General features: G+C 40.2%; 2 protein-coding genes across 2 annotated transcripts; one reads left to right on the forward strand and one right to left on the reverse strand.

The window, feature by feature from the left end:
• The first annotated feature begins 62,644 nt into the window (after positions 1-62,644).
• EXOC2 (exocyst complex component 2) lies at positions 62,645-186,909 on the forward strand. Its single transcript, XM_059836331.1, has 28 exons — positions 62,645-62,661; positions 70,096-70,251; positions 74,993-75,169; positions 76,613-76,739; positions 85,491-85,604; positions 90,697-90,821; positions 103,899-103,979; positions 107,828-107,973; positions 108,071-108,152; positions 108,642-108,744; positions 111,721-111,839; positions 123,601-123,726; positions 127,631-127,755; positions 131,369-131,437; positions 131,690-131,847; positions 134,892-135,013; positions 138,617-138,678; positions 142,195-142,275; positions 143,251-143,310; positions 144,183-144,244; positions 145,141-145,207; positions 147,207-147,323; positions 151,433-151,574; positions 176,673-176,728; positions 179,830-179,952; positions 182,117-182,178; positions 184,009-184,068; positions 186,309-186,909. Exons 2-28 carry the CDS (start codon positions 70,134-70,136, stop codon positions 186,400-186,402), a joined length of 2,778 nt encoding a protein of 925 aa, XP_059692314.1. The 5' UTR covers positions 62,645-62,661; positions 70,096-70,133; the 3' UTR covers positions 186,403-186,909.
• Positions 186,910-216,892: 29,983 nt separating this feature from the next.
• Positions 216,893-229,045, reverse strand: IRF4 (interferon regulatory factor 4). The gene is made up of 8 exons (XM_059815707.1): positions 228,842-229,045; positions 228,171-228,357; positions 227,320-227,408; positions 226,617-226,758; positions 224,735-224,842; positions 223,046-223,399; positions 218,960-219,072; positions 216,893-217,036 (listed from the first exon to the last, which is right to left on the reverse strand). The coding sequence occupies exons 1-8, from the start codon at positions 229,043-229,045 to the stop codon at positions 216,893-216,895; spliced, it is 1,341 nt and encodes a 446-aa protein (XP_059671690.1).
• Between the last annotated feature and the right edge of the window lie 19,101 nt (positions 229,046-248,146).

The raw sequence follows: 248,146 nt of genomic DNA on the forward strand, positions 1-248,146 counted from the left end.
AAACCTGCTGGAGGGAGGGGCTGGGAAGAAGGTGGTATGTGAGGCTCACCTGAACAGCCCCTCATCAGCTGGGCAGCCTGGGACAGGAAACGGGCTAAAGCACGGCATATCTCACCAGTTGCCATGTGTATGTATGCCCCCACCAGCTTGTAACTCTGCAGGATATGCCCAAACTGCACCAAGGGGCAACCCAAAGGCAGGCAGGTTTGTGGTCCCAGAAACCCCTACCAAACGCAGTGCTGAGACTGCCCAAGGAGGCCAGTCTGGCTCATGCTCCAGCTTGTGGGGTGGTCAGAAAGCTTTTCCTAGAAAATACAGATCATCAAGGTAGAAAGAGGGAACAGCTCTGCCTGCAGCAGCTTGTTCTGACTCCACAAGTCTTCAGGTCCTCTTTCTGCCCACTCAGTGATCAGAAGTGGAGAGGTGTCTGTATCTCCCTAACGGGCTGTCTTGTGGTGAAAGTTCCCAGAAGGTTTGTTTTGCAGTATTTATGGTGCTTCCATGGACCTTACTACTTCCATGGGAGAACCTCAGGAAGTCCAACATTTGGAGTCACAGAAAATTTGAAGGTCAAACTACTCCAGACAGACAGGGATGAAGGTAGGGAGGAGGTGCTACCCAGTTCACATTCAGGAGAAATGATGTTGTACCTCTTTTCAGCTCCCTTTGGTTTAGGGGTGATAAAACTGCTGAACCATACCTCGGTCTTCTCCAATGCTCCTCGACAAAAAAACCAGACAGGCCAAAGCGTTACAAGCGACTGGAGTAAAAGATGCTTCTAAATGAAAAGACATAACAGTAGCCAAAGATGTACTTTTAACCACTTTATTTGCAGACCGTTTTCTGACCATAGTGAAATCATATCACATCCGGTTTAGGGGATATTTTTTTTTTTTCCAATATAGCAGTTCTTCTCTTTTTCATTAATAATTTTTAAGCTGAAAAGCTACATTATGAATAAAATAAAGGACTCCTAACATTATACTTTGGCAGCACTAAGTATAATTCACCTCTGACTTCTTAAAAGAAGCTTCTGCCTTTCTGTTTCCTTATAGGTGTTATTCATTGTGAGGAATTACCCTTAATTTTAGGGAATAACTGTGGATTTAACCACAACATACAGAAATTTTATGTGAAATTCTTCCTTTGTTTACAGTGGCATAACTTGTACTAACCTCAGTTAATGTGAAAAAAATAAAATCAAGACTTATTTTAGAACTCATATCTGGATTTGGGATCTAAGTTTAGCTGGGTGAAAGGAATACCTTTCAAAACTGTTAACCAATGTGATGTGCTTTAAGTCGCACAGTCAGAATCAACCCTGAGGATAGCCCTGGGTCATTTTCTTCTATTGGTCTCTCTTCCCACCTGCACTCTCAAACTTTCGTCTTAATGTTTAAACACTAACTGGTGACTAAGCAGGCATTTTCATCCCAAAGAGGTGTAACAGAAAGCAAAGAACAGCTTTTTAGGTGTTCAGCAATACTGGCTTGCCAAGTGTTCAAAAAAGAAATAAGGTTTGAATGTTACAATATAGATATATGCATATAAAAAAATAGGATCAATAGAAAGTGCACCTTCTCTCTCCCTTCCTCAAGAGCTGAAAGGCTGCTCCATACATGAATGCAAAAGCCAAGAGGCTCCTAACCATAGTGCTTGTGGAAAGCAAATTACCATCTGTTTTAATTCTATCCCTGATAACAAATACCATTTTAATGTTAACACTGCTAGAGCTTCCTTTTTTATCATGTTATTCTTTACATCATGAACCAGACCGAACCCCTTCTCCAACCTCTTTAGAAAGGATCATCACCTGCACTTACAGGTGGAGAAATTGTGGCAGAAGCTGTGTCAGGGAGCCACGGAGCAGGGCAGGGGCAAAGCCAGGAATGTGGCCTGGCTGGGTGGCCCCTTTCCTTCCCCTCATCCCGGAGCACGTGGCCTCCTTCACACACAACTGGTTGTGTCTTCCTTGCAGGTGGGCCATGACAGTAACAAAATTGCAGAGAAAGTTAAGTTTACATTCTATAAATGGTATTTTGACCTTTATCACAACTCACAGTTCTTGTGGGTGTGGTAAAGCTCCTTTAATCATTTGGGCTCTGTCTTTGTTGCTAAATAAAATTGGTCCAGGGAGTGTGTTTGAGTGCTGACTACCAAGCATCTGTGCTGCTTAATTTTGAGTATGTTTCCTGGTGGTTTTAGCCTTTGCCAAGTGGTGCTCTCTAAGGCAACGCCTAGGCCTGGCACAGGGAAAGCATAGAGCAGAAATCATTTCTAGTAGGGAATATAGATAAGACTGGACCAAGTTTAGATGCCTCTTGCCAGGACAGACCTCTGATGTCAGGCAGGCTTTGCGCCTTCCAACATCTCTGTGTCCTCATGCAACACATGTATCAGACTCATATGATGAAAATACCATTCTGGTGGACCTGCACGTTATTTCAGGCATACTGAACTGAAAAAACACGCCAAAATTGTAACTATGTCTTAGGGCCACCGTTGCACAATGTAAAGGATAAAGGTGGGGTGGTGGGAAGATCCAAGGCCAAGTACTGTACATGTAGTCAGACTGGCCTCCAGGCCAGGAATACTCCCTGGACCTGATTTATTTAACAGTCTTGACATAGCCTTAGAATCCAGCACAAAAAAGTTCTTCCCACTTTAAAGTTTTATTGTAGTAATTGCTACTTTTTTTTCTTATCTGATTTATTTAGACTTTTTAAATCCCTCCACGTCATGCCAGCAGACCTTTTGTAAAAATCTGGGGGAAAATGAACCAGAGTTAACGTAAAACAACAATTAACCTCCCTTTCTTTTCAACCATGCAGTGTAATTTTTGTCAGAGTTTAATTATTAAGTTCCTGCAATATTTTATTAATATTTTTCAAATATTTAAGTAATAACAAAGAGTCAAATTTAATGTCTCCTGAGTTGGAATGATAAAATATTCAAAGTATTTTTAAGTTTCTTTGTAACTTTTTTTTCCCCTGGCATTGCCAGAGCGTCTTTAAGATCTCAGTTCAGAAATATATTAAAACCTGAAGAAAGCCTATAGCAATTTCACTCTATTAACATGTAATTTAGATATTTCTAAATTCAGGCAAAGCATAGCTGTCATGCCATTGATTTATAGGTTGCAATGAATGCATGTCTTATAATAGAAAACCAGGAGTGTTGTGGATTTGAGGTTTCCTCCGATTATCCAGAATGCATCTTGAGAAAAGCTGTTCCTGTGCTTACAGAATAGCTGCTGTTTCCAAGATAGGATATGCTCATCTTCACTTTCTACCAAAAGGTAGAATTGCATCCAGCACGTAAATCTGCCAGCATCTTAGTTTGGTAGTATATTCATAAATACTGCCCTCAGAAGCACACGCAGAGGCTTGGTACTTATCGGAACCAGTGAGTTACTCATGTGCATCTGAAGGTAACAGATTCCTTTCTGTGGGTTTGTCCTTAGGAGCCGAAAAGGTTGCATGATCTAATGGGACTTCGTAAAATAGGCTGGTGTTATAGAGTTTCCTCATCCTTTTGCCCAAAATAGCCCCGTAGCTTCCTGAAACTTGTTTTCACCATTTGGGATTTAAACTTTGCCTTCAGCTCCACCGCTGTACCAGAAATATTGGTCTGACTGTTCAATCTTTTGGTGCCCCCAACATACGGTTAATGAAGCCTCAGAATGAGTTACAGATAAATGCTGAAGAATTCATAGACCTGGGCCCAAAGAAATGTTAAAAAGTTGTCTGATCCACCTGATTCAGGGTATAGTTTGAGGTTTGACATTCCCATAAAGAATGTTCCATGAAAACAAAGAACCTTTAATGGAAATATTTGGGAAGCTAGAAATATACTTTAAACAACTGTAGCAATTTATAAGGGAATAAAAGTAAGGGAAAGTCTGGGTCTTATCACCAAAGATTCCAATTCCCCAGAATTGAGTCTTGAAAACCCCTTGAAATCATGGGAATCCAGTTACCACTGAGACAAACCTGCCTGACCTGAATCAACATGTAAATTTCAGTTATATTTTTATTACTTCTGTTTGTTTATTTAAATTTGTTATTTCTATTAACTATTTTTAAAAAAAAAACAGACACATCAGTTCAAAAAAAGCACAACAGTAGGTTTTTTTGTACTCTAAATCAGTTCAATGCTAATGCCTTTCACATAAAGGGACATGCTTAGGTCAAGATTGCTAAATCATATTAAGGATTAAAAGCAGGCTCTAGTTTTACAATGAACAATATTAGCAATCACAGTTTAACATCTGTGGAATATATGAATCAGAAAGATTTTATTTTTCTGTCAGAGAAAATGTGCTGGAAAATTAATCTCTCTCCAAAATATCTTTGAGAAAGCAATTTTGAAATGAGAAGTAAAATGGCAAGCTATTTCTCATTTTGTTTTTTTTCCTTTGAAATATGAAAATTAAAGAGCAACAGGTAGAAACAGTTTGTATGTGCTTCAAAAAGATCTTACCGTGTTGTCTGGCATAGTAGGTGTGTTCTTTGTCGATTTACTTTTTGATCTGGTCAATACTAAATGTCATAAAGGTGATATGTTGAAAAAAGAAGAGAAAATAAAGAGCATTAAGGTCCTTTGCAATCAGTGATGCAAAAGGTTCTTTGCTTTGTAGCTTCATTTCAAGGCAAACATAAATATCTTTTTAGCAGTGCAGTTACTCACTGCAATGTCTTACACTCTCTATTCCTACCACAAGTTATGACATTTCCTACAAAAATTGTGGAGTGAAATCCTAGGGCTGGTATTTTGCAGGAAGGCACTGTGGCTGATCATCATGTTGCCTTCTGGCCACAAATTTTCAAAGCCTTGAAAAGTTTCAGCTTGACAAATCCAACCTAGAACATTTGCACTCATTTCTCTAACCTGGTCTTTTTGTAAATGGCAAATTCACTTATGTGTAGGAAAGGTGCTAGGTTAGATTAGGGGCCATTTTGTGATTGCAGTCTTTTGGTCTGCTATGATGTACTTTTACATTAAGCCCAGATGTTATGTAGTAGATGTAATATAAATAAAATAAATGTGTTTCAGCTTGCCCAGTATTGGATTCCCTAAGCTCTGTGCAGATGCCTCAGCATAAAGAGCAAAATCCTTTCTTTAAAATGTGGTCACAATGAATGGGATTTTCAGAGGGTAAAATTATGTTTAGCTTTATTTTGGTGACCCTGAAGTCCACCAAAGACTTCCATCATCTTCAGTGGAAGCAGAATTAGGTCAACAGAGAGGGTTTCTGATGGGCTGATCTTAAAGCAGTAGCTGTTTTCTGTAACAGGTCTAACCTTTCTGCCTTCAGTCAGAACTGGCTGTCACACTCTGTTGGGTTGCCTGTCAGCAGTCTAAGGGCTGCTTATTTTGTGGGATGTTCTGTGATACTTCAAAATAGAAAGTGATATACCAACTCCATTGCTTTGCTTATGTTGTTTTTTAAACAGAACCTCTGGAATAAGGACTACTGCCCATGTGAACATTGCCCAGTTTTATGGTTTGTTATAGTCTATCCCGTCATGCATTCATCCTACTGCCTGTATGGTCCTGTTGTGTATTTGGACCCCTTGCACATGTTTGAAAATAGGAAGAAAAGCAGTATTTCTTTGGGTTGTCCTCAAATATATCCCCAGTCAACGGAGGGCATAGGTGGGCACCAAGGCCAGCTGCTCAATTGATAATATGTATACTCAGTTTCCTCTGAATGAGTGTGGGTTGAAAAATAAGCCTATGTTGGAATTAAAATATCATGAGGTTATAGAGTGAGCGTCACTCCTGAAAAGCAGGACTGCTATTCCCCTGTTTAACAGAATCAGACCTCACTGTTAATTCTCCTTTCCCAAAAAAGCAAAGCAAAAGTGTATATATACTACCTTCTATCCTCATCAGTAAGGATCCCAAAATCAGGGGTCCATCATGAATAAAGGTTCAATGCATTTTTTTCATTTGTGCTGTCAGTGTCCATAAACTGTAAAGTATCACAGCTATTCCTGAGTGTTTATGTTAGGTTCCCTCCATGCAAGCAGCATGGCTCCTCTCGCTCCCTGGATCGAGGTTAGTGTTTTGAAAGCTGAAGGTTATACATAGCTGGCTTGTAAGCATGATGTCTGCTTGTACAATACACAGCTATGGAGTGAGCCAACTGCACCTTGCCCAAAATGTTTTTCAAGCACAGATTATGGAGGTCAAAACATTTTTGGGTTAAAAAAAGAAGGCTAACCTACTTTATAGAGCCTATTACACGCCATACTTTAAAATTGGTCTCAATTCAGATTCTAATAATTTGAATCCTTGATAAACATTGTGTAGAAACCATCCGAGGGGCCAAAATCTATCAAGGTCTAGAGGCACGACTTGGAAAAGCTCACTACCCCCCTTTTTTATAATTTTAAAATATTTGAATGTCTCTGAAGGGCACTATTTTAAATTCCTTCTTCTTGGACTCAAGCTTTCCTTGAAACTCATATGAATCAGAAGAGTAATTTCAGAGTCTGGAAATGTAATCATAAGATCTGGAAGAATGGCCACATAAAGCACGCTGGTAGCTTAAGTAAGATGTAAGACAGAGAATTTTCAATGTGCCCGTTTGAGAAAAATGTTGAAATAATGAATGGAACCTATACTTGTTTTTTAATGATTATGATTTATAATTATTATTAAAGTGTATGCCTGTCTAGCTGCAGTTACAAAGAAGGATGCATTCAAGATCTCCACCGTGTCCAGAGCTGTACAGATGAAATATGCATCCTATGTGGTAGTTTGTAGTCTAACCTTAGCATTAAAGACATCTCTTCATGAAACACCAATGTTTTATCCTAGAATACCTCTTAGAACCCATGGTGCTTCATAGAAACCTAGCAGTTCAGGGGCTATAACACAAAATTTCAAGGACAGCAGGTCTAAGTGTTCTCTGTTTCTACCAGCAAGAATTTCTACCTGTCCATGGTCTGTGAGCTGCTGGCTGTCTAGATATTCATGGCAAATACCTTAGTCAATACTTTAGTGCTATTTTCCTGTTTCCTCTCTTTAAGATACTAACCTTCTGAAATGATGCTCAGGGCTTATGCCCAATTTCATTTCAGCTCTCAAATAATAAAGACCCAGGCTGTTTGAATTAATACAAACTGTCTTGGGTAAAATTAAAACAAAAACCTGACTTTTTTCCTATCCTCACATAGTCTTTATTTATTTATTTTACATAGAACCCTATTATGTTTAATTTTGTATTAACTTCAACTGTTGCAAGGCAGACAACTTGCTGCCCCATTCTTGTGCTGCAGAACTCCCCACAGTGGCACTTGCAAGCTCTGGTTTCCCATTGTAACAGGGACTGGGCAGGTAACTGCATCATACAGTGTGAACCTTTGCTCTGGCTGTCTCCACCTGAATAAGGCAGAGGCTCTTTCTTTCTGCCCCTTCCCTTCTGCCCAGCAAATCTGTGCTTATCGCTGTTGATATGAACTGTTGCACACTGTGCCATAATGTCCCACCTATACGAAAGCATTGGAAATGCCAGCACAGCAGAATTCACTCCTGTTGCTGTTAACAATGCTTTTCATCTATTTAGCACTGTCGCAGATAGCTATTCAAAGTGCATATCAGAGGAGAAGGCATTTTGGTGTGATTTCAGTTTGTCTGGGTTCATACAGTTCCTTATAAATTCAGGGTGGAAAAAACAGTAAGTCCTTTTGCTAGTTCAGCGGTCTTTGCAACATCATTCAGGGACTGAGGCTGGGAAGCTAGACATGGTACCATGCCCACCTTGGAGAGATGGGCTCCACGTTCTGGGAGCTCAGCTTGAGCATCCACGACCAAAGCATTATGAGACATACTTAGCATTAGACACATCCAATTCCCAGCAAAGCACTTCAGCATGTGCTGAAGCACTTGGGTGAACAGGGAAGGTTTATAAAGATTTTTAGGTGTGGTTATGGACTTTCTTGAATCAGGTTTCTGGTTTCTATGTACTTTTTTTTTTAATAAGAGGATCATGTAGGTGCCTCCTACTTTGTTCAGTTTGAGCCTAAGAGCCTTTTAGAGGTGCTGAGCACTCCTCCTTGCAGGAAGATTCAATAGGAATAGCAAATTCAGAATGCTTTCAAAAATCAGATCTTTCTCAGAAAAAAGAAAAAAAGAGCTGGCATTTCTGAAAGCTTCTGTCTTTAAAGTATTAAATAAAACTGGAAAAAAGAAATCTAGTAAACTCCACTCCTAATGTACCAACACAGTGTCTCTGACTTCAGCCATGAGAGGATACAAGTTTCCTTGAAGTTGACTTAGGTTAGCAAGTGATGTATCACCATACTCAGGCAAAGCGGATTTGAAATGAGCTTCCATGAGCCCAGCCGTCCTTTGGACTTAACTCGGGGCCTGCTGAGCTCAGGGAAGTATTACTGACCCTCACCAGGTCAGGTTCTCCTCCTATTAATGTTAATGGGAGTTTTGCCTGGATTTAACTGGGAGCAGGTTCAGGCACAGACTTATCACGTATAGGAAAACTCCCACACACATGTATACATCATACTATAAATACAATATAAATATTAGTGAGTGGTTTAATTTCAGAATATATTTCCCAGCTCTCAAACAATGGTCTCATAAGAAATAAGAATAAAAAGCCTTAATAAGAGACACATGTTTTTGTAAATATATAAATAACATGCTTAAGTTATTCTTCAGTCATGTTTTAAGACTTGCCCTTTCTAGCACCCCAGTTTTCCAAGAATGTTTCTCAGTTAATTGAAAAGAAGGGTGGGGTGCAGCCCCGAAAGCCTTTTGTCCGCCATATCCCAGTACTTTCCTTCATTTCAGTGATAATCATTGGTCCCAGATGCTGAGTTCTACTGGATATGTTTCCCCAACAACAACATCTGGCTGCCTGGCAGAACCCCCTAGCCTGTTGCACTGACAGCTGTTAAGTCCCTTGGAGTTGCTTCATGCTCCAGTAGCAGCACAGCTTTGCTATTCTTGGTCTGCCTGAGCAACCACGCTCACATGGATGCTGTTTGCCTTTGATCCTCATAGCTTAGCTCTCGGTCATTTTCTAGTTCTCTGTAGAACTACAGATCTCTTGTTGGGATTCTTGGGCAGCAGTTGTAATGCAAAAGAACACACCAGCAGTCACAACATACATGTTGTAGTGTCCTCTTTGGTAGGGACTCGTGCCTCAGCCCCACTAGTGCCACCTTCCTTTCCTAAAGTCCAGGTTGCCTGGATAAAGGCAGAGCTCCTTACCTAGCCCTGGGCAGCCACAGAGGGAGCGTCTCTTCGTTGGGATGCTGGAAAGCAGAGGTCAGTCTGAAACAGAGCTTGTCTGAGCAATGCAGCTAGGAGCACTGACAACAGCAAAGGAAGGAAGGGAAGTAAGCCAGCAGCTTTTGTCAAAATACACTCACACATACGTATTTATATTTGTATTTGTGCGTGCATGCATTGCTATCGGCTAACTGCGCACTTCTCTGGCCTCCTGAAGACTTCGGGTCACCTGTGCTGTTGCCTTGAGCAAAAAAGAGAGTAGAATTGACTGAAGACTTCCACTTCAGACCTTGACTGGATTTTTCTCTTTGAAAGCTTCAGAGGTGCATTTCCAGCTTCTCTTTCCTCACCACTCCCTTTTGCCATGAGCTGTAACAGGAGGGGAATACTACAAGGAACAGGAGCAGTGCTGAGTGTGGAAGAAAGAGTTAAGGGAGATGAGGTCTGAGAGAGAAGGTGGAAGGGAGTTGGACGCAGAGTAGTGTGGAGAAGAGCCAACTGAATTCTCCAGAAGAAGAAAAATCTCATAATTTTTGCCAGTAATGACTGACGTGTCTTGTAGCGTGTTTGGAGATAGAGGCACATGGCAGGCAGCAGATAGGATGTGCTCTACTCTCGCAGCGCTGCTGTGACCAAGCAGTTAAAATAAGAAAAACAAACTTTCTTCAACTGTTCAGCCGCCTCTGAATGCTGTTACAAATCTGTGCACAGCAGCCTTGTTGAAATCTTGCTCTCACACAAGTTTCTGTTCTGGCTCTAGTCTTCCAAAATACAAAATCTGCTTAATTTTATTTGTAAAGTTCCTCAATTTTGAGCAACTTCTTATGCAAACAATGATTCCCAATGAGGTTTTGAAACTTTCCATGAAACACATCCTTCTACAAGTATTCTGGTCATGTCCCTTGCCTTTGATGGAAAAAGGCTACAGCTGTATAAAAAAAATACCAGTCTGATAGGGAACGCATTTGAGCCAACCCACGTAGCCTCTTCTAGGAAAATATAACCTAGAACTTGGTTCCTCACCATTGCTCCTAGATTTATAGCAGTGCTCCAAGGATATTAGAGAAATGGAGCAGTGTTTCAAAGTCTTGCCTACTAGCGTGCGAGATGCCCACTTTTTCTGCAGAGGTCAAGAAACCTAAAGGTCATGTTCTTCTTCCGGGAATTTGGAAGAAGGTATTCAATGCCTTTACTTCTATAGCTGTGTAGTACATAATCGTCCACACACGTACATATACAGGCATGTCAAACGGGGAATGGCTGTTGAGGAAGCTTGAATTTGCAAATATTACAGTGAGCTGGATGTAGCTTTTACAAGTGATGTTGCCCCACTCTTTAATGTACTTAGTGTTGTTAGCGTTGAATTGATGCCCAACTTTGGCAGGTCAGTGCCTGATCCAATTAACCCTGTCTTTACGTTGGCAATTGCTACACTGATAGAATTATATCTGTGAATTTTCTCTAGTCTTCTGCATGTTAAAAAATTCTGGATATAGCATGGGCTGACTCAAGCTTAGATCACAACCGTCACTCCTGGGAAGAGGCAGAAATGTTTCTCAATTACAGCCATTTTATGAGCACTCGCAAACAAAGACAGAACTTCATAATCTGGAGGTCATCTTTTGTTATCTCCAATATTGAAGTAAATAGTTCTACAACAATTATATGACTGGTTTTCTAGTTGAGACAGAATGAAGCTATAACTGTGTTTTAGATAGATATGATATTGCTTCATCCTGTACAAACAAGCTGTATAGTGAGCAATGTTATATTTGGAGTAAGTAGTTGTTATAACTGATAGCAGGAAAAAAGGTTGAACGTGGAAAAGTTCATTATATTGCAAATATCTTATTATATTTAAAGTGCTGTTGTACTTAATAAAAAGAACAGTTTGTATCACAGCAGGAGGGAGTATATAAACCTTCTAAATTATGGTAAAATGTGCAAGTAAATTGTTTTTTCTAAGTGCAAGCAATTCTAGAGCTGGTCAGAAAATTAGAAAAATCTTTTTTTGGTTGCATTTGATTTGTTTTTTCAATTTGCTAGACTATCACAAATATTAACTGTATTATTGTACTTGTTCTTCTGATAAAAAAAAAAATTGTTAGCAAAGAAATTCCTCCTTAAAAAATTATTTATGTAAGGCATAAAAAAATATATTTGGGCGTATGTTTGTAAGCATATATTTTCTTTACATGAAAAAGAAAAGCAGCTGACTATTAATTAAAGTATCCTGATTATTAAAATGCTCTAATTATTACCACAAACACTGGCCCTGTTTCAGAAAGTGTTTAAATGCATGTGGGTTTATTTTTTTTTGGTCTCAGGGACTTTCCTGGGTTCTAGTGTGTGTGCCTAAGCGTTCTTCCCAATTTCAGACAGTCTCCTTGAATTAGCATTGGGAAAAATCTTGTCTCCACATGCAAAGAGACCCAAGGTTCATAACATAGGCTTAGTTACAATACACAATTTTTGTAGTCTGATTCTGCAACTTCTCAGGGAGTATAAGACCAAGATATTTTCATGTTATGCAAAGTTGCACGTTTAACTCACTATTGTTTTAACCCCCCTGGAAGCTTGAGGCTGAAGTCTGTTTCCTTGCCGCTGCAGAAGCTTTTCTTTTCTATTGTGTGAGTGTCCTGGGTTGTTATTGTAGGGTTGTGATCTCGGGCTGTTTGGCTGTGTTTCTTTTTTAGTTTTAGTTCAGTGAAGCATTTGATGTGAAACAAAATGAGCTAGATGCGAACTGAATTAAAAGAAGCTCAAATTTGTTGCCTGGTACCACTATAGCGGTAATTTCTGGATAAATTTTTGGACCCTCTATATCTGTAATTTCTGGATAAAGTTTTGGATGTAGAGACAGATTCCCCACACAATAAATTTGCTGGCTGGCGGGGTTGCTTCAGTCCGCAGTCAGCCCGAAGAAATAGCCTGAAATGCATCTCTCATGGCAGTTTGAAGACAAAAAGTGAAACTTGCGGTGCTTCCTGGGTCAGGCTGCAGTCACGTTGAGCACAAACTGAAACCCTCGTGGGTGGACAGGCTCAGGTCATTAATTGCTGCATCAATGCAGAAGGGAATAAAAAGGATGCGTGTGTGCTCCGTTACGGTGCCTCCCTGCGCGCAACAGCCTGAGAAATACCTGTGAGAAACGTTTACCAAAGTTCCAGGGTTGAGGGTGGCTCACCGCTACCGCCTCGGGCCGAAGAAGCGCGCCCGGCGCCCCTCACCCTGCGCCGGGGCGCGGGGCCGTCCCGCGGTCGGCCTCTTGGGGAGGTCTCGCCTGACCCCTGGCGGCTGCGGGGCCGCGGCCCGCCCGCGCCCCCTCTCCCGCACTGCCGACATCTGCTTTGTACACCGCCGTTCGCTCGCTCTCTCCATCACCTTAAGCAGTTCTAGATCCCGGGCTCCCGCTTCACGAAAGACTTTTTTGTTGTCCTGATGGAAGGAATTTTTTTTTTGCTTAAAATTTTTTTCTAAAATAGTTTCAATATACGCAAAGAAAAAATATTTAAAAGAAGTTAGCGTCTCTGAACTGTGTTGCAGAGAAGGTAGCAATGTAATTACATGTCTGCTTTTAAGAACTCCTATTACACAAACTCTATCATCGCCTTCTTCCAGGTTTTCTTTGAAAACGGAGCAAAAATGAGTATTCGTTGCTCTTCAGTACACCTAAGTTTTTCGACTCTCCAAAACAAAAGCTTTTCAGGTTTTCAATAGGTATTGGTTTGGGGTTTTATACAAACACAAAGGAAACTCTGTCAGTGGAAATTTTTCAAAAGAAAGAAACCGGTTTTTGAAAAGTCCGAATTACTGCAAGTTCCTTGAATCAGACAGACACTTGGTACCCAGAAAAGGAGCAGGCAGAGCAACAGTTAAAGGAGGGAAGATGAAATAAAAAGAGAAGAAAAATAGAAAGTAGTGAGATAATAAATACACCTTGATACTAAGGTTTGTTCTATAGTTGTATTCTGAGCGATCCTAAAGAAAGAATCTGTCTTTTTTTTTTTCTGAGTAAATCAGGAATTAATTAAATTACCCTGTGCATTATATAGTACTGATATTATACAAGTGCTTGCAGATCCAGTCCTGCTTTGGTACCCAGGACCTGAACACATCTTACCTGTGTAACACTTGGTTTTAGTCTCACATACACTGGCTTTGGTGGATTTGCCATATAACTTACATGATGTGTGTATAAATAGAAGGAGAACTAGGTCTTCTTTTTAGTTTTAATAGAGAAAATCTGTAGAACTAAACTGAAGCCAGTGGAATAATGGTGGATTTGCACTGGTGAGCACAGCAGCAGCATGTTACGTGTCCTGCGAAAAGTGTCTCCCTGTTCTTTTCTTGATTTCCATTCAGGATTGCCAAAATACATACAGCACATGTAAGGAAGCCTTCCTCATCTGAATTAGCAGTGCCCATTTGTTATATCGCAGCCTCCCTCTACTTTTGAAGGGACTTGCTAAAAAGGAAATCCCACAATCTTGTCACAAATATAAAGATAAGTAACATTCCTACTGGATTCATGATCAAAGAGCTCAGTTGTATTCCCACATTCCTATTTCTCCTTTCAATGTATTCCAAGCTCTTTTTCTTTTTTTTAGTCTGAAAGTGTTGTATACTTTTAATGAGACCTTTCTGACCATTTCCCACTAAATCAGGAGGGTGAAGTGAACGTATCTGGCTACGTTACAACCTTCTCCTAGCGAACCATTTGCAAATCTCTGCATTTTTCATATGAAACTTCTAATTGTATTAGATCTGCAGCACTGAAGCTACCTGATTTCTGTGCTGAGTTTTCATGCTGCCACAGTCGCCTGCCTGACAGAGAAGTGATTGTAGCAAAGCAGCAATGGGCTCAAGCTGCAGACTCTGATCCAGAACCACGCTTTCTCAGCTCGTGTAAGCCCAAGTCAGGTTTCCATCCCCTTGCTGATGCCACTGGAAAGCTTAAAGTGTTTGGCACATGTTCCTGTATGGAGTGCTACCCACTTCTTCTGTGCTCTCCCACTCCCTGGCCAAGGTGCTCTAGGATGCTTTATATACACCCTGCAAACACCACTGCCAGTTACAGAGGTGTAGTTGGTTCCAAAGTGAGGCTACCAGCCTTGAAGAGGGGGAGAAGCAGGATTGTGTGTATGTACCCACAGAGAGGTAGAACTATCCAAGAAAAGAAACCAAAACACCAAGCAGAGGTTTGGGGTTTTTTTAATGCAGTTCTTCTGTCCTTTCAGTCGTTCTTCATGCCTTCTCACCAGTTCTCTCCACACCAAGTGTCTCTGCAGTAATGAACTTAATCAGTAGTGTTACCTAGATATAATCTAGATGTATTCCAGAATTTGACCCAAAACTACTTAAACAGCTAAATTAGGAAAATTTGTTTACTGGTAACTGTACCTTATCTTTTTTATTGTTTGTTTGTTTAAGGAATGGAGGCAGATTTTCAGTTCTTCTCAGTTATGGAGCTTCACTGTCTTCTCGTGGTATAATTTGTACCAAATAAGGATGAAACTGAGACCCTTTGGGTTCACCTCTGCCAGGTCTCCCAGCTGGTGGGTTCCAGCTCAGTCCCTGTAAATTGGGTAACCTCTTTCCTCAGACATCACTTATGGGACATCATTGCACAGATATAAAGGATATCTTTGGGCACTAAAAATTCTGGTTTTATGACATCTGCCTGTCCTTTGACTTCGAAGAATTATATTTTTTGATTTGTGCTACTATGAATTGTATTGCTATGATTTGGTTTTCCTTTATAAGGTAAACTAAAATCCATGAGTTGTCCATTTCGTTAAGCTATAAGCTGTAAACACCATGCCATTTCATACCTGATGCAGACAGGCCTCCTTACCTGCATGTCTAAAGCTGCATTAGCAGTACAGTTGAGTAGTAGAGGATGTGGCTGCACATAACAAGGACCTGAAGGTCATCTTACTTAGGTTTTACCAAAAATCATGTCTGATGAAGCTGTGTTCTGACGGAAGTGGAGTGCAGAACAGAACCCAAGATGACACGGTTCTCTCTGCTCCTCATTTTATCCAAGTCTTCAAATAGCTCAACTGTTTTTCCTTGTTTGCTCTTGTAAGCAGCGAAAGTGGTTTGGGTCTTTAAAAAAAATCCAATTCAGACGTTATTAGGTCAGGATCTATGTGGTACAGCATGAAGAAGGTCAGCCTTGGCTGACTGAGGTGATTTCTTCCTGGCCTTAAAAAGTGTGAGAAGTTGTGAGCTCCTACTGATCCCTGATGGTATTGATGAATAAAGTTAATAGAATTTTTAATAAAAGATACAACCACTGGAACCAAATCCACCACTACTTTAAAACATGAAATAGATACTTACCTTATAAAGCTAGAAAGTGTTTGGTTGGTAGCCATGGCAATTTACAGGTGTTAAATTAGCCACAATGGAGCTGCCTAGTTCCCTGATGCAACAGAAATATTTTGAGAGTTACAATGAAAAAAATTAATAAAGCCCTGCAATATAAAGAGTATAAAGTTCAAACAAGAATGGAGAGTGCAAAGTTAGATCTGTATTTCTAAGAAATTTCATAAAATGGGATTTTACATTGCGTAATACAACCTGCTGCTTCAACTGAAATAAGGGACTTGGTTTGATATTTTCATTAAATGCAAAGTATTTGTGGATACTGGTGGCAATTAGGTGTTGCAAACGCAGTCATCAGTTTGAAACTGAGCATATAAAAAGGTATTTTAATAAAAAATACAGTCACCTTGGTACCTGAATCTGCCCTTATTGTATTGTATGGCAGACACTCTATCCATTAGACTGCAGTCACAGGTTAACAAGAAGGGAAATTTCAAGGCATAGAATTAGCTACAGGAAAGCTCTCCTATTATTGAATGAATGCAATAAAGACACAGCAAAATTTACAAGGAAAAATTTAATAAAATATTGACTATAAAGGCTACAACATTCTATGTCTGCTTCATAGCTTATATCCAAATCTGTGCATGTTCAAAAGTCCATGCAAATTGGACTTAATTTACTTTGCTTTTTCCTTCAGGAATATAAAGTGAGCTCAGTAATTTTCCTTTATTTTATCTATAAATGGTTTCTTAAATAGGAGCTTATTAAAAAGGAGGCCGTGTTAGGCTGTCCAGGATGTTAGAGTGATTATGTCTTGGCAGCGCCAGAAGAGGCTGGGTCCAAGGGCCTGACTGTTTGTTAGCATCTAGTCAACACTCTGGATTCCTAATCAGCTTAAGAAACTTAAGGACAGTGACAAGCGGACTCTTTCCTAGCTTTATTTTTGTCACTGCTGACAACTGACAGTTTTTGGTACGTTGTTTACCTTCGGCTGTGGAAAGGGTTATTGGAATTGCCATACCCAACTTTGCCAAGGATCCCCAAGTTTCTCTGTTATGTTTCCATATAAAAAAGTTACTTTCACTGCAAATGTTCCTACTGTGAAGTAAGAGATGAAAAAAGAGAGAGTTTCTAAGGGAGGCTGTGCCTTCTGTCCTTTTTCCCAGGAAGAGCTCAGAAGAGGTAGGGGACAAAAACGGCTGCTCTCTAGACAACTTTTAAGAACTTAAAGGTCCAATCCACAGACACAAAAACTAAACCAGTTTCATATTATGTCTCTTAGACCCACAATAAATTTAGCTAATTTTAGTTTACCAGTTGGTATGGCGTTGCTTTTCTTATTGCATTGTGTGACTCTTCATTAGTGTGACTTGGTTCTCCGCAGCCAGCTCTAGTCCAAGTTTGCCAGCTCCTACCTGTGCACAGAACCACTCTCCAGCGTGCAGCTGTGGTGGAGTCTCCTCCTCTGGCCCTCTTAGAAGGGGATACACCAGCACACGATAACCTGTTGATTATACTATTGCAATCACTTAAACCCCAACTCTGTGTAAATAGCAAATATGCATACACCTCTTGAGTGTCTGAGAGAATACCTGTAAAGAGCAACAGATCCATCCAAATTTCCCCAGAGAGGTCTGGACAATATTCTTATTAAAGATTCACCCTTGGGTTAGAAGTTTTCCTGTGATCACATAGTTTTCTGGAGGACTTACATTTTGAGGGACCTGCACCTAGTTCATACCATCACGGGAAGAAACTTGCCAACTCAAGAGGGATAATGTGTTAGGGGTAGTGATGGCACTTTGTCATCCGTGGGCCCAGGTTTCAATGTCTTCTTCCAGAAAAAAACCCTTGGAAGCCAAAGGAGATTTTTGGCCCAAGGGAGGCACTCAGTATGAAGTGTTTTGCCGGGTTTGTTTCTGCAATAGCTTATAGATGAATGGGGGAATAACGACAGGGGAAGTTATATTACTTAAGTGTAGACTGATGCGAATGCTTCTGAGCCTTATCTGCTGTTTCCCTGCATCCTTGTTATCCTACAACCCGTGGTGGTCCACAGTGAGTTTGCCTGTATCCTCAGCCACTAGACAAAGTGACTTTTATTTACTTCAAAACCTGTGGTGTTCGTGTGCCAGCATTGTCAGTGACTCAGGCAGTGATTAAACACAGAAGTATTTTTCCCTACATTTATGAAACATAAAGATATTTGTTTTGATTCCATCACTGTCACCTCATTAGGCACCGGGAAAGTTAGGTTATACATTGAATCAGTTTTGCACTTGGTTTTGTTTACTTTTCATAAATTAACATGGTAATTCACTGTAATAAAATTCTTCGTTTACACAAAGATATCAAAAGGCATCGTCCATTATTCTCCTTAATGTTACAGCTTTAGAATGTGCAGTGAAAAGCTCTGTTTATATTGCAGCTGGATGGAGCACTTACCACAGAGCGTCACATCCCAGATATGCTCTGCTTTAAGGAGCAGCAGAGAAATGCCAAATAATGGGGGGGGGGAACAAAACCAAAAAAACCCCACCAAAGCGCCCCCCCCAAAAAAAAACCCCAAACCCTCCTCCTCCTTTAAAATATCTCCTATCTTACTGAATTACTTATCGTAAACTCTGTCAACTCCTTCAATTTACGTTCCTTTTTCTTGGTCTAGCAAGTAGCAATGAGGTACACTCCCACAGGCAAGAGAAGGCTGAGTCCACAGTCATTAGAGCAAGAAGCATCTGCAGTGAAGGCAGCATACAATTTGGATAGACTGTGCACTTTTATCATTGGCAAACAACTGATCCTTTACCGTCGCAAGGCATGAAATGTCCTTCAGCCCCACTGTCCCTTAGCGGGTTTTGGACTCTGGGCGCTGTTCACTACGGATCCAAATTGCTTGAGCTCTCTGAAGAGAAAATGGTTTGTGCTGCCTCTAATTTCTGATGCTGTTTGCCAATATGTTATTTCATTCTGCTATATAACCGGTACTGGAGTTCTAGGATATAGAAGAGATTATCCAGCTTACTCACTTCCCACATGTGGAAGTGAGGTATTGAGAGCAAAACAAAGCTTAGCTTAAGCTTCTGTTTCTTCTTTTCTCTCTCTTTCCTCTTTTAGGACTGTTTATGTTTGCATGAGCTGCAGGGGAACTGGAAGTGCACTAGCTGATCTAGCAAGGCACAAAACCTCCACAAATATCTGTGTGCTTTATTTGTGTCTTCTCTGAACTCTTTTTCTTTTTTTTTGGGGGGGTGGGGGGATGGAGGGAAGCAGTCAGAGAAAGGGAAGGATCTGATGGGTTAAAAATTCACTATTGTGTTTTATATCAGAAAACATTCTGGCCTGTACCTGCACCAGTCTCAGCTAATTTCACTGAATGGAGAACACAGCAGATAAGATCTGGCCATGCTTTGCCATAGCGTACAACAAAATAACCCTCAAGAAGAGGGTTCGATTTTCTGTGCGGTGAGCCCATGAGGATTTTTAAATAAGTATTCCTTACTGGGTATTAAAAAGGGCATTCAACATTGATCCTTTAAAAACCAGGAGGGATATTTTGAAAGCCCATTTTTTTTGGACAGTTCAGAAAAAAATTGTAGAAGTTTATGAGCATGTATGGAACATATACTGTTAGGAATATGTTAAAAAATCTTGCAGGTTTAATTTTGGGGATTAAAGAATAAACATTAAAGCATTTAGAAACAGGCTAATAATTAAACCTTTCATCTAAAAGATACAAAAATCTTGTATCTTCTGTATATTGATGGATGACATAATGACAAACAGTATTTTTATTATCACCCATTCAAGATAAGGGGCAATAAATTAACTGTGTTCTGGAAATCAACAAGTTATAGACAGATGTATCACACTGTTTCCAACATCTGGGTTGCGGAGCACTGGTTGTACATCAATTACTTGCTGGCGGTCTTCACCCAACACACAGGATTACTGTGGCTGTAATGTTAATTCCAGTCACAAAATGCAGGGTGGTCCAACTCCTAGAGTGGATAGAGGGGATGTACGGGACTGAGCTAATTGCTGCAGTGGAGGCTATCACTACCACCGCTGCAGCCCTGCCTGCACTGCAGGCAAGCAGTTGAACTGTGATGAGGAGGGCAGTCGCTTCAAACAGATCTGAGATCTTCAGCCAAGTTAGGAAAAACACAGAGCATGAAGTATTGGGATATTAGGGAGGAACCATACCTAGGGAAAGCTCTCAGCACAGGAAAGGGCTGAGTGTTTTGGCAACCTCTCTTTGTGGAAGGAGCCTCCCCATCCCAAGGGTCGTGTCCCCGGGCTGGCCAGAGGCATGTTAGCAGGTGGCTGGGGCCATCCTCCTCCACCCAGATGGTCTCCCTCTGCTCTCCCACTTCCAGAGAGACTCCTCTTGCCATAAGGACTTCTCATTGGATTTGATCCCAAATCCACACAGTTTATGGAAAGATTCCTGTTAAGGTCAACTGTTTTGATTTGAGTCACTGCATGGAGGCACTCTTGAATTTCGGGAGTTCAGAGTGGGGTCCTGAGCCTCCATCAGGTGTCAAGAGAGGTGAGGGGGACAGTGACAGGCATGGCAATGCCTGTGAAGGGCCAGAGTTGCTTGAACTCGTTCTCCACCTTCCCCCTCCTGCATTTTAGGGATTTTTATGGAAAACACATTTGTAATGTATTCGATTGCATCTATGCAGGGGAGAATTAGATTGGCATAAAGGTAAACAACTGGCAAATTATTCATAACTCAAAATCTGCCTGATGTCTTTTTGTTCCAAAACTTTAGAAATTAGAGACTGCTCACCAGATGTTATAAAAGAAATTACTAATTTAACTGCTAAACTGCTAAAAGGCTCACTCTGGTAATATTTTCCTGCAGAAAATGTCTGTGTCTTGTTAAATGTTTATTGAATACTGTAATTATATTACATTTGCTGTTAAACGATATTGACATTTTTGAATAAAAAGGGGTTTTTTTGTTGTTTTTTTAATCCAGGCAGGATCTATAATGTGAACATCTGGTTGCAACCTAATGTGTGGCATTGAAGCAAAAAAAACCCAAAACTCTCCCCACCCCCAAAGAAAAAAGCTTTCTGCCAATGTTTTTCTCTGTGTATTATTTTTTCAAAGTAACTCCAGCTTTTGTAGCACCAGCTATGATTAAGTACCAGGACTTTCTCACTATCAGCAAATGTTTAAAGGCAAGTAACCAGCAAAGCTTCAGCAAGCTGATGGCTGGTGAAATAAGGATATATTTAGCAATGAAACAGCTGTTTCTTGAGCAATAACCCAGCTGTTTGGCTTGGAGAATACCTGTTAGAGTTTTTAATCATATTAAAAAGCAGAAAAAACTCCCTGACTCTGGAAGGCACGAAACAGACATTTTAAGGGCTTTTTTTATAAAAAGGTGGCTTTGTCACCATAAGGAGTGTAAGAAAAAAAAAAAAAAAGGGGGGGGGGGAGGGTTGGGAATCTTTTAGAAGTATATAGGTATTTAAATAGATGTATTTAATGTTGCTGCCAGCTATCAATCAAATTTCTTTTCCTCATTTAGTAGACAATGCTCTTGTAAAACACTTGCAAAATACTTTGTATCATAGTGTTTTCCGTATCTACTCTGTCCCCTAAATCTTTCTGTTGAATTACCGGGAAGGGTTCAGATGTGATGTTGGCTAACTGCACCACTCAGTGTACATTTATTTTTTCCCATTTCCCATTGGGTAATGGAAGACAGAAGTTTGGCTCCCTTCGGCCTTGGGACCTATCCATAACTCAAAGAATGAGATTTCTACTGCAGGCTAGAGTAAGGAATACGTATAAAATTCTACCGTCTAGCTGGAATGTTAAAGACAGACTTTCTGTTACAGGGTTTCCCTGTCATGCAGTAGATTTAATCAAGAGAACCAGTCAATGACAGCATGCTTGTGCCGAACAGAGGTGTGACATAACTCAAGTATTTAAATTGCAACTTGTGCTCTTCATAAAGGTGTTGCTGGCTGAGAACATCTTCAAAAGCGACAGTTTCCTTGTATGTAGATAGGACCTAATCCTGGCTGCTGTATATGCATAAAAAGTAATTCTAGTGGCTCCATTGTTATTCCAGGTGGTTCTATGCTGCACAGCTGGAACCACAACAAGAAAGACCTATGTACATACAAAGCACATGCTCTTTGGACAATCCATTAATTCACTAAAAAGTGGACAGATACATTTCTTTTGGCTCCATTTTGGGGATTTTCTGACTTAGGGTATTTGAGTTTTCTTTTGCTTTATGTCTCTTTAAAGGATAAGTAAATGGAATAAAACTCAGATATTTTAAACATCTCGGACCTGAGCTACTTTTTTCAGCTGGAACTGAACATTGCAGTGTTTTTTAATGAGAATGTAATATTTTGACCTGTCAAAATGAAATGGTTCATTTAAGGGAATCTGAATCAGAGAATAAAGACAATCTAGTTAAGTTATACTTTTTTATTTATATCGTCAATTTTTATAAAACCATCCATATGAACAGAAATGTATCTGTCAACAACAAAAATAGCTCCGGCATCCATCAAGGAATTAGTTCATGCATTGAAGGCTACATGGACTATCTTAGCTAAAATCTGCTCCCATTTATCGTGGTTTAGATTTTTTGTATTAGAGTAATCTGCCTGTTGTATTGCAGAATGACTAGAGGGTCTGGTACCGTTCCCTCCCAGCCTCACGTGATACAGGATGAATGTGCACCCTTTTGCCCTGGGGCTGGACATACGCCCCATGCCTCCCTGTATATAAGCTTTCTCCTGTGACTACTCCACACTGGAGAAGGTTTTGGGAAGGAGGCAATTAGGAGAGCACATTGTGAGTCCTATTTTGGTCACCACTAGCATTAACCTGTCAATGACTCCATGGCATCTAGCAGACACACAGCTTCAGCAGTTAAGCGTATGAAAAAAATGTGCCTGGGCTCAGTAAATATTACTCCAAGGTATCGTGTCCATTTACACAGAAACAGCTCACAGTAAATCAAATCAGCACTAATACTAAGATAATTTTATGGATCAGTGGGATCACTCTTAGCCTGCAAAAGGTATTTGTGTTTTCAGATTCTCCTTTGCCCTCAGAACAACACCATGACCTATCTTGCAGTTGTACTTTCACTGCAAAGGTTTCTTGCAACTCAAAGACAAGAAAAAACTTGCATTCCAGGCAATGCAGAGGCCCACATTAATTTCAAGCATGCAGGTGGGTAGAGTTTAAATCTGGTCCTTACATTCGGGATGCCAAAGAGTTGCAGTTTATCCTGTAGTGATTTATACACACTGGCATTATAGTACCTCATGTAAAGCTAACATAAATGACCCAGGGAAAAGGGTGCCATAGAAAAGATAGCAGTCGGTGAGGACCCAATCTCGTCTCCATCACACACTGCGTTGCTCCACATCCCTTTTCAGGGTTGTATGGTTTCATCCGAGGCTGTGGGCCCCTGCTGCAGAGAAGTGAAGGGGGCAGAAGACATGCTTTCACAGTGGATGCCAGGGGCCCTGGCAGGTTCAGTGTGAGTTTCCTGCTGGCTTCTGGAAAGGGAGTCAGCTACAGGAATAGCAAAATTGGTCTCAAGGTACCACCAGTAGCAACAGATCTGATGTGTTGGCTCCTTGTCCGTTTTTTTTCTCTCTTAGAAGAAAATAAAATGCTGGATATAATTTAACATTCTACACTGTTTCTGCTGCTCTGAACTGGGTACAGGAATGCAAATGAATTGGAAAAATGTCATCCCTTCCGCTGCAGGTAGGTGTCTATCAGCACTGATATTGCACAACGTTTTTTCCTGGATTGATAGTGGAATTTAAAATGTGGTTTGTAAACTGAAATTTGTTATGCTGAAGGCTTACCAGGGAGGTTTTGACAGCCAGGATTGAACGGTCTTAATGATAAAAGTAACTTCTGAGATACTGCAAAGCTTCATAGATTATTCAGCAGGGAATTGAACTACCAAGTTCCTAGAGACTCTCATCTGATGCCTCCAGCAGGGCAAGAGAGAGTTGTGAAGTGGCAGGTCTGAGGTACAACCATGCTAACTAGATGCCAACTCATAAGCTGTGAAGCAGACCACGTTGCATTGCTGCCTCAGGTTTCTATTCTCTGTGTTTCATAAAACTAATAGGAACACCATTGTCTGTGAAATGCTGAATTGGATTGAAACTGGCTTGGGGAGTTATTGGGATAGAGGGAAGAAGGCAGTCTGACCAGACAGATAGCTCATCCCAGAAGATTCATTTCTTTAGGATGCCTCACTAAAAATACTGCTCTAGTTTCAATGACGTATGATAAACACATATGTAGATAAAACGTATACAATTCCATAATTGCTTGATAGATTTTTAGATGTATAGGGAAAGTTCCCATGCAAAGTATCTTACTATAAATTGTATTATAATAGTATTCTATTATAATAGTATTATTATTAAATTCTTAAACATTATAATAATTATTATAATTGTATTTATATTTTATGAGTTAGAATTATATTCATATATATAGTATTCTACCATAATAGTATTATTATTAAATTCTCAAACATTATAGTAATTATTGTATTATAATTGTATTTATATTTGTATAAGTTCAAATTATATTCATATATATGGATACACACATACACGCATACTACAGATATGTGCGTGTATATTTTCCAGAAAGATAAACAGAAAAATCTTGCTAATATTATGTACCTAAAAATGTTTAAAAACAAAGAAAGAATGAACGTCATTCCCTAAGTGTCATCCTTGAGAAAATTCGTTGTTTGTTGTTTCTGAGCCTTCTTCACCACTCTGGAGCAAATGTAGATGTCCATTTCTTTGTGGAGATGATATGGTGTGTAAAAAGTTCTCAAGAAATTTTTAACCAGCCTTATCGCTGATGAGCAGCTATCCAATGAGCTGAAGAATTAAGACATTTGGCAGTACGTGAAACAAATCTGACAAATATCCTGCCAGAGTTCCCAAAAAAACCCTTTTCCCAAGGGCTGTTCAGTCTTTCTCATCCATCGTATGGATAAGCACAAGCATGTATTGTTATATTGATGTAGATGTTTGCTTTTCATGGGAACAGGTCCCAGAACCAGAGGGGAGTGTCTCCCATCCTGAAGCTGGACATTCTGCAATAGTCTGCCTATGTGCTAGTCTAACAAGAGAGAAATAGTAAAAAATGTTAAGGTATTGCCACAACGTAATATTTTCATCATCTGCAAGATGCCATCTTTTGTGAAGTTAGGCATTCCAGCAAATTAGTACTACATTAATCCATGAGAAAAATTTGAAACAATTAATATATCTGTAGTTCTAGACCCTTTTTGTCCACATATTTCCAGGCTGATCACAGTTGGAATGTCATTTTGCTGAACTTTATATTTGTGCATTGATTTCTAATGCACAGCTTTTGCTATTCACATTCTTTTTCACTCATTGTTGCTGGCCAGTTGAGAGCACTGTTTCTGTTGCCTGGCTAGATTCATGCACAAGAATTCCTTGTGAAACAGTTGTGGACATATCTCTGTTAATTACATTAGAATGGGAATAGAATAGTCTCCAAACAGTGTACATTTCTTTTTAAAAGACTGTATATTAGTAGCATTTATTAAATCTCTGCCCCCTCATCTAAAGTCTAACAATGTTTCATTAGTGTTCCTATTTATTTATTTACTTTCACAGAGCAAGGATACAAAGCTAGGCTTCAGGACCCAAAGCTTTGTTTTATGTACAGTTCCTAAGTGCAGCTGAATCCCAGGAAAAATATACTAGACAGTAGAAGGCGCCAACTGTTAGGGGCTTTTTTTGCTTGGATATTTTTTATCCAGATATATTTTTATTTTCATGAAGAATTCAAATGTGCTTGCTTGAGCAATGCCATCTGCAAGCTTTCTAAAGACAGTGATTTTGTTCTTTCACGTCTCAATTCTTCAAAGACTTAAATCCATCCTAAATGGTACTCTTTGAGTTTGGTCCCATTGACTTGACTCCTTACCAGTCAAAGAAGTAAGCAGTGGGCTTGCAGTGAAAAGTCCCTGTTTGCTATCCTTTGCCAACAGATGTATTAGAAAAATACAATGTGCCATACAAAAAAAAGTGTATTGACCAGCAAGATGTCTGTCTGCCTCCTAACTTCGCACTGCTGGAGCAAAAATCCTGTCAAAACCAGCCTGTTGCACATGACTCTGAGAAAAGAGAAAAAAAAAAATCCTGTCCCCTTCAGTCTTTGGAGTTAGCAATCCCCAAAGTTCTTCTGAATCAGGAGTCGTAAATGGGGACTCCTCTTGAACGGTGCAGACAGGTTTCGTGCCTCTTTCTCCCAGTCAGCCTGTACAAGGGGGTCAGTGACTGTAACCTTGTCTTTCCACAGTGTAGCTTGATGCAATTAAGGACATTTTATTCTTTTTACCTGAAGAGTGATTGCATGCTCTAAATCTTCTCTATTTTTTTCAACTATTTTAGTTAGTCTAATAAAAGATAATACCTTTCTCTACACACCTTGCCTTGGTTATACCCTTAGACCACCATAGCTGCAACATTACTTACACAACATAATGCGTCTAAAAAATAGTCCATTTTTTCCTTTTAATTTTCTTAAAAAGTTGAAGTGAAATGTCCACATTTTTATAATCCATGAGTACTGTGAGCAAAAGCAGGATGTAGAAATGTTGGTGGTCTGATATCTAATTGGTTTAAAAGGCAATAAAGATGGATTCTTTCTTTTAAGATGCTGCAGTCACTTTCTTTTCCTAACTCATAGTACTAATCTCTCATAGCAGTGATAGTTCTGCATGGTTCTGACTCCTTGAAAAGGTCCTTATAAGGCTTTGTAGCTCCCAAACAGCTTTCTCTTAGTACCTACTTGTTCTTGGAAGAATCTTTTTTGTCATGTCATGCAAAGTGAAAAATTAAAGTTGATTCCTCTTCTTAGCACTCTCAACCATTACGTCTGTGAGCTAGGAGGACCAAGACATGCATGAATATATTATTAACTGCATTAACATTGTACCGTTAGGAGGAGCAAATGATACACAATCCTTGAAGTCAACGGAAGGACCACTGGAAGTCCAGAGAAGGCCGAGCTCTTTATCCATTTTCAGTTGTTTTGCAGGCACTGGGAACAGAGGCAAGTTTGCATCTGAAATGAAATGCAGTACACAGAATTAATATATGCCTGCTACCAAAGCCAGTTCTCAGAGAATGTCCTGCTAAAAGTCCACACGTAAGATCTTTAGAATAAGGGTTACTTTCTCCAGCACCATAGCTTTTGCTGGGAAGGCAAAAGCAATTCGGTGCTTTCGGTCCATGATGGAAGCGATAAGAAGTTGGTGGAGGTTTAGGATTTTTCTTTGCGTAAGAGGTCTCCGTGAGAGACAGAAGAAAAGAGATTTTTTTTTTTAAGGCACTTAAATCAGGTCAGAAGAGAAACCGATATCTGAAACCACCTCTGGTTTGGATGCAACAGGTGTAAACCAAGCTTACAAGAATAAATGAGATGTCTAGGTCAGGCTAGGTTTACACAGTAGCTGAAGCACTGACAACTAACCTAAGGGTAGAATTAGAAAAACTCTGTCTGTCTTCATTTGTGAACTTCAGTCATGAACACTAAATCTGACCTAACAATAGTCCTGCCTCCAAAGGTCCCATCCCAGCTAAATCTTTCTGTGACTCTAAGTATGATATTCTTATGTTGTAGTGTCTTTTGCAAGACTGGCGAGTTATAAAAATTTCCACGTTACAAGCATTCTACGTCATGAGGGATTGTGTTTGTTCAGCAGCCTCTAGCACGGTGGCCTGGGCAATAGCTTCATCAAATCCTGTTTTGTTATTTTTATTGTGCATGCTCCCTATTGCAGAGTGTTTTTTAAATCTTGCTACCAAAACAATTTGTTTCTGCAGCTTCTCATCTCCTCTTGTCTCTTGTTCCTTTTACTACATATTGTATACGCATACACAAAATGAGCACCACTTGCAATTCTTTATTACTAACATTATCTACACATAGACAGCTATCTGCCAGTTATTCCCTTTCTTTATAGAAACACAACTGAAGTCTTTAGAAAGCTAGTGTTAAGCCTCATTTCTTTCTTTCAAGACTTGGAAGGATGTATAAATCGTCATAATGGGAGCTAGTAAAGACCATATGGAGCCAGCATCAACCTGATGTAAATACTCTGACAGAGCCATCAACCCTCAAACCATTATGCTCACTGCTTATCCTCTAGTATTGCAAAGCTATTTTGGCTAAAATATATGGAAAGCTATAGAAGTGCCTTTCACCTGACATTGTGATGTCTTTAGGCTCTTATGTAGGAGGGTGGTCTCATGGTTACAGCATGGGACAAGAAGACAGAGGAGCTTGCTTCATTCCCAACCCTCACCCAGATTTTTCTGCAGGACTTCAAACAAGTCATCAGAGTTGGTAGAACTGGATGGATAGAGAGTTGGCCAGAGTTCAGCATGCACAAAATCTGCAAGGGTAAGAAATGAGGGAGGCAAAATTTTCCCTGCCTTCGGCACCTACTCTCTTTGCCTTAAACTAATGGGATGTATTCTACTGTTTCTAAAGATGATATTTAACTATCTTATAGTTCTATCGCTATAGTAAAGGAATGTTTTCTAGATTGCATTGTATTGGTGGCTTTCTATGAACTTCTGTAGATAACTGCATGTGCCTTTTCCTTGTCTTTTTATTTCCCCTTCTTTTCAAGTTATCCAGGAAGCTGTCAAGAATCTTCAGACCTATCACTCTAAAATGCATTGTATTGTCTGACATCAGAAAGATAAAATGGCTGAATCCATCAAATTAGCATTTCACTATTGACAAAATGAGCTGTACTGTTATTAGAGATTTACATGCTTATTCACTGCTATTTCTCGCATAAATATATACATGCTTTTTTCCCTCAGTGCTTTTATAAACCTCCAAATGAGGTTGATTCCTTCTGCTGAGAGATTTAATTGTTGGTATACGTTTTCCATGGGAATGATGAAAGCCAGCTAGAATTACTGCTGAGTGAACTAGAGCAATCCAGGATTATGATGAATGGGAGTAGTGAATGATCAGTGACTGATGTAAGCAAAACATTATTGAGTTTGAAGCGTCTATAATTAGAGGGACATGATACTTCAACTGAACATTTCCATGTCAAACATGGGACAAATACGATATTCATCTTTAAGTGCTGAAAGCTTTTGAGCGAGAAATTAGTTAATCACAAAATGGCGTGTGGTTCCTGCAGAGCAAGCCAACTCACCCCTTCAGCACAAAAGGGCTCCTTTACATCAGGGCTGAATTTGGCAAGCGAGAACTAAAACATTGGGAAATGTTTCTTCAGAGCTTGAGTTGACGTTGGTCACACGAAGTCCTCCCATTCCATTACAAAATTTTGGTCTCATCACTAATCAAGAAGTGATCCTTTTCTCCTACAGTTTCTCATACCTGCTAGGCTACACTCTGATCTACCTCAGGAAACATTACTCTGTGCTCAGGTTGCTGCCTGGAAATAACTTATCTGGCCCCTTGAATTTGAATCAATAGCTCGTTTTTTTATTTCTTTGGCCAGCAGAAGATATGGCTCACAGACTACGAGGTGGTTACATCAGGATATGTCAGGTGGCAGCTGGAAAGCTTACCTCTAAGGGTAGTCTTTACAGAACTGATGATCATACTTAAAAGGATGTGACCCATATACAGGAAATCATGGAGATAAAGAAACCCTGTTTTTCTAGTAAAACTCATTTCTAGTGAAATCTAAGAGTTTCTGAGGCATAGCTCAAACGTGATTGTGAGCAAAAGTAGGTAATAATAGAACATTGCTTCTGGAGGAGAAACCAAGCAAGTCAAAGTAATTGGCTTTAATTAGAGGAGACAGAAAGTGGAAAGAATATTGGTTTTTGAAGGCAGGACATCGGGAGTGCAGATCTTTACCTCCTGTACAAAGCAGTATGTATAATCAGAGTACTGGTGGCATAGAGTGGACCTTAGGTTCACCTCAGTCCTCATTTCCTGAGGTTCTTTTGGCACCACTGAAGTATATTAAAGACAATCTTCTCTGGCAGCATTTCAAGAGAGAAGGGATATTATGAAATGCAGCAAGAGCAGAGAAAAATAAATGATCATCAGTAATGTCCTTTTAACATCGTGTGTGTAGAGGGGGAGTGTGAGCATGTGCACACATGTAAGTAATCTGGATTTAAACTGATTTTAGATTAAATGCTGTCAGATGCACAAATGAACAGAAAAAAATGTTTTTTGTTCTGCATTGCCCACATTTGGGTAAGCTTGGCTGGATACAACTATAAGTAAAGAAAAATAGTAGAAGAACGATTCTTATTGGTGCTGTTCCCTTAGGCAAAATGACTGGTAACTGGTTGTGGTGTTTCATACAGGCTTTGTTAAATCTCTTTTCCTTTGCGTCTCTAAAGGAAAATAGATCAGGGCCAGCACACTGTATATATTAGCAGGTTAACATACTGGGCCATACTTGCACTTTATTGTAAATGTTTTTGGTACTTCTTCTAAGTCTGTGTTTACCTTGGGTATTTTCTTAGTTCACACATGTGAAATAACAGCTGGGACTTGCCAAAATATAGCAGTCAAGTGCTGTACATGTAGTAGCTTTAAAACTAACACAGGTGTCCTAGATCCCTTACGCAGAATAAACAGAAGCACACGATCAAGAGTGTGTCTAACTCCTCTCTTCTGGAAATGATGTGTCTTGAAATGCTTGATCTGACAATTGCTCTCGATTCTTGGGAAAGATGCATCACATGGATGAAATCCTGTTGATTTCTACAAACAAGTACACCATCTATTTCTTTTAAATAGAAATGTAGTATTATAACCTGACTTTATGATTTCCACCTGTTTTCTTTTTTTCAGAGGAAAGGCAAGTACATTTAATGAGCTCAGTTCACTCCCGGGTCACACCAGGAGCGGAAGGACAAGACCTCCATCACTGGGAAGACCACCCAGAGAGAAGGAAGCTGTACTTGCCCAGGAGGGAGGTAAGGCAAGAAGGTCCCAACAGTTTTCCTCCAGAGCCCAAGCTATGAGTACCAGCAGCCTCACCAGCAGAAGCCCAGGGGCTCTGGCCGTGCAGAAGGGGCCTGTTTCTTTTCAGTGTGAGTACACCTCATTTCCTTTGTGCTGGCAAGGCTGTGAACAAGAAAATATAATTGCAATGAGGCGCTCAGCCTTTTTATGGTGGCTTTTTCTTTTGTTGAGAGTTTTTGTTACTATGATTTTACATTGTGCTGCTGTTTCTATATCTGAAGGAGACATAAAATAGGATATAGTACAGCAATGGCAGCTACTGTCCATGGAGGAGGAACTTGCCATGGGTTTGCACAGCTGTACCCAACTGGGATTGAGTAAACACTCAAGAATCCCACTGATAATGCACAGAAGGAATGGGAATTGAGCACAAAATTCACAGAATTCTGTTCTCAAAGCAGTTGTGGCTCCACAAAGATGACACACATAAAAGTGACATGCCTGTGGGGACACCTGTGCCATCTTGTTGCCTGCGTAACTGACTGGAAGTAGATAAACAAGCCTAGGCACATACAAGGAAGAAGAGCAGCTGGTTGCTTCTACCAAAGCAGTATTGCTTTGCAAGGACACTGTTCAGAGTAGCATCCGAAGTATTGTAAGTGAAGACACTCACTTGGCAAGTTCACTCAATAGGAAGTTGCATTTTGCATAGTAATTTCATTGACCTACACTTTCTCACGAACGTGTATGACTCATATTGTCTGTAAGGATAGAAATTAAGCTGTCGGAAAAGAACCGTCAATTCTCTGGAATCAATGTACTCAGTTTAAGAATTTGTGAGACTGGACAGAGGTTTCCAATACTAAAAATGTAGCTAATTTTGACAAACGCATTTGCATTATTAGCTCTAGCATATGAGATCCAATGAAAGTATCTGGGGTTTTGCTGCCATAAAAATAAAACCTGGGAATTTATTTCTAATTACACTATCAAAATGTTTTCCATAAAGAATATTAAAAAATTACCTTAGAAAGGGTTAATTATGTAAATGTCCAGTGCCAAAAGACTTGTCTTCACTGCAGGGCTAATCTAAACTAAACTTCAGATGTTGCCCATAACTGTGCCTGAAAGGTTGTCTGCTTTTTCCAGCTGTATCAGTTGATCTGATGAAAGATACTGCTTCTCCTTAGAGCTTACCTTGCTGTTTTTGTAGATATCACAGCTCAGTAAATCTTACTGATTGTTTCGTCCTGACCTTTCTGTAGAGGTAAAAGTGTCTTGGATTCAAACCCAGATTCCTGAGTACTTTTCTTGTAGATAATGTAATTTAGCTTTCCACATTGTGCCTGGCCAGGACAGGATTAGCATGGCATTAATTGATTGCAGGAGGATCAAGAAAGTAGGTTAGAGCTGCTTCACAACTGAGAAAGTTGATGATCCTGAAGGTAAACTCCCCTACTTGGTGACATGAGATGAAGAACGCAAGATTTAATGAACTGCTTCTAGAAAAGCATAAAGCCAGTCTATGTCCTGATTTCCCAGTATATTCCAGTTATCCCTTGGGGTAACTATATTTGAATACAATGCCAGCTTTCTTTTTAATACAATCCTTGAAATTTCTTTTAGGCCACCTAAAATGTCATGGCTTTTTCCTTCATCAATCAAAACATATTTTTTTTAACTGCAGGATGTTTGTTCAGTAGAGCTCGCTGTTTTTCTTTCATTGATTTTCTTTTTAACACACAGTTGTTGAAAACTTAATTTTGAGTTTAGTCAGCTTTGTTCAAGATGCATTGCTGTTCCAAGTAGAATTTGTGGTATGTTTTCTGCAGTCCGGTGTAAGGGACGTACAGCATGATGGATGATGTTTGGAATGAAAAGCTGAATGAATACAAGCATTACCAAAGCTGCTTTCTTGATCTGAAAAGAGAAATCATTTTCTTTGTTGCTTCTTGATAAGAAATTTACAGCGACACATTGTTGGAAAAAATTCCCTCTGAAAAATAAACGCTACTTTAGATTTAGCAGTAAGATGCAACTTGTGCCTTTGTCTTTTGTATAAAACCCTTGTGAACATAAAAACATTTTAAAAGTGATGTGTGTGTTCCTATTTTGACTTTATGGTCACTTATTAGTCTTCAACAAGTATTCAGCAATCAAGAATGTATTATTATCATCAGGTAAACTCCTGAAATTCAGCAATGTGGGGATTTTCTCTTATTCTCAGATGGGAAGAAAGTGACCAGCTTGTCCTACATCAGGGACCCGGGAAAAGCGGTCCATGGGCAGCAGGGGGCTGTGTTGTGGCAAAACCGGTTTTTAGGTGATATGGCATACAAGGGTTTGGTGGGAATACTGTATCACTAATTTATCTTCCCTGTCTCATTTGGCTGCTGTGCTCTTTTTCCTCCGGGGATAATGCAGAGCAGAGACCATAGCTGATTGACAGGGTGTTCCCTTTAGCAGTGGCAGAGGAGCACATACTCTCAATGCCTACTCAGTGTTGTACATTTGAGAGCTGTTGTCTATATTTGTACCGTTGGAAAACAAGCCCTAACTTCCTAAGCACCACGCCAGTTTGGGTGGGCTTTAAGAACTGAGGCACTGTGGGCCACAGTCTGCTTCTCATACCCGCTGTGGAGAGCACAGCAAGACAAATTTTAAAATAGATTTGCATTGGCTCCATACTGTTAGCAACTGCCATGCTTTGGAGAGGATATAGATGGTGTTATTTAACCAATGATTTTTGATCTGTATTCCGAGATCCCTAAGAAAGCGAGCATGGTGTCAGTAGGGCACAGGATCAGGTCTGTGCATCCAAAAACATGACAGACTGGCCAGGACTGAAACCCACTGATCAGAAGGGATGGAGCTCTGTAACTACAGGATGGTGACACATGGGAACATCTACACAGAATTTATTTTCTCCATGTTCCCTCTCAGTTCTGTGAGCATATTTGGCCATGAAAAGCATTGTAATATTTGAGAATGGAAGATACTAAAGAAGCAGTATCTTTCAACACCACATCGATTTGCATGCTTAATTTAAATACTGCAATTGCCTGCCCGGTGGCTTAATTAGTGTGGTGTGAAATTAGCATGAAAGACTGCAAGCCCTGGCTGTAAGACAATCAAACAAATGATCTTTTCCACAAGCACATTCTTATTCTAACTTTGAGAGGCTAAATTCTCAGCTAGTGTGAACCTGCATGGTCCCCCATTCCAGATGTGGTTTTACACCAGCTGAGAATCTGGTTTAATAGCTTTATGCTTTCCTGCCCTAATACTGCTGCTTGGTGAAGAAGTGATAGCAGCCTTACATGTAGGCAAAACATTAGGTCAAAAGGTCTCAGAGGTCCTGGAGAAGAAAACACAGCCTTCCAAGCGGTTCGAAGGCTGGAGAAGTCAAAGCACGCTGATCCAACAGCATAATCTCAAAAATACAGTGACAAATAGGGGAGTTAACTAATAGCTTCATTCTGAATTGCTGAGCACAGGCAGATTTGGCCTCCATACCTGCAGAGTAAGTTGTTAGCCAACGTGATTATCTTTCTGATAACACAGAAATCTCCCAGGGAACAAGTGGTGCCTGAACTACCACTCCAACCCTGGCAGGTTTCCCCCTCCGCACCTCTCCCCTCACATCCCCACTCTCCTCCCCCTCTATCTTTCTTGGTGCTGGTTGCCTGTGAGGGGCAGGAATAGGTGAACTCTCTGTCTCACTCAAGGGAATGTCACGAAAAGCTGGGAGCTTTCCAAGAGACCAGCACCAGTAGCTTGCTGGAGCAGCTCCTGTCACTGATTTCAGGAGGGTCCACTGCTGCTCTCCAAGAAACACATTTCTAGCCCTCATGATTGCAGAGGAAAACCTTAAAAGCTGAATTCCCAACAGCTCAAAAACCAGAGGATAAATTAAAGGAATGCCATTTTTTAAGTCAAAGCTGCTTTGGTTTTACTTTCTTGCTTTCCCTCCAGCTGTGGCTGAACTCCCGGGCTGCTGCTCTCTGAAGAGGCAGGTGCTGGGACTGGTCAGTGGAGCTGAGGTGAGCTGGACCTCTCCCTCTCCTCTTCCCTCTGTCTGCCCCACAGCTGTGGGCAGGGGCTGAGGCAAGAAGCTCTCTGGCACCACCCCACAGCTGTAGCTTGTCGAAGCAGAGGAAAGGAGGAGGTTAGTGCGTGCGGAGCTGTGCGCACCGGCTTCATGGGGACTGTACAAATGCGGCTACGTGTGCTTGGCTCGATGTCATCAGACACGAGAACGTGCTGCTTCCCAGAGGTGCTTTTGTCCATGGATAAGTGAGGCCAATGCCTGCTTTCTGAAAAGGCTTTCAGATGTACCCCCAAAGAGGAAAAAGGAAGTTTTGAAAGGTGGGATCTGAGGAGAGGAAGTGACTCATGGGCTCAAAGAGAGATGGGCAGGGAGCGACAGCCGGCCGAGGCAGCAGAAGCGATCCCCAACTGTGCCGAGTCGTGGGAATGGGGGTGAGGAAGAAGCCTGAGGCTGGGGGAGCCGAGCTTCAGGAACAGCCGCAGTCCTACGCTTGCCTCCGGAGCGCAGGATTTTTAATGCATCCCACCGCAGTCAGCTCCCAGGCTTACTGGCGTGCTACGCGTGAGGGTTTGGAGGTGACTCCAGCTGCCCTCCCAGCTGGCAGAGCCCCGGCAGGCCCCGCGGGGTGCTGGCCACTGTGCCAAGAGCGCAGCCCCCCTGGCACGCAGCCCTGCCTTCCCCAGCTGTGTGGGCACACCATCGCCCGCCACAGCACTCCAGCTGTGGCCGCAGCCCTTCCTGGGATGGGCGGGTCCCAGGGCGAGGAAGGGCAGCTGCAATTTGGGTGAAGAACGAGAGATTTTGTTCCCTCATTTTGCAAATAGCCGTCTTCTGTCACTTTAAAGCAGTAAGAGCAGATGTGGTTTGGGTTTTATGGGGTTTCATGAGAGATGTGACATGAGAGTCATGTTTAGGACTTTTGCACTGGCCCCCTGCAGAGCTCCTTTGTCAGGGTGGACTTTTCTCCACTGATGGGATGCCCTTTTTTACCCGACTGAGGCATGAGCTCTTTTCCTGCAGCCTCTTCTGCACCTTGTAATTTGTGTAGCCTCTCGTAAAATGAGTTTTTTCTCTTAATGAGGAAGCTCCAGCCATCAGGACTTTGTGAAAACTAAACGAGGAATTTCCTGGCTTTCAAACAATTTCCCCCCTTAATTATGATGTTCTAATAATATCATTTTTTTTAATTAACTGATCTCTACTTGATCCCTCATGTGCAGAGTACTCGAATAATAAACTGGCTGCAATTCTGTAGTGTGTCTCCTAGAAAGGAAGTGAGGCCAGAGATAACATGATGTTACCTTTTGTTCCTTTTATTTATTTATTATTTATTTATCTTTAATGAGTTGTCCTATGGACCAAGTAAAGTATATCAGATGAGAGGGCTCATTTTGGATGTTGAATTAGATTGTTGAGATCAGTAGTGCTACAGGACTCACCACTGTAGTCAAGATGTGCACTGCAGGAATATTACCAATCCAAGTTTTACTGGCTTTTGCTTTGTGGCACTGACTAGTCTATTTGTAATGTGTGTGTAAACAGAACTGCATATTAGTTAAGCACTTCAGGCATTGTTTAAAGCATCTTCTTCCCCAGAGGACTGCAGAGCTAGAACTGGGAAAGAACTATTTCCTCCATCACTGAGGTCACAGGAGTGGAATTAAAACAAATGGTAAGAGTTTGCTGTAAAACCTGAAAATAACGCTCTACAATTACATCTGCAAAAGCTGTACGTAATTACGTTCTGTGTGCACTTCCAGAACCGAAGTGTCACAAAGACACATGGCTTCTTGCAGACAGCTTTAGCCAGTTATTAGTTGAAGCTTAGTTTGAAAAATGTTGCAATTAAAACCTGTGACTATTCATCCAGAGAAAGATGTATGCAAGACGTCTTTTCTTCTATGCCCAGAAAAAAAGTAGTGTGTTGTAGAGCCTTTCCTGAGAGTTAATAAGGGTTAAGATTTAGTTCTTGGCTACAGCAAATGGAGCTCATCTAATCTTCATTAATTTTACTTGGTTGTTTGAAGAAACAGTGTTTTCACGTGTCAGGTCCTGCTATCAGATCCTACCTTTTGTCTGTCTTCCTCTTAGGCTTTTCTGTACTTTAAGCTTTTCATTTTTTCCCATATCTATAAAACAAGGACATTCATCCTGAAGATACTGATCTGGCAAGGGCAAACAAATTATACGCCACGTGCTGTATCATTATGCCAAACTTCTTGGGCTTTTCCTAGGATCTACTTTTGTTCTGGTCAGACCCTACTGAACTTCTGGAATAACCTTTTTATCAGGTAATTACAGTAAGGAATCATGACTTATACTTGATATTTTTAGCCGCCTCTGGTAAAAGTGCTTAATCATTGGGTCTGGTAAGTCCATTTGGACCATCTGCACAGTTCCGTACTTATTTTGTTTTCTAGTCAAGGTAACGCTTACTTAGATCAATCAGTGACCAGGTGATTGATAGCCAAATCAGTAGCAAGTCATACAGTATGTCAGTCCAGATTTTGAAGTACTTCTCTGTGATAGTCACTGCAATCACATTTAAGGTGTAGACACTTGCAGGATCACCTCAGTGCTTCGTGACACCGGCTCCTCACTCTTTCATCCAGAGAATCAGCTTTTCCCCAGCGATTACCTTAGCCATCAGCACTTACAAGGGAATAGACTCTGGCAAAGTGTGAAGCAGCCCCTGAGGCCAGGTTGTAAATAACATCACTCATGTTTTCATGCCCCTGATGGTGTTACACAGATGCAGCAGCAGAGCTCAAGAGTATGTTCCTAAATGATTATGTATTGTACGTATGTTATTTGGCTGCCTACATCATTTCATCCTCACCTCTACCATGTATCTTTTGGCATACTAGAGCTATTATGAGTTGTATTCATAATTGTCAGGACCAAATTTAAAAAGCTCTTCTAGTATAGTTCTACGTGTATCAAGTGTCACTGTCCAGAACCTTTGCATCTATGCGGATCCCAGTGAATCAGCAATTAGCGTATTTCTTTGAAACCCAGAGACAGTTTAATTCTTACTCCATTTTTTCATTGCCAACCCCAGAATGCCTTTACTTGTATTTATGAGAAGTTACGGGCTCCCTCTGGTGGTTTTTGAAAACCAGAAAACTAGTAGATGAACATAAATCAAAAAAACAGTAGTTTTGTGCATAAGAAGTTGTTGATCATTTGCAGGAGGCTGCGTGCCTAATTCCTCCTCTGTCTGTCACCACACTTGTTTTTAAGTAGAGCTAATTTTTTATCGAGGCATTTTACTGTGGTGATGTATACTGAGAGAGGAGAAATGTATATTCATACATCAGAGAGCAATGAGGTAGATAATTCTGCTAAGGGGCTGTGCTTTTATTAAGGGTTTCGCCAGCAAAACCTGTATGTGTCTGCTAGCTCTTCACCTCCTTCTTCTACTAGTTCTTTATCTTCTGCATTGGATTTAAAATGACTCCGTAGCTACTTACTGTAGAAAAATATTGTTAAATTATTTTTTTCTTGATAGCTAATATGAAAATTAATGGAAACATAAACAGAGAGTCAGACTCCACTCTTAAATAGCCATCTTCTCAATGTAGCATTTATACCTGGAGACTAAAGGGGAAACAAAAAAAGAAAACATTGACATCAACGAGTTGCTCATTCTTCCCAGGCTCAAATACATGGATATGCCTTTTGCTGGTGAAAAGAGAACTCGTATAGGAATGTTCCGCATTAATTCACAGCTAATTACAAACATACAGAACGTGCAAGGTGAAAATTGCTTCTAATCATGTTCTGCTTCTGTGGAAGTCGGCGCTGGCTTGCAGGCGGTCTGGCGGCGGGCTAGAATTTCAGTGCAGGCGTGCGCGTGGGGGCCGAAGCCCAAACTCTGCAGCCGGGATGCTCAGAGGCCAGTTGTGCATCTGCTTCGTGACTGCTGCAGGAGTGTTTGGGCAGCCAGGGGACTACCGGAGCCCAGGAATGTCTCTGGGGCAGTCCTCTCACCCTTTACTATGATCACTCCCCAGGTTTTTTTCCCAGAGCAATTGCATGATGGTCTGGAGAGGAAAACAGGGATCTACCTTTGATCTGCAGGAGTCCCGAGGCATCGTGGTTAAACTTCGTATAGATATTTCTGCCTTCCAAAGTAGAAAAACTTCTTTTCCATTGTGCTTGACATAAACAATAGTTGTAGGGAAGGAAAGAAGGGGAGAAGACTTAGCATTGAGAAAGAGTTTTACCTGTGCAAAGGTGTGTAGTTGTGCTCAAAATACCTCTGAATTACGGTAATTTTTTGGCTGACTAATTTAATCCTCCTGTCCCGTTTGATTAAAATTCAGGAAACAAATCAGTTGCATTAAAATAACATGACGTCCACCTTTTTTATTTTGATTGTATTAAGCAGATATTATTGGATAATTTGGTCACTGGCCATAGGAAATTGCCATTTAATTTAATATTAGAGTCAAATTCAGAGTTAGAATAAGGCTCCAAATCAGCCTATGTCATGTAATAAGGGATAAGCAAAATCCTGGCCCCGTGACAAAAATGGCAATGCTCCCATTTTGTTCCATGGAACCAGGATTTTTACCCAAATGGCCTAACTAAAAGTCTTGTTGTTCAACTCTACATGTATAATTATATTTCTAAAATCTGTAGGTAGTTCCTGTCAGGTGGCCCCCTGCTTCTGAGGGTAAGTGTTACAGGTGTTATTTGCATATTACAATTAGGAAACGTGCTGGGATTTTTTTAATAATAACGTTTACTCCACCTAAGGAATTTGTTCAGTATTCAAAGTTTCTGTCCTGGGTGCCAGCAAAGGGCTTAGCCTCACTCTGGCTCCCATACAGCAAGGCACTTAGGCATGTCCTTAATCTTAAACACGGGTCTAATCCCCAGGACTTCACCAAATAGAAGCTAAAGAGCTCAGTACCCTGCAGATGCAACCCCCAAACCTCCTCTCCATTGGTCTTCTGCAGAGCTTTCATAGTTTTGTTATAGTAATATGGTAAGAATTAAGCCAATGGCATTTAAGGTATTGTTTTAAAAATACTGCACAAAGATAATACATGCTATATCGTACAGTAGATCAGTTTTCAAACCACGAAAATGAAGTTTTCTGCAAGCTTCAGCTCCTTTGTTTTTTCATACAATAGGGAACACTCTCGTAGCATCTTACATGGTTTTGATTATAGTATTTGTGATTCTTTAAATATTTATTCTTCAAGTTAAAAAACTTGGTGAAGGGGAAATTTATAACATTTATCATGGATTAAGTGCTCACGTGGAAAGGAAATGAGGCTCTCTCTTCCTATAGGGAAGAAGTACCTTTTCATAAAAGCTGTGGCCTCAATTCGGCAGAGCATCTTGATCAGGTCAATGACTGAGCATCTACTCAGCCTTACGCACGTGTCCAAGTTCTGTATGAGTTGTCCAGACTCCCCAAAACACTTAAATGCTGCCCCAAATTGGTGCCTGTTCCACTTAGCTGCCCACAGATCATTTCAGCAATATTAGATATGCTACTTGGTGTTCACAGCATGTAGCTCTCCAGAAGACAGATGAGTAAACTCTCCCTTCACCACCTGAAAGATTTGTTTGCTTTGTGGTGATTGGCAGTGGTGTCATATGAAATACCACAGGGCAAATTCCATTTGATTAAATAATTATCACGTATGACCAAAACATGTACCATTATGTGTGAAACCAAGTTAAAACTCCCCAAATTCCCTCCACTTCCTTCCTTGCTCTGTTAATTGCTCTTTCATAGGCAAGTGACACAATTACTGACTTTAAACTAAAAAGGTTCCAGGGTAGGTACGGTACTGGAAACTTAAAATATTCTGTGCTGATTAAAATTTTTACACAGCTTATTTAAAACAGCTTCCCCAAGAAGAGGTGGAAAGTGCATCCCTTGATGGACCCCAAGTAGTTTTCAGCATATTCAATCCCACAGAACTTTTCCTAGGGAGGGGCTGGAACCGCAAGGAGATTTTTTTCTGCCCCCCAATGCAAATAATTAGGGTCTCTTTTGTGGACCAGTTTTTCCAGGCTCTATCTGGACAGAATTCCCAGTGACTTTAGTGCAATTAGGACTGTTAAAAAGATCGCAGGATGGCTTCCAGTTCTACGAACAGTGAAAGACGATGAAAATGGTGTGTACCTCGTAAATAAATATGATCAACCAGGTACAGGCACGACTGTGATTTAAATGGGTGCCTGGGGTCAGGGCAGCACAGCTAGGCACCACTGGCTGCTTGCTGTGACATGGGATCATGCCTGCACTACTAGTGTGGTAAAAGCATTATTAACACCGCCTGCTGATATTAAGATGGGTACAGAGAGAAATCTTGGCCACGCAGAGGCTGGTGGAAGACCCATCATCTCTTCCACGCTTCCACTCGTGGCTGCACTTGTTTTGTGTGCTCCTCTGCCAGCCACCCTCTGTAAAGACAGCGGAGATAGTATGTGGGTCCGGCTGGTGGGATGAGGGTCTCCTGTGATGCTGCAGTGCCACCCGCAGCTGACAGTCGCAACATCAGTTGAATAGAGTAAAACAGGAGAACGTTTGTAGGGAAAGGTTGGCTGGATTCTTTAGCTGGATGGGTCCTTCTCTTTAAGTTCCCTTCCTTTTTCATTTTGTTCATGTTTTAGGCACTTGCTTTCAGGGTGAAGGTCTGGCACAGCACCTTCTGTCATCAACGGGAGCCCTTCCTCTGATTTGCAGAAAGAGATGTAGTGTCGTCTTTTGTGCTTTTTAGTTTTTTTATTTTGTGAAGTGCTTTGGGCAACTCACTCTTCAGATACCTTCCAAATACCGCTTTGTCTATAAAGGCTGTGCTAAAAGAAAAGTGTTTCGTTCCTGATGCTGTGCGTGTCTGCTTGATTGGGCAATATTTCTGGATTCCAGACAGATTTACTCTGAAAATGGCATCACTCCACCTTGGTCAGATATCTGTTGATGGTATTACTCCAGACAAGCCTGACCTATTGAAATGTAATGTTTCTCATACTAGTTTCTCAAACTAGCGAGGCTGTTGCTATTTCAGGTGGCTTAAAAATATGTGCACAGTTTGTACTTTGAATGTTTAATAAGCTTAAAACACGAAATATATAATGCAGCTTGAACTTTCTAGTGTTATTTCATCACCGAAAAAGCAAAGTCTTGAGGCTCAGCAATTGCCTTTGTCAGAATGTAAATTCCAGCATGTAATACTGAGGCTGTATGTTTCAGGAAATCAGTATTAACCTATTAGCATGCAGTTTTCCTTGGAGAAGAGCCATCTTCACACTGAGCCTGTATTCCTGCTTCAAACCTTCCTGTCACTGTTCCGTATCCACGACCCAGCCTAAGGCTGCCTTTGACGGTTCTCCAGCCATTTCCTGCATACTGCACTAGCACTAATTGAAAATTTGGGTGGCCTTGCTTATTTATTTTCCTGGAATGTAGTGGGTTATATTTTCATGGCACTTTCTCAGCAGTGCAACGTTTCAATTTCAAAACCGCTGCAATATGAGGAAAAGTACCCCCCAAAATTAAAAAAATAACAATAAAAACCAGCATACCTTTGATTAATTTTTACAGTAGTTCTTTTGTAAAAATATATAATGGAGAAAGAATTCAGTGTTGCTTTTGTCTCTCAAGATCAGAGACAAGAGCAGCAATTTAAATACATGTACAAGATGATCACATGCAGACACAATGAGGCATGAAACTTTAAATGTACGGATGCCATGGAAATGAAAAGATAATATATCTTGTATTCTTTGCAAGTCTTGCAGAGTTCAATAGCTGCATAATCCGTGTGGAGGGAAGAGAGAAGGAGCCCCCCTGCACTCTCTAGGAAAATTCCAACTATATCTGGATGTGCCATTGGCACTAGCGCCATACTTTGCCTCCCTGGATTTCTGCAGGAATGTAACTCCACAGCAGCCAAAGTTTGTGTGTCGCTGTTACCTCTGTGCTTGGAGGTGTATGTGCTTGGAGGTGTACGTGCTTGGGTATGAGTGTCTGCATTAGATTTCAAGTTTTGATCAAATATTTTCCCCAATCCCTCCCCAAAATTTCAGACCTACGTATTTTTTTCCTCTTCTTGCTTAATTATTTTGTTTCATTGGAATTTTTGTGTGTGTGCAAAAATTAAAGATTGGTGCAACCAAGTCAACATCAACAAATAGTATCCTGTTTGGTTTTTTTCCTCACACACTAAGTGCAACTATTGAAGTCTTTTGGGAACCATGTTTTGTTCCCCAGAATGCAGGCATAAGGAAATGTTTAACAATAAATATGCCATTACGATGCTGATTTGTATCTCAGAAATTATTTGGAGGAAGAGTGAACTGGAGTCTGTTTTTACCTACAGGCACACACTTTAAGGATTACCCAACTATTTGAATTTATAGATGTTTCAGAATGGAGACAAAACTGGAGGCTGAAAGGAAAAGAAATTTTAAAAAAGAAAATGTCTGCTCCTATTTCTGAGTTTTCAGGATGCCATTTTGGGGGTTTTACCTCCAACTGAAATCTGGAGACTTTTTAGTCAAGCACCAAACATTTTCTTGTAAATGAGTAAAAAACCAAAATAGGCGGGGGGGGGGGGGGGGGAGGGTTGTCTGGTTTGTTCTGGGGTTTTGTTGTTTGTTTTTTTTTAACAGAGACAGTCTCACATCAAAACGTCAGTCCTATCATTCCTTCATTTCCATTTCCTTCTTTGAAAATTCTAGATCTCCCCAATGGGGAAGTTCAGATTTGGAGTGGACCTCTCCAGCCTGTTCCAAATCCTATTTCCACTCCCTCACTGTACATTTCCCAGAGAGAAGGTTGATTTTGGCAGTTAAAAAGTGCCCCAAGCTACGGGTAGTGTAGCAATCGATCAAAGTGTATCTCGCATGTGCACACTGTGCCTCTTACAATTAACAGTGAATTCTGGTTCAGCTGAATGTTACAAATTCCCTGAAGTGCAACACAAGCGATTAAATGAACACTTCCCTTTATATTTATGGCTGGTAAATGTGAGCAGTAATCAATTAGGAAAAATGGGTTAAAATGGAAGAAGATGGTGCTCCCCTGGCCCTGTCTCTCCCCACCGAGGGTTTCTGCCCCTTGTCGAGGATGCAGCCACACCGTCAGCCTGGCATTTGGCACAACTGAGGCACAGCGTGGAATGGGAGGGACTGTGTGGTGGGCACAAGGGGCACTTTTAAAAGAGGGTTTGCTGCCCATAGAGGTAATTCTTGTTGTATAATCACCAAAGCATAATCTGCTTTAGAAGATCCTTCCTCCAGGCTTTTTCCTTTACCACTGGTGAAGACACCACTGAGGGGTGTTGGGTTTTGGTGGTTATTTTCTGGAGGGGAGAGCAGATACTTTAGCTGCACATTGGATCTCTTGCAATCCTGAACAATAACTAGCGACTATCACATTTGCAAATGACCATCAATGTACTAACTCCTCCAATTTTGGTTTTGTATTTTTTCTGCAAATACTCCTTTGAAGAAAACACCAGGATTTCTGGTGTGATCATGACTGATGTTGTCTTTAACTGCAGCTGATAGATTTGGGAAATGGAAAAGGGAAATGGAAATTATTCTAGCCACTTTTCACATGCCATCTTTTTTCTGTTGCTAGAAATATTTGCACAAGGCAAAAAATTGTCTAATCCTGCCACTTGCTCATAACTGAATCATGACACAGGTCCTAAGTGGGCAAAGGCAAGGGTATCAGCATAGAAGGCTAGCCAGTACATAGCAAGAGCCAAACACAAGCCTGATACTGATACTAATAGTAGGGCTATAAGACACCTCATGAACTTGCCTAGTTCATCCTGTCTCTTAAGGAAGGACTGACTATAGCACGAGGAATAGCATTGTTCCTGTAGGTGCTTTATCTAGGCTGTTCTTAAAGGTTTCCAGTGAAGGAGGTTCGGTCCATTTCCTAAACAACCTATACCAGTATTTCATTGTTGCTACTGTTACAGTTCTTCCTAATGCCTCACCTGAATGCTCTTTGCTCTACAGTGTCTCCTATTTATTGTCCTCTCCCTCCCAGGTATGGGAACCTGACTCTTAACCACTGCTGTGGGACTTCCATCAGGCCTTCAGAAGTGGGCGAATATTGCCCACAAATTGGATTTGGATGTGCAAAATACGAATAATAATAATAACAACAACAACAACAACAACAAAACCAAAGTAGAAACAGGACAGAATATTTGTTATAACAGAATTCAGATATTGACCATTATGTATATTTTAAAATGTGTGTCTCAAAGTAGGTTCTGAAAGTGTGTCTGATGGGCGCTTGGCCCTTTTGAAAAAAACAGCCCTGAAATCTGTAATGTGCTTGAGTAATGTTACTGCTATGATCAGTCCCACTACTGCAATAGGGCAAGTCATGCAAATAAAGTGAGTCAGGGTCTTAGCTGTGGGCAGAACGGGGCTGGGGGTTGTATAAGGCTGAGTCCAACAGGCTACTTAATGTGCATGCTTAATTTTAAGTATTTGAGTTCAGTTATTTTGGTAAAGTGAATAATAGACCTGAATGTGTTTTAAAGTTAATGGGAATGCTTAAGTGCTTTCTTGGATCACAGCCAGAGTGCTCAGCACATTGCAAAGCTAAATACAGATTTAACAGTCTAATTTTAGGCCCCTATGTTTTAAAACACTGACCAACATTCTTTTTAGAAATTTCTGTGGAAATTGCTGTAGATCTGAAGTCAAGGCCAAACACCTCTCTCATGTGTACTTCTGTGTCTAAGAATAAATGTCAATAAGAAACATTAAAGACTATAACTGTAGTTCATTAAAATCAAATATTGTCATGTATTTAATGGGTTTCAGATTAAGCTGTCTGATCTGGTACCTTTGATCATACATTTAGGGCATAGATCAAAATCCACATTTTAATGTTAATTGCTTGTCTGATATATTAAAATAATTTTTGTCTCTAAAAGGAACTTCATAATTATATCTAATAGATGTAAAATGCAACCTCTTGCTAACAGCATACAGTTGTGATACTAATTTGAACGTAAATTATCTAAAAAGTTAATTTTTGAAAGAACAATTATACTTGGAACAGATTGCATAGTTTAACTAAACACTTTTTGCCATTCTTGTTTCCTTTTTGCCAGCCCTATTTCGTAATTTTCCCTTCCTTTTTCACCATAGGAGAATTAGAGATCAGGAGGATGGGAGGAAGAAGAGAGGAAAGAAGAAGAGAGAGACAGACAGGGAAACTTAGGAAAAAAAAAAAAAGAAGGGGTTTAGAAATAGATGGAATCTTTATTTGTAATATTAAACACAAAAACCCCTGTATCATTTCCTTTAAAATAAATGTGGTTTTGCAAGTATGTGTGTATGTGATAAACTTACTGTGTTATCAGACCTGATTATTTATTGTTATGTATCAATTGTCAAAAACCAGTCCCATTGTACTACATATTGAACAGTTGTAATGGCAAAATGGATCTGTCCCCAAAATGCATGTAAAATAAAGCCATGTTCCTGCAAGAAATTGCACATACACATGAAATTACAAGCTGATAGGCACTCTGGCAAGCAAACACTGGTAGTGGCAAAACCCAGCCGACCTTGGGCTGCTTGTCACGTCTTCTCTGTACAGACATGTGTCAGCAGAGCCACTGAATGGGGCAAGTGAGGGAAACAACTTGGTTCCATCAAAATGAGCCCGAATTATAATCAAATAATAGTTCTTTGTTACTCCAGCTGATTTTCACTAGGATGCACTGGGAGGTGCTGGCTGCTACCAGAGCAGAAGTGTGCTTGCTTCCAGTGGAGGGGAGCTGGGTTGCGCAGGCAGCGATGAACTGTCTCACGGGAACAGTTCAATTCAGAACAGGAGATCTGATCTCTGCCCTCACTCAGCACGATTTCAGAAGTCTGTGAAAAAATATCTAATGAACAGCTTTTTCCTGCTTATTCCCAAAAGCAGGGAAATGAAAGCAGTTGTGCCAGAGTTTGGTCTTGTGGAAAAATGGGACGGAATTTCACCTGGAATTTGAGGGACAAAAACTGTCAAATTGTCTTTGAAGTGTTTTTTTCCTTTGAGAAAGAACTGTGGCAAAATTTTAAGTTGGCTTAGGTTTCAACTTCCCCCCCTCCTTATTTTAAAATACATGCAGTAGACGAAGGTTGGTTCCAAGAAGTATTTAAACTGATGCAACTTAGTAGTGACACCCTTGACAGAGCTGTGGTATACAGCATTCGGTATTTTTAGCTGGACAAAGTAATTTACTAATTTGTTTCATTGGTGCTGTTTAGAGAAACAATGCCTCTGGGTCAGTAGTGCACAGATTCCTTGGATAGGCCTTGAAAGGGAAGAATTAGGGTGGTGTTAGCCAAGAGAGTAAAACAGTGAGAGAATTTTGTGTACTGTTGGAAATGGTTTAAAGTGCAAAAGACTATATTTTTTGTTTGATGTGGAAAAAGTGACTGTACATGTTCTGGAAGAAAACTCAAAATATTGTGTGCATTAATTTATATGTTGTTTCTCTTGAAGCATACCAGAAATCATCTGGGGGAAAACACTGATCAGTAAGTTGTTTCTTTCTCTCTCGCCTTTCAGCTAAGATAAATATATTCCATTTCATAATGAAGGTTTCTGGCTTAAACTCCCGGATAATGGTCAAAATGCTGCCAAGGTCAAAGAACTTATTTCTGTACCTATTTATTTAAAAAAGAAATAGAAGCATAAGATTTAAGTAGATCACTTCCTGGATGTTGGTTTGACAACACAGATCCAGGTGATTTTCAGTTTAGGGGGAAGCAGAAAGCAGCTGGTCTTGGGAGCATAATACAACACAGGAAATCTGCTTGGAAATTGAAATATCTGTATGAATTTTTCATAAAATCTACGGCATCTGCTAGAAGCCAACGTCTGCAGGAATGCTCCATCAATGGTTCAAGAAAATAAAGGGAAGTGGAACCAATGAGGTGAAGAAAGGTTGTGCAGGATTATAGATTTGTTAGAGCAAGCAACGACAGGTTGGTCTTTTTGGCTCTGCTCCTGGTTCTACTGCCACAGCTTTGGCAGGTTACTGATACCAGTTCAGAAGACACGTCTCATTGTCATGGAAGCAGCCTTCAACTTCAATCTGGCTTAAAGTTAAGTACACATAGAAAAAAAGGAGGAGCTGGTGATTTATCCATCAGGTAGCTTCAGTTTGTGGAAATCATCAAGCAAACCATCTGTAAGCATTATAAGACAGACAGACAAGTAACAACAAACATGGATTTGTCAAGAACAAATCCTGTTAAACCAATCTGATTTCCTTTTACAATAAGGTAATAGGTGTTATACAGAGGAGAAAAGTATTAAAAGCCATGTATCTTCATTTCAGTAAAGCTTATGGTAACATTTCTCAAGAATAAGCAAAGACAATTATGGTTCAAGTTGAAAATCCCATGGGGGTCAGAAAAAGCAGGGCTGAGGAAGAGTTAGCAAAATGGGGCCACTATCAAAATGGAGAGATGCATTGGAAAAGGTTTCTCAAGGGTCTATCCTGTATCTGATACTACTTATAAAATATCTGAAGAACAGAATAGAGACTAAAGCTTGTTACCTTTGGAGAGGACATGAAGAAGTGAGCAGCTAAAAGTGTGTTAGAGAACAGCATTAGAATCCAGAGGGATTTTGTCAAACTGGAGATTTTAAGAAAAACACAAAAGATAGATAGTATTCAATAGGTGCAAGTGTAGTCTATTAGACATAGCATCATCAGTTCCCCACATAAAGGAAGCGGAAAAGTAAACAGGATTACAGTTGCATAGAAAAAAATGTAGAGTGAATCACAGGCTAAACACAAGTCACCGCTGTTATGCTGTTGTAAAAAGTCAAATGCCACGCAAGGGGGGTAGGAACAGGAAGACAGCCTGCAAAATAGGCAAAGCAGTTATTTTGCTCTGCTAACCCATGGTATGACTTCAAATTTAGGTTCTCCTCTTTTTTCAAATGTTTTTCACCTGGAGCATGCTTGGCCTGGGGCACTGCACTTCCAGAATGACATTGAGTGACTGGAGAAGAGTGCAGCAGAGATCACACTTGATTACCACTCCAGAAAACATTAAATATCAGGACACTAACAGGACTGTTTGGATTAATGAGGAAAAGAACATACAGGGGACAGAGCCTTTAAACATATAGAAGACTGCTACAGGGTGGAAGCAAACAGTCCGTTCTCTGGGCCCAGCGAAGACAGACCTTTCACAAATGGATTGAAATTGCAGTAGGGGATATATTCAGAGCATACATCTGAAAAAAGACCTTTAGTGATAAGGGTAGGGGAACACTGGGAAAGATTGCCTGAGGAGATGGCAAAAGCACCATACTGGGAAGTCTTTAAGAACAAGATTGAAAAAAACAGTTATGTTACAACAAAGGAGTAGTTGATCCTGTCTTGGGGCAAGGGAAAGGACTAGAAAGGGTGATTTCTTAAGGTCATTTTCAACCTTATACTGCTTAGTTTTTTTCTGTTCCTTAGATTTCCCTGCTTATAATATTCACCTCAGAAATTCAAAAAGAAGTAGGGAGAGTTCTGGTCTGGACGTCCACGTGTCAAAAAAGTAAGGTGATAGCTATAAGCTTGAAGGCATTCAGAAAAGAGAACAGCTCTAGAAAGGCAGTTACACAGTGCAGAATCAAAGTTAATCCATACAGTTTATCAAGAGAAGGTGAAGGAGTAAATCTGCTGTATTTTACAAACATCTTCAAAAGGAAGATATTTCTGTTAACAAGAAGCAGGCTTGCAATGGAGAGATGTTGCAGCTAGATGAATTTACCTTTTCAAACAACATTTATATTTCTATCAGTTATTTTTTACATGTTAGGGTAACCGCTGAGAAATCTTCAAAAGTGCAGTGATGGATTTGCCATTTCTCCAACTCTTCAAAATAAAATGAAGATGTCATTCCAAGAAACAACTATAGAAAGATCTTGGTGTGGGAATGGCTGGAGGAAATTCTACAGCTTTCAATATTCAGGTTAGACAAGATGATCATAATAATCTCTCTTGGCTTTCAAATCTGTTTACCCAACTTTGTAGAGAGATGTAAAGTTTACAGATCACTGTCAAATCTGCATAAATGGATTAGAAAAAGGCATGAATGAGCAATTACTCTTGTGACCTCTATGAGGTTTAATACTTACTATTTACCAGGTCATTATATTACAACTTGTCATTTCTTTCCTCAGTTTTAACAGCACAGATTAATCTCTTTAACGGCATCTGGAGTTCCATGGAGTAATATATTTATATTAGCAGCATTATATATGACAGCAAATATATACTATATCTTATGGTATATACATTATAAGCTATATATATGAGATAGTGATATACGTATATTAACAGCGCTAGTTTTCCTTCTTTTGTTCTAAAGAGATGTGTGGGGTGGTGTTTCTTTTCTCCAGTGGGTCAAATCTACAGTCAGTCACCGTCAGCTTTGTTCTGGAGTCACTGAAGGGGTAGGTGATGGTTACCACATGGTCACCCCACATCATCTGGGAAAACCACCCACATTAGACTCAACAAAGTGCAGCACACAGGAAGTTCTTCATCGACAATATTATCCAGGGCCCATGCAGATCACAAGAGTCCTGGATGATGCTCTCGGCAATAGGAGGATTTGCCTGTGTGGATGCCTGTGATGAACCTACATACACCATTTATAAGGCTTCTGTCGGTGTAGAGTTTAGCTTGGTTGTGCTGTTTGGGACAAGTTCTCCAGGACCAAGATCTGGATAAAAGCACTGCTGAGCAGCTGTTTAGAAACAGCAGGTTAAAACCTCTGGAAGGGGAGGCTAGGTGACATTTTCAGAAGCAAAAGGCCTTGCAGCTTTTTCTCACTTCAGCTAACATTGGGGGGGGGGTTGTCTCTTCTTAAGTTCAGGCTCCCTCTTCTTAATGATTCACCCCTTTAGGGTATTGGTATTTGCATTTACAACAGAGGTGAAGATGCAGCCAACTCCGCAACAAAACTTCAGTCTGGCACTGAAGTTTGTCACTTGAACTAAACCTAAATTCACGGTTGTTTATTACAAAATCTTCTGGGTAGACAGCTGCCTTTATGGACCCCCCAATAAAGTCAACGGGCTTTTTGGGCACAGGTATCCACTCCCAGAGGGCATTGGGCAGGGCTGGGACACAGGTATGTAGTGTGCTAGGTGGGGCCATCTGTATCAACGAAACCTTTCAAAGTAGTTGGTTTATTTGGCACATCTGATGACGGCTTTTAATGAGAAAATGCAAACAAGCTGTCATGGAGGAAAATTATAATTTTGAAATGGGTGGCAAATAATTACATTTTTTTTTCTTAATGTGATGCCAACTTTACTTTTCTGGGAGGACTGGAGAGCTCTCTTTCTGCACTGGATATTAGCAGAAAACTGCAGAGTCACTAGTAACAACTTTGGAGATAATCAGAGAAAAGATAGGTACTGGACCCTCTCATTTTTCCCCAGAGAGATGCTGTGTAACGTTTTGCAGAGCCTAGAGGAAGGAGTCAGAGAAGTGCTGTTTATTGATGCGATGAGATATTACAGCCTACTAGTTTAACTTGCGCAGCTTTAACCTCTGGAAAAAAGTGAGGAAAATTATGTTTCTTGGCCATGCTGCTTTTTACAGTGCTTAAGTTCTTTGAGGTTTTATGAAAGGTAATTTGTTTTCCCACTAATGTCCTGGTTTAGGTCTGGTTTGGCAAAACTGAGCAACGGATTCTTCCCTCTGTGTTTTTTTCTCTCGTTGCTTTTCCTCTCCTTCCCATTAAGATATTATCTGAACTTGGCTTTTGCAACTTAATTTTGAACAATCCCAGCAAAAGGGAAAAACGAGATCTCCCGACCCTTTCCAAAAGGAGAAGGAGTCTGTGTTCAGAGCCCCCCCCCCCCAGGCAGACAGCAGGTTTGGTTAAGAAACATTTTTACTTTTTCGCTGGAAAAGGAGGACCGATTTGCATTTACTCAGCGCTGACAGCACTGCCCGCCTGCTCACGCCTGGGCCTTTCTCCGCCGCCCGCCCTTTTTCCACCCACGGCAGCGAGCACCCCCAGGCCCTCCCCTCACTCCGCAGCCCCCCAGGCCCTCCCCTCACACCGCAGCCCCCCCAGGCCCTCCCCTCACTCCGCAGCCCCCCAGGCCCTCCCCTCACACCGCAGCCCCCCCAGGCCCTCCCCTCACTCCGCAGCCCCCCAGGCCCTCCCCTCACACCGCAGCCCCCCCAGGCCCTCCCCTCACTCCGCAGCCCCCCAGGCCCTCCCCTCACACCGCAGCCCCCCCAGGCCCTCCCCTCACACTGCAGCCCGCGGATCCCCTCACGGCCACTGCCGCTGGGTGAGCTTCTGCCTGCAGGGACCTTGATACAGCGTTCGGGGATGGTTTTATTGCCATTTATTGTTATTGTGGTCGTTGCCCTTGTTGTTGCCACCGTTGTTATTACGATTTTATTCCCCCCTCGCTCCTCTTCCACGAGAGGACCAGCTCCCACAGCTCTCGACACCTTTATCAACACCCGCTCAAGGGCGACAGGGAGGGAGGGAGAAAGGAGCGAGCGCGCGCGCGCAGGGCGGTGCCTTTAAGGGGGCGGGGCTCGGGGCACGGAGGCGGCCGGGAGCGGCTTTTTCCACCCCCCCTCGATGGCTCCGCGCTCCATCGATTTTCTCGGGCAGCGGCTGGAGGTGCCTGTGCCTGCCGGACGCGGAGGCGCTGCTGGGAGCGGAGCTGCCCCAGGTGCCGGATACGAACGCGGCGGCGGCGGCCGGTGAGTGACAGTCTCTGGCCTCCCGCCCCGCTCTTCCTCCGCCGGGCTCTGCGGAGCCGGCTCTCAGCGGGGCAGCCCCGGCTCCTTCCCCCCTTAGCCGGAGCGGAGGCCGTCCCCCTCCCTTCGGCCTCCCCCCTTCTTCCTCCCCCGCTCCCCGGGGGGTGTTGAGGCTCTCGCCCGCCGGGCGGGGTCGGGTGTCGCGGCCCACGCCCCGCCCCTGCCCCGTGGGGGTGGGGACGGAGCTGTCGTTAACGGCCGTTGGGGCGCGGGGGGGTGTCGCTGGCCTCGTGCCGTCTGGCGCTTCGCGGCCCCTCCTCAGCCCCCCTGCTGGCCCCGCCCCGCCGCGGGGGTGCGCCGGTACCGGCCTGCCACCGCCGGCACGGGGCGCCGCTCGTCTCCCCGAGGCTGGGGGAGGACGGCGGGTGGGCGCCGGGCCTCGCCGAGCCGCTCGGCGGGGGAAGGAGGTGTTGGCTTCCCGGCTGCAGCAGCTCGCTTTGCCTTCTGCCCCTGACAGGAGGCGGGGCACCGCCGGCAGGGCAGGGGGGTGCCCCGTCGCCTGTGACCCCCCCGGGGGGCCACACGGTGTCCTGCCGGTGGGTGGGTGTTTGCTGGGTGAGGGTGGCTGTGAGAGGCTGCGCGCGGGCCGGGGAGCACGGTGTCCCGGCCGTGGGTGCGCTTGTGAGGGAGCCCTTGCCAGCGCTGGTGGGGCTGGCCCCGCAAGCCAGCGGGCAGGGCAGCAGTTCAGTGGCTTTTGCCTTTGTTTCTCATTGCTGACAGGGGTCTGTCGAGAGCTCCTGGGCCCGCTTGGTTATACGATGAAACGAGGCTGATCTAGAGCTGTCGTAACTCGTTCAGCTCAATGAAGTGTTGGCGGGTGTGTGTGCTGGGCGGGCAGTAGAGGAAATAAGCAGGGGAGGGGAGAGGAGAGGTCTGACCTCTGAAGAGCTGGTTACTTGCAGGTCGGATTTTTTTTTTTTTTGACTTTTCATTCAGTGCTATGGTAAAGTTTCAGAAATAACTCCCCAAAATGAGTGTGTACTTAAGCAAATACAATAAGAAAGTACCATGGTAAGGAGTGTGGAACAAATCAAAATAACATACTGGTTGAGAGAGCATTGTTTTCGTTGATATCTAACTGGAAGTGTTACACTTCCTCTGTAATTTATTATATTTTTTTTTACTTTCTACCTAGTTCTAAATTTCTCCCGCACTTGGACTGTGTTGCAGTCCAGAAGGGTCTGTGAGCTGGGTGACCAATCGTCTTTCCTCCTTGCCTCTTCAGTATCTTATTTAGGAACCTCAAAAGGATCTCTTATCGAGGGCAGTAGATGTCTGAAAGTATGGATGATCCTATTTCCAAAAGGGAGTTTCCCATTCTGTCCAGTTTTACTGGTTTTCAAAATAGTGTTCCTTCTAGACTGTCAGCTTTTCTTCCTCTTTTTTCTCTGCTTTTTCTATTTCCTGTAGTTTGCTTGCTCGTTGTGGATTAACAGCTTCTAGCCGTGCGCTTGAAAGCTTTGAATTGAAAGCCAGTGAAGTATTAAGCCATTTTAGCTCTGACAGAACATCAGATTAAATCTAAGTTACAAATATTCATTCTTTAAAGTTTAGTTTAAAATTGTAATCTCACTTCAACTTTCCAGGCTTTCTGATCATTCTTACAATAAGTAAACAGTTTCTTTTCTCCTTAAGTGATTTGTGTGCATTTCATTACAGTAAATTTTGTTTTGTTTTTGATAAAGTTGTCAAAACAGTTAAAGGACTTCTATTTGTTTGGGTTTTTTTAATGCAAACTGCAAATAAACAAACTTGTGGCTTAGGAAAACAGGTCTGTTTTCTTGCTTTACCTTTCACTCACCTGAAGAAGAAAAGCTCTCTAATTCTTGGTTCCCTGCTTCTATAGTATCACAGCTTGCACTGACCCAGCAAGAAACGGCAGAAGGCATGTCCTGCTGCTGATTTCTTTCCCATGTATAGCTTAGTTTACAGTTTTTGTGATTTATGCCCACTCTCAGACAGCAATGTTTTTACTTAGATGGGATTTCTGTTGTCTTGAAAATCATTGCATCCTGTTTTAAATGATGCTTATTGTAGTGGTATGACTTATCTCAGTGAAAATACCATTAATTTATATTGTAATGGTGAGGGGGTTTTGTGTATTGAAAATGTAACTTTTTTTTAGTGTGTCAGAGTTGAAACTATTTAATTAAAAGCATGTTACCAATCCAACTTGTGCTTTTTTTTTTTTAAACAACGTAAAGTTGTCTTGTGTTTTCATGGCCTTCGTTCAATAAATTACAGTATTTTTACAGACTTGATAGGGTTTTTTTAATGCTGTAATTGCTTTATCAGATACTAGTGCTGAATAGCAGTCTCAGTTAATGGACATTTTTAGAATTCATTTGAAAACCCCTTAAAGTTCTAAGTAATGAACTTCAAAAAAAAAAAAGGGTTTTTAAATAAAATGTTTAACACCTTGCCCTTTGATCAGTGGATGTTGTTGTGTGGAGAAACTGTTTTATCTTCAGTACAAAAGGTACTGTTCACTAAGTATTTTTGAGTCTGTAGTATTCAGATCTTATTTTTTTTTGAGTTGTAGGATTTCTTCTGAATATGAGCAGAGGTTTTCTTGCTGGCTGTTGAGAGCATTTGAAGCAAAAATGGACAATAAAGATGTTAAAATATGTAATCCACCAATTATCTTCCTGAGGTCCTATTAAAAAGAAACTGTATCCACTGATACAGTCCATTCTTTATTATGCTATTCCTCACAGTGAAGCTGGGCTAAAGCAAAGAGGGCTGACTAGAAAGACAGAGGCTGCTGACCTCTTTTAGTGACGAAAACTTTTAGATATATTATCTTAAACCATACTTAATCAATTTCTTTCAATGTACTGATACGTTTAGCTGTAAATCCAGTAAGTCTTAAAGCACTGTACTTGAAACTAAACAGCAGTTTTGAGTTATTTTAATTCTGTTTATTCTGTGCTTTTCTGCTTTCCTACCTCATTTAAAGAAAGAGAGAAGAGAAAAAAGTAATCTGTCAATAGAATGGTGACCGAAGGCTGAATATAAAAGGTGTTCTTAAAAGCATGGGTTGTGACAGCTACTGAAAGTATCCATGAAATAGTCTACAGTTACAGTTTTGTACTCCAGGACAAAACAGCCTGTGAAGCACAGACAGATGCTACCTGCATGTATTTTGAGTGGCTGTACATCACTACTTAGTTATGCAAACAGGCACAGAAAATCTTTTCCACGGGAGAAATCAGTACTTCATTTTAGAATGTACTGGAAAATTAATATTCGGAAGACTGTGCATGTTACAGTGAATTTATTTTCTGTGTGAGCTTTTCAGTAAGAGTGGAATCTGCTGCCGTACTTAAAAGCACGTTGAAGGTTCAAAATCCAAAACCAGCTGAATTAATACCTTTTAGCAGAAGTCAGATGTTAGCTCTTCAGCTTAACTTTGACCTTCTGTCTTGGACCACCTACATTCTGTAAATCTGTGCTGTGCAACATTGTCTTTCGAATTACTTTTCCCAGGGGAGAAATACGGTGCTTGGTAATGGGGGGAATCTTGTTTGTAAAGGTGCTCGTAGGATGAGGGATGATTAGACAGCACATGCATAGCGCAGTCATGTCAGATTGATGTTTCATCTTTTGCACTGAACAGGAAAGGAAAGGTTTGTGTTTACAGCTTGCAAAGCATCAATTTAAAAATAAAGCTGATTAAAATTTTTGTACCTTAACCTGAAAATTATTTTCTAGAATTCCCTTTCAGTATTTCAGTTCAAAAGCAGTTGGATTGTTCTCCCAATGTCAAAAGTTGGAGGAGGAGGGAAGGGCAGGAAGGAGAACTCATTTTTGTGATCTCCTGAAAAAAAAAAAGGAACCTGAAGCAGTTTTCCTAGAAACTGAGTAATGAGAGAAATGCCTGAAAATAAGGCTTAATTGTGTGATTGGTATGTTACACGCTTTGCACAGGGAAAGGTAAGATAAGTATTTAATATTTTAAACGACGCTAAGTCAAACACCTCCCCTCCCTGCTCTAGAGAAATTGTTTGTAATTGTACTTTTTATATTATTTTTGAAGTATTTAGTGCTTTTTCTTCAAAAGGAAATTGTTCTGTGTAGCCTTTTTTTGACAACCGAAGCTGTTAATCAATCACTGCAGACAGTATGTTCAGCATTTTCAACAGAAAATACTGTGATTGCACTCAGTGATCAGTATGAAAGCCTGTGTTTCCTTTCTAATTTTGCTTGTTTTGTTTTTAAAGAAAGCAAAATTTGAGGCATAGACCCATTAAGGGATCTGGTTTTCTCTTGACTTGCAGGCAACTACAGATTTCCAGGTTTTCAGTTTAATTCTCAAAGGCAGACCTTAGGCTATATTGTGCAGAAGCCAGTGAGGACTCTACAGTGTACAAGTGTCTATGGATCAGATTACAATATAAACCAGTGATTTTTAGGTATATTTGGACTTGTGTTTTTTTCTTTCACTTTGTGGATAACCCGAAAACAATGTACTCTGTATTTGGAAGTTCATCAAACAGCCTTTACTAGTTAAAGATTTAGGGCTATGCTGAGCGAAAGTTCCTTTTTAAATGTCCACTTTTGTATTGAGGACGAATTAAACTGATTTTTTTGAGATAATACCAAAGTGTCCCAATTAAAAAAGCAATGGCTTTAAATTTTCAATGTAAGACTTCTGTGATTCTTGTGACACTTTGAATCTCACTGTGTTTTTAACGTGTACCTTGCTTCAAAACTGAACATTAGGTTTTTGGCAAAATGTTAAAGAGCTATGTGTATAGCTGATGGGTTTTTCTCACGTTTCCTTTTCATCAGCATAGAAGGCAGGGGAACTTCTGTTTCCCACAAGACAACCTCACTACTCTGAAAGCATGATAGTTCCATACAGGAGGTGGGATTTTAGGTGGATCAGTGGAAATGAAGATTGAGAGTATGTGAGGCAGGCTGAAATATGTCAGAAAAATACCTGTGCACAGAGGCTTGTGGACAGTGAAATGCTTGAGCGTGTGTTTGACCATGTGAATAGAGAATGGTGCTATAGTACTTCTCTGACCAGGGGCCAGAAAGAGGTGTTTGGGAGAGAACATGAAAAGTACAGGCATGTCAGTAACACAAGTGCATGTCTCATCTTTTAAATATTTTTGAAACAAAAGGAACTGCCAAAAAGTCACACGGCAAATGATAAATTTAGTGTTGCAGTCCTACCTACAAGCACCCAAGTTAAAACTTCAACCATGTGAACTGTGTAATTACAGTGGTTATATGGTGGTTTTATAAAGAATACTGTGTATAGTTACAAGGCTTAGAAAAAATCTGTGGTGTCTTGTTTCTTTTCTCTAGAAAAAAAAATAAATCCCATCCCATTGGGATTTATTTAGTTTATTTTTCTGAACTTCTGGATCTTTCTGAATGCATTTGCATAAACCTATTTGAAAGTTTTTGCTTGAAGTATTGTTTTCAAATTTCTGCTTGTGAATAACATAAGGTAGAGGAACAATGAGGGTATTAAGATTCTTTACCATTTTCCTAATAACTAAAATAATGCACAGAAAATTATGAATAACTTTAGAACAAAAGAGGGATGAATGGTTTAACTGGAGGACAGTAGGGAATGACTTCTAGATGAAGCAAACTTACTGCATGTTGGAGGTAGAAGCAGATGTAGGAAAGCATGTGCTTTTTGAGAGTTTAGAAATTAATGGGAGATTTATGGCCATCTGTGATATGGTTTTGTGTAAAGCTGAGTTGACTTTTTTCCATATATATGTTTATATATAGATGTTTAAGGCTTTTCTTCACAACGCTGTTAGATTATAGTGATGTGTCACGTAATAAATACAGAAGCTTTTAAGCAAGTAGATGACTTAATTTCTGGGGAGTTGTAACGCAATTTATAATGAAAATAGTGGAAATTTTGGGGAGGAACATCTGTGTTCAGACTTTCTTGAATTTCATTTTCTTCTACACTGTCACTCTTTTCTAGCCAATTCAGTATGATCAGAACAGACGTTCAGAAAACTTAAATTGGTTTGACTTGAGTCTTGGTGATGAATAGGTACTGTAACATTGAATATATTAGCAAAAGTGTTCATTCAAGAACTCGTATAAACCAGCTCTTAGACCTAATTAATAAATTGGGGGAATAACTTATTTTCAGTGTGAAGTTATGGAACTTTAAAGCTAAGTGTTTTGAAAATGTATTTGGTAAGGTCGAATATTCTTAGGAATTTTTTCTTGAGGTTTTCCCCAACAAAAATATCCTAATCCAAGCTTATAGAGCTAATATTGACATTTGGATTATTGTAGTATCAATGGTATTGTGTAATAGTGGCACTTGGAAATTGTCATTGTCACTTAGGTAAATAGATTTTGAGCTGAGGTGAAAATGTGACTATGTGGTTCTGGGCTGCTTAGGCTGTGTATGCGGATTGAATTAAATTTGTGTGCTGATGAGTTTGGTGGAGGAGATATCTGTGTTGGTGGTAGCAGAGTGGAGGGAAGGGAAACTTTATTTTAAAAAAATATTTTTCAATTCTTCAAATGTTTTATTCAGCGTTTGCTGTTTGAACAGGTGATGTAACTGGCAGATGAAATGATTTTCTGAACTAAGAGACAAAGAATTCCCCCCCAACACTCTTCCCTTTTTAAAAGTCTCTGTTCATCTGTATTAGAGATTAATGTTCTTTTTAGTCTATTTTTAGAGGTTTGCTATTTTTACTTCTTGCTGATGGGTCACAAACTCAGTGTTATATGTAGGCTCATTAATTTCCTTCAGGTTGTTTATGGTGTAAGATAATAATGAAAAAAGCTTCTTTTTACAATGGAATGTTTGTGGAAAAATTCAGTGTTTTGATGTCATAATGGCATTTGTGCTGTTAATTGTTCTTTGTGGGGAATCTCTCCCCAAAAAAATAATGTATCAAGATTACTGATGTAAAAATGCATCAATATAGAGATGCGCTGCACATTATAACTGATAAGATGCTGTCATTTAATATGTACAAGGAAATGGATTTATACTAGTTTAGATTTTTTTTTTGATGTGATAGATAGAAGGTTAATTGATGTTAAATGCATGCTTTGTTAGCTCTTCATCAGCTACTAAACTAGTACAGGAGGAGTGCAAATCATTACTACAAAAGGCCAAGACCAGTATGTTTTCTTAGTGAGGTTTATAGGTCTTTTTTTATCCCTCCCTTCTTTCCCTCCTTCCCAACCACACAAAACATAACCAGCTGTAATGATAGGAGGAGAGAGTAAGCAGCTTTTCTAAACACACACTCGCACTCCTGCCCCCCTCTTCCTCCTCATACCTCAGCAGAGTGACAGCTTCTAGATGTTGCGTGCGAGTGAGTTCAGCTGGTGCTGTGTGGTCCGGGTGTGTGGTCTCCAGCTCAACCGAGAGGCTGCTAACAGGGTGGATGAGAGAGAGCAACACTGTTTACTTTAATTTATTTCGGATGCCGGAACTGTGCCCGGAGTTTCTCCTGAGCTGGGTTCCACAGTTAGCGGTGTCAATCCCTTGCAGCTGCAGCCCAGGCTGCAATGGGGGCTGAACGCCTCTGCCGAGGGCTCTCACAGCATCTGCCTCTGGTCCAGCCTTTTAATCCCTTGTGACTCAAAAATGTTAATGGCATCGCTGAGTGCTGTGATTATTTTGTTTTCACTCTGTCAAGATATATAGCCATGAAGATGTACCTTGCTGGGTTAAGGAAAGCAGGACCTCTGAGTTAGTCATGAAATATGCAAGTATGGCTGTTGAGAGCAAAACTGCTGTGCTTATTCCTTGGCTACCCTGAAACTAAGGTCTCTAGTACACCCTTCATAACTGGAATATTCAGGAGCCCTTTTAAGCAGAGAAGGGTATCGTATTTTTTCATATAATATTCCAAATCTTTTCTTTTTCATCATTTGCCCTCTCCATCGCAAGACTTGCACATCTTCCCAAATTGAAACTGATTTTGGCAGGTAACATTGTCCTGTAGGTTAATATGTTTGTTAGTGTTAATATTGGCTTGAATCAACATGCCGGATATGACAGGGCAAGACAAATGAGGCTTTGTTTTTTCTGTGTGATGGTGAAATTGCCCCCTTTTTATGTTTGTTCATCTTTTCATTATAAGTAGCTTAGTGGTGTTTTGAAGAGCTTTTCCCCCCTAAATGTAAGATGCGTGAGCACTTCTTGTTTAAATTGACAAGTCTTCTTTTATTATTTAAATAAACATGCATAGATTCTTAATATCACTTGGAATTTCAGCATTGTTTAGCTTATTCACTTCCCAGTCTTTTCTGGCAGGCTTGCAGGAACAGGCTTTGTATTATTAATGCAGTGTTGAAGGCTGTGGAAATTCTAGGGCACTGAAGATCTCCAGAGGGGTTAATAAATGTCAGTTACTTTCACAGTGCTGCTTTTTGGATGCTTTTAAATCTTGGTTTATGTAGATAGTCTGTCTGAATTTATATTGTTGGGAAGATAAAGCACAGAAAAGGTTGCAATAGTGTTTTTAATCATTTTGTAATGGTTTTGAGTACAAACATGTAGGAAGCTTTTTGCTTTGTCGTCCTTCTTGGGGTCATTTGCTGGTCCCTTCACTGACTCTGTCATAGTGTGTTGTACTCAGGGGACTTTTTGGGTTTTCTAGTGAAAACAAATTATTAGATTTATTTAGTAGAAGCATAAGTTTGTGTAGTTTAAGGTGAAAAGGCCATCACCTAGGTTCTGGAATCTCAGTATTTATTGCTTGTTTAAAAAAGGGCGTTTCATAAAACTGTTAATTTGGAAAGCATTTAATGCTGTGATGTTAGTGTGATAAGACTACCTCACCTACTGGTTTCAGGTTTGTTTGTTCTTTAAAAAGTAACCAACAACATCTGTGTTGAGTGGTGAGCATGCCTGTGGGAGGTGTGCTCAGGTAGAGGAGCTTCTCTGCTTAGCGATGGAGCTCAGGGAAGAGGTAAGCAGGTTGAGGGCCATCAGGGAATGCGAGAGGGAGATAGACGCTTGGAGTTCTACCCTGCCTTCCATGGTAGAAACCCAGCAGGCAGACAGAGCCCATGCTACAGAGAAACCCCTGTCCTCTCTGCACTCAGCTGAATGTGGTGACTTGGAGGACAGGGGGCAATGGCAAGATGTTGTTGCCCAATGCAACAGGCACCGCAGGCACATCTGTGCAGTAACTACCTCACCTTCCCAGGCGCCGTTGCAAAACAGGTACGGTGCTCTGCAAGGGGAGCTGGACAATGGTGAGGATGATAGTTCTCTCAGCTTGGAGGTGTTGTCGAGGTTTAATTGGACCACCCCCTGCATCAAAACCACTTCAGTAAAAAAAAAGATGGGTCATTGTCATAGGCGACTCACTTCTGAAGGGAGCGCAAGGCCCGATATGTAGACTGGACCTGCTGCATAGGGAAGTCTGCTGCCTTCCTGGGGCCCAGGTTAATGATGTAAAGAAGCAGCTTTCTTCCCTAGTACGGCCCTCAGATTATTATCCCCTTTTGATCTTTCAGGTAGGCAGTGAGAAGAAGTCCAAGGGCAATGAAGAGAGATTTCAGGGCCTTGGGATGACTGGTCAAGGGATCAGGAGCACAAGTCGTGTTCTCCTCTATCCCTCCAGTTGCGGGGAATGATGAGGGAGTAAATAGGAAGAGCCAGCAGATCAATGCCTGTCTCTGAGCCTGGTGCTACCGGCAAGACTTTGGGTTTTTTGACTGTGGCTTGATTTACCAGACATCAGGCCTGCTGGTGACAGACGGGAAAAGCCTCTCTCAGAGGAGGATGAGGGTTCTAGGACAAGAGTTAGCAGGGCTTACTGAGAGAGCTTTAAACTAGACTTGAAGGGGGACGAGGAGGTAACTGGGCTTGCTAGAGAGGTGCCTGGGTGTAGTAGCTCAGCACTTGTGGGGCAGCATGCTTGTATTTTTGAGAACCAGAAGGCCTACCACCCCTCAAGGGTGAAAATTACACACACAACTCCCTCCCTGAAATGCTTATACACCAGTGCATGCAGCATGGGGAATAAACAGGAAGAATTAGAGATCTGTGTGCAGTCGCAGGGCCATGATGGAGCTCAAGTGGAAGAGCTCAAGTGGAAGAAGGAAGTTTACAATATGTGGAAGAAGGGACTGACCACTTGAGAAGATTACAAGAATGCTGTCAGAGTATGCAGGGTTGGAACGAGGAAAGCCAAGGCCTCCTTGGAATTAAACCTGGTAAGGGATGTCAAGGTCAACAGGAAGGGTTTCTTCAAGTACATCGGAGGCAAAAGGAAAACTAGAGAAAATGTGGGCCCACTGTTGAATGAGACAGATGCCATGGTGACAGATGATGCAGAGAAGGTAGAGTTACTGAATGCCTTCTTTGCTTGAGTCTTTACCGCTCCGGCCAGCCCTCAGGAGTCCCAGACTTTGGAGGTAACAGAGAAAGTCTGGAAGAAAGAAGACTTTCCCTTGGTTGAGGAGGATCAAGTTAGAGACCAATTAACTAAACTGTACATCCACAAGTCCATGAGTCCTGATGGGATGCACCCGCGAGTGCTGAGGCAGCTGGCAGAAGTCATTGCTCGGCCATGCTTCATCACCTTCGAAAGGTCCTGGAGAACAGGCGAAGTGCCTGAGGACTGGAGGAAAGCCAATATCACTCCTGTCTTCAAAAAGGGCAAGAAGGAAGACCCAGGAAACTACAGGCCAGTCAGCCTTACCTCCATCCCTGGAAAGATGATGGAACAGCTCATTCTGGGTGTCATCTTCAAGCATCTGGAGGAAAAGAAGGTTATCAGAAGTAGTCAACATGGATTCACCAAGGGGAAGTCATGTCTGATCAATCTGATAGCCTTCTATGATGGCATGACTGGATGGATGAGGGGAGGTCAGTGGATGTTGTCTACCTTGACTTCAGCAAGGCTTTCGACACCATCTCCCACATCATCCTCATAGGCAAGCTTAGGATGTGTAGGTTAGATGAACGGACAGTGGGGTGGATTGAAAACTGGCTGATAGATAGAGCTCAGAGGGTTGTGATTAGTGGCAGAGTCTAGCTGGAGCTCTGTAACAAGTGGTGTTCCCCAGGGGTCAGTACTGGATCCAGTCCTGGTCAATATATTCATCAGTGACCTGGATGAAGGGATAGAGTGTGCCCTCAGCAAGGTTGCTGATGACATGAAACTGGAAGGAGTGGCGGACACACCGGAATGCTGTGCTGCCATTCAGAGTGACCTGGACAGGCTGGAGAGTTGGGCAGAGAGGGACCTTACGAAATTCAACAAAGACAAGTGTAGGGTACTGCATCTGGGGCAGAATAACCCCATGCATCAGTATGGGTTAGGGGCTGACCTGCTGGAGAGCAGCTCTGTGGAAAGGGACCTGGGAGTCCTGGGGGTCAACAGGATGCCCATGAGCCACCAATGTGCCCTTGTGGCAAAGAAGGCCAATGGCACCCTGGGGTGCATCAAGAAGAGTGTGGCAAGCAGGTCGGGAGGTTATCCTCCCCCTCTACTCTGCCCTGGTGAGGCCACATTTGGAGTACTGTGTCCAGTTCAAAAAGGACAGGAAACTGCTGGAGAGGGTACAGCAAAGGGCTGCAAAGATGATTAGGGGACTGGAACATCTTTATTATGAGGAAAGGCTGAGGGACTTGGGTCTTTTTAGTCTGGAGAAGAGAAGACTAAGGGGGGATCTTATTAATGCTTCTAAATACTTAAGGGGTGGGTTCCAGGAGGATGGGGCCAGTCTTTTTTCAGTGGTGCCCAGTGACAGGATGAGAGGTAACGGGCACAAACTTTGATCATAGGAAGTTCCATCTAAACATGAGGAGGAACTTCTTTACTTTGAGGGTGGTAGAGCACTGGAACAAGCTGCCCAGAGAGGTTGTGGAGTCTCCTTCTCTGGAGATATTCAAAACTCACCTGGACGCGTTCCTTTGCAATCTGCTCTAGGTGAACCTGCTCTGGTGGTGGGGTTGGACTAGATGATCTCCAGAGGTCCCTTCCAACCCTTATCATTCTGTGATCTGAGGCATACTGTGATTTGAACATAGGTGATGCTTTGGTCATTCCTGCTGTTCCTGCCTCAATTTTAAAATTGTATTCTGTCACAAATATGAGTGAGAACAAATAAATATTTGATACCTGAAGACTTGTATGCTTGCTTGTAGCTTAGACTTTCTTAGCAATGACATATAGGCTTTTTTCTTTCCTCCCTTCTTGACATCTTACATTCCCTTTGCTAGATGACCATGGTACTTGAATTGACTTTGAGTCTGTCTTCCTCCGAGAGAGTATTTTAAGTTCAGTGACTGTGACAAAGTACTGCTGAAAGCTTCAACTGAATTTTCAGTCCCTGGAACTAACTTGCTATCTTGTTTTAGAAGTCAGAAACTCCTTTTAAAAACATTTTGACTGCTAATTTTTCCATTGGTGAAATGTGTAATGTGGCACCTGATTGTTACTTGCCTTTGGAAGTTCCATGCCTTCGTGATGTTTGTAGTTTACCTTTGGGGTTTGAGTTTACCAGCCAATTTAATATCCTTAAATCCTGAACTTCTGTTGTTTGCTTATTTCATATTCTGGTACTTCTTCCAGAGTGGTAAGCAGTACTCTGCTTTACAGAACAGATGTAGTAGCTGTTGACATTTTTACTTCGTGTTTTTTTTCTCTGCTCACCATTGAAAGTTGAATGGGGAAACCTATTTAAGAATTCTCGTTTTAAACCACCTAAAGGTTTACAAAAGCCAAAAAAGCAACTAGATTTGTATTTTCCCTTATGTTGGGCCATATTTAATTTCTTCATTATTTTATTTGTTTTTAAAGTGGCTTTTCTTAGGATAAAGAGTGAAGATGTTCCCTCTTTAGCAAGCTTGTAATGCTCAGAATTGTCTGGATTTTTTTTTTTCTGAACCAAGCCTTCGTGAGAGGACAGTTTATTTGAGAAGCTCGTGTATGGACAAAGGTGATGTTTATGAAAGGCATTTTTCAAGATGGCTTTGTAGTAGGTGGTCTTTGCAGAGGCTTTCTAACTCCTTGCACTTTCATAACAAGAATTATGACAGAATAATAGAGAATAATATGGGTAAGATCATGAGAGCAGTCAAACAGATGTCATCCATGTTAAACTGTTGGGGAGATATTGTGAGGAAATTAAGTTTAAAAAAAAAAGCGGGGGGTGAATAAAGAGGGGAAGAGACCTCAGTTAGTGTAGAAGAAGATTGTCCATCGGGGGAAAAAAAATAGTCTTGTTAACACTTCTTCAGGAGCCTGGTTCCTCAGGGGAAATGTCTTGTATAGAAAACTGTCTTTATGCAATCTCCCCTAGTCTGTATAAGAACTAATCTTTCAGTAAGAAGGCTGCCTTTTTTATTGTTTTATACATAATACATATTTGTAAAGAATAGAACTTCTCTTTAGGGCAATATATAGAATTGCAACAAAAGCTCTTAATTATATTATTGTATCCTTTAATGAAAAAAGTAATTATTTTTTCAGCTTTGCTGTAAAGATTTTAAAAAAAAAAAAATAATTGGAAACTTGCTTTTGGGCCACAGTAGTATACTGGCTAGGCTTCCCAATAAGCAGTTCAGTCATTTTTAACTATTGACATGTTTGTCATGAGAAGGAGGAAAGGAAATATTATAGATGAATTGAAGGTTCCCAAGCATTTGTTTGATATTTGTAGTAAGGACAGATTCCATAGAGTTCCTTCACTTGCTCTTTGAAATAAATGAAACCAATTGCTGTTCAAAAACAATAATAATAGAGTGTTTCAGTGCTGTAGTGCTTTTGTAATGTGTTGAGATTTACTGTGGTCTTCTCATTCCAGTGAGGTATTTTAAAGCAATTCTGCAGTAAGTATGGAAATACTTTAGAAGAAACATTAGACCTCAGGAGGCTCAGTGTTTTTATTACATTTATTCAGCTCATCATGAAGGGAGATCTAGTGCCAATTTCTGAAATCCAGAAAAATATCTTGTAATATTACTTTTGAGTTTTGGTATTGATTCAAATCAATTACCTGTGTGCCTAGGTATTTTGAATGAAACAATGGTTGCAATGCAAGGGAACCATAACATGGTGGGGGGATCAACCAAATAATACCAAAGTAGCTTCTATTTTACTTGTTTTCCTCAAGATTTTTTCCTCTCCATATTACCACTGAGTTCCTGAAGATGGCTTTTTCACATTTGTGTTACTGATTAACGTTCTATATAAATCTTTACTAAAAAATTGCTCAAAAGGAAGAGAGGTGTTTTATGTTGTGTTACTGGTATCTAGACACATGCTGCTTCCTGCAGAAGGTGACCAGGTGTGTATGTGGGGACATAACCCCACTGTTTCTTTACAGTTGTTGTATGTCTTCGAGCTCTGCTGAGGAGCCGTGAGAAAAAACTGCAAAGACTATATAGACAAGATCATGAGGAATAGATACAGTTTGTCCTCCTTGCTCTGGGTAAACTTAGCCACCTGATTCTTCTCTAACATCTTCTTTGCACAGGACTCCAGAGGAAACTTCACATTCTGAAAGGTCTGAACCTCTGTGGTCTGAAGGTCTGAACAATCTTTTAATTGTATAGGAATAAACAAGACTTTCCCTGCAATTTTGGATTGTGATTGCTCCAGGTAATATTAGGTTTAGCAGTGGGAACTGGGAAGCTTATTTCTATTGTACTGCCCATTGTTTTGTCAGGCAATGCTGTGGTAATGTAGCTTTGAATGCAGCACAGATGTGAGGAGGGCTGGACAAGCCTTGCAACTCCAGGACTAGGGACCTTGACAGAAGACTGGGTCTATCCTTTTCACCGTGGCAAGGAAGTGGATCAATAGTAGTGCAGGTGGGCTATCTGGACAAGAAGGCTCAGGTCAGGGTAAGGAATGGGAGGTAAGGAAGAAGAATTACCAGACTGTCAGGATTTGAAAAGAGAATTAGGATGTTACACCTCTCTCCCTCCTTCCTTGAACTTATGGGGAAGAAGTCAGAGGGAAAATCATCAGGACAGGGGCAGGAAATAGTTCAGCTGCAAGACTAGGACCTGGCCTCAGTTTTGAAGTGAGGCAGAGACTGTCTGTCCCTGTGTGAGGGGGAAAAACAGTGCTGGGAAAGAAATAGGAGTAGGGCAGGAGGGGGGGGACTCTGCCTGCCAGAAAACAACCTTCTTTTCGTAGCTGGAGGTGACTGTCAGCTGATTTCTTTGTAATCTGCTGATTCAGTATTCCTCTCCTTCAGTGGTGTTCTACCCACAAGGTTATAGACTGCATGTGTTGAGTACTTACTTCTCTAGCCTCATGTTGAGTTCATGTAAAAGGTTCCAGTGTCTTACATACAGACTTACAAGAGAATCCATATGATACTATCTAATTTAATTCCTTTTCATCAGTTCGTTGTTTGCAAAAAAACTTGGAAATTAATGTTTTATTAAAAACATACTGTAATTTTTAATGTTGTGAAGTCAACCTGTCAAGAAATATTACGAGGTTTGCCAGTTAAAAAACCAAAACAAACCACCTTAGTTCCAGATGTATGTTGTGTTGTCTTATCATGGGCTCTTACCAGACTTCCTTCAGGTGCTGGACATTGCTCACATACTGCAACTTATGTTCTTGTTTGTTCGACAGGAATCTGCATCTCTTATTAATTGCATGCTCTTCAAAGGTAGCCTCAAAAGTTCTCTAAAGATATTAATAGTTCTGTGGTGTTCAGAGTATCTAAATGCCTCTTCCATATTAATGAATTTGTCTTCAAAATAGCTTTTGAGATGTGTGATAGAATTCCTATTTTAAATATGTGAAACTGAGAGACATCTTAAATTAAATGTATTTATAGATTTGAGGCGGTTATTTAGGACCTGAATATTTTGGAGCATTGTGCAGCATTCCCTACGTTGAGGGTACATTTCACACTGACTTCAGGTGTGGCTGTGGGCTCTGAAGTTGGACACCCAGAAACTGAGAAGAAAAAAGAAGTTGTTGTAAAGTTTTATTATATGTGACCTGCTAAGCATCTGTGGTATAGACAGAGACAGGCTCCTGTTCCGGGTGCAGTATTTGATTACTTTCACCGTGAGATCTTCCTTATTCCTGCCTTTCCGAAATCCATCTTCATTTTCAGTGTGTGTTCCAACTTCAGAACATGAAGAAAGAAACCAGTCAGTAGGAGCTTCTTTGATCCTCGTGGCAGATCTATCTAGTAACACTGAAAAATTTGGGGAGGTTGTGTAGAAGCATGGTGTATGATGGTACAAAATATGTATTTTGTATATGCAGAAGCAGTTGAAACAAAGATAGCTTACTTAATTCTGGTATTTTCTAACTGCACATGCTTGGCAACTGCAACTTCTCTGCAGTTTGTTAGGGATGATTTACAGAGGTTCTGAGTTTCATGGACTTGACTATTTGTAAGTAAAAATAGAAAATATACCTTGATCCAAAATAAAAATAGGTAAGAGAAGCCAAGCTTTCTAAGTCTTATATTCCACATATTTTTTACCAACCTGAACTTTTTAAAATTGTGTATGCTAAAGTGTTCTATATGTGTACCTATGGTTTTTGAATACTGACCTGTTTGATCATTCCTGGATTTTCTTAGAAATAAAACCATTTCTTCCTATAGGTTATTTTTGGTTCTTACCTTTCCAGTGCAGGTGAATTCCTATTAGAACTTTATGAAGTTCCAGAATACCAAATGAAATTTTTTTGCTAGGAATTTTAAGGATGCTGTTGTGTCTCAGTGGAAGAATTCAGGAGTCATGAAATGGAATAGGTGATGCAAAATTACCATGGAAGTCCTTAAAAGAAACTTTTTTTTGCCTTAGACTTCTGTAGGACCTGTGTACCTATAGGCAGGCTCTATATTTAGTAAGTGTTGTAAATGTGGAGAAGTTGTAGAAGCTGATGTGCTTCAGGTTATACTCCTCTGCTTCTTGTAGCTGCAGAGCTGCACAAAGGGAAGTGCTAATAAGCCATAGGAATTTGTGATCGGTTGCATAGTAAACTAACTGTAGGCTGCATAACGTGTACCAGATTGGTATTTGTTTTACAGAGTTAAACTGGTTTGAGTTGACTCCTAACTTCAGGTGCAAAGGAATACTCTTCTAGAAATGCTTCTTCAATAATTTCATGTACATTTTTGTTGATCTGTTGGGATATTATTTGTTTTGTTGGTGTTCTCTGCTAGTGCAGTGTCTGTAAATAATGTTTTAATTTTCTCAGTTGATGTAAATGTTGATGCTTTATACAAATAAGTGCTGGGGGCTTCTCCCCCACGGGACTGTTTGTGCCAGTAAGTCTACTTTTGATGGGGAAGTAATCCGAATATGTAATCATAGTCTATTACTTAGCTTAGCAATTCTAAACTTTCTAAGGAATACAGTAATAACTTTCTAATAGAGAATTGAACAGGCTCATTTGAGGTTTTAATATTTTTCTGCATATACTTTTTCTTTACAGTTCAGAACTAGAGCCATACTTTAAAAAAAATGGAAGTACAAAGAAGGTGTAGGTATTCTTTAATGTTTTGTGACTATGTGGAAAAAAAAGGCTTTGAGAGCGGTGTTCCATATTTACATTCATGTTTATCGTTTTAGAAGAATGGCTTAAAAGGTTTTAAGTATTTTTACATAATGTAATTATTGTTTTTAAATGATTTTTTCTTGCTGAACAGATAAAAGCAACTCAGCTTTCAGTAACTGAATAGACATCATGTCTCGAGCACGGCAGCCCCCACTTGTAACTGGCATCTCTCCCAATGAAGGCATCTCATGGACAAAAGTGACAATTAGAGGAGAAAATTTGGGGACTGGGCCTACAGACCTCATAGGTAAGTTGGGGGAAAAAAAACCCAAACAACTTATTTTGAGACTGTAGAATGTCACATTTAGGATATAATTATAAGGTAATTTTTTTTTGCACGGTAAATTCTATATTGTATGGTGTGAGGAAATGCCCTTTTCACAAATAGGCCCTTGAATCCATAAATTCAGGGGTGCTGACTAATGTGTAACAAATCAAATGACCATGCTTTGTTAGATGAACCCTTAGCCTGACTCAGCGTCCTGTGCTGAACACTGGCTAAGAATGAATGCTTATGGCATTGTACTAGAAGAGGGTAGATGTAACGAGATGCTCCTTTGTAAAATCCCAGGCATTGAGAATTTCAGCATGGAGACTTTCCTATCAGAAGTGTTTTTAAGGTGTTGAGAAAGTCACTGACCACTGCTTTTCCTTGAATTAGTGTAAAAGTCAATTTGTGTATCTGCCACAGTTATGACAAAGCGAGTTTAATGGTTTAGCTACACATGTGAAAAACCATTTCCTTCGCTGTTTTGATTTTAACATGGTAACTTTATTTGAATCATCATAGCTCTTGCATTGAAAGAGGGAACAAGCGGTTTTCTCTGATTCTCCTGACCATACAGATCTTGATCATCACTGCTCTGTTGCCTCTTTTCTAGGCTGAAAAGTCCTAGAGTATTTCAGTTTTCTGCATATATCTTTGACCCTTGCTGTTTCTCTTCACTGAATCTCTTGGTTTCACTACCAATGATGGGTGAACAAATCTTGGTTACATGCAGTGTTCAGGATGTGAACGCACTGTGGCATAATACTATACTTTCACTTTTGTTTTATATTTCTTCCATAGGATTCTGTTTTCTGATTAACTCCTGCTAAGCATCGAGCTAATGTTTCTTGTTGTTCTGCTTATTCTATTCCCATGATTTAATGCTTGAGGGTTAGTAGTCAGCTTGAGCCTGTCATCTGTGAATTTAAGGTTTTGCCTGTGTGCATTATGTCTTTGTTCATTGAATTTCAGCTGCTGTTCTATAGCATCTATGTTAGAGTGCATCCACTCAGACTCATAAGGTCTGTTTCGCATTTTTTCTAGTTTTTACAGTCTTTACATTCTGAATAAATTAGTATCATCAGCAAACTTTGTAACCTCTTTGTCCTGTCATTTATGAATATATTGAACATAAGCAATCCCAGCACATGCCCTGTGGAAACTTTCCTTGGTGAAAACACACCATTTACTGTAACCCTGTTTCTATCTTTTAACAAGCTATTTATCCACTTGCGGATTGTATCCTATAGCTGCTTAATTTTCTGAAGCCTTTCAAAAAGGACATTGTAAAATCTTCTGGAAATGCAAGTTAACTGTAACTACTGGAATTTGCCTTATTTCTTTTGTAAATTAAGCATGTATGTGCTTTAGTATTCATGTTAGAGACTATTTATCTAATTTGTTGTGGAATCATGACTCCTCTGAAGTCCATTGGAATTTTGTTTGGCTTTGCTAGAAACAATATTTCACTTCATGGCTGTAAACCAAGATTTCCAAATTCCATTCTTGGCCACCACAATGAACTTTATGGCCAAGCATAAGCTACTACAATTTTCCCCTTCACTTCATTTTGCTGTCTCTCGAAAGGGGAAGTAGTATTTTCCTGAGCTGCTAGACAAGGTTCCAGTACACTAATGAACCTTTAGTGAGAAATAATCAAATAACTGATGTTATAGGTGAGTATATTTCTGTGTATTTGTGTGGTTGATGTAATTTGATAACCTTATTAGTTCATTGGTATGATTCTTTTAGAAGTGATCAGTGTTAGGTTCTTGGAAGGAAGACATCTCCTGAACTGTGTCTCAGTATGATAGCCGATTAACTGCTAAGATTTCTTCTCTTGGATTTTTTTTGAGTAACTCTTGTAATACATAGCTGCTAATAATCTCATGCTTTGAGGTAAAAATTTTAAAAAATAAATAATGGTTTACCTTATTTTTTTTTTCCTTATCTCAATTCTCAGCTTTTTCCAGTAAGTGACTAAGGCCCCAGACATGTAAAAATTTCTTCTAATGGTTAAATTAGGCATGTAAATAGTCCCTGTGACTTGAATGGAAATACTTGCAAAAGTGAGCTTTTGTAGGCATGAGATTTAAGCAAGTTTGAGTGAGGGTTTTATAAAGTTTATAATCTGCTATTTGAGATGCATTAGATTAAAATGAAAAGCAAGAAACTTTTTTTATGTATAAACAGAATATCACATAACAGAAGAATATGCCTTCTCGTTTCATTTGAGAGCGCCTTCTTGTAATCTATTTGTATCTTTGAAACCAAATGAACTTTTTATTTGTAACTCTATGGCTCACGGTACAAAAAGCCAAATCCAGAAGATACCTGCAACATTTATGCTCTCAAGGTTTAGTTTGGCTTTTAAGACATTTGCAGCTGTATTTTGTAGGCATTGTAAAATTGTCAATATATAAGCTTGGCCAAAATTGTAAGGTCTCAATGAGAGAATTATTTGTGCCTATTTATTGAAAGGCACATAAAAGCTAGAACCCGAGTACGATGTTCTCAAAGATCTTTCTACCATGCAACAGATTGAAATGAAGTTTTATTTAAAAGGAAGCTGCTTCTTTTTGGAGAAAAAAATTTTTGTATCTGTACCATCAAAAAGTCTCCCCCAACATGCCTTTATTTCTTTTAGAAATTGTCTTGTGCCATTACTATATTTAGTGTGGTATAGAAAACGTTGATAGAGACTTACTTTCTTTTGCCTTTTTAAGATACAGACAAAGGTTGTGTCCCTCCATTTCAGACATGTCGGATCTTGTGATCTTGTTCTCTTGAGAGCTTTAGGAACCTCTGAGTCGAAAATAATTGATACAAGGATCTTTAAAACAGTTGTTCAAAAAATGTTTACCCTCTAAATGGCTATAGCTCAAGTACTGATTTTAAAGTATTTTAACTAAGCATTAATTCAGACCTTTGAAATTCTAGGGTGAAAGCCTCTTTATGAATGGTTCAGACAAATTCTTTCAGTTAGTCTTAGTTCATACTGTCCTCTTTTTTCTTTCAGAGAAGTTGCTAGTATAAAACCAAAAGAGTTGTAATAATATAACCTAAGATTGAAACCTTTGCATCATAAATGTGTGGTTTTTCTTCCCCTCTGAAAAACAAAAACTGGCCTGGTTAAAGTGTTGCTAATAAATAACAACCAAAATATTTTTTTATTTTAAGGCTCTTTTGTGTATGTACCCTATTTTACTCCCTCCCCCTCTTTTATTCAGGCATCTTTTAAGAAACGAATCTACTGTTCTAATTCAAGTAAAATTGCCTTCAGTTGTAATAAGACTCAGTGCCTTTCTGTTTTTTATTTTTTGGTTTTCATTTTCAAAATAGTTTTTGGCAGGGAGTAAGGCATTTTTACATCTGAGAACCATGAAAACTGCCAAATTTGTCTGCTGTGTAATGTCAGAGACTTAAATTTGTGAGAAAAAGTAAGTGTGAAGCTTTGGTACTGAGCCACATAGGCTGACCCTCTTCTGTCTGTAAGTGTTTTTTTTAAATTGGTCAGAGCTTTCTAGAAATTAAAAACAAAACCCAAGCCAACAGGGGAGGAACTGCTGTCCCTGAGTAATTCATACTCCAGTACAGCCAACACACTAGTACAGCCTTTTCCTTTTGGAAATGTTTCTAGGTAAGGGTGTTAATTTAAGAAGAACCTAATGAAATTGTTCTCCAAATCCATACTATAGAAATTAGGATCTCGCCAATTCTTCAGGACAACAAAACTCTGATTAGGAATCTAGGAATTATTGTTCTAGATCTGAGAAAACAATCCATCTCTTCTAGCATCCAGAGTCCTGATTTGACCAGACTTGATCAGATTGATTGGTCAGATTTATCAGTTGGTCAGACTGATATGACATGAATCTCCAGGAAGCCTTGGACCTTACATTAGGGTGTACCTTGACTCTTAGGTGTTGAGAGGTGTTCTTAAACACTAAAGCTTGACCTATTTTAATACACCACAGTCTTTTCCTAACAGAGAGCTTCATGGCTAAAATATACATTGTATTTTTTATTTCATAGTTGGCCATTTGTACTTATGAGAAAATTTAGGAAAGGAAATAGATGAATACTACATGACTATTTTCATACAACAAAGGCAGTTTATTCAGCAGAATCAGTCATGCATCGTGGATTTTGTAGAGAAGAAATTGGGACAGAATATTTGTCAATTAATACTTTTTTGACCAAAAAACCCTTCTGTGTCTGCAGAAGTACTGCTAAATAAATAAGGTTGGAAAACATTGTTCATTGTGGCTATTTTGCAGACTTTCTTTATGGTTTTGGTATGTGAAGTCACACAGAGTGAACTTATGAAAGATTTTATGCATGCAGTTTTGATGGAAGTTTCATGTAAGTACAATACTGAACGGTAGTTCTCCAGTGTCTTGCAGACAGAAGATATCTTTTACAACATGAAGTAAAACTTGCAGTCGCCCATAACTGGTGGAGTAGATTAAAATAAGCTTCAAACAGCACTGTGTGTGTCTCATGAAGTGGCGCCAGGACAAAAGACCTGAAGTTACCTAGGGAACATCTAGAAAAATGTATTCGTGACTCTTTCACTGTAGTTGGCTGTAAGGGACTAGAGAAGGGTCATTTATTTATGTAAAATATATGAAGGATCATAAATGTATTTTCATTACAGAATTTCAAAAGATACTTCTATTCACAGTAGAGTTTTGTTGGTTTTTTTTCTTTTTCCCAGGTTTAACAATCTGTGGGCACAACTGTCTGCTAACTGCTGAATGGATGTCTGCCAGTAAAATTGTGTGTCGAGTCGGACAGGCTAAAAATGACAAGGGAGACATTATTGTGACTACAAAGTCTGGTGGCAAAGGAACTTCAACTGTTTGCTTCAAACTGCTTAAACCTGAAAAAATAGGTATTTTTCTTGTTCAAATTCACATCTGTTTTCTTTGCTAAACAAATATATGACTGAGTGCCTCTTTAAATAAAATGTGTGTTTAAAATGGATCCACCTCAGGACAATCTTCAGTTGTGTAGAAAAAGCAGAGTATGTCAATAAAATGTGTAAATATATACATAGATAAACTCATAGTATATGTTAAATTAATCCTCCTGTCTCAATATCCTGATAAACCCCTCAATGACTACTGAAAAGTAGCCCTTTATTTTTCTGTAAGGAGTAGCACTAAACTTCTAAAATTTTAAAAAAAATTCATAACAGATCCAGTAATTACTCTTACGTGTACTAGATAAATACAAAATATAAACCAGCTCATGAGCTTTACACCTAAATCCTGAGCTGACAGTTAATACTTTAAAGAAAGTTGAGTCCTCAGTGGTGTTTCTTTATTTGTAATTCAAACCATCCTGCAAGATGGAAGGTCTTAAGCATTTCTCATGAGATGCTTAACCATTAAAAAGATGTTGCCAAGCACTCTAGGACCTCTGCTTAATCTAGAATCCAGTCTAAATACCCTCTGGATTGAAAATGTTTCTTTCAGACCACCTCCATTGATGAAGTTGGATGGTTATCTTTCCTAACGTAGGTTTTTCCACAAGAACTATTTTAGGCTTTTGTTCTCTGCAGTTCAGTGACAGTTAAATAATGCATAATTTCTCTCAAGCTGTAGTAAGATCTTAATAATAGAAAAGTGAATCAAGTGCAAATGTTACACAGTGAAGCTTTTGGTGATGGGAGGGGAGAATTGATATTTGAAAAGATGGGTAAGTGTGAGTATGGGGTAATTTCTGGTGTTGAGTATCTGATGGGTATGTTAAAGAAAGGCACAGCCAAGAATATGGCTGGCTGCATTTTTGGCTAAGGGCCAAGACCTATTGTGCCTCATCTTTATGCATTGTCTGTGCTAAGGCTTTGAAAACAAAGTCAGTCCGGTGTCCGTTGAGTCATCCATCTTGGCATGTGGCCAAAGTTCACTTAATTTTTGGTTAGTGAGTGGCACAGAAAAGGGATCTTCCCTAAAATATGCAAATAAGAAGACCTCCAGGTAATTTCTTGTTTTGAAAGTGTTAGATGGCAAGGTTTGGACAGGTACCAAAATACTTGGAGGAATGAAAAATACTAATTTCTGTGATCAGGAAAATGCTCTTAATGAGTGTGAAACTGTGCACTCTGTAAGAGGTAATGTTTGATGCCTAGCCATGAATACCTTTCCAGCAGCTACAATAAAATAATTCAGCATAATTGCATCCAGGTTGTTTTGCCATGTATCCTCCAATATATTACCTAGGCATGCATTTTATATTTATCAGGATTTTTTCAAATTAATTCAGTATGTTAGAAGTTGATGGTGCTGGACCGCCCTTGTTGTTTTAAGGATCTGTGCTTTGTTTTCTCTAGGTATCTTGGATCAGTCTGCTGTCTGGGTGGATGAAATGAACTATTATGACATGCGCACTGATAGGAACAAAGGGATTCCCCCCTTGTCCCTGCGTCCAGCTAATCCGCTTGGTATTGAGATAGACAAGTGAGTACCAAATGCCTTTAATCCACTTTTTTAGTGGTTTTCTCTATATGTGCCTTTGTGAATTCCAGAGAAGTTTAACAGTTTACTGGGCAGGGAAAGATTTAAAAATACATACATGTATTAGCTGTTGGTATGCTATTTGGTACTCAGAGGAGTTGTTGGTGCACATTATATCTTGCTTCATAATCCTTGGTTTTGGACCGTCAGTTAGAGCTGTAGATAATCTAAAAGCCTGATATATTGAACCCCAGTGACGTTTAGATTTTGAGGATTGCCAAATAACCTAAGGGTTTGGATTTATACATTGTAGTTATGGAATACTTAATGTTGCATCTGAGTTTCATGGTGCTTTTAAGGATGGTTAGATTGCTATCTATTGCTAAAATTGCACTGTAAAATGTGATTTATCATCAACTAGTTTATTCTATTGAAATATTAATACTGTTTTCCAACCCACAGGCTTCTTTGCTTTCTGTCACAAGTATGGTGGAATTGATGACTTTTTTCTGAAATAGAAACTTTATAGTGAGTGATAAATGGAATTAGAGGGCTTTAAATGGGACTTTCATAGGGCTCCAAACCTGACCAACTCCTAGAAATAGCATCAGGAGTAATATTTCTCTTGATCAAGGTACAAGTTCTACCAAAAACAAAGGCTATTTAAAATTAAACTCTTACTAGGGATCTCATCTGCTGAATACTCTGTGAGAGGGAGTGCATTGGAGAAAATCTGCAGTGTCCGTTGTTACCTTGTTCTGATGGGGAAACTGCACTTTCCCAAATCTGTGTGGGATTTCTAGTGGATCATCAGCTTCCAGCCTCTGGCTGTGCATTTCTTTCCTAGTTTGAATACGTATTTTTCTTTCTTTTCAAAGTACTAACCCATTTTTTGTAATAAGCTGAAGATTTTGTTTCTCTTTAAGTATTTTTCTCCAGCCTCTGACATAACTTCTGACAGATACTTCTTTCATCTTCTCCAGTTTTCCAACCCTGTTAAAATGTGGACTTTAGGATAGTGGACAGTATTCCACTGTCTTAGCAGAAGACTTCCTGTCTCTCCTCCACTCTCCCTCCCTTGTTTGTAAATTTTAAAAAAAACTAATAATCCTTTTTACCACAGTGCTGCACTGGCAGCTAGCAGTGAGTGGCTTTTTAGTTGATTCTCTTGAGTTGCTACTCCTGCTGCTGGCATGGTAGCTCATTATGCTGTAGGCATGGCCTGCATTCCTTTATCCTAGCTATCTCTTTTTGCACTTGACCGTGTTCCTCTGTTGCTGAGGAGACAAGTTTGTCTTCTCAGTCCAGATTACAGTCTTTCTTCTTAACATTTTTACCAACTATTTATAAAAAATTATTGGTGGTAAAGCCATTATTGGTGATGATGCAAGTACTGATGAAAGAGTAATGTGGGCTTTATTAAAACTTTACCTACAGATGTTCTCAGGTGTGCTTCTCCACAGATTGGGTTTTTTTAGTTAGTTCTTTAATTCATGTGATGTATTCTATTGGCATTGCATAAAAATAAATTTTTAATGAATCTTAGGGTAGCTAGTCTCCTTTAAAATGACTATATATTAATTTTGTCTGGTTACACTTTTCAATGAAGCGCTTAATCTCAAAGCCCATCTAATATGTCCTCAAACATTGTATGAAACCGTTGTGACTGGCTGACATTAAAACTAATTTTCTCTGCTTCCATTCTGTATTTGTTGAAACCTGCAACAGTTTTTCCATTATTTTATCTGGGATTTAAGTCAAGATAACTTGTTCTATTGCATAGTCCTCTGTCCATAGGTTTCTCACAGTACTTCTTTCTGTAAATACAATGGTTATGACACAGTTACTTTTAATTCTTACTTTAACATAACTTTTAATGTAGTATTGATTTCATAACCAAAATTGATAGTTCTTACCGTTAAGACAGTGTCAATGTGATAGGTTAAGAATTATCTTCCAGAAATCTAAACAGCATTAGTTTTAGGATTTATTGACTTTAGTCATCTGTTTGGATGTTTGTTAAATAGGAAACCAGCGATATTATATTTTAAATGTTTCATCTGAAAGCATTAGAAAATACCATGTTAATGAAACCTCAGCTTTTGTGTGAAAAAGAAATCAGGTCAGAAATATGTAAATACAGATAGAAAATAACCTTTTTTGGGGGGGGGAATGGGGAAATATTTGGGCAAGTATAATATCAAGCCTAGTTCACTGTTAATTGATCTCCAAGTTCACCTCCGAGTTAGTCGGAAGCAAAGCATGAAGATTATGGCAAGCACTGGTGTTGAGAATGACCAGTTTGAGAGAAGGAACACTAGTCAATATAACAAGTAATTGTGTAGAGGAATTGAGAGGTAAACTGTGGTGAAGGGGGAGAGATAGGGAAAGATAGAAAAAGCCTGGTCTGCCTTTGTGCTATGGGTGACAGCACAGTGGTAATAGTTGTGACTATAGATGGAATATTCTGTTTTAATTAAAAAGTGCCTCCCCAATGGAAAAGCTTTCATAATTTGCTTGAAAATTTGAGCAATGCAATGTTTACTTTTAGAAATAATCTCTAATACCATATAGTTTAACTAAACTCACGTATTTGCAAATACTTGATGTATGGGATGGGGGAGTAATGAGAAGTTGTACAAAGTAGTGAAAAAAGGCAACTATAAATTAAGAAAAGGAGTGGATAAGCAAGATATTATCATTAACCATTACTAGACATGGTAATAATTTGTCACTAGAAGTGATGAAAAAAGTTAGAATTTTGGGATGCTTTAAAATGAAAGAAATCCTAATATGATGAACAACAGTTGTATATACAAGAAGATGGGACTCTGCAGCATAATGGGTCTCTCCTTTATTAAAACCTTTGGCTTCTTTAAACTATTTTGAAATGTGCGCAAATTGTATTTTAGTTTTGAAGCTAAAGCGTTTGGCATTGGTCTGACTTGGTGAGATTTATAACCCTTGCAGCCTGATGGCTGATAAGGAATGGAGAGTGCCTTGTATGGGTTATGCAAATAGTGGTAAACAAAAGAAACATTTAAAGAGAGGACCAGGGAGAAAACCAGTGAAAAATAGATGTGAGAAAATAGGATCGGGATAAGCTAGATGGGAGCACACCAAAGGGAAGGCAGAAAGTGGATAGACTACAGACTGAAAGAGAGAAGGAAGTCCTCCCCCTGGAAAGTAGTTGTCAGTCGTCAGCAAATGATACAGAAAAGACATCTGCAGCATGGGAAGGAGTTAGATCACCTATCTGTGATTTTTTTAAATTTTTTTAAATATGGGTTATGCTTAGTTCTAAAAGTCATTTTGTGGTTTTTTAAACATCGTTCATGGTACTTTGTCCAACTAAACTGTGTTTAAAAACTAATCACAGCTTTTGAATCATTCAGGTGGATACATTCAGGTGGATACTTTCAATGTGTTGTGAATGGGACATTGAAATGCTAGAAAAAAGATCCCAGAAGTAATGAACAGGAGTGCTTTAATACAGCATTTCATTAAACTAAACTATTAGGCAAGCACAGGGACAAAAAACCCCATTTATTCTGACTCATAGACATAAAATAGGAGTTTAATTGAGAGTGACTGGGATTTAAGTGAACAAAAGGTTTCAACTGTGAATTAAGGGAAATAGATAATAGTGGATCTAACACATTCTATTAATAATTAGAATACTGCCTGTACATATATTGTAGGAGTAATATATACTCAAAATATGCACAGAGAAACTGGATTTCTCTTCTCATATTCAAATGTTGCAAGGATGCAAAAGTAAGAACTATAGCTATAAACTCATCCTCCTAGTTTTTACATAGTCAAGATATTTTAAATGTTATATATACACACAGTGTGCAAGCCATCATCTCTCAGCCTGCAAGTTTAACAAGAGTAAGTATATATAATTTCTGGCTGAAATTGTGCCATACAACTAAGAATCTCAGTTGCTAAATAATAAAATCATTTATATTGTAATGAAACTTGAACTTGCTGGTTATTATGTTTCAGTGGTGATTCTTAAAGTCGCAAATGTATTCATAGAAGTGTTTGCATACATTGTTCTCCTGCCTTGCTAGCGGTTGTTTGTTCATCTCAAAACACAGAAAACTGATCCAATTAGATGAGGTCTTTTTTACATAGCTATCACTTAGTGTGTGTATCGTGTGTATACTATGAAGTATTTCCTTCACACCAGAAAATAGGTATTTAAAATATTTAATCTTTGACTTTGAGTTTTTTAGTTTTCAGGATGGAGTGGAGACTGTTACAAAGCTTTAGTTTTCTGTCTCTGTCTTACGCTGGCTTTATGTGCAAAGCAGGTCTGTGCCACCTTCCTCCCAAAGGAATATTCCTGGCTGTGGTGTTATGTAGATGTAGACAGAAATCCTTACAGAAGGCTTAAATAGCTTGCAGGAAGAAAGAGTATAGAGAGTAGTCATCTCAGCCTGAAAAATGTGGAAAGTTGGTATGAAAATGCTAACATTAACAGCGATGTTGCAGTACTTGGGTTGGTTTTCAGTTTACAGCTGTTACAAGAGCAGGTTGGTAGGTTATGTCCTACCAACACAGGATTGTTCAAAATTTTGAACAGTTCTGGGAGAGACTATGTCATGCCTGTTTCATAAAGGCACTGGTTGAAATCTGTTGGTAGAAAATTTAGATCTACATAAGATTTGTGAATGAATTGCTTGTTCAGATGTACCACATACTTTTCCCCTCCTGCATGACAAGTCCTTGTTTAATCAAAGGTTCCCTGCCTCCTCTACCTTCTCTGTCAAAGAAAATCCATTCTCTGCAAAGCAGTAACAACAGTCAGACCTAGTGGTGGTTAGAAAATTTTTGAGTAGTGTTTGTTTTGCATGTAGCAGAGGTCGTTATGGTGGATCCATCTCGTACATGAAAGCAAATGCTGACATGCTAAGTACATTCCACATACTTTCGTATCCACCCACTCAGTACAGATGCTTCCCTCTTCCCACGCCAGCTTCCAAAACATTTCATCTGGGAGGAGGGAACAGATGATCTTACGCTGCCACCTATTGGTAAATGCCAGCTTGCTACCATGAGATAGGAAAAGACTTTCTGGAGACTTTGATATTTATTTATTTTTAAATGGCTTGTATGGAAAGGCAGTCCATTCCATCCTTGAATGTGATGGACTTGTTGAAACTTTCATCATAGCGGTGCATGTGGAAAAATCCTGAAACTTGCAGGAGAGAGATGCAGTGTGTAGTAGTACTTAGTCCTAGTTTTATGACATGAAAATATACAGTAACACTTGCTGCTTGTAAGGCTGATGCATCAGTTGCAGCTACCAGCCTAAAATATCTTACAGATTTCTCTTATCGCATTCAGCCATTTCTCAAATGTGGTTGTCATTTTGTTGTCATATTTCTGATAAACGCAATGCTACTAGGGAGTAATTGCCAGAGTGCATCCTTGTCTTTTTGCTGTTGGACAGACCTTTGTTAACACCTTCTGATTTGTTGTGTTTAGTCTACTCTTGTGTCCCTTATGCTGGTCTTCTTGCATGCATGATTAACACAGTACAACTGGTACAAAGCCTCCTTCGAAGAGTCTGACTGCTACCAGACACAGGGGGGGAGTGTACAGCAGCTCTAGCTGGAGCTTGTTTATGCTGGTTGCTATTCAGAATCTGTGTTTGTTTAAAGTTGCTCCTTTTGACCTACAAACTCCTGTGGAATTGAAGTTCAAGTTACCTTTTGGTGGCTGCATCCTGTTTTGGGACCTGCCTTTAATCTGCAAATATTGTCATATATGCTGAAAAGTATGCTATGAGGTTCTGAAACTCTGGGAGCAAAATAATCTTTACAGAAAAATTACAGCTTGCTAAGCTACGCTCGTAGTCAGGCTCTGTTCATTAGTATCAATTGCATTCTGTTGCTGTTACTGAATTGGGACTGCTTGGAGGCTGTGATTTACCCGTAGAAATTACAGCTGATCTTAAACCTCTGGAGAATATAAATGCTCTGTATATGCACAAGTTCTGTAGTAGAATTTGTAAGAGCCAATATATGCTGTGATGTTAAATCAGATTTCTTGAGTATCAGGCTATACAGAACCTAAGGTTTGGGGTATTGGAGGAGGGGGCTTGTATTGATGGGCACATGTGGCACAAGTGAATTGATTGTACCCTAAGTGGTTTGAGTCCAAAGTAGATGTGCATGCCCTTTATGTGGAAGCAAGGACCACTATGTCTAATACTGCATGACTGTATTAGATATACTCAAAATGTGTTTGAGGGAAGTAAAAGTGTATAATGGCTTGAAACCAAATTTATTTTTATTATAGTTCTCATGAATATAAACAGTATGTGAAATCTTAATTACTTCTATATTTAAAATTGTTGCTGATGGATGAATAAGACTACTTCAAAATGTTAACTTTAATGTTAAATGTTAACAGAACCAGATCTGGTTCTCTTGTAAACAAAATAGTCTGCCTAGCAGAAAGGACTACTATATAAATCCAATATGTGTACCTTTGCTGAAATCGTAAAGGTAGCAAAATATGTAGAGTTGTCAAGGATGGTAAACTTCTCTCTTCTTTTTCTGAGGTTTTCTGGATTCAGTTGGTGGTTCCCAGTTTCTTTTACAGTGATTGCTTTTGAATCGATGATTAAGTATTCAGAGTTGCTTCCTGAAGTGATTCTTGTATAACAGGCAAATCAACAGAAAAATGATCAACACTTTCATTGTGTGTTAGCATGGTCTCAGCCTTTGCTACTAGTTCATATTCGCCTCATAATGTTGAAATGAGTAAAACAGAAATAGTTTCTCAAGTCACGTATGCGCTTGTTTCTAAGTAAATGGCAAGCAAGTTTTCATGAGAACAACTTCCAAGGGCTTATTTAATTTACTAATGGAAGTTAATGAAACCAACTTGCGTCTATGTGGAATCAGTCTCTTTTTTAGATGCATCTGGCCAGATATTTTAGAAATACAGTTGCTTTCAGTTTGAACTTTTTAGTGAGCAGCTTGTTGTGAAGACAGCTGTAGCAAGTCATTCCAATCTCCCCATATCTGTTAGTGGAAAAACTACTGGTAAAATTTATGATAAAAATAAGGATACTGCACCAGAGAGTATAACATATTGTTAACATACCACACGCATTCACATTCATGTTTCTACTCTGTTGTGACTGTGTCTAAAATACATCTGCACAGATAAAAGCACCCATAAACACATTGCTAATTTGTGGTTCTACACAAATGCATCTGCTGGAGAAAAACTTCTAATAACTTTTCAATGCAGTCAGATATCAAACTGAAAAAACCTCTTTGTTTCTGTCCCACTGTCTGTGAGCAAAACTCATTTGCAGGAATTTATTACATCCCTAGCTAAATTATTGATCTTTATCTCTCTATATATATAAAAAAATAGGTGGGTTTTTTCCTCTAGGAATTGCTTATCTCATGCATAACCTTAAACTGTCATATATAGGTCTTACAATCTTGCAATAATAAGTAGCATTTGATAATGGTATATTTGTTGAGTGTGTGTGCTTTTTGTGTTATATCTGTTTCTTTTGGCTTCTGAGAAAATATTGAAGTCCTGAAAAATAGGAACAAAATTCCGCTTCTTATTGTGTGCGTGCACTTACATAGTGCTTGCACTGAAGGTCTGAGTCTCTTTTGAGGTAGCTGAAAGGTTCTTATTGGTTTTGGTTTTTAGCATTAAAAAATGTAGTTGACCACAAAAGATGCCACCACGCGTGGATTTAATATAAAAGCTTTTTTGGACAGCCATGCCATGTATCACATGTGATGCACTGTCCTGCAAATTCGTGTGCCTACAGGACACTTTTGACTACTTTGAGCAAAAATTAAGATATTATCTCAATGTCTTTAAAGGAAGGATAAATTGAAACTTTCTTCTTGTATCTATCAGCATTTTCTGCTCACTAACTGGCATTCGTGAAATTCGAGGTCATTGGTAACTCTGAATCTCATTACTTATGTTTATAAATTTTTATATTAACATTATCACATTTTCATTGAGCACAGAGAAATGTTGGCACCTTCATTTTTACATGCTACGTTTGGTTCTCACACTATTTTCCCTGTCTCTCTACTTTTAATGTCATCACTTTTTCTTGCATCTCTTTAGATTTTTTCCTTGCTTGTTTTTAAGAAGTATTGTTTCATGCCCTTGCTGTAATCAGGTGCTACTGATGAAAGACTTCTGTGCCATGTCATTATATATGTAGGTCCAATAGACAATGATGGTGCGAGATCACTTACAAGCTGTCAACCTGGTGACGTCCTGTCATTTTAAGGTTAGATACTGGTTCAGGGCTTGTAGAGAATATTCTTTCTTATTTACTTGGCTTGGTGTATTGATTTTTCTATTTAAAAGGTAGAGTTGACTTTTCAGTACAGTCAGCATTAGTGGTCCTGCATTTGAATGTTAGTAGTATCATGATAAGTTTGTCTAGTCCAATTTTCTGAAGGCAGCATTTCTTTAGAAGCATTTTGTACAGGCAACATTTGTCATGTGTAATGGTGAAAACAAAATGGTAAAATTAGTTTTACTTAGATTAGACTTCAGTCTTTTCTTTCACAATCACACTACATGTGTTTGTAATACCAGATTTAATTTCATGGCGAGATACAAGTTTAACAAATCATGTTCCAACAAGATGTGTTTGGGTTTTTTTATGTGACACACTTAATTGTAATCTGTTCACCAGAATACATCTCACTGAAGACATGAATATTCATTTTTCAGAGGCCGATTCCCTCAAAAAGATTTGGAGGCACTGTTTCCTGGGATGAGTGCTGATTTCACTAGTGAAAACTTTTCTGCTGCCTGGTACCTGATTGAGAATCATTCAACAACAAGGTTTGTTGCTATCATATAAACAGTTGTTTTAAATGCAAGTCACTTGATATTATTTCATTATACAATAAATGTGTTATTGGTTGTTGACATTTACAGTAATAGACCTGTAGTCTCTACTGCGTGTGATATTTCTGCTTGGCTAGAAACTTGAATCAATCTGTTAGCTCAGTGTAGTTATGAGGAAAACTTCAGTTTTAACCAGACCTGATTTATGGCCTTATTTCCCACCCCCCACCCCCACCCCCCCCCCGTGTCAGATGGAAGTTGTCTGGCTTCAGGCTAAACCCCTTTATGAACCAAGAAGTTAGGCAGCATGGCCTTGAGTGGAAACTCCAGGTGTTAACTTAAGTCATAACTAGAGGCTCAGAACAAGAGCACTGAACCGATGACTAAAACTGTTAGTAGTATCAGTTATCTTTTAGTCAACTCTTGTGGAAAATCTTATAGTAGAAAGAAGTTGGACAAGTGAGTAAGATCTTTGAGGTAAATCTCTTAAAATCTTGACCATTAACTACTCCTTCATTTTTAAATCTAGTTTGTAATGTGTACTTATATTTACATAACACATTCATGTATTTTTTGCATGTATAACTACGTTCTGAAACTTCTATCTGCTGGTGTTTGGATAATACTGGAAGCCATTTTTAGTAGACATGATGAGTCTTTTTCATGTTGTTTTCAGCTGGGTATTCTGATTGGCATTTTGAAGGGAAATACCACTATTAATAATTAATATCATTATTAATTTAAAATTTTTTTTGTTATCTAATGGTAGAAACAGGTGTGGGTTGGTATTTTTTGTTTGTTTTGCAGGGGGAGGGCAGGGGTGGTTTTGGTTTTAGGAGCTCCAGAAATAACCATTAATTTGCTTGGGAAATACTTTAATTTCATCTCAAAGTGATGGTAGATTGAAGAGTCAAAACAACAAGAGAACATTATTACCTTAATACACACATAGTGACAGCATCTTTTGAAATCAAATAACTGGAAGAGGAGTGATTCAAAATGAATTGTATCTACCACAATCTGATAATTTTGGGGATCATAAGGTTTTTAAAAAAGCTGAGGGGATAACAAAGTGAAAAAGAACAAACAGCTTTTGTTGTAACCATTTTAAAGAAATTTCCTTTACGTTTGGTTCTTGGACTGTTGCCATTTTGTTGCTTATTCATGCGGGCACCAGTGACACTGAGGGAGATGTAGAACAGATCAAGAGTGATTGCAAAGCCCTGGGGACAAAAATTAAGAACATGGCAGCCCAGGTATTATCTTTGATTTACAGATGAAGGGGGAAGGTTGGACTTGATGATCTTGAAGGTCTTTTCCAACCTAAACGATTCTAGGTAGTAGTAGATGCATCCTCTGTAGGTTCAGAGACGGCTAAACCACACCACACACCATTTTTACTTGTATAGCCATGGATCTATTACTAAAGAACAAGGACTGTGGGATGGGATTCATTTGAAAAAGTGGGGCAGGAGCATCTTTGCCAGCAGGTTTGCAATTTGATGACAAGAACTTCAAATTAGGAATATCAGGGGATGGTGATAGCAGCCTGCAGTTAAATAAAGAGACAGAGATCAGTGCTATGTGTATGGTTCAGTGATGGGATTGAGAAGGCTGTTTGGAATTACAAAACTGGCTGGAAGGGGCCAACCTCAAGGGCCTTTACACATTCACATATGTGGCCTGGGAAAAAAATAAGGAGCCAGAGCTCCACAAGTGGGATTAGACAAGCATATCACTGGAATAAAGTGGGGTAGCCCATATGCATGGAGTTCTGTGATGGATTGAAAGAGGCTTTCTGAGAAAGATACTCAGGAAAGAAGAGAGGGATCTGACCTTTGTGTGAAGGAACAGCTTGAATATATGGTCCCTTTTCTGGAGCAGGTAGGAGGATGGTTGAGAGCTTGTTCAAGAGGCTGGAAAGGGTGACATTGCAGTGGGATGAGGAGGTGAACAAAGTCTTCCTTAAGCAACTTGAAGTCTCCAGAGAGCAAACCCTGGTTCCTGTACAAGACTTCAACCTCCCTGATATTTACAGGAAGGAGATCAATCCAGGAGGCTTGTGGAGAGTTCTGGGAGTGACTTCTAACATAGCTGCTAGGCAGGCAACCAGGGGTGCTGCTTTCCTAAATCCGATTGTTGCAGGTGAGGCAGGGGATGTGACAACCAGTGGCAGCCTTGGCTGTGGCAATTGTGAAACAGTGGAGTGCAAGGCTCTAAGGGGTGTGGGGAAGGCAAGCAGCAGAGTACACACCTGGGGTTGAGCAATGGTAGTACAGAAGACAATCTGGTGTTTATAACATGCCATGAATACCAGTTGACTGTCTAGTACAAATCATCTTCTGGGTGTATCAGCAAGACTGTGTTATGTAAGATATGGGGATAATTATTCTGCTCGGTGTTATTAGAGCTGCAGTTGAAGTGTTCTGCCCGATTTTGACCACTGCTTTAAGAAAGATGAGAGCTGAGCCACAAAAATAGGAGTATATAAATACCTGTGGCTATATAGTTTGAATGAATTAGATGCTTTTAGAAAAGAAACAGAATTAATACAGAATGCATGTTCTGAAATACATAATGGGCAGTTCAAGGATAGCCGTCAATTGTTCTTCGTTTACCAAGAATAGAACAAGCTGTTTCAGTTTGCAACAAGGGAGATTTAGGTTAGATGCAGATTGAAAACAATATTAGATTGCTTAAGCCCTGGAACAGTGTAACTTGGAAAGCTGCAGAATCACCATCCCTGAAAAGTACTGAGATTTGATTTGACAGCTGTCTGTCATAGTTGGCTTAGGTACATTTAAGGATGCTGTGGATCCAGAAAATTAATTAAATTACTTCTTAGAACTGATTAAATTACTCTTTTTATCAGAATTACCATGGAATATGAACAACAGCATAATGTAATGGTTATATCTCTAACATGACAAGGTGTCAGTAAAACCACTGATTTTTCTGGTCATCAGTACTAGGAATTGACAACTTAAATAATTACGTTAGCTTGTATGGCCCCTTTTTAACTTGTACTATGCCAATGGGTCAGTACCTGAAAGTCCATTCTCATGTAAATTTGAAGCTTCCTATTAAGAAAAACCATTTTTAACACTTTGTCTAGTATCAGCTTAAGTTCTTCATCTGTCTTGGGGGAAAAAAACCCAACTTCCATCAATTTGTGTCTTTGCATGCCAACAGTTTCAAGTCATGGTCCCCTCAGTCCAGTGTAATAAAAAGATACTAGGTTTTGGTTTTAAATGAAAGCTGGTTTTTTGCATGTTAATTCAGTTTATATTGGTTTATAAAATCTAAATCTTAGCGTTGAAGGTGCAAAAGCTGTGTAAAACTCAACAGGAAGAATGACTCAAAGGGTGGGATGAATCCAATCATGTTTTGAATCTAATTATAAATAGCTTTTTAAATAAAGAAGCAGCAAAACTGTTTTTTCTCCTTCCCACTTCAAAATGTGTAGTCTTAGAAATATTCTGGAATTGTGTAATTATCTGCTGTTTTTCTGGAAACACACAGCAATGGTTTAGTTCTTGTGCTCTACATAACCTCAGGTATTGGGAGTGCTAAATATGTGGTGGCCTGACATTTTGGTTAGCTTATGTCTGGTTTTCCTTGAAGGAAATTCTTTTTAAGCAACCAAAATAACATCTTTTTTTTTTATTTTTTTTACCCTGGCAATATATATCCTGACAACTATAAATAAACTATTTAGACATGCTATTAGATCGTCAGATAACATGAAACAGTGCTTAAAAAGAGAACTGTACAGATTTTTGTTTGTTTGAAAATGCTCTTTGTAAGTACTACTTGTATGCCCAAATGGACCAATCCAGCTATTGAGTAATGTGATTTCTGTCCAGCAGATGGAAACAGGAAATAAAGCAAAATGTTGTGACATCATTAGTATAACAAGGAAAATGCCTGTAGGTGCACCAGTGTGGTTTTTTCCCAGCAGGTGGTGATAACCTTCTCACTGCCTGGGCTAAAGTTTGGTTTGTTCTCTTAATATGTCTTTTTCTACCACTGTTTAAAATGGACAAAGAGTATTGGTGGAACTACCTTATGTCTTAATTTCCTTACTTCATTGTTTCCCTCCCCTCTCTCAGGTATGGTGCAGTTTTTTGTTTAATTTTTTTTGTAGTAGGGAGATGCGTTTGGCCTGCAGGTAGGAGAAAAGACTTTAAGGATGAAAATCATGTGTTATATTTGTATTTCTGAGCTTGTTTGTGATAGAGCTTTTTATAATTAATCCAGTAGCATAACTACTGAGATCATATTTATCATCAACAAAAAAGATATGCAAGTAATGAAGAATTAGACAAGACATAAGACTTCCAAAATAATTGCAGCTGCTTGAAAAAAAAGAATGTGAAACCAAATGTAAACTGCCAATAATCTAGAAATATTAGGAAACTAAGATAAAAATAAACCTACCATACAAACAACAATGATGAGTTGGCAATTAATATTCTCCATGAAGTCTCTTTCAAAAACAATTCAGTAGACTACATTAAAAAACATACTTTCGTAAAGCAGGAATCTGTTCAGCTTTTCTTTATTTCTGCACTAATATTGTGTTCAATTCTGGACTGTATGTCCAAACCAACATAAAAATATTGAAGGAATTCAGAAACAGAAAATGAAAAAGGGTTGTGAACTAAGCTTCAGAGTTAAACAAAGGTTGTTGTTAAAGAGACTTCTAACATCCCAGTAGTTAATCTAGTGTACTAAGTGTAATGAATTGTATTATCACCTATTTAATGTAGTACAGACAGTTAACTAAGAGCAATATTGCATGTTTAGAAAAAATTTCTTGACTAATTTGTATTATAAAGAAGTCTATTCCATCACAAGTGGTAGGAGCCCTCCATTAGGATTAAAACTAAAAAAAACCCAAAAACTCTTTGATCTAAGAGTAAATTGTCGTTATAGAGAGGCACATGCATTAGCAATTATTCAGTCCTTAACAGTTTTTGCAAAAGCAGCTGCCTTTATTTTCCAAGTAGTTTGTTCTGTTTATTCATTAGCTGACCTTATCTGTTGTTTGAATGTCACAGGGGTTTTCTTGTTTGTTTTTCAGTTTTGATCAGCTCAAAATGGCTGTTGTGAATTTGAAGAAACAAGCCAATAAGAAAAATGAGGGGAGTCTAGCTTATGTGAAAGGAGGTCTCAGCACGTTTTTTGAAGCACAAGATGCTCTGTCAGGTAAAGATGCTTTGCACTTGTTAAATACAGTATAAAAAAAGACAGTATTTGCATGTATGGTTGAATTTAATATTAAAAATGTTGTTTTTCTTTGCCCTCTCTTCTAGAAGTGTACAATGAGCCCAGAATCTGTATTGTGTTGGTCACAAGCCTAGACTGGCTAGCTGATAGTTGTGGTATATTTGCAAAAGATGGCACCAAACCTATATTACAGGAATTGGAGGCATTTGATGAAACTGCTTAAGACCACAAATTCAGAAAATAGAGGAAATGTTAAACTGGAGAGAATATTAAGATGACTTACAAACTGTAGCAACATAAAACATGATTTTATGATGCCTTATCCCATAGTCAGACTGTAGTATTTATATGAATATTCAGTACACTGACTTGGGAAATCAGACAGCCTTTATATTCTGCTTGCCATAGGGAAAATGCAACACGCTAGTGAGATTAGCTTAGTTGTCTGTGCCATTTTTATATATATCTTTATTTTATATATATATGGGTGGGGGGGTGGGGGTGGCCTCCTAACGTGTAAAATGTCTCTCAGGTAAAAGCTCATCGTGGGTTGCCGTAGCCCTGTCTAGTTAGGGACTGTGCTGGATAAGAAAGTAACAGTGCTGGGCCATCCCCTATAGGTTTGATATTTACCACTCTGTTCTACATAGCTACTGTATACTGCAGGATTATCACTCCTGATGATTGATCCTGTGTTATGGGTACCATGGAGTAAGAAAACTTGTATCTACTCAGCCAAGCTAGCACTTCGTTGGCCTTAGGAACACTCCTTTTGGAGAAGTACCAATTTTCTCTTAACCCACTTGCAGGCCATTCACTGTCTGGTAGCTGCTTCCATGTGTCAGGGAAAAGGGAAAGTAGTGCTGTCTCACCTGGTGGTCCACCTGTATTCCTGCCCCAAGCAGATTAACCTGTGACCTGCCCTTCAGATGACAGCATTTTCAAAAGTGGTTGATAGCTTTTGGCTACTTGCCTAATTTGGTAACTTTTAAGAGAACTTTTTCCACAAGTGCAAACACATGTGCTTTGGTAGGGAAGACCTCTTCATGAGACATCTGAACATTCTTCCTGTGAAGAATCTTAACTACTAAACATCTGTATTACCCCACTCAGAGTTGACCTGTTACTGATCAGTTTTGGAAAACCTTGGCCTAAGTCTAGGTAGGTTCAATAACAGAAGAGAAGTATTAAAGGATTTAGTAGAAATACTAAAGAATGTGGTGGTAGTCATAGGAAAAAAACACTAAAAATCATCAGTATTTGGCATTCTTTAACTTTTAAGCTGAGTTTTTATTAAATACTAGGAAAAATGATAATAGGCTTTTTCTTTCTAAGTCTTAAATATCTTGAAAATGTTGAAATCCTGATTTTTCTTAAATAGTTCAAAATCCTAAATAATCCTGAACAAATACTGAAATGTGACTTATTTTTCACAACCAAATCTGCTTTGCGTATAGAATATGAAATATTCTAGAAGATTCAGAGTTCTGTTTCCAAACGGTTACTGCTATGGATAAAAAGTAGTGCTGGTGGACATGTGTTATCTTGTAAGATTATTTTTTGGACCAGCAAAGACATAGTAGGATTTACAGAAAGCTAATGCAAATCATAAATGTTGTGAGGTTTTAGAAAGACTGAGCACAACTGAGTGATTTTTCTCTTGTTCCGTGTATTAAAGTGTAGGCTTCTTGCCTTTGGAGACTGATTTCCTGGTAAATGAAGAGGTTGTAGAGCTAGTAGGAATGTAAAAAATATTAATAAAATAATAATAGGGAAAGTAAACTGATTTATTTCACCAAATACTATGTTCTCAATTAAAAAAAAAATAATAGCTGTAATGTTGTTTTGCATCTCTTATCATTTTCAGTGTTATTTTTACCTAAAATTAGAGTTTGAGTGCAGTCCTTTAGGTAAATTATGAACTCAAAACTTGGGATGACTCATGTGGTTCTTGGTGCCACTTTTTGTCTGTAAACAAAATGGCTTGGTTTTGTCTTCCTCGCAGTGATCCCCCTTAAGTGCTCAAAAGGAAACAGACTTGTAGCTTGTGTTGTTGTAAACAGTGAATTAAAATAGTACTAAGAAAGAATGGCTTGATGCTATTGTAGAGGAAAATTAGAGACTTGAAGTCTTAATCTCTTATAAATTCAAAGCTATAACACTAGAGTTCAAGGGACTTATCAATACAATACTTAGTTTTTAGATTCTGAAACCAAATTCTTAATGAGGATGTGGTGCAGGTCACAGCTGCCTTCCGTAGCATTTTCATATGCATTTCTCTGTTGAAACTTCTGGAGTGTGTTTAGTTTTTCCAGTCAAACCCCCCCCCCACCTTATTGCATATGAATTTCACTTTTTAATTCAGCTTATTTGCCCTTTCTTCCCCCTTATGCAGAATATTTTTGAGGGAGTGTAGCTGGAAAAATTGCATAACTTTTGAAAAACTTGAACCTGTGATAGGTATGGTCAACAGCTAAATTGGATGTAGAGAGGCTTCCAGTAGCAGCAAGAAAAAAGGTTATCTTTGATGCCATCATCCAGCCCTCCTGCCAGATGTCAAAGCTTTTCTCCAGAACATTTTGTCACTACAGTTTTCTCAAAGGAAAAATGACAAGAATTAAGCGTAAGCATTACTAGCATTGTTCTAAAGAGACAGCTCAGATGCAAAATTTAAAAAAAAAAAAAACCAAACAAACAAAAACCCCATTAATTTGTAGGCATGCAGTTATGAATTTCAAGCTCTTCTGTTGGAGAACAGAAACCCCATTATACTCCAGCTATACAGTGTTTGTGCAAGGTAATAAAATGACACTTTTCTATTCTTACACATGTAAGGGTGAATTTGTGTATCTTATTTTCTACTTTAAAAAGGTGCAACTAGAATTTGTATGCATTTAAAGAAACCTACATGAAAAATAGTTTATATTTGAAAGCTGAAAGATTGTTTCAGCACAAACTCTTAGGGTACAGCCGTAGTTCTGCAAACTTTCATTATTTGCTGTTGAGCATACAACTGTCACAGGTGAAAAGTGACTTAAGGGAAAATCATTGTTGAATACATCTAGTCTGTCTTCCAATATGATTTAAATTTCCTGAGCTGCTACATTTTGTTTTGGGGTTGGTGGTGTGTGGGGTTTTTTACTCCTGTTGGGAAGACTTCTAAAATCTAATGCATTTTCTGAAGATACATTTTTGTTGATGGGTGAAAATTTATGCTCTCGCTTTCCCCTTCAGATATCTTAGAACACATCTTCTAACACCAATGGTTATGTTTTATAAACTGTAGATCCCTTCCGTTGTTGTAGAGTGGAGCCATCTGCATATGGGTATTTCTCCTAGGTCTCCCTAAATTGGTACAGGATCTTACTTTTTTGTAGGAGGCCCGCTTTAAGAGGTATAACAGTTGCTTTACCAGGTACTTCATCTATTTGCACATCTGTTTATACCTGCTTTTTCTAACTCATACACTTCTAACAATGTTTGTTTCAAATACATGAACTTGATCTGGGAAACCCTGAATTACTGATTATGGTGCAGCTTTTTTCATTAGCTGGGATCAGTAAGATCAGTCTGATCTTAAGTGTGCTATCAGACTGTATGACACATTCAAATGAGCATTAATATATTAACAACTAAAGAATGAAAACCATAAAATGCTATCCTGAGATGTTTATTGTATTTTGTGATGTAGAAACTGTTTACTAAGAAAATAGGAGGTCAGATAGGCCGGAACTCTTGCTTGTTTGGTTTAATTTCTTGGAAAACAGAATCACCGTACCAGATCCTCGTGTCTCTCTGCCCGTTAGCTTGGCTGACAGTTTGACAGTGACTTTGTTGTAGAGGGGATGTTCAACAGGAAGTTTTTGTCAGCTGAAGGGAGCTGTAAGCTGAGCTGAGGGGAACTGGGCTCACCTCAACTTGACTCACTTGTCAATGTTGGGGAGTTCAGCTGATTTATTTCCCATAATTCTAATTGCAACCTAGAAAATAGCATTCCTGAAAGGAGTGCTGTTTATATACTTGTCTACAAGTTGTGTTTTATTCTCATGAGCAAGTCATGTCCCACACAGAATTCTTTGGAAAGCTAGAAAATTAATTTACTTTGTAAAGAGCACTTCTGAAAAAGCATATTCAAAGAGCCTTAGGCTGCAGAGTTTCTTTTTAAGTGAAGGGGAAAAAAAATAGGGAAATTGCCACTTCAGTAGCTCAGTTATGCAAAACCATGCAAGTATAACATCCATATTGGCAAGTAAAGAAGATGCTGTGGTGCCTTTGAAAAACAGATATGTTAAACTCAAGATTTAGATTTGATTCTCTAGTTTGTCATGGCAACAGTTCTTCTTGTGCAGTTACAACTACAAACACATTTTCCTTGATTTTCAGAAAAAAAATTGATACAAAGGAAACACTTTTACCGATTACAGCACTATTCCTTTTTTCCCTTTCCACTCCTGTTCAGTTATGTGGCCTATGGGAATGCCAGTATGATGGGGAACTTAGACCCTAGTTGGGTTTTTGTCTAATACCTTAATTAATACATATGCTAGGATAATGTTTACTTGGCTGAAATGATCTTGTATCTGGTCAATACCTGTTTTTTGGTTTTGGATTGTGGTGGTTTTTTCCTTCCTATAGAGTACTTTTACACTTCATCCCCTAAGACCCATTCTAGGATGAGCATGTCAGTGATCCAGGATCTGATTCAGTATGAATAAGCATATTCTGTTGCCATTCTGTCTGTTCAATTAATTTTCTCAAACTAAAACAAAAGATACCACTGGGTCTATATTCAATTCTGAGTCAGACTGGGCATTTGAGAAACTAAAAACTGATGCTTTATAAGTGTCCCTTTGCTTCTGGCTTTTGAGGAGTTATGTTGCGTTTGAATTTAAAGTGAGTACATATAGCCAATTTTTCATTAGTGATTCTGTATGCAAACTAGGCTGATGACTGACTACCTTTGAAGTGGTTTTACAGTGCTAGCTCTTACCTCAGTTCACTCTCATTTTGTCTTTTTGTCCAATAAAATGCTAGTCCATGACTGTTTTTGCTAGGTAGTATGGCATCGGACTATTATACTAGGTTTTGCTGTTGTCACATTCCTGTTTTATAACATATCTAACTCACAGTTTTGCTTTACTTTGATTTCATATACATTTTCCCAAATAGTATGAATTTATATTAAACATACAGATTTGAGTAAATCAAATTCAACATATGATTACTACCTAAATGTTATGCAGGTGACTTGAAATGGTGACTTGAAATGGCTAGAGCAGCTGTGTTGAGTGCTTTGTGTGGTGTGTGTCTGTTAATGTTATCTTCCTCATCCCACTTCAAGTGATAGAATATAGTCTTTGCAGGGTAAGAACAGCCTGCTATTATAGCTAATAATTTTCAATATGGTAATTCATAGAGATTAAGAAAGAACAGGGCCATGGAAACAAGCTGGCAAGGATAAACTAAGATGCTGCATGTATCAGGCGTGTATCTAACAGCGTATCAGTTACTTCAGAATAACAGATTACATGCATGTATGTGCCCCACAGTAGATGCAAGTTAGATTATTTCAGTTTAAGAATTAAGATCATGCCTCCAAGTAGTCATGAAGCAATAGCTGATGTGCTTTATCCTCACTGCCTAGCTTTCCAAGTGGATGCACAAGTTTGAAGGCTTGAGGTATTCTTGTGCTACATCTACACACAAAAGCTGAATAAGAAGCAATTGCACTATCATTGCTACGTATTTTGTCCTTATGTTTATGGGCCTTCTCATGTATGCACAATGAAAAAAAGGCATGCTGATTTAAGTTTGATTGTTGAGAACTTGTGTTCTGATCTTGTAGTGCTAGATAACAAAGGGGACGTTGCAATGATCAATGTATGCTGAGAGAGAGATGACCTGACAGAGAAGTGCCAGTAAAGTATGTAAGTGGTGGTAGCTAGTCTAGTCTCAGGTGGATGCTTCCTGTTTATGCAATGGCTGTGATCAATTTCTGTAGCAGACCAATTATTATCTTAATGCAACTCTAAAAAAGCAAAAGTTATGTGATCATGATTGATAAAAAGCTCAAACTTCCCTTTCATTCAGGTTCTAGCATAGCATTGTCTAGGGGGTGGGTTTTTTCAGTGTCTTGAGCAAGAAACGGTCTGATTTGAAAAAGTGTGAAAAAGCAGGAGTTGTCTCAGTCCATAGTGAAACTTACGTGCCCAAGCCTGTACCTGGTTTTATGCTGACTGCTCATATAGCTTCTTTTTAAATCAGTAATTGTTTTAGAGATGTAAGCTAGTTACTAACAGAATTTATCCAAACGGATGTAGTCACAGCAGCTTTTAGCTACTGTGTGGCTGTCATGTTTTATGAATTTGTGTTTTTCAGGTAAGTTAATTTCTTTTTGTTTGCATTTGAAAAATAGTAAAGCATCAAAAAGATGATTAGGTTTGCAATTGCAGTTTGCAAATAGCAAATATTGCAGTTGATTGCAAGTGTACAAAAAATTACCTACAGTTAAATTTGAGCCAGGCTTGACCTACAAGCCATAAAACTGGCTTAATTTCATGTTACGTCATTCAATTTGATTTCCATACCACTTTTAAAGTACATGCAACATTTAAAAGCTGCTTTTATTTCTACCATTAGCTTTTGTAGATCCAGAAGGTTAGCACTGTGTCAGTAGAAAGAGAATAGAATTTCCCATACTCTAAAATTCTGAAGTATCCTGGCAAAGGCCTGAGTCTGGTCCTGGAATTTTTAGTGGATCCATAAGCAGAATAATAAAATATGTTTTCCTGTCTATTTTGGAGATATTTGCCTAGAAATGTCACACTTTCTTAAGTATAAACTAGTGTGAGAACAAAGTTATCAGGCATCACAATGTTGTTGGACTACAATTTTTGGTCTTTTATTTCCATATAACCTCTCCTCCTAGCACTGTGCTTTAATTTTTTTGTATCATTTTAAGTCTGTCCATTTTCTTTGATTGTTTTTTTCCCCTGTTGGGTAAGCAAGCTTGAAAAAGTAAATGCTAGAGAAACAAAAGACAAAGAGGCAATTAAAGACAATACTACACTTACTTCAATATTTTGTAATTTTTGCTTGGATTGGCAATGTTTACCAAAATAAAGCCAAGTTTGCAAATTGCATTGCAAAAATATCTAGAAATCTCAGGGGGGAAAAAACCCAAACCAGACAAAAAAACCCTTAGCAGTATTGACTATTATCCATAGTAACAAACTTTAGGTTTGTTAAGTTTTCATAGTGCAATGTATGACCAGCTCTGTTCATGACATGCTGTCTTTATGTATTGATTTGCTCGTTATATACAGCTATGCACTCCTGTTGAATCCATTCAGAAGAGTTTTTACCCTACATAGGAGTGCTGTCCTGATCAATAACCTTCTCAGGTTTTGTGCAAATTACAGAAAATGGTTAATCTTTTGATAAAGGGAACCAAAGGCATTTTTATTCATGCGTTGGTGTGAATCCTGGCTGCATGTTAACATGTGTTCTTCATCCCTCCATTACTGTGCTTTTGGTGTCAAGTTCTTTATAGTTACCACATCAGATCTTCAGAAATACTTTGCTGAGTCAGTCTTTCCTTTTTTGTACTTTTTCCCCTTCTTATTTTCTGTATCTAAGTGTTTGATTCATTTCAGATACTTTTTTTTCTTGTGGAAATGGGTAAGATTTTCAGATATACCAAATGCATTTCTAGCCCTCTTTTAATCAGAAAATGGTAGAAAACTTGCATCTATATTGCTTTGAGGTAAGTTAGGCTAAGGAAGCTTTGAAAATACCACTCTTGCTGCCTATCTCAAAATATGTTTATAAAATGTCTAACAAGTAAATCAAGAATGAAATTTGCAAGTCAAAAACTACATGATCCTGGCAAGTGTGGTTTAATTTGTTAAATTTACAGTTGCCATGTAGAAAACCATATCCTTACTTAGATTAAATAAAATTGTTTTCAACACAAGCAGCAATGAATCAATTGCAGTTTATTTTACTACAAGGCCTGTATTATGGCTTATTTGCCAGACTGAACATTTTGCATGTGTTTTAACCAACAATAACCAATTCTGAAATATTTAGTCACAGTTTAGAGACTGTGAGCTCTAACCTTAGTCTGTTGACTATTATTAATTAGTATCTCATTTCAGCTCTCAAGTTTGCAAACCTTTAGATATTCTGACTTAGCTGGGAAACTTATACACTTACTGGCAAAGTGATACAAAATACAGTTAATTTTCTGACCTTAGTTGAAGCATCTAGACCTAGCTTTTCCTTGTCTTTATTGTATGCTTCTTACAGTAAAGATTCTCAGTAATGGTAAACAGGCTGTCCTAGGTTTCCAGCTGCTGTTCCAACTTGTATAGTTTGTATCAGGTAAGTCCAGGGTGACTGGCAATTCAAGAAAAAATCCTGTCCTTCCTTTATTACTTCAGGCCTTCAAAGACTTAAAATTTTCTCCTTGCTCTTTACTGCAGCCAGTGATGAGTTAAGGGTATGAAGTTGCATTTGAAGTTAATCTTAACTGCTGGCTACTATAAGAGGTGGAGGCTGGCTTTCCACATGCCGTTGGCCATATGCTCCTTTCTCTTCTCGTCTCAGCTGCAGTACTGCAATACAAGGTTTAGACAAGCTCACTGATCAATAAAGAAAAGTCTTTTACTTACTGAGTTAGTTTTCCACCCAATCATCTCACTATGGCTGCCCTGCAGCTGTGTGATTGCTAGATCCAGTGAAACGAAGCATGTGGATGAAAGAGAATGGGGATTGTCCCAAATAGCACCATCCCACTATTATAAGGGTTTAGTACTCTAAGATGAAAAAATAACTTGAGTGTCTCTAGTTTTCTTCCAATCAGATTAGGTCTACAGATATTTTTCTTGACTGTGTGTAGTTTTGCTTGTCTAAACTTCTAACTTGGAGACTTTTTGTCTGGTCGCCATGGAAGGAACGTGTACTTAACTTTACAAAAATCACTTGATGAAAACAAAGTAAGCTTAGACTTCCTGGTAAAGAATTTTTCATAACATTTTTCACTATGAAAACTTAAAACCTTTTTTTAAACCCAACTTTGGTATACATGTGAATGCACTTATTGCTGAATCTGAATATAATCTCACACACACACACACAGAATCACTAAGGTTGGAAAGGCCTGTAAGATCATCAAGTCCAACCATCAACCAACCCCACCATGCCCATTCAACCATGTCCCACAATGCCTCGTCCACATGTTCCTTGAACACCTCCAGTGATGGTGATTCTACCACCTCCCTGGGCAGCTTATTCCAGTGTTTCACCACTCTCTCAGTGAAGAAATTTTTCCTAATATCTAGCCTGAACCTCCCCTGGCGCAACTTGAGGCCATTTCCTCTTGTCCTGTCGCTAGTCACTTGGGAGAAGAGACCAACACCCACCTCACCACAACCCCCTTTCAGGTAGTTGTAGAGAGCCATAAGGTGTATAAAATAGCTTCAGTACACAAGGTAGCATATTAAACATGTAGATGCACATACAGCAAATCCTCTTTCATGTATACAGAGTAACTTAGGTAGGTCTATACTTCTTTAGTATGTCCTAATTCCCTCCTGTTTTACACTACCTGTTACCTATGTTTAATATGCCTTTATTGGTGCTCCATAGTGCTTTCCACCTTTCTGGAACTTAATACCTTGTTTTGTTTTTATTTCTTCCCTGTTGGCATCTTTTTCTCTGTCTAAACATGCTAACACGCTAACTTTAAATGCTACCAGTGTGAAAAATGTAATCTTCGATCCTCTAAAAGGAAGAGGAGGGAAAAGTATTGCTATCATATATTCTTATCTAAAGGAGATGACAAAGAGAACTGCTTTGGAGAAGATGTGTTTTAAAACTTTCGGGAACTGGTTAATGATCATGATACAACTTCTACATAAGCTGCCTTCAGAATAAAAAACTACAGTTCATGACTTGATGTTTTTGAAAGTGCTACCATGGTAAATTGTGCTCTTTCCAAACTTCTTGTTCTGTACATTAAAGGAAGTCTTCATCGTTTTACATATATTGGCAACAAAAGGTGCTTTGATAGACATTTACATATTACAGTTCAGTTTTGGAAATTCTTAGGTGGGTCGGACCCCTTCAGGAGTAAATAATAGTTAATTGGTCAGCAATTAATGCTATGTACTTAATGGTTCCAAAATACTAAATTTTAAAAATCTTTGAGGTAATATATAACTTACTTTCCAAATGGATGTGGATAAAAATTATCTTTCAAAAATATGCTTCATAGAATGATTTCAAAATATTTAAATTCAAATCATTAGACTTTGTGGTTCTAATAGTACTTTCAACATTTGGTTTTAAAATACCTGTTTATGTTGTGGTTGCTGTTCTGATGAACTAGCCTTTCATTATATAACAAACATTAATTGCAGTACAGGAGTTGGCTGCCCATGGTCAGAACTGATGCATATAAATGGAATCATATCATTAGAACCTTTAATGTTTTTGTTGTAGAAGTCGTAGAGGTATTCTTGTAGGTAAGTGGTGTCCATGTCATATATAAAATATGTGCTGCAGTTAACAATACACAATCTTCTAAGATAAACTGCTGTTCCTTGAAATATACAAGAATCTGCTAGGTTTAGTTCATTTCATTTAAGTGTTGATTGTCTTAAATATGGTATCCTAAATCAGATTTATTTTTTCCTCTCTAATGACTTTAATAGCAAAAATAAAGAGGTGCTCTTGCATTTTCAAGAATTCAAAGCTTCCTGACATTCTTTGTGTAGGATCAATGGATTGGAGGGTCAAATTTAGGTGTTTGAGAATAATGGAATTTTCTCTCTTTTTTTTTTTAATTTTATCACACATACACCCTCCTTGCCCCCAGATGAAAATCCTTCCTTTGAAGGAGGCTGGAGACTATCAAGGGCCGTCCTGTTTCAGAATAGCTGCCCTCTCTCACTGCTTGCAGTAGGACTGAGGTCACAGGGCTGCCTTACTAAAGGTAGTTTCTGTCCATGTTTGTGTGTTCACAGAGTCACTAAGGTTGGAAAAGACCTGTAAGATCATCAAGTCCAACCATCAACCCAACACCACCATGCCCACTAAACCACGTCCCAAAGTGCCATGTCCACGTCTCACTTGAAACACCTCCAGTGATGGTGACTCCACCACCTCCCTGGGCAGCCTGTTCCAATGCTTCACCACTCTCTCAGTAAAGAAGTTTTTCCTAATATCCAGCCTAAACCTCCCCTGGTACAACTTGAGGCCATTTCTTCTTGTCCTGTCGCTACTTACTTGGGAGAAGAGACCAACACCCACCTCTCTGCACAACCTCCTTTCAGATAATTGTAGAGAGCGATGAGGTCTCCCCTCAGCCTCCTCTTCTCCAGACTGAACAACCCCAGTTCCCTCAGCCGCTCCTCATAAGACTTGTGCTCCAGACCCCTCACCAGCTTCATCGGCCTTCTCTGGACACGCTCCAGCACCTCAATGTCCTTCTTGTAGTGAGGGGCCCAAAACCGAACACAGTATTCGAGGTGCGGCCTCACCAGTGCTGAGTACAGGGACACAATCACTTCCTTACTATGTAGCATGGGCAAGTAGGGATGGCACTGTAGAGGAAACCAGTTGGCGATGACATATCTATATGCAGTTTGGGGTGGTATTTTAGACTAGCTTAAGTATCACCCGGTGGATTGAATTCCAGGTATCTCCTGGAGCACATTAGGTATAGTCATGGAGTGCATCTTTCAGTTTTGTTTCGTCTTAAAAGAATCTGGTTGAGGGACTCTGGTTGCTCTGCCATGCAAACCAAAGCAAGATAAGCTGGGACAACTGGGAGACTGGTTTCAGAACTGTATTTGTGTTTTGAACTAAAATGCATCATTACTTGCTTTCTTCAAAGCACTGAGCATCACTGTTTTCAAGGGTAGCTTAGCTTTACTTCATTCTACTGAGAACCAGCAGGAAGTAGTAGGAAGTTTTTTAGAAGCCTTAATTTTATCTAAAGCATCAGGAACTGATGGCTATTTGGTAAAGCAGGTTTTACATATGTTAACAGATTAAAAATTTGAAAAGAAAATAATATTTTAAAACAATTGGTTTGTAGATACCATATGCACATATATATAGGAATACTACCTTAAAAAAAAGCAAAGGAAAAAGAAACAGTGATCTGTGCCAGTTTTACTGAACAGAGAAAAGGGAGGGAAGGCTGTGTAAGAGAGGGGAAGTAGGAGAAAAGAGGTATCTATACTCCATTCAATGTTCATATTTCCAGAGTGGTATAATGTAGTCAGGCTATGCTGGTAAATCTCTCTCTTTGTGAAAAAGAAACTACAATAAAACAAAAAATTAATGCTGATACTATGCATTTCTACATACATTAGTAATACCACGTGGAAACAAGAATTAGGGCTTTTAGTATTTTAAGGCAAAAAAACTTGCTTTTTTTTTGAAGATGCTAACTTCCCTCCATCTTCATGTTGTTTTGAGCAAAAGCAAAAAGCATCACAATGCTTCTGTGTAATGGTTAATGCAATGTGTTGCTACAAGATACTTTTAAATTGTGTGTTTTGAGAGTGCATTTTTATAGATGAAAACAAGTGGTGGGGGAGTGTTCTAGCACTTGATTTTGGGGTCGTCCAAATTCCCCATGACTCTCTTTCTACCCTTTAATTATTGGTAATTCCTTTTTAGTGAGATCAGTGTAAAAATTTTGCCTTACAAAACAAAAGTATTTTGTGCTTAAATGATACTTACTTTTCAAAATACTAAATTGAATTAACACTTGTACTACAAGATAACTAATTGGGATTATTCTTGCCACATTTTTTTTTCTTTGAGCATTAGTGTCTTGTTCAAGAAGATATAGGAAGTCTGTGTCAAAGTAATGGTTAAAATTCTGCAATGTCTGGCTCAAAGCCCTGTCCTACACTAGACTCTGCTGCCGTGAAGCATGTTTGTATTTTTTACGTCTAACAAGAAAAATAACACTTTAGTGTAATGTATTCCCACCTATTAAAATGTTCTGCATTTTAACTAGACACTTTATTCCAGCAATCCATCAAAAACTGGAAGCGGATGGAACGGAAAAAGTAGAAGGATCCATGACGCAAAAACTGGAGAATGTACTGAACAGTAAGTTTTGTCCTTCCAGCAGGAACTATTTATGGGCTTCAGACTTTCTGACAAGCTTTAATATATTCCTAGGAATATGGTAGAAAGTAGAAAACGGTACAGTCTCTCTTGCCTTTTCCTGTTTGGTAGTGATTTTAGGGTGTGATAGTACACCTTTTGAAATAAGTGGAAACTTTTGCCATGACTTTCAGCGGTGCTCATTATAATAAAGACAATAAATGTCAAAATAAAGGAGTTCTAAAGCACTTTAAATGAAATCTGGTAGTATCTCAGTATTAAACGTACAAGGAAAACAGGAGCTCTATGGATAGACAGAATTGTAGAAGGATGAGCAAAGCTAAATACCAGGATTGTAAGAATTTTGAGCAAAAGAGGAAAAAACAAATACAAACTGTTTGTAATAAATAACAAGGTCTATAACAGAATTTTTTTAACTTAATGTGCTGCCATTTAGACTACTTGGAATTAGCATTCTTTTTAGAAACTTTGAAAATATATCAGCACTTTTCTGTTTCTCTGCATTAGCTGTAGCATTTGCATTGAGAGATGGCTTGAATTCACTGCAGTTCGGTACATGTTTCATCAGATCAAAAAAGTTACTTTTCTAATTCTGGGACTTCTGCCAAGATAATTTTACTTTGTTTCATTGTGATTTTTTTCACAGAGGAAGGGATGTTTCCCTTAGTGCTGTATCAATAAGCAGGAATGACATGCAGATAGCTGACTCAGTGTTGGAAAGTCTGAGTGTGTTTTATGAAATCAAGAAAGTGACATGGAAGTTCACTGTTTTTCTTCTCTTGTATGAAGAAAGCAGTGACTGTATGTGTGTTCGTGTGGGAGCACAAAGAAAGCAGGGGGTTTTGTGAACAGCTCTTTTCACCAGAGATTCATTAATGCTCACAATAAAGGTGTAGTTTCAACATTGTTATTCCCCCATCTTGTTGCTTGGAATGCAAAAAAAAACCCAAAAAAACCAAAAATCACCAAAAAAACCCAACCAAACAACCCCACAAAAAAAATCCTCACACATACTATATAAAGACTATAATGTGTGTCTGTGTGCAGAATATTTGATACATGTAGGATAGGAGAAAAAAGCATTTTCTGAAATCTGCCAATGCAATCCTCAGTGCTCTGTGCCCTGTATTTATGCCATGCCATGCACCAAGCACAGGTTCCTTGGAGAGCACTTTGCTTTTGACAAAATTGTGTAACAGATTTTAAACAAAAAAGCAGAAATTTAGGTCTGTGACTTTTTTCCTACACACACTAATATGAGACAAATCTCCATATAATAAATAATTGCTGTTTCATATGATAAATGGTGGCTGAAATCTGTATGCAGATAATGCAGACTGTCTTTTTCAAGCTGGATCTGTAGAGGAACTTGTGCCAGGCACTTCAGAGTGGTATTAAGTTTGGCTCTGCTGTGAAAAGAATTGGCTGCTTTTTCTCCTGATACTTTGCAAGTCATGATGGGTGGGAGGCAGGGGAGTAGGATTTAAAAAGAGTAAATAATATTATGCAAAGTAGTTTAGGATCAAAGCTTTGTTTCTTGTCTGACCATTGAAAAGCTTCCATAATCCATGAGTAACAGGGCCTGCTTTCAAAAATTACTTCAAATCTTTAGTTGCATTTTACATTTTATAGACTGTAGGTGTATGTTTTGAGAGACAATTGGTGTTGTGAGCTTGATTAAAAACTCCTAAGAATAAGGATGTTTTCCACAGCATCTGAATGTACGTTAAGAGTGTGCCAAATTATTGGCTTGAAAGGGCATGGGATATTAGAAGCACAATCTGGTGTTACAGGTGGAATTATAAATGTTTGGAGTTTTTCCTAAATTGCTAAATTCAATTGCTAAGCAAGCTGTTAAATATATATTTATAAAACATACAGTGTGCTATAATGAATTTCATGAAGAACTGTATCTTAAAGGAGGTCAATCAAATTCCATTATGTGGTGTTTTTGTCAGGCTCTGTGAAAGACAAGTGTTGGATAACTAGAGCTTTATTTTGAAGTACAAAAATTTGCACACAGTAAATGAATCACCTCTTTTGAAAACATAGTTAGTCAATACAGGACCTGAATCTTTATCCATGGATTATTTAGGTTTAGATTATTCATTGGTAATCACGAGATAAAGATTGTTAATGTAGAAAGAATTTGGAGGGGTGAGGAGGGAAGAAATTTTACAGTATTTTTTAAGTCTAAAAAGACAGGCCTGTCTTTCATGAAGTAATTGAATTTCATTAAAGAGTAATTTGATATTTCAGTTTCACACAAAAAGTGCCCATAAAAAAAGTAAAATTTACTTGAATTGAGAATTTCTACAGCAAGTTAATTCATAGAAATGAAGGCATGTAGCTTTAAACTGAAGATGGAAATCACTGTGCTCTTCCTGCAGTTGTCAATTACCTTTTAAAAACATTTGCACTGAATTAAAAAAATGCTTTGTGAATATAACTTTAATTCCCAGATATACTACATTGCTTCTTGGCTGTTAAAAGAATGGGCAAGAAACATATGAATTCAAAACAAATGTTACTTGCTAAAGGATTTACAAAACAAGCATTTATTATAACCTCAAGAGAAAAATCATACTTTATCAGTGATCTGTATTTAAATGTCCAGCTAGCTGTTTTCATTGTGCATTTCTCCTTAATGGATTAAAGTATTCTATGCTAAATAGTATGCAGCAGAAATAGCTATCCTGACAAAACTTTTTTTACATTCAAGGCTTCAAAATTTCAACGAAGTTTAAACAGTATTTAGATATAACAATTATTTTACAAAGACTACTTTTAACGTGAGCAGGCCACCCACAGTGTTGACTAGAGAAAATGGCATGCAAGCCACCCAGCGAGACTGATGTAATTTTTTCATCTTTGCTTAAAGTATAGTCACTAGACCAGATAATGTAGAAACTTTTACACGCAACGATCAAAAAAGCTAAAACAGTTCCACTTTGTTGTTGTTAATTAAAAATAAGTCACAAGTTGAAAAATGCAAATATTCGCATGCGATGTAGATCTTCCCTACTATAAATGAAATTCTATTATTCTGTGTTAGGAAATAGTCCCTATTAGAAAATGGAATGCTTTTTAGTCTGGATAGAAAAAGTTTTAAGGCTATATTTAATGTATTTATTGAAGAATATTCACAAATAGTATAGACACTTAATTGCATTAATTTGTTGACCAAGGCTTGATCCTGTATGCGATGAAGCCTGTCAGACTTTTAATGAATACAAATTGTCTTCACATTGCATTCTGTTACAGTGACCAGCTAGTTAGAAGTACCAATGATTAAGTTAAAGACAATGGCATGGCTGAAAGAAGTCTAAGTGAATCACTTAAATATCAAATATTGTTAATAACTTTTTAAGACTTAATTTGAAAACACAAAAAAATTGTTTGTAAAACCCAGTGATAACTCTTAAAGCTATGACATTAATTAACATAATGAAATTATACTTTTCTAAAAAGAAAACTTTCTATGACTTCTTCCATATCCTGAAATGCATAATTTAGTTGTAAAATGTAGATCTGGAGCCAAAGCAAACTATAAAATATCTGCAGCAAAGTTAAGCATTTGAAATAGGAAAGATTGTTTTTAATTGCACAGGGGTCTTACCACATTAAAATGCTAAGTGGGTCACTTTGAAGTAGTATTTCGTCAGTTGTAAAATGTTAACATAGTTGAACAAAAAAGTATAAAAATTTAGCAATTATTGCTAATTTGCTCTAAAAAAAAAAACTTGAATGGCTCATTAAAATGAGGAAAATCTGTATGTCATTTGAACTGATTACTTACTCTACTTTTATTTTCATCCCTTGAAAAATAGGAGCCAGCAACACAGCAGATACCTTATTCCAAGAAGTGCTGGGTCGCAAGGACAAAGCTGATTCAACGAGAAACGCGCTTAATGTTCTTCAGCGTTTTAAATTTCTTTTCAACCTTCCCTTGAATATTGAAAGAAATATCCAGAAGGTATGATCCTTTAAAAATACTTTTCTGTTTGCTGAAATTAGTCTGTTACTTTTTCCTTGACAAATATAAATGTTTGTTGTTTGTTTGTTTTTTTAAGGGCGATTATGATGTGGTTATTAATGACTATGAAAAAGCCAAGTCACTCTTTGGAAAGACAGAGGTTCAAGTGTTCAAAAAATGTAAGATATGCGTTCTGTTATTTGCTGCTTTTTTTTAACTTAAAGGCTAAAAAGCACATAGTAGTCTAAAGATCTTTATGTGGGTTTTATATGGATTTTAGTCCATAAAAAATATGGATTTATAGGAAATAATTACTCTAAGCAATATTTCTGGCAAGTTTTCTGAGTGAGGTATATAGCACAAAATGTGAAATTGCAGCCAGTTTTATTTATTTATTAAGGCTTTGTATTACTGGACATAAAAAAAGGTTACAGTAATTAAAATGTGACTCCGGGTATCTCTCACTGGCATACTGGAAAGACTTCAAAGTCCAATTTTCTGTTTTTGTAGAACTGTCATATACAAAACTTTCAGATGTGGCTTGTTATAAAATGAGTTATACTGATTTCCACATTAACTCCGGAAGTGTCCTAGAAAAATAACATAATTTTCAGTTTATACCACTGCTGAAGGCACACACTGGATTTATTTCCTCTCCCTACTCCTAGATTATGCTGAAGTTGAAACCAGAATTGAAGCTTTAAGAGAACTTCTGTTGGATAAGCTGCTTGAAACTCCATCAACATTGCATGATCAGAAACGTTATATAAGGTAATCATTTGACTAGCGTCTTCATCAGACTTGTGGTGTTAGATGTGTATTTAAATCTGTTTCCTAAACAGGGTAGTGACTATTTTCAATATGGTTTAAATACTAATTTTAAAGCTTTAAGTAGAGTATTTTGATTTTATGATTGTATAAAAAATGGCAATGGATTGGTGCTTGATTGTTTATTGAATGTTTGAAAAACAGTTCTTGAATGAGAACAATTTAATGAAAGATAATTGAGATTGAATTTAATTTTTAAAAATCTTTAAGGCATAGTTAGATTCTGTTGCTTCCTCTAAACCATCATATTGCAAGCTATGTCTGAAATGGTTGCTCACAGGTTGCAGATCTCAAAATAGGTTCCTTATTAACCTGTCTTACACTTCAGCTTGACTTAGTGTTGAAATGGAATCAACCTGAGTCAGATAATAGGGAGGCTTTAATCCAGGCAGTTGTTTAAATTTGGTTTTGGCTCTTCTACTACGCAGTCTAAATAATGTAGTTCCTTTGTATTTCATGAACATGAACCAGTTCCCCAGTTTTCATTGAAATTCCTAGATTTTCTGTCATTCACAAAGCTGATGTCGAAGTCTGTTGTAGGCGTACTGACATGAGTTGATTGGACCTTCTTCTACTGGTAGACCTTAACCTGCTTTACAGTCCTTGGAGCCAAACTTTAGAGTGCTGTGGAACATTTGATGGCTTTACTTGAAAAGCTTTTGAGTTTTGCACGTTACTAGGGCTCCTCATGTGGCTTGCCATTCTCAGTGCTTTTTTCAGTTATTTTAAAAGATGTAGACCAAATGCACTGCATGAGAAGCATTCTTAAAATTCTGGCACCTACGTGAAGTCTCCGATGTTTTGTATGCTCACCAGGCCCAGTCGCACAGGACAGAGTGTGGTGTTGGTATCTTAGCTGCCTTTATGTTACGTTAGTTTATGAGGACGATGACCAGTGTACATTTATGTAGAGTGCTTGTCATTCTTCGCTTGTCATTCTTCTGGGTGCTATATAAATATTGCCTATTTCTTGGAATATTGTTTTAAGGTGAACAGTTAAGTGTTTTGTGTCTCTGAAGAAGGCACTACCATTGCCTTTCTATGTCAGTCCTGAAAACCTTAAAGAGCAGCTTCTTCATCTAAGCAAGGTCTTATGACCTCTTCTAAGTATTCTTTGGAAGAATCAGAGTTGTATATGTGTTTGATTCTGAGTTTTGTTTTTTTGTTTTTCTCTAGCCCTTACCTTGAAGTATTGAATCTTTAAAAACATCCCAGCCTATGTTAAAGCAGACTGTGTTAATGTAACTACCAAATGTATTCTACGTGTGGAACAGTATAATGAAGGAGAGCAGGGAATGGACAAATGTGGAATAATTTAGTTCTAATGAATTAACAGAATCCCAACATACAAAGTGATTAAATTAGTTTCACTACTCTAGATAGGCTAATGTGATTATACTAGTTTAAACTTTCTGGAAGCAAGGTGTGAAGAAAGCTTTCTTCAGAGTACTTCAGCTAAGAGGAATTTAACAAAATCCTAATTGTAAAATTATTTGCATAAAACCTGCTATTTTAATGAGGTTTTTTCTTCCTTGACATGTTTGTTTTGTGTATCTCCAATGTCTAAGGCTGAGCAAGACCTGAAGTACTGTGGGTTTCCCCCTCAGACATTCAATGTCTATCTTTATAATTAGGCTTCAGTTCGTATTTTCCTCTCATTTTATGATGGTATTTACACTGATAATTATTTTATATTGTTCAGAAGCAGTTCACCGTATCACTCAACAGCCAAGTAGATGTATTTTTTCCAAGACTGGTGGTAATTTTTTTATTTTGTGTCTAAGCAAAGACTAAAGTCCTCCTTAACACTGAGGAAGAACTTGAGTTCATAATTTATAAATGTCACCCTGTCAAAATGGTTGGTTTTGTAATGTTCTCATCCATCCAACCAATCCTACTTTGACAGTTTATTTTTTGTTCAAGTACTGCAGACAGTTCTCGAAGAAGACAGAATTTTGCAATGCAGTCCTAATTAACATTAGATGGTATTGTAGTAATACAGCTTTTGTGAAGGAGTTAAACATTCTCTGCACTGCTTAAGATAATAAATCTGTGTACTTCACCTTGAGCATCTTGAATTTTTTAATCTGCCCTGAGTCTCATTAATGCAGAATGTAATGGAGTGCATTAAATAGCAGAGCAGCTACTGCTTTTTGAGAATACTTTTGAAAGTACTGTTGTCTTGAATGCCATATGTTATACTATATTATTTCTGTGTTCTCTTTGAAATCTAACAGCTGGCTTCTAATACTCCTCTCTCCCTAAAGACAGAGGGTTTTTTTGCTTCTGTGTATCAGAAGCCCCAATCCTTTTCATTATCTCCTCCCCCCCTTTTTTCAAACTGTGTGTGCACATCATAATGCAAAAAAAAAAACCCTAAACCCAACACAAACAACAAACCCAAACAAACCAGGAGCTTAGTTTACACTTGATTGTGCATGCATGTGCTAAAATTAATGAGCTGTCAAAAATTAATTCCCTCTGTACGTACTTGTTAAGGTTACATGATGATACATCAGGACATGTAAAGTGGGAAGAAAAATACCATATTTTATGTGCTTGAGATGTCGTCACTGATTCCAAGTGAAACATGAAGCACTGAACTGCAGCCTTGGTAGATAAAAAGCTTGGTTTCCCAAGTACGTTACTAGAGGCACAACTGAAAATACATATTAATGTGATATTAAATATATGGTTTTGTTTATTTCTACAAGTTTTTTGGATGGAATTTTGCTTCACTAAATAAAGAAGGGAGAATGCAAAGCTTGTGTTTGCATTGTGTATGAGTGTATCGTAACTATTCTTGAATTTTTAAAATTATGTAAAAAAAAAAGTGTTCCTTAGTACATCTTTGGTCTGTTTTAATGAGGCCTTCAGTGTGTCAAGTCAGAGCTGTGATTTTTGGACTGGGTTTTACAGATATCTTTCTGATCTTCATGCGCCTGGGGACCCTGCTTGGCAGTGCATTGGTGCTCAACATCAGTGGATTCTGCAGCTCATGCACAACTGTAAGGAGAGCTATGTTAAAGAACAAAAAGGCAAGGATATATTTTTGTTTTTATATGTATATATATGACATTTAGGAATTTGGCATTGCCTTTTATTTGACAAGTTTTAGTGTACAAATGATATTTGGGTTTTTTTCCCATCAATTTTTATAGCTTTTTATAAAGTTGAATACTGATTTGTATTTTTTTCTTTTATAAAAACAACACAGGAGTTGGAGTTTTCTTTTTGTTTAACTTAAAACTTTTAAGCTCTTTACATGGGAAAAGCATTAAATTTCAATCATTTATCTGAAGTTTACTGTCCTCTCAAAATACTTCTTTGAGGTCACATGAAGTTTGGATTGGTGTCTGAATCTGCCAGTTAGATTTCTTTGTGTCGCAAGATACGCCGTTAGTATATGGATATGCAGGGCATTGGGGCATAGTGGAATAATGTATAAGTTCTTGATATGCAGTGAATGATAATACAGTGTTCTCTTGTTATTTGTTCATGTGCAGTTTCAAAATTCAGATTACACTGTTTGGGCACAGTCCTGTAAGTTGGACAAATGGGATATTTAGACAATCTTATATTAAGACCAATATGAATACTTAGTTCTATTCTGTCTTTGTCTTTGCCAGTGTTGCTTCTCAAAGAAATGTATAGGTATTGCTTTCAGATGTGGCAGCAGCTTAGCTACCAGTTAACATGATCCATCACATTAGCGTATTTTCAAAAGGGAATAGGAGGGAGGCTATTGGCCTGGAATTTCTAGTAGCAAAATCTGAAAAATGGATTTTCAAATTAGAAAATGACAAATAGTGCCTTGTTTCTCAAGAAGTCTTACCGAGTTTGCTGCTATTTCTGAAATGAGTAGGCATATTGGAATCTGGCCTCTCTTGGCTTATAGGTAACTCCCATGTTTAGTGTTAGTGCATGTGTATCCCAAACCAAATAAGGTGTTCTATTCTGAGAAACCACAGAAATTTTACTGACTTGGGGCTGCTTCAGAAACATGCTGTAAAATTGCTGCAGGAGGCTTAAACTCTCTTTAGCAGAGGTTATGATGTCAGGTACAGAGTTCACAGGGTGCATCGCATGTGACAGTGGTGTCAGTAAGTTTTAGCTTAAAGCATGCCAAGCCCAGCTTTGTTCCACAACACGGTGTGAAGTGCTGTGGGACCAGCTGGAACACCACGTTGATTTCTTGGCCTCTTGGTCAAAATTCAGAATGTTTCCAAAACCTCCCCATCTTCCCTCCTCATCAAAACCCTGAGACACCACCACCAACAATCCTGCAACGTACAGCTACGAGGAGAAACTCTCACTTCTAAAAATGGCCATGTTTAACAATTCTAAGCTTTCTTTTTCTTCTCTCACTTGCAAAATGTTATATAGCCATCTCTCAGCTTCTTAGCATGAAAAATAGGGGCATGAAAATACTGAGTGCTCGAGACTTTTTTGGTTTAGAAGACTATATAACTTTGATATGCAGCTCCAGTAAATGAATGGAAAATATGTCTAAATTCCTAGAATGTCTTGAAAAAATCTCAACCTGTTTGGTGTTTTTCTTACAACGAATCTGCTTACCTCAGCCTTAATATCAAAGGGGCTATTATGTTAGCAGCTTTGTTTGGCTCAAAAAGAGGAAATTTAAATAACTTGAATGCCCAGTAAATGCATGTATTAATAGTTAATATTTAGTGCATGTATGAAACAAATGCTAATATATTATCACTTTTATTACAGAGCCTATCAAATTTCAATAGTTTTGTTCCAGCCTTTTATGTGGTTCTTACTGATGTAGTTTTTGTACAGACTGTAAAATACTCAAGAATTGATCCTAGTTGATGGAATTTCTCACTTAGTATCTAGTAGGGCAAAGGAAGGTTGCTAAACATGATTTTTCCTCTCCATAGATCTTTAACTTTGGCATACAGCAGACAGGAGAAGGAAAAAAGAAAACTCGGAAGAATTGGTTTTAACAAGTAGAACAATGCTGATTGATCAGAGACATGGAATGTATTTTAATCTAGTTTAATAGATGTATGCTTTTCAAACAGGAGAAGTGTGGGGTTTTACTCATAGATATCAAATTGGTTATGCAAGACTTTGAGGAATCTAATCAACTTAAGTTAGAAATGTGGTTTATACGTTAAAAAATTCACAGGCTGTTTTTAAGAGAAAATAGTAATAAATTTTCAAACATTGAAGTCCTCCACTTAAAACATGCTTCCAAAAAAGATTCTTTTGTATATCAAGCATTTGGAGGAAGAGGTGGGTCATAAGGCTGATACCCTAATGAAAAGGGCATTAAAACTTTTTCTAGATTTCCCTTTTCAACAGGGATAATAGACATTGTTTCTAGCAGATGGTGGTGTTCATATTGTGTACGCTGGAATAAGCAGACAGTGATTACAGTTCCACCATGAACATACCAACAATTTCTGGCTATTCTTAGCTTAGTTCTTCTGCTGACTGTGAATCTGTGGGTTCAAACTGACCGAGTCAAAACTTTTCAGCATAGTAAACTTAAACCTCAGTAGCAGATTGTATCTGGTTTTACACTTGTGCACAATTTTTCAACTTTCAATTGAGCTTGTGCCAAGGAGTTTTGCTGCTGTTTTATTAGTTTTCAAAGCAGAGCTGTGCCTTTAGTCGTTACGTGTGAATTTTACTACCTGAAATGGATTTGGAATTAGACTAAAGCCTTTGCTTTTCTTACCTGGAAAAGTCTTTTTTGAAAACTCTTATTAGAATTTCTGGACAGGATTTTTGTAGCTGGTTGTCAAACTGTAAATATTTTCAAAGAATTTATTTGCTGACCATGGTGTGTTCAGGAAGCAAAGGTTAACATTGTAATTATTTTCTAAACAAGCTAAAAACAAGACCTAAGTGAATTCTAAGGAGAAATTACTCCAAATTCAGTCACTGATATGACAAGCCAACAGTGTACTCGGTGGGACAAAATCGTTCCAGTTGTCTCTGCACTACTAGGAGGCTGACCCTTTAGTCATTACAACTTAAATAATTTCAGTTTCTTATATAGAAATAGCATCTTCTCTTATCTGCTTTGAGACTTAATGACGTATCATCTGATCCAGGCCACTAGTAATGGCAGTCACACAAATCCCCAATATTGACCAAAAGTAAATCTATTTTTCTACATCCTCTGTAGGTTCTTTATCTTTGTCTGATGACTGCCCTCTTGTTTGTACTTTCAAGGCTTTCCTAAGCATAGTTGAAGAGTGCAGTGAGATAATACACATGCTGAGGTGGTTGAAGGTGCTATCAGAAAATCGTGTATTAGAGATGTATTTAAATACGTTTATTATGGTTTTATATCTTAAGTATATATTTTTGATCTAAATGTGAATTCTTCACTCTTAGTACCATCCCATGAAAAGTTTTAAAAAAAAGAAAAAAGCCTCTGTGCTTGGATGTTACTAGAGATTAACTCAATTTTGTAGAAATACTCTGCAGTTGTAAGCATGTCCTAGAACTGTAAAGTATCATAGCGTAGTACAATCTCTGATGCAGCCTGAAAGAAGAAACTGTGGCAAGTTTACAGAGCTGTGATGGTCTTGGAGTTCTCTCCAGGAATTTGTTTCAGGGGTTAGCAGAAGCCCTATGTGTTTCAAATAGCGTCTGTTTTCAATTAATCTAGCTTGTGTTAATATTCTTTCCAAAACCTGAAAGGTATATCAAGCTGTGCTAAGCTTTGGCAGATAATTTGGCAGTGTGGCTTAAAGGCTGACAACTACCAACAGTAGATTATTCAATTGGATGTTTCCTTTGATTTTAATAGACAGTTATTAATCGTAAAAGATGCAGTAACCTGATCAGTAGCTAATTGCTTGCATTTATTTCAACAGGTACAGGTAGTATGAGGAATTTTCTCAAGTTCTTTGAAGTACTTTACAGCAGCATTTGGGAGTATATTTCCCTCGAGGAGTATCTCTGTGTATTAATGTACTGTTTCCCCTCAGCCAAAACAATGCTGTTTTGCTGATTAGTCTTGAATTATGTAGATTAATGTTTCATTACACACTCAGATACGGCTGTTGTTACCAATCATTGCCTTTAACCTATCTATCTCTTGCTCCGTTTAGCCATAGCAGACCTTCCTCATTTGTGAGGTAAAAAAAAAGCAGGCAGTTGATGTTTTAAGGAGTGAGTGAATATGCATATACAACAGCAGATCAAAATTTCTCCTGCTCTGAAGTACTCTGAAGTATGAGCAGCCAGGATGAAGAGACCAAACAGTATAGCCAAAGTCATAGCGGAAGCATGAGGCAGTACAAGGGATGCCCAAATCATAAAGCTCCCATGCTTGTGTCCTTGCATTAAGCCATTCTCCTGCTTTTCTGATGGTCAGATTCTTCCATTAAAGGTGCAGCTACAGATACGGGACCCACATGCAACTGCCTGGAGCTCTAGCTCTGCTGACAAAATGATGCTTGTAAATATATGGATTTATTAACTTTTTATGTTTTCTACTTAATGTTTATCTGCCTTACTATTGGAATAGACAGTTGTGCTCTTTTATTGTTTTTGAAACCTTTTTTTTATGGCTATAAAGTTATTTCCTGAAGCATTGATGGATTCCTTTTATAAATCTGATAGCATCCCACTATTGCTGCCCACTGGAAGGACCTGAAGTAGGTAAAGCCAGTTTGCTGCTGTTACTTAGATATGTTATGTAGGTACGTTAGAGGGAGATGAGTGAGACTGAATAGACAGGAAAAAGAGCATTTTTGAAGGCTATGAATATAAAGCTTACCATGGAAGAACACTATGCTCACTCAGAACAGTATTTCTTAAATCTCTAGCAGGAGATAGTTGAATGATAAACTGAATGGTGCTGGTGTTATATGCCTTGTATTGGCTGAAGTCTGAACTGCTGCTTCTGAACTTTGAACTTAGGATTTATAGAAGTCTAGGGACTTTCAGACCTGGTACCTGGACAGTAAATGGTTTCCTTCAATTAAGATTTTACATATTGGAGATTTTTAACTTTACTTGGCAATTCCCCTATTATTAGGGCATAATTGTAGGTTTTAGCTATGGTTTATGCTTCCCAGACTTGTTGGAGTACAGGAAACATGGGGGATATAATGATGTAAAATGACATGAAAATAAATGTAAATAAATGAGGTATGTTTAAAATTTGCCTGGGGCACTGGGCAGATAGCCAAAATGAGTTAAGCAATGGGATTCTTAACATGAGTATCAGGGAAAGAAGCTATGGAGGTTAAGACTGTGTTCTATGTGGCCAATGGTTATTTGCTTAGACTTTAATAGTGGCTTAGTAAGTTTCACGGTCTTTGAGGTAAAATGGATAGGGACTCTAATCCAGTTATCATCGAACTGACCAAAAAAAGTCTTCATTTCTCAACAGGTCTTTCTGAGATATTATGTAACTTTATTGCAAATAAGCTATCTGTTAATACCCCTTCAGAAACTAAAACTGGGAACAGGAACATAGTTGTAAGGTGGTCTTTCTGCTGCCCTTTAGGTTGCAAAATACGTAACATACAACCTACTAAAGTTCCCAACATGGAGACAGTTTTCGAGACCAGAGTATACTAGTTCGGTCATGGTGATTTTTGTTGTAGTTCTTATTGCTGGAAAAAAATACAATTTTTACAGCACTCAGAGTATGATGTGCAGCTCTACAGATATTGTAAAAAAACTATGCAGGTTTTTCTGTGCCAGAGTAACAGCAGCTGTACATAGTGTGAAGGAGAGAGATGGATGATTGGACCATGTTGCTCTTTTTTCTGTGCCACACTGAGATTCTATTCACCTTGCAATGAATGATCCATCTTTGTTAGATCAGACAGGCCGGCAAGGTTTGTGTCAAAAGGGTCTTTTCAATTTGTTATCCTAGCAGCTGGTTCTCTTCCATTGCCTTTGCTTACTGTACATCTGGAAGAAGACTTCTTGCAGCTGGGAGCCATTTCATGTCTAAACCACATCCCCTGTCCATAGCAGAAATACCCTTTTGACAGCAGATGTCAAGCAAACCCTTAATGGGTTATTAATTAAAAAAAAAAAAAAAATTAATCATTGCAAAATTTGACACAGGATTTGTTTTCCTCTTTTACCACCTGTATCTGTAACTTTTCTGTTATTTAGAATTTTTGGTAGAATCTGACATGTTCAGAAGTGCAGGGGGCATTCTTATTTCATATAATACTTCAAATAATATTTAAAGTATTATAAAGACAGTAAATATTGTGATTAAAAAGCAGCACAGGTAGTTTAAAATCAAAATTGACAGATTAGTACTACTGAACATAAAATTCTGGCCACAGAAGAGTTTCACTTTATCTTGGTGTCTGCTCTAGTCTTTTAAGTCCTTATTTGGGCAATTAAGTAAAAGCGAGTTGTTTTCAAAGTTGCTGAAGATCTTAATGTCCACTGGAGCTAGTGCTAGTAAAATGACGTCATTTTTATTTATGTGCTGAACTTGAAGTGTTTGGCTCTTGCTTCAGTATTTTTTTGGCCTGCAGGACTGACAATAAGGCTTACCCTTGGGCGGTGAAATACTTAGAACACCGCTAGAAATAATAGGCCCAATTAACCTTTTGTGGTAAACTGAAAAATAGTTTCCTTATAAATATATTGAGTACAATAAAGACTACCCTTCAGATTTAAAAAAGCATTCATTTTTAAATGTATTCCAAAACCTTTTTTCCATAAAGTACAGCAATTTTAATCTTCTGCACTCATCTCTTTCTAGAAATACAACCCATTTTCTTCTTATTTAAAAATGTCAGATTCCTAATAAATGTAAGATTAGAAAGAAAGGGTACTCAAGAAAAAGAATAAAATGCAGTCATTCATCTGTTGAGCAGGTTAATTTTTCGGCAATTTCTCCTGCTTGCCTAACTTCTTGCCTAGACAAATTGAAATTCTCAATGCAGTGTCCTTGAAAGCAATCTTATCCTGGTTGTGTCAGTGCGGGCTCCAGGCACTGTGTGTTTGGTCAACAAGCAACAGTGGGTGGTCAGGCTGTAGCACAGGACAAGGGCCTGCTGTGCACAGGAAAAAATGTTCAAAGGTGTTTAAGGGTGGTAAGGAAGTCTGCCGCCCTTCAGAGAGTCTGGAGGCTATAGATCAGCCTTCCCTCGCTATTGTAGCCTGTGAGAAAATTCACTGTAAGATACATAATGGATGAAAGAATACAGTGACTGTATTCACCTGGTTGCACATCTGTAGGGTCTTGTCTTTTTTTATTTCATCTTACTCATGTACATGCTGTAAATATACATACAGTATGTATAATGACTGGTGTTTGACTTAGCATGGAAAATCACACTGAAAACCTCAGCCTGAGGTTGGTCACTTGTTAACAATTTTCTTTGTCCCTGCAAGAAGTACTGGCACTATATTATCCCCTGATCCACCAGTAGCTTTTGTAAAATGTTTTAGCTGAATGTCACATAAGTGATGCACCGGGCTGACAGAATTGCGGAGTCGCTGAGGCTGGGTTACAGAAGGGAGGCAAGAGATGCATGACTCCCACAAGAAACCTTTGACTCCCACAAGAAACCTTTGCCTGTCAGACTGCGAGGGGAAAAAACCCAAGCAGAGTTGTGGAGTGATTGATATTGCAGGACAGTTTTTACCCTCAGTTTGGTAATAGTTTTGATGTAAGAAAGTAAAGCTGCTTTTAAAGATTTAAATTGTTGACTGGTTTGCAGATCATGGAGAAATCTATTTTAGGCAAACTTCATGTTAGTTGTCTTTTTCACTGAGGCTGCAACATGCTGTGTGCAGGTAACATCTCAAAAAATGGGCTCAAGGTATGTACATGATCCATAGGTACTGTAGGCTGTACATAAGTACCCTGTAGCAATTCCAGTACTGATAAACTTAAAAAACCTGCAGTTAGGGGTCAGCACAGGTGACTTTCAATTTATAGAAAGTGAAAGCACAAATTAAATGACCTCAAAAAGCATTGCACTTTTTTTTTTCAGATCCTTATTTTGGTGCAGTCTTACTGCAGTAGAACAGAAGAGGCCTGAACAAAACCGTTGAACTATTTATATTTTACACAGTAGCTGAATGTTTTTATTTCATTTTACATACCTTTAAAATATGTGTGCAGAGAAATTTGAAACCCAGTAAAATCCTTTTTAAAAAAAAATTGAAGAAATGTTAAGATCCTTAAAACTTCTTATTTGATATTCTCATGATTTCACAGTTGTAAATGTAATAAGGCTTTAATTATACTTCTGGTTTGTCATGCTGTTTGGTAGAAGAGGAGAATGTAGTACATCTATTTTTTTCCGGCGTTTCCTTGGTTAAATACATATTTGCACTGGAGTCGCTGACAGATATGCTCCATGTAGATGCTGTATTTTGAAAAAAAAAAAAATGCTTCTGTAACTTCAAAGATGCAGTATATTTTTCTGAAAAATGAAGATCTGCCAGGAATGTATTGTTCATGCTGTTTATACAACATCTTAAAACCTGCTAGCACAGTAAAAAGTTAATTTCTTGAAACTTTAGATTGTTGCTGTCTTATATTCAGGATCTAGGAATGTAGAAATGGTACACAAATAGAAAAATGAATAGGCAGCAAATTGTAATCCTAAATAAACTACCCAAATAATAAATATTATTGTCTACAGCCCATACTGATATTAATTCATTGTATTACATTATGCTGCTAAGTTTAAGTTGCTGGCTCCAGAGAGGGAACAAGTTGGAATGGGAGAAAAATTATTGTAAGTTAACTCTCGCTTTTTTGACAAGATTTATGCATTAGTGTGTAGTCTTCAAGCGCTATCTTCTGGTCGGGTGAAAGCAAAATCAGCTCTGCTAATGTAGTCCAGATGTTTATTAGTCCTGAGGGTATATGTGCTGTTGTAGTTCCCTGCTGCTGTGTTATACTTGCTTGTAATGCTAGACAACCAATTAAGAAATTAGTTCATGTTAAACTTTCTTTTCCTGGTACGGCTGCAAACTGATGATGTGGTTTTTCTCGTGGAACAAGAGAGTATTCTTTACATGTTTTCTGTTACTGGTGAATATATAAACCATTTGCACGGTGTGGGGTTAGTGTATCAGCAGCAATACAGAATTTTCAGGTTTTCAGCTACTCCAGGCAAATGGTTTTAATTGAAGTAATTCACATTAAGATGTTTTGGTAAGTGTGTCTGTTTTTCTTAATTCTGAGGTTTAATTGGCACTGTCATTTTTAGAAACCATCTGTTTACAAGAAATTCCTCATATTAACAGGGTGTTTGAAGGGCAAGAGCCTAAATTCTATGCAAAGACATCAAAGAGGGAAGTTTTGGTGTATTGTGGTTTTCTCTAATGGTAGTTTTTGTGAGGATAGCATTACTGGACTTCTAGTTTCTTGCTTTGTTTTTTAGTATATGTTTTAACTAGCACTGCCTCTGACAATTCTGAGTTGTCCTTGGCGTACATTTTTTTTTTTTCACCCAAATAAAATGCAGATATGTAGAATCTGAGTCAAATTCTTATGGAAGCCCAAGAACTACGTGAGACATTTAAAATTTCTCAGGGTTTTCTATACAATTTTCTTTTTATTCTGGGTAGAATCTCTGTAAGATATTGAATGCATGCTTTTTAATCTGAAGAGGAAGAAATTTTTTTGGTTTTACTTCATTCTGCAGACATGCTGGAATGTTTTTGCAGAAGTTAATGTTGTAAATTTGTAACAATTAAGATATGTTTTAGAAGTCATAGATGTTTAAAACATAGATGCAGAAGATGTGTGACCTTACACAGATCTCTGTAACATGGGCAGTTGCATAATAGGTGTCCATAATTAACTATTTGCACTTGCAGCATACATACCTATGTTAAAAGCTTCTGATAGCTTTAGTTTTTTCCTCATTATTCTGTATTTTTAGTTCATTCAGAAGGAAAAGTCTTTCACCAAATTCTTGTTAATTCTTGTTCAAACTCATGGTAGAACTTCTCCATGGTGAAGGTGGATAATGTACCTAAATCACGGTAGCAGAGTCTATATTGCTGAAAATGCGTCAATTTTAAGGTGTTATAAAGATTAGTGGTTTTTAATAAGTGGTGTAGGATTTAAATAGTCAACAGAATCATAGTGCAGGCTAAAGATAGCACAGATGGGTTCACCAAGTCAGTTAATGCAGTGTGTCTATCACGATTGTGAACTACAAGGGAAATGGATCTACTTACTTAGGTGTTTTATAATGTGAACAGTAATAAGACGAATGGAGGAACAGACAGTTAGCTCAATAATGACAGTGCTTCAGTGAGGCCACAGTTAAAGGCCACAGGAAATGTCTTTAAAAGCCCTTGAAGAATTATGGGAGGAAGAACTTATTTTAAAAGGAACTAAAACCCAATGCTGTCACCTATTGGAAGCCTGCAATAAGTTTCACAATACTTAATATTGCTCTTTAAGCCCCAGCTGTTGAAGTAAAGTGACTAGGTATGTCTTTATGCTGCTGTCACACCAGCATGGCAGTAAATTCAGAATAAATATTCTTCAAATACTTTTTACTTTGTGTTACTCTTGAATCTGAGTATTGCAATGTTACAGCTGGTGCTCTTACTGCGTGGCCTTACTGTTATTTTAAGTGAATGTAGGTATTGATGGAAAAGATCTACGGATATAAACTGAAACACTGAGATTCTCACTACAAAATTCAGCATGAATTATCAGAAGAGGTTTCATCTCGATGTAAGAAAGAATTTTTTTACTGTGAGAACAATCAATCACTGGAGCAACCTCCCCAAGGATGTGGTAGAATCCCCATCGCTGGAGGTTTTCAAGACTCAACTGGACAGCGTACTAGATAATATCACCTAGGTTCCCTTTCCCACGAAAGGTTGGACCAGCTGACCTTTCAAGGTCCCTTCCAACCTGGGCTGTTTTATAAATCTGTGAATTGTGATTAAGTTTAGCTGTTACAGCTCAGTTGCCCAATGCTGAAATAATTTTTAATGGTTACTTTCAGAAATGTATCTGTATGGTAAAATGCATAAAGCAGCTATTTAGACTTTAAGAGAAATATTGGCAGTGTTACAGTACATTAAAAAATCATCATGGTCTGCTCATTATGATATGGTGTTTTCACAAACATACATTAGACTCCAAGTACGCACTTCCATCAGATTAGATAATTGCTTAGGACTTGCTAATAGTGACCTACATATGGACAGGCACACAAAGAAAAAAATAATTATTTGGTAACAGTAACTTGTTCACTGGGAAATACTTTGTGTGTTTTGTGGATATGTATAAATGTGGTGTGTTTTACAGACATGCACAAGCATACAGTGCCATCAGTACATCTGCTTCATGATGGATGGATTATTTCTACCTGAATTCTGCACAGTTCAAACAACTAAGAAGTAGTTGAACACTCTGCCCTTCACTGCTTCAGCTGGAGGCACACGAAACTGTTGCTGTTGAAAAGTATACTTAGACATACACCAGAAAAAAGTGTGTGCCATGTCACTAATGGCATAAATACATATTTATCCAGGGCTTTCAAGCAGCTAATTGTAGGGCATTAAAGTGAAAACAGAGAAACATGCAGACCAAAGACTGATATTTCCCACATGGTACTTGTGGTTTTGGCTTTGCTACAGGAGTCAATAGTGGTGTTACTGAATAGCATTGATGTAGATGAACAGGCAGTCTAAATAAGCAAGATTAAGAATGTTTTGCTAGATAACTTTTGTCTTGTATCACTTCAGATTTAAATTAGAATTCCACATGCAGTGTGCAGTTTCATGTCATCTAATGTGAAAAATCATAACTTTTTTTTCCCCTCTTCCTAGGCAACTCATTGCTCCACAGCCCCATGTTAGACCTGGACAGTGATGTGCGTCCATCACCAATTGGCCATCTCAGTCAAACTGCTTCGCTGAAAAGGGGCAGCAGCTTTCAGTCTGGCCGTGATGATGGTAGGTATCTATTTTATGTGGGAAAACAAAGCTGCGGTTTCCCATGTCCAGTGTGTGGTGTAGTCAAAAAAAACCCAAACAGAAACCCACATTCCGTGTGCTTATTTTGGGTTTTACCAAATAAAATTCTTTCTTCTCATGTGTTACCATTGCTTGCTAAAGGGGTCCTCTGTGTTTTTTGCAAGAAAAGAGCAGTTCATAACTGAAATCTGCTTCTTAAAATGTAGTCAAGGTAATAAGAGCCTTTTTTTCTACAAAACCAGAATATTTTTTTTGGCAAACATAACCACTTACTGCCTACCACCTTTTGCTGCTGTTACACCTTTTGTGTGTGTTTGTTAAGATGGCTCTCCTTGCATTTGCTCCTTCTGTGACTTCATATATCTGGTCCTTGTTCTCTAATTCTGTAAACCCAGAAGGGGAAACAAAAGTGTGTGACTAAGCTGAGCCCTTGAGTGTCATAAGTGTCTTCAATACCCTCATCTAAACAACTTCATTTTCATCCCAGTCTTTCAATGGTGACATCACAGGAGACGGAAATGTTTTTCACAGGGTAGGTCATTCCTTACCAAAGTACTTTTTTGCAGAAAAAGGTTTTTTATGAAGAACTTTCTGGCTTTGGTCTGCTTTGATGTTGCTCTTCTCCCAATTCTGTAGACTTCCTTGAAAAAAAAATCTATAAATACCTGATTTTTTGAGCAAAAAAGAGGAATGAAGGGAATCTTTCCAGAAAATAGAATGAAGAATAATGAGAATTGTACATTCTTCTGCTGCCACAGTGTATCTTCACATGCAAGACAATTAAATTGCATCGCAGTTTGAGGTTGAATGTTTGTTTTTTAAAAATATAAATTACACAGACTCTTCAAAATACACGTGTATACCAAGTAATTACATTACTGTATTACTGTTACCCTTGTCCTTTGTCAGCCCAAAACCTTGCATGAAGTTGATTAGCAAGCGTTAGAGAGCAAAACAGTAAATTGCTGGTTGTTGTTGGATACCGTCCACTAATACACATGCCACACTTAATGTAGCAAGCAACATCCAAAGTCCAGTTTATTTTTTCCTTGTTTGAATTCTTTGGCATGTGTCTCTGCTTAAATAGTTGCATCTACGGAAGGCAATTTCAATTCAATTAGTTATCTTTGCTTTTAGAGTCTTAGTTATGGATCCATAACCTTTTACAAACTGGAAAAGATAAGTCTTCAGTAAGCACTGCAGGTTCTGTAGCCAGCAGTTTAAATCAAGATTCAAAGGAAAACTGGAGGATCAGAGCATCGTAATACCTGAAGAGCCCAACCCACCACAAGGACCCTAGAGTTAGAATGAGCTGCCTCTGAGTTGAGTTCATTGGTTCTTAGCTGCACGTGCCCACTGCATGCTTAGGAACAGTTCAAAGCTGTTCTCTAAGTGGAGAGCTAAAGCAAACCAACCACTTATGATACCTGTGCAGGAGCTGCCATTCCAAATATGCCATGATGTCCTCTGTTTTCAGGTTGCTTGTGCATCCTTTTTGTTTTTAGAAAATTGAAGAAATGGCTTCTCCTGGGTTTTTTTGGTGTTTTTTTTCCCCAATGTGATTGGCAATGATTGCCCATGAGGTTGTTTGAACAAATTACTTTGAATTCGAAACTGCAGCATTCAAATAACATTCAGACCTTGCTTGAGCATGTATTTACGAGGATACGTAAACAATAGCTCTAGTTTCATTTCTAGGATGTTATAGCACAGATTATAGTAGAATAAATACAATAAAAGAAATTTTCTGCTTTAATATAGATTGGAGCTTTCTCTAGCAAAAACATAAAAATATCCTGAATTTATGGCCAGAAGGTCCTTTGTACATGATGTGCAGTAGCTGCTTCTAATAAATACCTATTGTCTACAGACCCTGGACTAAGGCAATCTCTGAAATAGGCCTGCAGTATGCTTCCTGGCGGGGAAAAGAATTTCATACATGAAGTAAATCTTGGCAGTGTGTTTACAGTTAGGAACAGACATCCCTGGTTCTAACCTTGGGTTGGTGCTGGAGCTTTTCACAAAGATGAGGTGGTTTCTCAAAGGAGCTAAAATTTTTGGGTTAGAACTTGGGGTTTGTTGGTGTTACAGAGCCTCTGTTGCTATAGCAGTGTTGGCACAGCTTCCTGGTATAGTCACAGCCTATGTTGTAAGAGGAGTTTTTCTGCTACTGGGTCTAGACTAGTTCTCTGACAGTCATAAACTAAGCTGGCAAATGTAGTGCTCTGACATCCTATCTGTGTCCATACTATCAGCTTTGCTGGTTGAACTGTCATGAAGTTTTCACGCCTCTGAAACAGATGCATCACTACCAGCAGAGTTACACTTCAGTTACGTCAGAGTCTCTCTCCAAATTTTTGTGATTTTTTTGGATTTTCAAATAGTAATCCAGAGTCCCTAAATTTTTTGGCATGAGGAAAAAGAACATTTTGGGTAATGCAGATGTTTATTCATCCACTAAGGAAATGGACCAATAATTGACCTGCACCTCAACAAATGGCTGCTGCTGAAAGTGTGCTGTACTTCAAGGAGATTTAAGACTGGTTACCAACACAACAAAATAGTGAGGGTCCGGTGAAGCGTACTAGTTACCTAATGTGCTATTAGGCAGCTATTTTTGCCTAACTGGTGAATTTTTGCTCTGTGTAGGCAATATTCCCTAACAGATTAAAGACAAAAAGTGCAATTTCACCTAACATTTTTCTGCATTTCCAGAGTTATGCATGATAATATCATGTTTTTAATTTCATCATTTGTAAAAGACCAGAGTTTATACCAAAAAAACCCCAACAAACATGGACCTCTTTAAATGTTGTTTGGTTTGTTTTCTTTTGGTTGATTTTTCTCAAAAATCTGTGAGTTCTTTTTCCCAAGATTCTAAAGTGGACTCTAATTCTTGAGTTGAAATAGAAGTCTCTTATTACTGTTACATTATCTGTATATACTGTTTTGTTAAAACATCACGATCAAGAAAGTTTCAATGGAGAAGGCAGATGGTTATAGAAAAGTATTTCACAAAGTTTCCTTTGTTTTCTGTATTAATTGGCACCTTTCTTCTGCCCCTTTTCAGCTTTCTCTTTACCTCCCCCCACCGCAACCTCCCTTTGCCCCCTTTGATAAGAAACTGAGAAAAGTTATCTGCTGCCAAAATGTAAGCTATTTTCCTGATGTGTTTTAATAGCCGGTGTATCAGGAGTGTAAGTACGTTCATGAAGTGAGAAATGCCGCAGTATTATATGTCATGATTGTGTTCTTCATCCAAGAATCTCGATGTATACTTAGTGATACGTTTATTGAGTTTTAAGAAAAATGTTGGAATCTCCCCTGTTTTTCAGATAAAAGGTTTTACCAAACAAATGGAAATGAAGATGAGAGGTTGGCAACTTGCCCTAGGCCACAATGGAAATTTTTTTGAGCTTTAAATAAAGCAGATCTTCTAGTTCCCATTGTTTGCCTTAATCACTAGCATATCCTAGCAGGTGTTTCTTCAGCATCACCACCTCATCATTTGAAACTTCTAATGTCTTGATTGCTTTCATGTTACCTTACCTTTTAGAGTGGTTTGAAGGCAGAAGACTGGCTGAATGGATTGTTAGGTGAATTACATTAGGTACCCCTACAAAGGGGCCTATTCTTTATATACTGTCATAGTGCTGGCACCTTGTAAGCAGATGAGAAAAGAAAGTCCTTGCATGTGTACCAGTTATGTACAGATATAAGGGCCGAGCTTTAAATTTTTCCACTCCTACCTGAAAGACTTTGTGTACACTATATAGTCAGTCACTTGTGTAATACAGAGCAGTAGCAAGCTAGTAGTACATTTTTTTATTATTAATTCAAAGTTTTTTAATTTTGCTTTTTCCGTCCCCTCTCCCCCTTTTAGCTTGGCGATACAAAGCTCCTCAGCAAGTTGTATTTGTTGAAAAGTTGACAAAACTTGTTGTAAGTCAACTGCCCAACTTCTGGAAACTCTGGATTTCTTATGTGAATGGAAGTTTATTCAGTGAGGTATGGATTCTTCTATATAAATGACTTCAAGGTAACAAAGCTCCATAATAACTGTGTTTGAAGTATTCTATTTCGCTCAAAGAAGTGACTGGGCTTAGTTTAATCGGAGAGGTTTATAAAACAATATGTAGACTTTTACACATTTGAGATGCTACCTTGATTAGTAACCTGTCTTGCAGTACTAACCAATAGAAGTGAGATTCCTCATTTTATTTTTAAAAGAATAAAAGCATACAGTGGAATTACTTAGAATTCTGCCAGTAGTGTGTCTGTGTGTGTTCCAGATCCTGGAGTCAATATCTATGTAGTTTCACCTCTTACTCATAGCTCACCAGCTGCCCTTCATGGTGATCTGAAGAAACAGCAAATTGCATGAAGGATAGAGATATGTAAAAGACAAAGTCATACAGAAAAAAAAATTCTTTCCTTTCTTTGGAACAAGACTACTCATTTCTTGAGCTTTAAGTATTTGGAAGTGAGGATAGGTTCAAGACCAGAGTTGCAAAATGACCAAGGCCCAGAGTGGTGTACACAGATATACTATAGGGAGTCTAGTCTGGAAGTGCTGTCAGCTGCAATCACCTGTGCTTCTAGTCCTTGCTCAGATGATCTGTTTTTTACAAATTGTGTAAATAAAATACAATGTTGGTAACCCAAGAAGCAGGGGAAAAAAGTAATGATTCATGACATGTGCCGTTTTAATGTGCACACTATTAACAGTTTTTGAAAGGATACATTTCATAATTAATTTTATATGGGTCCTATACAGCTTACCATCATAATCGTTACCAGATAAATACAATTGCTCTTGGGTTTGTGTAATTGCTAAAAATTGGTCACAGAATTACATTATGTCCTTTTGGACATGCATATTATTCAGATCAGCTTCTATATTGAACCTAAAAGTTTATGCATCTAAACCTTCTCTGTTTAACTGTTGCTATATAATTTTATTTGTTGAGATTGTTTTTATCCTGCCATGCTTACAGTGTCCTGCTGTGCTTAAATCCTTAAGTCATCACAGCTACAGTATTCCACTATGAAATTATCCCTAAAGCAGAACTACAGCCATAGCTATCCACTATTCTTTGCAGCTTTAGTAGAAAATAAAACAAATTAACCTTGGGAAAGGAAATTTGGAAGCTTATTTTGTCATTTCCCTTTTCTCTGGCTAATTAAAGAATTAATTTCTCACATGGTCATTCTGTTTATAGCCACTGTCTGTAAATCAGTATAACTTTTTCATATGATGATACTAATAGGTACTACAGCCCTTTATATATTGAACACAATATACAGACCATTATAGCTCCAGTGAAGTAGATTCTATTCGTGATACTCATTTTACATGATAAAATCAAAAGAAAGATGACATTTACTCATAACATTCAGTGAAGGGAGTAGAATCAAGAATAAACCTTAGTACTGTTGACTTTCACAAATATAATAAATTTCATAAGGGAGTTGACAACCTTTATATTTGACAGCAATACCATTGGAAATTAGACTTTACAAATTCACCTGTTAAGTTATTGTGATTTTTTTTTCCTGAGTACAATGAAAAAGATAGCAATTTCTAGAGAAACAGAGACCTGAACTGTAAACAAGGTTGAGAAATTCTGCTCATGAAAATGACTGCAAGTGGAAAATGCAGTGATCTTATGTCATGTCTGAACAAAACATTGTTTGCATTTAAAAAAAAAAAAAGAGGAGGAGGTAGTTTTCCTGTTAGTCTTTAAGGTACATCTATTCTTCTTCTGTTGGGCCAGATTATGAGCTTGTAATTAATCCACATACATTTGATTTCTTCTGCTCCTTTGGTCCTTATGGAAGCCCCCCCAAGTTCTTGGGGAATAAGAATATCTGTCACCACATCACATTCAAGACTCAAGGTTTATATGTTTTTCTATCAGAAACCATACAGATTTTAATTGTCCGTGAAGAAATTTTTTTACCATGTTGCTTGCTATTTATTGTCATTCAGAAAAAAAAAGAGAGGTTTTTTTAAGAAAAATCCTGTGAAAATGATATAGAGGGTCATTTCAGTTAGCTTATTCAACTCTTCAAGACACTTTAAAAATGTGGAAAGAAAATCCCCACATGTGAATAACAAGCTATATTTATTTTCTCTTCTTCAGTTTGTAGGGTTTTTTGGGGGGTTCTTTTTAGTTCTGAAAGGTTACCTATATGCCTTAAAATATTGTCAGTTAAAGATTTATGTGGTATTTTCAACAGTTTAAAAAGTTGAGTTCTTTGAATCACTCTAGGTGAAGTAGCATATGTGAGTAGTAACCGTTGGTCTCACCACAAGATAGTTTTGGTCTGTCTGTGCAGGAAAGGTTTAAGATTGGTCTTCAGCAAAACCACTAAGAAAAAAAAAAAATCCAAGATCTGTGAATCTTTTTTGTTGTTCTTTAATCCATCTGTAAAACAGTGTGAATTTTAAGTTGATACCTGAGGTTTAAAGGAATACAGCTTATTTTCTTTTTAAGGCATTAGAAGAGAGAAATGGTTATTATATACAGCAGTAACTCGAGTGTTGTTCTCCTTGTCTGAAACTGTATAATGCAGAGTTTTAAAGTGCAAGAGTTTCATAGCTATGTATTTTCCAAAACTGTTAAGCATTTTTATTTTTCTCTAATTTTTGCTCATTTCAAATTACTTGTTTTACCTTAAAAATCTGAAATGCTTTAAATAAAGAGGGATTTTGAAAAATACAGCATTTCAAATTAATGACTTGAAAGTAAACTGAATCTCTGAGAACACTCTTGTCATGTTATTGCACTTCTTGTCCAGTAGATGTTGCTGTACATACATAAAATAGGACATTTCCCAACTATAAAATTCTACATCTGCACTTAACCCAGTATTTGAAATAACTTCTTTGGTGTAATTCACTCTACTGTGTTCTCAGTAGACTCCACAGAAAGCCAGAACTACAAACAGGAAGACTATTAGTCAAACCATGTTTTTCTTCAACTGTAACTGTCTCATGCAAAGTGTGCACACGTTCCTGAGTTTTCAAAGAAGTGAACTGTCCATGAAGATGCTGATTATTTTGCAGAGTCTCTTTTACAGTTAGTTGAATTATTTAAAGAGCATTGTCAACAAAACACTGTTCCTAAAAACAAACAAAAACCCCTCAACCCTCCCCCTCACATGTTATGGTTCCAAATTGCCCTCATTCCAAGAAGTGTCTCCCACTTCACATTGATGTCCTTCTCTGGGCAGCTTCCACACTGAGAAAATAGTTTCTTCATATGAACTTGATGCACAATTGGACTATATATGTCTTAGCTCTCACTGATATTGCATTGACAGTACTTTGACCTTATGAAGTTCATATTGCTTGAGCTATTCTTTTATGCTTGTCTCTGACTTTGTCTTAAATACGCATTGTTCCTTAGAATTAAACATTCGCACACTGACTACAGGAAGTAGAGTTTATTGATATATGTAGTCTTTGCTTATTGAGATGCTGTGAGTTAGTTTTTATAATTGCATCATAAACTCATTGGTTTTCACTTCTCCACTTTGAAACCCCCTTTTTTCAGAATTATTTTAACAGTGGCTGTGAGATACTTACACTTTTCAATTTTCTCATTTTCATAAGACTGCTGAAAAATCTGGCCAAATGGAAAGATCAAAGAAAAACGCTAGGCAAAGACAAAATGATTTCAAGGTAAGTTATGGGGGGAAAACCTTGCTTTCCTTCAGTTGTCCTTCATAGCAAGATGCTTTAGTGTCACCACCTTGAAAATCGGATTTCTTAAGTCATCTGTGTGGCCTTATACCTCCTTCTATTCTGCTGTCTACCAGGTGGAGCCACCTGTAAATCATACATTCCAAGCTGTTGCATATAGGAAGTTCATGGCTGCTTAAGCACATTGATAGAGCTTTTTGCTTGATTTTTCTTTCCCTTCTTCTGATGCAGAAAATGATTCAGGAAGTGATGCACTCTCTGGTAAAACTTATCCGTGGAGCTTTGCTTCCATTCAGCCTCAGAGAAGGAGAATCAAGACAGTATGGTGGCTGGGAGATGAAATCTGAACTTTCTGGCCAGTGGCTAACACATGTTATCCAGACTGTAAGGTAAATGGATCTGTGGACCTACAAAATGATGCTATTCCTGGGATACGTGTGCTTTAAGATAAATTGCTTTATTTATTGCATTAAATACCCTGAGTACTGAGAATGTTAACATTTTCAAAAATAGGATTACAAAAAAATTACTTAAGGCAGATTTAGGATTCTATGTGCAAATGTAGTCAATAATGTCTCATGGTATAGCCTTATTACGTAATGATATATTCTTTTTTTTTACCCCACAGCATCTTAGGAAAAGGTTTGAGTAAAATATTTGCCAGGCACAGCATAGACACTGTGAATGAAACAGAATTTGTTTCTTTAGGGTAGAAAGCAATTGTCTGCATCATTTGCTACACGTCTTCCTATCTCTGCCAAAATGAGTGAAAATAGCATGCTTCTCACTTTAGTATCATTCTTAAATAATAACTTTTACTGTTGTTTTATGGAAGGTGATACTCCTGCTTATAATGTCATTCTGCTTATAATTATGTTTATAAACTTAGTAATGCGAACATAATTTATTACAAAATGTCTCATACACAGAATTTGTTTTCATTTGTCTATGGAGGTTATAAGAACTGTCATTATCTTTTGGAAAATTGAGTAATACCTGGATATGATACTGTACTTTTTATCTGCAGTTTTCAAAGTAGGTAACAAGCAAAGCACAGAGGAAGAAAAGAAGGGGGGTATAATCACATATAGATATTCTTATTGTGGTTCAGCTAGCAATGATACATACCTGTTGTCAACTCTGTTTAACATTTTCCCAAAGTCTATTGTCAGTTACAGTATCTGTACTTTAACCATTCAGAAAAATATTTCCATGTGAAGTTTCTTACTCTGGCTGAATTTTATGGAAAGCTTCCAATTTGAGAAGGAACTGACTTGGCATTTGATGAAAAGATGTAAAGGGGCAAGGGAACAGGCTTTGGCACCAGTGTTGCCTTTTTATGAGAAGCAATCCAATTTCACTCAAATTATAAAATTCTAGAATTTAACACTTGCACATCTGTAATATTGGCTTGGAATTTTAACCAACAGATTCTCTAAAGGTTGGTTGTGCTTCACAGTCCTGCTGAGGTGTGATCCAGGTTGAGTATAGAGGATATGTGAAGGCTCTTTTTCAGAGAATCTCCTTGCTTTCTGGCGACTGCCCTACTAATGAACAACTGAACTAAGCGCCGGGGAAATTCTCTCTCCCTCCTACTCTTTTTTCCCCCACCTCATGTTTTTTACTGATGCCTGTGCTGGCACTTTACTAAAGTGAGCTAGACTTCAATCCAAAGCCATTAAAAGTAGAGAAGAAAAGGGGCAATCTAGAGAAGATGAAATGAAGATACCATGATGGAGTACTGAGCAGTGATGACCAGGTCAGAAGTTCTTTTTGAGCCCCCACATTGTTTGACAATCAATAAATTCTTGTGACTCACACCAACGATGAAGGTGGACTCTTCTCGTGAAGAGTCTACACGTTGCATAAAGACCTTTTGTTGCAAAGTTAACCTTATTTGTTGCAAAGCTTAAGTCTTATTTTTATAGTTCCTAACACTATGAAGCACATGACTGAAAAGAATAAAATTCTATTATCTCACAAATGATTTACTGTTTTCTGCTTGTCTTAAACACTAAAACTTACAAAATTAGACAGCAAGGAGTTAGCATTGCATCTGTGTGTTCTTAATTTTTCTGCTTGGTTATATGTATCACACAGCTTAAAGTGGGGTGGTTGTACAGTCTTTCTCTTGTACCCCATTCTGTCATTGCCTGGTTTGAATAGGTTCCAGAGGGTAAATTAGAGCTACGCAATAAGGTGAAGCTGTTGTTGGCAAGACTTTTTGCCTTGTTGTAAGGATAGAAAGGTATGTATTTGTTAGGGTGAGTTATATGAGGAAAAGATGGTCTTAGGGATGTGACAGCTGCGTGCTCCCTAAAAAATGGAATCAGCTCTAAGTACAGGACTTCTGTGCAGTCTAAAGTCACTTAAACTTCTCACAGATGGGTATTTACATCCTGTGTTTCCTGGATGGCTGAGATAGTGCAGATTTATGTAATCTACTAATTCAGTAGTTGTGCTGAGCAGATAACAGTCTGGTTAATAGTGGAGTTTTGATGGTTTAGGCCCAACACTGAGGGTAAAAGGAACTGGAGCCAACAGGTGGATGGTTGGAATTGTTCCACTTACTACTCCAACTTCTTTGCTTGTGCTTTCCTACTCCTGTTCTTTGGCGTTTTCTAGTACCTGTGCTTTGCTCAGTATTAGCAGTAGGGCAAACAGCAATAACTGCATTTGAATTATCCTTGCTTAAATATCCAAGAGTAGGATAAAAGCAGTAAACCTCACTTTGTGCCCCTAACTAAAGTCTGAGCACAACTGCAGCCTTTTAGTTAAAAGCTGAAATGCTATTCCTTGTAAGCAGCTGCTGTGTTAGTATTTCTGAAGGAAAAGATGGAAATTAATGTTTCCATACTCAGCTGGTGATTTGTGCCTGGTCGGAGTTGGGAGCAAAACAGTGAATGAATTCACTCTTCACTTCGCAGGTGATGCAGTAGCTGTATTTTTGGCTCCTTAAATGTGTGTACTTTTAGCAATCTGATGCACAGCCACATCACCATTTGAACAGCTTGATGGCTGTTACTGTTGTAAATGCGGGTAAACAATATCTCAGACACCCTGTTGTAGGCCTAGGCATTCACCTAAAACCAGAAAAAAGCTACTTTTGCTCCAAAAGGTTTATTCTTGGATTGTAAGATAAAAGATGGATGCAGAAAGGCGGGTGGGAAAGTGCAAGAGGACAGTGGGAAAAGTTGGCATGTTGCTATGAAATTATTGTAATGTTACAAAAAAATAAATCTGTGTTTGCAAGCTTCCAAATTAAGCAAAAAATTATCTTCTCTGAATGGGATAATCAGTTTTCAAAGGCTCACTGCGGATGGAGCTACTGTTTTCACATACACAGAAAATGTCTAAAAAAAATTCAATGAAGTTGCATCAGCTTAAAAACCCTGCATATTTACACTTCAGTCTAATTTTATTTGCTTTCCAGGCTTAGTTCTGAGTCTCTTACTGCACTCGAGATACCCAATGATATGCTTCAGATAATCCAGGATCTTATTTTGGACCTTCGTTTACGTTGCATTATAGTGACCTTACAACACACAGCTGAAGGTAATAAAAGGCTGCAGGTCTTTCTGCACTGTCGTATATTTTTGCTTCTGATTAGATCAAACCATGTTCTGGAAGATCACCATGTTTGTTACCAATATTGTAGTGGCAGTGGACTTCTGAGTTCTGTAATATCTCACAAGAGTTAGCTCAAGTATTTTACTTTTCTGACAGAAATGTGCATTATGAGTCTTTTCTTTCCTTAGGCTAATGAATACAGTACTTCAGATCTATTTCATTTGGGTTGGGACAGTTTTACAATGTAAGTGATTTATCTCATGATGCAGCTTTTTCATATTGGAAATATCATTTATTTTCTTTTTTGAGTTCTTCTATAAAGTGAAGAATTAAATAAGCAATGCCCCACCCCCAAGAAAAAAAAATCCACAGCCTTTTATGGAGTATTTTAGTTGTGTGTTTTCTAGGCTTCCTACTGTGTACATAGCTTTTGCCATAAATGTCTGGATTGTCAAGGCCAGTAACACATTCTCTAAATCTAATGTGACTCTATGTGCATCAGAGGCCATTCATCTTGTATTCAACTCTGAAACCTGAATGTGAATGAAGTAAATCTTCCAGAAATAAATGTCTCTCAAAATCTCAGGGCAGATTGATCTACTAATTCACTTAGCAGGGTTTTTTTCCAAAAGACTAATTACCCTCAATGTTAAAAAAAATTAGGGCTTTTTAAAAACTGATTAAATTGTAAGATTAAATCTTTAACATATGATTCATCATTATTTTGCAGGCTGACATGAAGCTAGGTGTTTTACCCAAGCCTTAAGTGTGCTAGGTGCAGGTGGCTATATTAAGCAAATTTTTAAACTTTTGGTGACAACAAATCATAAAGCCTCTATGGTTTATTTGATACAATGTTGATATGAAATGTATTCTTGGCTCATAGTTCTTCTATTAAATCCCATTTCAGTGTTAACATTATTTTTCTGCATTAGTATCAGGCTAGTTGGCCATACAAGTACATGCGTTGTCTTGTCTCTTTAAAACTCCTTAGGGAGAGTATTATCACTATTTCAGATTTCAGTGTGAAATATATATATTTCAGTATGAGGAAGTCTCTTTTGCTTTTCTTCACTTAGCACAATTGAGATCAATTTTTTTTTAAATGGCAGGTGAGGAAGATTCTTTTTTTTCTTTTCAATTGTGACATGAGGCTGTCCTGTTGGACTGACTGCCCTCTGTCTAGGAATTGTAAATGATCCCTCAGATTTCCTGACTGTTTCAAATGAAGGAAGTGCCTAACTCCAAACTGTTTTACTGGCAATCCTTAGCTTATCAAATCTCTGTGAGCTATCCACCTAGCTTCTCCAGTGCAGTCCAGAGAGCTCTGATAAGTGATTAATGATGACACTTTCAGCCAAAAAGTCTGCTATCTTACTGGTTTTGCCTACTTGTTGCATCATAACAATAGCCCAGTTCTTTGTTCAGATCCAGAGTTTCTGCTTCTTACGTCCTGATTGCTGGCCACACACGTTCTGTAGAGGAAAAACTCTTGTGGTAGTCTGTACCTTAGATTTTTATAAAAGCAGACTTAGCAGTCTATGTGTGAACGATTCTCTATTTCGTCGAGCATCTTTATTCATACTTATCTTTCTTGAGTCAAAAGAGAACAGATTCCCTTAAGATGCTGGGATGTTATACGGCTGGATGATGTATCTCTTTCATCTAGCCAATAACGGCAGCCTTCCTCGACTGCTGCTTCCATCCTCTATCAGTGAAGCAGTTCTGTGTATTGGCTGTAGCATCAAACAGGAGAAGAGAAAAGATGCCTGCCTGTATAATGATTCTCATTCCATACTGTTGCACTGTGTGCCTTATCTATGGGACCCTTTTTTGTTCTTTACCAGCTAAAGGAAAATTGCATATGTTGAATATGTTTAGATAGTTTTTCTGGACAGGACCAGGTTAATTGGGCCCTTGGGGAAACTGTTATTTTTAGGGAACCAGTGAAAGAACAGTTAACGGGTATTCCCATGGAGCTATATAAATGGATTTTGAATGTAGTTATATCTGTAATATGTACGTCAAAAGGCTCCTCCTAGACTTGAGTCTCACTTCTATAATCTGAAATATGAGCTGCGTAAACTGCTGATACAAAGTTCAGTTTCATCTCTTGCTGTGTGTTATAAGTTGGTAAAGGCATTCAGATCAGTTAAAATTTTTAACGGAGCACTCTAGCTATTTAAATAGGACAAATCTGCCCACTCACAGGGTTTTCTTGTTGTCTTATGATAAACACCATATACTCATGCTGGCCCTGAGAAGCAGTCTGTGTTCTTTCCCTCTCATATGTGATCACTGGTCATAAAGGTCATGAAAGCCAAATTATGTGAATGCCAGACTAGACAGGGGGTTTACACAAATGTATTTGACTGGAATTTGGTGAGCAGTGAAATACAAGAAATAAATTTGTTTCTTTTGTATTTGTGTTAGCTCAGAACAGAATGCAAAAGTGAGCACCCACAAAAACTTGTAAAGGCTGACCAGTGCAATCTAAAGCCTTGCAAGAATATTGATTGAATGAGAGGTTTACCAAATGGGGAAATGAACAGAGTAATTCTGCATAATCCCTTAATACTTTTTATCCTCACTAAGCCTATACTTCCATGAGATGTAGAATTGCAGGGTATGATGCCATAATCAAGCTTCTTAATTTAGCTAATTAAAGCACCGAGATAGTGAAGATAGCTTTCAGTATGCTTTAGTTATCCTCTTTTCTTGGATTTTGGGGAGAGACGATAATTCACCAAAATTTTTGCTTATTTAGAAGGGAGTTTCATGATGTACAGACAGTTCTGATGAGCAATTTGTTTGTGAAAAACTATATGTCAAAGCCCCCACAAACTGCACACTGTTCGTCTTTGTTCTGTTTACAAGTCGATTAAGCCCAAAAAAAAGCGATGATGCAGAATGCATGCGTCCACAGAGGAATTTTGTTTACAGTGCGTGAGTTTTGGATTCAGAACCTGACTTTGCTCCTGTGAGCTTCAGTAAGCCTACAGAACTTGGCACCTTCTGGGTAGCGGAAGAGAGTGCTTTTTGCATATGCCTTCATGTATTTTTGAAGAAAGTCTAGCACAATGGATTCCTGACCCTGAGTGGGGAATCTGAGCCTCTTTTATAGTTATTAAATATAAATTATATGCAGTCCTTTCTGTCTTTGCTAAAATTCTAGGCAGTCGTTCTTTCATTTTTAATTAAGAGCTGGAGTATAATAGACTAGATACTTGGGTACTTAAATGCAGTATTTTATGTTGTGATTAAAAATTTACAAATTAAAAACAAACCCAAAGTCTTCACAATATTCCTTTAATTTTAAGCTTTCCAGTAAAAGGTGCTTCATGCAACTCTTGCCATGTATCATAGATATGCTTCTCTGTGGTGTCACCAGCATACCATGTATGAGTTCCATTCTTAGTCATTTGAGAATGCTGAAAGCTTTGAAGCTTTTAGTGCTATTTGCTTGTGTGCCTAGTCATTGCAGTCCCAATGTCTGTGGTTTATCTTTTCAAGTTCAAGGAGTTTTTAACAATGAAAATTAATACCTTCTCCCTCCCTCCTCCTTCCCCCTCTTGCTCTGTATTACAGATATAAAGAGGTTAGCTGAAAAGGAAGACTGGGTTGTTGACAATGAAGGTTTGACATCCTTGGTGGGTATACTTGTGTGTCTTGTAGGTACTTCCTTTGCTGGATTTTTTTTTTTGCAAGTGTAATGAAACTGGTTTCTATATTCACCAAAAATGGAATTATTTTGGATTTTGTCTGTATGTGCACATACTGGTATCTATAATTTTATTAGGATACAAAAATATAGGAAGATAAAAAATACAAAATTTTTTGTTTGGATGGTTGCTTATTTACAGCACTTCTAACAGATCCCATCATCAAACACAAAGTTATTTTTTTCTTTTCTTCCTTTTCCAAAATTTTTATTTGTACTTCTTAAACTATTATGTCTGAAGTAACTTTAAGTGTTAATGGTACTACTAGGCAGCAATGTTTTTTGAAAGTGCAGAACAAAAAAAAAGCACAAATAAAAGCTTTGCAGATTTGTGCCATGTATTGAGAGACAAAAATAAATAAGAATTGGGCATCAAGATATGTAGCACAACTTTCTGCCTTAAGTAGGGTTATTTAAATGTATCAGTAAAATTACTGCTGACCTGTAGCATGATTTTGCTGAGATAAACAATAATAACTTTCATTGTTAAGCATCTTATTTTAGGGATGGTTTACTGTTGTAAAAATATTTTTGAGGTCACAAGTTCATTTCACATCACAATGCTTCATAACTTAATAGGCACACTACCATGGAATTGGTCTGTAGCTAAATAAATAGGTCACTTATATGTTATAATGAGAAATTGAACTGAAAAGCAACTAATTTAGGAGATTGCCTACACACAAACAACAAATGACTTGAAACCAAATTCAGATAAATTAGTGAGATGCTTTCTGGAAATACACAATAATGAGTAATGCCTAAAACGCAGCATGCGTGTTGTAGGTGTGACTTAAAAACAATCTGCGAAAGCAGAAAGGGCCTGTGGGAGGGAGAGTTGCTTTGTGTATATTATCTAAGAGAATGCTTCACAGACTTTTTTAGTTTTTCTTATTTGCTTCTATAAATATGTGTTTGAAGTTGAGTAGGAGGGCATTAAGCAATCACAATATACACATTGTAGGAAGGAGTGTTGTTGGGCAATTGTAGTATTGTAACCAGTTTTACAGCTTCTGGTCTTGGTTTCAGTTGCTGCTGACTTGGGCAAGTCCCTTAACTTTTCTGTTTTTCACTCTATTCATGTGTAAAATAGATGGAGGAGGAAGTATCTTCCACGAGAGCTTTGTTTCTTTATGCTTTTGCTGTATCCTAACCCATCTTTGTTTTAAAAACTGCTTAAGTCTTTTCTGTATTTAGAAATCACCCATGAATTCCTTGTATACAGCACTTCCCTAGATACCTTTTGAGGCTCTGGTTGAGACATGCCAAATTTTTATGGTGGCGGTTGACTATGTTTTGTCATGGCAGGGTTATTTATCTACTAAAGTAGAGTTCGTTGGGGTAATATAGCAAAAATTGTAGCAAAATTTAACCAGTATAAGTATAGGCAGTCTCTATGGGGACATTTTAGGCTTAAGATAGAAACTGTATTTTAAGTTTGTAGGAAATACTGGTTGATAACCCCTTTAGCATTTATATTACAGGTAAAAGATACAGTAAGACACAGAACCAACTTCCCTCAGTTTCATAATGTCCAAAGAATAACATATCTGAACAGCTTTATTTTCCTGAGGTGTGATGTTTTATTATGTGGAAACAAAAAAACAAGAGCAGCACTTTACTGCTGTTCTTTTTCTTTTAATCGGATCCAAAAATAATAAATACAGATTGTCTTAGTGGCTTTTTTCATGATTTTCAGGTTGCCGTGCAGGCATTGCATTCATGCAGGCTCTGCAGAGGGATCTGGACAGGCTGGACCAATGGGCCGAGGCCAATTGTATGAGTTTTAATAAGGCCAAGTGCCGGGTCCTGCACTTGGGTCACAACAACCCCATGCAATGCTACAGGCTTGGGGACGAGTGGCTGGAAAGCTGTCCTGCAGAAAAATACCTGGGGGTGTTGGTTGACAGCCGGCTGATTATGAGCCAGCAGTGTGCCCAGGTGGCCAAGAAGGCCAACAGCATCCTGGCTTGTATCAGAAATAGTGTGGCCAGCAGGAGTAGGGAAGTGATCGTGCCCCTGTACTCGGCGCTGGTGAGGCCGCACCTCGAATCCTGTGTTCAGTTTTGGGCTCCTCACTACAAGAAGGACATTGAGGTGCTGGAGCATGTCCAGAGAAGGGCGACGAAGCTGGTGAGGGGTCTGGAGCACAAGTCTGATGAGGAGCGGCTGAGGGAGCTGGGGTTGTTCAGCCTGGAGAAGAGGAGGCTGAGGGGAGACCTTCTTGCTCTCTACAACTACCTGAAAGGGGGTTGCAGAGAGGTGGGTGTTGGTCTCTTCTCCCAAGTGAGTAGCGACAGGACAAGAGGAAATGGCCTCAAGTTGTGCCAGGGGAGGTTTAGGCTGGATATTAGGAAAAATTTCTTTACTGAGAGAATGGTGAAGCATTGGAAGAGGCTGCCCAGGGAGGTGATGGAGTCACCATCATTGGAGGCGTTCAAAAAACGTGTAGACGTGGCACTTCAGGACATGATTTAGTGAGCATGGTGGTGTTGGATTAATGGTTGGACTTGATGATCTTGCAGGTCTTTTCCGACCTTAATGATTCTGTGATGATCCACCTCCACCCCAGCATTTACAGAAATAAGTTACTCCTAAGCCTAAAGTTGGTGACGTGCCATAAATTATCTACTGGATGAAAAGCAGGTTTACATGGCTTAAAAACCTTTTTTGTCCACCTCTTTGACCCAAGTCCAATAGGATGATGTCCCTCTTTTCTAGAGCAATGACACCTCTCTGCTTCACATCGCCCTTTACAACAGCTTCCTGCCTAATACCAGCAGGCAGCCTCATTAAGAAAAAAAAAAAAGGTGTGACTTAACAGGGAAGAGAGAAAGACAAGGAAAAAATGAGTGATGACTCTGATGCTGTGAACTCGTTTGCACTTTCAGAGTGAAATTGATACATGTATCAAGACATTCATACTTCAGGTTTGGAAACCTGAAGGTAATAAAAGCCCCCCAAACCAGTGGGTTTACTTCCTCCACATGAAAGCGATTTCAGTCTGTTTTTCTTGGAAACTTTTTGCTGAAATAGAATGCAGAAACATTGGGTATCCCAGATGGAATTCTATCTCAACTTAGATCAAGGAGGGGAGGAGGGTGAGTGTCACAGGTGTCTGTAATGTAAGTGGAAATATATGGTATCACAAACAAGCTATAAAAATCTTTCACGACCCTTTCAGAGGAGCCTGTTTGGGGTAGAAGTCTCTCATTCAGATAAGAAAAAGTACTTTGGCCTAAGGTGGTAATTCTGTAGATAAGTACAAAAGTATATCACTACAAAGGGGTCCTCTGGTAATAAATGAATTGTGATTTTTTTTTTTTTCCATATTTGGGATAATTTGGAAATAAAGAGCTTACCATATGGCATGGAAGTCTTTATATATTTGTGTAGTATACATTTGACATGTTTATCTAAAACTAACAAGTCATTTGCCTTTCAGCCATCCCAGTTTGAACAGTGCATTATACATTCCTTGCAATCTCTTAAAACTGTGCTGGACTGCAAACCTGGAGAGGCCAGCGTAAGTTTTGATTTATGCTTTTATTTTCGTTCTTTTTATGTACATTGCTGTTGGGTTTCAGAACAAGAACTTTCAGAGAATGATACAGGGGTATAACTTTCCTCTTTATTTTTTTCTGTGTACACCCTTTTCACTGCTGCTAGCTTTCAGAATTCTGTTTGTGTTTCCTTTGTTGGAGTAATTGTGTGTATATGGGGCAGATTGGACCTATATTTAAATCTTTAAAGCTCTTCTTTTGAAAAAATGCTACTAATGTAATTTTCAGATAGCAGTAGATGAGACTTTATTTACATGGAGAAAAAAAAAGGGGGGGGGCATTCCTAGGAGTTACTCTTCAGTCAGTGTTGCATCCAAACTACTTGCACAACTTGGATTCAGCTTTTTACTTCTGTAAGCTTTCCTGATTCTAAATCAGGAGTCCTGCTCGTCTCCATCCATTTAGTATCTTGAGGCCCTGATTGATTATAATACTGATGTTTTCTTTCAGGTTTCAGTGATATAAGGAAGTTTAACACTTTTCCAAAGTCCCTTGGGCCCCTCTGTATGGGTATTGTTTCTTTCTCCTCCCTTATTTTAATTTTTACAGCTAGCTTGTCTAGTTTCTTAATGAACATTATTCAAAAGAATCTGCAGTGCATGGTGAATCCTTCTTGTTAAGGTGCAAAGTTCTTTGAACATCCTGGGAGCTCTTGCTACAATTCCATTAGCCAACAATGATACATATCACATGTACTAGGTACTACGACTTCTTTCCTTTTAGTGTGTTATCTCCTCATGCTTGTCAAACTATTTGTTGGGACTTGTTTTCTTTCTCCCCATTTTTAGGGTGGGGAAAAATTGAAATTGATCCATGAGAAAACACTGTGTCCCAGCAGCCATTCCTATAATTGTGTCATCTCTTTAGGGATAGGTTACTTCCTTGAGAACAAGGCCATGTGAAGCTGTTCTGCTAAAATAATATGCTTGCATCTTCAGGTTTTCCAGCAGCAGAAAACACAGGAGGATGTGTGCCAGTTAAGCATTGGGATCATGCAGGTAACTCGAGCACTTTTAAGTATGAAATTGTGAACACAAGTGATCAACAAAAATGTGTGCTTTGTACCCTGCCCACCTCCCAAAAGGTAGCTTAAGTTGATGACTGTTATTCCTCTGATACACTCTAGGATACTGAGAAATGTTTGACTTTAAAAGTATGTAGAGCTTACTAGCTGAATCTGATGATATCAAATCCTCAGAGGGTGAGTAAGTGACGTATTCAAGTATCTTACTGATTGTGACTGTTCAAGATTTTACTGATGATTGAGAGACAGTTGCTGAGCTGATGTCATCTAACATCGATATACTGCAGTAAAAGGAGCGATGCTGATTTTCATCAGCTGAAGATCTAGCTTTTAATTTTTGTATCAGAAACCAATATTCTTTGTAACAAAATCTGGGGGTTTTAAATATATTTGAAATTAGATAATAGCATGCTTTAGGCTTTTGAACCGTTTTTATAGTCATCTCAAATAAGAAACCATGAGCCAGAGCAAAAGATGGATTTTAGTTGATGCTTCTGTGATGTTTACTTGGGATCAACTGTTCAGATTGAGCACTTGAAAACTATTAACAGTGCTGTCTTTGCAAATCAGCAGATTATCACTGCATAATTTTAGCCATGCATGATGAGAATCGCTTAGCAGGATTAAAAACTTCTGTGTTTTGCTACAAGTAAACCGTGATGCATATAAAATTGAAAATATGCATTCAAAAGGTGTCACTAAAATGTAACAGTATGTATGTAAGGTTTAAGACAAAGAAAGGTGATGATGATTGTTCTGCTTCTCTTGACTGTAGTAAAAGTGAATTTAAGAATATTTTTTTTTAGTTCTGGCAGAAAATGTAGATCTTGCTTTATTGTTTCCTAGGTCTTTATAGACTGTTTGGAACAACTGAGCACCAAACCTGATGGTGACATAGATACATCACAGTAAGTAAAATAAATAGGACCTAGGTATAGTACTCTGAAATTGGGGGTGCAAGTCTCAAATTTCAGTGGTGGTGTGGTTTTATCCTCTCAGGTATTTCCTTTTTCTTGTGAATACTTTTGGCTCTGATTAGTGATGCTTTGAAATAAGAGCAGATACTTTTTATGCCAAACAATTGAGTGACATCATGTAATAAATACTGTGCAAGATAATGAATATGGTATTACTTATACCATTTTATTCAATGACAATTGTTGTGTGCTGTAGCAGCAGGTATGTTGTTTTTGACATGACCTTATATGGAATGAGTTGTCCTTGTCACTAAGTAATGTCTAGTCATGGAGAAACAGCCCCTGCCTTTTCTTTTCTTCCCTTCTATTTTGGCCGGTTCTATTGGTATTTCTGCTAAATTCTTGAACGTTTGTTCAATAGTTGCTCGTGAGCCACTTATTTTAGAGACCAAAACAAGTCAGAATAGCCTGAGTTTCCAAGAGTACCAATCATTTCTTTGTGAAAAGCCAGAGACTTGGCAAATATTGGTACCTGCAATATGCATTAGAAAAAGACAAATTAACTACGCTTCTAAATGCCACTTCTTTGCTATATGGATGACTTTTGTTAGCTGGATAGGTGTAAAAACAAAACAGAATCTGTAACAAACCAGAGAAATTGTAGAAGATAAAAATGCTTTAAGAAGGAAAGAATAGTACTGTCTGTCCCCAAAGCTCCTGCAGGCTTTGTGGACATCTTAGAAAAACTGAGCAACGTGGGCTACTTTATTATCTGGTGCAAGGGGGCTTAAAACAAGGTTCTAGTCTTCTGTTCCAACTGTTTGAGTCCACTATGTATCAGATAATCAAAAGCGCTATACTACTCACTTTTTAAACAATATTCCTAGTCTTTCAGTTGATGTTTCATCTCCAGATTTGTTTGGAAGCATTCATGAAGACTCGAGCCTTTCTTCAGTAAGTTTGGCTTCTATTTCTAAAAGCTGATGTGAAACCTAATATTTCTCAAAGTTACAGGAATGGGGTCCTTTTTTTGTTGTGTTTCAGTTTTTTGTTTTCCTTTTTAAGAGAGCAATTGTGTGTTCTAAAGGCATTTCCTAGATACATATGTATAAAGCATTAAAAATACAAGTATATAAGGCTTGACTAGAAGGGTCTCTAAAAGCACTGTTTATGTATCTTAGTATACCATTTTAAGGTAACTAATGAAGACATTTTTTGAAACCAGAAACTAAAATGGCATCATTGAAACCAGAGAAAATAGCACTGGTATTGACAGCTGAGGATTTGACTTTTGATTTATCACCTTGTTATAATTTATAAGAACTGGTCTGGTTGTTAGTTACTTTTTAAAACCCATGAAGATACAGATATTCAGTAATGTAGTTTCCCCCCCCCCCCCAAAAAAAAAATACTGAGATTAAGTATTGATTATTTGTTTGGCTTGTTTGGTTTTGGTTTTTAGGAAATTGGAAAAAACATTTGTCATATTCATGGGACTTTCACTTTGGTTAATGTGCTTACTTCTAGCCCAGTGGCTGATGAAAAAATGTAGCTGTTCCCTGCAAGAAACTTAGTGAGAACCTCTTGTGAAGTTAATATTCCTTAGTACAGGTTATAAGTGTTGTCAGCAGCCCAGCTTTGCCTCATTTAAAAGAGCAATAAGCATTCCTGCTACAATAAAGAATCACAGATTGCCAAATCAGACCAAGTTTCTGAATTGCAGACTATAATAATTAGTTCTTTATATAATTTTATTCCTGCAACACATAGATTTTTATATTAGTTGTTGACAAAGTAACTTTTTGTAGCTGTGACTTCCTCCCATATGTCATAGGGATGAAAGTTTAAATAAAAAAGAAATCAACAATTTTAGACAATGTTTGGTTTCCATGTTATCATATTAATTTTTTCTGTAAATCCCAGAACACTTTATCTTCTCTTTCTTGGTTGAGTAATGAGAACAGAGAAAGTAAGTGACCAAAGTAAGATTTGTCACTGTATTATTAAAATTCTCATTTTTTGAATAGTCTGTATACCAACTGATTACAATTTAAAGTAGTAGCTAACTGCACATCACAATACTAGTCATCGTATTACTGGAATACAAAACTGTCAGAAATTCTGAGTCTGAAAACCAACACCATTTTTAATCAGATCTGCACTATTATGATGACTTCATTTCCAAATAATTTTGTTTTCAAAATACTTGCTGGTGTTGATTTTGAACTTCCATCTGAGGTAGAAGGAGAGTGGAAGAGGGAAAACCAAATCTATTTAAATAGTAGTTCTGTCTTGTTTGGTTTTCTGTCTCTTTGGAAACTACACCTTGTTACACCAAGGTCATAGAAAGGGAATTCTGGTATCTCAACTCCAAAATGTATTTGACCTTCTTGTAATTAAAAAAAACCATTGAAGAACAGAGAAGTTATAAAGACCTAGATTTTTTTCAAATTAACTGCTGAAATTATGTTATGTACTACTGAACCTTCTAGTATTTTAGAACGGGTGAGTGCATTCGTTCAGTACCTGTTTTGGTTCCCTTGTTTTAGCCAGCTTCATGTGAAAATGAAGATGATCTTCAGTTCATTTTATGATGGTCATAATTCTTAGCATATTTCTTGAAACAAAGTAAAAGTCAGAAACAGCTTCCTGGAAAGCTGTCCAAACCTAATTTTTGTAAAGAAGTCTTAACCACGATACTGTATTAGTCACAGCTACTCTAGTGAATGCTCCAGATCCTATAAGAAAAAGCATACATGTTCAATCATCATACCTGATATTCACTCAGTTCTTGGTGTTTTATTGACAAAAATATTTGTAAATTCCACTTTATTTATCAGCATGTTTATCACACACAGTGTCAATAAAATACTATACATTTACAGTATTGGTCATGCTGATATTTCTTTTTTCTAACTTTTATACTCTTTCTTCTCTTAAAACAAATTTCTAGGAACACAGGCTTTTAATTGCACTCAGTAACTGCCGCTATCTGGAACGTCATACCTTCCTAAATATAGCTGAACATTTTGAGAAACACGGCTTTCAAGGTGTTGAAAAAATAACTCAAGTAAGTGAGAGCACTGGAATGAAGTATCATTGCTTGAAGGAGACAGTTTTTATTTGTCTTACTTTCTGTGGAAATTAAGTGCAAGTTTTCAAATGGCCAAAACGACTCTTGGGTGAGCCATCTACAAATGAGTGGGACTCCAAGCATCAGTTGGACACAACAACAGCAATGATATTGTTGTATGTGTCCCTATAAGACTTAAATAGCTGCTATAGAAAATGTGACTTCTTATTCAGGACTTGTGTGTTCAATGGCAAAGCTTATCAGATTTCTTAGTAAAGCTGTTTAATGTCACTGTGTTTTCTTAATGCAGAGAATAAAAGATTGTTATCTCAGAAATATACTTGATAAATTATTTCATCTGGCAATCTGTGTTACTGATAACTGTTGTTCATAAACTAGTTCAGGTTTTTTGTTGTGTTTTGGTGTGTGGTTTTTTTTTTTTTTCAAAGAACGAAAATGTCAAAGTGGGCGGCAGTAGCTGTCTCATTTTCCTGCCTTTTTGTAAAGATTAATCATTTTTTATGAGAAATGTTGTGACTTAATCCTTAGGACCATAAAGCTAGTTTATTTCCAGAAACATTTGTTGGTTGGAAGTAAAATGTTATCTTTTCCAGTACAGAGTACAGTATTTCACTCAAACTGATGTTTCTACTATGTAGTACGTCCTTAGTCCCATTCTGCCTCAATGTTATTTGAATTTCTGTGGCTGAAGTAATTTTGAATAGCATTTAAGTGGGGTTGATATGATTTGTATGGTTAGTACAGTGTACAAAATTACTCTGGATATTGCCGTTCGCTGCTACTGAGACAGCTGAGGGTTGAGCTAGGTACAGTTAGTGTTGTCTGTATAAGCAAATAAGACATCTGTTATGTATGTATTCAACACACTGTCTTGTACAGCCACATCAAAGTATTGCCATTAGAAGTCTAGAAGGTTTATTAATGAAAAAATTCAAATGTTGAAGTCGCAGACTAATTTCAAATCTGTGTTAACGCTTTGAAAGCACTGACTGTTGCAGTACTGCATATATAGGATGCATCAATAGTAATGCTACCTGGGAGGATTTGGATAATTAGATAGTCATCTTTAAGAGGGAAATTTTTGAACCCTTCATTAACTTTGAGAGGGTAGAAGCTCACAGAAGTTTAGAGGCATTGATTAATTGTTTCAGGTTTTTGTTCTGTCACCTAAACTTCTGTAAGTTTATTAATTTAACTATTAGATCAATTTGCAATAAAGAATTGACAAATTCTTATAAAAATAGAATTTATTTTTATCTGAGAAGACTGAAACAAAACTGTACTTTTAAATTGTGTTAGCTTTATAAATTGATTTTTTTAAGTTTTTAGCAACACATGCTACAAAACTCACTATCTGCTGTTTGGTTAGGGGTCTTTTAAAGTTGCCTTTGTAGGAAGGGAAATCATTATTATCTAATATTCTGAAATACAGAAATCATAAAATTATAACCAAGAAAATTTCCTGACATTCTACATGGTTGTTATTTCCATTTTTTTCTTAGTGTGCCAAATACAAAGTTACATAAAATGGCCAAACTTTACACTCTGCTTTAGCACGTGCCATCTTGGCACATACTTACGGTACTCACCAGTGATTATATTTAATTTCTACGTAACTCAAGTGCTTTTCTGTGGAGATTGTTTAATTCAACTTTTTGTCATCAGTTTAGTGAATTAGCAAGTAGGGAATAAGAAATTATGTAACCCATAACATTCATCTCATATATTGATCACGCTTCTGAATAAAATTGTTTCCACAGTTCTTATGTATAGGTAAGGCAGAGGCGTTACAAGGACAGAGGCTCAAAATGGCTTTAATACAAAAATTGAAAACTGTAGTTAGAGGGAAGTTCACAGCAGAAAGATAATGAAAGGATTGTATTTTTTTATGAGTATTTACTCCACTTGGGATTCAGGAAAATGGGTGTACACAATGGAAGTTTTTGAAGACTTCTACTCTGCTCCCCCCCATCTTGGGCTCAAAATACCATCCAGATGAATTGTTCATTCTTTCTTGTAATTTTTCCACCAGCTGAAAAACAAAGTTATCCACCACTATCTTAATTGTGCATTGAACTTGAAACAGGTTGAAGAGGACTCAAATGAAACAAAAAGCCTGTACTGAATGTGCAGATGATCTTTTGTATTGAATGACTGCAGAAGTGGAAGGTGGAATTACTTAATTCTAAAATACTTTAAGGACAACTGAAGCAGTTGGTTCACAGGTTCTTTGAATGGGTGCGTGTTTGCAGGCCCTTCCCACTGGAACTTGTAGAATCATAGAATAGAATAGAATCGTTTAGGTTGGAAAAGACCTTTAAGATCATCAGGTCCAACCATAAACTTAACCCTGCTAAGTCCACCACTAAACCATGTCCCTAAGCACCTCATCCACACATCTTTTAAATACCTCCAGGGATGGTGGCTCAACCACCTCCCTGGGCAGCCCATTCCAATGTCTGACAATACCTGTACTTTATTTTTCCAACTAGCTCAAACCTAAATAGGAATGATCTAAAGATAATTATTCTCCCTCTCCCTAATCATGAGAAATTGAAGTGAAGAATGTCTTGAAATGCATTCTGGATTTACAGTAGCCTTGATCTTCTCCTGGGACCAAATTCTCAGTGCCTCATGAAAATCCTGTCTTTGGGATATAGAACCTCTTGTGACAAATTAAAGGAGGTTCATCAGATAGAAAAACAGGAAAGCAGTGGTGTCTCTTGTTTCTGAGCGCCAACTTCACCATCCCAACTTTCCCGAATCTGGCAGCACCTTTGAACTCAATAATACCTGTTTTCCCCTGCACTTAAGATCTCATTCCTGAACGCTTGTCTGTCTGTCTGTTCCTGACTCAAATATTGCAGTTCCCTTCACTTAGCATATAGACATGCCAGAGAAGAACACAACTTAGAAACATCCCTGCAGTGAATAAGCTTCATCCCTTATTCTGCAGCTTGCAGCATTAAATCTTTAGAAAGGAATGATAAGGACTTGGTATTCTTCTTTCTTCTGAATTCCCAGTTTGATCTAGAGCCTTGTCTTCTTCCTCTCTTTTAAACCCTTTTGCTTCTGGAAATTGTCATATATATACATGTGTATATATATAAAAAACCCATGCTTTTTTCCCTAATGGTCGAGGAAAATGAGTAATAGTTTAAAAGCTTTGCTATTGCTTAAGCTCTTACTTATAAACATAAATACACTTAAGTAGAAGTCATATGATATTTTCAGCATCTTTTATTTGCATTTAGCATGCATTACCATCCTAAGATACTGACTTTCTACTTTAACATTTTTATGATAAACATTGTGTTCTAGAATTGTTTTAGAAGCTGTAATTACAGGGGGTACCTATGTTTAATGAAAAGTCTTCTATAAAAGTTATTCAGATACTATGAACAAACTGTGCATATCCCTTTAGCTTTCAGTGTGGGTAAGTTGTGTGAATTACTAAAAATTGCATAGACAGCTGTTAAAGAGAAAAATTCTGCAGATGTTTGTGAGCTGCAGCTTATGCATCTGCTATACAGATACGCCTTGAAGTAGAGTAGGGAAGTTGACATGTACAGTTTCAGAAGGCAGAGACTCCTGAATAAATCTGTGTATTTTTCAAATATAGAGCAGATAGTGAGAAATTCTAATATTACGATTGGTAGATCTTAAGTGTTATATGAAAATCTTCATGTTTCAGGATGGAAATTATTATGGGCATATTTTAAAGCATTGAAAAAATTCAGTTGTTTACTTGGTGCAAGATCAAGACCTCCTGATAGGCAGAAAAAAAATTGTGCCATTAGACAATTAGAGTGATCTGCCTGCTTTGGCATTCCTTGGACTTTTCCCAAAAATGTCTGTTGCTGAGCACAAACGGAAAAAAAAAAGATCCTGGCTAGGATGGACAGATAATATAGAAGTTCCTAGGTTTTTATGTATGCAATTATGAACTGAAATGTGTAAGTAATTGCTACTCTTTAGCAAAATTTAAAGAAGATATGAGGTAATTTTTGGGGGTATGTGATTTAATTCTTGTAATTAATGACTATTTATTATGTTCTTTCTTTTTTTTGTTTTGTTTTTTTTAGGTTAGCATGGAATCCTTGAAAGAGCTGGATCAAAGACTGTTTGAAATGTACATTGAATTGAAGGCAGATCCGATAGTTGGGTCATTAGAACCTGGCATTTATGCAGGATATTTTGATTGGAAAGACTGTCTTGTTCCAGCAGGTAAATATCTGCTTATTAAACTCTGAAATTACTTTAACAGTGATTGATAGGAGCTAAAATATACTGTGCAATTAAAAACTTTTTTCTAGTCTGTGTTTTTAACTTTTGACAAGTTCTTATTGTAAGCTCTGTCTCACAGACTTTACTTAATTCCTAAATCATTTTTCAAATACCCCCAAATGATAAAGCAGCTTTTATTGTTGATAATCTCTTTAATACTTGTTTTTTGTGATTATTTTGCTTCATTGCTTGTATATAATAGAAAGAATTATGAAAGACATCGTTGCTATTTTCTTATGAAATTCACTGAGCTTGTTTGGGATTTTTTCCAAAGAATCTGGCTACTTTTGTAATAGATGTAATTACAGTTCTGAAAAGGTAAAATTAAGAGAAAACGCATACTGTAACAGTTGTTCAGCAAAGAATGTTAAACCATTGAAGAAGGGCAGGTATAAGGTATTTAGAATGACTGAGATGTTAGTCGTTATTTAAGTGCTTTAAGAGCCTCTGTTTTAAGGAAGCATAATATAAATGAGTCTGTCTTTTTTAAGTAGTGAATACTGTGCACATCTTAAAATTTAGGTCCTTTGAACAACCAATTTGTCATATCTAAAACTAATACACCTAAATCACTTACCACATGAATGCCTGGTTATTAGGAAGTAGAAATTAGTTGCCGTAATATAGTACATGGCATTTTGAAGGTGGTCTTGTATTAATTTTCAGTAAATCAATGATTGACATGACAATTGTACTTTCTTGTTTTGATTGTTTCAGAGAGTTGTATATGGCAAGCTTAGAAGTTTTGTGGTAAAATTTGATAGGAAGGTAATTACAAGAAGCAGGCTTGTAATCTGTGAATCAAGAGCTGCAGTGCTTGCTCGCTGGGCCTTAAAAACACGAAGACTTTAGGGTTTATTACTTTTCTCTAAAGTGTCTCTTCTGTCTTTTGTTACTACTTCTGTGCTCAGAAAATACGCTCTTAATACAGTTTATAGTGGAAAAAACTTTGATTTTAATCTTGCACATTCAAATTTATATCTGAATAATACAGAACATCTCATCAAGTTTGAAGTATGTTTTTGCTTGGCATGTTTGCATTCCCACCAGCTAACAAAGACAGAGAAAGAAGTTGTTGTGTCAGCTTTTCATGTGCTCAATTCTTGATCTAGTGCATTCAGATCTACTTACTAAACTCGCGTTGCCTTTGGGATTATTCTGTAGTATTTTTTAGTTTTAAAGGGAATACTGAAATTCTATTAGAGGTGTGCCTTAGTCTCCTTGTTGTCCAATTTATTGTTGGTTTTACGTACCTTCTCTGCAACTTTTTGGCAAAAATCAAAGTGAAGGTGGTGAATACTTGACACTCCTCTTCAGGGTTACATATCAGTGTTGGCCAAAAGGTGCCAATCTGAAGTAGTAAAAAAGTTGTTTGGGTTTTTTGTTAAACCCCAAGCTAGACATGTTAAGAAGGAAGATATAGTTGTTTCTTCCATTCTTCTCCACCATGATGAACTATCTTTCTGATTGATTAATTCTGTCAAATGTACCCTGTTGCTTATTGGTATAAAAGAGTAACTTTGAGTACCTTCAGTTTGTCTCCTTATAGCAATGGTTAGTTGACCCTGAAAATACTTGGTGCTTTGAAGATAAAATTAGTAAGTGACTGGGAAAGCCTCCCTCTTGGAGGAGGTAGATGAACTTCATTATTGAAAAGGACTGGAAAAAAAAACCACACCTCTTCATGGAGCATATAAGAATTGGACTTTTTCCAGTATTTAATTAAAAAAAAAAAATCACCCAGTAAGCATATAATTGATTTTTTCCAATAAACTAGTATTTACAAACAACATTAAATTGTACAAGATTATAGTTGAGAAAATATACCCTTATGTAATCTGAAAGATGCAGTTAATACTGCAGTAGACATACAATCTTTTCATTTTCCTGTTAGAAAAACCCAAAGCAAACAAAACTGTACTTTACGGTTCATCTCCAAGTACAGCATGAAAAGTATCTACTTTATTAAACTAAATTAGTGGGAGTGGGTCACATTGAGTCAAATACGCAGTTCACTCAAGGATTTGTTAAAGATTGAAACACTGATTTGTGGAGAAAAAAAATTATTTGTATAATAGAAATTATTATTTATTCTTCAGTAATCTTTATGACTGCAAAATTTAGATATTTGATTTGAGTCATTTGCCTGGTTTAGATCTTGACTTTTGTAGCCTTAATTTTTAAAAAAAGAAAAAAGTTGATGGTGTTGGCAAGGCAAAAACATTTAGGCCTCAGTTGTGTTCCTGAGTGCTACTATCAGTGACGTGTAGTGTTGCATAATTGAAGTTACTTTATGTTCCTTAGTGGATACAGCTATGCCTGATCACAAAGACGTAATAGTTTGACATGAAGTTTTTTTATATGATGTTTCTGCATTAGCTTTCAAATAGTACTAGTGATAGTAAAAAGGCAAATTTTGACAAGAACAGTTCGGGTTTTTTTTTTTTGAAAGGAAAGAAGAGGGCAAAGACATCAGTTTGCCCATATTTAAAAGATAAGGTAAAAGGCAAATAATATCCCTGATGCAGTCTGAAACTTTCAAGCATTCCATCTGGCGATGGAAAATTTGACCAGAGTGGGGGCACGTTGATGCCACAGATATGTCTTTTGCAAAGGACACTTTGGAAAAATGTGAGTATGAAATACTTGGGAATTGGTTAGGAATAACATTAAGAATTTCTGATTATGGATGTCCTGTGTTGCTACTCCAGCCCAGAGCTCCAAGACCACAACTGTGTTTTGAACAATTGTACTGGTCAAGCACTAGCAAGTATTCCTTTCTTGATGCTCCCCCTGCTGTTACTGAGCAGAATGAAGGAACTGGAAGCCTGAATGAGATGCAGAGAACACCTGGTCTGGACTATCTGGAAGATAATGCTTTTGGGTAGATGGAATTGTTCATGGGGAGGATACCAATGCTGGCAGAAAAGAAGGTAACTGCAAGGGAGGGAGCAGACTGGAACGAAAAGCTTGTGATGAAGACTGGTATCAAGCAAGGAACGAAGGTGAAACAAAGGGGGAAACTAGGACTGGATGAGCAAGGTAGAAACGTAAATTAGGGTAGGGTTTAGAAATAGAATTGACACAGAAATGGATTGAAAGGGATTATACAAACAAGAGAAAGACTTGAAGTGCAAATAAAAGGGCAGAGAAGTCTGATACTCACTAGATCAGCGAGCTTACCAGAAGCTGCAGTGTAACTGAAGAAATCCCCTCAATCTTGCACTTTTGTACTCTAGGGATGACAGCCTATTAATGTTACTGATCACTTTCTTTGCACAGATGGCAGAAGTTAGGTGTATATTACTATATACTTACAGTAACACTACAGGCAATGCTACATGCTATGTATAGGCAATACCACTGAGAAACAAAACAATGGCCTAAATGTTTTGCCTTGCCAGTGCCATCAACGTTGTTTCTTTTTTAGAATCAAAGCTACAAAAGTCAAGGTCTACAACATCGGCCAAATGACTCAAACCTGTATAAATCTACTGTACGGAAGTTACATGTATGTATTGCCAATTCTGTTGTTGAGCCATATAGACCAATGCAGTAGGAGAATTTTCTGTTTTCCATTCTGGTTTTTTGTTTGCTTTCTTTTCAATGTCAGTAAAATTATGTACAGAAAAAACTACACAAAGACAATCAAGTATAATCCAATCTTTAAATAATAACATTTTTTCCCACATGGGTACACTTGACTTGCTTCGTGAAATGGAGGCTGTTTTGGAGACAAAACTGGGTTTTGTATTAAGTGGAGCTGTTACAGGCAAAAATCTATCCTCAGCTCTTACAGGTTTTGAGAAGTGAGTGAAGCATAATCTGGGAGGGAAATAAAAGTAGAGGCAGGATTCTGTCCCTGTCTCTGCAGGGTTTTCTATGTCATGTTAATAATGCACTTAAGCATTTTTGTTTTTATCTCTAAAATGCCTTCTTTGACTCCTGTAATTTGAACATTCATGTATATTTTTGACTACCGAAAGTCTTAATGTATAGAATATTCAGAAAAATCTTATCCAAAAAGCTTGACAATCTATTTATCATTGGCAACTTTGCAGTCATCTGTCTGTAAGTACTGGGGACAGTACTTCCTTGCATCATGTAATTCATGGGGAAATAGAAGGGAAAATAGAAGAATGAGAAGAACTGTAATAAATGAACAGTTCTAAAGAAGACATTAGAATGAAACTGAGAAGCCTGCCTTTTGAGCAAGCTTTGAAAAATACGTAATATTAAAGTTTTGTACCATGTTTCTGTTGCTGTGGAAAAAGCATATGCCTTGCTCACTTAGGCAATTGTCCTGCAATTATCAGATATTACTTATACATATGGGTTTTGTTACACTTTTAAATATAAGGAAGGGCAATTGTGTGGGGCAAATTTTAATTTAGCCTATGTGTTAAAACTTTTATTATTTAGTTTTTCAACATACGTGCTCTTTTCAATATGAAGGTTCTGAATGTCAGAACTTGTGCACAATGTAATTATACATTTGCCCCTTTATTTTGATCTAAGGTGTGACTGCTGGTGTTAGAAGGCAGTATTAACTTAATTGGATTTATTGTTAATAAATAACTTTCATTTAAATTTTCATTTTAATTTCAATGTTGACTTCTGAGTCTTTACAACAAAGACTTCAATTTTAACATGCAGCAGCAATGAAATTTAGTTTGGTTCTTTTTTCTGGTTTGAAACATTGTTGCAATTTAATCTATGATATTAACAGAATTAAAAGAGATGAAAGGAATAATGGGAAACATAATGTTAATCAGCTGCCAAGTATGTTTCTAGATTTTTTTGTGTGTGTATATGTATACTGGTCAATCTTCTAGTTCAGTGTACCAGGTTTTTTGTGTTCATTCTTCTCTCTTTCGGTAGTAGGTTGTGTTCTGCTGGGGTTTTTAATTCTATTTTAAATGCATATATTTTGTCTTAATCACCTGACAAAATGAGGCTCTGATCTTTTCTGGATTCCAAGCCTATAGTCTTTTGGAGGGTGAACAAGGTGGTTGTGTTACTCTGAATTTGGATAGAAAAGATTTCTGTGTCTTGAAGTTTGTGCAGTACAAGCAAAAGTAGTTTTAGTATGTAAGCATTAAATCTTTTAGATTATTAATGTGAGCTTTTGCATGCAAATGTCAAATTATTTTTAATAATGTGGCAAGTTTCATTGTATTTTATTTGTTTACATATACAACAGCTACATAAATTTGAGACTATAGTAAGTGTGGGTTTGTTTACCACATAAAAAGTGGGTGTTCATTTATTTTTCTGAGGAATTCAGATATGGTGATTTCCCTCCATAAATTGTTATTGAAATGCTGGCTGCTGTACAGTCTAGCCAACATTCACTCAAAGTTCACAGCATATAGGGATACAGAGTTGCAGAGAGTAGTCTAACAATCTTTTAACAATATGTATCTTCTGTGTTTCACTGGTGGTGTCAGATACTGGGTAGGGGTGTTTTTTTGTACTATTTAAAATTTCACATTGCATTGAAAGCTTCAGGTGATTTCGCACTTTCAACTGAAAGTTGATTGTTTGTGTTTTTTAGATATTCATTCTGTACTTGGCATAAATTCAATATAGCAGAGTTAAATCTGAATTTCTTCTTATTTGGCATGTTAAGGGAGCATTGTTTGAAACATTTCAAATATATCAAATGCCACTCATAGTAAAAGATTAAGTGCATCAGATCTACTAAATCAGATTTTATATACTTGTCACATTTCTTATCTGTTATTTGTCTAATTTAAAAATCTCATAAAAAAACTTCTAATGGCAATAGCCTGATGAAAAGGTACTCAACAGTTAAAAATGAAATATCAAAAGGCATATTTAATTTGTAGTTACACAGTGATACACTTGTCAACCCTAACTTTTCTTCTTTTGTTTAATTTGGGGCACCAGCACCCTGCTTACATGAAAGATGACAAGTGCATTTGCATCTTAAAAACATTTGGATATAGTAGAAATCTTTATTTTTTTGAGAAATAGGCAATTACTTTTTGACTGAAATGTGCAAAATAGTTCAGTTTGAAATCTCTGTAACCCTTTAGATTTCTTCTAACACTTCAAATAGATGGCTTCAGAATTATCTTTCTTACTTAGATGTAGAAGATTTTTAACTCCAACAGATCTCGAACTGTTGATGTCCTGTGTTTAGGAATTTTGTCTTTTTATGCTTTAGTAAGGCCAAATTCTGCTATTTTGATGCAGGGATATAATGTGCCAGTTAGTCTTTGTATGTGAACAGGAAGAAAAGAATGATGCTTTTGCGGTTCTATTGCATTTAAGAAGTAAATGCCATAATATTAAAAATAAGTGTTCTGCATTGGCAGATAAAGTTTCTAAAGGACTTCTCAGTTGTGCTTTTTTTGTTACAAAATGAAAGTTATTTAACTGTTTGTGACACAGTCACAGATATATTCAACTAGCTAGTTATTTTCTTCTAGCTACTGGAGTAGAATGAGAGAGTACAGGCTGAAGCCTTATGTGTCTTACAGCCTGCGCATTCTTGCATTGTATGCCATTGTGTTTCATTTTTTGCAGTGTTTCTTAGGTTGCAGTTTAGAGTGCACAGAGGGTTCAGCGTTGGTGAGAGTGACAACATTAGCTACTGAAAAGGCAGCTTATCTTTAACTGCTAGCAGTTGGCAGCGGTAAAATGATTTTTTTTTTTTCTTCTTTCCGGCAGGTAAGTGTAAAGTATAGCTGGGTCTCTCTTCTACATCCTAGAAGAACTGAGCTGCAGCAAGCTCATCTGGGACATGTGAAGGCCAAAAAAAAAAATAAAAAAAGAGGAGACCACATAAACATAGGGCTGCACAAAAGGGAATCAGCACTTGAAGAAACAGCTGTGTATCTGTGCTGGTGTGTTGTGCCTTTGCTGGAGAAACTTTTTGAAACACTGGAGTGTTCTTATACATAGTACTCTTTAAGTACTTCAGTTAAAATATGCTATTTTTCATTCAAACTAACTACATTTGCCACATACATTAGCAAACTGATATTTTGTCATTATAGTAAGGAAGTATTAACTATGTTCTGTATCAACAATCAAATTTTTGTTAGGATGAGTTGAATTCAACATCCTTAAATGACCTGTTCAACCAGTAAGTGTAACAATCCATGTGTTGCATAACTGCAGTTCTTGCATTTGGTTTACTACACATAATTCTTCGCAGAGCAGAATCATGTACGAGTATTTCGTAGTCAGGGGTTATCATATTGTAGCCTTTCAATTCATTTTGTAAAAAAGAAAAATTTGCTGCTTGAAATATAAAATACAAATTTCGCTGCACATTTCGAAATACCTTCATTTGTGTAACTTGATTTTAACCTCGGATTTTTCTTCAATTTCACTTCCAGACATTCAGGTTTCATTACATTTCTCACTTCTGACAACAGTGAGATTTCTTTAACATATTGCATTGGTGTCTGAATTACAAACTTTAAGGATCATTCTAGCTGGTGAAATGGAATGGACATTGTACCCTCTCTGTCCTTGGAAACAGTTGCAAAAGACGAGAACAGGAGGAGGAACTGTTTCTCCAGCTTCCTGTAGCTTCAGCTGACAGGTTATCTTTAATTTCTGACAGTAGAAACTGTACTGGAGAGATGTTGCATTTTTCCGGTCCCTACCTGCCACATACTGAGTTGCACTTGCATGTAGACTTTATTAGACGTTTTCTTGTGCTTCTGCGTGCTTCTTGCATGCAAGATTTTCTGATGCTAATTTTGAATTGAGTTTCTTGTTGGCTGGTCTCAGCAGACTCTAGACTTCACATATGCAAGTATGCAGAAATAGTTGACCTGAAACTTAACTATTTTATTTCTTACATTTCTTCCTCCTTTGCACATGTCTGCCTTCACTCACAGTTCTGCTTTATAGCGTTTTCTGCTATTAAGCCTACCAGTAGTTGTTTCCTAAACTGTCATCCATATCTCTCCCAGCTTCTCTTTTGGCTTTACCTGTCAAACCCCTTCCTGCGATACCTTGTGGCATTTCTGTCCATGCTTTGCTAAAGACTATTAAGCTGCAGGAGTTAAGCTCCAAAAACATTTTATCTTCAGTATTTTTCATTAGAAGTTGGAAAACCTGCATTCTTTTCAAACTGCAAATTTAAGTGGTCAGCAGATTTGTAAATTGCCTATTTAAAGCAGGTTGTATTTTAAAAAGGGAAATAATATGATAGGGGAAAAAAGTCTTCCTCATCTGAAAAGTCTAAAGACCTAAGACAGGCTTCATTTATATTGCTTGAGGGGTGGGAAGAACATGAGTGCAAAAGCCTTGTATCTCTAAAAAGAAGTCTTGCTGTGATTCCTTGGTCAGACTGTATGCTAGTCTTGTTGTAGCTTAAGAATTGTGTGTGTTCATGTACCCTTTCTAACTGGTGGTATTAGAATTCACTCTAATACCTAAATGAGATTATAGTTATCACAACTCCAGAGGATTTACTTATAAGCCATGCCTGACAACTCAGAAGTCTCTTTTGTTGTCTAGCCAGTTGTAGGAAGTTGTACCACACTTGTCTCCAGTTTGGCATTTCAAAGGCCAGTTTGATCTTTACCTGGTAAACTTGTCATCAGTTCAGCGTAATATCCAGTTGGGTAATGTTTTCTGCTAAAAGATCTTGGGACTGCTCTCTTCCTGTACCCAGAACTGTTTTAAAGTCCCTTTGGCAGTCTCTAGCCAGATTCCAAAGGCATTCCTGCTTGCACTGCTGTGGTATGGCTGTCAATTAGTGTATGGGTCTTAGCCTTCTGTACCGACAGAACTAATTTTTTCGTATAGAGCATCTATATGCTGAGAGATTAAATGTATTCTCAGGGTTATCTCTTTTTATTTTATATTTAAATGGATTTGCTCTCTTGGAGCGGTTGCATTTTTCATATTTTATTGGCTAATGCATTTAATTACATTTCCTGTTTTGAGGTTGTTAGTGCTGCAGACAGGATCCCCATGGAAATCACGGCATCCATTTTAAAAGTTGGGTACAAGGCAAACCGATATGTCGTAGAAACTGTGGAACTTTGAACTGAGGAAGAGTTTATTAGATCATACTGAGTTCATAATCGCAGTTTCAGAAGACAGAGTGTGCATGGGAGTACTGTGAGGTCAAGAAGCATTTACAGATTATGATTAATATTTGGGAAAATTTAGTGTGTTGTTGTTACCTACTCATAGGTGACTGTGGCTCTCATTTAAGGCTAATGGTTGATCTGTAGTAGAGGTTTGTCTGCTGCTGTTTGTAGCTATGTCATAGTCCTCCAGCTCAAGTTATAAAGCATCAGAGTTTTGTGTGTGTTATTTAAATGGGAAGTCCCAAGTTAAATTTTGCTGTTGGTCTAAGTAAACTCAGCTGTATCAAAAATGCCAGACTTGTCTCTGCAGGGAGCTGCCTATATGGTTCCTATAATTCATACTGTTGTGCTTAGAGAATGGTTTTGTCTTGTTACCTTTAGCATGTAGGTACTAGTTAGAAACAATCCATAACAGTGTGTTCTCCCCTGATAAAGGTGCTTAGTGTCTTGTGGTGGGGACACTTCAAGGGCCATACAAAATACAGCATTACAGTACCTTCTGTACCACCTGTGCAGATGCAGAGAATCATCTGAAAATACCTGGGTTTGCCCCAGGTGACTCAGCAGGGGAGGTCCAAAAGCTTTGATGCCCTTAGTAAACCCACTCGTCAGTTCACATTCTTGGTTATGGCTTGAAATGTTGCATAAGGGATTTATGGTCAATCATAAAACAATACTGAATCCAAGATGAAAGAGGAGTGATAAAAACAATTATTTTCTAATCCCTGAATGTGTGCAGTAGTTAAAGATGCTGTAGTGAACTAACACTTTAAAAACACTGATGAAAACACAATCTCCAAGATGTACCTTGCCACTGAACACCTAAACTAGCAGAGTGGGCGAATAGCTGTCTGCCTGGTGCTTCAGTAACACTTTCTGCCCAGGGGTGTGTGCGTGTTTTTAAGTTGAAAATTTTAGTGTAACAAAAAGTCTCAGCTTTCTATACAAAATTTCTATACAAAACTCAGCCTGGAGCATGTTCTCTCTGTAGCCAAGTTATCAAGCCCTTGAACTCTTACTTTTTAAGTGGGAAAATATGATAGACTTCTAACAGTACAGCAGATCCATTGTAATAAAAAGCATTTAATTAGCTTAAAATTTCTTTACATGACGAACAGCAATTTAAATTTAATGAAACACTTAAACTTTATTTGTGTGTGGATGAAATTATAGTGTTGGACTTGTTCAGCAGTTGAAGTAATTCAAAATTATTGAAAGCCTTTCCTTTGAACTGTGAAAAAGCTTAAGCTTTCCAGTTATTGTGGGTCACTCCTGAGTCCAGATAGCTTCCAAATGTTAATTTTGGAGTTGAACAATTTTTAAGGATCTATTGTTCAGGTCATGCAAAGACATTCTTCATTTCAAATCTGTGCCCTTTTCAAAATGCTGTAGGGATTGAGTGAAACTTGGAAGTGAAAAATTATGAAATAGTAACACTGGAAGCCAGTGCAAGTTCTCACCTTCACTCTAATAAATAGGATAAATGTGCAGTCTCACTGAATACTGTATGTGCCTTGCAACAGTTTTTCTCATTTTGTCTTTTGCCTAGCGGGGTAGAGGGCAGTAAGGGGTTTTGTTTTGGTTCGGTTGTTGGGTTTTCGGGGTTTTTGGTTGGTTGTTGGGGTTTTTTTGGTTTTTTGTTTTGTTTTTTTTTACTGCAGTAACATCTCTAAAAGCTGCTGTGTTCTGGTTCCAACTCACTGCTTACTTAAACAGACAGATAAATAAAATTCTACATGAAATTCAGTTTATTACTCTTTTGCCATAAATTTAAGGTATGCTTTTGTGAGTAGTTATTACTGATTTGCTGATCTACATGCATTTGACTGCAGTACATGGTGCAGTTTTAAATACGTACATTGGTAGAAGCAAGGACTGGCTTGAAAGTCAAAATGATGACTACCTCTTCAAGGTCATCACAAGTTACCAAGTCTGTGGGGAAAAAAACCTGGATTTTACCATAGAACTCAAATTTGAGAATTTGATGAAATGAAGCAGAGCGTGACCATCTTCTATGTCTTCCAAAGAATCTACCAGATCTGTAACCAAGATCCCTTTCCTCGGTCAGATCTTTCCCATGACTCTATACTGCCACCATGCCTACAAAATACTGCTACTTATTAGTGTTTGCTTGTAAGCTAATACCCTGGCTTTGATTTGGTTGCCAATTTGCTGAATTTAGTTACTAAGGACAAATAAAAATTCCGTGTATCCACAAATGGTACACAAAGCAATTTGGAAGAAAGTATGTAAAAAAAAAAAACAAACAACCCCAACAGCCAGTCCTGTGGTTTCTTTCAGTGTGGTGACTGCTTGCATTTTTTGACTTAAGAGCATTCACAGACATTTGCAGAATCAGGTTCCAAAAGTACTGGGTTTTTTATGTTATATCTGTGCCTCCTCCTTGTTACCATTGTGTTTCTGATATAATTCAATAGAAATAGCAACTTTAAAAAAAAAAAATTAATTGTACTAACAAAACTATACCATAAAAAACAAGAAAATTGTTTATCTTATTGCTGCTAGTAATCTTTTTTCTTTTAAGTAAGAAACTTTAAAAGCGGTGCTTTGAGCAAAAAGAATCTTAAGAAGTCCATGCACTACTTCCTTTTGCCATGTTTACCTCTTCTTTTACTTAATACGTCTGTCTTAAGTAACTGTAATAAACGCAGGCCGTGTTTCAGTGGTAACTTAAGCGGGTTTTTTCTGTAGCTTGAAGGTTAGACAGATGCAGGACATCACTGGACACTAAAATTACTAGTTTCTGTATTGTTACAAATACTTTCTTTGTGAAATTGGTCTTTTTCGGATCGCTTGGCTTCAGTTTTCTTGTTTCTTGTAATAATAATAATATTTGAGTGACAACCAAAGTAAATTCATAAACATAGTATATCTCTAAGCCCATTCTTCATTATGAATTTGCTGTCATTTTGCATATGACAGGCTATTATTACAGTGCCAGTGACTTCAGGAATTATGAGAAGAACACACAGTTTCCTGAGTGACTCTCTGTTTTGAAAGGTTTTAATAATTTCAGGTTTTATAAAATCATGAAAGGACACCTTCAGGGTGCCTTAAAAATGATGTGTTGGAAAGAAATAAATGAATATTCTTGCAGACTATGCTTGGTTTGTGTTAATGAAAGGAAATAACTCCTTGAGATTTTTGGATTCAACTGTTCTCAGTTTTGATAGAGATGTTGATTTTTAGTATACCTTACAATTAACGAAGTGACTTGCTTTTCTCATTGAATTGGTCATTCTGTATCTTTATGGTGCATATAGCTACCCTCTTTTATCTATGAAACAAATATTTTTGAATTTATGCTTCTTGCCATTACATAAATCCTCCTGTATTGGGATATCTGGGGACAGTGTGGAGGGCTTAGTCTGTGTTGCTGACTTTGACCCCCGCTGACACCGCTGGACATGTGACTGGGCATTATTAACCTGCACATCTGTAAAGTGAGAGATATGTCTGGGTTTGGCAAGGACCACCAAATATGATGACTTATCACACTCAGGCTTTTGGAAGTCTATGTCAAAATTGTGAAGGGGTACAATTGGTTTCTTTTTTCCTTAAGTGGCTCACTTGTGAAGAATTTGGAAAATGCTTTAGGGTAAATGACAAACAGGGTATAGTACTGGAAACGATATGAGTACCAGGCTTCAAAAGAACGTAGGTACTGGTTTTACAAGATGATGGTACTTTAGTATGTCCACCACTCACCAGCTGCTCTGTTCCAGAGTTTCTCTATTTTTCTTAAATCTGAAAAAAGCCCTGAAGAGAGCTTTTAAGCAGCAGAGCAGTTTCCTGGTCAGCATGCTCTAACTTTATTTCATGAGAAAACTGTTGATGCAGATGGCTTTTTTGAAAATATGTCCAATATATATCTACTAAGCAGTCTGTCCTCTCATATGCAATATTGTGTCTTGCCTCAGTGTTTCTCTTGCTCACGGACGTTGGAAACTTAAGAATGTTCCGTGGCCAGAAAACAGCCATTAAGTTCCCACTCTGCCAAATATCCTGGATTCCCACAGAAGGATCTCAGTCCTGCCTTACAAACTGCGAAAATCAGTGGGAACCTAGTCATACCAGGGACGTGTGCCCTGTTGATTTTTTTCAACACCTTACATGTTAGTTATTAACACTCTGCTTTATCAAATGAAAATCCTTCAGCATTAAAATTGTTCTTAGTGGAAATTTAGTAATAATAGAACTTATATATATAAATGCTACAACTATTATATGCTGAAAATTATGGGGGGCAGAAGGAGGGAATTTGTTAAATTTTTAAGAAAATTTCCTTGGGCAGAATGAAGCAGTATTTGCTTAGGAAGCCATTCTACAGCTAATGGATTGCTGGTAGAAAAAGTTCAGGTAGTACTGAGGCATGCTTAGATATATTAATTTTCAAGTCAAGAAAGGAGGGTTTGTTATATCTAAGAATCTTGCATATAAATTTCATTCTGCAGAATCTATTTTTCCCACTCAGGGAGAACAATGGCTTTGTTTTGGATAATATATATTATGTTGTAGTTGGGTGAAATGTCTTTTCTTGTAGTGCAATTTTTTTGATCTACCTCAAACCAGCTCCTTTAAGTATCGGATAGTTGTGATTATTTGATACTGTTGGGTTTCCCCTTAAGTCAAACACATATATAACCACTTAAAGTCAATCAAAAAAAGACTCAACAGCCCCAGCACTGTTAATACTGAAGTAGAAATGGTAAGATTTTTTAAGTGCTGCTAAATCTGTAGGGCAGCACACTGTTGGCTGTGAAGTGTTTTTATTCTTATTCTGTCTCAAGTTTGCATTAGTGGGTTAGAGCCACACGTTGATGGAGCAACTGTGCATGTAAAGCACTGTTTAATGGTTGTAACTGTGCCAATGTCATTAGTACTTAAATGACAACAACAACTTGTTTACAAGTGGTGATTTGGGTGAGCTGATGCCTGTGTATGCTTAGATGAAGAGGTATGGATGTCCATAAGCTCTGAAGTAGGTGGTGTTTTTTTTTTAAACTAGTGCGTAGGCTTTTTGGTTTGGTTTAGAGGGTTTTGATATTTTTTCCTTTTGCCATTTACACTTCTTGTTACCAGATTAATTTGGCTTATTCTGCAATAATTCAAGTAATTTTGAGTCTTTATGGTTCAATTCTTAGTATGGTATGGAGCATCCTTTGCTCATGACCTTCAGGTCTGGCTTGGTAAAAGGCCCTTTACACTTTCTGTTACGGTGTTTGATGGAAGAAATGAAAGTAAATCCATCTCTTAAGAAACTCTCCTCATAAAATGCACCTATATCAAACTGGCCTTCAGCTACCTGCACATCTTTTAAGTATTAGATGCTAGCAAACATCTGTTCTTCCCAAGTGAAACACCTCTGGGCTTTGCATTTCCTGTTGTAGTCTTAGGCCTTTACAGGTTTTGCTCCTTATCATCTTAATGATAAAGCAAATTATATTCTGTTCCAAGAAGCAGTGGATTTTAATGTGTGTGGTAAGGATCAGAAAACAGCAAGTATTTGGATTGCATACTTCTTCAGCTGTCCCTCAGATCCTTCTGGCAGTTTGGATAGAGTAGCAGAAAGTTCAGAACAGCCTCAGCAGCTTCTTTAAAGACATCTTAGTTTGGGCTATGCACAGGGGCACAGAACAAGTATTATTCTCTTTTGGTGTTCTCCTCTTGTAGACTGAAGTTCATGCATAGACAAAGGTATTAATTACAGTATTAGCAGTCTTTAGAGTTCTTGCTACTCCAAGCCAGATGAAACACAGAAACTTCCAGCTTCTTTGAACACCATGACATAATTTCTATTGCTTGAATTAAAATAGTTCAAAAACTACAAGTAACGTGAGTCTTGAAAACCTTTGTTTAATGTTTTTGGAAAGTAGTTTTGTGGCTACTTGTGTCAAGTCCTTCAAGTGACATTCACAGTGTTACATCAACATAGTGTCATGGCTGAAAATAAGAGCAAAGCAATTAATTCAAAGACATAGCGCGCTGGCCTTCAGATCTCAAAATATTTAGCTAGGTTCTGAGCAGGCTCTGTCCTTCCTTGCGTCAGAACTGCGCTTTGTAAAAGCACTTTCCCACATAGATTACCAGTAATTTCTTCATTAAATTTCAATTATTGATAGCTATTTTTTAGATCACTATTAGTTCTTACGAGTCTGTCTCTGATTCCTAAGGTGCTGTATATTTATAATTACCATGAGCTATGCAGAGAAGAATTTCAAGGAAACATTAATCTGATTCACAGTTTAATTAGTATGGAGCTAGTAAGAAAAATAAAGTTATCAAAACATTTTCAGTTTTACCAAGAAAGACCTGCTAATGAGCTATTTATAGCACAATTGTATCTATTTTTGTCAGTAGTCTAAGGACTGACTTAGGACAAACGGGTTAAAAAACAGGAAATGTGGTTAAATAAGTGGGTAATCTCTCCAGAGAGTTTCCAGTTTGCCTACACGTTCACATTTTCTTCTGAATGTACTCTCAAAACAACACTAAGTACAGTACCTTGAAATCCATCTCTGTTTAAAGGAGGGAATGTTTCCAGCAATAGCAGGAAGTGGCCTAGTGAAAAATTTTACACCCTTAGTTAAATTCAAATGAGGTTCTGGAGTCATTGTCTGCAAGTGGTTTTTTCTGCTTTAGTAACATTGGAGCAGCTGTATGACATTTCAGTTGGTTCAGGTGTATCATACAAATCCATAAAAGCCTGTGAATGTTGTAATTGTGTCTTCGGTTCTAGACTGGTTTTAAATAATTACTTTCTTCCAACTTCACCCTTTTTTTACATGGGGCTGTATTTATTTGTTAATGTACTATGCACATATTTTTTAAAATATATATAATCATGTTTGGATTTTTTTTTACATGGGGCTGTATTTATTTGTTAATGTACTATGCACATATTTTTTAAAATATATATAATCATGTTTGGAGGTAGTAAAAATAGTGTTACTAGTCAGACTGCATAAATCTTATTGTGAAGTAAGGAATTTACTGAACGTGATGATGTCCATTTAATTCTCTAAGAGGTGGTGTCCATATTTCTTTCTTTGGGCAAAGGAGAAGCAATAACTAACTGAAAGCCATTCTTTGCACTGCTCGTTGTTTGGTTTTTGACAGCTACTAATTATTAGCTTTTTAAAAATCATTTTGAAAATTATTTGAGAGTCAAAATGAGGAGGGAATATAATAAATAAAGTGGTGGTAAATGTTATGACCTGGTGGAGTTCTTTTATTATTTAGAGGTACTGCCAGATATAAGTGTTGTGCTCTTAGCATCGTAGAAACAGTTTTCTAAAAATGTTTTTATCCAGACAAATAATAAAGCCTGATAGTAAATACATTTTTAGTAATTAGGAAGAAACAAACAGGCTTGTCTAGCTACCTTAATTTAGAAAACAGGCCATTGGTAGTACCGGTATTTGAAGCTGATTTCCTATCAACTGTCTTTGAAGGGAGAAACCTGTGTATTGTAAAGAGTAGAGGTGAGCTGCTTTGTTATGTCCATGGGGAAATTCCAAGTCACATCTCTACTCTTTTTTTTTACTTTTTTTTTTATACATCTGCGGGGTGTCAGGTTAGATGATATCACTGTGTGGGTGGGGGCGCTTCAGTAAAATAGCATGACATACTCATGTACCAGTGCTGTAGTTCATGAAAGGCTCATGTCTGCAAACAAGTTAGGTTTCTGTCTATTCCACAGTTAGGAGACTATCTTGAAAGGTACAGGCTTCTTGGAAATGAAAACGCTACTTTTCTAAAGGAGGTATTGCACTCACTATAGTAATTGCAAATACTGGCTAGCTTTTTTTTTTTACCAGAAACATTAAATAATTTAGGGCATTTTCTAATGAAGCAAATACAGTTTGTTCTAGAAACATACAAAGTTTTCATTCATAATGGAATTTTAATTATTTCAGTTGATTCTTACGTTTGAATTAAACAGAGTGTCAGTCACATAAAATTTTCCCTAACTATAAATGTCAGATTTCTAAATAGTTTTGGGGGACACCACCTTGATTCAAATGCATTTCATGTAGCCTAAGGCATGTTCTTGGACCTCACGGGTAGCAGATGCCAGCCTCTTCTTTCATGTCATCCTGGGCACTTAATTCTAAATCCAAATTGCTTGTATATCTTTTTTTTTCCAAATCCAAGTTAAGTGCTCTGAAAGAGTCAATAAATAAATTTATTTCAAATAGCTTCACGATACCAACATAATATAAAACAATTTTTGCTATACATATTTCATAGTTCTGTAGCCTGAGTCTCAGAAGTATTTTACATGTAAAGTATATTATAAATCATGTTTATTTGGAATGCTGCATATGAAAAATAAAAATATTGTTCATTTTAATTTTCACTTTTAGTCTGTGCTGCCTCTTGTTCATTTCTTGGGATAAGCTAGTTGGTAGATAGAGCTTCATCATGCTCTAGAAGTCATCCATAAGTATGGGAAGCTTAGAGCTATTCTGTAGATCTCTTAAATTAAAATTTGTGTACCAAGGCATGTCCGCACAGATTTTTTTTAAAATTCTTCTAGCAACTTCCGCTTGCGGACAGCGCTGACTACTCTGCTGACCTGCTGCAACCTCAGACAATGTTTCACTTTTTAGTGCCTCTTCCCCCTCCCACCCATTCTGTCTTACCTGTTTGTATTTTTAGTTTTCAAAAAGAGATTACTTGATTTTAGTCGGAAGTTATGGGTTAGGTTAGACTGAAAAGTGAAATTCTGTGGTATGTGTCGGGCAGTCGGGCAACTTGGCTTGTCGGGAGGCATCCATCTAACCTTGAAATCCCCCAGAAGGCTACACAGGGCAGGACGGTGCTCACTTGGACTGTGCTGTGCAGTACACCGCCTTTCCAAGAGCTGTAGAAGTACAAATAATAGGCTGCTATCCCACAGGGTGTCCTGCTACCCCTTAGTACTGCTTTTGTAACATGAGTTTCATGGTGGAAAAAATGTCCTGACCATACTGGAAATCATGCTAAAATAATTGTAGTTAAAGCAGTTGCTAAATACTGCTATTGCTTCAGCTGCGATGCTGCCAGAACCTAGAGGAAATTTAACAGTTAAAATCAGACTGTTTAAAGAAGTTACATGGCTTTGTGGATACCATTCATTAGTTTCTTTTTTAATGTGCACTACACAGCACTGATTAACGACTTGCAGTAGATATGTGCAGGTTTTTTTTCCCAGTAGTTTCATATAGCAGATTAAAAACTTAAAGAAGAGCTGCAGGAGCTTAACTGACATACAGTTCAAAACACTTTGTGTGTGACTTGCTGTAAAGTTTGGTACTATATATCTGAAGCTTGGAGATGAACATTGCTGAATGTAGATTCAGTTAAATCTGTCAATGAGTGTAATGTAATTGTAAAGCATATATATCAAATAATTTAAAAAGCAGGTGCCTTCCTTAGAACAGAGCAGTTGAAATCATGATTTTTTTCCACTTATCCTCCTTTACGGGTTGTTATTCCTAAATTGTCTATCAGCATAAGCAAATGAAATGTCTAGGAGTCAGTGCTGTGCAGCTACGTATGAAAAATACTAATCTCTTCGGATTGCCAAATTCTGTCTTTTGTTATTTTTGAGGTAAGTTTTTATTAAAAAGTAATCAGGCAAAAGTTTTTTAGACTGATTGACTGGTACTGGCATAATTCACCAAACAGAACAATAAATTGTAAAAATATTGCATACAGTTGGATGGGTTTAAAATTCGAAATTTCAGACTCCCGGGCGTCAATTTTGCTAGCTCTACCAAGTCATGTTCGAGCCTCAAGGCCAACAAATTTAGTGCTCTCTTTTCAGAGGCTTTAAGAAACATTGCTACCACCAGCAGCAGTTGCTTGCCCATGCAAGTACTGGCCTCCTACAGAGGCCAGAATGGTCTCTGTTACTGTTTCCTAAATTGATGGCTCTGTGCCTACCCAAGACTCATTTCTGTTTCAGTCCCTCAGAGCTTAGGTTTCTAATAAGCTAGTCAACTCAGTCTTGAAACAGGACCGGTAGCTTGGTCAGCGTACAAAGAACCATTCATTCCTCTTTGGTGAATCCCTCTCTTTTTTTTCTTTTTTCTTTTTTTTTGAAAAGCAAAGGGGGAAAAAAAACCCCAAAACAAAAACACCCAGTATTGAGTGGCAGCTGTCAAACTGTAGAACTTCCTGTGGATGGCTTTTCTAACTCCTCCACAGAAGAACAGAAGCTTTTAATATTCCTGCCTGATTTTTATTTGACTGTACATTTGCCTCAGAACGTTTTTTTCTTTTGACCCTTCATAGCCTGTCATCCTCCTGTCTGGTGTGGTTTACTGCTGATGAGCAGAGAGAGGTACCTGCTGACACCACCTACTTTTTCTAAACAGTTATGTGCTTTTACCCTTCCCTCCTCCTTTTTGCACAACAGGCAAGCTGAAAGGCTTGTTCAGCAAGAGGCAGCGGCAAGGTTAGCTTCCCAGTTGTCAGTCTCAAATGAGGTTCCAATCTCACAAGAGTTAAAAGTATGTCAAACCCGAGCTGCCTGGGTTAAAATTTCCTGTGTGTTTCAGTTGTCCTAGCTGAACTTCAGTTCATTCTTTGAACTCTTGAGTCTGCAGAAGATGTAAAAATGTTTGACGCTCATATCCTCTCTCTCTATCAAGTTACTCTAGAAGGACTGGGAACATTTGAAGACCTGAGCTAGCTTCTGGCACAGAAAGCATCCTGCTAAGTTCAGTTTTACTGTGTGTACAACTCTTGCTGTATTTGTACATGCAAGTTTTTGTAGCCTCTTTGCATCTTAAAATTACGCATATGGTATTGCAGTTCCAGCTTTTGCATGCTTATTCAGTCACTTTGGAGGTTTCATAGTAGAATGCTGTCATCTAAGTACTTGGGGGAAACATAGCTCTGAGAACTACATGTGGGACAACTGGTAGCACTACACCATCTGAAGATCTCCTGAATGACTCCTGCATTGGCAAGCTAGAAGTTTAGTTTCTGTTACTCCTCAGAACCACAAATCTTTTTCCCTTCTGCTTTTCCCATAGTTCACACAGACATCCTTGCTACAGTTTTACAATATTCTTAAAATTGCCTGTAAATGTAGAGTTTCTTACAGATTTAATTTGGAAAAAAAAAAAAAAAATTAATAGGTGGTGTAAACTGGAGATTAAATTTAATGGATAATCTTGTTAGATGTTTCACCAGTAAAAAGTACAGTGGGGGGCCCAAAATTGGAAGGTGCTATTTTAAAGTTTGTCAGCTATTGTGATAGTTGATGGCTGAAACTGCCCTTCATTTTTGTCTTAAGTCTTCCCATCCATTTTTCTTTAGAGCAGTTCTGGGGCTTTGTTAGTGGCAGCTAGAATTCCAGCAAGTCAGAGTCTTCGGTGTTAAGAATAGCGTGGGAGTGGAATGCATTTATGCTGTAACAGAATAATAACATTTTCCTGAGAGAAGTTGCAAGGGCTTGTTGAGACTTTCTGTCAGAAGCTATGGAAAGGCATTGTATTTGTGCTTCAGTATGCTAAATAAGAGGTATTTTAGACTTAAGAATGTTATGTTTCACTTGATTAGCCCAATAGTTGCAACCTACAGTTATATGGTGCATTAGCTTTCAGTGCTGTATAATAGGACTGGCAGCATGGTGTCCCAAAAACTATAATTGCGTGGGCTGCTGAACAGTCATCGAGAAAGCTGCACAAAAATTCTATTCTAGACAGAATTTTTTCATTTTGAAATGAATTTCACAACAAATTCACAGTTAGATGCCACTGCTTGTATTTCCAGTGAGTCATACTCCAGAAAAGTAATACTTTGCTTCAACAAAGCCTGCCACAAACAGTGCAGTGATATAAATCAGAAATTGGATATTTTTTAATTGTAATTTTTCAAAATATAGTACAGTTATTAACTATGCCTTCAGGTCCTGACATTCAGATATGTTTGGCTGTGTCTCCACTTGCAAAAATGAAAATCCTTCACAAATAAGAAAAAAAGAAGGGCTTGGGGGGAAATACCCTTTTTACTTATGCTCTATTTATGATAGGAAACTGGCTCCCCGACAGCAGTGGTTGTCACAACACCACATATTTAATAGCATAGTCAAAGCAAATCTGTTACATGGTTACCTTTAATTTCCAGCCTAAGTTTACTGATGGTCAATTCACTTATACCTTTCTTTCTTGTGCCAGTATTTTTATTGAGCTTAACTAGTTCTCCCTTCTCTCCCTGTCTGGTTCCACTTACTGGCATTTTTGGAGCACAACTGCGTTTTTCTTTCCATTTTTGGTTTGTTTAGCTTACCAAGACAAGGTCTTTTAGACTATTAGATGCTGCGGTTAAGGCAACTACAGTTTCATATACACGGACTGTCTCTAAACTGCATAGCTTTGCACAGTTTGTGCTGAATTATCTGCTCTTAAATTGCAAAACCTGTCTTAAGAAACTGAGGAAATACTCAAGCTTGTGCTGAGCCCTCGGATCCTGCAGTCATAGCAGGACTGTACCTGCTATGAGAGGTCAGGAAAACCTAATTAGTGCTACTGGGATTGCAAGAAATAATCTCCTTTAAGTTTTCAGTTCACCCATTTGTCCTGGTATGTGTTACCAGGATGCAAGATAAAATATGTCTGCTTATGCCCTTTCACTGAGGTTTAAATTAACAATTTTATCGTACAGCTGGGATGGGCTAGCAATATGCAATACTAAACTATTGTCACTTCATTTTTACCACAGGTTCCATCTCAGTTCCATTTAGTCAATTCATTCTGAATTCTTCAGTTATAAAATGGTCATTTATGTCTTCTGTCTTAGCTGTGCACCACCAGACAATAATATTTAACACCTGCTGCTAATGTTGCTGACATCAGTATTTCATGCTTGGAGAAAAATTAACAGTACCTGGTTACAGTAACTCAGTGACTGACTCTTTTAAGAAATATGTTATGGAAGGTTTCTGCAGACATAGCTGATAGGCAACTTTTACTAGCACAGTCAAAAGCTGTTTAATTTGTGTGCTCTCACCAGCAGCAGACAGAATTAGCAGCTCCTATCCTGACCCACGTTGCATGAACGCATGAAAAGAGGCATGCTACCTTAGGAGCGTAGGTGGGATGGGTGGGAAATGAGGATCCTTCCTTGGAGAACCACATTGCCCTCTTACACAACCCACCTGCTTTGGTCTCTGTACTTTCCAGCTTTTCACTTGCCTTCTTGATAACACCTCGACCCAGCTCAGCCAGCTGGCCTTCCCTCTGCAGGACATGTACCTGCCCTCTCTGTTGGACATAGCAGCCCCCTCTCTGTACTTTCATTATGGCTCCCCAGCTGCACCAGGCTTTGAGTGAGATGCTTCATTAGAGAACAATCAGTTGGGGCAAAGAAATGCTGCTTAGGTCCTGAGTGAAATTTTGATTGACTAATGAACATGCTCTGGTGCTGCTCAGGTCCACAGAGAAGGGAGACCATCAAAGTCTTATACTTGGGTGGCGTTTGTGCAAAAGTAAAAAAACACAGTTTCCACATGAAAGATCCTACTGTCACAAGGTGAGGCCAGTAGGCAGTCAAAAGCTGAATACCGCATAGGTTTGCAGACCAAAATCAACACTTTGCACACTGAGGTTAACTGCAAACCAGCTCCCAAATTTGCCCGGTATCTCTTGATGTGATTTGCCTACCACCATTCGGTGCCTGGTCAAGCTGTATTTAGTTGTGGGACATGATACAAATTTTGTCCTCTGTGATCTGAAGCCTGAAGAGGATTTAAACTGGGGCAGAGTGAAGTAGAAGGAAGACAGTAGAAGAGGAAAAAGGAAGGGGGTGTTGCATTTCCACATACACCTGTGATCTTTTGGTGTGGTTCAAGTGGCGGCATGTAGCATTCTTACTTTGTTTTGCAGGTTACAGGGGAGGAGAAAAAAGTCAGTTTCATAAAATTTCTGGTATTGCTCTATTCCTCCCTCCCTTCCTTCCTTGTTGCAAAAAATCACTAAGATAACAAGAATCTATAAGCTTGCAACCTAGTATAGTATGCTGTTTGACTTGTCGTTGGTTTAGTTTAAATGGAAAGAGTGACTGAGATTTTTCAAGGAAAAGAATGAAGATAGTGAGACAAGGCGTTAAGAGATGTTTTGGAATGTGTGGGGAAAGGCTTGTATTTTTCTTTACCTTTTTCAGTTATGTGCATCTCTTCCAGAGAGAAAATAGAACGTTCCTTCTAAAAAGGTCTTGATTCTTTTATGTTCAGAAACTAAACTGCTTTTAGTGAGAGCAGTAATATCTTCTTTGACACTTGCCTCTTCACTATGAACTTTTGAAACAGAGACTGTCTTGATACGCAGGCCTGGGTGCAGAGCTGAGCTACATCCTGACTGCACGTTGGAATAACAGTTCAACACCTCTCCCTCTGCTTTCCCCCAAGCACCCTTGCTTCCAACAGGAGACCCATGATGCCCTCCGGGAAGCACCCTCCAATCTAAACTCCAGGCTGCATCGCATCGCACAGTGTAGACGCAGGCGATATGTGTTCGTACCTCACGCAAGGGGGTCCTGTCATCCTTTCGTTCTACTCATAAAATGTTTGTCCATAATTGTCTAAGTAAGAAACAACAAGTGTCTCCTTTATAGATCTTGAGGCAAGTTGTGGGACCAGTGATTAAAAAAATGAGCACAACTGATAATGGCAGTTGTGAGACACAACTCGATTCTCCAATAGAATAACTCATTTTGTTGATCTCGGGTAACTCCTTTTAAAGCTATTTTTCATAGCAGGATTAAGTTGCTGTATCGCTGTTATCTGAGGAAAGGTGGAGCAAGTAAGATGAACTGATTAAAGGTTCACTTTGTAATTTTTATAACAGCAGCCATAATCACATTGTGGTCTCTGAGCTGTGTGGTCTCACCAGTCTTTGTCCACAATTTTGATTTTTTTAGCGTCAATTGAATATACCGAAGGGAGTAATGGGGTCATTGGACTTTCTCTGATTCATGCTAGAGTAATTGAAATCAGAAGTTGAGGTCCTGTGGATTGGTAACCCTCTCTCATTACTTTGTGTTGCACTTCCAACATTTATGCATACTTTAATGAGTTAAATGCTTTCTAATTTGCCTTTGCCTACAAAGTAAAGTGCCCAGAAAAGCAAATGGAGAGATTTTTAGATTTTTGCCTGGTTTAGATCTTCAACAGCTAGAGTCCAAGTCTGGGAAGTTACTGCAGGATTCCAGCAGCGTAGGTGACTAAGAGCCTGTCCTAACTGAAGCATACCCTGCTGGATGTCCTTCTGGTTAGGATTTCCTTTTTAGTAAAAATTGACAAACATTTCATATGCTTGGTAAATAAAATGCTTATTTGACTTCTTCACCCTCCCCAAGAGGAAATTTCTACTAAGGCATGACATCTCCTATAAACTGCCATGAGTAATATCTTCTGAACCGCTTTCAGAGAAACAAGAGTCCCTGCTATTTCTGTCTATAATAATAATTTACAGTCAGAGAAGCTGGTAAAGTAATAAGATCTTGCAGACTCTTGTACAAACAAAATCCCTTGTCTTCTCTGCTTCTTTAGAACTTATCGAGCTGTAGTGCTTGTTCTGTGCCATAGTATGTGTATTCTAGCAAGACATCCAGAATTTATTTTTTAATAATGCTAGGTTTTTATTAACTTGCAAAGTTGGTGAAATTGGGTTGCCAGAGAAGAAGAATACTGAAACAGGAACCTGCTGGCTTTTTTAACCTTTTGCTGTAAGGAAATGTGCCTTTCTCCATTTGATTTGAAAAAGGAAATAGACCAGTGGTGTGGCTATGGAACTTTCTCTTTCTGCCTCTGGTTGCAAAAGTGCTAGTACAAGAATGAAAAGAAAAAGTACAGTATTGAACAGTAGAATATTATGGCTTTGTTGAGACAATGGAATGAAAGTAATTAATTATCTTGTTTGTTTTGTTTCAGGTGTCAGAAACTATTTGAAAGAAGCATTAGTGAATATCATTGCTGTGCATGCAGAGGTGAGAAAAAACTTCAGATTGTTTCATGCTTACATTCATATGAATAATTTCAGTGTACTTTGCGTGGTAAATCCTGAAAATTGTAGCTCTGTTGAAGTGTCTTCATTATAGATGTAAGTGTTTTGGGTTAGGTTTAGCCAACCAAGTATGTAACTGCTAGCTTTTTTAAGGGCAGGAGGAGATGAACAGTTCCTGTTTATCCTCAGTAACACTCCATTACACCTTTTTGTTTCCACTATCTGATGAAGAGGAAAGCCAAAGTTTAAAGCTGAATTCTTCCCTTTTCATGCAGATTAAAGAGAGAGAGAGAGAGAGAGAGAGATGATGCTCACTTTCTCTGATTTAACTTTATTTTCCACAACATATGAAAATGAGCTTGTGCTTCGCTTTGGAAGAAATGTTCAATGTATGCCACTCGGAGTGAGAAGGCAATATGTGTCATAATTTACCTGAGGAAAAAAGTGGAAACCTAAAACCAGAAAGTTTTATAGTCTCTGTACAGTACAAATTGTGTTTAAAATACTTAGGTAGGTAATGGCTTATGATAGGGAGTGCATATTAAAATATTATTATTAAAATAATATCCTTGCAGAGCTGCAGTTATTTGGCCTTTTGTGATAATATGCAGGAATTCTCTATAGTCTCTGTTCTACATACTCCTTCCTGCTCATCATCAAGAGTGTTACCAGATTACTGTTGCTCCTGGTATAAGCATTGGTAGTAATATCACTCTTACCTTTCAAAATACCACAAGTATAGCTGCTCTTACCTTTTCCATCTAATTAAAATCTGATGAGATCCACTTGAGGCTTTTGTTTATTTTATTCCTCCTTAAATTACAAGGATTCATATAAATTAAAATATTTTCAGGAACTTTAAATATCTTGCAATATTTTTGATTCAGTTTCAGTATTTACCTATAGCAGTTTTCACAGAAGCATTGCTGATATTACCAAATGCTTCCAAATGAGGGAATAAGCAACACCAAAATGATATACCAAATGACATTCATTTTTAATGTTGTTTTTCAGTGTAGTGAAAATTAATGAAAATGAGAGGTTTTGCTTTAAAAAATTCAAAGGCATTTGTGACTTATTGAGCTAATCCTGTAAACATGCATACTCGTTAAAATACTGCAGCAGAAAGGTGCACTGCCTTGCTGACTTCAACGAGACCGATACTGATTTTGGCCCCAATAGTGTTGCCTCATAAATTTCTAGATGTGAAATGTTACAGAAATATGAGAACGTGTGTCAAGATGAAACTCCCATTTCCACTGTTTTCTGATGAAATTCTGTAAGCTGGGTCAGATTTAAGTTTAATTAGCAAGGCTGCAAGTTTCTGTAGTTTGAAACAGCAAAAATTAACCATCAGCTGAACAGCGAGCATGGACTGAAGTGGAAAGAAAATTGTTTCTCTACCTTTGAATTCAAATTTAACTGAAATCAAAATAAGGGCTTCTTATTGCAAATTTGTGATGATTCACCATTGCTGAGAATTTTTTTTTCCTGGATTCTGTATAGTAACTTCAAGAGTGCTCGTTGTGGGCACAAGTATTCTCTTCTCAGTAGAAGATTTTTGGGCATGTTCCTGGTATGTTTGTGATGAATTGCTCAGCAATATTTGCTGCTGAGTAAGATGACCCCTTCCCAAATCTTTTTTTTTTTAGTTCTTATCGTACAGCTAAGTATGTCACTCACTTAGCTTTTGTGGGTCAAAACAGTTAAAACGGGCTGCGTGTTTGAATTAGCAATGATAACATCTGATAGCTGACACATATGCGGTCAGGGTACCTAGGCTATGGTGCAGACTTGCCTTTTGGAATGGTCAGCTTTATGGGAATTCATTACTTAAATCACTGAAAACTGTGTAGGAATCTTGCATTATTCTTTTTTTTTCTCCCCCTTAATTTACATTTACACACGTGTGTGAATATCTTCTGTCAATTACTACATTTCCTTGTCAGATATGAGATCTAAACTTCATATAAAGCAAAGGTATTCTAGCAAAAAATCATTCCACTACTTAATTTTTTAGATCATTTTAAAGCAGAAGTCGGGGGGAGGAAGTGTTTAAAAACTGTGCAGTTAATTTTCCTTCTTGCACCACTCCGGTCACATCATCTTCAGTTCCTTGTGTCATCTTCTCCCCCAACCCTGGGCAGTTTTAGCACAGCTTTATTATCACTTATAAATCTTGACACAAGCTTGGTCTGTCTAACGTATAATCTCACTTCCTCCTATATTCCAACCTCTTGGCCTGCATTTTTCCCAGTTCTGTGTAGAAAAATCATACTTTTTCTTATTTTTAATTCACCAACAATTTCTCGCTTCCTTAAAGCTCCCTTTAAGGAAGATTGGTTTCTTCATGCTTTCCTTCAGGCATAGATCTAATGTTTAATTTTGTGTTGCTGTTGTGTTGCAGTTGCTCAAATGGAAGATCCAAGTACCACTTTAAAAAGTTGTACAAATAGGCAGTTGAAAACATGGTCTTGAAGCATGGAAAAAACAGTAAGGTGTAACGTTTTTCCCAGGGAACTAATAAATGGCAGCAGCGGAAGAATTTAAATGAAAGTCCATTACACTGCCATACTCTTAAACCCTTTCAAAGGCTTATCTCTGCCACAGAGCGTAAAGACACTAGCCATTTGACAGTGGTCAAATATAAAGGATTCTAGAAGAAATAGCAAAATACGTGGGTAAAAAGTGGCTCAATGCGTAATTGGGTCAGTCAGTCACGCAACCCTGAATTAAAGGTGCTATCTACAAAGCAGCAGTCTGTGTACAACCACCTGACTACCTGCATCCACCAGCCGAGAGCACACATTTTGAAGTCTAGCTGCTTTTAGGCATTGCAAGGAAGTTGTCGTTATCATATGTCATATAGCTAACATTGCTATTAACAGAGGTAATTTGTCAAAGTGCAGGGCAAGCGTCAGAAGAAATCCTTCATATTCCAGTTGCTTTAAAATTTTTTTGTCCACTGATAAAAATGAAGTGGTCCCTTCAAAGTGTTTAATGCTTTTTACTGAAATGTTACTGTAGAAAATACTTTTGTTAATATAGGTGTTGTGCTCATGATTCTTCTTTCATAAAAATCAGGTGTTTACCATTTCCAAAGACTTAGTTCCTCGAGTAATGTCAAGGGTTGTAGAAGCAGTTTCTGAAGAACTGAGTCGACTGATGCAGTGTGTTTCATCCTTCAGCAAAAATGGAGCTTTACAGGTACCTGAATGCTTTGTACAGTCAAATATCTGAATCTAGAACACTGCAGAGAGAGGTATAATCTGTGTATTTGTTGGATTTATTGTAGCAGTGAAAGCAAGGAGATAAAAAGAATTGGTAGTATTGTAATGGTGTCTGTTTGAAATGTCGTTAAATACTGTCTTCGGCCTATCATCAAAAAAATATTTTAAAAGAAAAAACAACTTTGTGATATTTTGAGATTTAAAACTCTTGAAAATGTGATGTGGTAGGATCTTGCAAGTCTTTGCAAAACTAGTCACTTGTCTATTTCTGTGTTAGCACTTCGTTGCAGCATGGTGGAACAAATACTCTTACTGCTTTCTTCATTTACAGCTGGATTGGTAGTTGTACTTACTACTGGATAAGTTTTAAAGGACTCTAAGAAAAAATCTCTTTAAAAGATCCCATTTAGACAATGATTGCTATGGCTGTAACAGGCAAGAAGAGCAAACTCCCAGTTGTCGTTGTACATGACAGTATTCTTGCATTATGATGGGAAAATAATTATCCAATTGCAAGCCTTATTTTCCATTTGCTGGTAGTAATTCCATTGGACAGAGAATTAACGTAGGAAGATCGCAGCCAAGTAAGATTGACTGCCTATTTAAAACCAAATCAATGAATAACAACAAAGCTACCTGTATATCATTTTTGTTCGACTAGACAACCCACAGTATGAACTTGCTGCCTAAACCCATAATTGAAAGGATTTTCTCTCCCTTCTGTAAATTTGTCACTTATGGTCATTTTCTGTTCCTCTGAACATAGAAAATCCTGTCTGGCAGACAGCAGCAGTGTGAGAGTGATCTGAGCCTGGTCATACTGATCAAAAAATACCCATTCCCGAAGAGAAGCTTGAATCTCTATTCCCACATCCCATGACCCACAGTTTTGCAGGGTTTGCCCTTCCACCATGTTTATTTACGCTGTTGTACTTGAGAATGTGACACTTCCCCATGGTACTGCTACCTCCTGAAATGTAGGAAAGACTCCAGAATCTTACGTGTAGGACTTCATAAAATCCAAGGCTGTTCAGCTTGGAGCACCATACAAAAAGAGGTGAAACATTCTGTGGTGAGAAAAGTATTTCTTATGAGTATAAAATTGGTGGGTGGGTGTGTCATATTTTGTGCCAGAAAGTTCTGGCACTAAAAAAGCATAAATCTCTGCTGGCTTCCTACTTACGGGAGAGATGAGGGGAAGACCTAAAAGCCAAAGCCTTTCATTAGAACTGGAATTAGATGTCTGTGTTACATTATAAAAAGTTTTGGTTTGAAAGGTTGATGTCATATTAGTTGGGTCTAAATGTAGTTTCTGTAATGGCTAACTGGATTAAATCTTATCTTTATGATGAATAAGAACAGAATATGAATTTAGATGAAGTTCACTTTATATTTTTAAATTAAATTACTTAAAGTATTGATTATATGCAGAATATTTGTTTCATATAAAACCTGTGATGATAATGATTGCTTTTCAAAGACTAAAGGACAATCTATGAAATTTATTTAATCTTTGAGTTCATTCTCCACCATAGTTTGCCTAGGTGAAAATCAATACCTAGACACACAGTACAGTGCAGGAGTAAAATCCCCAAGCTCATGTGCCCACCAGGTGACAGACAAGAAGCCGAGCACAGCCATTCTACTTCCTCATCTGATGAAAAAAAAAATAAATTCAACAGGAAAACCAAGAATAAAATGTGTATTGACAGATTTTTGTACTCTTTTCTTTCCTTCCTGCCTGGCCAAGCCATGCTGTGAGAAGTTAAGCTCACTATATTTAAAAAAAAAAAGACAAATTAAGGTAGCATCTTTCTATCACAGTACAGAAGAGATGGAACAGAATTGAAGATTTGTTTCTCCATAACAGTAATAAACCAACATTTTGAGACTGCTACATAGTGACCATACAAACAGTTTGACTCGTATCAAAAGTATGAAATTGTTCCTTTTAGCAGTCTCCTGACATAGCAGCGTGGCAACCAAAAATACAGGAAACAAACCGTTAAAAGCCAAGGCTGCTTACAACTGCGGTGTGCAATAATATTTGCCTCTAAAAAAAATGAAGCTTTGGGATGCTGGTATTCACTTGATGAAAGGACATTGTATCATTGTTTCAATATTTGTATTTCTGCCTTTAGGCAAGACTTGAAATCTGTGCATTGAGAGATACCGTGGCCATATACCTAACACCTGAAAGCAAGTAAGATGTGCTGTTTTTCAATGTAATGATATCTTTGGTAAATATGCAAAAGCATATAACGTAAATTAAGGATTAAGAAATCTTGCTTCAAATACAATATGTGAGACAGTAGGTAAATATACAAAAAACAGATTACTAGCAAAGTTTTATAAGTTGCAAGAAAGGAATTACTTTTTGGTTTTTACTTGAATTTTTAGACCCAAACTAGTATTTGCCACTCAAAAAAAAAAAAATTCTTAACAGGAGTACAGCTGCTGAGGAAAATTATGCTAAAACAAGACAAAAGCAGATGTTGCTGAGTTTTATCCAGTTTTTCCACAGCAATCTTAAAGCACACAGCAAAGAACCTGCCAGACACATCAGAGAGGCTGTGGAACCAGACACTGGCAGGATCCCCTTATAGGAATATGGAGAATTAGGGCTCTCTACAAGCTTGTACAATACCCTACTCCTTCTCCACACACTTAGTCAGGAAAAATGAATTCAGCTTCACGCTGTTTCTTAGAATGAAAGCCTTCAAAAAGCTTTCAGCAATTTATCATTTCTCAGTGAGGTGCAAGACCAAAGATAAATAGTGTGGGGGACACTCACACATTAATAGAAAGAAAGAAAAGCATTAGCAGCATCAGTGGTTGATGCAGTCAGGGCATGTAAAAACAGACTATGATAGCTGTCAGCAGTTCTGGGTAAGTTGATTGAAATTTCTAGGTGGTTATGTTGGGGATTGGATATGGGCAGGTTCATTTATTATTTCAATTACTTACACTTCTGTTGGGATTGGCGTTACATGTTTCCACAGATGGCAATTTGGTCATCTTACCTAATCAACATTTTGTAGGAGACATTGCAGGGCTTGAAGCCCTAATGTGTCTTCATAGTGTCACAGATAGTGTCCTCTGGGGTCACTGCATTCCGTTTCAAAAGACTTGCTTCCCTATTCTGAGAGTCTGATAGTGATCAAAACCTCTAAGTGAAAACTACTTGGTAGTGGCTCAAATTGGATAAAATGCAAGTGGTATTGTCTCTAATCAGCATAGGGGCAAAGCACAGTGAACCCTGGAAGTTGGAGCTTCATAGGTGCCTTTTTATTCCTGGACTTGTCAGTGGTAGTAGCTGCCACAAGTCACCGTATTAATCTTTTGCTGACAAGATTGTACCTATCTGTGCAGGTCCTGCATTGTTCCCTGCACTTCTGTTCCATACCTGCTGCCCAGAGAGGGATGGAAACCCCATCTTTAGAGTTACTTAAAACTTGACTGGATAATGCCTCAAGAAACCTCCTTTAACCTCAAAGTTGACCCTACTTTGAGAGGGGGGTTGGACCTGAAGACCTCTAGAGGTCCTTTCCAACCTAAGTTATTCTATGAATCTACGTTACCTGAATGCAAACCTACTGTAATTCCCTCTATAGGCCCCCTTCTGTAGGGGAGAATGCAGTGACCTGTCTACTGAGCACAGAAGGCCAAAATCAATGTTTTATCTGTGCTTCATACTCTGATCACTTAGATTGAGGCAGAAGGCAGGCTGGCAAATATCTGTAATCCTTGAAAGGTCCAGGATGTCAAGCACAGTCTTAAACCAGCTGCTGGTTTAACATTTCCTGTTCATGTGTGGTATACATCACATTAGGAGTGTCCAGAGACCTGCCTGAACCCATGACCACTTTACGTTCAATTTGCACATGAATGTCAGGTCTGAAGTTAATATTTTGTTAAATTACTGAATTAAGAACAGATAAAATATAGCATATCTCCATGGAATTTATAGAGAGAAACTGTGAATGCTGGGACTTGTACCAGCACAATATGAGTATTTTTGTTTTCCTCGCAGCTCAAGCTTTAAGCAAGCTTTGGAAGCCTTGCCTCAGCTCTCAAGTGGAACTGACAAAAAGTGAGTATAATGCACCTTCTTGTCTTCTTTGTGGTCTCTGGAGCCATTGCTTTTTACTCTTGTATCAGAACTTTGTTATAAGAGAGTTAATGTTCGCTGTATTTGACCCTTCTGAATTACAGAGCAGAAGCCTCTTTGGACAGAGTTAAGACTAAGCTAAGTCCTTGTTCATCATGGCCTGTTAAATTACATAGAAGAGCCGATGACTTTATGGCATATCCCTCTTGCCCATCCTAGTTTTATCAGTTCAGTGTAGCTTTGTATTTATTTTGTAATTTCAGTCTATTTTAGCCTTCCTTGTTAATCTTAAAGTTTCTGTGAGGTCCACTGTCTTGTCTTACTGAATTTAGTAGCAATTAAAAAAAATTTGGCCAAGGAACAAAGTCCAAGCTTTTGCCAGCTGATATATGGGGAACTCTCAAAACTGGCCTGTTTCATTTTAAAAACAAATAAGGGTCTGTTGTTCTTTCTTAACTTGAGGAGGAGGAGTTTTGGTTCCTTCTTCCCCACCGTAGCAACCTTTGACAACCGAGCTGCTTTGCTGCATCCAACCTCGTATTTGGTAATCTGTTTTACAAGCATAGCTTAATAAAGAGTAGTGTGGTAAAACTAGGATGGATTTGTAATGAGTATATAAGTATACATGTTTTGAACTTGAGATTGGTATTATGGTACTTTCAGGAACAGAACTGCATCAAATCAGTTTGTGCTTAACAGTCAGAATTTAGAATATTTTGTAGACACATGAAGAAACTGTGCTGCCCGTGGTCTGCAGACTGTGCCTTCTTCCAGATGTCCTCTGTCTATTTATTCAAACCTACTCCTCACTAGCCACAATAAGTCTCAAGATACCTCCTTGCCTTACTTAGCTCTGTATTAAAGATAGTAATCAGTTTTGAGTAAGGAGAGTTCTTTCAGCTCAGACTTTCCGAAACACCTGTAGAATTATTTTTTTCACTTAGTCACAAGCATTTGAGCTTCATGGGACAGATGAGAATCAAGAACTGCATCATTTTTACATCTGCCTCGGAGTTCTGAGCCCTAGACAGTGCAAAACTTGTTCCGTTTCCCAGGTCATTACACCACAACTGTAATTGTTCCTGGCAGCTCATTGTAATCTACATGTATTTGTGTAAAATACACGTATTTGTGTAAAATACACACATTTGTGCACTGATTTAGAGCTGTTCATTTAGTCATTACTATGATATTAAATGATGAATGTGGCCATAGTCATCTTCCAGAGGACTTGCTGAGGAAGTAGATACTGATTTTTGTGGTTCAAGTTGTTCTTGGGTTTGTGTTTTGCGGGTTTTTTTTTAACATGCACTATAATTTGTTCTGTTACTGGCTGTTCAATAATCACAGCTTGCCAAAATGTTGAGGTGATACATGTCTGCCCTATCTAGCTTGTTTTCAAAATAGAGCAAAAAGTTTGGAGAACACGTTCTTCCCTAGAATACGGGGAAAATAAAACACACAGGCAAGACCATAAAACTTCATAACGTACCTCCACTGTTACAATAAGTATCTCCTACAACAGAGCCATCAACACCCTTGGTCCTACACCTGTAGCTTGCAAATTATAGTAAATACTATCCGCTGCACCAAGTACCTTCTTGGTAGCTATGCAGATGTAAATGAACCATTGTTATGCTCCAAAATGAATTCATACATAGTTTGTTATCCGTAAAGGACAAAAACACATAGTTGCCAGTGAACTAATGTTTCTCCTGGAACAGTCATACCATCTTTGATCTTTCAACCATGATACTTAAGAGAAATCTATGAAATAGCTTCCAAAGAGAAGTTTGAGAACTGAAATTAGCAATTCATCTGCACATGAAAAGCCATAGCTTTGATAATGGATACTGGTTTTATGGCACATAGTCTGGCAGTTTTTGGATTTTCCTTACAGGAGTATCTTATGACCCTCTCTACCAGTCCTTTTGCCTTTGTGTTTTGCAAATACATTTGTCTCAGGAAGATGGTCTTTATCTGGAAGGAAAGCCATATAAAGGGCTATTTTATCACCCCTCCTCTGGCCACAGACCATCCTGACACACTTGGTATACTTCTTAATATCTATAATAGTCAGACATTTGAATAGATCCAATAGAGATCCCTTTTGTCTATTTAAGCAGACAATGTACTTGAAATCACAGACGGAACGGCCAAAACTTTTGGTAATTGTTCCCTTTTCAGAATCTGCCAATGTTGAAACTATTTTCCTTTTACAGGTTACTAGAAGAGTTACTAAACAAATTTAAAAGCAGCATGCACTTGCAGCTGACCTGTTTTCAAGCTTCTTCGTCAGCAATGATGAAAACATAGACAATGACGCAGTGTAGGCAAGTCAAAAGATGAATGTGGTTAAACGTTACCCATTTTTTCTGTACTTCTTCAATTCCTTTGAAGACTCTGAAGAAAACAAAAGGAATTTCTCTGAAAAAGAAATTGAGATACAACTCTTTGAGTAATGGTATGGGGTATCCTGCTGAGTGAAACTTCTGGGCATAAATATTTTGATAAAATGGTTTTCTGTCTACTCTATTTCATTCTGTGGAGGCAATTAAGTCAATTTTGTTTACATATACTCTTCTTGGCTATATGTTCATGAAGAAATATTCATTGGTGTGCTGCAATCTCAGTTTCATTTGTTAAAAATACGTTGAAATGTATTTTTAGCAAATGTCACCTTAAATTTGAGTATTACTCATGTTTAGTGTATCAATCTGTTACTTTCTAGATGTAGAAGGATACTGATGTAAGTGACTGGAAGACTCAATTTATGTAAACTATTGAGAATTACTACATACAGCTGACCGATAAGTGTTCAGATACAATGTGGAGAAGAACACTGCTTCTTTTGCATTTAAAATTTATCACTTTTGCTGTTATTTACGATTTTAGTGGTTGTAAGTCTGATTTTTTTTTTTTGGGGGGGGGGGGGGAGGCTTTTATTTTCTTCTTTTTCTAATTAAACATGGTCCTGTCTCTCTTTCTCCCTTCTGTTGGAATATTGATTATAACCTTCACATTTGAAATAAGCTCTCCTTTCATTGGCAATTAACAGAGAAGTGCTCAGAGTTTATAAAAGTAATAGAAGTTTTTAAAAAAAAAAACGTTCAAGTAAAAAATTCTTTGGTGTTAAGGAGTAGAATAGTTAATCGCCTCTCACATTGTCAGAACTAAGGAGGAGCACAGTATGTCATTGGTTTTGCTGCTTCCTTCTTATTCCTCTTGTCTTTTCTTGTTCTTGCAGGCTTACTACCACTGTCTTCCCCTTCCCTCTTGTTAGTCAGTCTTCTTTTCACCACTAATTACTGAATTTGTGTGGAGGGGAATAGGAATTCAGAAGGAAAGAACAATTTTGCTGCCATTAAGATGTAGTTACACAAAGGTCAAGAGCTGTCTTCCCAACAGGGAAGATTTGACACTGACTTTCATTTTGGCACTTGATAGAAGATGCAGGAAGCTATAACAGAGAGCTACTAATAGAAAGTGGTCTTGTTTTGGGGGGTGAGGGGTGGGTTTAATTTTATAACTGAAATCATGACTTACAAGTAAATCATGCAGTAATAATGTATTCTTTCTGTATTTACAGTCATTTTGAGTGGGACTTTTCAGAAACAGTGCGCTGAGTTTTCAAACAATTTTTTAATGTCAAGTCTTTTCTTTTGCCAGTTCAATTACGTGCTTTAAAAATACAGCATACAGTTCCTGTAACATGAAATACTGAAGAAACAGCTTGATGCACATGTATTTACTCGTAAAAAAAAAAAAAATTGTGTCTAAGTAGTAATAGCATGTTGAATGGAAGTTTGAAACTTCGAATATATGTCATTATTGGCTTTCAAGGAGAACCGTTAAACACGTGGAGCAATGTTGTTTTGTTAAATGTTGTCCATTCTAAACTGGTCATAGTCTCAGCTGCTGGTATTAACTGAAATAGTCATCCAGTTAGCTCAATCTGTAAAGGATTTCGCTTCAGAATAATAAAATATTAAGATAGATGGTCATAAGCTCTTCTTGAATTCCTCACTTTCCAAGAAATGCGATTTCTTCATGAATTTTGCCAGAGTCTACGCTTTCTACCTTTGTATCAGACATGTTGCTAAGTATTGAAAACATATTTTATCATCTATACTGAATTAATATATATTCAGGCATCTCTTTATTGTAGCATCATTCTCTTACTCATCTCCTGTTATAGCAGCTTGCTGCTTGTCTTTAAAACACGAAGTCAGGTGTTTGTGTTTAGTTGCCTTTCTGAAGTAATACTTCAGAACATATCATGGACAGAAAACAAGAGAATAATGTGTAAGGGATCAAAATGTTACTTGAATTCAACCTGATATGAAATAAATGCTCACAGTCAAGTCAGAGCACTGAATTTCAATAAATCCACTTGGTGGAATTAAGGAAGTTGGTGAGCATCATGTTGCAACAGGTTGTATTGGAATCCCTTTGCATGGAAGGGGAGTTGGGACTGCCGAGACTTCATAGCCAACATACAGCAGGCTGCAGTTCATCTGAAAAGAAGATTACAAAAAACAAGAAGTGGTCAGTGTGGTTTTGTAAAAAAAAAAAAAAAAACTGTTCAAAGATACATGAGGTTTAAAAAATATTATTGGAAATGGAAAAAGATGGCGACACTACACCGAAATACACAATCGGTTAGGGCTTGCAGAGAAAAGAGAGACAGCAAGGAAATCAAAGTAACAGAAGTGAAAGGCTCTGACATTTAAAGCAAAGGTAAATGCTGAAAACAATACAAGAGAAAAAGTGCATTATTACATTAACTTTGAGCCTCTAGAAAAATCTAAAATCAATACAGACTGAAAAAAAAAAACTGGAGAGGTTTATTTCTCATTTAGAGAAAAAGTAACAAGGTTGTTAAGTACATCTTGCTAAAAGTAGGTAAAGACTTATAGGAAGATTCAACAGTAATATGATGTATTGAGCCTCTGGAGATGTTGAGGCACTCTCCTATTACTGTATTTTTGAACATTTATTTTGAATAGTCAGGAGTAGTTCAGGTGGTAAGCAAAGAAGTTATAAAAAGCAAATGTGGTATCAATAATGAAATGGGGATGGGGAATAGACAGAAAAAATATTTAAATCCCCCAGTAATATGGTGGGGAAAAAAAAAGAAAAATTCATTACATGAATGGATGTTAACTTAATGAAATAGTTCAAATAAGAAGCATGAAACAATGAAGAAATCCCCCCCCTTCTCACCCACAAAACATTTTTTTCTTAAATTGATATTCTTGGGGTATATGTTTATGAAATGTGCCGATAGTGCATCATTGTCCAAGTTAACTTTTTAAAAGCCACTCAGAGTTTAAAAATATGAAAAGAACCATAGTCCTTCTAAGTTTCATGCATGCGCTGAATTTCAAGCGTATGAATAAACATGAGACTACTTGCTCAGAACATCTCTTTCAAATGTTTAGCACATGTGCCTGTCTTTTGAGTATCAGGGAAGTTGTATTCTGTGGGCTAAACCCCTTGCATCTTCCTCTAGTTGCATAAAAAGACCCAGGATTCCCAACCAGTTTAATTTCACTGTATGGCAACAGAGAAGGAAATGAGAAAACGTGCTGTCAGTGCTGCAGTTAGCTTTGTAGGGGCACTTCTGGCTGCAGTGATAATGTGTGACTGTTGGCTTCACAAAGTACGTCCAATCTCCTAACCTTTGACAAAGCTATTGCATCTCCCTAAAGAGAGGGTACTTTGTTAAAGGTGAGATATTTTGTTGTTGTTGTTGTTCTCTATGTAGACAGCCTTTTGCCATCCAGAAATATGGAAACATTTCTGAAGTAATAGTATGTTTCTCTGATTGTATTGGTCAGTAGAGAGATGCGGATAGAATAGAGCCATAAAGACTAGCATAATATTGTACAGAGCATGGAGCTGAAAAAAAGATAAACTTAGTCGTTGCTTATTCTGATTCTCTTTAGTTAAAAATACTCTTACACATGTTCAGAAAAAACAGTAAGAAGAATGAATTGTTGATATAAAGGAAGGTGTAATGGCAATTAATGTTTAAAAAAAAATTGATAGAAGAATTTCATGGAGCTCTTTGACTGCTGAGCCTGCTAAATGACATGCAGAAAGTCCCTCACCTGCAAATGTATAACACTTATCCAGGTAAAGCCCTAGGCAATATATCATAAAAAATACTCACAAATTTAAGTCCTTTTTAACTTCAAATGGGTAGTGATAGACATTTTCTGTTTCTAATCCAAGAGAAGGTAGAAAATTGCAATTTCCCAGGTATGATTTTGGCCGTATGAAGAAGAAAACATCAAGACAAGAATCTTTTGCCATGGTTACACACAATCATCAGAGACAATGCTACACAAGGGATTTACACTTCCAAACCTGCTGCCAGACCATGTTTAAGTCAACTCCAGCCAACTTCTTTGGACTTGTACTGCTAAAATACTCTTAAAGCACTGTGATTTTCCTAACAATATTAATTGATACAATATTGATTGTATCAATGGATGCAAATACTGATTTTTGTGTCCAAGTAGGTGTCTGGACTCACTAGCAGTGAGGGGGTTTACATGTTTTAGACACTATAAACACACTGCTATTTGCTCTTTTCAGTCTGTAATATCTCTAAAAATTAGAAGGAAAAGATCCTTAACCTCATCAGAATACATTGAAACTGAAAAATTAATGCACTGCTCCTGCTGAAGCTGAGATTCAAAATTCAGATCTGGATCTTTAACATTGTAAAGCTTTGGCTCTCCAGATCAGATTGATCGGGTGCATCTTATCCTGGGACAGAAAGAGGGACCCCTGAGATACATAACACCTGCGATCTGTTTTTGACTATTAGGAACTGTAGTTCCTGCATGGCACTTAAAATTTTAGCATCATTTGGGAGTTAGTAATAGGCTCTGACTACTGTCAAAACAGGCAACAGGACATGCATTATTTAACTAGTAAGACACAAATAGGTTTTGAATTAGTCAGGCTTCCAGGTAGGTTGAAATATTTGGGGATTTGTTAAACGTGATGGTAGACTTCAAATAGGACTTTGGTCCTTCAGTCTTTTGGCATTTCTGGCCTAGCCGTGGACCTGGAGGAGTTCTGGGTGACAACCCTTATCCAAAAAGAGAAAATAAAAATCATTGTAACCTGTAAATTTGTTTAAAAGATTTTTTTTTTAGGAGAGAATCTAGTGGGTTTACAATTCAAGGAAAAAAACCAAAAACCAAAAAATCCTGCTTGAACATTTACCCCTAGTTACATTCCAGCCTGTCTGTATACTGATAAATGGTTCAATTTACCTGCTGTGTCCTCATTAGCAGTTTTCCTATTCTGTATTAGATGTTAGTATTAAGTGTGCACACATTAGGATGTTTGTAGAATTAAGGCTGCTTCTGCAGTGTTAACGCATGACATTGTTTCTTTTAACATTGTTAAAGGAAGCCATAAATAAATGCTAAATGGTTAATTATAGCAAAAATAATTTTGTACAAGCTGTGTTACATGTTAAGAGTATTTTGGCTTCATGTGGTTGACAGCTTGTTTTCTGACTTTGCGGTACCTACTAGAGGTTTTTTGGCAAGAAATAAAAGGGAAAACTGGGAATAACAGGGAACACAGTTTCATTAGGGAAAATGATAACCATTTCTGTCTTCACCTTTTTTAAGTTCAGTTTTTCTATAGGTTAAAGAGGAGATTTGTGTAATTCAGCTCCCTTTCTCTTTGTGCTGTTTGAGCTACAGAGCTCTAAAAGCTTGTCTTTAGTGAAGATATTAAGAGAGCATGTCCAAAATAGTATATTTATTTCAGACCAAGGTGTTTATCACGTAAATTATATACTACTTTCAGTATTACTTGACAGCCCAAGGGGGCTTTCATTTGGAGAGTCATCAATGTACCCTTGAAGTCCTTTAAAATAATGTGTGTCGGTGAGTAACTTAAACGACACAGTTTGAGACGTTTATAGTTGCATGGAACAGTGAGGGAACCTTGCTGCTTTTGGGGTAGCAGCACTAACAGATCTGCTATGGTTTATTTTATATGGCTCCTTTATTGCACCTGATTTTTTTCTAGTCTGAACATCCAAAAAGACATCTGTGCTCTTTTTCTCTCATGCCCTCACTATTTAAAGGCTTTGTAATAGATTTTGTACAACTCTTCTGCAAGCAGCCCTTCTTGAGGTCAAGACCAAGTAAGGGAAATCTTCAGCCAAATTCCTTTTGAATTTGAAAATTTAAACAACTTGAGGAAAAAGAAGTAAGACAATGGAAAGTGGAATCCAGCCTTATTTGTAACAGATGCTATTAACACATGCTTAGTTTTATAGCCTATTTTGGCACTCTCTCGCCTCTTTCTTCTGAAATAACTTTAGTATTAAAAGTTCATTGCCAGTCCCAGGCAAAACCGCCTAAATAAAATGGGCTGATAGTCTCAATATAGCTCATTGAAAATGCATTACATACAAGTTAAGGATTAAAAATTATCTTTTCCTTCATTCCTGAAACAGGCTTAGGGGTGCAGGTAGGGGGAAGGACAACTTTGCTTAGCACTTCTGTGCATTATGACACCTGTGCAGTGAAATTAATGCAGTTGTGATGTGACTGCAGATAACCAGGAGGCTCTGTGTAGTCTCAAACCTGCAGCCCAGCATACCTAGCTATTTCTAGATACACGGTGATCTAGAAACAACCATGAGAGTCTTTGTTTCAGTGGCAGGGGGTTTCATGCTGCAGTACTAATGCAGCAAAATTTTTGTGGCCACAGATTCTGCTTCAACCAAGTGGAGTACAGCCCTCGCTTTTCTTGGTTCATAAGCAGATTTTTAGCACAGAATGTCAAATCAGATAATTTATAAAGTAAAATTAGCAAAATGAGACAGTCTTCCTCACTGCTCATTACTCATTTTTTCTGATAAATTTCACTCAGTTAACTAGATTGTACTTCTTCTCGCAGAGGGGCTTCCCCTTCCAGCGTATCTTTTTAGATATTCAGTAGATAATTAAAATTCAAAATGTTAACGGTGCTACTTATTTTTAGAACCTGAGATAAATATGGGCAGACAGATTTGAAAATAAATGAATAGAGACCAGAGAGCTCTGAACCATTGGGGTAAAAATGTTGGTAGACACCTGTTGTAACCCTCTTTGGTGCAGCCTGTGCAGGGAAGGGAATCTCCATCCACGTCTCTTCAGACATCTCCGCCCACTGATGCTGGAGAGGAAGAGGAGGTGATATCTCACTGCAGAAGGCAAGATGTTTCTCTGTAATAACTAAAACGCTACAGAATTGAATAAAACAAACCCCAGCAAAATTTTCTGTCTCACAAGGATAAAATCTATTCCATGTTTTGAATCTTCCAAAGTCAGCAACACAACTGGCCTAATCTTGGTACCATCTCTGAGGAAGATACCTCTGGGAGGCACGTTTTGCCCTTGTGCAGCAGCATTGCCCTTTTGGGGCAATTATTTAAGTGTTGTGTCAAACAGGAAAGCTGATTTTTTAGCTCATGTAATCAGTGACTGCTTTACAAACCCAGGTGGTTCATGGATCAGTTCATGAGCAAAACATACACTTTTTCTGAGCCGGGAGCTCCACATCGATGCCGCAGGCTGGGTCTTCAAGACCAGACCCTGGGTAGAGTATCCTCTCAGGAAGAGGGCCTCTGGTTTTCTGCCCTCCCTTGCCTTTCATAGCTGTGTCACAGCTCCTCAGTTGTAGGCTGTGCTGGGGTAAGGAGTCGTCCCTGTGGTATGAGCTGTGCAGGAAGGAATTCAAGATTTCTTTGGTCAGAAAGAAGGAGCAAAGTGATGTTTGGTTGCCTAAAGTGAGAACTAAGGGCAGGGAAAGACCTACACATTCGTTTTGAAGACTGCTGAAATGTTGTGGCTAGGGAATGTTTAAAGATGAACTTCTGACTTCTCCTAACAACTCATGTAGGTCCCTCTTCATACAGTTTATGTGCTCAAGACACCTTTTTAAGGTGCTTTCCTTAAGGTGTTAGGAATGGATTCCACTGCGGGACTGAAGCATTGCAAAATTGGACACAACACTTCCAACACATGGCTCTGAGGAGTGCGAGACTGCTGCATTGCCACCTTGGCGCAGCCCTCTACCTCAAATTCATCATCAATTGCATCAGATTGCTGAGCAGATGGTTTGCCAAAACACAAGGGCTGGTGCAAGGAAGGGGGCAGGGACGAGGATGAGTCCAGTCCAGAGCTGGACAGGTTGAGAACAGCCCTACCTGAGGTGGGACAAGTGCCCAAGGCTTCCCTCCTGACATGAGATCAGCCTCAGTGCCTCCCCTGTGATCACATGCATTGATGCCAGAGCAGAGACATGAACCTGGAAGCAAACTCATGGTACTTCTGGTTGGCTAATACATGGCAAGCTTTTGATGCTTCAGTGAAGGCAGCATTGCACTAACTCAACCGATACCCTCATGTGCAATCCATGAGCATATTGAAAACTCAATTTGCAAATCCAGCGTAGCTTCTAGTAGCACCCTGGGCCTTTGATCTCTGACTCCTGATGCGTTTTGCAAGGATGAACACCAGAACCTGTGAAAGCCAATGGACACCACCCATCGGCTTCGGTAGTCCCAAAATCATGTGTCCGGCACTAACTAAATTAAACAGGGGAGCTGTCCCACCAGCTACGCGGTCTTCCCAGGAGGTGCGGAGTGGGGAGGTGATTCACCCCCAGCCAGCCAGTGTGTCAGTGCCAGCAGCAGGGATGGAAGTGAGAAATGCAAACCCCGGGCCTCTGCTCTACCCAGCAGACCGCACCCTCCAAGGTTTCCTGCCCGTGGTGAATTGTGTCAAGTTTTATCTGCGAGACGGGTTTAAAAGAAAAAAAATGAAAGGGAAAAAAAAAAAGCCAACAAAAAAAGCCAGTTCTCATGAATGAAAAATTATCCAGGCTTCAAAAGCTTTCTCAACTTTTCTGGGAGCAGCATCTCGCTCAAATAACTGAAGAAATACTGTGAGTTTTCTCTATCTCTTATGACATGAAGTCTGACTCGCTAGCTTTTACCAAAGATACTAAGTGATAAAAGTTCACTGTTAAAAATGGTTCAGCCTTTCTGGGGAGCCTTTTTTATCAGGTTGACCACTTTGGGTTGAACAGCTCACAGATTTTGGTCTAAGCATGACAGCTCTGGTGTGCTACAGAAATGAAAGACAAGTCAAAAGCCGCCCCCCCCGCCCCCCGCACCTATATTTAAATAAAAGTAAAACCAATACAACACTAGGGCTGTAATAATCAGACTTGTACACAATATGGTCAGCCCTGACTGACTACGTGGTGGTAAACACTCATCTGGAAATAGGTGATTGAGGCTTGCTGGGAGGTGTTATCAGTATTCATAATGTTACATTCTCTATAACAGAGTTGTTTTTCCCATCAGCCGTGTCCAAGATGAAGTGTGTTTGCAAGATCAGTCTGGTTGCTTTACCAATGTTGTTCATTTTTTTTTTTTCAGCTTATACTAGTATGAGTGAATCTCACGAAATGACTCCCCTTTGAAAGTGGCTGATGGCCAATCTGCCATCGAACATCCTTCCTGTGCTTTTATTGCGTTGCAGAGAGCGGGGAGGGGAACAAAGCCTCACAGGGCCGGTGGAGCATCATCTGAAGTGACTTGTCACACCACAAAACATTAGGCTTTTTGGAATGATGCCCCAGGCATTTATTTCCTTCTGTTCTTCATCTTGGGTTTCTTTGTTTTTACCCACTTCCCATATCTGCGTTTTGTTTGGGTTTTCATCTACTCAATTCACCATGTTCCACTGAAATCCAATTGCTGTCCTTTTGTCAGAGTTTTGGGGCTGGTCGGTCCATTTGGGTTTTGTGTTTCTTTTGTTTTCAGCTTGGTTTGGTTTGCTTGGACTTTTATTGGGAAGGGGTTATTTATGTATTTGTCTTATTGGAGAGGGGTGTTACTGGAGGGGGATTTTGCAGTGGCAGTGTCTTGTCTTTTTTTTTTTAATTTGCACTTCTCACCAACATATTATTTCAATCTTAACTTCAGCATAACAAAGATTTTCTCTCTGACAAAAGGGAATCTGTTTTACGAGATCTATTATGTGACATAAGAAATTGTGCCATTTAGACCCCAGGAAAGAAGAGGATGTACAGTGGCAGCAATGCCAGCAGGAGATAGGCATGAACACAGGCTTGGTCTCCTCCGACCTGTCCCCTGGTAGATCTACCCCTGCTCACAGACACGAACGCACTCTTTTGCATTTATGTTTGCCCCACAGGATGAAAACTCAGGGCAGGACTGCTCTAAAAAGCATGATGCCTTCCTGAGGGTGAGGAGGAGTAAGTGCTCCAGCTTTACAGGCCAGAGCTTGTCCTTCCTGCCTACCGGGTAGATGATTTCACTGCAGCATCCTTGCAGTTCTCAACGTCTGCACAAGATTGCTTCAAGATGGTTTATCGTCTGCTGGACTGCTGTGCTTTTCCCATCAGCACTATGGACAATGGGAAAGGTGTTAACTTACCAGGCTTTTAATTTTTCTGCTGAACTATCACCTCAGCAATACTGTATGGCAGTGAGTCCACAGGTTAACGTCAGAGAGTGAACAGCTACAAGTTTTTCCTCCTGTGCTCGAGTGCCATTTAGGCTATTATCCTAACCTACGCAAAGAAGTGCATGTAACAGTTTGTTATATGCAGTCGTATTGCTTCTTCCTTGTGGGGCTGAGTTTTGGTGCTCACTGTATGACCGAGTACAGCTAAGCATACTGGGGTGCTGCCGTTCCCGTGCCGGAGCCTCCCCTCACGTGTATCGGCTGTTCCTAGATAAGGTCACAGCGGCCTTGGCCTGCAGTCTCCAACACGTGCCCCATGCGTCCTCTCTGTAACTTGCCTGTGGGTGCTGTGCAGACCAGGCTGCGTTTCTGGAGGTGCTTGTGCTTTCTCATTACACAGGGACGGGATTTGTTGCACATCCTTACTGCTTCCTACCCTTCCCATCCGTGTTCTGGGCAGTAGCAATGAAGGGGAAAAGAGGGACTAGGACACGAAGGGAGGTTATTGAAGAGAAAGAGAGAGAAGACCTGGAGGAAGGCGATGGAGATGAGTCAGAAAGCGTGAGGGAGAGCGAGTCAGCCCGCAGCCCCCAGGGAAAGTGCAGGTCATTCCTGGTGAGCAACCCAGGGACCTTTCCCGCTCCCCTCTGGCTTGGGGAGACTGACCCCTTCGGTGCCCAAGTGGGGCGGTGATGCTGCCCAGGCAGCCAAGCCTTTCCCCAGGACATCAGCAGGAGGGTGTGCTGGCCGGGATTGCAGCCCCATGGCGTGGCGGGGAGGCAGCCCTCCCGCAGCCTCTGCCTCCCAGGGTGCCCCGCTGGCCCCGACCAGCAGAAGCGGAGACATGTGGGGTTGGACTCCGAATGTGGGGGCAGGCAACGAGCGTGGCAAGCCTTTTCCTGAGGCTACCCAGAACCTCCTCAGGTGCCCAGCCCTGCTGCTCACTCGGCCAAGCTGACCCGGACGGGACAGTTGCTTGTCACCCCGCCGCAAGTTCAGAGATAAGGACGAGAGGCTCTCAAATACATTTCATGGAAGCCAGCTCAGAATAAAAGGCAGCCCTTCATTTCAGGAAACCTCATTTTTCATTTGTAAAACACTTTCATTCAGAAAAAAGGAGGCGGGGAGGGAGAAGAAAAGCGGAGTGCCACTTCTTCCCAACCATAGCAAATACACCTGCACAGCAGCTTTCATTCTTTGAAAAATGTAAAAAGCATGTTTTCGTGGGGCACCAGCAAATCCAGCAGTTGCCTGTTGCTTCCTAAATGCAGTTGCTTGTAATTTTGTCAAATGACAGCTGTTTGGGCTAAAATACCCCAGTTTGGAGTCTGCCCCAGTATATTTTCTCTGCCTGGAAATTTTAAGTGGTTGCTGATCATTTAGCTGGAAAAAAATACACTCTTTTCCCCCCACACACGCTTCAAGATATTTGGTGACCTTTTCTTCATGCCCTCAGGCTTTGGAAAAAGGACTTGAAATGTGGCAGGATTTTGGCTTGTGTGTCAGGAACGTGCCACTTGCCTGCGAAAAACCTCCATCCAAATTTTGCCAAGTTACAAGCCTCCGAAGAGATAAATCATCTGGTTCACAAGCGCTCGCTAAAGCTGGACAGCTAAAAAAAAATCCTCCCTAGCTTTGTCCCAGTCTCACAGCTCCCCGTCAGCCCCCGAGCTCTGCACCTGAGCACCGCTGCGTGAAATTTAGTATTGCAGCCCAGGGGCTGGGGCTGGTTGGAGTCTCACCCGGGAGGAAGGTCCCACTCGCCACTGGCCCCACGGTGCCAGGCAGCAACAGCCTGAGACCCAGCACTGCCTGCGGCAAAGCAGAAGGAGCTGGAGGGGGAGAGGAGGGCAGAAGTGGCTTGGGGTGGGACTAGGGATGAAAGACAGAGGGAGAAATTGTACCTTAGAGCTGGTGGTGATGGGACAGGGAAGCAAAAGTGGAAACCAGTGAGGGAAATGGCTCCCCCACCACCACCAGCTTGCTGGGACTCTGGGTGGGGAGTGTGAGATTGGGCTCGAAGGAGCCTGGGACCAACAGCAGAGAGAAACAAGGGCAGGAGATAAAGGAGGGGGAACGAGATCCAGGAGGAGCCAAAGAGCAGTGGAGGAGCAAGCGCCTGGAGCATACGGGGGACGTGCTGGATGAGGACTAATCATGAGAACAGCAACTCAGAGTACCTCTGCAAGCTGAAGCAGCAGGCTACAGCCAAAGTGGCCAATATAATGTAATCACATCTTGTTGCTTCACTTTGCTCTCCCTTCCAATTCTGTCTCTTTAAGTTAAGGGAACCACATACTCAGGCACACAAACACCACACAGACAAGTCCAGTGCCAATATTTCTTAACATTTCCCTAAGTAGCCTTCATAATTTTCTCCTGTCTTCACAATGTTGTACCTGAAGTGCAAAATAAAAGAAAAAGAAAAACCAACCCAAAGCAAATAAGCAATCTGAAACTTTTGTGATTAAAGAGACTTCCTACGAGAGTTCAAGGCGAGGCACTTTCATCAACAGGCTTTGTAAACAAGTGGGCTTGTAAATGGTGAGTGGGTTTGTAAATAAAGGGTTGACTTTCTGACACGCTGAACACCCACCACTTCAGACAGAGCCACAGCGGTGACCAGCACCTCTGAATCACAGGCCATGAGGCCTTTCCCTGCTCTGAGACCTGTGCCAAAACCATCCCTTAGCTCTGCTCTTTTTGCCTCGTTTTGCACTCAGTGAGGTACCTGCCACCGGGACGAGATGGTGGATGATTCCTCCAGTCAACCCCAACCCTTGTCCAGAATTCCGGAATTTCCTTCTTATTTAGGATAATGGATGCAGTTGCTCATAAAAATGGGTTGTTGGGGGTTTGGGTTACTTGGTTTTACTTTAGATATAGATCTGTTTTCATCACCACCGCCATCCTGGTCCTTCCCTGTGGGCCCATCTCTCCAAGGCATGGTGGAGAAACCTTCCTCTTATGGCACTGAAAGGATGCAGGGGAGCTTACTTTAATTCACAGCTTAGCTGCTAGTTTTCACCTGTGATCGTTAGCAAGTTGCTCAGTCCACTCAAAAGCAACTTCTAAGGCAGCCCTGAGCCTACACCTACCTCTCACTGCCACCACACAACAGCTAGGTACCATCCCACCATCGCTCCAGCCGGCACCTCGCAGCTGGTGTGAAGGACCCAGGTTGTAAAGTGGCCCTGCAAGCTCCCCACCAGCTCTGTACGCTGTGTTGAGACCTCGACTGTCAACGCAGCAGACTGTCTGCAGCTGCGTGTGTGCCTGATCCTTCTTTTCTCAGCTGCCCATGAGCGTGGACAAGCAGGGAGCCACAGCAGGACCAGCTCCTGGAAATGCTCCCTTCACTGCTGACTAGGACAGCACTGCCCGGGCAAGGGCGATGTCTGAGGCTGTGAGCTCGCGAGGAGGAGTTACAGGGCCTTCCCGCTGGGGCTGCCTGGGGCTGGGCATCTGGAGGGCTGCTTGCAGCACTCCTGACTACCCAGGGAAGATGCTGGTCTGGTGCCTAAGACTGCAAAGGGCTCCCTGGTGCCATTTCCAGCACTTCTAGGCATATGACCCCATTCGAAAACATGCTGTCCATGTGTTGAGTAATTTTTTTTCTTTTTTTTCTTAATTATCAAAACCTTGATCTTTTTCTTATCAACCCTCTGTATTATTTTTTCAACGGTGGTGGTGGAGGAGGGATCTAGTTAGTAATGCTTCCATTCTCCTGCCACTTGCCCCATTGATTTAGACAGGAAACTTCTGAGGACAAGAAATATGTCCCTTACTAGATGCTACTGCACTGGGTAACCTCATTTCAGTTTGCTGTCTGGACAGTAAAACGGAGGCAAGCATTAATAAAAACTGAGCATCCAAATACCTGAAAGTTCTTGTTTGACCGTCTCAAGCTCACCTTCACTGAAGGTAAAGTTAAACCTCTGAGTTTTTTGAGGATTTCTGTTGGTTTTGAGTTTTTTGAGTCTGTTTTGATTTTGACTCCAACATGAAGATGACCTAATTCGTGTGTGTTCGCACATGCATATGCACTGATTGTGCACTGCTTTTATTAATCAAAGTAGGAAACTTCAGACAGAGACGTGCTGCTTTTTCAGAAGTAACACTGTACTGCTGGAAAAAGAAAAATCAGGTCGATCCTTTAAAGTGACCAATATGGAAAGATGTCCCTCACTTTCACATTCCCTAACTCTGAGTAGAGCAGCCTCAGTGTCTAAAAAGAGTGGTTTCTGTTTATCTCTGCTTATAACAATGTGGACCAAATACTCATGCCTATGTGAATCTTTTCTAGCAAAATACTTCAGGCTGCTCCAGTGATTTCTCTTCTGGCTGTTATGAGTCTCTGTTTATGTTGCCATAGTTTTGTAAAAATGCCAAGCGAGAAAGAAACTGGCCTCCTATTTATGTTCATTTTTGAATTGCTGTCATAAGCAGAGGCCTTGATTCATCAGTTTGGAAATCCATGAAGTAAATGCAGCTCCAACTTACATCATCACGAGGCATGCTGGGGAAAGGGTAACGGGAACGCTGTGGTTCCTCGAGACATTTGGTCGATGGGTCTGGGGATCTTCTGAGTCGCAGACGAACTGAAAGCAGCCTATTGCCGCCTCCAAAGTCAAGGTGCCTGAAGGTAAGGTCAAACCACCGTTGCTCTCTTTCCTTCCCTTTCAGTGTAGGTTTTGAGCAATGTGGTTCTTGGAGGTAGCATCAGGCACCTCCCTTGAAAAGGCTGGAGGCTAATCCAAGCACATATCGCAAAAGCTCTGCATCATTCTGCATTGCAGGGAAACAACGCTCCTAACTTTGCAGCTTGGCTATGTTGCTTACAAAAACTATTTAAAAAAAAAAAAGAAACACAACAACAAAGAAGAAAAACAGCAAAGAAACAGGAAGGAAAACATCAATGAAAATACTAATAGTCTATCCCCGGGGAAAAAGAAGAGACACAGGTTTCATTTAAGGTAACATTAGTTCCACACACACACCAACAACTGTCTGGTGGATGAAGGCTGCTCTCTGACACAGCCCCCGCAGAGGGAGCGCCCCACATCCAGCAGCAAACCAGCAGCTCCGGCTTGGCCAGCAGCGCTCAGTTATCCCCGCTCCCCTGCCCCTCCCCACCACTGCTGAGCTGCGATTCATATAGTAACTGATGAAGTAAAATCAGGAGAAATGGGGACTATATATAAAAGAGCTGGAGTAAAGCCGAGTGGCACCTCGATTCTGCTTCTGAGTAAGTCTTCTGTTTTTAGAAAAGGCCGGGTGGTGCAGGCAAGCCCTGAGCTGGCTCAGCCCCCCCTGCGCTGCCATGCACGCCTGCTGCAAGGCTGCCAGGAGCCGCCGGCTTGCAAGGCACGGGTTTCCCTGCAGCCCCGAGCGCCCAAAACCACGCTCCTGCTGAGTCACGCAGGACCAACCCCGGCTCCCGGGGAGGCATCCCACCCGCTGGACCTCCCTCCGGGCACCCGCGGGTCACAGCCCTGGAGAGCCGGCGACAGGGATGCCGCCAGCGAGGCTGAGCCTCGAAATCGCCACTCTTGGCGGGAGTGAAGGGGTGTCCTCCCTACCACTGAGCTTCTCCTCCATTGAGTTCAAACCTCCCCGGCTCGGCCTTGGCCGCAGGCAGCCTTCCTCCCGGGACGGAGGTCTCCGAGCATCCCAATGCCTCTGCTGAGCCACCTGCACCGATGCGCAGCGTGGGTGTCCACAGCAGAGCAGGTGAGTGACTAGGGAGACTGCGCTGAGCCAGCACCCACCTCCTGATTTCCAGCTTCCCTACTGGTGTGGAGTACTGTCCAAGCTTTTGAGTGGCTGCTCTTTGATTTTTTTTTTCTATTTACTTATTTTATTTTTACTTGTTCGTTGGACGTTTTTCCCCCCAGGAAAAATCTTAGCGAAATTTTGCTTTCCCCCCACCCTTCACTGAACTTAAAAAAAAAAAAAAAAGCAAACCAAAAAAACCCAAAAGCCCAAACCCCAAATGTCACAAAACTCACTGCTCTTTCTGCAAAACAGAATTCTTATTGTCCAGCAGCCTGGACTTATTGACAGGCAGAAGCAAAGCAGACAGACCTGTGACGGCAGTGGGGAAAAAAAAAAAAACAACACAAAAAACCAAAAACATAACAAGAAAGAAAAAACACACAAACACCCTCCCACGTGGGATGCAGCTCAGTTCCCAAGAATGAGTCTGCAGCCTCCAGCATGGCTCGGGCTGTGGGGCCGCAAGGTGCTGGGGAGTGTGGGACCGCCTGGCTGGATGCTTTTGTCTCCTGGGATGAGGGTTTTCCATGTCCCGCAGGGTTGGAGAGGGGTATAACGTGACACAGGACCATGCAAACGCCAGGTAATCTCTTTTCCCTACTTGTGTGTGTGAGATGCTACCCAAAGCCAAACCAGCACAGGCTGTGACAATGGAACTGCTGCAAAGAAACGAACGCCAGCAAACCACCTTGCCTGCCTCCCTGCCCGAGCCCCCATCCCTCCTCAGCCAGGAGTGCTGAATTACAAAGAGGCAGAAGCAGTAAGTGAGAATAAAAGAAAGGTGGGGGTGGAGGGAGGGGAGGGCAGGACGTAGCTCCATTCAAACTGGGTAAGAAAGAGAAAACAACAACTTTTTTAAAAAAGATCACTGGTGTGAAGTTCTGATGCCAACTACAGAACGAAAGGAACCGCTTCGTTACTTAAGTAAATGCGGTCAAGTAGCTGCTGTCTCTGTACGGCTGGTTCACAACAGCTACAAGGGTTTTACCTGGAGATGAAGCATCCTGGACCCCCCCAGCAGTGCCCAGCTCACGCAAGCCCCGTTACTGAGCAGCAGGAGCTGCCCTTCCCAGGGGTGGGATGGTGGGTTGACCTTGGCTGGACACCAGGTGCCACCGAGCCGCTCCATCACTCCCCTCCTCAGCAGGATGGGGGGCAGAGAAAATAAGCCGAAAAAACCTCATGGGTGGAGATAAAGGCAGTTTAATACAGCAAAAGCAAAGGCTGTGCATAGCAGCAAAGGGAAACAAAAGATTTATTCTCTACTTCCCACCAGCAGGCGATGTCCAGCCACTTCCCAGGAAGCAGGGCTTCAGTACGCATAGTGGTTGCTCCAGAAGACAAATGTCGTAAATAACAAATGCCCCCCCCCGCCCTCCTTCTCTTAGCTTTTATTGCTGAGCAGACGTTGTATGGTATGGAATATCCCTTTGGTCAGTTTGGGTCAGCTGTCCTGGCTATGTCCCCTCCCAAGATCTTGCCCACCCCCAGCCTACTGGTGAGGGGGGAATGTTGGAGAGACAGCCTTGATGCTGTGCGAGCACTGTTCAGCAGTAGCCAAAACGCTGGTGTGTTATCAACGCCTTTCTAGCTACCAATACAAAGCGCAGCACTATGAGGGCTGCTATGGGGAAAATAAACTCCATCTCAGCGAGACCCAATACAGGTGGGAATGAAGACCATTTCAGACAACCAAAATATCTGATACTGTCAGCCGTGGTCATGGTTTGAGAGCACGGGATTGAGAGCACGGGACTGAAAAGCCCTGGAGCAGCTGGAGCTGTGCTGTATGGCCATGTACATCGCATGGCCATGTTCTTGCTAACTTTGGACATACTCTTGGGTTATGACATTTTTTTAATACAAAACCACCGCAAGGGATTTGGGCACTCATTTCAGTGGTATTAGGGCATCTCCGATTGCACGGGAGACTCTGCTTCTCCTCTCACCCCATTTTCCTGGGGACGACCCAAGGCTGGTGGCAGCAGGGGCCATTGCAGGACATACTTGCAGGCTCTGTCTTCTGAAACACCCAGCAAGCCTGTGCTCTGCGTTATGCCAGCAGGTGTAAGACTGGTAATTTCCAGCAGATCATGCTATACGAATGCTAGTTCTTGATGCATTTGTTGTATATACCCCGCCACCTTCTCCTAGCATGGATCGTCCTTCTAGCGTGGCACCATACATAGCTCCCAGCTGGGCCTGTCGTTTCACGGTGCTTAGTGATAGAGAAATGCACACACACTGTGCTAAAGAGTTTGCAGCCTATAAATGCAAACAAAAAATCACCAAAAAAAGCATGAGAAGAGCAGGATGGGCAGGGGGGAGGCCAGAGGTAATGCCAGTCCAAGCCTGAGCTTTTCCAGATTTACACCACTGTATTCATCTTTGAAATGACAGAGTTAAGTCCGGAGCATCTCCCCCCTGTTTGAATTGTCAAAATATATTAGCTGGGGCAGGAGGGGAAGAATCTACGTATTTATTTTATTTTTGCTGTTATGCATTTGAGGAGAAACAAGACCTATTAGAAGGCTGAGCCTGACCTACAGCGAGGAGTTGGTACCAGTCAGGAGTGGTAGTTTTCGGACTAGGGTAAGAGCTGTAAGTAGGAGCGCAGTGCTGCAGAGGAATCCTGCTCCATGGCTGCAGGTAAGCGGTGAAGAAGGCTCAGCCTTCAGGCCGCTGCCTCTGATGCATGTCACGCTGCCCTCCATCGCCATGCGCTCTCACATAACCCCACGCACCCTCGAACCACGCTCCTGCCAAACCGAAGGTAACCGCCGGGAACGGCCCCTCTCTGGGCTGCACCTCAGTTCTGTCTCTCTTGAGATGCTGACTGAAAGGTTAAGCCACTGAAAGGCTGGGATTAATTATTTATGGACAATTTTCTTTTAAATTGTGTTTTGCTAAAGAGATAATTTCTCCTTACACAAAGTCATCTGAGGTGGTCAGAAGGGAATTAACATCCTCCAGGCTGTCCAGCGGAGTGCCCAACACCCTTACAGGTGGCCCCTTTAGCTTAATAACGAGGGAAAGATGAACACAGAGGGGCAGAGATGGAGGAAGATGCTGTTACACACCGTTGGGTTATCACGTCTGATACGGCCATCAGGCAGAGAGTCTGATTCACTTCTGGAAACGCTCCAGTTCGATGCCACAGCCAGACTGCTGAGCCCGTGGCTGCAGTGTGGGCCTACAACTGCCGCAAGTCTGAAGTGAATCAGCCCTGCCACGGGCAGCCTTCTTCTAGGGACAAGACGCCAGCTGGCAGCAGGCGGTAGGAGCCCTGCCGCGGCACAGAGAAAGAGTGTGAGAGCAGCTCAGCACTCCCAGCAGACAAACTACCATCTCCGGCATACTCTGTGCACAGCGATATTTTTTTCTGTTTCACCCACAGAGACTTTGTCTCAGTACCTGCCACACACACGCACACGTTTGCAGGCCAGCCCAGGGCGCTGCCTGTACGCCGCAGCAGTTCAGCATCGTTCCCATGCAGGCCCCTCGTCTTTTCTTGTAAAAGAACCGATTCAAGTAAATTCTGACTCTGTATTCCCACCTTTGCTTGACAAACAGAACAGGGAAATGCCATTAACACGCAAGCGTTCCTCAAACCACTTTGTTTTTGCTAGTCGCTCACTGCCAGTCACAGTGGAAACAACACCACTTCCTCCCACATGCTGTCAGTGCCTAGACTGTAGCTATTCGCTTTTAATTGAATTAGCCAGCCCATTGCTTTTTTGTTATCCTATACAAAGCAGCTACATTCTGCAAACACCTTGCCGGAGTGACTAAATCAGACGGTGAGATAATTATTTCCACCACATCACTCACTTCGGTTCCAAGTTGGCCATCAAAACACAGGCAGCTATGAGGTTCATGGGATGTCCTCGGCAGTTAAGTAACATCACAGACCTGCTCCCAAATAACTGAAGTCATCTCTGTTTTTTGAAAACTCAGACTTTACTATCTAGGGTGAAATCTCAGCCCACGAAGTCAGTGGAATCAGGATTTCGATCCTCCCCCCCAGCCCTGCCCCACTCCAGCTTCTCAGACTATAAGCATTTCACCAACGCCTCAGTTTCCACTAAAATAATACTTATTGCTGTTGTTGTTATTGCTGTCATTAACACAATTGAACACAGCTCACAATATTCCTTAGAGAGAAAAGAAAACCTTTGCTTTAATCATCAGCATAAGAAGTGATAAATGGCACGTTTGCTTTGTGCATCTATCTTAAAACTCACCTGCTTCCAATGTGTTTAAAAGCAGATCTAAGTAAGTTCTCACAAATAAACAAAGGACTATTTCAGGGGCGGGAGGATGGCTTTGGATAGCTTTTAATCATGGGGTTACTCTGGACCTACCAGAGACACTTATCTGCCCCTTGGCAAACCTCACCAAGCGTTTCCTTGCACACACTGAGGGCAGGATAACCTTCCCTCTTGCCAGGTAGAGGACCTTGCCCCATGCTTGTACAAGACCCAAAATACACAGGCTGTGAGCTTGGAGAGGTTTTACAGGCACTACCATCAGCGTGAACCCTTCTCAAGCATCGTTTAGATGCCCCTTGCCCGGTGCATTTGGCCTCTCCCCTCTGCCCGTGCAGCGGAGGAGGGGAGCAGCAGGTTCCCCCAGCCCACGGAGTGGCTGCGAGGGGCTCGGGGGAGAGGGAGACACTCAATGTGTGAGGTTGGCTGCCTGCTCGTGGAAAGGAAAGGACCATCTCTGCTGGTCCAGGAGGTTAAAAGCAATCTCAGGCATGCTGGGCGCACGCATTTCCTTGCACCCGCGCAGCTCACAGCGAAGCCTTCTGCTGGGACATGGCATTGCCAGGCCAATGAGCTAGAACTTCCCAGAAAAGAAGAAATGTTGACTGGTCATGGGAGCTGGTACCTTTGCGTCATTGGCAGTAAAATTAATGATTAATTGAACTATTCACTACTTAAAAATCAGCCTTCCTCACCCATTAAACCCTTTGCAGTCTTGATGAGATTCCCTGGTGGACTGAGCAGGAATTGCTGTCTTTGTTCCAGAAATAATAGCCTTTGCCTTCTCCCTCTGAAGATGGAGCTGGAGGGAGCTGGGCAGGAACAGGAGCATGTGGGTGGCCGTGGGGAGATGCCTACATGAAGCCAAGGAAGCTTCGCTTGACTTTGTTGAGGAACCAAGGAATTATTCAACATTCCACTTTCACTAAGGCTTCACCACATCAGGATCACTTGTTAACTTTCACTCCTCTTAAAAACGTTCTTCAGTCTACACGCTGCTCCTTATCTGATCTCTGGGCTCTCAGTTCCTTCTCTATGGTCACCTTCTCCTCTCCCTCAGCATCATCTTCTTGTCTCTCTGCCTGGCCTTGCCATGACCCCGGCTGTATCACTGGCTGTGGCTCCTCTGATGTTTTCAGCCTCCCCTTGCCCCTCTGCACAGCTAAGTTCCTTCAGGACCTCTCCAACAGCTTTGAGCCTCCTGCTTTTCTCTACCTTTAGCACCGGGTCCATTCTGGTAAGCTCTATCCCAGTTGAAAATCCGCTTTTTCCCACTCTCCCAGTGTGCCTGAAAGCCTCTTGGCAAGGCCCTCCAGTAACCCTCTCCTGCAGCTCCTCTAGACTTAGCCACATGGCACTGACTCCTCTAAGCACAACCAGCTCCTTGTTTCTGACCATCACCATCCTCCATCCTCTTCCTCTTCCCTGGCCTCCCTTCCTCCTGCTTGCCAGAGCACCAGTGGCTGCAACATCCCTCTTGCTGTGCCTTCTTCTGCCCCTTCCCTCCCTCGAATCTCTTCCTCAAGCTTTCTCCCCTAATCCAAGCATGACCCACTGCACCAATATTCCCCAAACTCTCCCTCGCCCTCCGCTTACACCTCCACTTAGCAGCCTCACTGCCACCTTCCTCCATGGCCAAGGCCACAGCTGCCCCTTGGGGATCCCTTTTGCTGCCTGCCCTGTCCCCTCCTCCATCCTCCCCTGCGGTGGTCTCCAGGCATGCTCCTGGCCTGCTCCCTTAGTGTCCCTCCCTCACCCCTCGCAGACCTCTTCCTGACCCCATCACAGCTCCCGTTCCCCCCCCATAACCAACTTTCCCTGTGCAGCAAGCTCATACCTGCCCTCCTCTTTTTCCAGCCAATTTTAGCTTCTCTCTTCCTTTTTTGATGGGGGGGGGAAGGCTGGAAGGGAGAGCTGTCTTTATGCATTGATTATTTGGTTTTTTTCATGTCTTTTCTGCTCCCCACATCTGCATGTGCTGCCTTATTTCTGAGAAATAGCTGACTTCTCCTCCTGGCCAAAACCCACTTCTCCACTTCTCCAGACCTGCTCGCCCCTTCCCTTGTGAAAGGCAGAGCTAATTCACCTTAGCAGCACGTACCAAATGGCCCTAATTATCCCCAGCTAAACCTGGCAACTGAACTGTCCTCAACCAGCTGTCCTCCTCCACGCTCGCTCCTTGCATCCACCGGGTCCATGCCTGCAGCTGCCCTGCTCTGCCTCATCCATCCGAAGATGGAGAGTTTTTACTGGGAAAGACGCAGTTTGGCTGGTATGGTAAAGAGCAGTGCTGATAATCCTTGGATCCTGCCAGACTAATTTCAGTACCAGCCCATTTGCAAGGGTGTGCCAGAGAGGCTGGAAGGAGAGGCTGCACAAGAGCACTCACCTTCCCCTGCCAGAAGTCAAGCCCACCTCCCCAAGCTGGTGGCCAGGGGAAGGGGTTGTTGGTACCAGAGTTACAGTCTTCGTCCTGGGAACACCGAGCATGTGGCCGGAGGAGAAATGGGTTTATCGGCGCTCTTGGAGTATGCGGTTTGTTTTCCATAAGACCTTGCAGGAAAGATGGAGTTTCGGAGCAGCACAATCAGCTGCCTGTGTCCTACAGTGCAGTCTCCCAGGTCTAATAAGGCACAGGGCATCAATGGATGCTCCTCCCGAGGTGGAGTCTAAAAAATTAAGTGCCTAATATATGTTGAGACCCTGCAGCAGATGGCCATTCGCATGTGCTCACTTGATCTTTCTTTCTCTCCTCTCCCCAGCCCAGTATTTTCATAAAACCTCTATAGCATCATTAGCACCTTTTCCCTCACTCACATGGGAATGAACTTGGCCAAATGTGTAAAATGTCATTTTAAAGGGGTGAAGGGGGCTTGCTAGCTGCACACACACACACATGGTGTGTGCAAAACCTCCATGTTTTACTTAATGATTCTGGCTTTAATATAAACTTTGTAAAGAAAAAAAAAATAATCAGCCTTCATAATAATAAATGAAGATGAGCCAAATAACCTTGCCAAATATCTGCACCTAGCAGGCTGCAGGATGGTAAGCAGCAGAGAAACCGTGCTTCAGATTAAAAAAAGAAAAAAGAAAAAAAGAAAGAAAACCTTTCCCCCCCACTTCCTGCAATAATCCTCTTCACTCCCCCCCACACCCTGAAGCACCCCCCACCACCACCTCCCAGAAATGAGCTCATTGGTTTCCAGAAAACCCGCGCCATCCCCTCCCCGCGGCAGGGATCCCTGCTGCCCGGGGCGCCTTCAGCTTTTACGTGGGTGCAGGTGCCCCCACGGCACAGGTCTAGACCGCTAGACGTGGGCCAGATCCCCGGCAAGCGGTGGCATGTGGGTATGCGTGCCGAGGAGCCGTCGGGGAGCCGGGACAGGCGGGTCAGGTTCAGCGGCTGTGTCACCGCCATAGCGGATGGTGAAGGTTCGGCAGGGTCCCTCGGCAGGAGCCGACCTATCACAGCTCCGGGCTGATTTCAAACTTCCTTTTTGCGGTTTATGTCGCCTCGATTTATTCATTTCCTTGTAATTTACAGATAGACATCAATGCTTGCTATATTTAAACAGTGCCTGTATCTGTGTGGGGATTGTAGGTAAGCCATTTTATTCGTAGAGTGATGGTTTTAAAGGAAAGTGAGACTTCAGAGTCACACTTCAGGCCGGCACCGTCTCATGCGTGGGTACGGGTGACCTGCATCCGCACCCAGGGACGCCAGGCAAACCCCCGTCCTGGCCCATGGGACACAGCTCCCAGCTCCTCCACCTTCCCGCCACCCCACCACAGAGAAGGCTTGTCCACTTCTCTCCCATCCACTCCGCAAAGCGCAGCGACCATCCAGGGTAACTAGTCCGAATAATAAAATTGTTAAGGTGGTGCAATGAAAACTTCCAGGATTTGGTTATACTGGGTGTGGGAGAAGCTCTGGAAGAAAAGACTGTGTTTTGTTTAAAAGGAAAAAAAGATTCTGCACTATTCCCATGCAAATGTCTGTCATTTGTTTCACCGTTTTCCTTTGGAAAGTCCAAGCCTGGCAAAAGCTACCATGACCGGTGCTTCAGGATGGTAACTTATGTTAAAAAATCACACAGCAGCAACTCCCCTGGATGGAGGGTTTCCAAATATTTGGGGAAAAGATGACATAAAGGATGAGGATAGCATGAATTCTTCAAACCCAATCTGGGTTTTTCAGCTGGGTTGTGAAAAACCCCTTGCTTAAACAGCTCTGACCTTTCCTATTTCTTGGAGACTTGACGTTTCTACAGTAGACACATGATGAGGTCACTCACCCTGTTTTTGAAGTCTTTCTCTCTTACTACTCCTCGCATGGGTTTTTTCTGTGGGAGGGGACAGTCATGAAGAGGGCTAAACCTCTTGATCATGTGTGAAAAAAGGAAATGAAAATGAGTTATTGGAGATGTAACTAGACCTGACCCATAACTTTGGTTTCTGAGGATATAAAAATCATGAACCCCAAGAGAAGTTTGAAAGGAAAAAGGTAGGGCATCTAGCTCTAAAAGTGATTTTATCTGAAGCTAGATGCGCTGTGCTAGACACTGGAAATGCTCAGCCTTTGCTTTTACGAGAGAATTATGAATGGCTGTAACAGGAGCGTGAGAAACAGTTGATTCAGTCACCTCCTTGAGAACAAGTAATTTGAATGTGGTGGCTTGGGCTGAAATACGCTGCACACCAGCTTCCTACGGGAAAGCCTAGCATAAACTATTGCCACAATTATATTCTGCTGAGCATTTTATGGTTTCTAGAGTGAGAATCACAACTGGTAAGACCCAAGAACATCCTACTCACAATTATAGAAATTGTGGTGTTGTCTAGAAGCTCACCTTCAAAGGTGGTGCCCCATCAGGCTTGGCACTGCGCAAGTAGTAAGAAGCACTGCCCGCCTTTAGATCTTGCTGTCAATGTAGAGGAAGATTGAGAGAGAGCCAAAAGAGTTAGCTAGACCCACAACAAGGTATTTAGCAATGCACATTACTAGATGGCTGCAACCACCACTAAAGAAGAAAATTTCTTCATGACCAAGGGTGGTACCTGTATTAGACCAGGAGGAGAGGGCATAAAACTACATGAGATAAACACTTCCCTGATATATGAGTAGGACTTACCCATGGACAGAGACTGGCTAATGCATTTTGGAGACAAACAGCAGAAGTGCTTGAACCTGAAAGCGTCTGACCTCTGCCTGTGCTGCGCTGGCCGTCCCCAGCTCGGAGAGAGATTCTGCATCTTGCAGACCTGAAGAAATCAGGGCATTCCTCCAGCTGCCTGATCCAAATTTAAACATCTGCTCTTCACGAAGGAAGTGAGAAGGAGCAAGGTGGACAACATGGCAAGGATACGATGAAATGCGTTTCATGCACATGGTGATGCACACATTGCACTAGTACTGACATAGCTGAGAGAGCTTGGCAAGCGTATTTCAGCTGCTAAGATGCAAGTATCTGCTCTAACCTCACCAGGTTCACATGGACATTCACAGAACTTCCTCTGGTAGGTGGTTTCATTGACACTACATGGACATCATTTCCGCCTGGCCAGGAAAGGGATTAAAAGCTGGGGTGAGCAGCCAGGCCAACTGGCATCCACTAGTTTTGGTTTTCAGACATTTCTAGAGCAAGAATGCAGAAGACGGTCTTGAAACCAAAACAAAGCAAGCCCAAGGGTCAAAGGTGAAACCACTTCCCAGGAATATGGAAGACACATATTACCTGCGGTCTGTGAAAAGAAGTCACCTAAATCCGCCTGTTCTTTTAGCTTGAGAGGCGGAATTTGTGCATAATTCATGACCTGTCTTTTGAAGGGAGCAGGAAATGATAGCCGAAGCCTGGGAGACTGATTTCAGAAAAGCGCCCAGCGCACAGTGCCACGTCTGTGCTGTCGGCAGCACTGTAATGGAGTAGCAGGAGACTGCCAGCTGGCCTGCAGAGACGTGCGAGGCAGCCGTGCTGCGCCAACACTGCAGAAACAATAAAAATGCATTTGCAAAATGAAGTCCTGTGTTTCATCTCCATTGTTTCCCAGGGCATGAAGCTACTCCTATCTAAGAGCTGAAAATACGGACTGGGCTCTACCCTTTCCTGACTATTGCCTTTTTGCAAAACACCACCCTGTGCAGAGCAACTCAGACATCAGCTTTCAGGTCAGACTCTGCCAGTGCGAAGTGGAAAACCAAATCCAAGCCCAGAACCAAGGCATCCACTTGAGCACAGGTGATTGATTGCCCTACCCTCTTGCCAGTTGCCAAAAGGGCAATGGCAACCCATCCAATCAGTGTGTTCACCAGTTATTCAACGTCTATGGTTCCAAGAGTGTTATTTTGGGATACCTACGTTAGCTCCTTCTTGACTGTCATTTCAGCACACTCAAGGCACTGAGCATTTTGCAGGCATTCGGGCAGTTGGTACCTCTAGCTCAGCAGTGGAGTTGGTTGTGGGACGCGGTGGATGTAACCACCCTGCTGGGATGCAAAGAGGATGCGCTTACCTGGCTATATGCTTGAAAGCTAAATGCTTGAGTGAGCTGCACACCAGCTACCTCCTGACTGCTCCAAGTCACAGGGACCTGCTGACTTCTCTTTGGAGCTGACCAAACTCACAAGCACTGGATTGCAAATAAATGATTCTTGGCCTCCTACTAGACAGATCAGATAACAAACACCCTGGCAATCTTTAAAATCTTGCCATCCAGGTTCAGCTAAACTTGACATATAGTTCTGCTTGGGAAAGGACGTATGATTGTTTCAAACTACTCCCCCTTTTTTTTTTTATTAAGTATTCTTTCTCTCTCCCCCCCTCTGCCTCTCTACAAGTGTATCCAGACAATGATCTGCAAGCGTACAAGAGAAAATGCTTTACTTTTTCCTGAAAGCTCTCTGCCGAAGGTGGTGTTTCCCCACCTCCACGCTGCTGACAAATGCTGATGTAAACAGCATGCATATGCCCGTCTAAAAGGCCACAGGGGTTTTCACGTGAATCCTGTGTTTTTTCCACAAACCCTTTTACACTGTATCAAATATATCTCCTCGTTTCTGGTTAACCTACAATCCCTTTAAGGCTAATAGAGTTTACAGCAGTAGGCAAAACCACTTAGCTGAACCAAATTGTGAGTATAGGTACTTCAGCTGCAGAGCTCTGGCTCGAAACCCTTTCAAGAAACAATTGTAAGTGGCGCCGTATTAAAATCAGAGAAACCAATACTGACACAAATCGCATGCTGAAATCATTTGAAAAAACACCAGCTATGCCTTTGGTGTTGACAGGAGTAAAACGTGTCATTTATAACGCCACCGAAATCATAACAGGAAGGAAGTAGACCTCAGAAACTATAAACAGAAGTTAACAGAAGTAGGAAGTACTTCAAATGCGTTCACGTAGTGACTGTAAAAAAGATACTAAAAGGAGAAAATGTTTTCAGGGTTTTTTCTCTCACTTTTTTTTTTTTTCCACTTTACGTATCCATTAGTTATTTTGCACAGTAAGAGACGGTCAAGAAAGTCAAATGTAGCTTTAAAGTCCTCACATGCAAAATAATTTATGGTACAAATCAACAGCTTGATTTTCCTTCCACTCTTCCCCCTGCCCCATCCCTCCAAGAGAAATATCTCAACCTCTTTGCTTGGTTAAAGTAAGTCTTCCACCTGTATCTCTCTGCATTCAAACTAAGCAAGTTGTGTTTGGCCAGAACGTAGCTGGTGCTCTTCTCCCTCCCTCTTCACAGCCACTGACTTTAAAGCATGCTCCTTCAAGGAAAATAATTAAAAGCTCATTCCGAAGCCAAAAATTACGATGTACCCTGAGAGTCAACAGGAGCCTCCACATAAAAAGAAAATGCCTCCCCCATCTTCAGGCACTTCACAAATCTCGTAACTAGTTTTCACGCCTTGCTCTCTCTGTAAGCTACAGCACCCAAGGACCCTTCTCGGGACCTTGATTTCCAGTAAACAGGAGCTGCTGGTGAAATTCCCTCCTATTCTTAACTTCACTATTTTAGGTCACTTGTCATCCTCCTTTTCACGCTTTCCCAGCTTTTCTCACTTGAAACCACTCTGGAAACTACAGCAACCAGTAACCACCACCTCCAGCTCCAGCCGCCAGCCGGGCAAGCGGCGGGTCAGAGAGTGCCCAAGCACTGGCCTTTGGGGGGGGACCATCCAGGTCCCCAGCCCCAGAGGCCACGGAGGGGCAGGGGCAGAGCCCTCAGGTGCACGGCAGCACCAGATCCCCAGCCGCAGGGCTCTGCTGCATCGTCCGTGGTCCGGGAAACCAACAGCCCTCCCTATTTTCCCTTTTTCTACTAACTGTAGCTAATATCGCAGACATTTTCGTAAGAAAAAATCCTTACCTTTTGACCTTTCCCTGCACTTTTGGCTTAAAACACAGTTCCCCATAGACTTAGCCAGCAGCGCTGCCCAGGTTCGCACTACAGAACCGAGCCCGTTAGATTTGCCCCACTACTGAAAACAACACATACGAATCGAGTCGGTAGGGAATAAGCACTTTATTCTAAGATGTGAGCTGAAGCAATGAGCATATGAAGCAACGACCACTAGAAAAAAGTGAAAAACACATCAAGTATTTGTATTGTACCAGTTCAGTTTGAACACAAAAGTCCCTTTCAGTAAAATGTATGCACAGGCCAAAAGCATATGCAGAAGCTCTGAAAGTCACCTAGAGCAGTGCTTTTAATGTCTAAGAAAGAGGTCTCCCCTGTGAAAATCTTTAAGCCAGGAAAAACACTTCAAGTTACAAAGAACACAAAAGTAAAAATGTTCTGTCAATTCCGTGGCACTGTGGAGAAGGAGGGGGATAATATATCCCAAAAGAGTATGCATCTTTAAGATGTATAAATTCAAAGTCCCTAGAACACAAGTCTGCTGCCAGACCAAGTAACGGTTTTTCTTCCTCATTTAGAAATTCAAGTGAAGTACGTCTGTTAAGCACAGGGAGATCGTGTTCTGGAGTTAAAGCTAGTAAAATCACATGGTCTGCTCACCAGCGAGGAGATTTCACTGACATGCATACCCAACAGACCTCTTCTCTTCGTCTTTATAACAGCACCCTACGATTAAAAGCTGCAAATTGCATCAAATTATACTTCTGTAAAATTTTTGAAAATAAATGTTAAAACAAATATTTATTTCCTTGACTGTCCTAATATGGGAGGCTAAATACTGCTCTCCTTGAACTCTCCCTTCACGTTCATTTCAGTACCACGGGAAGGAAGCTGCGAGTGCATAGGAAGAGCAGAGCTGGATCTGTACAAGTCGGAGGTGGTAGTTATTTTAACCTAGCTCATGCATGTGACATCAAAAAAGGACTAGCAGAACCATTTCTGTGCTATTTTCAAGGTCTGCCAACCTAATTCTAATGCATACATACATATATATATATATATATAAAATGCATAGTAGCTTCCAATTGTAAGAAAAACATAATTTATTTTTAAACCTGCTCTTCGGGACTCTAGAATTTTAGTGGTTAATCCACTAAATCCACAGGTAATATGAGCTGAACAGTCACTTTTCTTAACACAGTACCATAAATGCATCACCTTAGAAACTGCTATTATGGGGGCTAATCCAATAACAACAGTGGCAGCAACAAAATTCATTGTCAGGATAAATGTCAGTCAGGCATTAAAAAAATATGTCTCTAGAATTGCATTGTTTTTAAAAAATACACTGAAATATTCTATACAAGAATATAGGCATCACACTTATGAATCTAAATTTATAGCCACTTAAATGTATTAGCTATTCTCAATAAACCATCTACGTTTGCTACCCACCTATAGTAGCTACAGTTTCAAATTGGGAACACCGCAAATTTATGTACCTTCCCTGAGATCGGTAATCCAAAATAAATAGCCCTGCAAATGTAACAGTGTAAACTCTGGATTTAAGTCTTCAGTAAGAATCAGTCCTCAAAACCCAAGGAGAACACTAAGCAAACGTAAACATAGCAATCATTTCGTCAGTTTTGAGTCATTCTCAGCGACAGTGGAACCTATGTGAGATGTAGCATCCAAACGTTGAAGACCCGTCATTCATATCATACAATATGTTTGTCCTAGTTCACTTTCCTATCATTGAACCCCTGAACACATCCAGCTGTGATGTGGATCTCCAAATTGTGACCCAGATCTGCTCCTCCACTCTGCGTAATTTTTACAGTGCCTTTAAAAACACTCTTTTTGAGGATCTTACTCTTGAATAGAGGAATGGCGAATAGATCTGTGATAATCCTCTGGACTAGTCACAAGTTCTGGTAAATCATAGCCTCTCAGAAGATGTCCACTGTTTTGTTGAGCAAAGTAATACAGCTGCCTGGCAAACATTGGTTCAACCTTAAGAACAGACAAAATGTTAATCAGACATGTGACAAAATTTCATGCTCCTCATCTTAGTTATTTATGGTGGTTTTAAGTTAAAAACAAGGCACGACAAAACAGTTCTGCTTACCAGAATGGGAAAACAATTTCAGTGCTCTCACTAATCTCTGTTTTAAGCTAGGGTTTGCCTGTTTTGCTGCCAAGTGCCTTGCTAACTGCACACATCTCTTTATCCCCTTTGTTTAGAAGGGCACGTACCAGTGACACAAATGATGTATTAGCAATTGCAGCCCCTTAACCAGCCCCTGGGTGTGAGTGATGCCTACAGGCCAGACATGTCGTGGCCACTCCAGGTGTTCAAATGCATATGCAAAGTGCTGAAAGTAAAGTACTTTGAGGACTTGACTTGAAATGCTGGAGCCCTCAGGTAGACTGAGATAGTCGCCAAACTGTGTTTGAAATTAGACTTCAATCTAACACTGAGGTTACTCTTGTTTCTGTTCATTCATTCTTCATTCTGATGAAGAATCTGTTCAACCACCAAGAGGGATTTGTATGATTTAACGCTGCCTTCACTTCTGTCCCTTCAGAAACCACCATTCCCCCTCAGGGCTTTGGGCTCTGACTGCAAATATTTAAGTTGCACCCTGAGAGCAAACACCTGAAGCTCTCCTTACTCTCAGGGGACAGGGAGGTTGGACAACTCTTCCCCACAACCCTCTCCGGCTGGTCAGTGAGCCCCTCCACGTTAAGACATGGGCAGCATTTTAGAGGAAAAACACGCTGTCTGTGGCTCCTGCCTCTGGGAAGGGAGAGAGCCAGAAGGGATCGCTGCCTTGGAGCAGTCCCACCAATAAACACCCCTTCCCTTCCTCTCATCAGCATTCGGAGGCAGCTGAGCATCTCCCATCCCGCCATGGGGGAGACAGGAAGGCAGTGGGCAGGTGAGCCAGACAGGTGAGCCTGAAGAGGCATAGCTGTTCAGTGGGATGGTGGAGCCCCACCAGCCCACAGCCTGAGAAGTTGAGGAGCAACTGGCAAGGGGGAAGCAAAGCTCTTGAAAGAGCAGGAGGTACAGGCTCACAGAAAAGCTGCCAGGACAGGAGATGGAGAAGGGAGCTGGAGAAGGGATGCTAGGAAGAAGGGATGGATAGCTTGGGATGGATGTGTGAGCTTCCCACCTTCCACCCCAGACTCACTAAGCAGCAGCGTGGCAGTACAAAAGCTCTGCAGCTATGGGGAGGCCACAGCTTATGACAAAAGTCGGATTTGGGACCCATGCTACTACTACTGAAGGGGCTTTCGAAAAATTAAGAGACACCAGTTTTCTTACCAAGGATGCAATAAGCTAAGCCTTGCCACTAGCGTGTGCATTATCACCTCTCTTGTGGTTTTATGAGCCAATACAGCCAATTTAGAAAGTACCTGGTCTCAGTCTCTGTCATCACCCTCTCTCAGATAGCATCCCGAAACACTAGCTTTGAGTGTGTGCGAACTGTGGTCAGTAAGCCCATGAGCTTGCCAGCTACCTTAACCCCAAAGCTGCACAGGCAGCCCCTACGTCCCATTAAGGGCTGAGGTCCCTGACAAGCAGGCTGGGATTCTGGGGCACCTTCAGGTGCAGCAGTTGTGAAAGCACCGCATCCTGCACCAACACAGCCCAGCTCTTCCAGCGTACCTTTCAGCTTTAGGTTTGGAAGGGATTTGCAAAAGAGATCACTGATGCCCTACAGAGAGGGAAATCGGGTCCTCTGCCCTACTGACAGCTACCAGTCAGTCCCTGGCAGATCTGGCGATTCAACCCCGGTCTGGATGGCGCTGCATTTTCAATAATGTATTACCTCCCTCACAACCTACACAAGGTAGAAAAGCCTGACTGGCAGATTCACATCTTCCAAGGAATATGTTTCTTTTAGGTAAGGCAGAAGTCCTACTTACATGGGCTGTAATTAGTTTCCTCTGCCTCTGCGGATCTGGAAATTCCTCCCCAAAGCACAGAGCAACCTGGTATCTTGGCAGCGGACGTCCATGGTGAGCAAAGGCTTGCAGCTCTGGGAATAGAGAAAGGGCCATGTTGTGGGTTAACCCCGGCGGGCAGGTAAGCACCACGCAGCCGCTCGCTCACTCCTGCCACCGGGATGGAGGAGAAAATCGGAAGGGCAAAAGTGAGAAAACTTGTGGGTTGAGATAAAGACAGTTTAATAGGTAAAAAGAAAAAAAAAAAAAAAAAGACAAAACAAAACAAAGAAAAACAAGGGATGCAAAAAGCAATCGCTCACCACCAGCTGACCGATGCCCAGCCAGTCCCCAAGCAACAGCAACCTCTGGCATACCCCCCCCCACCCCGTTTTATGGCAGGGAATATCCCTTTGGTCAGCTTGGGTCAGCTGTCCCGGCTGTGTCCCTTCCCAACCTCTTGTCCTCCCCAGCCTACTCGCTGTGGGGGCAGAGTAAGAAATGGAGAAAGCCTTGATGCTGTGCAAGCACTGTTCAGCATTAGCTAAAACATCCCCGTGTTATCATCAGCACTGTTTTGATCACAAATCCAAACCATAGCACCACATGGGCTGCTATGAAGAAAATTAACTCTATCCCAGTCAAAACCAGCACAGGCCGGTGAGAAAGACTTTGTGGATGGCTGAGCTCCAAACGGAGGACCCTGGAGCACACTGGGAGAAGACAAAGTAACTCCAGGGGAGGATGAGAGAGGTCAGGAAAAAGACAAGAGGTAAGGAGAAGACACCGAGTTTGGAGACTTCCCCTCAGATCAGGGGGAGCTAGTTATAACACTGCAATTTTTCTTTTTGCCTGGCCTCGCAAGTCATTTCATAGGCACAAACCAGGATGTCTTCCAATTAGTGTTTCCATTGGGCCCTGACAGCCAAACCTCCTGGAGCAGACGCCGGCGGTAGCCGGGACCCACTCAAGCAGACGCCCAACAGCAGCACTGAAACCAATGGCTTACTGGAGCCAGAGACTCAGAGTAGTGCCAGACACGAAATTCAGCCTCACCTAGACACTGTCATGGAGCCACTGTCATCACGGTGCCTCGTGGGGGATGGAGAGGCACAGGAAGGTGACAAACCTTATTTAAGCCATGCACCGAGCCAGCAAAAGAGCCTGTGTCTTCTGTGCTTCTGCACTCTCTTCACTAACCCACACCCTTGCACAAAGGGAAAAGGTCAAACTATATAATTATTCCAATAGTCAAAGTGTCCCCTACGAAAGATAGCGGGGGAGGCCTTTATAAGAGACTTCCACTCGGACCAAAATCACTATGTTGTGTTTTAGACACTGCATTTCCTTCCAGAAAAGAGAAAATTCCACCTAACACAATATCCTCGTCCAAGTCTGCATTATGTGCGGTATTTCTACATAGTTGATTGGTGAAGATTTAATCTTAATTTATAACCCTGTTCACGCTTTCTGGAAAAAGCTGAAATGAATATTGCAATCAATGTCTTATAATGAAGCACCCCCTGCTATACAGGGAAAGGAGAGTCTTCAGACATGGCATAACAAATGCACCTTTTCCCAAAATACACCCCTGCCATTTCTGCTCTAACTGTAAGCTTTTCTGACCAAGGTGTGAATTCAGCAGCTACCATAATAGTGTCCCAACCCAGCCTTGGGACTACTGGTCATACCGGGAGGGTCAGTTAGAAGACTAAACCAAGGGACAGCTCACTTAAAACACAGCTCTCCCCAGAGTCTGCCCCCCAAAACACCTAAAAATGCTGTGAACTTTTTGGAGGTATGCCAGGAGAGAAGAGAGATTTTCCACAGGACCCTGCTTCCCGCTGTGCTGCCACAGGACAGGGAAGGACGATCCACCCAAGGCCAGTCCAACGCCATGCTGCTAATGGGGAACTTCTGCCACCTTCCTCTTTCCCCCAGCTTTACTTGGCCTCCGCAATTCTCCAAATTCTGAATGCTTGTGGGAGCACTACACAGCAGCCCGTGGCACGGACCTGGGGAAGAAAGCCCTTTCTTTCCCACCAGCAGGATAATCGGGGCTTGAGGTCAGCTTCGCGCTTCTCCAAAACCCTCCACTTGCTCCGTCTCCCTTTCCAGGTCCACGCACCTCCCCACGCGCCCCCCCAAACCTTCCCCATCTCCTGCTACTCCAGCTCCAGCCACCCCTCCTTCTGCCAAGCCAACCCTCCTCTGGCTGCCGCCCTCACGCTCCCAAATTCTCTTCCTCTATCCTCCTACTCCCCACCCAGCCCGATTTACTGCATTTATTACGCAGTACTCCCCAGAGACCAGCCATCTGTTTTCTGGTTTACTGTCATTTTAGCCTTCTCAACAGTACAGGCTGCTCAACACCAGCCTCAATGCTCCAGCACATTGCAGGGTCCAACTCCTCAACGGGGTCCTAATAGCTGTGGTCCACAATAGTTCTGCTTCTGCCTCTTTCTCTGCTGTTCGGTATCTCCTCTCCTGGTAGAGGTCTCCTGCGTCTCTTCCCAAGGAAGCCCTGGTTTCCTAAGGGGGGGAATCCCTGGTTTCCTAAGGGGGGAATCCCCAAGCTTGCCTGCAGTTTGGGACCTCAGTACATTCAATCAACATGCAGATGTGATATGCCCATGGCAAGTCACTTACAAAGCTAGCTGAGCATCAACACATGCAAAAACTCACTTTGCACACACCGCAGACTATGACTTCAACCACATGCCTGGGTTTGCACAGGCATTGGTGCATAAGTAATTTAGGAGGGGGGAAAAAATAACTATTGCTTGAGCTTATCTTTGGGGTTAGGTGTCTAAAAAGAGATGTCCTGTCAACCGTTTGGAAGAACCCAGAGTACATCTAAAAAAACCACCTGAGAAAAGGGAAAGGGATTTCCAAAACCATCATCAGAGGCAGAATTATAGGTCTTTAAATTAGCATGTGATTGAAGCCCAAGCCAATACCCTGACCTCAAATTCCCCTTTCTAACTGTCAATTTTCACATCCATATGAGATTTCTCTCTTTAAATGCATTTCTTGCTTGACCATTTTGCTAGGGTGGTGCATCAGCCTTAGAGTATAAAGTAGGTTAAAGCTGTTGGTTTGGGTTTGGTGTTGGGTTTTTTTCATTTTGCAAGGCATTATACGCCTAAGAGACTCAAGCCAGTGCTGATGCCCTGTTCAAATGGGAAAACACACCAAACCACAGGCAATCAGTTCACCTCTAGTGATGCCACACACCTCAAAAAAGGGGCAACGTATTCCTGCTGCCCAAGCTGTCCTCTGCGACAATGACCAGCTCCCACTAGTTTCTCTGGGTGGACAGCCTTCCTCCCTCCAACTGCTCAGAAGCGCTGGGAAGCAGGGTTGAGGCTCTGCCCCTTCCCTCCATGGGTTGGACGGAGAAAGCACCGTCCTGAAGCGTGCCCTTGCCCTCTCTGTACCGATGCTCCCAACTGTCCTGTGCAAGGCAAGACCTTCACACATTGCTCTGGAGAGGTAATGCACCTCCCTGCTCAGAGCAATCCAGAAACTCCAGAGCTTCTGAAATCCTTTTTAGTCCCCAGATACCTTTTAAACACTGGCACAGACTGAACAGAAGGCTTTCTACTGAAATTCATGCTGGTATTTGTATACTCTGAGCAAGATCTCAGGCTCGCTCTGGATCAGGTTGAGAGCAGCACGAGCATAGACCACAGACCTACCCAGGACTTGAAGTAGCAGATCCAAGATCAGGATCCACTTTCACGTGTCACCCAATACAAGGAAAGACTATTTTGTTAGGTTCCTTCTTACGCTTCTGAAAGAGATGTGAGGTTTGGGGTGTCACCAGCCGAGCACCAGTTCACTCCTGCTGGTTTGTGCAGGGGCACTGAACATGCACGGAGAGCAGAATTTGACAGGATTATTCAGGAGTCAACTACCCCTTGACTGTGCTTGCCAAGAAGAAGTGAGGGGTAATTCTTACTATAACTCGTAAGGTAACACAAGAAGAGCACTCCCATAAAGCTGATGTGGAGAGCAACCAGGTGACATCTCCGGAAACAATACCAAAACCGTAGTGGGAATTACCTGCTAAAAACTGCTGAGTATCAAAGAGCTTGCATGTTTGGTCCCGCTCCAGCTTGTTGGGTCGGTCACTGCAGAGTGCCAGAGGCCCGTCCCAGTAGATCCTGCTTTGGCAAAGTCTCTTAGCATAGAGGCCATCAGGTGCCATCCACAGTATTACTCCTCGTTCCAGGTGGTTCAGTAGTTTTTCTATGTTCTTCCTCTGGCCATTATCCTCTGGATACGGGAAGATAACTTGCTCCAGGCTGCTGACCTCGTAACTTTGGCCATGGGATATCCTACAACCTTCAGGGCTAGAAGTTGTCACCTCCTTTACCAGTATTTCACGGTAATATAAGCAGATGTGGAGCCGACAATCTACAAGAAGGAAAAATAAAAAGAATCACTGTGATACATTAGTATGAATGTTTTATGTTTCAGATTTGTACTAAAGCCAAGAGACAAGTTTGCATGAGATTTCTGAGCCTGGTGGTCACCACCACCCGGAAGACAGGCTCACATTAGCAAAAATCATCTAAAGAATATAAATACTAAAACTTTTGGGGCACAGTAGCATTAATGCTCTCTCATTTTATTATAAGGGCTACCAATGTGGGAATTTGGTAAGAACTAACGTCCCACAAACTTCGCATTTCCGTTTAAAAGGAAAAGTCTGCACACAAAAAGTTGTTGTTCGTCACATTTTCCAAGTTCACGTCACAATTAAACCACCCGGCTCAGTACACTTCCTCAGTTTTAATCAGGAAGTAGCTGTGTTTCTCCCCAGATTTTGCATAAAAGAGGTTTCTGCACAGTGGACCTGCAAACTTGCACTCAGCTGTCTGAAGAGAAGCAACTGCTGGGTCCAGGTCCAAGAGGGCTGTACCTGAGATCCCCAGCCTTACTTTCAGACAGCCATTTCGTCAACTTGTCTGACCCCTAAGAACTCACACAGCACTGACTATATATAGATATATATAGATATAGATATAAAAATACGTGTGTTTTATATATATATAAAAAAGTGTGTGTACAATATATGTTTTTATATATACATATACACAAACACACACACATATATACATACATACAGACTCTGATTCATGAGAACAATCCTGCTCAAGAAACCTGCCGAGCACCGTGTTAGAGGTTTATCCATTATTTCTGTGAAAAGTACATTCCCACACCTTTTCCCAGAGCTATTCAGAAAGTCCCCCAGCATCCGGACGTCTGCAAACCTGGCTGAAATAACTTCCCTTTTCTTTCCCAAATGCCTTTTTTTCACCAGGAATAATGAAGCAGAGCAAAGCCAGATGGCACAGGCAGGAGCACAGCAAGGTACCCAGATAACACCAGCTTTTGTGGGGGCTCCTCTCAAATGGAAAACTGAGCTAAAAGTCACTGACCCCCCAAAATTTCCAAAGCCCCCTGGGAAGGCCTGATTTGGTGGCTCACCGAATCAACCCAGCACTAACACTGTGAGCCAGTGAAGCACTTCCATTAACTTTAACTGCCTCCATCCCTTGGAGCTGGGGCTACAAGTGCTTAAGTATCCTGGAAAAGAGAGGCTTCAGCCCATACACCAAATTCGTTCATTAAAGAGGTTTCTTTTTTTTTTCTTTTCATCAGAAAGGAGGGATGGTGCCAGGGAAAATCAGAAGTGGGAGTCTCTTGTCAAGCTCCCCAGAAAGCCCGCGGATTTACCGACCTTACCTGACAGGGCGAGGGCTTCACCAGACCTTATGCTTGGCTCAATCGGGATGCCAGGAGTCTGGGACTCAGGAGGGGCACAAGCATAAAAGGTTCCTGTCACCTGACAACCTGTTTTCACAAACAAAAGTCAGTGACAGCTGCCTAAATCCTAAAATAAAAGCTTGGGCAGAGATCACAGTGATGCAAAAGTGAGTTTTTCTGGACCCCACAAGGAACTCTCTCTCTTCCCACCTTTTTCTTAAAAAGATCCTATTTCCCAATTTTTCCAGGTATGCCAACTCCACCAATCTCTTCAGATGTTGTTTGGACTGTATTTTTACTCGGGTCTGCATGAAATACTCCCTTAGCATTTCCGTATTCTCCCTAGTCCTTTTTCCTTACCTAATGTGTTATTCTATTGCAGAAATAATTTACATTTTTAACTATAGTGCTCTTAAAAGTTGCCTGCATAAAATAATCCATTTCGTATACAGAATTTTACTAGAGACAGGTATAAAAATAAAGCTAGAATTAACACTGTTTAAACAGTAGGTAAAGAAAATTGTGCAGCAGGAGATTATTAGGGTTTTATTACCAGGACTACTATTAGACTGTTCCAAGAGATGTCTTTCAGTAAGTGGACTATAACACGGGCAATTGGTGTTTTCCTCTGTTTCTCAACGTCAATAAAAGTCTTTGGAGGATGATGCAAGTGACTTGCAGACAAGCGCACGCTACCTTTCCCAGTGGCAGAACCCACCACAATCAGAGCTGGAGCGATGCAGGTACAGAACACCCACATCTCTTGACACGTTTTAGAGCCCACTGAGAAACCCAATACCAGCCACTAACAACTGCCTCCAAATTCAGCAAAGTGTCCAAACGTGTCTTCAACTGCTGCAGAGGATGTACTTCAGGGCAGAGTTCATTCACCTTGCTACCTCGAGTTTTCATTAGCAAATAGCTCAACTAAAAGCAAAGGATTCTGCCTAGTAATTCCAATATATTGCCAGCAAAAGTTGCAGTGCACTGAGCATTTACTTTTTAGCAGACCCAAAGATTTCTCTGCATCAAAACCTCTAGAGAGCTGTCCTCTGAAAATGTAGCATCTGCTCTAAGAAGTCCTTCCTCGCTTCCCATCCTTTCATGCCCTTCTGAACCAGCTGCTTCTCCTCATAAAGCAAAAGCCTGTGTCCTCAGGTGAGTTAACCTGCAAGAGTCTATGGCACATGGTTCCCTTTCTCTTATGTTTTACCCCCTGCAGGCTTCAGCGTTGCCAGTTTGCACAATTCAGGCTTTTTCCTAAGGATGCAGGGCTTGGAAAGCCATGATTATATTAGGCTCTGGTACTGTGAGATCTTCGGGGAAGGGAACATCCCTTTATTCTGTTTCTGCTGTACCAGCCCCAAGAGAGACTCAATCCATGACAAGTTGTCCCATTGCCACAGCACTAAAATAAAGTAATAATTTCAGCTTTCCTTTCAGGAGAATAATGCCATTCTAATCCACAAGGCTGGAGGGAAAACCTCACTGACATGTGCCTCAAAAGGTCCAAAATCAGAAAGCAAAGCTAAAGAACACATGTTCCCATTTGGGGTTTCGGGGGGGGTTGGCTCCCTTCTTATTCCTCAGGGCTTTTGAGACAGCTGAGGACTGTTGGACACTGACTTGTATCAGCTCAGAGGACTGCATAGCCCACACACTGCACGTCTGGTGGCAGTGGAAGCAAGAGCCATGACAAAGGCTCTTGCCATGGGCCCTGTGGCGCCGTTCGAAGGGAGCCCAGCACTCCTCTCTGGCCACTTCTGCTAATTCCAATTAAAGCCACAAATAAGACACCTGAAACCTGCGGTCCTTGGAGGTGACCAACCTCAGCAAGCAACCCTAAACAGGAGTGTCTTACCGTTTTCACAGCCAGGCCCTTGCCAGTGATGACTGCGAGCTGCGAAGGGGACACTGGCGCACTGGTAGGGGATGTCAGGATGCGGCTGCTCTGGGGCAAACTCCCTCCAGTTCCGTTCGTGGGGCACCATGTAGTTTGGTACCTATTCAATTTAACAAGATATTCTTTTACTTGGCAGCTGTCAAAACTAATGCTACGCATCGCATCAGCTTTCACATCTCAGCTCCTTGATTTTCTCTGCCAAAGCCCGTGGAGGTCTAAGCATTGACCAGGCTACACGAATGGCACTTCGCCACCACCACCAATGAAGCTTTCAAATTAACTTCTCACCACTGGTGTAAATAATAAGCAGGGTGAAATAACAAAAGGCAGTCAGAGCATTGCTGGTAAATGTCTGCTTGGAAGAGCAAGGCTTCATTGGGTGCTTACATTCTGGCATCAACAGAATGGCAGTGCACTAGTATCTATCGCCCAACAGAAAAGAGCTATTACTCAAGGATAAAAAACACCAAGGGAAATCAACTGCCCTGTGGCCTCATGTGACATTAGAAAAGTTGCTTCTTGATTTCTCAGTTTTCATAATAAAGTTTCTTCCCAGCAAGAACTAGAGAGCCATGCCAGCAAAGGCAGACATAGCGCATTGCACAGAAATGATGCTGCTCAACGTACAAGCGCCAAGCAAAATGCCTAACTAATGTCATACCTGAGATGGTAGTGAAGTGTAAGGAGACGTTATTGGAAAGGGATGGTTCATCATTAACGGTTGCTCCTCCATGCTGATCTGTTTTGCACCTATGTTCACCAGAGGGATGAAAAGAAATAATGTTAACCACATCTTAAGGAAATCTGAAATTGGCACACTGAAGACAACCCGTCTTTGTGTGGACAAATCCACACAACCCGCCTTTGAACAAGCAGAGGACTGCCCTCCAGTGCCCTTTTGGGAAAGGATTCCCAGCCCTCCCTTGCAGGCAGCTCCTGGAGGCAGTCTGTCCCGCTGGGCTCCCCAGGCCCTGCCAAGCCTTTGCCTCCCGCATCCCTGCCTGGCACCAGGGGCTTCTTGGAGAGCAGGCACTGCCCCCAGCCTCTGCCCGGGAGGCTGCGGGCCGGGCATCCCTTGCTTCCAGCTCTTCCCCTCGCAGCAGTTACCCACTGTCTGGCTCAAAACACTCCTGCTCTTCCCTGTATTCAAAACCTAGATCCAGCAAGCAATTTTTTTTTGCCTGTCCCTTGAGCTGCTTGCTTGGCTCTCACTACAGAGAACTGGCAGAGAGGCTCCAGCTGAAAGAGCAATTCCTCCAGTGATGCGCAGGGCGCCTGTCTGCATCTTCTGCAAGGGCTCCCTTTCAACGCCCCGACTGAAACGCCAACAGCCCTCATGCAGACACGACCTCTTAAGTCACCAGAACAAGCCGCACTTGAGCCCTGCATTTTGGCTCCTTAGAAGACTTTAAAAGACTGCGTGGCCATTCCAGAAAAGCACACTTCAGTCCTCGTGTGCTTACAATGAGACATATTCACACTCTGTTACACAGGGAATTTGAGATGCTTTACCTTTTTTAGCTCCTTCTGGCACTATTCTGTATACTTTATAGGGATCTGAGATGTCCAGCTGGCTTCTCTCCACCAGCTCTTCAAAGTCATTGCTCTTGTTCAAAGCACACCTTAATCTTGTCTTCCAGGTAGGGGGATCTGGTTTATCAATGCCCTCTCTGAACTTTCCTTTAAAAAGTGCCCAGGCCTGGAAACATTTCAGATAATCAAAAGAACAAGGGAAAAAAAAAAAGGGAAGAAAAAAAGAAAAAGAATCAACTAAAAGGTACAAGTCCACAATGCTTGAAACAGCATAAATGTGCGTGCTTATATGTGCGTGAATTCACTCCCTACAGATTTAGGCTGAGAAAAAAGCAGCATGGTAAGGCAGGAGAACAGTTTAGCAGGCACAAGGAAAGTGATCCAAGACGAATGTGGAAATAGATGTGCTGCAGTCCCACAAGCATTTAGCTCCACGCGAAGAAGTGCGAAAGGGCGAGCTGTCTCATCCCGCAAATACAGGGGACACCAGGGCACAGCCAGGGCCACCAGCCAGGCAGCCGGCAGCAGCGGGCACCCAGCAGAGCCAGCCGGCAGAGGCGGGCGGTGAGGCGAGGGGCCACCGCAGAGCCTCCGGGCATCCCTCCTGCCCCGGCTGTGTCCCACAACCCCGACCCTGGGCTGAGACCTACCTTGAAGAGGGCAGCATCCTCCTCGCGGTTGTAGTCCTGCTTGCCAGCATGCTTCCAGGGGATGCGGAAGATGCTCTTCTCGTCGTTCTCCCACACCAGCCCTGGGTACTTGCCGCTGTCTATCTGGTCGATCAGCCACTGGCGGAGTTTCCCGTTGCCGCAGCTCACCGAGTTCATCCCGCACTCGCCCGGCTCCAAGTTCATGCCACTCGAGTCGGGGGTCGGGTGGGGGGTTTTGGGGTGCCTCACCAAGCTCTCTGGGGGGCTGCGGAGGAGGGGGAGGGGCGCAGGATGGGGGGAGAGGAAAACCCACAGGTCAGGTTCTGGATGAAGTCCCTGTGTAGAGCCCTGCCAGCGGTCCCCAGTCGCTGGTGCAACACGTATCACACCAAACGGCAGCTACGCCGTGCAGGGAGCCCCTGAGGGACCCGGGAAACACAGTAGAGAGCCTCAGGAAATGGGGCACAGCCCCCCGCAGCCCTCCCCAGGCACCTCTCGTGCTGCAGACTTTGACAGACTTCCCCTCTGTCCCGACACTGTTTTGCATGAACATACATGGGTTGTTGAAATTTTCATTGCAAGTGACTTAAGGCACAAACCCCTTGTCCTGCTCAGATTTCAAATGGGGTTTTACTTTTTAACCAAAGAAGAAAAAATTGCATAAAAATGTATTTGCATATGACAGTGCACATACGTAATGTTAGACACACGCACACAATTTGGAGGGCTTCACATGCAGTTATGATTTATACAGCATCTAACTATAACATCAAAGTAGTTCTCACAAGCTCACTTAAGCAAGACACATTGGAACACATGATGTCCTATACATATCTACCCCTCCAACTGCTCCCAACACGCATATATAGTAACATTCAAATCTCTACATTGCAAATACCTAAAAGTGGAAAGACAGCAACCCACGGAGGCTGGCATAAGGGCACTGTCCCCAGGGACGCGGGAGCTTGCAGCCAGCCACACAGAGCCCTACCTACATGCAGAGGTGCACGCACACACTGGGAGCCGTGCAGCTCTGCAGTGATGGGCACCTGCTGGAAAGGTCCTAATGTGAGGACACCGACACCAGTGATGGGGACCTGGCATCAGGTTTGTCTCCCCTGTCTGAAAAAGTCCTTGAAAGCCCAAAAGCTTGGCTTGGTGCTTCCCCCCCCCGCCCCATTCCATCCAATAAAAAAGTGATTCCTCACCCACAGTCTTTGCCTCTATACACAGGGAGACTTTCAGAGACCCTTGTCAGACAGGTGCACGCTACTGTGAGCAGACGGGCAGCTCCGCACCCCTTACACCCCTCCTGAAGCGGCAGCATCCCCCCAGACACCAAACCCTGTCCCCCAGCTCCTCCCCTGGGCACGGTGTGCCTGGGGGGACGGGGCCGCGGTTCCCCCCGCCGGAGCCCGTGCGAAGACCCCCAAAAAGTCCTTTCCCCCCTTAGACAGAGCATGAAGCGGATTCCCCAGGGCACAGGGGCCGGAGCGCGCCTTCACCTCGAGAGCAGATAACGGGGCGAGAATTATTTTTTTGCCTTAAATTAGGGAAAAAAAAAAAAATAAAAAAAAAGGCCAAGCGGCTCGCTCGGGTGCCGACAGCACCAGGAGAAGCCCAGACAGGGGAAAGCCGAGGTGCCCGCGCCGCCCACCCCCGTCTCTCTCCCCGACCCGTCGGGTCCCGCCGCGGGGCCGCTCTGCCCGGCGAGGCGGGCGGAGCGCTGCGGCGGCCCGGCGGGGCGGGGGGGGGGCCGGGGGGTCTCCGCCGCCGCCGCTTACCTCTGTCGCGGCGCTGGGAGCGGGCAGGGGCCGCCGGCTGCCGGGGCGGCTGCTGAGACGGGGCGCACCGCGACTGGGCCGGCGGCACCGGGAAGTTTCTTTATATGATGGAGGGCGTCGTGCCCGAGCCGGGGGAGGCGGGCCCCGGCCCGGAGGTGGGGCCGGCGGAGGGGAGCGGGGACTTTGCGAGCTGGAAAACATCTGAGGCAGTGACACATGCCCACTGCTGGTAAACACACGCCGCGGGGCGGGGGGGCGCGCAGCCCGGCGCCCTCTCTGCGTCCCCGTTGGGTTTTTTTTTTTTAAATCTATACAGACAGACACATATACATAAATAGCATGGGGAAACTCCTACCTATGATAGCCAGGCGGCTTTTACTGTAAAAGACCCAGCTAGCTACACCCACCAGAAACGTGCTAGACGGCGCCGGCCGGGCCCCCGGGCGGCTCGGGGAGACGGCGGGGGCATCCGCCCGCCCGCCCACCCACCCACGGCCCCACGCCGCGCCCGGAGCCGGTACCCCCTGCCCGCACCCCCTGCCCCCCAGCCCGGCTTTGCCCGGGCCGCCGAGCCGGGGTCGGGGAGGTGGATGACAAAAACCCCCCCGAGGCGAGGGCGAACAGGCAGGTTGGGGCTCGGAGTCTCCCCCGGCGAGCCTGCCCCGTGCTTTGAAGCCCGTAAGGTGTGAAACGGGGGGCAAGGTGGGGGGCAGCAGCGGCGCCGGGCCCCGCAGGCAGCGAGCCCCGACGGGGCGGCAGCAGCCAGAGGCGGGGGCAGCCGCCAGCCCCGGCCGGGAGCGGCTCCCGCCCCGCTGAGCTGAGGGGATGCTGCCCCGGGAAAGCCCGTCCTAAGTACCGCACCAGAGCCGGGGCTGGGGGGTGGGGAACCCACTTGCTCGCCCGCCTGCAAAGTCCCCTGCGCTAACGTGGTGGGAGCCGGGGGGGATGATGGAGCGAGGTCCGGGCTTCCATGAAAGTCTGTCTTACCGCCTTTCGGGTTTGAAACACGTGTTTCATGCCACGACACTTTCTTGTTGTTGTTCTGTTTCAACGTCTCCAACACACATCCACATCCTTTCTGCTGTAACGTATCAGATGAAAAAACCAGTCATCGCGCGCTGTGCTTGCAGGCCGCCGGTGTGGAGGGTACACGCAGAGTTTAGGATATTAATTGCAAATCTTCAACGCCATCTTCTGAAATTTAAATGTAATTATCGCCACGTTTTGAGGGAGAAGTGAGAAGTGCAGGCATTTTTAGATAGCGGATTTATAACACACCATCCATCCTCTAATAAAAGAATTGTCAGTGCCCACCGAAATCTTTTCAGTCACAAGTTAAGGCACCTTCAAAACATTAAAATACGTCTTTCAGATTGAAGGTGACTGCCACCATAAATCAAGACGAGCAACCACAGCTTTACCAAAAGGCATCTGAAAGGCTTCCTAAAAACCCAATTTCGATTTCTAGGGGCAAGACTGTATGGTGCTCAGGGCGCCAACTGTAATTTCATTAAGTAGAAAACCATCTTGAAATAGATCAGTATAAAATGAACACTTCTAGTGCCTTCCCTCTTTTGCAGCTTTTAAGACAGCAAATTCTGGGCCAATGTGAAACATGCAGATTAGGTCAAACCCTTCAGGGGGGAAAAAAAACCCACATCTTTCTCAAATGCTGGAGAATATTTTGAAAAAAATAGTTGTTCTTGTCCAAAGAAATCCATGTATAGAGAAGTAGAGGAGTTACACATTCAGAAATCTTTAAGAGAAGACAAAGTCAATCATAAAAAAACAGACAGTACGTATGTGGGAAATTACCCGGCTGGGTGGTTGGTTGCTGTCTTTGTGCAGCAAGAGCTCTATTAGAAAACTATTTCCAGTTGCCTAAATTTTAGAGGGGATGCTTAAAGTCAGACCCCTACATGCACACTCAGCCTTTGCAAATAAGTCTTCTCATGAGTAAGATATGCTAATCTCATTAGCTTTGCTGACTTCGTTACTCGGGGTTTCTAGACATCAGCCATTTCCATTTAAGATGGCAAAAAAAATTTAGGACCACCGTTTTGGTCTGTAAAATAGAAAACTCTGATCAGTAACACAACTGTGGTGTCTGCATTAAATTCTGCAGCAGCGTGCTGGTAAACTTTCGATGGGTGCTTTTTGCATATGTGAAGAGACAATTCCTCCCTAACCGGCCTTGCTGGTGATCTGAACGCTTACAGCACCTCAAGCCTGTTCATCTTTTTCTAGTACTTTCCACACCCTCGCAAGTGCCTGACCCTTCAAACCTTACGCAGAAGCCCGGCCGCCTTCATGGAAGTTTTCTGTGTCGGTGACCAAATTGAACGCCTCTTGTGAAAATGCTCTTGCTGCTGTTTAACCACGGCAGTCACTGCCGGGCCCCTGTTTTTCACACTCTTAAGGTCACACTGACTAAAGGCATGCCAGGAAAAGTGACTGTTTCTTCTTGACAGTCGCTCGCAAGCCCTCGGCGTGTAGAAAGCTGGCTTCTGCTTTCACCAAACCCCTCTGAAGTCCCAGCTGACTTGCCTGGGAATTGCACCCAAGGCAGAAAAGTGAAGAGAAATGCCAGTTCAGACCCACTGCCGGGGTCTCTCTGAAATGGGTTCCTGCGGAAAGGTGTGGTGCTGAGCCAAAGGGCACACGTATGAAAAGCTCTTGCACTCAGGAGTTTGCTCCTCCTTTCCTGCAGAAGGCTTGCCCTTGTTCTCCTGGGTGCAAAGGCTCTCCTGCCTCCCTAAAAATCCACCGAGTGAACCCCGTCTCTAAGCCAGAGGGACCGGTTGGAAACGTGCCAGAGGCAGCATGTCTGGCAGCAGAGGCTCTCCGAGGATTGCCCCACAGGGGCTCCCCCGTGCTGGAGACCACAAAATCCCCTTGGGCACCGGCTCAGGGGGAGTTCCTCAGTGCAGAAGAGGAACCTGCCGAGGAGGGGCGGGGGGCGGCCCCTCCCTCACCTTGCTCCCACCTGGGCTGAGACGGCTGCCTTGGTGGCACTGGGCATCCATCTGCCCGCGGCTCTGGTGGGAGTGTGCTTGTGACCGCAGGTCCCGGTGGGCAGTATAGGTCAGGGCCCCGCACACTCACTGCAGCCCAAGCACAGGGCAAAGAGTGCTTGCTAGCTGAGCTCGCAGCCGGCACAGACCCGCCGGTGAGCAGGAGCGTGGCAGCGAGCGAGCTCCTTCCCCAGCGGTCCAGCTCTAGTCTTGGGTGAAGACCCTAACCAGGGCTCTTCAGGAACCCAGCAACGCTTGTACTGGAGCCCTTGACAAATGAAATGGGCAAATGCACTTTCAGAAGTGGATTAAACCCCTAAAAGTTGTTTTGAAAAGCCTGCAGCTGCCTGTCGACATCTTTAGCTGCCCCAAAACCTCTTTCCTGAGATGGAGGTGTTTGACGGGCTCAACGCCTTGCTGTTGGCACCCGCTTCCACGGGGTGCCTTCTTCCCTCAGAAATCCTGGCAAATCCCTGGTTGGAAGTCCCTGTGAGATGGTGCCCTCCACTGCCCAAAGCAGCGGCGCAGTTCAGACCCCAAGAAGCAGCACTATTAAAGCCTCACAACCCCACGCTTCACTCAACAGCTCTGAGGCATGGGGCTGAGTTCACAAGTCACTTACACAGCAGAAAGACCTCTGTGGATGGCATCGATGGGATTCAGGGACACCGTGGAAATCTGTGGCAGATTCCCAATTACTTCGGTTTATTCCAACAAAGCACCTGCTCAATAAGCAGTCTTAACACAAGTTGCAACGGATGATTTTAAGCATCCTCTGTTGTGGTAACTTCTGGTGTCATAAGCACTCCCTTCTCATTTTGGGAGGGTATTGGCAATTCCTCCATTTAAAATAGTGACTCCTGAAACAGTATTAGTCTATCATATATCTTCCATATTACTAATTACACAGTCATTTTAAACTGTTAGAAATAAAACAAACCGGCAAGCATGGCGATGTCTCTGTACTTTTAAGCAGAAAAGTCTCATGGTCCAGTTGTGATTATTTTGGGTGGATTTGGTGTACATTTTATTTCTTTTCACGTACTTCCCCTCTACTTCGTAGCCAAGAATATTTCAACCGCCTTTCATTAGGCTGCCTTCATGCCTCCATATATCAGCCTGTGCCTGGGACTGAAATAGCCATTCACCACATGTCCGAGCACCTGAGATATCCTGCAGGTTTCCTTTGAAGAGAAAAGGTTGGTGCATCCCACCAACACGGCACACAAATAGGAAGGAGCCCCTCCCCAGTGCTGGGATGTCAGGCCAGGAGCTAGAAACCCTGGGTTGACAGCTTCACTCCTGCAAACCAACAGCAAAATTTTTACGGACTTCCCACTCCTCGGGGCTTCCTGGTTGAGCAGCAGGCTGCTTGGACAGCTAGTGTTGGACTGATGGTATTTTCATTATAAAACAGGCATTGGAGGGCTGTGCTGCTGGAACTGGGGGACAAAAAGCTTCAGCAGTGTAAGCATCACTGCCCCATCTGTGCCTGCCAGCCGTGCCCCAAGGGCTCGGGTCCCATCAGGCACCTGAAGGGAAAAGTCGTACCATCAACCTTATACTGCCAGAAGTGAGAGCTCCACCGAGAGCAACGCCATTTGCTGGATACTGGAGACTGTTTTGATAATAATGTAATCAATACATTTGCATTTAATGGCACTTCAAAGCATTAATTTACTTTTTCTGAATATCAGAGGTACTCCCATCCTCTTTTCCCCCCGCCCCTTATTTACTCTTTCCACATGTTTTCATGGATCTCTGGTTATTCTTGGATCATTATTAGCCTCCTTCCCACCAGTACCCTGATAACATTTCCATTTTCCGAAATGCCACACTGAATTGCTGAGCTAGGATCCGGAGGGGTACCACTGAACAGCCCTTTTGTGACCTGCTTTCTGGTGCTTTCCAGCACTCCCCACACTGGCTGGGAAAGGAGATACAAGCAGAGTGTGTCTTATGAGCAGATTTCTAAAATGAGGAATAACTCATGTTCAGATTTGTGGACTATTTTCTTCAATATGCAGAAATGCGTGGAAAGCTGCATGACGTGGAAATAACCATTCCTTGAGGGCAAAAGCTGCTGGAGGGTTGCTAATGTGTATTTGTTTCTATTGCAGGTACAAGAGCTAATTAATAAATACCACTGCCATCTGAGGAAAATGCCAAGTGCCCTGAGCTAGTGCACAGAAACTGAACGTTAAAAAGGGATTTTCCTTTGGGAAGCCAGCGGAGCAAAGAGGAGTATGAAGGATAGGAGTTGGGTACTGCTCCAGTGTCCAAACTGCTTGTTGTAGCCATCTGGACCCACAAAACACGAGCATTTCCAATCTAAAACTAATGGGAGCAGTGGGCTTTACTCTTGAGGTGCTCTAGGTTTTATTAATTTTATAAGGGAGAAAAATCTTGGATTTTGTGTGTCTGCACACGTGCTCACGTGCCTGTGTTTTGCAGGGTGCTGGCAGCAACGCCAATTTTGCTAGAAAGTATTTTTTAAAGCTCATTCTGCATTCCTTGAAAAGCCACAAGGCAGCTCTGGATCGCTGCCTACTCATCGTCAGTCCAAGCATGACAAGGTGGAGCTTCCTGAAACTTCAAAAAAAAAATCCTGCAGTCACGTTTGTGCTGGATACACGAACCTGATGATTGCACCAAGCTGAGGAAATGAAAACATGTGAGTGAGTAGTGTTGCGAATCAAATCATCAGCTTTATGAATAAAAACAATGTTGAGAGTTTGTTGCTGAATGAGCAAGAAATTGGACTTCTTGTATGCCAAGGGTGGATGTGAAGTGCAGCAGCTCACCCCAGAGTGGTATCCTTTTCCCATTGTCTTTTCCTGCGTTAGCTCTGTTTCTGAATATGGTGTCATCCCCCCTCCCCATCTCCCCAAAGCAGTTCAACCTATCCTAGTCCAGCCACCTTCATTAGCAAGCAGCAGTTATGCACCTAAAAAAAAATTGAAAAATTGTGGGGAAAAAAAAAGAAAAAAAATTGTAAGTAGTTTTCAAATAAAAAACTAAGGAAAGCGTGGTTGCCATCGCTTAGCAAAGTGGATTTCCGAAAATTTCTGAACAGATACATAAATGCATTTGCAAAGAGTATGTTCGCTTTGTCTTGAAAGAATGCATTTAATTCACAGGCAGTCATTGCATATTTGTTATTCACTGTCACCGTCTGAGCAGCTGACGTGTTGGTGACCTTCACCTCTTCCAGCTCTCCCCGATGAGCTCAGGGAGGGAGGGAGCCGTCTCCTCAGGGAGATGAGCATCACGAAGACCGCAGTCGCTCACCTGGTGCTGAAAGGAAATCTTTGCTCCCACCTGCTTTCGCGCTTTCTCGTTTCTTTGCTTGTTGGCATTTGGTTGAAGAAACCAAAAGCTTCCAGGTTTGTGGAAAGTGGAAACACTCAATTTTTTTAAAAACTCACCATTTCCGTTCTTTAAAACGTGTTGTATTAAATAATAGCAAGTTCCAGTACCAATCCCTGTTTTTTAAAGGATCGCCCCCAGCACAAAAGCTTCGGAGAGATAACCTGTCCTGATGAAGTCTGGGGATGGTTCTGGCCCTTAAAATAGAAACATAAAGCTGAACATGATGTATTGCTGCAAGAATTCAAAGTTTACAACAAATAAAAAGATCTATCATGAAAGCAGATCAAGAAAAAAGCCAAATCTTTTTCCTGACTACTTTTAAAGAAGAATAGAGAACTTTTTTAATAAAACATTTTTTAAAAATTGTTCAGTTTTCATATGAAAACTCAAAAGCTAGTGTTTGGTATTTGACAAAACAGAAAAAAATGAAAAATCTGTTAGAATTCTCTTTTCAAGGCTTTAAAAATTTATTTGTTTTAATTTGCTTACCATCAACAAAATATTCTATCAGCTTTTATTTTGGTGCTTTCTGGTGTGTTTGGGTTTAAGTGCAAAAAGTTTATTTTCTAATAACCTCCAGTAAACAAATCAGCCAGCTCTGCCTCATGTTCTGGTGCTGGCCAGGAGGTGCTGAGAACAACCTCTCCCTTAAGTCAAATAGTTTGAGACTTGCATCTCTGCAAGGCAGCTATCAAGGACTGCCCGGGACTGCTAGTATTGAGGCAAGGAAACCTTGGTGCTTTGCCAGCGATGTGGGGCACAGCGCGGCCACGTGTCCCCCGCTCCCTGTAGTAAGGTGTCCATCTCGCTCCTGCCTGGGAATTCACACTACCCTTCATCGAGCAGAAGGGGTAAATGCAAATCATAGGAATTACTTTTATTTGATATTTTTATTTTATTTTATATTTTTATTTTATTTTCTTTTTAATTTTATTTTTTTCATATCCAACCCTCTTTATTTGGAGTAAAAAGATGGGGTGGACAGGGGGTTAGATTTCAGACCATCAGCTCACCTGACCAAATTTCTTCAGCTATGTTGTGGCCTCAGAGCATTTCCCATAAATGTAGTTTACACACTGCACTCGAAGACATCCCAAATGTGACTAACACTGACAAAAACCACTTATTGCATCTTGATCACAGAAGAAGTTAAACCAAGCTGGGGATGGTATCTCACCAGAGCAGAAAAGTGGAGCCGCTCCATGGGTGGTACCCAATCTAAATATGATTTGTTACAGTGAAAAACAAGGGAAAGGCTGAATTCATGGCCTCGGTAAAACTCCCTTTTTGAAGTGCATTTCCAGACTGCAGGACACGCAGGGAGAGGGCTGGGCTGGCTGTTACGGGAGTGGGACAGGGATGCAGCAGGTGATGGGGGGCTGCCAGCTGGGTGGGTGGGCTGGGGTAGGATGCCCTGCTCTCTTCAGTTCTTTCCTCCAGCAAGGAAGAAGCAAATTTCCAGGAATTTGGAGAGCAGTGAGCACTGACTGGGACGTTGGTTGGTTCCTAGCACCCTTTGAGCTTGTCAAGAGTCTGTGGCTGGGTGACACCCCAAGTGTTGGACACACTGGGACGTTGTGAGAGCCCCATGCTTAGGGCAAGGGAGGTTGCCTATGTGACCATTTTAGGTATTTTTTGCTTTAACCAATCTTTGATGGCTTTCATACTGGCATAATGTAAGTATTGTGCTTGGGTTCATTTGTATCTAAGTTCAAACCCACATAATTTCCTGGGTTCAAAAGATCAACTTGGTTTTGTATATTTTGGGTTGAGGTTCCACTTCAAAGAAACTGAGCTGCAAGGAGCCCAATAAAATCAGAGAATGACTTGGAGAGGGAAGGGATTAGGGTGACACAACAAGAAAAATCACTGAAAACTAATCACTGAACATGAAAAAAATCCACACGATCTATACTGCATATGCATTGCCCATTCTGCTCCCACTTCTTACTGCAGTTCTCCATTAAATAAAAAACTGTCTGGGTTTTCTGTCCTTTTGAATTGGAGCATCTTTGTGAAAAGCAATGCAAAGCAGGAATTTAGAAGATAGAGAAAAGGACTCAAAAGGGAGGGAGCTTTGGGAAGTTTTTCAGAAACCATAGATACAGCTGCCACTGAGATTTCCCTGCTTTAAAGAAACTGGGAGGCTTTCCTCTCGTCTGTGGTCATTGTAGGGTGGAAATCACTGGTGGTACATTCATTCCTTTGGAAGGAGATGTCTTAGAGACCATAGGTATGCCATACCCTGTACAATTTCAAATGTGATTTGGTTTCATCCTATCTTGATTAGTGAGGGGTGAATCCTCAGCCTGGACTTACTGAGCAGATGGTGATGAGATGCAGATGGTTGTGAGAAGGAGGTGGTGGCGATGGTCTAGCAGTTTGTGTTACCTTCTTCTTTTTGATAGACAAAAGAGGAACTCACAGCCCCAAAGGAAAAATATTTAGTAAGTAAGGAGGGCTAAATTATTTAAAGAAAAAAAATTCGCTTATTAATTGCTCTTCCTTAGGCAGCAACACCAATAACCTGCCTGTGTTTTTCTGTTGAGGAGAGACCTGACTCGTCATTCACAGCGGCACAAGGCAAGTTTGGCTGCATGCTAGAGGGAGTGAATGCAAGCCCTAAATGAATGTACAGTGGTATTTCACTTTGAAAAGAAGCAGGTCAGCCCTATTAGATGTGCAGAAGAATGATTTAAAAGGAAACAAGTCTTTGTAAACAAGGATTTCGGTGGAGGGCAAGAATGGGGGATAGCAAGTACATCCAGTCAGAATTTCTCCTGCTATCAATGATCAGTCTAGCACGTACATAAACCAGTGAATGCTTTCTGAAAGTTTTCAAAAACACGAGACACCTTCACTAGCTGCAGCACCAAATGCAATCAAATGTTGCTTGACAGCACAGCACCAGATGAACCACTGGACGCTCAGCAGTTTCAGCTCCAGCGCTTGGATCGTGGGGCAGCACAAACCGCTCAACAGGCCAGCTGCCCTAGGCAGAGGCTTTGGTGCAAGCTCTTGCACGAGGGAAATCGTCCTTCTACAGCCCTGTGACAATTGGGACATTTGTGTTACAGTCCTCCTTGCCAGGTGCCTTTATAAATGAGAGGGAATGGGAGCGTGGAGAGTGCTTGACACTACAAAGCTTTACTAAATTGCTTGAAGTAGTCTATCCCTGCTGGGATGTCAGCATCTTTCTGCCTTGAGGAGCTTTGGCGTGGGTTTTCCATACCGTGGAGCAGGGTGGAAAGGGCAGCGCAACCAGCCTTCTCCTCCTCACTGATGCTTGATCCCCCGGGCACGGGCCCAGGCGGAACAAGTAGGTTAGAGCAGGGCTTGCGTTGCACCCCACGCAGGAGCCATCCACATGAAAACCTGCCAGGGAGGAGGTAAAAGATGGAGGCGCAGGTGCTCTCCAAACAGCAGGCTACTGCCAGGGGCCGAGGGGAGAGCGATGGCTGCATCGCTCCTCAGCTGGGTACGAAGCGGGCTTCTCCCCCACGGCCGGTAAAGCCTGATGGAGGGAGGCTCAGGGATGCTTCTCCTTCCTTGGAGAGCCTGGCGGCACAGTGCTCATAAAGCCCTATTCCCAAAGATGCTGAGAGCATACCATAATCTGCAAAGAGCAAGCGAACACCGGGGTGATGGAGGATAAAACTACTAAATGTGAGGGAAGATACACAAGAGCTGAAACGTTGTCAGAAGTCAGGAGGAAACTTCACAACGTTGTGGCCACTTTGGAAAAAGAGACTCGGCTGCTTTTGGAAATGTCTCCCTGAACAGTGAATATGTGAAATTATAGTAACCACACGTTATTACATCTCCTCCCACAGAGGATGTTCCAGATCACAGCAGCTTTTGGTATCACCACGTAAGGAGGGGCCATGGCAATTGTAGCACTGCAATGTGTGATGGTCTTGTCAGGAGAATAACATTTGGGACCCAGTGAAGTTTAGGTGGAAGAAAATCTTATACCAGGTGCTAGTCTGCATAGGTGCTGGCAGGGAGAACTGGAAATGCCCTGCACAAGTGAGAGCGTGCACACACACATCCAGAGGGTTTCCTATGGGCAGTGTTGGGTTTTATACTAACTTGCTTCATAGTGGCTGAAGCAAAATCACTGACCACCAAGGGGAAATTTGCAAAGGTAGGGAGGGAAATTTTCAGTGGCAGTGGGGTACTGCTTTCCTTTTAGTGACATGGGAAAAACTCCCCTTTTAAAATGCATTGTCCACCTCACTTTGTTTCACTTTATCTCAGGAAAATTCTGAATATTCTCTGAATTTCACCTGACAGTTGATGCTGGCCCAGACTACCTTCTGAGGAGTTAACAGCTGCAGCGACTGTTGACAGCTGATGCAGCCTGGATGGCCTATTGCATTAACTTTCGTGCCAGGTTGCTCTTTTCTAATGGTGAAAAAAAAGAGATCTCTGCATGCATGGCTACCCTTGGTTAACATGAACAGGAAGGATACTCTGAAGGGTGACTTACTAGCATGGGCGAATGCTTCCCTTTTGAAGCAAAATAAAGTTTTTCACATTGTCAGTGATGCAAGCTTAGCCACGCACACTTCTACTGAAGGCGCTGCGTGCTAGAAAACACCAAGAAATTCCCTCACCCACTTAGCATTACTCATTTTGTTACATAATTTAATTTTTTTTTTTTTTTTTTTTTTTTTTTTTGTGGATTGGGTCAGCAAATGCAGTGCCTGTTAAAAAGCCCGTCTGTTGCAATTCTGGCTGTGACTGAGTGGGAAGGCATCATGGGCTCCTGGTCAGAGCAAGAGGCTGGCATGGGCAACTTGCCCCTGGTTTTCCTGCAGCACCTCAGGTCCATCATGGGACAGTTCATCCCTCTTTATTATCACCTCTGGATGTTCAGACCTACCAGACTTACAAAGGCCTCCAAAACCCCCTTGCAGTGCTCCCCAGCTCTTATTGCTCAGAAGCATACAACTCACTATCAATGGTTGCTGTAAAGAGTGCATTACCAAACCTGGTAGGGGTTTTAAAGCCTCTCCAACCCTTTTCTTTCACAGACATTTTGTCCTTGCGGACGGGTGAATTTATCTGTGATAGTGCAATGGTATGAGAAGTAGAGAAGCAATGTGATTTCATTGTATGTAAGGCAAAATCCTGTTACATCTCTTTATTACTGTGTTAGCCTTTCCACCACGCTGGTGATGCAGCTAGCCGCCTTGAGAAGGGGAGGAAAGAAAGAAAAAAAAAAAAAAAAGAAAGAAATGGCCACTTGGTGGCCTTAACAAACTGCTACTCAAAGCACCAAAAGCCAGATCCTGCGGTCACTGAGCTGGGGAGACGTTTCCCCACTGGCTTCACCCGGGGAAAGTGTCCGGGCCGGAGCTGGCTGGTGCAGAGAGACAGACAGTCCTGGTCCTGCCAACGCAATGGGCTGCCTGCTGCTATACTGCCCGAGCGGCCGTGAATTATGAGGTTTTTCTCCCCAGCTGCAAGGCAATGACTTTTTAAAAGACTTTCTGAAAAGGACAGACAGCAGCATTTAAAGGGATGTGGACAAAATTCCCTGCTGGCACAGTGCTTCTTGAGTAATGGTAAATGCTCTGCATAAAATGGCACACATATCCGGGCTTCTGAGGCGTCTCTCGGGTGAGGACTTTACTGACACAATTACTTCCAAGCCTCCACAGCACTGGCAGCACCATACTACTAACAGCAGTCCCAGGACACAGTTTCAGTGATGTGGTTCCCTATCCACCTAAACTCCAGCCTGAAACCTAGACTGATAACCATTTAATGTGTAATGTATCTCAATATGTTAGAGAGAGCAGTGTCTAGATACTCCAGTAACCCAAGGTTTGGGGTAGGTGTGGGTTTCCACACTGGACAGTCAGGTAAAGTCCGCTCTACTAAGGACTGGGAGAGCTCCAAGGACAGGTGCTTAATTTTCATAAGGCAAATGAGGATCATATACTATATTGTTGGAGAAGCAGCAGTACAAGCTGTCATCATTAGGAAAAAAAAGAAATGTCTGTCAGGAACAGGAAACTCAAGAACATCATTATCGCTGCCTGAGGCTCATTTGGGAACCCGTATTACAAGGACTGCTCTAGCTCTGCTTGGGACCAGTTCTTTCCTCTTCCCTCAAAGGTCCCCTTGAACCAAATTCCCATAATTTTGATGCTTGCCAGAGGTGGAAAGGATCCTTTCAGGAACTCCCAATCTATAAATTTACACTTTAAAATATTAACTCACATTTCCAGAGCACAGAGACCATTCAAGGAAGATCCATAAGGCAGAACAGTGTTGTTCCAGCATGGAGAAGTGATACAGAGTGGCACAGAAGAAGCAGAGAGTCACCTCCATCTTCAGTTTATGAATGCATGAAGCAGCTACGGTGCACAGGATCAACAGCAAGCGTAGGTGCCTCCAGTGCCTCGGGATGAGGATAACTGTTGGTGCCACTAAACAGCACAAAAAAAGGAACCATGTTATACCTGCAGAACTCAGAAAAATGACTCAACTTAGTGCACACTTCAATCAAGCTCCTCAGAGCTTAAGGGAGCAGAGGTTGTCCACCTGCAACATCATCTTCCAGCTACATTTTTGTTTTCCTTTCACCCCTCCATGTAGGCAGGACTTTAAAGTACAAAACATCAGTACAAAGAGTGGAAAGCTGGACCTAGCTTCCCACTGCTCAGGAGAACATCGGATGTCAGCATGGGCTCACGTAGTCTAAGTCTGCAAGTCCTAAATCTTCTCTACCAGTGCATTCGTGCTCTCTCCTCATATTCCCACTCCTCACCAGAAGTATTAAAATGGTGCTGTAACCATTGCACTGCCAAATATAGTTCACTAACAGCCAGTTTGTCTATACACTCTGGACTAAAACCATCAGTTTGGTTAGTCATCATGTTTTCATTATTGGGGTTTTTGGTGCATTGAGATACAATAGTCAATGTAATTCTTGAAGAAGAGTCCTTTGCCTTTCATCTTTCTGTTTACATGTAATATTAGCCATCTTTTCTGCCCCCTCAGAAAATCCAGAACAGAAACTTAAATCTACCTCACTGTATCTTTCTCAGGAAACTTACGAGTTCCTGAAAGCTCCTCCAAACTTTCCTTCCAACTGCCACAGGTGCCGCTATTTGCTTGTAGAGCTTTCCCCTTGCGATAAAGCGGCAGGAAACCAACAGATCAAAATCAAAGCCTTGCTTGGTTTTCCTCTAAAAACATCATTATGCTTTTCTCTTACCTTCACTGAGCCCGGCCACTACGAACCCCATTAAGATTAGGTTATCTGGTACGACTGTTCAACTTCAGGATCTTAACAAGTGTGCACCGTGACTGTCGAACACAGCAACAGTGACAGAAACTGAAAATCATTGATGCAAACCTCTAGAAGACTGTAGGAAAAAGAGAAATTTGATGACAACCCAAAGTCATACAATAGTGCGAGATTTTCTTTTCCATTACATTTTATAGGTTACTTTCAAAGATGATCACAGTGGACATCTGCATAAGTCAAACAACTGTCATGTTTAGTGTTGAAGCTATCAGATGCCAGGAGGATTTTAAACACACCACCTTGCTGGAAGTTCTTTTGAAACCTTAAGATTAGGCTGTACTCCATCAGTAGTCTTGTTTAAACAGATAAATTACCCCTCTCTAGAATGTGATCTTCATAACATCTTCCCACACCTGATTATTATTGAGAGGTGGAAGGGAAGGTATATCATAACAGAGGTCTTCCTTTTTCTGACTGCTACAACTTCCCTCCAGGAATGACTTTGCATCTGCAGGGCCTGATAAAAATCATGCCTGAAATGTGAAGCTCCTGTTTCCTAAAGCTGCAACAACATGGGACAGACCCAGAATATTGATCATCCCCCTTTGAAGGGTGGCTAAAAAGCAAAACTGCCCAAAGCATCGTTGACTTCTGAAAATGTGCATTATAGGCTTATCTTAGGATTGCACTTGATGTTTAAAGCTTACCCTCCAGGTGTTCAGGCTAATCCTCTCCCCAACAGAACATGTTCAATATTACCAATGCACAATCAGCTCCCAGTTGCCTGGGGTACAGCTTATCCGGCTTGCCAGTAAACCATGGCATGGGTCTGTGCTCAGCTCAGCCTGGGCAGGGTCATCAGCTTAGCCCTGACCTGGCTCTGGCATTCAGACCCGGCTGCGCCGGGGCTCACGAGCCCTCTGGGAAGCCAGGGCATGCCGTGTGTCAGACACAGAGCCAGCTGGGATGTGCAGGCAGGCAACCTTCCTCCCTGTGCAGGTTTTACTCTAGGCAATGGAGACACCGCCACACTTACTACCATTTCCCAGGACAAGACGGCCGTTACCTGCAACTTCATTGCCAAATATTTCCTCAGGCACCATCTTGGTAGCTTCTATTGAGATGGGGTTTCTAGTGTCTCTCCCTGTCCTTAAACAAATGTACTCCTTAATTGCAATCTAGCACTAGTTCCAGAAGCTCCTGCTTGCTTTAATTGCAACCGCTTCCTTAAAATGTCCACTGCCCATTTGCCCTCCTCCTCCCCCAACATGCACACGGGTGGAAATTCTCTTGCTCAGATGTTCACGGGACTTCATGAAATGTGAAATTAGAATACGGCTGGTTTAAAACAACTGCTAATGCCTTTCTTCTGCGGCCCACAAAGCATTCTTGTAACCAAAGCCACAAGAAAGGAGGTATTTTTAAACGAGCTGTGAGGATTGATTCACTGATTACTGTCTCTTCCTCCCCATTATTGTTTCCCATCAGAGCTGGCAAATTACTCTCAGAGCACTCACCAAACCATGCTCTCCCTACTCTTACCTCGGCTATTTCCGCAGCCCGGTTCCTCAGATGGCTTATTTTCAGCTAGGTAAATCATCTATTAGTTTTTAACCACCCTAATATACATGCTTCAAATTAGAAGTGGATAAAACTGTTTGACTTTGTTGAACGAATGAACAACACGGAGTTCAGCAGCTGTCTTCATTCAGTCTTGAAGGGAGGGAGGGAGGCATGGAGGGACTAAACCAGTCCTAATCACCCAGCCTAGTCCTGGAGGCAACCAGAGAGAGATCCAGGAGACCTTGGCCATCCGTAGAAAGACAGCGGCTTCTCCGATACGCAGTTTGGATCTACTCTGGTTCAGAGTTAAAGGGAGTTTTCCTTTCTTAACTGAGGTGCCCACAGCAGGCGCTGCAAGTTCCCGAGCCCTGCTTGAAGTTCAGTGTCTCTCAAGGCACCGAGGCTCCCAAGTCACTCAAACTGAGGAACGGAGGGTCAGTCCCCACATACTGACCTTCCCCCAGAAATGACCTGAGAAGTGACGCTGACTGCATTTCACACAAGTGCAATGCATTCAGAAAAAAACAGCTAAGTCAAGGGGGAGTCCCTCCCTTTGCTGCCTGGAGTTTCCAAGCCGTCTTTGGAAATGAATCAAATTCATGTCTTCCATGAAACAGTCCAAAAGTAGCAGCAGCAGCTTGGCCAAGGAGGCACTAATTTTGTTCCTCCTCCTGTTCTCATCTGCCAGAATGGCTTTTATTAGATGTATTCTCCGTATGCACTTTCTTTCCAGAACAAGGCTAGAGGAAAATGAGGACATCACTTTTTTCTGTCATTGTAACCATATATCCGAAGTATAGGAAACAGCAGAGATTCCCTTTCATTTTTTTTTGGCTGCAGGCTTTTTCCTGGAGTGCATGGAACATATCTCAGCACATGTATCACCAGCCTTTACCACGTTACCTTTAGGTATTCCAACGCTTTAATTTTTTTTTCCGTGTGCTATTCCTCCTCCACTTGCCCCCTCCCCATCATTCTTGACATCACAGATATGTTACATATCCCTACCAATTTATTTTTACCTGAGATTTTATGTTCAACAGATGCATCTGTGGGATGAATTTTGCCTAGGGCGGTCACAACCAGAATTGCTCTGGATCTCTTCTGCTTCACTCACATCTTTTTCCATATAGAAATTACAACATCTGCATTTTACATAATTCACGTTGAAATACAGCAGCTGGTACCTGTGGGATCAGACCTTGTTTTTTTCCCATTCCCATTAACACCCAACCACCACCCTCTGCAGCACAGCACTTCCTATGCAGGTGGGACTGAGATGTGGAGAACAAGCAAGAAGCCACTACAGCTCCCTGCCCTGCTTCAGAATCTCTCTGTTACAAAGGTGTTTTAACACCCCTCAGATGGAGACCAGATACCTCATTTAACAATACGCAACCAACACTGATGCGGTGCTTTTCATCGGGGGCTTCGCAGACCTGTACCGGGGAAAGCCGTAACACTTCTTCCCCATTTCATTGGGAAAATGAAGCAAACCAGAACTGAAGCAACTTGCCTAATCACACAGCAAGTTGTAGACTTGGGAACAGAATCCCAAATGCTTCTCAGTCCAGCATTTTACGGATTGAACAAAAGTGGCTGACTCAATATGCCTTCTTGATAAGCCAAAACCACAAGGCTTTTGGGTCAAAAAGGACTATTGAACTTCCTAGCTTGTCTTACTGTATCACAGGTGCTCCTGTAACCCTTTCTATACCATTTTGGACATTTATGTGCATATCAGGGATGTATAATTCTAAGGGAGAAAAAGCCCAGCTAGAAATATGCGAGATCTCACGAGACAAACATTTCCTCCAGCGCAATCAACTTGATGTAAGGGAACCACCCTGGGGACATGAAGGTCAACTCTAAACATGTCAGACGCCCCACCTCAGTCCCTTGAAAAGAAAATATGGTTAAGGAAGAGAACGAGTATTTAAGATCCTTCCAGTGACAGCAAAGTCCAGAGTGCACTTGCAGTGAATTAGTACCTTAATATAATATACCCTGGTGGGTTTTGTATTGTGACAAACCTTTTCCCATTCCTCCCCCAAAATTATTACTGATGGTTAACTTTAGAGCCATACAGCCTTACCCAGCTACGAAATGACAGAGGTATACTTGCACAGCCTCCAGGATCTACAGGAATGAAAATGGTTTTCAGTATTCTCAAACAGAAGAGTCATTTTCTTCCCCGGGGTAAATGGTAGCACTAGCCAGTAAAAGCCCAAGCAGTTCACTTGTGTGCAAGAGGCACCTTCTGCATTTTGCAAACAGGCCCAGGCTGCAGACTTCTGCAAAAATG

Source organism: Gavia stellata, chromosome 3, assembly GCF_030936135.1.
Source record: "Gavia stellata isolate bGavSte3 chromosome 3, bGavSte3.hap2, whole genome shotgun sequence".
Classification (NCBI taxonomy): Eukaryota; Metazoa; Chordata; class Aves; order Gaviiformes; family Gaviidae; genus Gavia; species Gavia stellata.

Coding starts and splice junctions, on each gene's coding strand:
- EXOC2 (XM_059836331.1), top strand. CDS start 70,134: ATGTCTCGAGCACGGCAGCCCCCACTTGTAACTGGCATCTCTCCCAAT. Junction 138,679..142,194: donor ATGAAGGTTTGACATCCTTG/GTGGGTATACTT, acceptor TTTGCCTTTCAG/CCATCCCAGTTTGAACAGTG. Junction 176,729..179,829: donor TCATTGCTGTGCATGCAGAG/GTGAGAAAAAAC, acceptor CATAAAAATCAG/GTGTTTACCATTTCCAAAGA.
- IRF4 (XM_059815707.1), bottom strand. CDS start 229,045: ATGAACTTGGAGCCGGGCGAGTGCGGGATGAACTCGGTGAGCTGCGGC. Junction 228,358..228,841: donor AGGATGCTGCCCTCTTCAAG/GTAGGTCTCAGC, acceptor AAATGTTTCCAG/GCCTGGGCACTTTTTAAAGG. Junction 219,073..223,045: donor TACTCAGCAGTTTTTAGCAG/GTAATTCCCACT, acceptor CTCTATTCCCAG/AGCTGCAAGCCTTTGCTCAC.